Here is a 241,124-nt window from a genome sequence, read left to right as displayed (position 1 = left end):
GTAATGCATATCTTTTTGGTTTAGAATTCTATGGTAAACCCTGAATGCTAATGTTATACTTTGCTGTGTTCCAAAAATAACCGCCATAAAAAGATGGTAGATATTTTTTAAAATAAATATTCAGTCAGTAGCCAGTGCGTATCATTTGTACTTCAGTATCATATTACAGATACTGAACCAAAACGCCAGTCAGAAGATGAAGACATTATAAGAAGTACTGTGTTCAGAGTTTTGCTTTTAAATTATACCCATTAGGAGACATTTTCCTATCCTTGGCGTATTTGTATCTTTTCAGGATCAAGTCCTTATGTTGAAGAACATTTTAAAATAGTGATGTCAAACAAATTGCACTTGTGTGAAAAGGGGAAGGGGAAGGGGAAGGGGAGGGTGAATGGGAAGGGGAGGGGAAATGGGAGAGGAGGAGAGGAAGGGAAGGGAAGGGAAGGGAAGGGAAGGGAAGGGAAGGGAAGGGAAGGGAAGGGAAGGGAAGGGAAGGAGGAAGGGAAGGGAAGGGAAGGGAAGGGAAGGGAAGGGAAGGGAAGGGAAGGGAAGGGAAGGGAAGGGAAGGGAAGGGAAGGGAAGGGAAGGAAGGGAAGGGAAAGGAAGGGAAAGGAAAGGAAAGGAAAGGAAAGGAAAGGAAAGGAAAGGAAAGGAAAGGAAAGGAAAGGAAAGGAAAGGAAAGGAAAGGAAAGGAAAGGAAAGGAAAGGAAAGGAAAGGAAAGGAAAGGAAAGGAAAGGAAAGGAAAGGATTCAAATAAATTCAAATAAAAAAGGGAGGGGAATAACTTAATAAAAATGTTTATTGAAAAACTTCCATCACCAGCTTTTGGCTGCATTAAGTAAGTAAAACACTGAGCATGACTATTGTCAACAGGATGCAAACAGCTAGTACCATTACCAGGATGATTCGACACCATTTAGAATGCTTGCTTTCTTTCTCTTTCTTTTTTAACAAGGTATCATACCCAGGAGTATAAATATCCCCCATCCAGAACTGTAGATCATTAGGATTTTCCTAAAAAAAAAAAGAAAGAAAGAAAGAAAAAGGAAAGAAAAAAGAACTCAGTTCTTCTGCCTTGCATATATAGTCATTAAAACATAGCGAGGAGTATTCTGGCTATCATCAGATAGTGATTAATGAACTTAAAGCATCACAACAGAAATGCAAGAGACTTTCGCTTGAACATAGGTTGTGCTACTTGCCAGATGCTGCAAATTTTCCTCTGGGGAAAACTAAAACCACAGTTTCCAGCCAGGAACCAAATGTAGGACACTAAGAATTGAAATGAGATTTAGAAAAAAAGAAAAAGAAAAAAAAAGGAGAGAAGGAGAGAAGGAGAGAAAGAAAGAAAGAGAGAAAGGAAGGGAGGAAGAAAGGAAGGAAGGAAAGGAAGGAAGGGAAGAAGAGGAAGGAAGGAAGGAAGGAAGGAAGGAAGGAAGGAAGGAAGGAAGGAAGGAAGGAAGGAAGGAAGGAAGGAAGGAAGGAAGGAAGGAAGGAACAACAAAAAAAACAAAACCAAAAACCCAAAACAGTAGCAACCAGACTGTATTCTGAAAAATAGATGCTGATTTATAAATAAAGACCTAATCCTCCCTAAGTCCAGTAAGAGGGAATAGCAAAAACAAACAAATAAAAAAGCAACAACAATAAATAAATAAATAAATAAATAAATAAATAAATAAATAAACAAATAAATATGATTTGTGAAAACCCACATGCAGATAGGATCCTGCATAGCGTGAATAAGACTATCTGTGTTATCTGTGATGTTATGAACAACTACAAAAGTGGACACACAATTCTTAAGTACCTGGTTTACAGATCACCCCTGTATAGATTGGGAAACTGTTGCAGGGTGTTGTGGTTTAAGACTTTCTCATTTCAGAGATCATGTTCTGCTGAACTGAAATTGCTGGCATCTAACCAGATACATAGACTTCTCTTTCTGATCAGACTCATGCAAGTGTCATGTCTGCACAGGAAAACATGTCCATATTTGCTTCTGGAATCCTACCAAAAGAACCAAACATGCTGCACTGTGGCTCATGTTCACAAAGAGCTTATAGCAATCCATTTTGTTTGAATGCAGTGCAGCAGCACGTTACCTTTATGTGGCTGGCCAAGTCAGAGTGCAGTGAATGTCTGTCATAGTCCTGCACTGTCCAGGAAGGGGTTCTTCTCTTCTCCTCCCAGTTGTCTTCCACCTGGAAGTCGCTATACAAGGGATTGCTCTTGATTGTGGATTTCAGTGTGATGGGTGTAATGTGTTTCCCAAGGGTTTTGTCTATCATTTCTTGGCTGACCCCATTCAGTTCCAACCCAGGCAGTTCAGTAATGTTTTTATTTTCTCTCTGTAAAGCACAAATTAGAGAAGAATTTGGTCTTCATTTTCATTTACCTATGACACGGGTTCCCTTTCGAGCTATAATTTGTCAGAAGTCATTATTAAAATTACCTGTGCATCAATTTTTCTTGTTCTGGCAAACATCATCAGTGTACTAAGGGAGTCTGACTGTTCACTCTGTGAAGATTTCTTCCTTCTGTGGAAGCACGTGGTTACAATGTGAACATTAAAGTTTTCTGCAAATATGAACAGGCGCTGTGAGGCCCACTGAAAAGAAAGCTAATGTTATAGCAGAATGGTGTTATGGGGTATGACAGTGGAGTATGCAGATCTGACAGATGCCAAGGTAGTGAGATGCAGAAGCACAGCTGCGAGAACAAAGCAGAGTGAAGCGTATGGTAACAGTATCCAGCGGCTGTCTTTGCTGAAGCTGCACATCTCACCGTGGGGGGATCTCACAACTCTGACATCCTCACAGTGTGACAGACCTGTCAGTACATCAGAGGCCTGGCATGCAACTAAGGGAAAGTTCCTAATACAGGTACCATCAGAACACAGTTAATTAGACACCTGAGCAATCTTCCTGCAAAGCATTTGTTCAATCAGACCTTTAGGACGCTGGATGGCAGAGGAGGAGGAGTATTGACTGTGTTGGGGTGTGTTTTTTGGAGAATTCATAATGTGCTTCTTAAAATCAGCCTAAGCCTCTTCAGGAACTGGTAGGACTGTATAGAATGACCTTCTGTCCCAGAGACTTGGAACTAGCCCATGGCTCCAGCCACACCTCAGCTTCCCAGGAGAGCTATTTCTGTCAGAGTCCTGCCCTCACACCAGTACCTGCCCTGTGCTTCAGGACTGTCTTTATACTTCCATCCCAGCACACACAAAGATCTCCTGACTAGCAGATGACAAAGGTGGTCTTGTCCTGACTTGATGCCCTGACAGGTCTGCTGAGAGGAGCATGGGGCTCCTACATCCTCTTCACACGGGTTTTGGAAGTTCACAGATCCCCTACCAGGCAGCACCAGTCCCAAAGCTGATAGCAAACTGCTTGATTCCTCAGTTGAATGATGTTCTGTTGCTTTGGTGGACCCATTTTCAATTGAAGCCAACAGTATCACATGCTTTGTGCCTCATGTCTGCATTTATGCAAAGACCCTGTGAGCCAGTATGGGGCAGGGAGGCACAGATGAAAGCAAAGGCCTGGTTTTGTTTGGAAAAGAAAGAAAAAAGATAAAGAAAACATCAACCTTTGTCTAAGTAACCCTGGTAGAAATCATCATGCTGGCATTGTTATCACCAAATCATCAAAAGTAACTAAGTGTATTTCCCATCAATAATTATCATTAGTAGGTGGGTGGATCCTCAGTGCCTCCCAGTTCCTCCATTAGTTCATAATTTCCATATGTCATTCCTCAGCCTTGACATGTCCCCTGACAGTATTACTCTATGCACTGCAGTTACAGCTGGCACTGAAGGCCTCTGGATTGTACTGGCCAGATTTCAGCTGAGCTGGTGTTTTTAACTGTCATTTCTTTCTGATTCCATTTTACTTTATTTAATTTATTTCTTATTTAAAATTTGTCAATGACCTTAATGATGCTTCCCTCAGGCCAACTAGATGATTGGACTTGGAGAACATTTTGCTGAAGAACACGAGCCGTCTCACCACGGGATGTTCAGTGTCCCTAGGCTAAAATATTGTGAAAATAATGTAACTTGACAGTGACTTTTAAAGCTGTTTTATATAAAACCCTCCCAAACTTGGAAAAGATGGCACGATGGAGAATTTTTTCAGAAATCAGTGTCAGAATTTCATGCCCCTTCCTTCCAGAATACCTTCCTTTTTATAGGCAGCAATTTATAAAGACAGGAGAATGTGATATCCTGAAGTAAAGCTAGGGAAAAAATATGATGGGAGGAGCAAAAGTGTTTTACCAAGAGAACTGGACTGGAATTTGAGTAGGAGATGGTTTGCAAAAGCTTTCGAGAACAGACACTGAAGTGCTACATTAATTGGGAAAATATTTTTGAGTGCAACTGAAGGTTTGACTGTGAAATTTCTGCTGCGGATATGTCTTAGAGACTACTTATGGAGGGAGAGAAGCCCAAAGCACGGACAAAAAGTACTTTAGGTCCAAAAAACAGCATATGTAAATATGAAGCAGATTGGATGAAACATACGCATTTACAGAAGCAGATAAATGATTTCATAATGCAAATTACGCATATCAGTACATGACAACATATGTCACTATAAATTCTAAAGAAATCTATATTGTTAGAAAATATTTCAATTTCATTATTATCTTAACTTCATCTTTCTGTTGCCACTGCTGTTTTAGCACAGAAATAGTCTAACTTTTCTGTCCGTCTGTGATAGAGGAATATCAAGCACCAAGCTATGACCAGCCAAAACTAAAAAGTGCTAAGGCTAGGCCTTGGTCCCAAGTCAACCTGTCTGCAAGAAGAAATGAAAGAGACACCTAAAAAATTAAGGAAGTTCACATTATGCAAGTCAAAATTTTTCCTTACTCCCTGCAAAGTTATTCATATCCCATGGTAAGCTGCTGGCAACACTTAGGGCAATATTCAAAGAAAGTAACAAACAATGCCTACGGGCAGCTGTGCCTAGTAGCTTTACTAAAGCAGCTGTTTAGAAATTTTTGGCCACCGTTTTCTGCTGGAAGATATTTTGTAAGAACATCCTCAATGCTAATGAAAGTGGGTGGCAGGGTAATTTTTATGTAGGTGATTTGTTTGCTATTACAGCCCTCTGTTTTTCAAAAGGCATGCACTGCTTTCTCTGGAGAGCTCTCCAAGTAACAGGCGGGGCATTACTCTGATATAGAGACATAAGGTAATACTGACAGGAAGCTGCCAGGTAGCTGCCAGGGACCTAAGGATCCCTGTAATACTTGTAACAACTGTAGAGATGCTGTATGGTATTTAGTTAGTCAACTGAAAAAGCTCATTTATCAGAATAAGTAATAATCACCTCTGTACATCTTCTTAGACAAATCTAATGTCTTGGGAGATGCTGTGGAAAAGAAACCAGGAAGGCAATTATTAACCATGTCTAAGTGAGTGGATATGAAAGACAACAGAGCACATTAAAGGCTACTGAGAATTCACCTTTCCTTTTCAAGAGACCTCAAGGGGATCAGATGTGCTTAAAGGAAGAACAAGTCAGTGCTAGGTGATGCAAAGCAAGATGGGAGTCCACTTGATGTAGGTTGCAGATCAGTAGGTGGCTGTAAAACCTTAAGCCAAAGTGACAGGACCCAAGAACATTCAGAGAAAAGCAGGCATTCATACTGACTATCTTCACTGTGAGGCACTGAAAGTACTTCTGCACAGTAATTAATTGTTTACTTAAAGAAAGTTGTTTTGCCTGTCATTGCTAATGGAGGTCTGCAGGGCTGTGAGTACAATATGTAAGAACTGCTGTATGGCGTCAGATCAGAAGTCCTGTCAGCCTTGCAGCTGGTCTCTGACTGCAGACAGTTGCAAATGTCTGGGGAAGCATAAGACAACACATGTGTAATGCAGGCCTGAGCCAAGGGACAGGAAGCAACTGGCCCAGCACCTAACAGAGGTAAAATCCTCCTCCTCAGTGCCCTGAGAGGTGTGCAAGGGCCAGACACAGGTGTTGCACTCAAATGAGGCACCAGGAGGTGTTAAAAGTTAAAAATAGTTAGCATGGTAACAGCAATTCTGGAAGGCCTAAGTTGTCCGGTTGTGAAATCCTAATAACCACAGCAAAGTGAAGGCGCACAGTGTGCAAAGACAAAATTCTCTCTGATGTCTTCCAAGGAAAAGAACAAAATGCAAGCAGGAAGGAGAAGTCCAAGAACTGCTGAAAACAAGGGAAAGGGCTGAGGGAGAGGGGTGAGCCTGGTATCTGGGAGCTGTGCACTCGGAGGTGCTGGGGCAGAGCAGTCTGCAGTGCTGAGAACAAAGAAAGTGAGCAACAGCTGCTACCATTGGTAAAGAAACAGTCTGTGCTCCTTGTGCTGCTTTGAATCAGGAAGTGCCAGGATTACTGAACCGCTTCATGGCCTTTATTTGAAGTAGACAATGAAAATGTATGCTGAGCAGGGCAGCTGTGTTTGCCTGACACAGGGAAGTAAGGGAAAAAACAGAATTTTTTTGTCAGAAATATTAATTGCCATTATAATCAGGCTGCTTTTTATAATGGAAATTCATTTTAGAAGCTATAGGTGGAGAAAACACTAAGTACTGAAGTGTGCAGAAAATGAGTGTTATCATGACAGAGGTTGGAAGGGGCTGCAAACTGCCACACAGTCACTGCACAGGGAGACCTCCACAACCGCAGCTCCTTACAGAAAGAAAACGAATTTCTGGGTGGGGAATTTCAGCTGCTCTCAAGGATGCTGGGAGTCTGCAGGTCACTCACATATGTTCTGAAACCAATTTTCCTCCCTCGCCCCCCTCATTTCCGCTTCAGAATTAACTAACCCTTAACCCCATTAGCTTTCTCATCTTAAAGCAAAACATGTTATTCCTGCACCATTAGTTCTCCGCTGTGCCATCGTGTTTATTCTAACGTCTGGAATTCATCATCTCTTTTCCCTTTATTTGTCAGCAAGAGGGAAAGAGAGGAGGCCTCTCTTTCATAAGGGAGGGAGAATGAGGCACAGTGATGTCTGGACAGCTCACAGTCACTAAGAACTGCACTTGCAAACATAGGTTATGCCCCACATTAGGGGTTTATAAACCATGCTGTATTATAGGAGCAGTTCTGGTAAGGCAGCAGGAACAGCCATCTCCCCAGCTGTGCCTGCATGGAGCAGGGTGGAGGGAGGCCTAGCTTACAGCTCTCACTCAGCCCAGTCCTCCTGCAAGCCTGGCCCAGCCTTGAAGCCTCTTGCCCAGCAACAATGGGGAGAAGAGTCCCGCTGCGGCGCAGCTCAGTGTGTGGTTGCCTCATCCTGCACAAAGAGGAGCTGTAGAGGGGCGGGGAGCGAGGCCAGCATTGCTCCATGCCCTATTGTTTTGGATCCCACAGGCTCTTTCTTTTAGTGAGAGCTCTGTGCATAAGAGACAGCAGTGAGTGTGGGACCCCCCTGCCTGCCTCCTCCCTTCCAGCTCCCCATGGGGAGTCCTGGGCGAGGAACGTACAATAGGAGTGGACTCCGGGAGGGAGGGAAGGGGTCTGGACTGCTGATGAGGGAAGAAGTAAAACTGGAAGCAGCTATGGGAGATTTCAAGGCTCTTCCTCTTCCCCTCCTGCCCCATGTTGATGGTTTTTCAGTTCCCACTCTCATTGTCATGGGGATCTGGACTCATGCCCCAGGGATGCTCAGGATACAGAACCATCTCCAGCCCCCAGCCACCTCCGCGTGTCTCCATCCCCTGACAAGAACCAGACCTTGAAGCTTTTCTCAGGCTAGGGGTGGGGAAAGGCAAGGGGCTCCCCAGGCAGCCGGAAAGGAGTGCTGTGGTGTGAGCTGCAAGTGGGGCCCAGAGGGGTGTGAGCTGATGCAGCTGTACTGCTGCTGATCCAGATACAAATGTCTCCTCTGTGGGCTCCAGGCATCTGTTAGACAGTGCGCTTTTGCATTTTTCCATGAAAACACTGCTACCTCCACATAATAACCTGCATCAATGCTGTCATTGCCTTTCACGCCTTCAACAGACATCTGTCAGGGTGACAGCAAGGTCAAAGAGGAAAGACAAAAAACAAGACTAAGTAAAGAAGGTACAGCAAAATACACAGACATGCACAAGCTAGCAAGACACTAGTCTGGTGTTCTCTCTAATGTGCCTTTTATTGAGTGTTGTCACCTGGATTTCACATTTAAGTCCAGTGTTGGCTTTTTTTCCCCTCCTTTGTTATTCTTTTCCCTTCTTTTTTTCACTTGTAATTTCTTTAGAGAGGGTGTTCTATTAGCCTCCTTAGTACAATTAATCCATGTTTGACATAAGTCGGCTTTCTGGGAAGTGCAATGAAAATGTCACCACAAGCAATAGAAAACATAATGTACTGAAGCAAATGAGGTGGACTGTGCTGCTGCTGAGGACAGTGACTGCCCTTCTGGAGCCCAGTCCTCACTGAAATCAAAGGGAAAACTCCTGGGAGTTATATTAGTGGTGCAGATTCAGAGATGTAGGAAACTGAATTCACAGCTGAAATACTGAGCTCATATCATTTGCCTCCAGATCCCCAAAAGATAGAAAAGTCAGGAAAAGAGACTGCCTCTGTTAGACCTTACCTGTAAATAGATCCTATTGTGCCACTGTTGCACTCCAGGTAAAGCTGCTTCTGGGAGCTTTGCCAGTCTGGCCTGTAGAAGGGTTGAGTTTTTCACTAAAGACTTCACCTCCAGCTGTAGGAATTTGTCAGGATGGTTGTTGTTTGGCAAAGCAGAGAGGTCCATGTTTCTGTTCTCCAGTGTAATAAAGAAAGCAGTCCAAGCTTCTGCTTCCTGGTCATGCACACTGCTTAAATCATTAATGATGTAAAGAAGGATACGACAGTCCCCTGAAACTGTATCTGACCTCCTCTTGGTGTCAGGCTCTCTTGTATAATCTACCAATGCTAAAAACATTGTTCGGAAGTGGCAGAAAAGATGAGACCTGTTTCTCTATGTCCCTAGCTTAGGTTTTCAAATTCAAGGTCTGTTTTAATAAGTACAAATGTTCTCATTAAAGCTAACCAATTATCAGTCAGTAGATGAATGAGACACTTAAATACGCACCAACTCTTCTTCAAGTGACCTGCTAAAAATTTCAAGCTTACAGCACTTCAAAGTAAACCCTTTCTCAGAAAATGAGAAGCAACTCCCAGTAAAAAGCCAGTTTTCCTCCTCTGTGGCAGCACTGGGAGGCTTTGTGGTGCTGTGCAGGTCAGTACCATTCACCACAGCAGCTATGACACACACTTCTTGCAGGGATTTCTTTGACAGTAAGTTCTTCCTGACTTGGGGAAATGCCCATTTGTTTCAAGTAATTGATAACAGAAGTTCTGAAGTGGTTGACTACTTGACTACTCCTGGTCAAGTGAATGGAAAAATTCTTGCAGACTTTAATGACAGAGTCAGCCCCTTAACTTCCACTGTTTTATTTTAGGATTTTGTATTTTCATCAGCAGTTTAGAAGTAGGAAGCTCTTTTGACTTTTGGCTAGTGAAATTCTCCTTCTAGTCATCGCCATTACTTAAAAACTGCAAAAATAGCCTCTTCATGTTTATTTTAAGCTTTTTAAAAATCTTTTCAAACTTTTGCATTTTTGTAATACATACTTCTTTTTTTTTTTTTTTTTTTTTGATAATGCCACATAGGATAGATTTGCAAAAGCACACTGTTTGAAAAACCTATTTTGGATCAAATTAAGTGCTGGTAATTAGGGCATAATGAAAATGTCATCCTTGTAGTTAGAGCAGAGAATTAATCCATTTTTCTTTATGTAAAATTTCTGGTATTTTACAAGAAAATTAAACTAGTAGACTACATTTTTATGGTACTCATGTGAGGTCCTAACGTAATAAATGACTAATTTGATGTGCATATGTTTTAAAACCCTTTTATCCACAGGTAAAGTTTATGATTTTTCCTTGTGCGTGTGTATTAGCAATTATTTGGCAGCACAACTGTTAAAAAAAAAAATATTAATTTGTTGATTTTAAAGTAGGAATGGAGTATTTGTGAGCAGACATAAAAGAGGCATTAATAGCCACGTTTCCAAGAAGATGCACCTGGGGAAAATGCTGCTCAATTTAGGGTTTCTGCCCCATAATGTAATGAAGCACTGCAATTCTGTATCACACATTCATAGTATACCTGCAGTGACTACCATGAAGTTACTGTTCTAGATGTACAGTGACATGTAGTACCCTCTTTCCCTGTGTACAACTAAGAGAAATAATAAGTGTTCTGCAATATTTGCATCTTTTTGCATGAATGTATGTACCCTTTCCAGTTTATTGCTGCTGACAGGATTTTTATGTGATACTGTATCATGTAGGATGTGGAAATGAGTCCTGGATCTGTCGGAATTTACATATAACTACTTCTTCATAAATGTGATTTGAAAACATAAAAGGGGATTGATTGGGCAGGAGGTACCCCAAGTCCAAGATCTCTCACTGTGTAAATAAGGAGAGACACTACTTAGGAGCAGTGTTTATTCCTGGCTGCCTCCTGCAGTTCATTCTCCTTATAGCCTCCCAGAAAACACAATTATTTTTTGTACTAGAGAGTCTCCTCCTAGCCTTCTATTTATAGGCTATCCACCATTAATATGTCTAATTTCTCATCAAATCTTCTGACACTATCTCTTCTGAAAATAAGATTGTGACTATCTCTGTGAAGTGCTGAGGATGTTAAACAAGACTGGACCCAGTACTAACTCCTGAGGAGCAGAACTAGACACAGGCCTCCAGCTACACTCTCCATCATTTCCTTCAGCCTCCTCCAGCTTCAGTAGTATTTGTGCTGTAAGCAGTGCACAATATGTATATCATCCTTCTGTGTCCCTGCTTGTGTCTCTAGCTGGCTTCCTGCTTTTGATGTATTCCTAGTCTTCTTTACTATAAATTTGAGCATCTTGCCTTTAGTGTTTATGTTGTTTTCCTCATGCTTACAACTGTTTTAATATATTTTTAGAATTGAACAAATTATTGGCTATTTGTCACCAATATGTTAATAAAAATAAAATAAAAAGCAGGATGAAAACTCCCCAACAAAATTAAGCCAAAACTCCAGAAATCAAACCAAGTAAACAAAAACAGTGTATGCCTTCCAGAATAACCAATAATGTAATTAAAATTCTGGTATTCTTTTTATTTAGGAAGGGTGTAAGAAGCGGTAACTACTGTACCACAGCAAATGAGCATGTAACTGAGACAAAGCATCCCCACTGTGTACCAGTCCTGTGCACCACTTAACCCAACCAATTGGGTGTCGGTGGGATTTCACTAGCCCCTGGCAAACAGAGTATATTTTCAGCTCTACTTGCGAGATAACCATGACTGATTGAAATTCACTCATAGGGTCAGAAGAAAAACGTATGAGTGGAGAAAGATTGTTGCTGGAGGGAAAAAATAAAAAAAAGCTCCAAAAAGTAAGGGGCCTTCCTCTAGTGCAGTAAGCTGTTGGAAGGCTGCCCAGTGGCACTGTGGATGCCCCATCACTGGAGGTGTTCAAGGCCGGATTGGATGGGGTCCTTGGCAGCCTGATCAAGGTGGCAGCCTTGCCCATGGCATGAGATTTGAACTGGGTGGGCTTTACAGTCTCCTCCAACCTAAGCCATTCAGTGATTCTATGACTTTATGATAGGGACCTAGCTATTCTCATCTGGTCTTGTGGTATCACCTGGGCTGTGGCAAGGCTCTGCAACGTAGGCAAACACACTGAGCCTTCACACAGCATGGACTTGTGAGTCTATGCTGCTTCTCAGAATGATAACTGCGGAGCAAGAAGAAAATTAACTTGTTTTCAAATTCCAAGAGAGTAGGAAGCAACAAGTATTTTTTGCTTTGTAAACACAGAATTTCTTCAACATGATTCACACACATCTAATTAACAGTCTTGTATTACAAATGCTGAAGAAGAGCCAGAGCCATCAGTATTGTAACACTGACTTCACTCGTTACATTTAAAAGGAATGTCATTCAGCTGAGCAACTTTCCATCCCTGGTTCCAATCTAGAGGTCTTTTTCTTCTATGGTGCTGTGAAAGAGCAACAGGAGGATGATTTAAGCATCATTCAGTTGTCCTTTTTCAACAGACATAGGCAGAGTACTTTCGTATTTTGAGATAGGTTGTCATTCTTGTTAGTGAAATATTCAAAAAAAGCAGAGTGTAAACATGTGGGATTGTGTGGATGATACAATTGACTGAAAAAAGTATGCCCTCTGGCCTCTAGTCTGGAGGCATCTTTCTCTTTGGTTTTTAGTTGTGATTGCGATCTAAGCTTGTAACCCAGGACTGGGTGTTCAGTACAGTGGAAGAAAACAATGTTTGGAGGTTTTTTTGCCTACAAACTTCAAAAATTCTGTTAATTGAATTTTAAATTTTTGTCAGGGACACTAAGTAGTTAACATCCAACAGCAACTGAATTGTCTGTACATTGTAACACACTGCGTCTGTTTAATTACACAACACATAATTTCACTTTCCATGACATCAAAGTAATTTTTCCTCCTCTTTCATTTCTCAAAAACCAAAAACGTATAATTAAAAAATCATACAATTATTTTAATATAACACACAATAGTTTCCAAACAGAGGTCTGATGCTCAGTGAAGTCTACTACAAAGCTACAGTTAATTCAGTGCAGGGCCATAGTTCCCCTTCCTGCAGTCTCTAAGGAGACTTAAATTGTTATGGGAATTATTAACTACATCTTGTGACTCCTTTCAGACTCATTTCTCCAGCTGTCTTGCCTTCAGAATTTGCTCTCCTGGGTGTTTTCTGAGCAAGGCTAATGGTTTGCACTGCAAAACAGAGGCAGAGAACCTACCCTACAGTGGTTACAGAACTCACCTGAGATACCCAAGGTCTTCACTGAATATCCCTCTGCTAAATTCAGCTCTTCATGCATCAGGATCATGGAGCAGCACATCTGCCTGTAGCTGTAGAACAGTGCCTAAGTCATGAGGATGGAGGCATGTGCTGCAGAGATTACTGCAGCTGTACCTGTTGCTAAGCAGGGCTCAACGGATTCTGCAAGCAGATACAGATGCCAAAACCCACAAAAATGCAAATAACAAAAGAAGCTTCACTTTTTATTGAAAATGTAAAAGTCATGTGAATCATGTACAATATTTTCTCATAAGGAAAATTTTAGCTGTTTCATAACGTTTCACAAAACTGTAAAACATTTTATTTTTATAAAGACTTTTTCATAAAACAAAGATAAACTAAAGTAAAATTACAAAGCTATTTCCTAAATTATTGACAAAGAATTGAAAATGTTTAACAGACTAATTCATAAAAATGGCAGGAGAAAGGACTTCCATTTGTAAATCTGCAAGAGGACGCACAAAGGTATAGGGGGGCATGGGTTTTTTGTTTCTAAACGTTTAAAATCAAGTGACATGCTAAACAGTACAGACGTGGATTCATAGGATGTTACAATTTCTAGGACTGCATTTCTCTACACTACCTCAAACAGTGCAACAGTGATTCAGTGTAAATCTCTACAGTGTTTCATTGATTCAATACTTGTGTTCAAGTACGTGTCCATGAGAATGATCAAAATTCCTACTTCTCTATTTTAATTTTCTTGTTTACAATAGGTATAAGTTACAGTAGATTATCCCCAACAGCATGATTCTAAATCAAATCAAATGAACTGATTTCACAATACATTCTGTAATAACCTGCTCAATAATGTTAGCTTACTCACCTCAACATCTGTTGCAAAATACACAAGATCATTCTGCCAAAAATATAATAAAATTAAAAAAGGCTTTATTTCCATATACAACAAAACTATTCAGCTAAATTAAAATAAATTCAAGATAACATGGTGGCTTCTTTTGGCAACAGAGAGATGACCCTACTGAAAATAAACATTTAAAATACTAGTTACTATTCTTTAAAAAATTCTGATAAATGTATCCCAAATTGTTCATATAAAAATTAATTATGAAAACCTCGAAGGATAAAACAAGTTGGCTGTCTAACCAAAACAATTAAGGATGTCTGGCAGGCAAAAATAAATTAAATTTGATTAAATTATATGTAATCATAGTATTTGGTCTGAAAAAGCGTGCATGTGTGTGTATGTGTACGCGCGTGTGTGTGTGTGTACATCAATGAGTGCTTATAAATAATAAGACTGCAAAGAGCTGAGAGCCAACCAGCCTGACAGAGGTCAACTCCTTTGTTGCATCTTCTGCGCATAGAAGTCCCTGCATGTCTCACAGCAGCGCTGGTACCACCTCATGTCTTGACACAGGTTCTTCTCTCGTATCACTCTGCAGTATACCGGCCATTGGTCACCCAGGCACTTGAATGTTAAAGCAGCTGTGAAACAACAACAAAAAATACACGTAACTCTTACATTTGTTGTGAAGAATTGGGTAACAAAGATGTCCAGGACACCAGAGTGTATCCATGGGTGGGAAAGGAGGACAGATTTAGTTTTTCAGAAAAGAATGACCGCAAATCCTCTTGTTTCCAATATTTTCTACAGTAAAATTTTAGGGCCAGCTCAATTTACAAATTGAATTAAGTCAAGTCACACTGAAAGTGACTGGTTTCATGTAATGCAGCTGCCTCCTCATAAGAGAGTTAAGGCACATTTCTGCCCCACACAGAGGCAAGCCCAGTTCTACTAGAGATGAATCCAAGGGTGTCAGGGGGTTGCAGAGCCAGTTCTGGCTGAAGCTGTGCTCAGGTGAACATTACCATTAGAAGCCTCAGCTCTAATAGTAACAGAATGTGGTTCCCAATGAAATCTAGAAGGGGAAGTGCTTTCATCAGAGGCAGATGGGGAAAAGCAGGAAATAAGTATGGAAGTTGTTACTTGTTTCCATTTTCAGCTTTTCCTCAAGAAATCAACACTTTGTTGTCAGTGAATAGAAATTAAACAGAACTGCGTAATATCTCACCTAATCTTTCTTTGTAAGTAAAACACCTGATAAACCTTCTCTGCCTACTTCATTGAAACGGACAGAACAAAAATGTCTTGCTAGCTTTAACACTATACATACCACACAGCAAGGTACTCCTGAAAGTGTACGGAGTTGAAGGCAGTTAGCAAGTTCTATTTAATAAGACAAAAATGGAATTTGCTGCATGGAATCAATGAGACTTGATTTACTGGTAAATATTTTGTCCAGGCCCAGTTATCTCCCTTTGTGTTTCTCTTAAATTTCTGAACCTTATCTCTCCTCTTCACGTAAATTCAAAATTTTGTGTCTGTTTTTGTTTTTTGATTTGTTTTGAATTATCTTCCAGTACAGCAGTTTGACAACATCAGTGTATTTCTAATTACTCTAAAGTGTCTTTCTTTTTCCTTTTTTTAATCCTTACTTCCATATCTTTCACATTTTATCCTCATTCATTTATTCAAGTTGCTCCACTAGTATTCTACCACTGCTCAAGTGGGCTTTTCCAAAAGTAATGTCTCCTGTTTTATTATTGGCCCACAAAATCAGAGGTAGATGTTGGTGGTATGGCAGTAGAGACTCAACCTTCCTGCCAATATTCCATTATATTTTATTGCTGTATGACAGATGGCAGAAAAGGAACACTTTGACAGGATGGCCTCTGACATGAAAGTGCATCTGAAGCAAAGTTGTACCACTAATTCCTCCATGCAGAAAAATGGCACCCATTGGCATTTATCAAGATTTGCTGAATGTTTGTGGAGATCAAATAGTAAATATGAGCACAGTAAGGTGGTGGTGGGTGGTGCGTTTCAGCCATGGCGACAACCATGTGAAAGATAAGCCATGTTATGGACAGCCATGCAGACTTCTACAAGCACTGCATGAAGGCTCTTCTTTGTTGCTGGTGAAAATACAAAGCTAATGGTCTTACTGTTTTGTAGCTGAGTATTTGCTGTATGAAATTGTGCTCTGGTGCTCTTTATATCTGTTGTAGTTTCCATGGAAATAAATAGGAGGCACTACTTTTGAAGTGACCTGCATATTACTGCTTTTTAACTGTGAATCCCTAGCCACCAAATTCTTCCTCTGAAACATTCTAAACTGACAAGGACATCATACTAGCCTGAAAAGCCATTGTCTGATTTATTCTACCTATTCTCATTTGTGTTACAATTATATGGTTCTCTTTAGGTATCGTTAATTCTCAGATGCAGATACCTGGTATTTCTAGTTGTTAAAAATTAGCCATATTTTCACATATATTGTCTTTTTCCTTTTGAAGTCATCTTTTACTTCACACATTTGTTTCACTTACCAAGGCCTTTTATTATGTCCATCATCTAACAAATGTGGAAACTTATACAGTGAGATAATCCAACTATAGTGCATCTATGCAATTAGTATAGGAAACCAAGAAAATACAGGGCGCAAGAAGCACATGTCATACAATAATCAATATAAATACTGAACTGAAAAAAAGAAAGTCAGTCATTTTAATAGAAGTCAAAGAGAAAGTGGAAGTATATTTAAAACTGAATAGAGATAGATGGTGTAACCCACATCAGATTCCACCAGCCCTACCTTCAGATCCAGAGGATCCATGCAGCATGGTAGGAAATGAAGTGGATGAGAAAATGATCAATATATTTAAGTGAAGCTTTGGCTTATGAATTTGGAGCTTTTAGCGTTTCCAGTGGACTGGATTCTGACTCACGCTGCATGAAGTGGACTTATAGATTACTAATAATTTCTATAACCCATTCTACAAGGATAACATAGCCCTTTTGTTTTGTGAATTTCACATAAAGTGTAATTCTAATCTAAAGATGCATTTTCTGTGAAACTCTATGGTTCATTTAACTTCGTGAAACAAAGCCTCTTATATTTTACTGGATGGAGAGTGTCAGTGATGGAGAGCTGGCCTCTTGCTTCTCTGAGATCAGCTGAACAAAGTATGAAGGGCAGCAGTGAAATAGTTGAGGAAAGTTCTGTAAGCAACAGCTGTCATCTCATTGAGCAAACTGAAACAATGACTACTACGCAGAAGTATTTAAGAGTTAAAAACTTCAGAGATAAATACCATTTCCTCACTCAAAGGAAGGATTACATGGCCTGAAATGTTAGACTTGCTTTCCATGCAGGCGTAGTCTTTTTGACAGGAGAATTTATCTTTACAGGAGCTCTGGAAAATAACCTGGAAAAGATATGCTGTCCTACAGGAAGCTTTTGAATAATGCCCCAGTCATGCTCAAAAAGAAGATGAACATTGCAGGGAGCTGATTGTAAGACCACCATTAACACCCCATCAGGAAATGACAATTAGAAGAATCAACAGATCATTTATACAGTAAAATAATTTCTTTAAGACCAACAGAGACATCAGTTTCTCCTGGAACAGTAAATCTCTTCCTGTAGCAATTTTCTTTCATATATTTTAGTGCATCAGTCATAGATTATAGAAATGTGTATTAAAGAGAAGTAGAAAAAAAAATAGTATTGATGAACAATGCCTCTTATCTTATAAATATAATGAGAACATGTGTAGAGCTTTTAAAGAGAAAATGAAGGATTCTCCTACTTTAGAAATGTTTGACAAAATTTAGTGGATAAAGAAACAAATTCTTAGCTCTAAAATAAACTTGTATTCATGCAGGATATTTTGATTCCATAATATCACACAGTCTCGTAACATAATCCTTCTCTGGATAACAAAATCCTCTACCATGCTGAGGTACAGTCTCATACACGCAGTGGAAAAGTGAGGTAGAGAAAGAGGTCTCTGCAAAGAATTTGCATCTTCTGAATCTCAGTCCTATGTTTGAAATTGCTCTATGGAGAAAAAAACCAAAACAAACTAAAACCAAATTTCCAATAAGAAGGTGTCATTTTGGCTGCTTACCTAACCTGGGTGATGTTATTGTGTTAACATTAATTTTCTCATTGCAGGGGTGGAGATGACAGGGTCTGTAGGCTGCAGGTTTTTCTGAAGAAAAACATTCATTACCATGCCTTCCTGTAATCTTGTGCATGCACTGAATGACTCGGGACTGCATTCCTTTGCCACAGGTAACGGAGCACTGGAACACACAGAAGACAGAAATTTGTTGTAAAGGTATATTTGCCTGCAAAAAATGAAGTGAAATGCCAGTTGAAGCCAATGGCTCTTACTGCAATCTGAGATTTCTGCCTTCCATTCAATTACCTTAACAAAAATACATTAAAAAACATAAACAAAATGGCAGTACCACTGAAAGATTGATTCTAGATTGATTTTTGCGTGCTATGTTTGCCAAAATCCATTTTTGCAGTCAGTGATGAAAGTGCAATGTAGCAACCTGCATGAAGGAAGAAAGGGTTTTTTTTTTTTAAATTAGTTTCCTAGTTTACTGTTAGAATGGAGGTGAGAATGATGGAACAATAGAAAATGCTGACAGAAGCATTTTGAAATAACCCATTATTCCCTCTGCCAGTGCAGAAGTGCTCTTTCCACCGAGTAGAGTGTTTACCTCCTTCTGCTTTTACTTTCCACCTTTTTGTTTTCACATGCTGCACATAAAACACATGCAATCAGTGAGACACTACCCAGCTTTTAATTACCCTTCCTTGCTTGTTTCCATAGTGAATAAAAAAAGAAAAGAGCTAAGTACTATAACAATAATAATGTCCTACTTTTATCACAGTAACTTAGCAAAATAGAGTAAGTTGAGTAATGCTTTATGAACACATACAAAACCTGTCCCAAACTAACAAATTACACCTTTTCCCCAACTTCCTAAGAATAAAACTTCACAACACACAAAGTATTGTTTGTCCACTTCTGTATGTTCAGTTGCATTTCATTGTAGGTGCGTTGAAAAAAAAGAAAAAGAGCTTTGATTTGCTCCTATGTGCTACTGATTTTGACTCATGTATCTATAAATTTCATTCAGATTTGGAGACGTTTGTAATAGAGATCACCTTCAAGTATTAATTTCTTGCAATGAATCTGATGAGCACTGGCTAGCAACTTATGTATCGATACCCATATAAACTGAAAACACTTTTATTCTTTAAAAAATAATAGTTAAATATTCATAAAACGTTTTCTTTGGAGACTTTATGAAGCAACTGAAAAAATATTGAAATAAGAGAGAAAGACAAGGAGCATATCCTATAACAACAGCACTTTCCCAATCACCCTCTCTCCCAAGATGGAGATAGAGAAATAAGGTTTACTAAGCCTCTGGTAAAATAATAGATTTTGAATGTAGGAAGCACTATAGAGGTTTTTATCCATCCTTTTTGCCATCTGTGTGCATTTGTGTGACAAGCAATGTTGGTAGAAGGAAAGATTTATTCATTCCAAATAGGAACTATGTGGCTTAAGAGGAGCTAGACTCATGTTCCACTCCTAAAACAGCAAAAGAGACTAGGATATATATCTAGAGGGTATTTTCAAAAAGTATTAACAAGATCCAGAGCAACACTTCATCTTGTAAAACACATTAAATTAAACATTGACATTCTACAGATGTATTAAGTGGACTTGATTTTGCTTCTCAAAGTAAACTCCACAAAGTCAATAAAGTTATTACAATTATTTACAAAGTTAAACAGATACTGCCTGCATAGTTCAAAGCTTGCAAAGACATTAAATTAGAAATACACAGCTGTCTATTCAATAGCAATAACGACTTAATAAGTCGTACACTGTACTGATTGCAGGAGGAAATCCAGCAGGTACTGAAGTTGTCCCAAAAGAGAAGATTCTCATCAATTTCTAATTTAGTAGTGTGCTTTTTAATTGTGTGAGAAAAAGACAGAATTTACTTTCTTGAATTCTCTGCCATTTTCCTGTGCAGCTAAAAACACAATGACTTTCTATAGTGGCAAATATTGCACATAAGATAAACATATAGTATTATACATAAAGATATCCAAATTAAATAACCATAGTGGCCAGAACATTTATCTCAATCTTAATAAAATTCCAGCCACTGGTTAGATTCCTCTCTCCACAAGTTCAGAGAGGTTTTTCGTCAGAGTGTTTTAGTGGATTGGCATGCGAGACAATAGAATAGTAAACTTAAAAAAAAAAAAAAAAAAAAAGACAAACCTGGGAATGAAGACAAAGTGAAGGTACTCTTTTAAGACTATCACAAAATTTAGGGTAATTTTGCATAGAGTATTGTATTCTTTCCCTTCAGTAAAACATTTTCGTGTTTAGTAACCAGAGCTAAAGTATTTGTGAAATCACAGTACGTTTGCACCTTTTATCACCTACAGAGATGGAGGACGAGAGGATGGACCTGGTACATATGATCTCTTAAAAACAATTTATCTGCCTTCATTTTTGTTTGTCCTAAAATGAGCAAGTGCAACCTCGCTATCCGGAGTACTGACGGGAAGTGAGGATTTGAAGATTCTTGGACTTCCGGTGATGAACCGTGCTCCACTGGTTTATCTGCTAACTGACATGCATAACAACGCCCCTCTGTGAAGGTGACAATGCAGAGAGCACTCTGCCCACAGCCACATCTTATCTCTATTACACAAGCACTGCCCCGAAAGCTTTTACCGCCACTGAGTCAATCACAACAAGCAGACATCCCTCTCAGGTAATCAGGTAATCCCTCTCAGGCCCTTCATTTCTGTACAGACTGGCAAAATTTGTATTGTATTAAAATCTTAAGGGGCAAATTAACATCCCCTTAATGACTGACCCACTGTAAGATATTTCAAAGAGCTCTAGGAAGCATTACCATGTAGTTTTCATGCAAAGTTGTATGCAACTTCCAAACAATTCATTTCTGTCTTGCATGACCTATCATACAAATTTTAGAACAGAAAAATTACTCTGAAGGGTAGTAAAATAACAAGTTTCAATAAATACAGAAAGTATGTGGCAAAATAAGAAACATACTATTTTTCTACCCCTTCTCCTTCCATTTTATCTACTTTTCACAGAAATGTACTGAATTCTAGCTTAGTATTTATGATTACCTTATAAAACTGAGAAATTTATTTAAGTCTTGAAAGATTCTCAAAGAAAACTCTGAAGAGGCAGGGCTACCATACTGATCTGCCATCTGAAATGTTCAAAGCTAGCCTGATAAGTTTATGAGTAAGGAGACTTTTTCCCAAAATCACTAATGTTTTAAACTCCATTGTATAATCAGGTTGTGCTTTACTGTCTTCACACATCATCATCTGCAATGGTGTCTGACTTTCTGACTTCAGAATTAGAATTCTACTCAATGGATGCCACAACAACAACAACAACAACAACAACAAAAAGGTCAGAAAACAAATCAGTTTACCATTGCTATACTGTCATGCTCAAAATAGTATACCTTCAAAATATAATACCTTCTAACAAAATTTACAAATAGACTACATACAAACAGAGCAAATGAACTCTTTTAGTCATTTTAAAAGCACCTGAAAATTAAAGTGAAAATTTTCAGGTATCCCATACTATCTGTATGAAAATCTCACTTCTACATTTTTCTCACTAAAAATGCTCAGCTTGAGGAAAACACTGCTCACTGGATACGTAATTTTTTTTTTATGTAGAACTTATAGTATGTAGTCAAGGCTGCAAAGGTTCTGTGCAGTTTCCATGTTTACAACTGTAACAAGATTTTAAATTTACAGCAATACTTCCATTTTCACATTCGAAGCTGTAAATTAAATTATAATATTGTCCATCTGTCAAAACTGATTTTTCCATACGTGTATGTGTTACATATAAATGAGTACAAAAATATGAAAGCTTATTTAAATAAAATTTTCAGAAAATGCACACTCCAAGTCGATCTGTATGAACTTTCATAGATTCAGTAGATCTCAGGTTTATTTCAACCCACATCTTTTAGGATGAGCAAATAAGAATGTTTTTCTATAGCTCTTCTCCCACACCTCCCTAATACATGCTTGCACATGCTATACTTTATTCTGTGGTGGTAAATTACATTTTGACTGTTTTGATGACCTACACTTTAAGGCCATGTAGATCATTAGCAAAAATTCCTGTAGGACAACTGTGTTTGTAGGTTTAGACTAAATGTTCTAATACACAGCCAGAGGTTTTTTTTTATGTGGCTGTTAATCTGTGCATTTTGGACATATTCCTAAAAGTACTGTAAAACCGTTCAAGCAGCAAGACATGTAAAACATTCCTGTTAAAGATTACGAAAAAAATCTTGGATAAATATAGTTAAAAGCCTTTTTCTTTCTTTTTTTCTTATTTTTTCTTTTTTCTTTTTTTAAGAAAAGGAAGGGTTTTTTTCTTTCATGTGAGATCCACCCACCCTATTTGAATTTTGTCCTACTTTTGAACTTCTTTTAGATATAATTTCAGGGAAAGAAATCGAGGTGTTAAATATAACAATCCTTACACTTGGCATGCACATCAGTTACCCAAGATTCCTTATTTCTTTTTCCTGCCAAAGATATATATTCTGGAGAGAATGCATATTCCCATGGCCAACAGCTGAGGAAGGTGCTGTAATGCCTTGGCTGCTTCCAGCTGGCCTTTCAAAGAAGTAGGAATTCCTAAATTAAGGGAAAAATTGTCACTGGCAGACTGTAATGGTGAAAATGCATCCTTTTGCCAAGACAATAGGCAATCACTGCAAAAGCTCATACAGTCCTCAATGAAAAATCCAATCAATATTAACAGAATTGACTTGGACAATTTATATTCAAGAAAAAGTGGATTGTTCAATAAAAGGTTTTACAAGTCTAAGTATCATTAAAAGTGGAGAAGTGCTCTAAGAAAACCTGATGAGTTCTACTGGAAATTATTAGCGGAGCATTCCTATTCATATATGTACAGGTTCATCAGTTCCAGCATTCAAGCAGTTTCAACCTTTTAATAAAGTGAGTGTGAAACAAGGATAGCAAGCAATCAGATGCTAGCAACAGGATTTGTATTTTCTATCATGCTTGCAACCATTTTGTATATCTGAAGTTCACTTTTTAAGGCAGGTTCTGCATTTGTTTGCAATAAACTGAGTTTAACTATCTATATTCTTAGTTTTAAAGGTTACTATACAAAGTAAATAATCTGTAATTTACTTCAACATTTTTTTTTCCTGAAACTATTTGTGAACAGTGCAACTAACACACACACACACATACACACACACACACACACACACACACACACCAAAAAAAAAAAAAAAAAGGGACTAATAGTTTCAAATATAAGATGAAGTTTGAGTTCTTCTATTCATCATTTCCAGGAAGGTCTTTCTGCCTCTCATTTCTGACACACCCAATACCTCAGTCTGTGAATGCCAAAAATATTCAGAACTTGTGCTGAAAAAAAGTCTGCAGTTGGTCTCCTAGGTTCAGGAAGTTTTAGTTGTCCTTCTTTCTTTCTTTTTTTTTTTTTTTCATTCTTTCTCTTGCTCTCTTTCTCTCTTGCTCTGCCTCTCTCTCTCTCTCTCTTTTTTTTTTCCTTTCTCTTTTTCCAAGTGCTTTCTTTTTTCACTGATCAGTATTTGGTAACTGTTCAAAAGACATAAGATTTGAAAAGAAGATAGATGGCCCCAGCCCACCTTTGGTAAGCTGTACCAGAAGCAGGCCTTATGAAGAGGAAGTCCTCATCATCTGGTCTCAGGAACCTGGAGTATTCTCTTCTCTACTTTTTTAGTCATTGTTAGCTTCACATGGAGATTACCTATGCTGTTCAGTGGAAGATGAGAAACTGCTCTTGGTAACAACAGAAAAAGCAACTGATAGTTTACAAGTAAGATATGACTGTGGAAAATCACATGGCATTTAGCTTAACACTATTACTACAGAAATTACAAAAAAAAAAAAAAATCATTTTGAATAGGATGGCATACAGAAGTTTCTCCATCGATAATCTATGCTGTAGACCAACACTGGTCATTTACTCTTAATCAATAGTGGGACTTTACTGGCGTCGATCTTAACAGCCATACTGGACTTAACTCAGAAATACTATATTCTTTTTCCATGTGTTATACCCTGGTTCAGTTCTGGATTTATTTACTTATTTATTTATTATTTTGGATAAACCAGTTACAGTTTCCCACTACTTGACTGAGTAAGCTTGAGTGTTCCTCTGAGAGTAGCATTTTGTCGAGACACGGAGCCTGTTGACTTTCCTCCATAATATTTGCTTTTTTGGGTTAATTCACAAAAACCTACACAGTGTTTTGAGTGGTGAATTTAGAGTCTAGCAGTAGAGCATACCACCTCCTGTGAGATGAAGAGTAGTGGTGGGACATATGATCTCATGCTCCAGGCAAGATTTATACTGCAATGTTCTTACTGGTTATACAAGGATAAGCAGAAGACCCTTGGATGTGGAAGGAGAAATCCCTTGCAAGACTGAAGTGTACACATGGTGTATAAGATAGTTGTGGATCTCTTTGAAACCACGAAAAGAGCAAAAGGAAAAGGTATTTTTTTTTTATGATGGATTCTTCACTGACTTAAAACTCTTTATTATGTAGACTTTCCTTTTCTGCACAAACAGAATTCTGATGACTAATTCATTATTCTCCTAAAAATATTAACTTAAAAAGTTCCTGAAATCTTCATACTGAACACTAAGCTTCTGCAGAAGTTCTGTGTATTATAACCTGAAATCCTGATCCACAAAAACAACAGACTGCTTTTTTTCATTTGTTTGTTTGTAATTTCAGGTAAAGTTGCCCAGCTTAAATGTCCTTAGTCATGACATATACTCTCAAAATCAACAGAAGACCATAACAATTTATACACCTGTAGGTTTATAAAAAAATTATTTGAGTTATATGAAGACTCAATTTTTATTTTCCCAGTTTTGTAGACTATATTTCTTCTTCACGCTTTTTTTAAAGGCAATATACATGCAAAGCTGAAACTAAATATTCAACTTTTTTTTTTTTTTTGGTAGTAAAATAGATCTGTGATGTTTGTGATATTGGGAAAGTGAGATGAGGGAAGTGAAAGCTAACCATTTTTAGGATCTTTATTATCCAGTTAACAGAGCAAATAACTTCAACTGCACTTCTGCAACGCTTGTATACTAATAATTTGTGGATATTTTTACAATTTAGAGATACCATATGCTTACTTAAAGCCTTACGTTATTTTTAAAATATCAGAAAAGAAACTGGAAGTAGGCAATTATTTGTTAGAGCCATGTGATAAAAACGCAATTCATAACTGCTTAAGAGGGCTGATACTTAGATTTAATATTATACTGCCCACACTCTTTTAAAATTCCTTTCTGTGGCATTCTGCCATTAGTGCTTTGTGGTAAGTAAGACATAATCATACCTAACATTTTCACATGTGAAAATTCACTAAATTATTTTTTCAAAAAAGATGACTTTCTATTGATTATAACTATCAAATAACAAAACAAGAATACGATAAGCTGGAAGCAGTTAGTTTCAAAGACATAATTTTTCTTTTCTATAAAATTAATACATCTATGCTGTTCTGGATCAGTGAAAACAAATTCTTGAAAACATTTTGAGAAATTAACCTTTGAATATATAATTTGATGTTAGCATGTATCACAAAACTGTTGTGTAAAAATCCCTCCAGGGAAAATCATAGCTCATCAAGATAAATATTTATTTGATTACAGCATTTCTAATGAAATGACAATTCAAAGAACCCACTAAGAACATAAATAAAATGTCATAGGAGAAGAAAAATTCCCCTCGTATTTCCAAAGTTTCCATGATTTAATATATTTAATATTCAGAAATTAAAGAAATGTAAGTTAAAGGCTGTTCTGTATCACCTAGAATTAAGTATTTGACTGTAAATGGAATCATGACATGCAGCAATCTCATTTTGATTCCAGTAATACTAAAAGTAAATGAAAGAGCTCTTCCCTAACAATTCCTTTATTTTCACTCAGTAGATTTACCAAATTTCACATCATTCACATCAAGATCTTAAGTGATAGCAAGTAATTATGTCAAATGGATATGAAAGATATTCAAAGAAAACAAAGAAACAAATCCTGTCTGTTTAAGAGGAAATTGAACCTTAAGGTTAATTTGGCCAAAATACTATGATCTCACATATAGGTCATTACTTCTGAAAAAAAAACCGACAAAAATACCACAACAATTATTATTATTAATAATAATAATAACACAATATAGAAGAGAAATGATGAAAATGAATTAGAATATTACTTAAAATTGTGAGCAAAACCTCACCAATTTTCTCTTCATTGTATCTAGATACAGCCAATGCAAGAAAATGGGTCTCCAGAAAATTCCATATTAATTGGATAATTGTACTAAAATGAAATGCAAATTTTATTACATATGATGAAGTCATCCAAAGGTAAGAATGTCAGTAGAGAACTATTAAAAGGCCAAGACATAGACAACGTTAACCAATCTGAGCTGCTGTGATCCTGTGATAAATTCAGCTAAGAACAATCACTACTTTTGTTTGAATGCTGTTCTACATCAATTTTAGTGGAGATACTTGTAGCAAGATTATATGAGGGAACTTTGGAGATTAAAAGTAGTTCTGTCTGAAAGACAATGCAGAAAAGTAAATCTTTCTTCCAGTATTTAAAAATTAGAAACAGTAAAAATAATTTCAAATTGAAATCTAACTAGAAGTTATTACAAAGCAGAAAAAGTAAGAATCATATGGCATAAGACAAAGTAACAAACAAGAAAAAACAATAAATACTTGTGTGGTAAAACAAGAACTGCATAATGGCTCAAGTTTATCTCAAGCATAAACACCTGACAGTATTATCGGCATTAGCTTATGAAAGATAGGAGAAAAAATGTATGAAATAAAAGTTTTCCAACACACAGAAATCATCTAGATCCCACAAGAGCAGAAGGATTACATAAATGCTAGCAGAATCCAAGTCAAAAAGCTAAATGAGTTACACTTTGGCAGAAGATACAGTCAGAGATGCTGATGAAAACATTTGGAAGAATAGAGAGATTATCTTAGAGATTGAGATACACAAGGCAAAAGAATGCCTACTGGGCTAAGTCTCAGTACTGGACTGAGTAACTGAATTTTTCTGCACGCATTGACAGCTTTGGAATGATTTGTCAGCTATCAGAAAAAAAATAAATATCTAGACATCATCACGAACAGACCAATGATATGATTTGTCCAACATGTATCAACAAGCAAAAGCAAGAAAGAAGACTATGACAGAAAATGGGGTAATGAACATGCAGCAAAAGCTTATACTGAAAATATGAAAAAAAACTGCAGTTGAAAATGCCAGGGAGTGCCGTTCCCCAAATCAGGGATGAGCCATGAAATGCTAGATAATGCAGCATTTTCCAGTTGTATACTGAGATATCTACTTCTTTCCAATATAACATAATAGGCATATCATCAGTGACTGTAAAAAGACTGGAGACTCTTAAGTGGAATAGTGTGTACATATGCAATACATTTGTTTCAGTTAAGTGAAAGTCTAAGGAAAAGATAAAGAAGTTGCATTTTTGTTTTTCTCATACCCATCCTTGACCCTCAAGGCCCACACTACTTTTGATTCCTTAGTTCCTTTCCTCATAACGTATTTGCACATAAATTCATCATAGTTCCTGGGATAACTGTGAAATTCTCATGGACTCTGTAGTTTTTATTTATATATAAAATTTATAAAATTTTGTAGAGAATAGTCTTCTCAGACCAGGCATGACTGAAGGAAAATTAGTGCCAGCACAAGGACACAGGAAAGATGCTTGCTGTTAACCTTTGTCATTCAGTAGAGATCTCTGGAATATACTGCTAGTGTGAGAACTATTATTTATTTTCTGGGTCAAAGCTTGCTTCCTGAGGTATTTCTTGTGATAAGATTCTAAATGATTGATCAAGGAGGCGAGTGATGGGTGCTACCATGTGACAATCAACGTGTGACAATCAACATCATTCTGTGGACATTTGAAAGTACCTTCCTTCATAGCTGTTTGCCTTTAATACAGTGTGCTCAGGACTGTTTACTGGCAGAAGATCTGGACTATGACCAAGTAACTCCAGCTTGCTATGGGAGACTGGGAGATAATACCATTGTATTCTGTGAAGGCAAGATACAAGTTGGCGCCTCCATGCTCTCTCTTATCTGCTAGCAAACCTCAGCAGATGGAAACAAAAGGAGTTCCTGCTGAGATCCAAAAGCCAGAAGGTGTCACTCCAAAAGGAGCTCACTCAACCACTTTGGATTTATATAAATATGTTTATACTGCCATCGGAAAGTATTACCATAGTCACCATTGTCAACCAAACAGTCCCCGACAACTCATCACTACTGAAAACAAACCTCACTGGACCCACAGTGGTGACTATCTCCCTCTTGCTCTTTACAAAGACTCCTTGCTTTTGTTTTTTATCTTTTCTATCGCCCGTTTCACCTTCCCCATCTCCCTGATTGATTAAGATTTGTAATGAATTGGTCGGACCAATGTTTGAACCATTGTTTCTTAATCTCACATTGGGTATACATCTATCAAAGTAACTCCTCTCCCTCCTATAAATTGGAGCGAGACAGCTAGTTGGACTGTGATGAACTGCACTGTAACAGGTGTGTAGCAAAGAGTTAGAGTAAAAATTTCCCTGGTCAAGCATAATTTATATATTTGATGAATTCTGGATCAGCCTTCCAGATGACTCATCGTGTAAAAATCCCAGGAGCTCTTAGCAAAACTCAGTTGGCATTTCTGGGAGACCACACAATTAAGTCCTGGATAGAGGATATTGCTTCTGTTCAACAATTCTTGGGTACATTATTCTTTATCTAAGTATATGCTTATATGCATATGTATATATAAATTCCTTGCAGCAGTAACACTTGCTTTTAAGTCTCATAACAAAAAAGTTTGAGAACTGATATTTAGCCTGATCTAGTCTGCAGTAGAATGGCTTGGAAGACTGCACATAGTGGCAAGTGGTGATGGAAAGCTGTGCTCTTTGATTTCTATATTGTAGATGCATGATACATCTCTTGTCAGCGATAAACATGTTTATTTTGCCTGCTCATCTTTCCTCTGAGAGATCCAAATGTTGAGAGAGGTCACTGAGCTAGTTTCAGCACAAGAAAGAGGGTTCCTGATATCCTCACTGTAGTAGAAACAACCGTTACTCAAAGGCATCCTATTTGCACTTCTAACTCTTATAATTATAGCTAATGTATTTTTTAAAAACAGACTTCACTTTGATTCTATATATCCCTTGAGGATAATCCTCAACTCCAGTATCAAAGCTTAATCATGAAGTGTAAATGCGCATATATCATTTTATCCGGTTGAAGATCTTAGATGAATGTCATGGTTTTTCAACTAAGCTTTCTTCTTCAAGTTACACCTCTGTATGACACTGTACAATTTCAAGGAGCCTTTTTGTTGGCCAAAAAAAGACATTCCAAGAACTTACTCAGTGGACAGTATCTCATACGATTTCTTCTCATGCAAACATTTCAGCTAAATTTTTGGGATCTGAAATATTTTTTTTATTATTTATTTTAAAGACTATTTGAAAAATATTATTAACATTTTAGATATTTACATTTTTATCTTACTGTGCACAGTTAAAGAACCTCTAAGAAATGTCACAAATATTCTTATAGATAAGAAGCATTTTGAAAATCTGCAATTTATCCCATTTCTGGACTCTGCACTTCTGACTTTCTGTTCACCACAGGTAAAAAGAGGAATTATTGCCAGCATGCGACAGCAGCCATTTTCAGAAAGCCAAACACCTACATTAGCACTGTCCACTGAAGCTGTGGGAAGAATTATTTCTTCAAAAAGCCATTTATATTTAAAGAAATGGGTCAAATCACAAAGACTGGTGGATACTCTGAGTCTAGTACATCACTAAAATATTACATCAATCATTCATATTTGGCACGGTCAGATTGCCAAATCTACTAATTTCTACTAATGGAATAGCTGCCATCAATATAGAAGGTAATTAATGAACAATTATTTGTCAACAGTAGAAAAAAGCAAAGTGGAGATGATCTGTTTGAGTACAGCACGGATATCTACAGTCTATTAAACTTAAGACAAACTGGATTACACAATGTTAAGTATAATAAAATTCATGCCAGCTGACAGAAAAAAAAAAAACATTTTAGTTTCAATAGAAATAAGAGTTTGCTTTGATGATACCAAATACGCCTTTCACCAATAAGCTAGAGTCTAGTAATCATTTCTGTCAGTTTTGTGGAAGTGACAAACACTCGGTAAGGCAAATGGTAGCCAGACTTCTTCACTTTATGTAGTGATTCCAAGCTGTTGATAGAACCATAGAATTTGTGGCTGGAAGGATAGCCCCAAAAATTTGTTAAGCTGCCCAAAGATTTGAAGTTTATTACTGCATACTATCAATGTTTAGTTTTGAAATATTGATGGGTATAAAAGGAAGAAAACAGCATTTATATATAAAGTTCTTAATTATCTCTTTTCATCACTTCTGCTAGCAGTGTTACCATTTTCTTTCTCTGAAATCTAACAGGTAATAATAGTATTCTCTTTCCCTTTCATATGGCACTGTAGCATGCTGTACATTATGCAGTGAGACTATGACTGCTCTAAACCCTTGATCATGGGGCTCTATTTGCATCTACTGCTAGTTACTAGGTGGGCTTTTTTTCCCCCATCTGTTCCCCTTAGTTTTACTTTATACCATCTCCTGTAGTCCCAGGAGAGTCACTATGGGCACTCACTTGTTAATTGTTCAAGAACGGTAATGTCTACTTTTAAAATGTTTTCCAGTTTTATTTGCTTTTTGGCTATTACAAAGGGTGGTCTTAATTTGTTTTTTCTAGAAACTAACATGACATCTCATTTATTCTAGACAAAATACTACAGTTTGCTTGACTGATCTACAAAATACCTATCTATCTAAAACAAGTTAATATCACAGAATTGGTAGGAAATGAACAAAAATCTCCCCACTCTGATTTTATTATACTGACATCTTCTATAAGATCTGCTCACACTTCACTACTGAAACAAAGACATACATCACCTGCTGGAAACTTACTGTATAATTAGGTCAATATGAACATTATTAACATGATGCTAATATTATTTTGACTTCAATTATTTCACAGTCACATATTCTCTCTGTACGTAAATCTATTAAGTGTGATATTTGACTTGCAGCCAATACAGTTCCATCCCTAGATTGAGAAAAAGCTAATAATTTCAGACTGGGGTCTAAAGAGTAAAACCAAGGCTAACAACCTTGTTAGTGAAACCACAACATTAATAATACTCAAATTCTGTATTTTTAATTAAAGGAGAACAAATCAGTTACTTGCTATGGAAATTTAGGGATTGTTTAAATGCTTCAGCACACAGTTTAAAGGTTGAACATCTCATGTGGATGTTCACATGAATTTGTTTTTTTCCTTTTTCACGTTATTACATGTTATTTGATCCAGACAAAAGAAAAGCAATAATCGTCACTAACAACTGCTTTTTTGTACCACTCAACTGAGAGATCTCTCTATTAACTGTTGGTTTTATTCTGTCTCCCCTCAACAGCCGGATACATTATCTTTCTTTCACCTGCTATCTGGAGGACATTGTATAGACTATCTTAAATAAACAATTTGAAACAGGACATGAGTTCTGAGACTTACTGATGTAAAAACCGAGCAGTGGCTTCAGATGTCCTTTAGTTTTACAAGAAAAAATTATCAGATCCAACTTTGATCCCCCTTTTAACTTCTTCAGCCAACAGATAAAGCAAAATACACCCCAACCATGTGAATCATTATGACAGATTCTGTATTTGACTCCTGTTTCTCTCCAGTCTAATACACAGGTACTGTTTAGAAATTCAGCTGTCCCTTCCTCTTTAGCCCCTACTGAGTGCATCTTTTCTTTCCAGATTCCTCTACAAAATCTTATCTTAGCACTTACAGCATATTATATGCTTTGACTCCTATATACATACACTTATATTCCTTCCTTTACCACACAAATGGCTATTCTAAATTCTACTCTCTTGCCCATTGTTTCAATCCTATTATCACTTGCTGAATGCCTCCAGAAGTTTCTGGCATAATATCACATCAAACTTAAGATTTTTATTATTGTTTTCAAAACGTACTCTACTCCCAAATTATCCTCCCTTCCAAAATTCATCCTGACACTTATACTTCATTTATTCTACCAGTGTTCTGAGTATTCTAGATAATAGCAAAATATATGCGTATGTATAGCTTCCAACATAAAGTTCCCTAAATACAACATTTGAGTATTCTGTACTGTCATCATTTAAGTAACTACTCATACAGTGATGTGAACTTCTCTAGTAAGTTGTGTTAACAGTGCACATGCATTTCTCTACGCTCCTGCTTATCCTTAAATGACAACTTATTAGCAAAAGTTACTGCTCATAATACTAGCAAGCTACACTATGCTCTGTTTAAGTCTATGATAAATGTGGTAAGCTTTCTTCATCTGAGGAAAACATTTGTGTTGCTCAGCATTGTATTCCATGGACAGCATTCACAGAGAGAAGACAATGAAACTGATAATGTTTCAAGACAGTGGCTCCAGAACTTCAATTTGAGCCTTTAGTTTCTCAGCACACCCATGAGGGCAGGCACGGAGCACAACTGATGTTGAGAACAGAAATTTTTAGCACACTGAGCCACCTTACTGACTTAAGAGCTATTAAGGAGTTTAATGCTGCATACATACATTTCAGGTTATACAGCATATTTGTAAGTTAAATCAGAATTTTAGAAGGATTTATGTGTTTTTTGACTTATCAGAGCCTGTAGTCAAGTTTTCTTTGATCTTTCTATTATTGTTAAAGTATTGAAGAAAAGAATTATTTGATCTCAATGTGACTGTACCTCTAAAACAATATTAATTCCATTATAGCACTACCATGGTTATTAATAATTTTATCTTTCCAGTAATAGTGCAGTTTAAGCTTCATTTAAAATTATGTCTTAGGAGTTCAAAAGGAGCAGCAAAGCCAATAAGGATCACATTAAGCCTCTTGTTTAAATGTGTGAGAAGCGTCATTTAAATTTTTCAAGCCAATTCTTGGCATTAGCTAGGGGGAACTTGGCTTTGCTCAAAGGAACAGCTTTCTGTCAATGTCAAGAATGATCCTGAAGAGTAAAAACAGTGAACACAGAGGGCTACACTGAACATCTAAGTTAGAAACAAACAGTGAGCAAAGATCAACATTTATTTGAGCTTTCCATTTGTTTCCCCTATTGCAGACATATTAATATGTATGACATGACTTCATGTTGCTATGTACTCTAGCAATGGAACAGAATAGTAACGGGGGAAAAAAAAAAAAAAAAAGGAAATCCAAGTATATTTTAAATTGAACTCATGTCTCTACAGAGAAATTAAAGTATCTATTCTTTCTGTATAAATCCTAGAAAATCTCAGCTGTATAAGTCACACTCGGGCTCTATTATTAACCATTCAAAAGATTTTGTTAATTCCACATGAAATATTCCCTCACATTCTGTTTCTGAAGTTTAAAGAACAATTTAGGTGACACTGTTAAAGCCTTAACAGGAGGAAGGCATAACATTTGAAATGCCAGTAAATTTTAAACAGGAAGAAATACATTATCGTACATGAATCTATGACATAGGCTTTTGTGAAAAGTACTGAATCGGAGAATAAAGCCTTTCTTTTTCTTCAGAGGGCACTGGGAATACTGTATAACTGTCTGAGCATCCTCACATAGCCTCAGCAATGCTGATCTGAATGACTGCTTCAGCTAAGAAAGCAGATGGTCATTTCCACATGGTCTTCTTGTTCATGCTATGCACATGATGCAAGTTTTTTCTCCAATTTTGTGGTATGGAAAAGCAACTACTAGGCTTATTTCCAAACATATCTTCTTATAAAAGTAACCCTGCTTCTAAAGATAAGTTTCTTCTGGCTGTTGCTTAAATATTAATGGCCATACTGCCTTGTATTTCTGAAGTACCTAAGGTAGGGGGTTATATCCAAGTTTCTATGATGGTGTTCCAAAAAATCAAGTATTTGAAAATAACTCATAAAGAAGACCAGAAAATTGAGTAAGCAGTAATATGATAGTGACAATTTGTACCCCACAGTCATTATAGTCATAAAATGAGAGTTCACAAGTAGAATTCTGTGAAACACTCATTACCCATACAGTTCTTGCAGCTAATTCTAGGAAGGCTGTCTAGTCATACATTACTGGCTTTAGTCCTTGTTTCCAGCTATTACATCATATTAAAAACAACTAAAAATACATTAAATACTTCTCCATGCAAGCAAGTTTAAAAGCTTTTGCAGTAATGTTATGCATTGAAAGCAGAAGAGATGTTTGCAAGGTTATGAACAGAAACAAAATAAATAAATAAATAAATAAATTAGAATATTTCTGCTAAAGCACGGTCTGTGATAGGGAAGTAACCAACTTTAGCAATTTTTTTTTTTCTTCAGAATTTCATTGTGTTTTGAATATTTTAAACCGTACCAAATGTTCAGGTTCCCAGTCCAATAACACATTCATTCAATCGCACATCTAACCAGTGTCTTCTGATACTGTTTGGCCTGTATGTATGTATTTCATTGAAATCAAAATCCCTATACCAAGGAAATAACTGGTAGTTACATCAGGTGTTCAGAAAAATCCAGTTATACATGCTTTCTAGTTATTAAATGGTGTACTTGGAAGTTGACTAAGCTAAACATGCTTCCTTATGAGGCTGAAAGATACAACTTCTTGGAATTGTGGACAAATAAAATCTGCAAATACAATAAAATGTCTTTGAAATGACCTTAATTGGAGTATAATTATTATAATTAATTACAGTTGGGTTACATCTAAATGGCAAACAATACCTTGCCCTGGTTAGGAAAAAAAGACGGTGAGGTAGTTTTTAGACGGGACTCAATAGGATGACCTAAGCAAATTACTCTAAATGCTCAGTAATGGAAATTCAGTTATTTTCCCAGAACCATTTTGTTAAGCAACCTTGAAACAAATTCCACATTACAATGAGAAATGCATGACAGAACTAGGACATACAACAACAAACATTAGGCCTCTACCAGCCTATGATGGAAGTGGAAAAGAAACACAAGAGTACTTCACCAAAGCATGTAATGCACACTGCCAACTGATAGCCTGTATGTTGCTATCCAGACATTCAGGAACTTCTTGCTGGGAGCCAAACACAGTATTCAATGTGTTTGATACGTTGTCTTAGTAAGACATCAAGTGGGAGGCAAGGAAGAAAATAAGTCTAACAGAAAATAAAGAATACAGGCAAAAGAACTGCTACTTTGCGTAACCAAGTGTTATCAGAATTTTCAAACAGTTCTGGAAATATGCAAATAGCATATTTGCAAATACGAACACTTAATATATTCCATACTCTTCATGTTTCTGACAGTTTTGCCTGCCTACTGGAAACAGTAAATATATATCACATTTGCACAATAATGAACATTCAACTCATTCACATTTCTGATTTTTCTTTTGCACTTTTATCACACTGTGACTTCATGTTTTGAATATATATATATATATTTATTATCATTTTTTAATTATTATTTTTTCGCAACTGGGAGGGTCCTGGATCTCTAATGAAAGCCATACAGAGAATTCAGCTAGCAGAATATATTATGCTATGGGACAGCAGAATCAAGGATGTCTCACCTTAGACCAGTCTCCCATTCTCCAGACATAGCATTTGGAATAGTCCTCACAGTCCTCTGCTTCTTTAGGTCTTGTGGACAAAACGCATTTCTTGCGGGGATTGGTGCACCTCACAGTCCGATGCCGTACTCCCTTACCACACTTTACAGAGCACTGTTGGAAAAAGATGTTTTTCAGGTTTCTACAAAAGGCCTCTGCCAATGACTTCTGCCAAGCTATTATAAATACTTCAGGACTTCAGTGATTTCCTGACTTTCAATCCTCGCACAGATACTTGACTTGCTAAAAAATAACACACGCACAAAAATTCTGTATCATCATTTTTAGACTTATATGTGAAAATACGTAATTTGATGAAAAAAATATTTGCTTAATGAAAAACCAAGCTTTAAAAGCTGTGTTTGGATAAGGAAACATTTAGAAAAGATATGATGAAATGAAAGTTGCAGTAAAAATATAATCTTTGTTTTATATATATATATAAAATTCAATCTTTTCTTGAATAATTCAAAAAAATATTACAAAAAAAAACACTAAATGAAGACTGTAAGTACAAGACATGAATCAATTTCAAATAAACTCCACCTTTATAAGAAGAAAAAGGTTAAAATGTAAAAGCAAATACTCTAAACAAATGCAAGAATCCAGACTGAATTTGAAAATTCAAATTCACAGCATATACAGCATGTGAAAACTCTTCTCAAGTTCACTATAAGGTCTTAATCTATGCTTTTTTCAGCTATTACCACTTACACTGCCAAAAATTATGCCATTTCCTTCTTAAAACATTATCACTGCTTTTGATCATCCCACTGCTTGTAGATCAAAGCTCTCCTTTGCCAAACCAATTGCAACTGTAGGAAGCAGTAATGGCTAGCTTCCAATTCAATGGTGGTAGTAGGAATGTCTACGGGAAACACCTCTCTCTTCAAAATACATTTCTTCCAGCAGAAACATGCTTATTTATTTATTATCTCTCAAGTGAAACAAATCAACTAAACCACATGGGTTTCTTTCTCACACCACTGTTAGCATGCATGACTCTTCCCACAATTAACGTTTGCATTATAAATGTCTGTATCAAACCAACAACTGCTGATGATTACTCCTCTTATCTCTATCTTAGCACATGCTTTTTCTTTTTGAAAATATTCCCTGTGCTGCTGACCAGAGAAACCCAAACAAAGCTGTATACCCACATTCAGAAGCTGCTATTCTTATTTTGAGCCTGAAGGGACTCATAGCACAGCTCAGAATTGCTGTATTCTTCCAGTGGAGGGAGCAGCTTTAAATAACCCCTTCAGCTTTTCCAGACAGCAGTGATAACTCCCTTCTTCCTCCACAGTCTTTAAGATTTAGTATAGCTTCTTAGAAGAAGAAAATCGAATGAACATACAGCCCACACTAATGCTTCAGGATAAATGGATCCAAAATTATCTTATTTACAAGCCCTTTGGCTCAGTGCTTGTACTGCTCTTGGAAAAAGGAAGGGAATGTCCTTTTTTTGCATGCAGCTTCACTCCCAGCCTCTCTGAAGTAAAATGGAAGCTACAGTCTGATCAACCTCCCTCTCAGACACTCACAGTCTGAACCCACATTTCGGTAGCTGGCAACTGTCTCAATTCTGCTTACCCCTAGTTAGCCATTACTACAGTCAGGATATACTTGATTACATCCACTTGAAAATAGGCCAAAAGAAACTGTTCCAGGACATTAACAAGGTAAAATGTAGTAGTTCTATACTTGTTTTCCTAGCTTATTTTCCTAGTCCTAGTTCTAAATCATTGCAAAAGGATCCTGAAACACATTTTGCTAGCAAAAAAATCCCTACACTCTCAGAAAATACTAATGCATAAATAATCATTGTGTCTGCTTATATGCTGTAAACGCGGCACCTCAGACCAGACTCCTGCCTCCCACACAGTCATGCAGTCTTGGCCTTCACAGCGCTGTGCAGAAGCAGGCTTTGGCCCAAGGCAATCTCTCTCCCTTGCTCTGATCATGGTCCCATTTCTGAGCTGCTGTGTGCAGGCTATTTGTCTATTTTGCGTCCCTTTTCCACATGTCCTTGAACATGGAGTCCATTCAGTCATCATCCACCTACAAAGAAATGCAGGCAATCCAGTAAGAAGAAATCAGGATGGAAGAAGTCCCACTGTATCGCTTAATCTTTTGCCTACCAATAATTTCTTAGTCAGGATACCCTTATAAATGTTCTCCTTCCTTTCAATTTAACATTTAGCACTAAACAGACTAACTGCTAATCTAACATATTTTAAACTTAAATACTATTCTGTGATTCTATGAATAAGTTAATGTTCAGATCATCAGTTTCCATGTTTTCACAGTACTCTCTTGCCATTACAAGTCCAATTAGAAAAGCTCCAAAATAGTGTTACACGTTTCAAATATGACAGTCCACTAATCAGCCTTGTATTTTCTGTCTATCTCTACCAAATGTATGTCCATCATTTTTTTAAAAGACTCAGTTTCACAACAGGATCACTCCTGTGTGTTGTTCTGGAGGAAAGTCAAACTCTTTCATGTTCTTTAGGATCAGGCCTAAATAAAGTCACTTGGCTTAAATCACAGCAAGTAAGGCTGATGATGGCAGCTTGGCAGAATGCATATACCTGGAAAGCAACCTAATTCTAGGAGATAATTTTCCCCAAATGTTCTGTAGCTTCATACTGGCCATACATTCTTAAAAATCAGAAGTTCTGCCATTAATGTAGTATACAAGTTTATCCCAGGAGGTTAGACTTGCAAGGGAGATCTTTAGGAAACTGAAGTTTAACAAATCTGTTCCAACAGTCTGACATTTATTGTAAGAAACCTAAACATTTAACTGAGTTTTCTTTATTAGTAGTCTAAAGACTCAATTTAGAATTCACAGATTGTCTAAATAATGCAATAGACAGTGCCTCAGAAGAATAACATACTATTTCATTTCCATCAACTCACTGTATAGTGTCATTAATAAAATAAAATGCTAACCTGGTCAAATATGCATATAACTAAAAGAAATCTATCTACTGTTTAATTGTCTGTGGAAACACAAATGTTAATAGTTCAGTCTTACTTAAAATGTATTACAAGTTGTATTTTATTGATCTTAATATTTCATGACTTACAACAAAGCTATGTCTATTGGTCCATATTACACACTTTCTTCAACACATTTGCTTTGAATTGAATTACATTTCAATTTCATGGTACACATCACAGTGAGAACTTCTACCAAAGAAAGTAATAAGCTGTTTTCTTGAATGATAATTGATTGAGACCTGTGCTTAAGGGCTCTCTTTAATTCAGACTTAAGATAAACAACATTAAATGTTTCAGCGTCCTCCATATTTCGCAGTATAACTTTTGGGAAGTATGGCTTTACTGCACATTGATTGCCAGAAGCAATAAATGCTCCTGGGATTTTTACATTTAGATATAAGTCTGATACAATCAAATCACTATTACCTGGTCTGGCATGGCTGCTCGTTGCACTTTCGGATCTGTGGTTCAGGTTTTGTTAAATATTTGCACTTCTTGTTGTCCACATGACTGATATTTTTGTTCATAATCTTTGTGCAAGAGACTGTTGTTTTTCTTTCACCTAGTAGAAGATAACGAAGGTATACAAGAAATTTTTTTGTTAAAAAGAAATGCAAAATCTATCTGTACATCAGATGTAGTTATTCTATGTTCAGTTCAGCAAAAAGAAGTGAAAAAGACAGCAACGAGCCTAAGGGACAAACTAAACTTTTTAGGGAAGAATGCGTTTTCTTAATCCAGTATATTTCTACCAGTGTCATTAGAATATTGCTGCTTTAGTCCCGCAACAAGTCATATTCTGAGCCCCACATCTCACCCTGTAACTGCTTCCTTCTCAACCAAGACCGCAATGTTGAGAACAGCTTGTGGAAAAATCATATAGAAAGAAGACGTGTTTGCTTGTTAAGTTAAAGGAAAGGAATCACAAATCCTGTCTCCCTGTGTTGCTTGAGTTTAGCAGTTCTGCTTTGTTAAGTAGCATATTGGCAGGTGTGGCCAGCACTCAGGTAAAGGGAATCACTGCTGCAGCCTTCAGAAAGGAGACTACACTAAAGAGAAAAGGCCATACAGTCTCATCTGTAGTGTAACCATTTAGGAAGCTGTTTATTGCTGGTGGAGACCTAATGCATGTCCTGTTATGTAAACACTGCCTTTACAGACGGACTGACACTTGATTCTCTTGAACAGGTAGGAAATCTGAATTGAATGCAATAATTACCACAAGCAGGAGCTTGTAATCAGAGTGCAGTATAGTTTTTAGAAAACTAGCAAGACCTTAATTAAAGTCTTGAGTCTGTAGAAAATATCTTCATAACCACTTCTTCCTGTTTCTATCTGGAAGTTTACTGACAAACGGTGTGTGCAGAATGCAGTATTTAATAGCGGTTAGAAATGTGCCTGCAGATCAAGCAGCAGTTAGAAATAATAATTTTCAACATGACCACAACATTTTACAGTGTTTGTATAAGCAGGTGCACATGCAACTTATCTTTTACATACAGTGTTCAAAACGTTTAACCTTTCTTTTTCTCATTTATATATACATCTTTGCATCCTTATTCTCGCCTACACTGAGAATGCTTTTCTGCAACACAGGAAGTGGTAGACCAGTGACATCCATAAATATGCACAAAGTCACATGGCTTCATCAGTACTTTCATCCTGACAGACGTTTTAAACACTTAAGGAAAACTACTGATACTTATATTCTTTAATCAGGTGCACCAAAATATTGATGATAAAAGTTCAAGCACAAAAATTTACACAGGATACAAGCTGCATAATTTTTATTTCATTATTACTTCATGTTAAATGAAATAAATAAAAAGAAGAATTAAGGTGAAAAATTTTTAACATGCATTTCAGAATATTTGCAGTAAAAAGAAAAACTTTCATGTAACTGCATTAACTCAACTATTTCAAACAATAATAAAAAGTGATGGCCAATTACAACGGAGAAAAGTATGATAAAAATAAACATTACAGTAAAACACTTAAATATTTATTTAAGCAGTAATGTAGAAAGAAATCACCAGCATAGTGCATTTTAGGACTTTTCCAATTGATAGGTAACTCCAGAAATATCTGAAGGAATAACGAGAGACTGTGGTAACATTCCAATTATTCTAAAAATACTTCAGGAAACTGTAAAAAGCATGAATATTCCAAGTGAATATGAGCGCACTATGAAGAAACAGAGGATGACACTAGTACCACGTACAAAATACCTTCAGGGAAGAAGCTTTCTTACCAAACCACAAAAGGCATGTTTATGGAAACTACAGTAATCTGTCGTGACACTGGGACTGTTTGCAGAATCAAAGTAGCTAGAACACTGTGTTCTTTGTGTTGCTGTTATGAGAAGGTAAAGTGTTTCCAGGCTTTCTTATTGCATTACAAGTTGCATAGCAGTTTTCCCAACTGCTGATCAGAGCAGCCGTGATTATCAAAGCATGAAAGACAGGTATTAATAATTAATATATTATTCACAGTTTAAGTCTGAAAAATTAATTAGGAACATATTAAAAGATCTTGGTGGGTTGCCTTCATTAAAAAATCCCTCACATTTTCTAATAACCAGCTTCTGAACAGTTACTGATTGAAAAGGATTTGCTACAGTAATATCATTCACATTCCAATATTTGTACTCATATTGGCATTTAGATCTTCCAAATTCACATTTTTTACAGTTTACAAACATAAACATAGGAAAAATATTACATAAGCATACTAATATCTGCTGTTGCTGTATTTGTTCCGTATGTTTCTGGATCATTCTCAACTCATGTAACTAATGTATTTGATCTGAGATTGGGGTTCAGCTCTTCTGAAGTTTGAAATTTCTTTTACAGATCATTTATCTTAAGTAGTTCCAAAAACAGAGTGGAATGCACAAGAACCTTCTATCCCTGTTCTAGTTCTTACACTTGTATTTCTTCTTGGAAATTGCATCTTGAATTTATTTTTTTTAATTGAGATTTGGTTCCTTCACTATCATTTTTTTCTACCAACTTTATTTAGTTTGAATCTTAACTAAATTATCATTATCATTATAGTTATCATTATTCTTTTAATATATTCAGGAAGAACAGAAAGAAATATGTCAATCATTCTATGTAATCATACCAGCTACAATGAGGACATTACTATTAAACACACCAGACCACCAGAGCCTGAAATATTAATACACCATTTGTTCTAGTTCATATATATATAGAGAGAGATAAGATATACACATATATAAACAGGGTAAATATATATATATATATGCATGCTGTATATACATATGCATTGAATGTTTGTGTTGGGTTTTTTTTTTTACCTCCTCCACACACAGCATCACAATCCTCCCAGCCAGAATGAGTCCACATGAAAAGAGGTTCTGGAACTTTAGAGCTCTGATTCTCAGGAGGAGGATCCAGTGGGATTGTGTACTCATAGTGTAGACCATAGCTCTGGTCATGGAAAAGCAGCACCTGTAAATTAGAGAGGCGGAAAACATTCCTATGAGGACAAGCACTGAGGAGAACACAACAGAGTCTTTGAAGAAATGATCTTGAAGAGCTTGACAGAATGACTTATTCATTCAAGGCCAGGCTGGATGTGGCTCTGGGCAGTCTGGTCTAGTGGTGACTTTGCCCATGGCGGTGGAGTTGAAACTAAATGATCTTTGAAGTCCTTTTCAACCCAAGCCATTCTATGATTCTAAGATTTAGTAGCCTTTAGAGTTTTCTCACAGATTTGATAGGAGAAATTACCTAGCTCAGAATAATGGGAAAAATGTTTTTATTTAACATAAAGGTCTAAAAGCTCCCCATGTAAAATAATTCATTAAACTAAAAAAAGAAAAAAAAACAAACACAAAAACACCCAAAAATGAAAACAAAAGCAAAATAAAATTCATAACAAATCCAGGGGATTATGTTTTCTGTGCTCTTAAAAAGATGATGTCTTTCCTACGTATGAGATATTTCGAACTATTTAGACATTCAAGACAGTTTCTTACAATTAAAGAATTTTGAATTGTGAAGTATTTCTGCATCATTTCTTCATCTTTTCTTTTGGATTTGTCACTTGGCTACCAACTTTTCCTCCCTACACTGAAGTGTATCAAAACTCTACTTCTTAATGGAGAATACGGTAATTTCCACCTTAAAATGGCAGTACTGTGCTAAATTTAGCCAATGGGCCAGGAGGATAGAAAACATCTCAGAGAAAAAATGGTTAAATAAAACACAAAATTCATACTGTCATACCAGTAAATGTAAGGGAGAAGTTGTGGGACCTTTGGCAGAAATCTTCTCCCAGAGACCTCTTCGAACATAATGGACAGTGGTCCCAGCAATATTGAACGTTCCTGAATGTTCTATCTTCCAGTCACTATTGATAGACTGTTTACCAGCATCTCGAAGAGCTGCAAAAATACATTAAAAAATATTTGGTCATTAGTGATTCTGGCTTCTCTTCACATGCTGATTGGATAATATAACTGGTAGATGAAATCACGTAAATCTGCAACGATGCATAGTTAATTCCAAAAGTAATGTCTCTTATTTATTTCCACTACACTACAACACTTTGCACTACAACAGGTGCAAAAAAGCACAGTAACATTATTTGATAAAACAAGTTATCAGTTACAAAACACTATCTTTCAACATAGTCACCACCATTAGCTATGCATTTTTACCAGCAATGAACAAGAGCCTGCGCACTGTACTTGTAAAAATCTGCACCAGCGAAGGTGACTCACTGTTTCACAGTGCTATGACAATGTTGTTGCTAGGAAAATATTGCCCACACAGTTGATCTTTCATCAGCCTGAACAGGGGTAAGTCAGAAGGCACAAATCTGGGCTGTACAGTGGGTGTGGTAGGACAGTCCAGCCAAGATTGGCAGTGCTCCAAAGTCTTCAAACTTCCACGGGGCCAGGCGTTACTTTGATGCAAGAGAAAGTCTGACTTTCTCTCTAGCCTTTCTCTGGATGTTTGAGACTTCAGCTTTTTCATCATAGTGATATATTGATAAGAACTGATGGTTTGATGGGGTTCCAGGAAATCCAGAAGGATCATCCCTTTCATATCCCAAAAGATAGTGCACATCACTTTACCTGCTGAAAGCCATCGCTTTTTCTTCAATGAGTGTTGACATGTCAACACTCCATGGACTGCTGTTTTGACTCCAACTAGTAGCAGTGATACAACATCTTGTAACTGCTAATGATGCAATCCAGGAAAAAGTCATCCTCAGCCTCGTATTGGTTGAACAGGTTCTGACAAACTTGCATATAGTGTTTTTTCTGGTTCCATGTGAGTATTTGCAAGGCCCACGTGGCACAAGTTTTGCAATATTTCAACACTGCCATCATCACTGCCAATGCACTGAAACCAGTATTTGGCTCCATACACAATTCCCTGGTCATAATCCACTCATTCATGTAGATGACCTAATTGATATGCCTTTCATTTCATGGTGTGACAGCTGTGCATGGGCATCTGCAGTGTGGCTTGTCTTTCATATTGCTGTCACCATTACTGAAATACAACACCCACTGCCTCATTGTGCTCACATCCACTGTTTAGTCTCTACAAATGTTCAGGAAGCATTGATGAATGTCAGTGGATGCCAACTTTTCCTCATGAAAGAGCTCAATTACACACATTTGCTTCAGACACACTTCCATGTCAGATGCCATTCTGTAAGACTGTCCCTCTGCTGCTATCTGTCACACGGCAACAAAACATAACAGGGGATTGGCAGGAAGATTCACTCTTTTCTGCCATGCTACCAACATCCGTCTCTGACATGCTGGTCCAATATGGTAAAATGGGAGACATCACTTTCACAACAGCTCTTGTATTTATGAATACTATTGTACAGGAACTTAAATTGAACAATTTTTGGAAGAAATGCTTGTCCAAGCCACATATGCATAGCATTAATTGAATTTAAAATAAGTGTTTTATTGCCTAGTAAGACTGAAGGTTCCAGAATTCATTAAATTAATTTAAGACAAAAGCAATTATTCTTCATTCCTAGGGTTTACAACCTTTACAAGACAAGGAAATATAATTTTCACAAGTTATTTTTCAATATTTGTGGAACTACATTAGAACTTCAAAAAAATTCTGGTTCAAAATTATTTCTCTCTAACCACTAAATCTACATTTTTCCGCACCTCAAAATGTCAAAATGTGACAATACTATTGTTATCCTGCTTAAGCACTTATTTTACTCAGACTTTCACCATCTAATTCGATTGCTCTAACAAACAGAAATAGATTGTTCTTTTTTGTCAAATTACGATTTAAAAGCATCACCAAGTCAGGAAAGATGCTCAGACATTGAAAACACAGTATATTACTATCTTTTTTTCTATATTAAACTCTGCAGAAACTCTTCTGTGAGGAACCTTTATTTTAACCTTTTATTCTATTTTATATAATTTTCTTATTCAAAATAATATCTGAAGTAGGCATGTGAAGGAAGGTTGTACTTGAAGTCACCTTTTGGACAAAAAGTTGTACACATTCCTCTTCACTGAAATTGCATGTTTGGCATCAAACTGTTTTAAGAGAACCTCGACATCTTAACCCTTGTCCAAATTTTCTTATTTAAACTTGTAAGTTAATGTGAGTCATTCCTGTAATTGTCTTTTCCCCTATTCATATTTATACAGTTATGTTTTGTTTCTATGGGAAACAATGGCAATAGCTCTATGGACTGGCAGCAATACAATTGCATAAGACATCACTGGTGTATACTAATACAGTGCTGTGTAATAAATGTTAAGATTATAAAATCCATTAATGCCTTGTGCTAAAAATAACAAGTCATTTTACCAGATCTAAAAATTGGTATTTCAGGTTAAACATTCTATTACTAGTGGTGATTGAGTTCTATTTAATTTTAAAACTGTAGATGCCACTCCTGTTTCTAGTATAGAAAAAACACAAATGTAACTGACAGTGCTGGAGTCTAGTTGAGTAATGTTGCTCAGATGGAGCAGAGTTTCTCCCTTGAGAGCAGTGGACCTTGCACAGGCTTTCTTCCGTGTCCTTATAAGCAACGTTATGTGCGACAGCACACAGTTCAGAAGACTTGGAACACAGAAATATGTCAGTTCCTGCATTTTCTTCTCTCAGCTTCCTCAAATGAGCCTCTGGGGCTAAACGAAGGAAGAATGAGTGTTACCGTGTCTAAAATTTAGGTTTGGATTCATGCGGTCCAGCTTCTACATCTGACTCTGCCACAACTCTTATTGCAAGCTAGTTTACTGAGTTTTAATCCATGTCACACGTGTAATCCCTACTCTGCTTAAATTTTGATGAAGGAGGATCTCTTGGACATAGGAGGAAAATTCAGCACACAAGTGTATTGCCTCTCAGGCTATAAAACATACTGAGTAATATACCCATAATGAAAAAGACAAACAATAAAAAAAAATTATGATGAGGAAAACCTACCAGAAGTGTTTGTGCCAAAAAAAGAGGGAAGTGAACGTCTTTGGAAATTGTGAATTTTTTGTTTGGTTTGGTTTGGTTTTTTTTTTGCAAAATTTAGACATACTCTTCATAAAATAACCAAAACAACGTCACTTTGGCTGAACTTGATATTGTCAAGAGAACTGGCAAATATAAAAAATATACAAATCTAATTTCTAAACCAGAATGCTTTCACCGATATCTTTCATCAGGGAAGTCACTGTTTCACTTGCATTAAGGTTATCCTGTGATACCTTCAATAAATTTTAAGAGTAATAATACTCAAAATTTGAATAACATAGAAAATTTCAATTTATCAACTCAGAGATAGAGCAAGATAAAATTCCATCTTGATCTTATATATGCTGCCACTAAAATTAGGAGTTACATGTAATTTGGCATAATGCCTTCTTGTTTTTGTTTTTACTAACTAAATTATTTAATTTTATATTGAAGCATTTATTTCCAATGTAAATGGAAAGTTATTTGAACAATTAAATGTTTAAAGATGCTGAAAACAACTATACCTATACCTTGCAGTGCCATATGGGATATATTCAATAAATGATATGTCTTATTATAAGAAGAAACTTCAATTGGATGTTGCTTTTTTTTCTGAGATCACATTTTACTGCTGATAATTCCTTGCTGCTTTCTCAAAATTAACTAATGAAGGGACATGATATTACCTTCTGCAGCAAACTTCCCATTAGTTGCTGCTGCTTCAGTCTTTTCCAAATCATTGCTTTGATATTAAGGAAACTAAGTAAGAGAAAAGAAATCAAACAGAAATGCTATCAGATGAGTATGCAGCACGTGTCAGCAAAGGAGTATTTTTTGCTTAAACTAAAAAGCTTAAAAATGCTCAACTGCCATGTAACTGGCCCCCAGCCTGACACAAGCCCACTTTCTATAACCTTTTGAGCACAAACCATCAGCCAATTGCTCACCGATCACATTATGTTTTTGTCATGGGTCATAACACTAATGAAAAAGCAGAACAAGCTCACAAGTTCTTTTTCGTTTTATAAGCAATAACAATCAATTTATAGGCTACATCCAGAAGTATGCATATTTCTAAAAGTAATTTATAACATGTCAGCACTACTGTGACTAATTAGCCCTACCTGGTCATTAGTATCCAGGAAATCTTTTTTTAAAGTCAGTGTTATTATTATAATAAGAAGCTGAGAACAGGAAAAGGATTGTATATGTTTTGTTATGTATATATCAACAGCAAATGTATTTTGTATAGAAAAAAAAAGACTGACCTTAATTTCTCAGAAACCTCTTGAAAATAAAATGAAACAATCAGATTGGCCTGCTTAATCACTGTAATTGGTACTAACTATTCCATGGTTAACAGTAATAAAGTTACAATTATCTTATCTATATGCAAATATATAATCTAATGAAAATTAAAGACTCTTTAAGACTACACATAAAATAAGTGCTAGTCTATGCTTAAAATTATTAAGTGCTACTTTTGTTTCCTGTCTGGCAGCGTTCACATATACAGTGAACTTATTTCCAAAACTCATGTAACTCAAAAACTGGTTCTTGATAAACCCATTTTCTTTGTTACATATTTTCATTCACAGCTTTGCTAACCTACTTGCACTTTTCTTTATCACTTTTATTTCACAGAACTACAACACATATTCTCTTGGTATTAGATATAAAAGCAGGGGAATACTTAATTGAGGTGGTACAATTTGCATCTGCTGCATAATTCTGCATAGAAGAAGGGCATTTTTTTCTCTACAGAGAAATTTGAGCCATATTAAAATATGTACATGCAAAAATATACTATTAGTATTTATTTTTATAAATAACTTATCTGCATGTGCTGAGCAGACAACATGGACAGCATGATTCCATGTCAGTATCAATCTTCACTCTTATTTGGAAAATGACCTTAAGACAGTCCATACCACTGTGGTGCAGTTTTATTAACTGTGAAGGAAGAGCTGATTCACATCGGTTTTCATGTTGTCTTTTGCTTTGGCAATGTAAGAGCTCAATAAAAATTTTAATCGGGTATAAGCACAATTTGAACAAAATAAACTTATATTTGCTAATTCTGGTTGTTTTATTGAATGGGTTGCTCAGCTGTTGAAAGTTCTAGAACTTTTTATACACACAGCAAATGATTCTTGGGTGCTTAAATTCAAGCTGACTTTTTTCCCCCACTATTTCAGTCTATGAGAAAAATGGGGGGGCAGTAAAAAGGCTGTTAAAACAGTAACAGAGATCAGCAACAACTAAAAATGTGCATATTCTTATCTGGAAAGTAATTCAAACTCACTTTCATGAACTTGTCTACTTAGTTTATATTGCTAAACACTTTGCTAAATTGTTTGCTGATAGCTTTCAAAATTACAGACTTAATAACAAATGTTCAAGAATAAGTATTTTTTCATCTTGATGTAGAACAGTTTCAACTTTTTTTGTTATTAATCACTGTCCACAGCCTTCTACTTATAAAAGAAAAATATGGTTAATGTCGGGGGACTCGCCTCTGCTATGTGACCAGGTGCTCAACCAGCTTCCAAGGTGTTTTAAAATAACTAGCATTTTCAGAAGTGGGTGATTCAAAATTGTGTGTAATTTGTCAGATCCTGCCTGCTTTTCCACATTCTTCACCTCATAAGCCCCAGCAGTACAACTTTTTTTTTTTTTTTTTTTTTTTTTTTTTTAAAAACGAGGAAACATACTTCATAAAGAAAACTGGACAAGAACACCACATATTTGTCAACTTGACATCCCAACAGGATGAGGAATTACAGTGCTATGCACTGTTCAGTTGCAGGTGTTCAAAGGGTCTGCATCCCTGATTGTGTATGCCAAAACAATTACTCAGGTCGCATAATGGCTGAAGTAGGAAGGGAAATCTGGATGTCATCTGGTTCTGCTCCCCTGCTCAAGCAGGGACACCTGGAGTTAATCCTCTTCTGTATCTCAGTTAAAAACAAATAATTTATCTCGTTTCCAATTACCACTAAAATTTAAGGTTACAGGTTAAAAACTATCTGCATAGCTAAATCCAATTAAGTATTCTTAATAATTCATTATGGGTCTGGACCTGACATGCCATTTTGCAATTGTCATGTGAGTGTTATAATCTCAAAATTTGTTTTATCTCCTATAAAAAAGAAAATAAACTTCCTTCCTGTACTCTACTTTAACAACTTTTAAAAAAGTAAACATTTGTCAAATGGGAAGGAAAATGTAACAGCAGACAAGACATAATCTTAGACCATAGGAAACTAGATCATGCTTGAAACAGTGTCTAAAGCTGTAATTGTGATAAGACTTTTCAAGTAAATGACAATGAAACAAGATTACCACTGCTAGTTTATTCCTTAAAAATATATCTCAACATTCTTTTCTAGAGATCCTAATTCTAAAGAAGAAGAAAGAAGCAGAAATTTATATGTATTTTCTCACATAACCTAAGGAAAGGAGGAATAACTAATATTTGGCTATATCACAATTAAAAAAAAAAAACAAACAAAAACATAATTTTTTAAAATCTGTGAATAAATCCTGCAGAAGGCGTACCTAGAGGCATTCATCAATTCAGTAAATGCAGTTGCATTATACTTTACCTAATCCCCTAGGATGACAGAGTTCCTGTTATTGTGGTATATGTTGATATACCTCAGATAAAGAGGATATTTAAGGAGTTCAGAAAGAACTTCTCTGAAGATTAGCTTCCACAGTACATTTACACAATGATGCTACTGATGTGGACTGCAGTTTTACTAATGAATTTACTATCATCACCGCAACTTCCAAGATAACAGGGAACGGCATTTATTTTGATTGCTTCCCTGTTTTACCTATGAAAAACAGGGACCACATTTCCAACAGCTTAAATTGGATTCTACTTTGTAACCCACATTTTTTTTTATGTATGGTGCATTACAGTATGTTTACAGCTAAATCATTATGCAATTATTAGGTAAATAATTAGCTATATTACAAGAACTTAATCGTAAGGTGCATATATGAAAATAAGCAGGCCAGAAATATGGTTGAAGTATATTGATTCTTTTCAGGTTCAAAACCCAGAAAGCAAACTACCATGTAACATAAAATGAAAACTCTGAACTATAAGACATAAGCGATTCAGAAAGACAGAATTTAATCTGTATTGTATTTCAAAATTTTAAAGACAGTTCTCTGAAAAAGACTGTTTCTAAGCTGAAACTTTTACACTTTTTTTCCCAGAACTTGCAATTCACCACTCTTGGTAAAAAATTTTACTATTCAACTTGTTACTTCTATTCAATTTTGATTTTTGTGCTCTCACAATAAATATATTTTAAAATTGAAGAATGTTTAAGTACTTTTAGCTAGTATAAATAACAATAATAATAAAAAAGCAACAATTTAGGTTTTAGTTAGAAAGATCTGTTACTGCTTTTCCCCCCACAAAAAAAAAAATGTGTGAAACTGGCTGATAATCACTCAACATGAGCTGCATTAAGAAAAGTAAAATTCAAGTGAAAATAAATTAAAAAGCTCAGGTACTAAAGAGCACCTCCAAAAATAATCAGAACAACTGATATGATTTCATGGGTATAAAAAGAATTAAGTTCTCTTAGTCTGCCTCAGTATAAGGGAGGAAAATTTGCCACTTATGGGAAGTGAATTAATTTCCCTAAATACAAGTCTAGTGTTTACTTATTTTTGTATTATTTAGAATATAAGAACTAAACAGTACTTTAGTTGTCTGTTAAAGGTAATAGGCAAAGAGGAATAAAATAACTTGAAAATTAAGAAAATGTATCAATGAAACCAATTATTGATCCGACAGTCCTATACCTATATCTTTATACTCCATTAATGCACAGTGAAATTGTTCAAAACTTTAAATCTCCTGTAATAATTTAACAGGATAAGCAGATCTCTCACAATAAACCAATAGTAACTCACTGGTAACTTAAGGACTAATAATTCAGATTTGCCATTTTTGACATTCTTTCAGGTGAGATATTGAGAACGTTCAAGTAAAAAGTTTTGTAAAACGTTGGTATTTCTTATGACCAGAACTAATAACAGTGGTCAAACCAGGGAAATTTTCATTTCATTGTCCCATTTCTCATACTGAGTTTCTCACAAGTTAAAATGCAAGCAGTTCACCAAACAGGACCAATTATGATAACTTAAACCCTGTAACAATAATTACAAATTATACTCCCCTAGGCAAGAGCTCTACAAATCACTAAGAGAGAAAAAATTTTTCTTCTTATGAAAAACAACTTCATAAAAATTAAAAAAAAAAACAACTAAAAAAGTCATTATGATTGTTTCCATGAAAATATTCCAATTATTTGAAATCAAAAGAAATATGTATGAAGCATTTATTTTCATTAGTACAACATGAAGAGCTTTCACTAGTGTTTTCACATGAAGCACAGAAAGTTTTGAAATGTAAAACACGGTGATTTTTTCTGAAATAATCTAAATTAATAATTTAAAAATTTCTATAAATGAGATGAGATGAAAGTTCCGAAAACAGAAAATGCAGGAGCCATTCCTATGGCATTTCTACAAATTTTCTGTAATTGCTCTCTCAGTGATTTCATTTTCTACTCAGTTTAATCACACAGGGATGCCTAGTTAGACCTCTTCAGTGCTGATCCAAACAGAAAACAAGCACTAAACCATAATACTTACCTAAGTAACTGTGAGCTGGTTTTTCTTCCACAACTTTGATTCTCCTTGCTCCTGCAGGTATCACCAAAGCTTCCACATAACCTAGACACGAGACCAAATGTCCAAATGTACTGAGTTAAATAGAGCTCTATAGAAGTGTACGTCTTGCATGTTTTTTTCATTTCTTCTCTCCAATTCTGTTTTTGAAATTTAGAAAGTTATAATTTGTGTAACGATGGCCTTCACAAAAAACATTATAGTCATTAACAAATGATGATACTGTGCCTTGTACATAATATATACAGTGTGATATAAATTTAAAAAGTGTGGCAGAATAAAATATAGTGAGAATTAGCAAGGAATAGACTGGGTCTAGGGGAGATGAAACCAAGTAACATAATGCTATTATCACATCAGGCAACGGCAAAAGAATTCTTATTTCATTCCGCATGTAGAGATAAATATGATATCATTTAAAAATATATATATAAAATCATCCAACTGGTTTTTTTTTTGTATTTTGTATTTTGTGATCCTACTTTCTTGCTGTAGTGTTCAACTGCTGCTATGAATGACTTTGAAGTATGTTATTACAGTTAATATAATAGAGTTATTGTAGTGCATTAAAATTGGTTCCATACAGTGTGGGAAAAGACATACTGTTTAGTAATTTGCTTTAAGTAAAAAGGTGAAAAGGCAAGGCAGGTGGAAAACACGGTGTTATAAATGAATCATATTTTAGACTATCTAGGTGAACTTCAAATAGCGGGCTGTAAAACATATTTTTATTCTTCCCAGCTATGTAATTCTATCTAGGATAATACCGAGCACTTACGGAATCTTCTCAACAAAGTGGAAGCATGAATATTAGGTAACTGCAAAGGAACATTATATTTCATTTCTTCAAGAACAAATAACACCTTCCATTTATTGCTATTATTGATACTCTAGCTTCTTGAGAAATAAAACAACACAGCTGCAATTAGATGGCAGTACTATAATATTATGGATTGACAAAGAACTCTGAATGATTCTGAGAAGGTTTTGGAAATTCGCATTAGCTGTAAAAGATTGCTGACACACTGCTATTTCTACTATCTGTCACTCCTCTGTAGTATAATCTTTCAGGCTCATCCATGGTTTGGGATCCTTGTTCTGCATTACTTTCAGCTTAAGGTCCCGGAAGAAACATCTGAAGATTATGTTTTTTGTTTTTTAACTGATGATTGCATGAAATACATTAAGGTCCATAACTGTCCAAGAATATACTGTCTGACTTTAATTACAGCATTTTATTATATGATTTACTTACTGTATTGAAATTTGGTGCATTTTCTGCAATTCTGCATACATCAGAAACAGAAAGTTTAACAGCAAACAAATGCTGAAAACAATTGCCCAAATATTCTTTCAAAGGAAAGACTTAAAGAGAAGGTATACATGGTGCATTAATTTCACTAGGATTTCAGTCTTTCACTCTGTCACTCGTCTCGTTCAAAGAAAAAATCACAAGACTGTCTGAAAATCTAATACACCAGAAAATCTTTTTACTTTTTACATTATGTTGCTATTAACATAAAATAATGAAAAGATATGACTTCTCCACACATTTGACTTTATAATCTCTCAATGCTTCGTTTAATGATATTATCCTAGGTAACAAAAGATAATTTGGATATTTATTTTGAAGAATAGTACATTAATCTAAATACTGTAAGAATTCACAATTTAATTACATACTAAACACACAGAAACAATACTTTGCAGATTTTTAGCAATCAGGAACTTCTGTGAAATAATATATGTCTATATGGTAGATAAATCAGATAATTCACTTGTGTAATTTGCAGCATTATAAAAATAATCATTTACTTTTATGTTAAACATTGAACATATGATTGGGGTGAGATTAATTTCAAAAATATCTTTTGTAGATATCTCAGAAACATGGTTTAGTGGAGGGTTGTTAAGAGTTTGGATAGTACGCTTATGTTGCAGTTGGTCTTGGTGATCTTGAAGATCTTTTGCAATCTGAACAACTCTCTGGTTCTGTGATTCTATTATTCTAGATCTGAAACTGCGATAAACTGCATCACTTTAAAAAAGCAGATCTTAGTTCTAGTGCTCAAATTAATCAAAATCTGAGTCTTCTAAATAAACAGACTTACCCGCTCCTCTGGTATGGTTAAAGTCACCCTTAATGACCTTGCAAGACTTTCCATTACCATTGCATACACCACAATGATCTTCACGGGCCAGAGAGCCTATTATACCGTCGCAGCCAAATTTCTGCGGGAGAAGAAAATAAAGTTTAAGTAATGGCCTACATTTGTTTCAAGGCTGCAGGTACATCTCACCATTTTTCAGGATGACCTAACTTTTACAATTCAGGTTTGGTGTCAGGCCTCTTCAGAATGGGGGCTGCACTATTTGATATCCTGATATCTGTTCTATACTAACTTCTCCTGTGATTTTACTTAAATTGGTCCACTCACTCTTCCTATATGGTTGGCCAACACTACCAACTGCTCTCCAAGATGAATCTGGCACAGTTGAACCACTATACAAAACATTCTGTAGGCCTTCCTCCCCAGTGACTTCAGTTTGTGTTGCTTTAGTATTTGTCATTCAAAATATTCAAAATATTTTTCATTCAAAATTTTCCCTCTCCCATAATAATAAACTACTGTCTTCAGTTACTCTGAATAGCATGTGAACATATCTGGATGTAAATATAAAATTTATTTGTACTCTATGGAGAAGTATTTAGTTTGAGATGGCATTTAGTAAAGAAGCACTCTTACATTACTAAATTAGAGGTATTTCTGTGAAGTAATATCACTGCTCCTTTGTCAACAGAAATAGAGTTAATATGAAGTTCATTTAAAATGAAATAAAAATCTTTAGAAGACCAGAAAGGCCAACACATGGTAATCTTGTGCGCTGTATAACCGCACTTCATTAAACCCATAAAACTTCAGCACTGTTTGATAAGTGATGAAGATAAAAGCTAGGCTAAAAAGGAAATGAAAAATTCTTGTAACGACAGAAAACGTGGTCTACTACAGATCAGCTTGTTTTCAAGCATGTGAAGATTGTTACTTCATGTTATGCAAACAATTTTTAATAGAGTTGTTCTATTGAAAAGAAAAAAGAAAACAACATTAACGGTTTATGGTACTAGGGTTCCAAGAGTTGCGTATCTAAAATGATATATTTGGAAGATTTAAATATCTAACTCTACAGCTGTAGACCAGAAGTTCTTTTATATCTGTTGTTTGAAAAGACAATCTAAAATGTGGAAGATACAAAAAATTTACATGTTCAAATTAGATTAGCAGATATCTCTCTGATTCTTGATATATCAAGAATACAATTCAGTCTTTGATGATTTTGGCTTCAGGCTTTTTTTGTCTTTAGTAGTCAGGCAGATATGAAAAGTGGATAATAAAATGAAACAACAGGTTTTTCAAGAGAAATGGACTATATGTCCTCTTTGTGTCAACTCTCCGATAACTAACTGGTGAGCAAAAAAACAGTTCAATAAAGTATTTAAGTGTGTACTTGTTGCACGCAGTCACTTGAGAAAGACTTATTATACATACATATCTGCATTTGCATGGAGACATAGATGCTTGTATGCATCTGTAAGCTAATTTATTATAGCATCTAGTGATGAATCTGTGTTAAAGGTTACTTTTTCTGCTGAATTCAGTGTATGCAATGAGAAGTGGATCGAGTTAAAAACAGCCCTGAGGGATTTTTATATGAAAGCGTTTCTATACGAAGCATTATAAAAGTGTCAAAAGAACTTCTATAAACCAAATGAATTCTCAGGACCATAAACAGAAGAAGCCCTCTGTTTAAGTTATCTGTAAATTATCATCTTTGGCTTATTTGGATGTAAAATCTGTACTGTTGACAGAATTAATCTCACATATGCAGATCCCATAGCAACATTTTCCATCCTGTTGAAAGCTGTGTCTTCACTCAACTTTAGAAGATGAACTCAATTATCCAGTGTGCTGCAGTTTCTTATAATCGACCATACCTGGGATACATATTCCTGCAGCTAAATCTTCAGCAACTTCAGATAGTGTGCTCTAATGAGTGAAAAGAGTTTAAAATATTCTACTATAATACATAAAGAAACATTCAGTTTTGGCTATGCATTTTGCAAAATTCCATCAGAGAAATAACACATATTCATAACAAATACTTGCACTCACACACATGTACATACATATCCATTTTCTGAAGAAGTAATTTATACCTGGCATCTACCATCTGCACAGATATCTAACCCATGCTGGCCACAGGAAGTCCCATCCATCACTTTTTCTGTTAGAAGAATGGGTTGATCCTTTCCAGACGGTGTACAGAATAAGGCACATGGCTTTTCTTTAGTAGCAATTGACAGGAAAAAAAAAAGAGGCCGTGAAAGGTCAGTTAACAAATAAAAAAAATAATCAGTAAACAGTATTTTAAAAGTTGATTTATACTTATCTTTTCAAATATGAATCTACATTAGTATAAGAAGTCATCTCAGTTAATGTGGAAAAAAAACTCCACACATTTCCTATCCTTTTCTCATGTTTGCAGAACTCAAGTTCTTTTTCCTCCTAGAACACACTTCTGCTTTAGACTTGGCTTACATCATACTCCTGTCATGTTCATTGCTACAATTAAGAATACACACATTTCAACTGATGGAATATTTTGGTTGTAATCTATACTTTCATTCTACTAAACTTCTGACAGATCATAAATATTGGTTAAAAAAGAAAGTTAACACTTTCCAGATTTTCTAACTATGCAGGTCATAGAGGAAAAAAAAAAAACTGAGTAACTCAAACACCCTGGGAAGAAAAATATAAGGATTTACAAAGTCCACATTTAAAAAAAAAGACAAAATACTGAACACATTCTTTCTAACATCTCTACCAAGGTCATGTAACTTTCTACTACATTTCTACAGCATTCTGCAAATCATTTTTCATTTTGAAAAGAATTAAAAAGAAATTTTATCCTACATAGCCATGTATTCCACAGGGTCAACATTAACAAATAATGAAGTTTGTTCTATCACTGCCAAAGTAATAACAAATAAAATAAGTCTCCTCTCAGTGATCAACTGAGTACAGAATCACATAACTTTTTATATCTTTAATCACAAGTGCATTAACTCAGAACTCTTTCCCAAATCTTTTGCAGGTTCTTGAAAGGATAATGTCAATCTTGAAATTTAAACTGATTTCATTTGGATGCATTCGTCACCACTCTGACTTCATGCTGACTTTTAGATTCCTGGAGTGCATTTTTATTAGTAAATTAAACAGTTCCAGGAAACATTCAAGGGCACTAGAGCTCTACTGTCTGTACAGTTAAACTGTAAAACAGTCTGTGGCACATTTTTTGCCGGTGCCATCTAGCACTAGCTGGGTCTAAACTAGAAATTGCCGCCTGAAAAGGACCGTTTCCAGAAAGCAGCTTGGATGTCACCATCTTTTTCAGAGTGTTAGATAGCTGAGAAGTATGGACACAGGCCTCCTCTGCCAGCTCATTTGCAAACCAGAGAGCAGTCTGAGCACATTTAACATACTAAAATTGACATAGCTCTGGGTATCTCCAGGGGAAAAATACAAACAGATGTGATCTTTTTTGCCAATCCATGAAGCCAGTTAGACAGAAGCCACCTCCTGTTCAGAAGCCCGAGACTCTGCCTGAGCTTGCGCATTCTGCATTTCTGCTATATTGCTTAAACAGTAAAGTGAAAGTCACCTGGTATCTACAAGAACCGCACGCCTCAGAATTCTTCAAAAGAGTACCTTAATAGAAAATTTACAAACTAGATTTTTTAAGGACACTGAACTCAAAAAGGAAAAAAAAAAAAAAAAAAAGCAGAATCAAAGAATGATTTACATTGGAAGGGACCTGCAAGATGATCCAGTTCCAATCTCCCTCCAGTGGACAGGGACATTTTCTACTAGATCACATTGCCCAAAGCCCCATCCATCCTGGTCTTGAACATCTTTAGGATAAAGTATCCACAACTTCTCTGGGCAAAGTAAAAAATTACTTCATGATGTCTAAATTAAACCTTCTTTATTTTTAAAGCCATAACCTCCTGTCCTATCAGTACAGTCCCTGACAAAGAGGAGCTTTTCATCTTTCTTGCAGATCCATTTTAGATACTGGTGGGCCATTGTGAGGTCTCCCCAGTGCCTTTTCTCCTCCAGGTTGAACAATCCCGGCTCTCTCAGCCCATCTTAATAGAAGAGATGCTGATCATCCTCATGGCCCTCCTCTGGACTTGCTCCAATAGGTTCCCATTTTTCAGAGCTGAATGAAGTATTCAAGGAGGGATGGCAAGAGAGTGAGGGGGAAAATCGTCTCCCTTGCCCTTCTAGCCATGCTTCTTTTGTTGCATGCCACGATATAATTGGCTTCCTGGCCTGCAAGCACACACTGCCAGCTAATATTGAACTTCTCATCAACCAAAACTCCTATTTTCTTCTCCTGGGGGTTGTTCTCAAGCAACTCTCTTCTCAGTCTTTATTAGTGCTTTGGATTGCTTCAAAGGCTTAGGACATTGCATTTGGCCTTGTTGAACTTCTTGATGTTCACAAGGCCCCACGTCTCAAGCATGTCAAGAGATATCGTCTAGATGGCATACCTTCTTTCATGTACTCACTGTAACACACAATTTGGTGTGTTACAAACTTGCACAAACTTGCTGAGGGTGAACTTAATCCCACTGTCCAGATTGCCAACAAAGACACTAAATAGACTTCTCAAATATGATAAGTAGTGGCTTAGCAACTGTACCCACCTGGTTGCTCAGGACTGTGGAATGCATCTCATCAATCAACAACACTAGACCACTTCAACAAACTACAGGTGACCTCACTCAAGCAACAGCAATTACTTTGGACATGGTGCACAGTTCAGTCCTCATAAAGTGCAGGAGGGAAAATATCTAAGGGTTTGGGAACAATGGACTTTTGTAACACTGGAATTATTCAGCTTGTGTCCAGTTTTGTGCCTCCTGAGGGCAGCTTAAGACATGAACATGCTTGATGAAAACAGTCATCCATCCATTCTCAATGGAAAATGGGAGAGTGTCGACATTTTTCATCAGATGACTGAATGATTCAAAGTCAGATTGAAAACTTATGATCCTTAGGATATGCATCAAATGTTTCTGTTCTAAAATGAAATTTGGTAAAATAAAGCCAGATTGATTTGCTAGATAAAGGCCTTTCAAATACATGAAGAGAATTTTCTTTACTCTGAAAGAAGAATGACAAGTTTTCATTGTGCCAACTTCAGTCTTCTATATAAAATCTCATAATTTAGCATTAAATAATCTTCTTTTAGATGGACATACGTTCAGCTAGGTTTGTTTTGTAGGATAACTTCACATTTTTCAGGATTCAGCAAAATCTGTCCTTTGTAATGGCATGTGATAATTTGTCTTGAGGGAAATATTAATGGCAATTGAATACTTACAGTATTCTCCTGTCATTCTAGGCACAACTTTACTACTAGTTGTAAAGATTCTTAATTTCTCAACTTAACTGTATTCAGTCCTTAACTCTTTCTGCTTGCTTTTTTGTTGCTGTTGTTGTTGTGTTTGGTTAGTTCATTGGTTTGTTTTCATTTTGCTTTTGCTTTTAAATTATTGTTATTTATTAAAAAAAGTATGTAATAACAATTTGTGAAATGTGAGAGATGTCTTAGACTTACCATCATCAATGACAGCCTGCCATTGGTGCACATGCTTCTGATAAGAAGATCTGACACTTAAAGCCTGGCACTGCCAGTCTCTGAAGGCAGGCACACCAGCAGGACAGGAAGGATTTTCACATATTCTATACTGCATCACGGGGCCATGACACTCACCTTCAACGCCCAGACTAGAAATGATGGCATAAATACAGTGATTTATTGTTAGCAATATCTATGAACATACAGCATAGCTTGTTTAAGATAAACACAAACAATTTAAATACCAGTTTTATTGATGACATAATATTAAAAAATCACTCACAATAAACTCACAGAACATGTCTGACTTCTGTTTGAACTGGTTGCATTACAGGTAATGGTGCTAAACCATAACTTACACTTGATCCCAAAGAAGCACTAGTATTAGTAGGGATGTTTAGCACAGAGAACCTTCATTAAACTTTTGGTAAAGTTCAGGTGGTTTTTCTATTGTTGCTTTTTGATGTTGAACTGAGCCAGGCATGGAAGTGAAAGGACATATAATGCCTGCATCAGTAGAGATTTGTTACCTCTCCATTTTTTTTAACAAATGTGGCGTTACAAAATTTAGGCAAAACTCTTTTTCCTGATGCATAAGTTGTGACTCTAGGCATTAATGAAAAAATGCAGAATAGTGAACTGCAAAAATTGGAGTTACTTACAGGAAATGTTGCCTGGAAAAATGAATTTAAGTGAAATTGAAACATCATTCATTCTACAAAGTTTTTAGGCATGCTGCTGAAAGTAGCATTTAGATGGGAGGATATAAAATAGCCTCTTTTCAATCTAAGGACTCTGTTAGCTATTGTTTATCAGCATAGCCATATCCAAGTTTTCCTTATGGCTCTCTATGCATACATCCCTCTTAATTCCTCTGTCTTCTGCACTCCCTTCTCCCCTCCCCTCCCCTCCCATCCCTTTTTCTCAAATCCATTATATTTCTTCCATTGTTCATCATTTCCTGGTTTTGCTCTGTTTTTTTCCTAAATCACCTACTTACTCTACATTTCACCACCTACTGTGTTATATTACCAATTCTATTTTTCCCTTTTTTGGTGTATAACTGACTCACAAAAGAGAGATGGGGCACTGAGTAACCAAAAGAAAAGCATATTTTATCTGGCTACTATGATATAGCTACATGTTGATTTTATTCATGGCAGTGATAAAACTTCATTTATCCCCAGTGGCAGAGGATTTTCATTTTCACAAGAACACAAAAGTGTTCTAAATGTTGTTTCTAGATATTCTATCTGGCTGAACAGTAGATCTCTTTGTCAGAAGTAGAACTCTTTGGCTCTCAAAATGAAATAGAAGACAATTTTTCTTTACCAAAATGAAAAGACAAGAATTATGTACTGGCACTCTGCAAAGTCAAAAATTATGCATTTAGTTTTCTCTTTAATCTCCAGGTGAAGCTATAAACAAAAGTTTTATCATGCAACTAAAAAAATCAAATACTTAGTTCATCTAAGACTTTTCAGTATTCATTACTTATAGCAATATCTTCATGAGGTTCTGTACTGGAAAGATTTAAATTCAGTTCAGGAAAACTGAATTTAAGGAATTGGAATCCTGAACTTATTTTTACCCAGGGCATTTGCGCTGTCGACTGCTGATTCCAGTGTTGCAAGTACGGCTGCAAGTGCTCCACATGCTCCACTCCCCCTCCATATGTTCCACCAACGTTGTCCGATTGGTACATTCTCCAGCCTTACACCACTAGATAAAAATTCATCGCTTAGATAAATAAATCAAGGTATATGCAAAACAACTCACTACTCCACAAGGCAGAATCCAAACATTTTGTTCAAAAGATTTCATATGAGTCAGGAATATCTCCTGCTACTGTTTTCACAGCTTTCTTTCCTGTATTAGTGACCTTCCTCTAGCTCTTTGTCCAAGTAGCATGTGCAAGTCTCGTCCAAAGCTCATGCTGAAGTTCATTTTTAACACAGGGTGCCTCTGGAAAAGAAATGGTTTCCAGATCACACTGTCCACTTTGTTTGAGGCTGAGCCCTGCTTAGCAAAATGCTTCTGGGTCCAGCTAAAACACATTGCAGGGATTGCCCATTTGCTGAATCGGACGATCACAGTACTGTGTTTAGGGCTGTGCCCTCAGCTTGTTGATTCAATAGTACAGGTATAGCTAGTATTTATCACTGATAATCCAGTGACAGTTGTAACATGAAATTCTACTGTGAGTTGGAGAAAAAACGAGATTTTTTCACAACTTGCATTCAAAGAGAGAGGAATGGAATCCTCCATAGACTAGTGCTCAAAAAGTCAACTGAACTTCTGATATTTATTTAAGGAAGTCCAAAATACCATCTCAATAATCTCATTTTTATCTATCATTTTCCAAGATAACAGCAATTTCTCACTATCCAATCATAATTCTTATGCTTTGTAGCTTATATCCATATCTTGTACCAAACAGTATACATTTGCAAAACACTAGTACTTATCAATTTACACCAGCTGAAAATCTTTTTCATTGTGTCCTGGTTTCAACTGGGACAGACTTGATTTTCCTCATAGTGTCTGATATGCTATGTTTTGGTATTAGGATAAAAACAGTACTGAAAACACACTGATGTTTTAGTTGCTAAGTAGTGCTGTACAGAGTCAAGGACATTTCCACTTCATTTCAATTTCATTTTCTCAGCTTCTTTTACAGCCCTTCCAGACAAGTGGATGGGACGCACAAAAAATGAGGAGGGGATAGATCCAGGACAGCTGACCTAAACTGGCCAAAGAGATATTCCATACTGTATGGAACCATGTGGAGGAAAAAAAACAAAAAAACAAAAAAACCCCACCACCTTTTAAACCAAGGCGAGTTGGCCACAGCAGTTACTGGTGCTCAGGGACTGTCCTGTTATCAGTCATCAGGTGGTGAGCAAGTGATATGTGTATCATTTGTTTTGTGTATACATATACATATATATATATAGTTATTATCAGTATTGTTATTTATCTTCTTTTCTGTCCTACTTAATAGTTAACAGTTTAAATGTCACCCTGTGAGTTCTACCTTTTTTTTTTCTATTCTGTCTCCCATCCTGCTGGGATCAGTTGGTTGAGCAAAGGGCTGTTTTGTGTTTGGCTGCTTGTCACATTAAACCACAACACATGAAATACGAGATTTCCACAGTTATAAAGCAGTAAGGCTATAGCAGACAACAAAGAACTAATGTCACTGACCATGAACTTAACACATTTTTCTTTGCACTCTAAATTACTGGTGTTACTATTTAATAGATAAAGTACATCACAAACTCACATCTTGAAAGAAACAAAACATGTCAATAATAAAAACAATAAAGACCTTTGTAATTTTTATAAAATAATTCTGCTATCTGCACTGTGTACAATAAAACCTAATTTTCTGCCCTAAATTATAGCATTGCAATGATGACATAATTTACCAAATTCGAGAAGTCTCCATAGAGCTGTCTAAATTTTTGCATTGAATACACAATCAGAAACTACAAATTTTGTAATGCTTTTGATACTTCAGACTGAACATGCTCATATTTACTTAATCATATTCCTTCAGATACATAGGCAAAAATGAGTTTTCTCTAGAGATTGCATCTTCCTGATCTGGAGTTTGAGGGGTGCTTAGAAATCCAGGACAGATGAGCTGGAATGAGCTTAAAACTAGAGAGGCTAAGTAAATGATACTCAAAACACTTCCCGATATCCTAAGCAAATAATACAAGACAAGAATATATCATCTCTACAACCTACGACATAAAGTAAACAAGAAGAAGGATCTCTTCTAACTCTCTGAGATGTTTCAGTGATGTCTGCTTAGCTTTCTACTGCTAGTCATAAATAAGGTGTCCCTGCAGCTTGACACAAAACTCATGGAGTCATTCGAATTTGAATCAGTAATTTTTCTTATACTTACTACTTATTTCCTTCCAACTAGCTAAGTTCCTCATAGGATCTCCCAGGACTCATGTCACTACCATATAATAATGTTTCCACAACTACCAACATAGCCTGTAAGAACAAGCTGTCTGCAATTACTTGCTATTATCACCTTTTGTGATGTTCAGTTCAAACGGCTGTGACTGTATAACAGAAAATTCCGGGTCTCAACGAGTTCCACTAATTTCTTATTCCACACCAGGGGCACACTAGTGTCAACACAAAGAATATAACCTTCAACAAAAGATACGTCTGTGTCTTTCCAAATGTTGATTCCATACAAAGCATCATACATTTGTCAGAATAAAAAAATCACAGCAAATGTAAGACTTTTACAAATATGACAATTAATGCACTCTGTTTTTTCTTCAGTATACAAAATGTTACTACTTGAAAAATTTAACTGATTGATTGATTGATTTGCTTTGCTTAGAATCATAGAATGGCTTGTGTTGGAAGGGACCACAAGAATCATCAAGTTCCAAACCCCTGCCACAGGCAGGGCCACAAACCTCCACAAACCCCCAGAAGATTAGGGATATGATGACAGTCCTTGGTGACTGCAATATGACTCAAAGAGCAAATCACTCCAGAAGGAGATTGCTGTCAGCACAGTATCATGAAAATCCCAAAACACATACATATTTCTGGTATGTTATCTATTTACTTATCTTCCTTTACAGTTCTATTCACATACACAGCAATTATTAAAACATGAAAGCTCCTGAAGACCAACAATTAATGTAAGGCAGACTTCAGGTGACCATTAATTTCTCCTTGACATCATATTTGCAGTGACATTAATTGTTCCTTTAGATGTACGGACTCTGTAAGTATCTCTTTACAAAGCTTGTCCTAAATAGTTAGATTGCAAGTCTGATTTTACATGGAAATTGGAGCTGAAATTTTTCTGCCTTTCAAAGCTTATGTTTCTGCTCACAACAAGCAGGGCAACAATGGCATTCCATTTATAAACATGACACAAAAACAAAGCAAGACTGAAATAGAACATTGTAAGCATCAAAGCAGGTGGCTTTGGTTAACTTTTTAAAAGCATTTCACTGCTTGTATGGAAATGTATTTTTGTACTATGTCTAGATTATACAGTAGAAAATACATAGTTCATTTTATTATGTATGTATAGTTTTCATGAAAATTTAGGTAAGCAGTAACTTTAAACAAATGCAAAGACATATTCAGCTTTTTCCTTAAATGTCAGGTGTTCAGTGTAACTTATGTTGCTTTATCACTTCTGCTGTAGGAAAACATACCTTTCCAGTCTCACAGTCTGTTCCATCCATAGGTGGATCCAGTTTAGTTTTGCATTCCTTCTCGCTTTCCACCTTACACCACAACCCAGTGCATATGACATGCTGAAAACCAAGTACATAGGTATACTGTAAAGTATGAAATCTGTCTTAAGAAATGTTACTTTCTGCACATCATTCAATAATTTTATAATAAAGTTATTAGCTTCAAGATATTGAAGTATGTTTAAGAATAGGCTAAAAGTGGACAAAAATCAGTAAGGGCAAATTGTGCTTCACTTTCTATTAATCACTGACACATGGTACAAGCCAAGCTAGTGTGTTGAACAAAGGGGAAAGAAATCCCTGAGTTAAACTCTAAAGGTCATGGTCTGTGCATACTCCAGCACTGACAAAGCACATAGGAATAACTCTGCACCATGTTAAGAACATGGCTGTGTGCAGATGCGCTCCAACTAGGACTGAAAGATGTATGATAGTGCTGAGGCTGAAAGGAGGATTCTACTTTTGTTTACTAGCACACAAATCAGGAAAACCACTGGGCACCTGGATAAAAACAAACTTAGCATCATTTTAGAAACAGGTGAATACAAGGGATGTGCTTCTTAACAACATTTGGAGCTTTCGGAGCTCCATATTAATCCACATTTTCACTCATTTTATTTAAAATCATGGAATCACAGAATCACAGAATCAATATTAAGGAAATATTAAGATTGGAAAAGACCTATAAGATCATCATGTCTAACCATCAATCCATTATCACCATACCCACTAACCAGATCCCTCAGTGTCACATCTATACATTTCTTAGTTCTCATTAATTTTATATGAAAGAGAGAAAGCACTGTCAACAAAAGCACTACCAACAAAAAGCAAGGTTTGAAAATGAATCCATTTATATATATAAGATCTAATCAATCTTGGTACACCTACGCAGACTATGATCACTGGAGGTTTGTAAGAACATATTCATAAAAAAAATTGGAGGTTTCTCTAGGACTTCCTAATGCCCTGTGTTCATACAACTACAATGAATACTGATACGTTATGCAATTCCAGTGATTCATAATCTTCATTACACTGGAAATACCTCAAAAATAAATAAAGTCTGACATCTACAAAGAAGATACAAAATAAGATGAAAATCAGGTTGCAATATTTTTGCTAGGAAGGAAAAGGCAGATGAGAGGAATTCCAGAAAATTGTCATTCATGGAGATTTTTGGAGACAGAAAGAAAAATGCTTATTCTGCCTGCTGTGAGCATCAGAACAAGATAACTTTATCTTCTTCAAATGTTACTACACTTTTGCAATATTTCTCCAAATTTCCTTGGCAGCTAAAGGGAGGAAAAAAAGGATCCAGGAGATGTTGGAGGGAGGTGGCTCATAGTGCACATAAAACATAAAGATCAGGAGATTTTTGAACCCTGGGCTGGCAGAAGACGTGTTTTTTTGTGACTAAAATGATTTGTTACATTAGTAAAACTAATGAGAGTCTCTATTTCTTTTATATTATGCATAAAAATTGTATGACAAATCTTATGCTGTCTTGAAAAGTCTTAGCGCACAGGAAATATGTGCAATAATGAACAATGAAAGACTGTATCTGAACCAAGAAAGCAGGATGATTACAGCGGGAGACATGCATGTAAAAATGTATGTAATATCATTTTTTTAAAAAAGGCAAAGATTGCAGAGGGCTCAGGATGGAAGCAGACACATTCACCTCTGGTTCATTCTGTCACAGTTTTGTGTCAAAGCAGAACTGACGTGACAACAGTCAGGCTATGGTAATCCTAAAATTTAGCTACAGAAGACTTACTCTGTGTTCAGATTATTTTTTAACAAATATTTTTCAATATCAAATTGTAATTATTGTCCTTGCTCCAAAGATAATCTGTGTTTCTAGAATTATTTTTATAAATACACTTCAAGATATAACTTGACAGCAACAGGACTTCTTCAAATAGTGAGAAAAAGACAGAGTATCCCATGCTCAGGACTAACTGCTTCCATGTATACTGTGAAACGATTGACTGCACTGTTGCCACAACTCAGCTTCACTGAAACAAAAATATATGTTAATCTGTTGGTCCTAATTAATGTTTTCATTCATCAGAGACTGCATTTGAAGAAAAGTTATCCAGATTTTCAAAAACTAAGGTCAAATTTTCACATACTGATGTATGTTTTCCATTTTTTTTTTTCATTTCCAAATACTTTCAACATTTTTCTTAACTTCTCTTGAAAAAAAAAAGAAACAATTCTTCTATTAAGAAGATGTGAATTTAAGAGTGATGCACACCATAAGACCTTCTCTAGAAATCTGCAGTGCTTGATGTTGAGACTGATTTCAAAACCAACAGAAATCTGGAGACCAGTATCAGTACAGTCACCCAAAAATCAGAGCACAAACTTCTGAAATGTAAATTTACTGCTCTAGGTAGAAAGCTTTATCCATTCATAATCTGTATAGTTATGTTAACAAAGGTTTAGCGGCTATCATAACCACAATAAAATAGCAGTTACAATTAGACTAAGATGGAAAATGAGAGTTACTTGAAGTGATAAACATATACTAATTATATTAAACTATTCCCAATCTGTAAAACACTTTTTTGTGTGTACAACACAGAATATTGCCAGGCATAGATGAATGATTTTTTTCTTAAAGAATAGGCTAATATTTAATCTGAGTTTTTAACATCTGAAATTGAATAAAATATAACATAAAAGTCACAATGTTACAGAACTCTTTTATTTTCAGGGGCTTTTAAAACGAGCAAGGGAGATCTGTGTGCGTGATAGGGATACTTTTCCAATCATCTGGAAAGAGGATCCAGCTGAAAGGAAGGAATGGATACAAAACCAGCATTTCAGAACTGTATATGTGCAAAGTCAAGATTGTTTACAGTGTGGTGGTGGATATGAGGATGGATATTTCTCCAGGGCTATAATGTTTCCATGACTTTCATTCTTTTCATTGTGATCTTTCCCTGAAATGTCTTAAAAATCACCATGAAATATAACCAGCCTCCTACTTCTTTAAAAAGATCGCAGCTGTGTTATGACAGGAATTGTTTTAGTGAAGCTGACTAGATAGCACTCACATCCTGGACTTTAATCTTGAAAGCCAGCATTCAATAGTTCAGTGATTATATTCAATTGTCAAGTTCTACATTTAATCACTGAGAACTACTTCTGGGCCATGATCTCGCTATCTGTTATGCAAAACAATGTTAGGTCTAATTGATTCTTGTGTGAGACATCATGGGCATAAAAGCGAACTTGGCTCCTTTACAAGATAAGCACAGTGACATGACATAAATTTTGTACCCAGAGATCCACTCACACTTTTCTCAGGCTCTATAAATTTTGCTTAGGGTATGACAAAGAAGTCTTTTAAATGAAGCTGAAAAGAAAAAAAAATATCTGTCTAGATACTACTCATGGTAGAGTGAGGCTCACTTCAGAAAATACAGGAGTAGGAATTCAGTGGTGCTTTCAGTCCCTTCCTTTAGACATTAAATCACAAAAAGGAATTCCAGATAGCAAGTGAAAATCGTTGGTATATGCAGTATTTCTCAGAGGCTGTCATGTAAGATGACTGTAAATTATGATGAAGTGCTGTTCAATAATAGAATTTGTAGGAAATTCTGAATGTACCACTGATATTATCATTTTGATATCATTAAGAAAACTAATTTTTATTATTATTCAATTGTTTTCATAGTTGAATAGCTGTTAAAAAAAGAAATAAACTTGTTTTAAAAAAAGACTGCATGAAGTCTGTGGTCAAACCATCTCCCAGTGACAAAAAAATGTAAGACTGACTTAGCTCATGATTTATCTTCTACATAGTTATACTGAAGTGCATGAATCCTTCAGCAAATAGAACAGTTTCAAGAAATCCTTGGCTAAAAACTGTTGGATTTACTGAAATTTAAATGAACCTTTAAGGAGAATGTTTCTCACTCATTTCTTGGCTTCTGGACAACTGTAACCACAGTAAACTGCCAGTTACTGGCAAAAATGTATGCAGTGATAAATGAACGTAGTTTGGACTTCATGGAAAATTCAGTGGTTGCCAATGCACAATAAAATAATTACTGTAATAAATTAATATTGCAACTTCAGAAGTACTGTTTTAGTTGTAAAAGAGTCTTCCATGCACTGATTTCCCTAATGGCAGTCAGAGTAATCTGCATAGTTAAAATAGTGAACTTTGCATTAACTTCATAATATGGAAAATGAAAGAATTTGGTAAATTCAACACATTTATTATTTCCATGTAAGATCCTCAGATTTCAAGAGAAAGATGATAAAAAATTGACTACAAACATCATAATAAAATAAATAACTAATGTCAGTGCTACACAGTCCATGTCCACAAAGAATTTTTGGAAACTTAGTATAGCTTAGTTCTAGCTCAACTTAAATGGCAATATCTATTTTTGCATGTGTTCTGTCTATTGCTCTGAGATTCCTTTTCGCCACAGAAATCTTATTTAATTGCAGTGGAAATCCTACTGCCATGGCAGTACATGGCTCAGCCTGAGCTCTCAGAGTATAATGCTGCAAGTCAGGGTCTATTCAGAGAATCCAGATAACACCATTGCTTTCACTCTGAGATTCAATACTCAAAGCATAATGAAACAGAACCCACGCACAAAATCTGGTCCCCGTGGAGTAAATAGTAAATATCCCATTTGTTGCAATGGGGTGACTTCGCACTGTGTAATTCTCTATTTCTAAAGCACAAGGAACATCACTGATGAAGAAGAACTTGACTCAGTATGTTTTGAGATTCAAAGCAAGCCTTGAAGATAAACAAATGAGAATGTTTACTTTAACATCAGAAAAGCACAGTGCAAACTGAGCTTCAAAGGTGCTAAGTCTTCATAAACAGAAATAAATGAATTATAAGTTGGCAGATGTGTTCTCTGAAGTATATCCCCATCCTTACCTGCATTTCTTGGCAAAAAGAAGCAGTTGGTCCAAAAATAATCTGGCATTGCTCATCTGCAGTGTATGTCATCCCTGGGAGCTTGGAGGGAATAATCACAGAATTGAGGCTTTGAGGATTCGTTTGTAGCAGACAGTTACTGGCCTTTGACCTGGCAATATACAGAGATTCATATGCTGAGCAATCTGAAAGAGCTTGATTGTCATACTGACTTATACATGTATTAGATGTTCTACACTAGAGGAATACTGACTCATGATTTCTTTTTTTTTTTCATAAGAATTGAACTATCATTCAGAGAAATGACTCCACATAAATTTAATGTCTGCTTTCTTGAAAGATGTTAATGGTATTCTGATTTGTACATTTCCAGAAAAATTATCAGAAGTACTAGGAATTTCAGGAATATTCTGGATAGCATTTTACTATTAACTTTACTTAACTGTTTATGGCTTGGATAGAAATTGAAACAGTATTTAACAAGTGGAATACTGATAATGCACAGGCAGTTACGCAGCTTGTTTTTCACATCCACTAATACTTTAAACTAATAATTTCAGTTTATGTACATAAACTGTCTACTGAGCCAGTAGACAGAACTTTAACATTTCTCAACAACTGAAGAAAAAAAGATTTGAAAATGCCTAAACCTATTGAATGTATCAGATCATGGACATATGATTTCTGCTTAGATTCAGTATAAATTCAGACTTCAAATATAATTTCAATTAACTATATATATTAATTATATATATATTTAACTATATATACACATTCAAAAATTGAGTATATAAGAGTATAAATAATTGCCAAAAATAGCTAAATTTTAATCTGCCAAATAATATCTCGCGCATGTTTTAAGTTATTTTTGATGTACTGTGCAAGTGGAAGTTCCTTTTCAGTCTCCCACTGAAAGGTTGAAATTTTTTTCAGGTTACTCACTGCAACTATTTGTAAAATATACACGATATGAGTTATTTTTATTGAAAGATTTACCTGAGAAATCTTTCCAGATCTTCCCTGCTGCAGCGGGACCATGAAACATCACCAAGATTCTGTCCTTTAATCCATTCTCCAGACATGATATGGAGACCATCTGCACAGGATGGGTGGTCATTGTCATGGTTTATTCCCATGCTGAATTTTCGAGTTTTTAAAAGCAAAACAAAACACAACAAAATAACAAGTTGTTTTCAGAAATGTTTGCCAATTAAAATCCTTATAAGAGGCTAAGAGAAACTCATTTTCTCCATTACATTTGTCACAGAAGTACACAGAATCATATCTGAAGAGTTAGACTACCATTGAAAAGTCAGAAACAAAGCTTCATTATTTGTTTAGGAATACTATGTTCTGATCAGCCACTGAATATATACTTTGGACAGCTTTTTAAAATTCAGAACTGAACTAGTATGTTCCAGTTGCACTTTTCTTGATAATAACCAAAGCACTGGAAACTACTTTTTAAGATCAGTGAATTCTACTTATATTTACATCTGACTTGATCTTAATTTTGTGGTTATTCCATAGGGAATTGGTTGTTGAAATTTTAGAGAACAATAAAATACTTACCAGTTTATTACTATTGTATCTAAAGAAAAATCACCTAATTGTGTTTTGGTTTTTAATAATATTTTAGAGACTTGGCAGCCATATACCACCTTCGTAAGTTCTCAGATAAGGCACTGCAAAGCCATGAAAAATTCAACTAAAAAAATCTACTAAAAATCTACTTCAAAATGTTCCTGTTGCTAAAGACTCATTATCACTCTCACTGAAAACAGTTAACCACCGAGGAAAAAGACACTTTAAAAAATAATAATAATAATTAAATTTTAAGAAGGAACTAAGAGCAAACATTCTTCTCTAACATTAGGAGAAATAAATAAAATACTTCCAGTTGTTTGCAAAAATAAGCATGAGGCGGCTCTGCAAACCACTGAATTCAGATTCAAGCTGGAGCTGGAATTTTGCATCTCTGGTCTGCCATGCAGAAAAACAAAACTTTCTAGTGCACAAAGCCTTATACCTTGTATTCATTCCATCAGCTGAGAGCAGACAGATGGCTTAGAAAACACGAGGCTGAGAGGTTTGTCACTTCATAGAAAGCTAGAATGCATTGTGCTTAATCATATTTCACCATAAGGCAATGGCCAAAGGGCAAAAAAAAAAAACATGTCACCACCTCACTTTCCATCTTTACTCTGTTCCCAAACTTTCTACTGAGTAGACAAAATTTTACATGAATTCTGGAAGCTGCATTATCACGTTTTCCTTAACAAAATGAATTTAGCATCATAGAATCACAGAATCACAGAATCATGAAAGTTGGACAAGACCTCTAAGATCATCTAGCCCAACCATATACTTAATACCAATATTGCCCACTAACCATGTCCCTGAATACAACATCTCCATATTTCTTGAACACTTCAAGGGATGCAGATGCCATCACTTCCCTGGGCAGCCTGTTCCACTGTCCAACCACACTCCCAGAGAAGAAATCCCCTGTAGAGGATATAAAACCCACGTAGGGCTTTTTTATGTTTATTAGTCTCTCTATAATTAGTTATATAAAAGTTGTATATCTATAATTAGTACTTATCAAAGTACACTATAATTTGGAGCACTGGATTAGCTGTTTCTGCATTGATGGAATAATTTTGTGTGTTCTAAACAGTGTAACTGAGGTAAACAAAACTGCTTTACTCTCAAGAGACACTAAAGAAATGCTCTGGTATTTTCTTTACATTCTTCTTACATATGATTATTACTTTTTATATATGAGAGCTGCATTGAAAGCACAGTCTCCTATTTTATTATGTAGACCCATGACATCAGAGGCAGATGCTGATGGTATGGCAGTAGAGGGTGAATCTTTCCACCAATATTCTGTTATGTTTTGTTGCTGTTTGACAGATGGCAGCTGAGGGGCAGTCTGACAAAATGGCGTCTGACATGGAAGTGCGGACGAATCACAGGTGAGTCTCTGAATTCCTTCATGTGGAAAAAATGGCACCCAATGACACTAATCATTTGTTGAACATTCATGGAGATGTGAGCACAGTGAGGCTGTGGGTGGGGCTCTTCAGGAGTGCTGACAGTGACAATAAGTCACCTCTGCTGCTACAGAATTTATCACTGCAGGATGCAGGCTCTTCTTCATGGTCAGCAAAAATGCATACCTAACAGTGATGATGGTGTTGACAAAACAATATTTTGTAGCTGAGAATCTGCTCTACCAAATGGTGTTATTGTGTTTGTATCTGTTGTAGTTCCCATGGAAATATAGCACTATTTTCAGGGCAACACATCTATCACGTCTTATATATGGCGTTTGTGATGCCTGCAAATGACCTGTTCATCTAATCTCACTCCCTGGAAAAATTATTGAGAAGATTGCCCTGGGGAATTTTGAGAATCAGATAAAGAACAAAGCTATTACCAGGTATATCAATACTGGATAATCAAGGGAAAGGCCTGTCTTGGTCATTTATCACCTAGGATAAGATCACCTATCTGGTGGATGAAAGAAAGGCATAATATGTTATTTTCCTAGACTTCAGTAATGCCTTTAACACTGACTGTCAAATCATCCTTCTGGACACACTGTCCAACTGTGAGATCAACAGGCTATGCTACGCTAGGTAGTGAAATGGTCAAAGGCAGAGCTTAAAGTAAGTGGGTGTATATCCAGTTGGTCGCTGGTCAAGAGCAGTGTTCCTCAGGATGCAGTTCCAGGGCCAGTTCAACATTCTTCTCAAACAGAAGAGAAGACTGTAATGACCTCCAGTAGGTTTGCATATCACAAAAAGCAGGGAGATGCTGTTGGCTCTCTGGAGGGATAAGATGCCTTCTAAGAAGTATCTAGAAACAGTGACACACTAGGCAATCAGCAATGGCATGAAGTTCAAGAAAAATTCTAGTGCTGCACACAGGTACAGACTGGGAGATGTATGACTGTGGAAGAGCTCAGCAGAAAGAGACCTGGGGGTGCTGGTGGAAGCAGGCACGGCATGAGCCAGAATTGTGCCTCAGCAGCCAACAGGGCAAACTGCATGAAGGCATTAATTGAAGGCATTAATCACTGCATAACCAAGCTGAATAAAAAGAGATGATTCTCCCACTACATTCAGCATTCATGTAGTCTCAAAAACTGTATGCAGTTCTGAGCTCCATAATATAAAAAGAACGTTAAGTGCTTGAATGTGTCTGGAGGGGGACAGTAAAGCTGGTAACAGGGCTGGAAGTCATGTCCTGTGAGGAGAGGCTGAGGACACTCAGTTTGTGTAGTCTGGAGAAGAGAAGGCCAAGAGGTGACCTCCTTGCTCTCTACAACTTTCTGAGGAGAGGAAGCAGGGAGGGAGGTTCTGGTCTCTTCTCCCTCAGAATCAATGAGTGGATGTGCAGCAAAAGAACCCAGCTGCACCAGGTGAGGTTCAGACTGATTATCAGGAAAAGTGTCTTTACTGTTAGGCTGGTTAACAACTGGAACAGGTTTCCTAGCAAGGTTGTTTATTACCCCATGCTAGTCTGTGCTCCTGAGGCATTTGGATAACCCTCTTAATAACATGCTTTAACTTTCAGTTCTCTCTGAAATGCTCAAGGAATCAGACTTAATGATCGTTGAAGACTGCTTCCAGTTCCATTCCCCACCCCAAGCCACAAGGCAATTGAATTCAGTGACTTTGTATAGGTTTCTTCCAACAGAATCACCCGACTCTACTTCATCCAGCTCTGCCCACTTCTCCTGCCTTACCTTGCCCTATTGTATCTCCAGTGTTATATCTGTAGGAACTATGACAGAATATGTAGAAACTGAAAATTTGCTTTGCTGAGATAGATGTTGCTTACACTTCTTACAGTTACATATGTCCTTATTTGAAAAAAAGTCATTCATCATGATACATATGCTGTGATTTGGTGTAAAGCATTCACAACATATAAATGCTCAAAATCTTTTTGATGTGATTAAACTTGGAACTGACGATTTGTGGGACAAAGAAAGTCATTATGAACCTTGCAGATGAGTAAACGAGCTCAGCATCTACTTGCGCCAGACACAAACACATACGAGGCGCCTGGCTCTTACATGTGATCAAGCAGTTGTTGCATGGGTACAAAAGATTGTAAGCACATACAATAAAGGTCTTCGTTCTGCACCACCAAGGGATTCCATGACTCTCTTGCTGCACCAGCAATGGAGCCCATAGCTCTGTTGCTGCGATTGACACCCGAAAAGGGTCACAAAAGGCAGACTAGTCTGTAGAGTGCTGAAAGAAGACCTATTGAGAATGCTGAAAGAAGACCTATCGAGAGAGGGCTGAGGAAAGCCTTACCAAGAGGGCGTTGAGAGAAATGCGAGGTTCGACATAGAAGCCCGTATGTGGGAGTGTTGAGAGAAATGTGGCGAGGTTTCATCACACAGCCAGAATCACTTCTGCAGGACCGAGGTGAGCAACAGGGAACAACCGGAACAAGTACAACAAAGGAGCAGGAGACGGTTTGTAAAATAATGAAAACAATTCTGCAGAAGCATTACACTGAAGTGGAAAGCTTCAATTTAAGCTCTCATAATGTAGAAGTAGTAGATGGAGCTTTGATTTATGACACTAAAACGTGGGACAAAGCAGTAGGCTGTGGGACACTCTCTGACCCTGTGGCTAAAGACTTCTTGGGTTCCTGGAGATTGGGTATTGAATCGCTAAAAGAACATGCAAAATCCACGGTCCCAATAGAGTCCACTGCTCTTCCTGTGGTGGAAGCCACTGCAAACGACAGAGATGATAAGGACAATGGCCTTTTAGACCCCAGACTAGTGAGCCCGAGGAAGGAACCAGACTTGCAACCCCCCGATCCGCATGAAGTTTGGCAAGCGATCAGCAAAGAAGCAGAGGCGGAAGGGGGACTGACATCGTTCAGAGATTGCATTCAGCTCTCACCTGCTCTGCGATTTCGGTTTTTGGACTAAGGCTCAGCTCCCCCTGTACCAGTAATCTGTTGAGCTCTGCTGTGAGAAGATACACTCTTAGTCCTTGTGATTGCAAGACCTTGGCGCAATTGACAGGTTCTCAACACATGATGTAGGTGGGCTTTTGGAGAGAATCTGCACAACAAAAGGTACTGGAACAGAAGCTATTGGAGCTCAGCCACTCACAGCAGAGCGTGCAGACCCTGAGCCTAGGGCTCATCCACCACCACAAGTACTTGGGGCTCATTGTCAGTGTGTGGGAGCAGGAGCTGCAGAAAGCTCCTGCTGAGACTTATGCTCGTGTTTGGATCCTCACTCGTTCCAGCTGTTGGCTTTGATGCAGTGTATCTTTCTGAACCTTTTAGCTGTTGTAGCAGTTGCTCAATTCTAAGGTAAAAGATCATGGTATGCAGATTGAGAAGACCTAACAACATTGAAAGTATGTTTGAAATTTGTGCGTGTCTGAGTTCCTCTGATATCAGTCAAATGCTTTAGAGCAGGAGCACAGCTAAAAGTGGTGAAAATACATTGCTTTGCAGATGTGAAGTAAACTTTAATAAACAGGTTCCTGATTTTAAAGCTGTTACTCTCTGTAGTAGGTAGTGTAGCTTTTCTTACAAGAGAGGGAATCTTTCTCTTATGAACAGGTTCCTTTCTTCTTTCCATTAAAAGAAAACATTATGGGATACTTGTGTGAATCCAAAGATTTCTTGGATTTGGATTCTTTACAAAAAGGATCTGAGATTGACTAGAAGCAGATATTCAAGGTGAATGCATGTAGCTAAATTAGAAAACAGTATTTGCTCTAAAATGATGTGTGTTCATGTGCCCTAGATTGGCAGTGTAGGAAGCTTTCGCATATTTGGTAATATAATCCAACTTGACTGGCTGAGTATCTTCTGGCATTTGAGAATGTGTATATTAACAGCTGTATATCGTACCTGCACCTTCCTGGCTTTCATAATTCTGGTTCTTAATACATAATTTCAGTGATTTAAAAGAATGATAATAACAGATTTCCCTATTTAAAAAGAAAGGGGGTGGGGAGGAGAGTGGGAGAGTGTGGGTATGACCCCTCAAGAAAGAATAGCTAAAGCATGCTATGTTCTTAGTTTTCTAAATCATTGGACAACAAAGGACCCCCAGTTTACAGGTACTTTGGTCATAATGCTTTAACTCATGTCAAGGAAAGAGCTCAGGTTAGGGTAAAATATCTAAGTTCTAACCAATGGAAGGGCCCTATTTTTTGATTATGTGAGGCCGAGGCTATGTTTGTATTTCAACAGGAACAGGGCCAAGATAGGTACCAGCACGATGGTCCAGCCAGCAGTCTTGTCATCTACTGTAACGTGATCGCCACACTTTCATCAGCGGTTTGGACTGTCGCCAACAAGACGGGACAAGACACACTTTGCTTGTCAGCTGCGTCACCAGGGAACCATGAGAATTGGAACTGTTGGGATCAGTTAGAATGGACTATTGATTGTACTTTAATTACAGTGGAAAGAACCAATCATTAGTTCAGTGTGTTAATTTTAGCTTAGCTGCTTATAGGAATGTTTCTAAATTGCACCTTTTTTTTATTATTATTAGTAATAGAGAAGGGGGAGATGTGGGACAAAGAAAGTCATTATGAACAAAAGACTTTGCAGATGAGTAAACAAGCTCAGCAGCTACTCACACCAGACATAAACACACATGAGGCTCCTGGCTCCTACATGTGACCAAAGGGCTGTTGCATGGGTATAAGTGGTTGTAAGCACGTACAATAAAGGTCTTTGTTCTGGACCAAAAAGGGAGTCTGTGCCTCTCTTGCTGCACCGGCAATGGAGCCCATAGCTCTCTTGCTACAATGATTCAGTTTTTGGATTGTGAATTAACATGTTAATACATTATTTAAAAATAATAATTTCTGGCTTTTTGTCCAATCTGAAGAGCAATTCTTGTACTGAAACTTTAGTAGACTTTAAAACCATTCAGAGAATTAATGTTTTGAATAAAGATCATTGTGTTTCAGAAGAACAGTTCTAGCAGCTACCATTATCTAAACTTACCAGTACAACTTTCAAATCTATTGTAATAGAAGAATTCTGTGTGTTCTATCAATATATGATTTCCTTAGACAACACTGTATTTTTAAGTGGCAAAAAAATGGCAAAAAAATGGTATGTTTATAACAATTGTGTATATCTGCAACATAAATGTTAAGCATTAAAAAAAACAAACAAACCAAGACCAACTCTAAGTCTCTTCCAGTATTTCAGCTCTTATACCCTTTTAGAAATTATGTTCAGCTTTGAATTTCAAGTATACCCCACAGATATCTGGGCGAAACCATCAGGATTAATTTGTCAATACACTTCCACTTACAAATGAAATACACTTAAAAGAATTCTCAATAAGTTCTGCAAAGCCTCAAAATCAATGAAATGAACACCCACTTAAGAAGGTAAGTGCAAGTCACAATGTTGTTATCAACTAATTAGATTCGTAGTCAGTATGCAAAGGGTGTGTTAAAACAGCAATGGATTCTGCTCTGAAAAAATTTCATAAATCTTTTTCTGCATACACACTGTTGATTTCTTCCACAGTAGGTAATAACTGCATATCTTTATCTGACCTAGTATCAACTACACTACTTCACAACGGTAGATACACATATCTTGTCTTCTGGTTTCTTTTTCCACATATTTATGCATGTATTTATGTACAAAATAGGCATAATTAAGCATAACATTATGTACAATAATATGTGAACAGATACCATCATCCCTTTATCCAGCAAGAAAGTAAATTATGTGTATCTATTTCTTCAGTAGTAATCAAGGACATAAAAAAAAATTCTAATGCATACACTTGTAGTCACAGTGATGTACTGTCAATATGAAAGTCATAACTATATCTTTCCAGTAAAAGACACCACGGAAATTATGTCAGTGTAAGGTGCTGCTCTGTTCTTTTCTAGCAGAATTCATTAAGCTAGCATTGGGCACCTTTATCCTTCTATGAATTCCTCTCTCCCACAGCTGTAAACATTCAGCCTTGTGCCTGAGTGAAGGATAAAGATGTGTATGTGGGAAAAAGACAAGAGGGTTTGGGGTAAGAGGATGACTTTATAACTTTATAATTGTCGGAAAAACTATGATTTACACGTAAGACAGTGCTGTATTTTAACAAGTAGCGCATCACATATACAGTGAACCAAATCAAATTCCGTTTTAAGAGCTGAAACATTTTTTTCACTGATAAATAAAAGCACTGTCCATTCTGCATAGGGAATATATAGAATGAAAGTCAAAAGCATTCTACAGAAGGCATTTTCTTACTGCAATATTTCAATTCACACTGTGCAATGCAACTACTATAAAAAACAAAACAAAACAAAACAATCAGTTTAGAAGTATTTTGATAAAGAGATTTGGTCAAATAAAATCTAGCAACATGATATAAGGCTGTCAAGGGAACTAAAAAGATATCTTTTTCTTATAAAACCTCCCACATTTGTTTTAAAAAGTACTGCCAGGTTTTTTTAATTTATTTATTTACATTTATTTATTTATTTATTTATTTATATTTAATTGTGACATCATGCAGAAAGCTGGAACTATCTATGCTAACTTTTGAAAATGATCTCTGTTGATGTTCAATGTACACAGTGAACAGTCAAAAAACCCCCCCAAAAAACAAAAAAACAATCTTAATTTCTCTGGGCTTATGTCAAAATTAAAACGAGGGCCAAAGTAGAAGACAATATTGGTTTTCTGTGAAAAATAAATTATTGTATAATTTGCTACCTGTACAATTATATGTGCATGGACAGACGTAAGATAGACACATCACTCTTACCATCAAGGGAAGTTTATATTCTTGCAAGCACAAAGTGCATTTCAGTTCACATATTGTAAAAGTACCAACTGTTACACTTTGATTTTAATTGATTATATCTGAGAATTAAGAAATAAAAGCTCTGTTATGTCAGAAGAAATAGTCTTCAATCATTATTCTGTATTTAAGTAAGTCAAATGAGGCTATTGTACACATCTTCTGGAACTAATTTTGTCTGCATGAAGTGCTGTTTTATATTTCTTAATATAACACTCAAAAATTCTCCTACACATTCTCCCACATTCAAGGCATCAAATTTGCTCCATGAACTCAAACATTTCCATGTGCATTTCTATTTTTTAATTCATTATTTCCATTGCATTTTACAAATGGCAGATGATCCTGTTATCACAACCAAATTACATTTAAGAACATCGTATTGCACCTGAAAATAATGCTGCTATTGAACTAGAAACACGTGATTCAGGCACAAAGACTAAGTGGTATTAAAAAGTAATTCAGGAACAAATATATGGGAAAATTCAGATAGCTGAGGAAGATTAATTTAGGCCTATCAATTAGTAAATTTCATTTAAAAGATTATAGAGAATATCAGCTATGGTTCAGTTTTATGGAGTCACTAACCAGAAAACAGAGCAGGGATGTGATAGATTACAAAAAAAAGAAAGAACCCAAAGGAAATTCCAACTACCAAAGGAACCAGGAGTAGTCTGCTGAAGACTCAGTGTAATAAATAAAGTACTAAATCATAAAATATAATAGTTCAACACAAGAGATAAGCAGCAGAGGCATGCTGAATAAAAAAATCGGTAAAGAATTAGTTTATACCCATAGTCAAATGACGACTGAAAAAAATAAACCTTTCAGAATGATAAATCTCTCAATGCTGATACCAGTCAGTACTTGCAATGTATGGTGGAATCAGGGTTATACTTGATTTCTTTTGAAATTAATGTCTTAATAAATGCTACATGTACTTACAAAGGACTACAGAGAATTTTTAAATTTACTGGAAAAAAATATTTCAAAAATACTTAAACTTAGATTTTTTGCAAATAAATCAAAGTCATATTATGGTTACTATTACTTTAAAAATAACTTTAAATTAAAAATGATATTAATTACAAAGTATTATCCTATGTATTATTTCCAGTGTTCTCTTTTTTGTTGTGTACCTGATTATACTAGAATCTTATTTAAGCTTATTTAACTATGGACTTGAAAACTATACCATTTATAAACTTACATGACATTGAATAGTTCAATTAATCCATATAATTTGTTTAACCTTATATTTTCACTGTATCACAGGAATGGCTTTGATAAATGAAGAAAACACCAGATAAGCTAGACAGAGGGTACATGGAAGCTGCTCTATTTTGTTAGTGCATTTTTTTTTTTTTTGCTTGCACCTTTACAATGAAAATTTAAAATGTTATGACATTATAAAATTCATAGTGAAAATGATGATATAAACAGAACTAGTAGCAGTTTACTAAATGCTATTTTCCATAGAGCTACATTATGTACAGTTGATTTCTACAGTTAATGTAAAAAGACCAGTATACATTTTTTGTTTGCTTTGCTTTTAAATTCCAGTCAATAATTATTATATTTTTATAAGTGTATTTTAAAATATGTGGGCTTCACAAATGGTTGCATAAATAACATAAGGTATATTACTGACAGTGAAATGAACTGAATGGCAAGCAAGCCAGTCACAGAAAATGGGAAGAGGTAGAAAACAGTTTCAAAAAAATCTTTGTCTTTAATGAAAAAGTCCTGGACAAAGAAATCACAGTCCTCTTATTAACAAGCTGATATTAAAAAAAAAAAAAGAAAGAAAAAAAAAGAAATATGCTTACCAAATTATTATTTCCCTTCTGCAAAACATTGCTGTGACAAGGTCTGTAAATCAGATTGCATTTTTGGTCTTAAAAGCACAGGCCAAAAAATGCTCCTTGAGCATTTCAGAGAGAACTGAAAGTTAAAGCATGTTATTAAGAGGGTTATCCAAATGCCTCAGGAGCACAGACTAGCATGGGGTAATAAACAACCTTGCTAGGAAGCCTGTTCCAGTTGTTAACCAGCCTAACAGTAAAGACACTTTTCCTGATAATCAGTCTGAACCTCACCTGGTGCAGCTGGGTTCTTTTGCTGCACATCCACTCATTGATTCTGAGGGAGAAGAGACCAGAACCTCCCTCCCTGCTTCCTCTCCTCAGAAAGTTGTAGAGAGCAAGGAGGTCACCTCTTGGCCTTCTCTTCTCCAGACTACACAAACTGAGTGTCCTCAGCCTCTCCTCACAGGACATGACTTCCAGCCCTGTTACCAGCTTTACTGTCCCCCTCCAGACACATTCAAGCACTTAACGTTCTTTTTATATTATGGAGCTCAGAACTGCATACAGTTTTTGAGACTACATGAATGCTGAATGTAGTGGGAGAATCATCTCTTTTTATTCAGCTTGGTTATGCAGTGATTAATGCCTTCAATTAATGCCTTCATGCAGTTTGCCCTGTTGGCTGCTGAGGCACAATTCTGGCTCATGCCGTGCCTGCTTCCACCAGCACCCCCAGGTCTCTTTCTGCTGAGCTCTTCCACAGTCATACATCTCCCAGTCTGTACCTGTGTCAGGCATTTCTGTGTCCTTCTAGGGACTCAGCAGCACTTTCCAGTTCAATATCAGCCCTAGAATAAAGTCCCTTGGAGATGTAGCCACATGAAGTTCTGTTTACCTTTTGAGCTCTGATGTTCAGCCAGTCATCATTCAGAACTGCACAAACCCGTTTATCTCAAAATTGGACAGTATATTTCAGAAGTGTCGAAGAGAATCAGTGTCAGAGAATCGGTGTCAAAAGACTTAGTAAAATCCAGAAAGATTATAACCACCACCTTCCCTTCAGCCCCCAAGTAAGTGACCTTGTTGCAGAAAGAGATGAAATTACTAAGGACTTACCCTTGATTATCACACATTGACTATGCTTGACAACAGGTTTTTTTTTTGTCAAATGTTTTTCAGTATCCACCAGAAAAATCTTCTCCATTTCTTTTCCAGGGACTGCACAAGACAAACAGGTCTGCAGTTTCTTAGACAATTTCTCATGCACATTTTGTAGCTGGCTATAATGTCGGCTAGCTTCAGTATCCAGGGACCTCCCTCAAATCCCACAGCTTGTAGTAAATTGTCGAGAGGAGTACAACTAAAATGCCTGCTAATTCCTTCAGCATCCTGGGATATATCTCATTAAGTCCAATGCATATACAAATATTGAGCTCTTGCAACTGTTCCTTTACAGTTTTGGTTACCACAAACTGAAATTCATTGTCCCCCAAGTCATGCTCCTGCACTTCAGGACACCTAAAGATCTATCATTAATATTAAAAACTGAGGTTAAAAAAAAAACATTAAAAGCCTCACTATTTTTCTCTCCCTTACTGTTAGGTGAGTATCTGCATCAAGTATCAGTGCAATGTTTTCCTTTGACCTCCTCTTTCTGTTGACATATTTGAAAAAGCCTTTTTTATTGTCTGACACAACAGTGGCCATTGTCGCCTCAAGCTGGGGTTTGGCTTTTCTTGTTTCCTTCCTTCAGATGGGAATGGTGGCTCTGTACTCTCCCTTTGAATCCTGACCTTGCCTCCAGATGTCATAAATTTTCTTTCTCTGCTTTAGTTCCAAGCGGAGCTTCCTGTTCATCCAGTCTGGTCTTCTGTCCTCCTTGATTTGCAACACAATGGAACTGCCTGCTTTTGGGCTTTAAAAAGGTAGTTTTGAAGAAGTGAGCAGCTCTCACGGACCCCTAAACCTTCTAGAGCAGATTCCAAAGGGATGTTGCAAACTGACCTCCTTAGAAACTCCCATTACCCTTGCTACCCTAGATGGTATTATACAATCCTGTGGCGTAACCTCTGTTCATAATGATTTCTCCTTCCCCGGTGATCCTACTCTCTCAAACAGTTTCACTAGGTTACAGGCCCAGAAATATTTCCCCTATCAAGATAGGTAAGTCCCATCAGGCCACATCAAACCCCTCATTTTAAAGGCTCTATCATGGCTACAAAACCGAAAATTCTGGTGGAGTCACCAGCCACCAGAGCTAGACATAGCATAGGACAACTGAGGAAAACACAATCTGTGCTACTGAGTCCTTTAGCTGTCTCCACAGAGCTGCAAAATCTCTTCTAAGTGACCTCAGGCTTCCTCTTGCTACATTATTGGTAAACACTTGAAAGAGGAGTAGGCAGTTCTCCAAAGACTGCATTACATCCAAAAGTTTATTAGAAACATATCTGATTTGAGTCTCATGGAGTAAGCAACCTTCTCTGTGAAGAAGGTGTGGTCTACAGATAGGAACCTTCATTCCCTTCAAGAGGGACAAGAGTCAACTTTCTTCACGATAGCTGGTATGGTGATGTGTTTTGCACTTCGGATGGAAATGAAGTTGATTACACACCAATGTTTTAGTTGATGCTGAGCAGCGCTTACACTGATTCTTTTGTGCTTGTCATGTTGTTCTGCTAGTGTGAAGGCTGGGGATGCACAGGAAGCTGAGAAGGGACACAGTCAGATCAACTGACCAAACCTGCCCAAATAAATATTGCATACCATATGATGTTACGCTCAGCAATAGGTATGGGGCACCTAGCTGCAGATGTTGCTCAGATTAAGCACTGGTGACCTAGGAGTGAGCAACTCTGTGTGTTTATTTATTTATTTTTTTGCTTGCTTGTTTTAATTTCTTTAATTATTATTATTTATTATTATTAATCTATCCTTTACTCAGCTTTCAAGTACTTGCACTTTTACCTTTTCAAATCCTCTCCCCATCACACTTGAGTGAGTGAAGGGCTGTGTGTTGCTTAGCTGCCTGCCAAGTTCAATCACAACATCCATGCTAATCGTGAGTTAGCAGGACCTACAAATTCTGCTTGTCTGTCTTGTTAGCAAAAGTGGAAATGCACAGAGGACAGTCAGGACATAAAAGTTAACTGTGTCTGACCAAATACACCTGGATTTTTATACTTGCGTGTTTTTGCACAAGAATCTGCCAAATCCTTCTCTAGTAAAGCTATACTTTGAGAGTTACTGGACAAACAAGTAAGAGACTAAAAAATTGCAGGCAAACACCAGATATTTCAAACATTTTAAATAAGAACAGTGCCACTACCCTAAGAAATTATTCTATACTTATTTCTCAAGATAAAAGCAGGGTATAGACTACATGCATTATTGACCTAGTCACCGAACTGGACTTCGTCCTTTCTGTATAGGTGTGAAAGACCCCCTACTCCACATTAGTATTAGTATTAGTCTTTCCCTAAGTTTAGTGGACAACTTGAACTGTAAAATTAGCTTTTATTATTCTACTGTATTTTAATGAGTTTTGTTATCATTTTTGGGACTGTGTTGACAAACACAGAGTAACTCCATCAGCCTCATATAACTTCATGTTTAAAACACATTTTATTTTCATTGGATTTCATACGATTATTTAATATTATCACACAAAAATGTATGTATTTGAATGATGAAATATTAAGTAGATGACTGAAAAATTACTCAGGTTTTTTTTTTTGTTTGTTTGGATCTACACAATTCTCAGTGTCATTAGAAGAAAATCTGCTTTCAGATATACATGGCTATAACAAAGATATTTTAATAAGGTGTAATTTTCCAGCGGATTTCATTGAGAATATATTTATTTTCTAATTTTTTGTCAAAGTCAACTTTAGCTGCAGCTCAACAATTAATGTACGTATTCACTTTCTAAGTATTCTTATCATTCCTTTTGGAGTTGACTTATTGCTGATCAGTTGCATATGTCAATTGTTCTTTTTATAAAAACCAAACATCTGCTTTCAATTTTATTTTTGTATCTAAAGTTTTATGTAAGCATTAACCAATTCATTGGAAATTGAGTTCACATATAAATGTGGACTAACAAAGCTGCTACAGACTTACATTTTCATTAATCTTTCTGTTACGGGCTTACTGGGAAAGCTGAGAAAACCACAACACAACTCGTAAAAAAATATTTTTTCATCAGAAGTATTCAATGTAATTAATTGTAAATCCTCACCTCTGTTCCTGTGCAAGCAATCCAGATTTTGGCACTGGGACATATACCACATATACCACATACACCCCATACACTTTACAATCCCCAAACCCATAACTCTGCAAATTATGTCAATGACAGTGTAGCTCTGAAAATTTTTCTGTCTGCAAATGATCATGAGATTTTACCAGGGACAAGTGAATGTGAAACATGTAGATATCGGAATGGAGACTGGCGCACTAAAATAAGCAACTTTGAATGCAAATTGCCAGCTTCCTTACAGGTACTTTGTTGCTTATGAGTGGTAAACATTTGTGAATATATTTGTTTTCCTATGTTCTAAGATCAGTGAAAATCTACAGCAGTTATATTAAATATACTTCATATCTATTGAAATGATAATCTATGGGCAAGAATATTTAATTGCTGTTTAGAGAATGAAACAGGTAGGACTTGCTTTGTACCTTGCAAAATAGTTTTTGTTTCTGCTCTATTGCTGCATTTTTCACAGGATCAAGTAGAACAGCGATACTAGATAAAAATAAGGAAATGATTAAGTTCTTTCAGAAGAGTTCATAAAATTTTTTTAAAAGACTTAACATGTGGAAAGAATGGAAGATTTATGACTGGTCTAGATGTTGACTATTTAATCCCCACTTCTGAGAAAGTTAAGAATGGGTAAGGCATATGCCTCTGAGAACATTCTAGCTACATTCAAATCTTTTGAGGGCCTTTTAAGTGAGACATTTATTCAAATGTTTGTCTTCAAATATTTGTACAGTTCTGCTATCCCTACCCAAGAAGTCAACTATCTTTAGTGTGCTTCCTTGCAATCAGCAGGGCTAGGCTGTCAAAGAAAGTCAAGAAGAGAAAATGAATCTTTATTAAGTATTATTTAATTTCTTTGGTAAATGACCATAAATGACCATTCTAGTTTAGATTAGACACATTAAGGAATCTGGCTTCATGATGAAACAGGGATCAACCCAAATGCCCCTGCATGTTTTGTAATGGCTCAGTGGATCCCAAGAACAGCTGGCTATCTTTTCTTGAAGTTGTGTGGTAAGGTTCCTAATTTCTATGTAGATTGTTTCTATCCTATATAACATTGACTTACATAAATCAGTGGTGTGGTTCAAATGTGTGGCCCCTCGCTATTGAATCTGATTTGGTTTAGTCTGCATTTCTATTGCTTTTAAATATCTACTACTGTACATGTAGAAAAATTTGATGTTTTCTCTATGGACATCCAAATGCCATTATTACTCTGATAACAAGATGACTGAAGTCTTATCATGATTTGTTTTTCCGAATTTATTTGAATGAATGAGTGACCTTAATCTAATGAAATTTCATAGTGTAGCCTTTAGCATTTTTCATCGGATTCACATACCAGCAATTTAGTTTTTATGTCCCTGTAGGATGATCATTCTACATCCTTTCTCTTCCTCAGCTCCACAGAAATTCAAAGCCAGAAATATATTTTTCACACTGAGAACCAAATGCAGCAAGAGTCAAAACCTGGCTTACACAGCTAATTTTGGAAAAAAAATCCTAGCGCTACTAGTAAGAGCAAGAGTGAGCCTCCATCTCTTCTGCTTGAGAAGTCTGAGTTGTCGGCTGCAAGGCAACTTTGTAAGATCAATAACAAACATTCTCAAATTTTGATAGTGCAGAAAAAACATTTCTCCTGAAACTTCACAGAAGTGTTACACATTCTTCCTGCTCATCATATCTAGGAATCTGTACATCACTGCTTCACAGGAAGCTCAAGTTGTTATGTTTTTTTGTTGATGAGACATCTTTTCCCTAGTCTGGGTCCTATCTGGACGATGCTAAATTCAGTAAGGGCTCTTGTAGCTCATTATCTCATTAAAATGCTCATTGACAAAAATACGTAGAGCTGGATCTGATATATTAGAGATAAAAGCATCTTGAGGCATCTGCTTTCCTCTTTCCTTCCAATCTCCTTCCAATTTCCTGTCCTAATTATTGTGACACTATAAAGACTCCTGCATAACAGAAAATTATAAACATTTTCTTAATTTAGAAACAGTTCTTATTTAATTCTAAGTTATGCATATCAATACATGTCACTATTACTATAACTATTCTTTTCTAAGGTTTCTGTCAAAATTAAAAGCTTTCCTAATAGGAAAAAAAGAAGGAAAAACTTAAGCACACCATCAGTTTAAAAGTAAATTACAATGACACAGTAAACAAATATTAGGTTTGCTGTCCATATACTTACTTGTGACCCATCTCGTGGGCAATGGTAAAAGCAAGATTCAGACCATTGTCCTCTGCAATAATACATTTTCGTTTTTCACTGCACATTCCACTCAGATATGCTATACCTAGGAAACATAATCACCATATTCAATTATTTTAATTATTAATAAACATCTATATTAAGGCATTACCACCTGAAACAGGTCTGAAATCTCACTGTGGTCAGAGCAATCAAATTATATATATAGGTAATTGAAAAACATATAGCTTTTTTTTGAGTTACAACAGCTGATGATAGCACAAAAATAAATAAAATGTATAAAAGAAATCACAAACAGCAGGATTAGCTGACAGTAATATAACCTGATCGTATAGACTGCAATGTGCAGAAAATGTTTTGTTCACAAGCATTACTTTAATAAGATGTGATAGAAAACAAGTATGGATATTGATGTGTAAAACAGTAAGACAAAAACATGAACTGGTATTTTCTCTAACAGATTATGAAGTAAAGATGCAAAACACAGAACACCACACCTAAATTATCACTGTTAAGTACCAACATAATGTAGTATGTTCATTTAAAACTTTAGAACAATCAGATGCCAAAGAACTAGTAAATTCCATACAACCTTAAAGTTTATATATTTATTTATTGTACTATCTAACATTTAAGTTTTCAAGAAGTAGAAGTCTAAAACATAGTATTTTGAATATATGTTCTATTTCTAAAAACTACAGACTATAATTCTAAAAGCTTGAGCAATATGAATCTTAATTTGTGTAATATGTAATGGTCATTTTTCTCAGGCCATAAATACATTTAGTGGGAATTCACTGTCATCTTTCATTGCTTGAAGTTTCAGGGAAAAGAATCAAAATCGTGTTTCAAGTGTTTGGCCTGTTTCCTGGGAACATCCTTGCGATGGAATGGTGCCTTTAGGATTAACGTGTTGCTGGATGTTTGTACATACAAGTCAAGCTTGACATGTTTGACAGTGTTTGAAATTTAGTCATAATTAGTATTCTAAGTTAATAAAAGTCATTCTTCTTACAATCCAAATAATTAAATTAATCAGTATTTAAACAAAGCCCTTCATCCACAACATGAAACTCGAGTAGTGACTCCAACACAAATCTTGCAGTGCTGTTCTCAGTAGAGCTAACTAGAAGTTTTTGGACAAAGTGCTCCTGTGACAAAAGTGCTGTTGAGGTTTGGCCAAAACAATCACAAATTAGCTTTGAATGCAGCAGAATATTTTAGCTTTTATCATATCTATCCAAAGAAAGTAGAAAAAATGAAGTAGGGGTAAAAGAAATTTCGGCTGCAAAAAATGGCAAAACATGATAAAAAAAAATAATAATAATAAATTCTTCCAGAGATGTCTCATGCTAAGTATAGATATCATTTATATTATATCTACTGAAAGTAAAAGAAGTAGTAACACTCTAATTTGTAATGCAATATTTTGAGTGCTGTGCTCCAGCAGCTGAAACAAAAACAAGAAATAATTCCAAGACCATCTTGGGCCTCATAGCCACACAATTTTGTTTTCTTTCAAGTTTTAATTAGCAAACAGAAAAAGAACTGTTTTTAATGTTACAGCTCTAAGTAGTAGAGATGATAACAACATCTGAAGAAGCATATAGCAGGGCTCTAACTTTAGCCAACACCAATTAACTTAAAATTTTCTAAAATAAAATTGTAAAATTACTATCCATAAAGAAAATCCAGTGCTTGATATTAAAGAGTTGTAACCATTCTTGTTACTACAATGCATTCTGTTGAGAAACACATTTCTCACTGTTTCTCAGTTATACTCAGCTGGATAAAACTTATTTGTTGGAATATGAGGTTATTCAAAAGTAATGCCTCCTATTTTATAATGTTGGCCCACAACATCAGAGTTGGATGATAGTGGTGTGGCAGTAGAGGCTGAACTTTCTCACCAATATCCCATTACATTTTGATGCTGTGTGACAGACGGCAGCAGAGGGACACTGACAATTTGGCATCTGACATGAAAGTCTGGATAAAGCAAACGTGTCACTGAATTCCTCCATGTGGAAAAAATGGCACCCACTGACATTCATTGACATTTGCTGAACATTTATGGAGAACAAACACTGGATGTGCGTGCAGTGAGGTGCTAGGTGGTGCATTTCAGCAGTGGCGACAGCAATAGTGGTTCACTTCCTTCTGTGCAGAATTTACTAGCACAGAATGCAGGCTTTTGTTCATCACTGGTGAAAACTCGGATATAATAGTGGTGACTACTTTGAATATTTTTTTTGTGCTAAGAATTTGCTCTATTAATCAGTGTTATTGTGCTCTTTGTATCTGTTGTATTTTCCATGGCAATAATAACAAAGCATTGCTTTCAGAGCACCTTATATATATGTGAAGAGGATTCCCAAATAAAAATCTGTTTGATGCTCACTAGTTTCTTACAGGGAAAAGAAGTCCCCTACTGTTTTTTCGGCCTCCTAAAAGGGACAGTCCAAGAATATTATCTGTATCTTCCCATACAGCAACATGTACTCTCGCTTGCTATCCACTGCCTTGCCTGTCCTAGAAGCAGAATTTATTCTCAAATAAAAATGTACATTGCAATAGTGTGTTCTAATAAGCATTTTCAACAACACCAAATATATATAACCAAGACAGTTTGCATATGTGACGATCTTTGAAGGAAATTGATTACACTCGATCCTTTTAGATGCAACGTATGAAACAGAAGACCTGCATTTCATTTAGATTGAATTAGATTTTAGATCCTAGAAATTTCCAAAAACATCAAGTGCAATGCGTGTTTTACGACTTTGCCATTCTAAGAGACATCAATTTTATACACAAAAGCCAGATCAAACAGTAGCTACTAGATATAAATCAGTGAAATTGTAACTGTGATTTGGTTTCATGTCTTGTTGCTGGTTAACAATTGCAAGTGCAGAAGAGAAAGAAACTGACTTCAGTAAGTAGCTGATCTTGTTTATTTGTCTCTAGGTAAAAGAAAGAATTTCTTTAAATATATGAATGGTCACTGTAGCTTCCTGTGGCTTATTAACACAGCTGGAAATGCTCCAAGGTTAAATACACAAGGAAAAAAAAAAAAAAGAAGAAGAAAGAAAGAACAATTGCTCCTTTGTCAAGATTAAGGTACTCTCAGTGAACTCCAAAGGCTCAGCACAGTTTCAAATTAAAACATTTAATATTCAGAAGGCATTGGCTAAAAAGCCAACATCATCTCACTCACAATTTAAGGAAAGAAACTGTTGTCTACCCATTAAGAAAGCTGTGCTCTGCAGTAGAAAAAAGTACTGCATGGAGACAAACCACATATAAAATATCAGTTACCTCAGTGTAAGTAATTCTGTATTTATTTATCATGATAATTCAGAATATATAGAATATCTATTAAGAAAATAAGCTTTGCAGTTGTGCCCTAGAAGAACTACATGACTGACTGTTTTCTTTTCAAATGTGTGAAGATGCGAATAAAACAAATGTTGCTTCAAAGAACTACCACACAAATCACATTACTAAGTACCTAAACAAATTCATCGACTTCATGTACTTGTTCATGGATTGGTGTCTGTAGCAGAAATTCATTACCTATAGAAAAGCTTACTGTTAGTGTTACCCAAAGGAATTAAAGTTCCGCAGTAAAAAAAAACTTAATCAGTTTAAGAAATATGCAGACAAATACAAACATTGCTCTTTCTTAGAGCAGTCATACAGCATGCAAACATGACTTAAATATGTCCACATTTGTAGTGATTCATTTTTAAAGGCAAGAGAATTATTATTATTTCCATCTGTAAATTGATTCAGTGAATTCAGTATACTAAATGTCTAAAAATTTCATATTTCTTATCGATATATCCTTCATTCTAAACTTCCTTGGTTTCACAGCACATTCAAGTCGCTTGTTTCTTGCTGTTGGATACATGCTCCTTTCAAGTCCCTTTCCGCATAATTGCTCAAAATAACACTGATCTTAAATTCTGTTGAATGAGAAAGATAGCCTTCTATGTACTACCAGTTAACCCACTGATATCATCTCATGCTACTTTACAGCTCTTCTGTTTTGGAAACTGTACTTTTCTGCCCATCAAATTTCTTTGTTTTCTCCAAATTTTAAGTCATTAACAATTCATTAAAAATATAGAACAAAGCTCACATAAAAATTTCTCTGAATTCAGGGAAGAACGATAGGGAATCATCCCTTCATCCTTTCTTTTACTGATCGAGTTCAGATTCTACCTGAATTTCCAGTCTATATAGATTCAAAGTTTTGTAAAATACAAATACATACACTGTTTCCAACTTTTGAAAATACAAGCTGAAAGCACTGAAAAAGAATGTATTTGTATAGCACAATATATTTTTAAAAAGTTGTATTTCAATTTGAAAGCCTTTTATACAGAATGTGTATGTAGTATTCTGAGGAATTTAGAGATAGTATGTCCCTTGCCATGATAGCTATCCACCAGTGAAAGCTGTCATATTTGACCAAGATGAAATCGAATAGATTCCTTCATCTTCTTCATTGTCACCTTGGTAAAATAATGTAGATAATACAGAGGGACCTGTCCAGGTCCCTCTGTAGTGCCTTTCTCCTCTCTGGCAGATCAACACTCCCTCCCAGCTTGGTGTCGTCTGCAAACTTACTGAGGGTGCACTCAATCCCCTCACCAAGATCATTAGTAAAGATGTTAAACGGAAGTGGCCCAAGTACCAAGCCTTGGGGGACATCACTCATTATTGGCTGCCAACTAGATTTAACTCCATTGACCACAACTCTTTGGGCCGGCCATCCATCCAGCATTTCACTCAGCAGAGTGTATGCATCCAAACTGTGGGCAGCCAGTTTCTCCACAAGCATGTTGTGGGGGACAGTGTCAAAGGCCTTACTGAAGTCCAGGTAGACCACATCAATAGCCTTACCTTCATCCACTAAGCAGGTCACCTTGTCATAGAACAAGATCAGGTTTGTCAAACAGTATCTACCATTCATAAATATAAGCGAATAATACCAGTGCTATAATACCAGTGGACAAAACGAGGACAAGTGGTGTCATTTACCTGGACTTTTGCAAGGTTTTCAACATGGTCTTGCACTACAATCTTTAAATTGGATAAATATGGATTCAAAGGGTCAACTATTCAGTGGATAAGGAATTTGTTGGGAAGTCTGCAGCCAGAAGGTTATAGTAAACAGCTTTATGTCAAGGTGGAGGCCATTGAGGAGTGGTGCTCTGAGCAGTCTGTCCTGAGACCAGTACTTTTTAATGTCAGTTACACAGATAATGGGATTGAGTACACTCTTAGCAAGTTTGCTGATGATTCTAAGCTGCGTTTTGCAAACGGGATCCCATTCAGAGGGACCTTGACAAACCTAATGAGGTTCAAAAAGGCTGAGTGAAAGGTGTTGCATTTGTATCAGGACAATCCCAGGTATGAGTAAAGTCTGGGAGAAGAACTGTGTGAAAACAGCCCAGCAGAGAAGTATTCAGGAGTCCTGATAGAGGAAAAATTTGATGAGCCAGCAGTGTGTGCTTGCAGCCCAGAAGGCCAATAGTATCCTGGGCTGCACCAAAAAAGGAGTGAACAGCAAGATGACAGAGATGATTGTCCCTCTCTCTTCTGCCCTTGTGAGACCACATCTGAGTCCAGGTCTGGGGTCCCCAACATAGGAAAGATGTGGCTTATCAAGAGGGTTCAGAGGAGAACCGCCAGGGTGATCATAGGGCTGGAGCAGTTCACCTATGAGTACAGAATGAGAAAGCTTGGCTTGCTCAGTCTGGAGAAGGTCCTGAGGAGATCTCATTATGGCCTTCCTGTATTTAAAGGAAGCTTACAAACAGGAGGGAAACTAACTTTTTATATGAGTAGATACAGATAAAACAAGGGAGAATGGTTTTAAAGTAACAGAGATTTAGATTAGATGTTGGGGGAACTTTTTCACTGAAAGAGTGGTGAGGTGCTGGAAGAGGATGACCAGTGAAGTTGTAGATGCCTCATCCCTGAAGACATTCAAGGCCAGGCTTAACAGAGCCCTGGGCAGCCTGATCTAGTGCTTGATGAAGCTATTGGCAATTGTGCCCATGGCACGGGGTTTGGAAATAGACTGTCTTTGAAATCACTTCCAATTGAAGCCATTCTATGATTCTTTCCTTGTAAGAGAGGTTCTCCAACCTTCATCATCTTCATGGCCTTTCTCTGGACCTTCTTCTGGCTTTCCTCATCCCATCTCTGCACATCCAGATGGCATACTTGTATTCTTCCCTGGCTACACATCCCTGCTACCTCTGACTACACTCTTCTTTCTTTTTCCTTAGGCTAACCAGTAAGTCTTTGCTCAGCCATGGCAGTTTTCTGCCTCCTTTATTTGATTTTTTATCCTAGGGAATTGAGAGCTCTCATGCTACCAGAAAGATGTCCTTAGAGTGCTGCCAGGACTGTTTCATTTCTCTCTTTCTTGGGACTGTTTCCCAGGAGAACTCAACCAGTAATTCCTTAGACAAGCCAAAGTTTGTCTTCTGAAGTTCAGGGTACTAACTCTGCTCTTTGCCAGGCCCATACTCATGATCATGAACTCAACCAGGGCTTGGACACTACAGCCCAGACTGCCTCCAATCTTAAATTCCTTAATGATCTCCTCTTCAGACTGGTGAGCACCAGTAACACTTCACCTCTTTGATTTGTTGTTGTGACCTGGGTGTTGATTTGTCCAACACCCAGACCAGGAATTTATCCTAAGCAGACTCCAAGATTCTCCTAGATTGTTTGCAGCCCACCATGTTGCTTTTCCAGCTGATATATGGGTGGTTGAAATTTCCATCATGATGAGAACCTGTGAACATGCTGCCTCTTGAAGCAAGAAGACTTCATTAACAGTCCTCCTCTCCTTGATAAAGTGGCCAGTGGTAGACCTTGACCACCATGTCCATTAATGATCTGGTCCCTAATTTTAAACCTCAAGCTCTCAAACTGGTCATAGCTGTTTCTCAGAAGGAACTCTTCACAACCTACCCACTTCTTAACATACAAGAAAACTCCTTCACCCCTTCTGCCCTGACTTCTACAAAACTTGTCACCTTCAGTCATAGTATTCCCATTGTGTGATTCATCCCACCATGTTCCCATGATAGCAATTCTGTTTCTAACTGCATCATCTCCTCCTACTTATTTCCCATGCTGCATGCATTGGTGTAGAGACACCTGGGCTATCAACCACAGTTTCTTTACAGAGGAGTCCTCCCAGATTCTTCTGGAATGAAGCTGATGTTTTTTCCCGCTGCTTCCTAAAGTGACAATGTGCTCTTCACTGAGCAGTACATCCCGTTCCCTCATGAAATCTAGTTTAATGCTTTGGCTACCAGCCCAGACAGCCTGCTGCCCAGAACACTCTTACTACTCCTGTCTCTTAAAGGTGTGTTCAAGATCACAGTACCCAAAACCCTGAGCATGAAATTGTCTATACATGCATTCATTTAAGTGATTTGTTCTCTTGCCTAAGTACCAGTCTCCAACCTGGAGGCTGGAGGAAAATGCGGCCTGCGCTCCTGCTTCGTTCAACATCTTCTCTAGTGACTTGAAGTCTTTTTTAATATTTTGTAATTTCTTTGTTGCAGCCTCCTGTGATCCAGCTTGAAAGATCAGAAGTGGAATGTAGATTTTTAGCTTTATCACATCTGGTAGCCTCTTCCTGATGTCCTGAGTTTGGGCTTCAGAAGGCAGCAATCCACTCTAGATAGATTATCCAGTTGGCAAATGGGTGCCACAGTGCCCCTCAACACAAAGTCCTCAATTACAAAGACCCTTTGTCTTTTTTTGGCAACCCTGGATCTGACGCAAGTCCTTCATTGGATCATCTGAACATGGTTGTCTCTACCTTGTTTTGTACCCTTATCCACACCCTCTTCTCTTTCCATCTGAAGAGCTTTGTACCTCTTTGTTGGTTAGAGACACTTTAGGAGCAAGGAGGAAGCTCCTCCTTCTGCTCTTAGCAGAGATGAGGGCCCGTTCGCCCACATCCCGAATGTTTTTGCCATTTGTCTTCTCAAGGTTGGAAGCTTGCTTAACTTTTTCCTCTTGAAATCTGAGGAATCTGAATATATAGGAGTCCACAGGAATTGATGCCGTGCATCCCAGGGTGTTGATGGAGGTGTGAAGGTGGTGGAACTACAAAGCCACTTTCCACTACATTTGAGAAGTCATGGCAGTAATGTCAAGTCTCTAGTGACTGGAGAAAAAAAAAAAAAAAAGGGGTATCATAGGTATTTTTTACCCTTTTAAGAAGAGTAAAAATTAAGACCCTGGAAACCATAGCTCTACTTCAGCCCCCAGCAAGATCATGAAGCAAATCCTGCTAGAAGCCATGTTCAAACATATGGAGGCCAACTGAGTGATTACAGACAGCCAACACAGCTTTGCCAAGGGCAAATCATGCCAAACACATCTAATGGCCTGCAATGATAGTGATTACATTAGGGGATAAGGGAAGGAAACAACAATTCTCTACAAACCTTTTTACGCAGTGCCCCTTAATATTCTTATGTCTGAACTGAAAAGATATGGATTCAGCAGATCTGTACAAGTTGGATAAGAAATCAGATGGACAGCCACATCCAAAGGTTATAGTGAATGGCCCAGTTGGTTTCAAAAGAAAACCAACCATAAGAGGCATCTATTAAGGTTCTGCATGAGAGCCAGTATTATTCAGGACCTTCATTAATTGTACAGATGATGGACAGGAATGCAAGTTTTAGACACCAAGCTGAGTGCCTAGTGTAGAGAGACCTGGACAGGCTGAAAATACAGGCCCAAGTGAGCCTCATGAAGTACAACAAGCACAAGTGGAAGGTACTCCACGTGGGTCAGAGCAATTCCCAGTATTAGTACAGACTGGACATCAGTTTGATTTAGAGCAGCACTGCAGAGAAGGATTTGAGGACACTGGTAAAAGTGAGCCAACAGTGCACTCTTGCAGCCCAGAAAGCAATTTGTAGCCTGTGCTGCACAAAATATTTACCAGTAGGTTAAAGGTAGTGACTGTCTCACTCTCTTACATCTTCATGAGATCCCACCTGCAGTACTGTGTCTGTCTCTGAGGATAAGAAAGATATTGACTTATTAGAGTAAGTCCAGAGGAGAGTCATGAAAGCAATCCAAGGACCAGAGCTCCTCTCCTATGAAGAGGGGCCGAAAGAACTGGGTTTGTTTAGCCAAGAGAAGAGATGCTTACTGGGAGATCGTACCATAGCTTTTCAGTATTTGAAAGGTTCTTATAGGATACACAGTGAAAAACTGTTTACCAAAGGCTGTAGTGAGAGGACTAGGGATAATGGTTTCAAACTGAAAGAGGCTAGATTTAGGTTAGGTACTACACATTTTTTATAACAATGGTGGCTAGGCACCAGTGCAGGTCGCCCAAAAAGGCTGTGGATGTCCCATCCTTAGAAGCGTTCGTGTAAATGGATGAGGATTTGGGCAGTCTGACCTAGGCTAGGGTGCAAGCTGGCTGGATTGATTACCAGAGCTTTGAACTAGATTCGATGGGGTAAGAGAGTGGAGTTCCTTATGACAGGGTGTGGCATGGCAATGCTGCTTTTTTAGTAAAACTGTGGAGAAAAGCCTCTCAGTTGCCCAGCTGAATCCTCTGAGGATTCCTCAAGGAAGATAATACTGCCAGTAGCCCAGCTTAAACCTTCTTTCATTCCTCTAGAGATACCTGCACCCCCTGCTTCTCTGAAGTGACTGTATACCAACGCACACAGCATGGGAAATAAACAGGAAGAACTAGAGATTTATGTGTGGTCACAGGGCCATGATCTCACTGTGATCACAGAGACATTGTGGAACAACTCATATGGCTGGAACGCTGTCAGATGGCTATGTCCTCTTTAGGAAAGACAGGTTGGGAAGGCAAGGCGGTAGAGCTGCTCTTTATGTGAGAGAGCAACTAGAATGTTCCACCTGGAGGGGAATGATGAACAAGTGGAGAGCTTTTGGCTAAGAATTAAGGGGCAAAATAACATCAGTGAAACTTTTGTGGGTGTGTACTACAGGCCATCTGATCAGGAAAAGGAAGTGGATGAGGCCTTCTACAAACAGCTGGAAGTAGCCTCATGATCCCTGGCATTCATTCTCATGGGGAACTTCGACCATCCTAATGTTTGTTGAATAAGCAACAGAGCCAGGTGCACAAGGTCCACTCAATTCCTGCAATGTGTTGATAACTTTCTGACACTGGTGGTTAAGGAGCTGACAAGGAAAGGTGTGCTACCTGGCCTTGTTTTTACTAACAAGGAAGGACTGGTCACAGATGTGATGACTGGGGGAAGCTTGGGATATAGATCACAAGATGGTGGAGTTCAAGATCCTGTGTGGAAGAAGTAAAGCAGTAACTAGAATTACTGCCCTGGACTTCAGGAGAGTCAACTCTTTCGAAGACTTCACTGGATGCATCCCATGAGCTGAAGTGTTAGAAAGTAAGGTGGCCCATGAGAGCTGATTGGTGCTCAAACATCACTTTTTCTAATCTCAAGATAGGCGCATCTGTACGAGTCAGAAATTGGGGAACGGTGGGAAGAGGCCTGCATGGATGAGTAAGGAACTGATGGATAAACTAAAAAGAAAGAAGAATGTCCATGAAACATGGAGAAAGGGCCTGTCCACCCAGGAAGAATGTAAGAACACTGTCAGAACATACAGGGATGCAATAAGGAAGGCTAAGGCCCACCTGGAATTAAACCTTGCAAAGGAGGTAAAGGATAACAAGATAGGTTTTTTTAAAGTATGTCAACAGCAAAAGGAAGACTAAGGAAAATGTGTGTCCCCTATTAAATGAGGTGGGAGCCTTGGTAACATGGGACTCCGACAAGGCAAAGATTCTGTATACTTTTTTCTTCAGTATTTAATACTAAGACTAGCCCTCAGGAATCCCAGACCCTGGAATTAACGGAATCTGAGTAAAGGAAGACAGGAAGACTTTCCATTGGTCAAGGAGGAGCTGGTTAGAGAGCACATAGCCAAAATTAACACACACAAATCCACAGGCCCCAATGGTATGCACCCACATGTGCTGAGAGAACTGGCAGAGGTGATTACTGAACCATAGTTCAGTAATCTTTGAAAGGTCCTGGCAAATGGGAGAGATGCCTGAAAACAGGAGGATAACCAATGCCACTCCAGTTATCAAAAGGGCAAGAGGGAGGATCTGTGAAAATGCAAGACAGTCAGCCTCATATCCATCCCTGGAAAGGTGATGGAACAACTTCTGGTTGCCACCTCCAAACAACTGGAAGAGAAGAAGGTTATAAGGAACAGATAACACGGATTCACCAAGGGGAAATTATGCTTGACCAACCTGATAGCCTTCTGTGATGTCATCACAGGCTGGGTAGATGTAGGGAAAGCAGTGGATATTCTGTAGCTTGACTTCAGCAAGGCATTTGACACTGTCTCCCACTTCGTTCTTGTTATTAAATGTGGGATAGATGAGCAGACAGTGAAGTACATTGAGAACTGGCTGACTGGCAGAGCTCAGAGGGTTGTCATCAGCAGCACAGAGTCCAGTCGGAGTAATTATACCTCCAGACCCAGGAGACAGCACTGGGTCTGGTCTTGTTCAACAACTTTGTCGATGACCTGGATGAAGGGATAGAGTTAACCCAGGTTTGCTGATGATACAAAACTGGGCTGCCATTCAATGAGACCTAGGCAAACTAGAGAGTTGGGCAAGCAGGAACGTGATGAGGTTTAAGAAGAGCAAGTGTAGAGTGTTGCACCTGGGGAGGAACAACTGTATGCATCAGTACAGGTTAGGGGATGACCTGTTGGAGAGCAGCTTTGCAGAGAAGGACCTGGGGGTCCTGCTGGACAGAGGCTGGCCATGAGCCAGAGGTGTGCCCTTGTGGCCAAGAAGGCCAGTTGTATCCTGGGGTGCATTAAAAAATGAGTGGCTGGCAGATTGAGGGAAGTTATCCTCCCACTCTACTCTGTCCTGGTGAGGCCACATTTAGATTACTGTGTCCAGGTATGGGATCCCCAGGTTAAAAAGACAAGTGTCTCCTAGAAGGAGTCCAGCAGAGGGCCACAAAGATGATAAAGGGTCTGGAACATATCTCATGTGAGGACAGGCTGAGTAACCTAGGTCTGTTCAGTCTGGAGAAAAGAAGACTGAGGGGGGAATTGATAAAGGTTTATAAATATCTAAAGAGAGGTGGCAGGCAAATGGGTGACTCCAGGATCTTTTTGGTGATGTGTAGCGATAGGAAAAGAAGTAACAGCCTAAAACTTGAACATAGGAATTTCTGTAATAACATCTGGAAGAACTTCTTTATGGTAAGGTTGACAGAGCGCTAGAATAGGTTTCACAGAGTGGTTGTGGAGTTTTTTCCATGGAGATATTCAAGAACTGTCTACATGTCTACCTGTGTGACCTATAGTGGGATACCTTGTTTCATAGGGGTTTTGGACATAGTCTCTTGAAGTCCCTTTCAACTCCTGCAATTCTGTGATTCTGTAAGGTGCCCCTGCTCCTGGCAGGGGTGTATACTAATTGATCTTTAAAGATCCATTCCAACCCAAACCATTCTATGATTCTAAGATTTTCACGTGTATATGTAAAGTCTTTAATTTTTTCTTACTAAGCATTATTTTTTATGTGGCAATATTTTACTTCGTTTGCTCTTCCTCTGCTATTTCAGTGTCATAACAAACTTCTACAGTTCTTTTAGTCAGCTTTATATTGGAGTATCTAGATAGAACAAATTATCCAAAAAGATTTTCAGTCCATATTTATTCAAAAAAATCTTACAACACCGGGCAGCCACGAACTCCAGGATGTCTCCTTCTAATATCAAAGCTAACAAATAATTCCCATTTTACCTTTTAAACAAGATACAAACAAAAAAATCTAAAATATTGAAAGGAAAATTTTAAAACATCAGGGCTTTTTACCATAGTCACTGAGTAACCCGGCATACATTTTAAAAACTGTTTTTCTTTTTTTCTCAAAGGCAACACTGTGAAATAGAGGATTTCCACATATACACAAGTGTAAACAGAGAAGAAAAATAATCAAAATAAAACTGCAATAAGGAAAAAGGAATGAAAAGGAAAAAACGTAGAATAAAAAAGAGACACTCAACCTTCCTTCCTTCTAAAACATCTTTTAAGAAATAAAACGTATGGTATATGGGTACACATATCTTATGTGGTTAAAATCTGATGACTAATATGTAGCATTGGTCTATTAAAAAGTTTTTAATTAATAAACTGTATAGATATAATCATGGCTTTTCACTGTGTCAAGTATTTAAAAACAGTTATCTTAACTGAATGAGAGGCACAAATTAATTTACTGGAGAAAGAGTAATAGTAAGAGCTTTTATCAAAGCTTTTTAAAGGTTCAGAAACTGAAGCTACTGCTGCAATATTACTTAAAAAGGAGAAGTAGGAGTTGCAGACTCAATATCATATTCAAAGGGAGATATCTTAGCCAAAAAGCGAAGCAAAATTTCAGGTTACCAAGAAAACCAGAGTAAGATTTGTAGTATAATAAATTAACGTCTAACTTCCTAACATTAAGAAGCACAAACTGACCTCATTTTCTGAAGATGATTTTTTCTAATAATTTGTCACAGATTTGCTACTGTATGCTTTATTGTTACTACCAACTGTTTAAATTATATTTTTTTTAGCATAAGCACAATTTTAAAAATATCTTTATATAAATAACATAAAGAATGGCTTAGTTGATTTGAATATCTGGAACACATAAAAAACCATTTCATTTTAAAGTAAATATTAAAAAAGCTCCACCAGGGAACCTAGTTCTAGGAAATAGGAAATATATTTCACAAAACAGTATGGTTAAAAAGTGATTATATGAATATTTCAGATTTCCCTGGTTGCTATGTACTGTATCAGTATTTTAAGAGGCTCCCTGCTTCCCAAGATCAGTTTTGAGATAGTCCGTATTTTCTAAACGGAAATTTTCCATAATTTCTTAAACCTTAAAAAAAAAGCTCACCTTGAAACTTGAGCTTCTGTGTCATTTCAAGATTAAATGTTTTCTGCAATTTGCTAAAGAATGAATAAATACTTATTGCCCTCCTACTTTAATACCAGTATGGTGTGTATTTTTTTAAATTGTGTCTCTTAACTCTGCTTCTAAGAAAATCAGACTTTCTACCCATAAGAAATGAAAAAGAAATGATATTATGCTGCAAAGTAAGATGATCCAATTAATTGCCAATACTGCTTCTATTGCTATGGAGCGCAACTTCACAGATTTTAAAATACTATAAGCCAATACCTCTGTACACTTGAGTCAAAATGTATTAGCATCATAGAGCAAAATATATAGTAGAGGTAATTAAAAATTATGTTACTCCATCCGAGTAGTAGAAATATTCATGCAGGTGCTTATCTCTTTTCTTGCCTTCCTGACATCTAGGTTTCAATTCCCACATTCATAAAATGTGCAGCTGCTCAATTTGCCCCCATGTTCTGTACCTCTATGAACACTGCAACACCTTTGACTTCATCTCTTGTCTCATTCCATTCCATCAAACTACTGGTTTTTTTTTCAGAACATGCTTCTAGGACTTGTGTAACATCAATGTCTCTTCCCTATTTGATCTAGTGATAGTACACTACCAGTGCTTTTCCTTCTCTTACATGGATTCCAGCCTGACATCCTACCCTATTAATCTGATTTTCATATAGTTTGATTTCTGGTATTTTCTTCCACTTATCTTGTTATCATTCTCCTTTCAACAAGTAGATGCAAAATCTTTTACGACAGTTTTAATTCTAATACATCTTCAGTCCTGCTTTTATTTCTACTAAAAATGAGTAGAACAATTTTCTTGCTTTCTTTTGCAATTTATTATATTCATTCTATGGAAATGACACTGTGTGGTAGTAGCATATAACTGTTCCTTGATGATTAGTACATCAATATATTAATTTCCACACTTTCTGTAACCTGTGTGATTACCAGAAAACATCTCTCATGTTATCATTAAATAACCAAGAAATATGAAAGTTTTTAATGTTGGTGAGACCTCACTTATAGAACACTTTTAGAATTTTTATTTATTTTTTTTTCTTCGAATTTTAGTGTAGCCTACTTTCTCTTTTGTGTGATATAAGAAGAGGGAAGGGGATTGAAAGATATGTTAGTCATCTGGAATTTGGTTGGTTTTTTGTTTTGTTTTGCATGTTTGTGTTCTTTTTTTTCTAAAAAATCTATTACTCTAAGATAAAGATATTATTATTTGTGACCTATAGGGATTTCATGTGAAAAAAATGTACGTTGTTTCACTCTGAGAGATGAACCATTAGAATGAAATATCTTGGGATTGGTTACAGAAGACACCAGTAGCACAACTTATAATAAAGATGAATTCACTGAACTAACTCCTTTATCATTTAGAGGAGCAATGGATGAGCTATCTCAAGAAGAACCTCCCATTATGCTTTTTTTTCAGCTAGAATTATTTTATTTAAAAATGCAACCTTTATTTTTGAATATCTATCTTAATCAGTGCAGCTAAGAGGATATTCTTCTCAGAATACACATAGAATTTTACAATCATAGGATTCCTTAGAATGGGAAGAGATCTCTGCAGGCCATCCAGTCCAGCTCCCCTGCAATGAACAGGAACACCACAGCTTGATCAGGTTACATATAGTCTTATCCAGCCTCACCTTGAAAGTATCCAGGGACAAGGCATCAACCACGTCCCTGGGCAACCTGTTCCAGTGCCTCATCACCCTCACTGTAAAAGACTTTATATCTAACCTAAATCTACCTTCCCTGAGCTTCAAGACATTTTCCCCTTGTTCTATTACCACAGACCCTGCTAAAAAGCCTGGTGGTTATGCTGCCCTAAATAAGAGCCCCTGATGAGTTCTTTCAAGAGCAAGTTTAAACATGTTTTGCAAGCTGTTTCCAATTCAAAAATTCATTGATTTCACTGGGATGGTCTTCAAAAAGTTTGAACTCTGAATGCAAACTAAAAAGGCTAAATATCAGGTCCTTCCTCTTCCACTGCATTCACTACCTAAACTGCCTTTACAAAATCTGCAAGATGCATGGTACTCGAGAATTAGAGGTGGTTCCCATGTCTCTATATATACAGTAATAGATCCTGGCGAGTTCATGATTAAGAGAGCTGAGTAAAAGATGACTTACTTGCTGAAAAACTCATGTTCCAATAATGGTAAGGTACCATCATCCTGAGAACATAAAGCCTTCAGTAGAGACTGAAAACAGAAACCGGTCTTTTTGCGGCTTAAGTCTTATAAAAGGGAGCTGTGATATGGATTCCAACAAGAAAATTGCACAAAGGCATGTGGAAGAAGGGTGAGCCTTGGCTTCAGCCCTTGTATCAGTGTGGCAGACTTTTCATTGTCTAATGTGTGTTAGTGAGAAAACAGTCTAATTTCACAGCTAGGTATTTTTTCTGTTTTAAATACGTACTGCTTGATACTGAACATTTTCTCATTTTGAAAACTTAAGTGCATTCACCAAATATGCAATGAAAAGCATTCCATATACAAAATAACACAGTATCTATCAGTATTACTGCATACAAAACGGGTTACTGATTATCAATGTTCCGTTTCTTACAGTTGCCAACTCATTCAAATTTAGTATGAATGTGGGTCATATTTCATCTAGCTATCTTCCAAATAAAAACAAGTACCAAAAGAAAACTACTTTAGTGTTACTGTCCTGGAGAAAATGAAATCATGAAAAATATTTTTAAAAGCTTACAGCTCCTTGGGTTGCTTCAGTTTTTCAACATTCTGGATTTGTAAACTGCCAAATAACATACCTTCCTGTTAAATTCAGAAGGGGTCATGAGATCACTCATTATTTTATTCTTCAAGTCCGATTAGCTAGAACTGGACATGTAGATTTTCTGCTGGTAAAAGAATTTTTCAGCCAGAGGAGACTTGAACTTAAAAATATCATGCTTGCATTTGTCTCCTGGCTGCGTCTCACAGCCCTTCTATTGTCCTGACATAAGCATGTTTTGCACACTATGGTATACTGCTCTGATGTTTCATTTATATTTCATGACCTTTAAATCTGGGACTTATACAATTTATACAACTGAAGGATTCCTATGCAAAATGATGCACACTACTTATACGACAAATTCAAATTACTAATTCAATTACTAATTACAAATTCAAATTAATAACTAGTTTGCTATTTCCTTTTGTTTTAACACAGAACAAATAGGCCCTGTATAACATCAAAAGTTCTTTCAGACTTATTTGAGAAAGTCTTTTTCTGATGGACATAGTTTTTTCTGTGTTTCTAAGCACACATACTATACAACATTAAAATTCTTTATGTATATTAATTAAGAAGTCCGTTTAAGACTGAATTTATAATACCTCAGGGAAGTTGAGATTAAGTATAGAAAATAATACTAAATAAGTACAAAAAAATAAACTAGAGATGAAGTAGTTTAATCCATAGAAAATGACGTTTTCACAGAATGGATATGCTTACATGAGAAATACCAAAAAACTATGGGTGGTATTGTGGCGTGTTACAGGACCGCTTACTGAGGTCAGAGGTAAATTCAGCAGCTAAGCACCAACTTGACACTGCTGAGATTTCAACTTATGTCAAGAACAAACACAGCAGGTATCTTACACAAGAAAGAGCACAACTGAGTGTATCTCAAAAGTAATGGCAACAAGAATTAGACACGTCTATGAATAATTGCAATAATTAATATTAAAATTTTACTAAAACTCTCAGTGCTATTTTATGACAACTGCTTCTGAAAAAGTTGATTTATTTATTAACTGCTCTATGATTACAGCATCCATTTCTAATTTACCCTGTATGCTTTGACTTTTCACTGTTAAAGACAACTGCAAATGCTAATACTATCAAAAGACACACAGAATTATCCTGCATATCAAATGAGTAACATGCTAGAGTGTTTCACTTTCAAAAATGAATATTCTTTGAAACAGAATGCTCAGAAGCTAATTTAATTCAATACAGGTTTCACAGATTTTCTCAACTCCATCTAAAATTTACTCATAAATTTCTCTTTAAACTTTCTAGCATACAAAAACAAAAAACCTACTATTTCCTAATACAGATTATTAAAATATAGTTACTAAGAAAGCCCTGAATGATTTTTATAGTGTTATCCGAAAAATAAAAAGCTCGTCTTCCAACACCACCATGGCAGTGAGGTTGAAACTAGATGATTGTTAAAGCCCCCTCTAGCCTAACTAACCCATTCTATGATTCTGTGAAGCAAATAAGAAAAGATTTTCTTTCTTCACTTTCACTCTCTAAATGCATTGGCTTAATTACTTAAAATTAAAATAAAATGCAAGGAAAAATGAAGGAATTGCAAGAAGCAGTTAATCCTTATTTAAGAAAGAAAAACCTTGTTTTTTTCAAGAATTGTAAGTGGTTAGTAATTAAAAGTATGCTCTACGATTATGAAATTGCCATTGAGAGTCCATTCAGAGAGATTTATTCTGTGTTACTCTATTAATGTTCAAATTGATTAAGCTCTAAACACTTAGAGCAGAATACTGGCAAATGGAGCAGTCTAATGTGCTGCAACTAGTTACTCTGTGTATGAGTTTCAACAGAGCTTTTTTGTCTGAAAAGCTAGGTCTCATCTCATAGGAGCAATGCCATTTAGTCAAATGCAGTAAAACAAAGGTAAGGTAAGCAAGATTGCATCTTAAAGTTTTGCTGTGTGCAAAAAACTTAATCAATTTTTAAGACTTTTAATATATATTTAGAAGAGAGGGAAATTGAAGCTTGTAATAGCAGAAGTCTGGATTTGATGATGTAGCACGTGTATTGTAGTCTATTTTCTTCTGCTTTCCCAATAAAATGCACTGAGCATGCACTAATTCATTTGATGTTTTATGACATGCTGGGCAGAAAAATCTGGGAGTGTGTAGGGAGGAACTGTTCTTTCTGGTTCAGATTTTTTTTCTCCAAATTTACTTGGAACTCATGTCTAATTAGGTTCTGCTTTGTTGTACCTTTGGACATGCAACTCTCACCAGTAAAAGAGGTTTATTCTGAAGACTATAGAATTCAAACTTTCTCTGATCATTTAAAAAATACTCCATATCAAAGATATGTGTATACTGCACATAGTGTGTTACCATATGGAATCATATGGTAGGAAGGGAGCTTTTACACTTCCATATTTCAACCTAGTCCAAACTACTGTAACTAGAATGTCATAGCAGTGTCATAGGAAAATGCATTTTTCAAAAGCCATATATGAGCACTGTAGTTATTTAGTCATTGGCATCTACAAGATATAAATGTGAGTGACAGTATTCTTAACAGAAATAGAAGGTCATGATGTGAGATTGGGTGAGATCTCTATAGAAAAAAAAAACAAGAGAGGAAACAAACTTCCCCCTGCTTCTTAATATCAGTTAAAGTACAGTCCATGAAAACATGGTGGCATCATCTCTTCCCTCCTTTCCCTTTCTCCAGAGAAGTACTATGAGGAGTCTGGTAATGCCAAACTTCAGTCACAGAACAGAACCCAACTACACAAGGTGTTAGAGAAACAGAAGGATTATCTCTCCCTAAATGGCTCATGTGCAGCATAGAGATACTTCAACTAGCTTTAAATTTGCAATATCAAGCAACATCAAGTAGCCACAATAATTCATCAATACTGGCATACAGCTACATGAGATAATTCATCCTGCTTCTCAGCAAACTATTATCACTTCTCTGAATAATTAGATTAAAGGTAGCTACACAGGACTACACAGAGTGATTTTCTGGATATGACAAGAGGAAAAAAAGATAGATAAAAGTGAGGAAGCATAGGAAAGTGGACTTCTAAAACTTATTTTTGCACTGCTGCTGCTCATGTTCTGCAGATCTTTCCTGGATGTTTGTAGAGTGGTAGTGGGCCCTAAGCAGCCGACTTTGATCTATTCAGCAATGACATCCTAGCTAATTCCCTATTTCTTTTGTATCTCTTAATGCATTGGGCTACACTAAATATTCATCATGACAAATGTTGGAGGAAAAGTTTAAGTATTAAAGATCTACAGCTTTCACACACAAAAAGTAAATAAATATATCTTTGGCATTTTGCTAAGTTGGATGAGAGGCATATTCTTTCACCTTATCTTATTTTGTGGTCTTTATTACACACAGCACGTTTGTCTGATTCCTTACCAGTTATGATTTATATCCAAGCTATTTAGAACCTTTGCAACAGAATGGAGACCTGATGCCAGCTAAATTCTCTGCTTTGTTTTTATCTTTACAACGCTATGTGTTAACCAAGTTATACTTTTATAAAATAATATAGTTGTACCACCTCCTAAAAGTAATCTGACAACTGTTTAATAGACTTCTGTTTAGAGATTGCAATACCAGCATTTTATGAGAAAATGGTTTCTAGTAAATTGCTTATATTGAAGTACAGTTTTGGGGAAAAATGTTCTTACAGCTGGTGTTAACTGAAAATGGTGCCTGAAAATACAGAATCAAATGGTACATGATCAATTGTTAAAAATAATATAATTTTTAAAAATAGTATACTCTCCTATACTGTAAAATACAGAATAATGCTTCAAAGTAGTAGTATTTAACTGTCCTCTCCTTAGAAGACCAAAACCTATCAAAACATTGCAGTGCCTCTCCTCTGAGACCAAAGAAATGCTGGAAGACCCATTTTCTATAAAGCAAAAGAAAAGATCCATTTACTATTCCTGAGATCCCTTGGGGATTTCAACCAGGAGAACTTGGGAATTTCAACCAGAAATAAGACTATGAGCAAATGGTATCAGTGTTAAAGGAAGTTTGCTTGTGCAAAACTATACAGATGTATCAACAAGATATGTATTTTTAAAAAAAACAAAGCCTCATTCTGCTGTATTAATAGCATTGAAACAATCAACTGAGGTCACTGTGTTTAAGGGAAAAGCAGTTCCCAAAAATGATTCATATTTCTGACATACTAGGTACAACAGAACATGAATTTATACATGCTGAGGAAATTGCTGGCCCTCCCTTGACAAGAGCATATTTTTCTAAAGTGAATGCTGCAAAAGATTTATGCTAACTAAATCTAGAAATACAAATTTTCTGTTTTCCATTTTGTTGCTCTCAGTGTTACTAGGACATTCCACTAGATAACATAAATCTTTCAAAAGATTAGTATGATTACAACATTTTAAAAACTATATACACTGTACACCTATAGACTTTTGGCAAGGAATGAGAGAAGATATCTGAAGACTCAGATAACATAAAGATTCAGGTCCTACTGATTAAGGACATTCCAAATTAACACCCACAGAGGACATGCATCATTTTACAATCTTCTCTTCCTCTAACATCTGACTGTTATACATAGCTCACTGCTACTGTGTTTCTACACAGATGGTTAGCTAATAGCAAACAACAAATCTAATGCAAAATAAGTATGTCTCAGAGACTCAAGGTCTTAACTGTGAGGCTATGACAGGATGCATGCACAAGAACAGCACAGTGCGTATCAGCCCCACTTCACATTTTGTGAAGTGCTGATTCTTTTAGAACAATCGTAGTTTCATGAAAACTGACAGTGTAATGATAAATTTAGTCCCTATACACTGGATGGTGAACCAGGATCTGAAACCTCCCCTTAAACTAAGAAGAGCTGCGAGAATCAGTGGTGGAATAACTGCATCTCCCTTCTGTGTAGGAACAGGAGACAAGGACTACACGCACGAGCGGCAGGGAACGAAAAACAACAAAACGGCCAAATAAGCATGGGAAGCTCCAGAGCACTTTGGTCTAGTTCATTTTGTTGACAAAACAATTGCCTTGTGATTCTCCACCCAGAAGGAAACTTATGGAGTCTGTGACAATTAACAGTGCTTAAATCAGAATTCGGCAGTTGTCAACAGTGGTCCTGCACTGACAAATAGATACTGCATGAGAATCTAGCTTATTGTTTCATAGAAATACGAGAATAGCCAACGAAGGAGGAAATTCAAGGCATTCTGGATCGACGGCCTAAAATAAGCAAGCCCCCAAACTCCCCTGGCCAAGCAGAGATTTCCAAACAGTACAAAAAACACCATGATATTCGGTTAGCAAAGCTAAAACCCAGACGGAAATAATTCAAACCAAGGGAAACAAGAAGAAATGCTACAAGTTTAACTGTGATAAAAAAGAAGGAAGAGGTAGGCCCTCTCTGTAAGGAAACTGGAGACATGGTCATGAGGGGTACTGAGAAAGCTGAGGCACTCAAAGACCTCCTTGCCTCAGTCTTCACTGGTAGAGGCTCTAGCCTCACCACCCAAGTTGCAGAAAACCATGGGAAGAACTTGGAGAAGGTACATCTGCCTGGTGTAAGTGAAGATTAGGTTTGAGACCGCCTAAAGTACCAGAAGGTGCACCAGCCCATGGGACCCGATGAGGTCCATCCACAGGTTCTGAGGGAACGGGCAGATGAAGTTGCCAAGCTGCTGTCATATTTGAGAAGTCATGGCAGTCTGGTGAAGTTCCCACTGACTGAAAAAGGGGAAACATATCCCCATTTTCAAGAAGGGAGAAAAAGAAGATCCAGGAAACTACAGGCCACTCAGACTCACCTCTGTGTCTGGCAAGATCATGGAGCAGATCCTCCTGAGGGCCCTACTAAGGCATGTGGAAAATAAAGATGAGATGATAGGTGGTAACCAACATGGCTTCACTAAAGGCAAGCCATGCCTGACAAGCTTGGTGGCCCTTTATGACAGAGTTACAGCATCAATGGATAAAGGAAGAGCAACTGATGTCATCTGTCAGGACTTGAGCAAAGCATTCTGGTTGCCACGTTGGAGAAAAATGGATTTGATGGATGGCCCGCTTGCTGAGTGAGGAATTGGACAGATGATTGCACTCTGAGAGTTGTGATCAACAACTCAGTTTTCAACTGAAGACCTGCAATGACTGGTGCTCCTCAGAGACCGGTGTTGGGACTGGTGCTACTTAAGATCTTCATAGATGACATGGACACTGGGATTGAGAGCACCCTCAGCAAATTTGCAGATGACGCCACGCTGAGTGAGGCAGCTGACATGCTAAAGGGAAGGGAGGCTATCCTGAGGAATCTGGACAGGTTTGAGAGGTGGGCCCATTCCAACCTCATGAAGCCCACCTAGACTGGGGCAATCAATCCCAAGTACACATACAGGTTGGGCAGAGAATGGCTTGAGAGCAGCCCTGAAGAGAAGAAGGATTTGGGAGTTACGGTTATGAATGATTCAGCACAAGCAGGCAATGTGCACTTGTAGCCCAGAAGGCCAACGGTACTGCGGGTTGCATCAAGACAAGTGTGAATGGCAGGTTGAGGGAGCTGATTCTGCCCCTCTACTCTGCTGAGACCTCACCTGGAGAACTGCATCCAGTTCTGGGGCCTCCAAAGCAAGGATGTCGATCTGTTGGAGCGAGTCCAGAAGAGGGACACGAAGATGAGCAGAGATCTGGAGTACCTTCCCTATGAAGATAGGCTGAGAGAGCTGTGGATCCTCAGTCTAGAGAAGGTTCCAGGGGGAACTTAGAGCCTTTCAGTACCCAAAGGGGGCCTAGGAAAAGCCAAGGAGGGACTTTTGTAAGGGCATGCAGTGACAGGACAAGGGGATATGGTTTTAAACTGGAAGAGGGTAGATATAAAAAAGAAATTCTGTGAGGGTGGTGAGATACTGAAATAGTTTGCCCAGTGGGGTTGTGAATGCCCCATCCCTGAAGGTATTCAAGGCCAGGTTGGATGGGACTTTGAGTGTCCTGGTCTATTGATAGTTGTCCCTGTCTATACTGAGGGGTTTCAACTAGATGATTTTAAATGTCTCTTCCAACCAAACCACTGTATAATTCTATATTATTAATAAACAACACCTTTTGTAAAATTTAATAGAATTTCAAACTAATTCTTGGTTTTCTGTCTTCTTTTCAAAATTATCAAATACAAAGTGTTAATACATTTTGTGTTTGATCAATCAAGATAGTCACAACTTTTTTCCACATAAGACTGTAAAATCTCACATACACTGCAAAACAAACTTTCTACCAATAAGGAAAAAAACCTTGATTTTCTGATATGCCTTTTCGAAAAGAAAAAAAAAAAAAAAGGAAGATTAGCTTCTCTTTTTTTCCCCAAAGAATAATATATGATACATTGAAGGTTTAGGCACCTTTTTATTTTTTGTTCTGATTTACAGAGTTCTTGCTGAATGTTAACTTTAAGACATTATATCATCATATAAATAACTCTTCTATTCCGTGGTCTGTTCTATGAGACAATGAAAAAGTACTAACTGAAGAGCGCATACGCTCTCTACTTTGAGCAGAGCAAGACAGAAAACAGAGAAATGTATTTGCTATGTAAATATGCAAAAACTTTGCCTACACAGTAGAATACTGGCATTTAAGTGGATACTCGCAGTTTGAAAACTATGAGTCTTGGTGTTTAATGAATAAATACAAAAGAAAATATTTGCAGTCTGGGTTGGTTTGTTTGTTATTGTTATTGTTGTTCTGGGGGATTTTTTCCAAGCTCTGGACAGCTGGGAATTGTAGAGCAACACATAATTTAATCCATTCACCTTAGCTGAAAACTTTACAACTCCAGAGACAACTTTGGTGATAAATGGCGATTCTACTCACTCCAAGGTTCAAATAAAGAAGTATTTGTCATAGAAAATCCTTTGAATACATTCCTTAATCTGATTTAGATAAACTGCAAGTAATCCGGATTTGATCTTCAAGGTAAATAAGCATAAGTTGCTGAAGACTTTCCTACTCAGATCATTTCTTTCAGATGGAAAGAGGCTTTTTCCCCCCACTTACAGGAGAAAAAGAACTGATCTGTGTGCATCAAGTACTCACAAAAATTCACCTAAAAGCAAGATGCCAGTTTGTGAAATAACACTATGCATTTTAATCAACAGCTGACACAAGAAACATTCAACTCATTATTTAGAAAGATTTTTAATTGATATCCATCTTACAGACATACTTGCATAGACTTGGGATGATTAAAAAAATGAGGGATGATAAGCAAGAAAATAGTTAATAGTCCGTTACTGTCATCCATAAAATTCTAATCTTACCAAAACAATTTAGGTTCTGAATACTTGTATTTACACACAAAACTGATATAGGTTCCTATCAGCCAAATGAAATTCTAGGATAAAAACGCACAAAGGCATGCTTCATCTAGTGTTTTCAACCAGTACTAAGCCTGAATTGCCTTTTCCACCATACATTTATACTGAAAATATGTCTTCCCAAAAGGTGCTAATTACGTTGTGAGAAGACCTCAGTGCATCTAGTACTCATTTTAATTGTAGATACCAGAAGATGCCTTGCAAAATAGTACATTTCCTGTGTGTTTCTGAACAGTTACATAGTTCGTAAACACTGCATTATTCAAGTACATTACTATAGAAGAAGATTAAAATCTACATACTCTCAGCCAAGATAAATCCACTGCATTAAAAAGCATCATATACTTGCTCCTTTCAATTGTGACCATCAATTAAGAATACTAAAATTTCTTCTTAAATTGAGTTTGAAAAGAAAAAATATACAAGGAGTATGTTAAAAAACAAGATAGAAATACTGATAGAATTTGACACTATTTAGAGGGATATACAACAAATAATTGTGTATCTAGCTATTTGCATAGATCTAACAAACTATTCTTAGCATTTTAGACATCTTCATTTTACGTAGTTACAGCTACCCACCAAAGACGCTGTTGACATAGTGTAGCTTCACATGCATATTTATTTAACACTTATGTTATGACATGGTCTATACACACAGCCTCTTACATTTATTTACTTACCAACAGTATCACATGGTTCGTCTTTATGTACACAGAAATCCTTCCTAGAATTGAGGGTGGAAAAAAGAAAAATGTTAAGTAAGCCAAGTTGTCAGTCCTATAATGATTGTGTGACCTATTTACAAATACTTCATATGGCTCAATGAATAAACACAGAACGCTGTTATCCCAACAAAGAACGTGGTGAAGCAAAGGCCAGGATTACCCATAACACTTTTATTCAGTATACTCTCAGAAAAGATTTAAGAGTAGTCAGATGACAAGTTATGTACCACATATTTAATTTGCATTATACATAGTTCCTGCTTTTTTTTTTTAACCCATTTCTATTTCTTGAAATATAGCAAGTCTAAAATTAGTCTTCATAAATTTGCACATGAAATGAAAATATCTGTGATGCTTAATATCAGATCCAAAACCAGCATTTTAATCCAGGATTAAAATCAGAGTAAGAAAGCTTTTGTGGCTTACCAAGTTATCAAGACTAAAAGAGAATTTGGTACAAGTGCATGCTGGCAAGGCATTTCTGCTAGGGCAGCTATTCTAATAGTGGAAGATTTAAAATAAACTCATGAGGAAAAGACTTTCACCAATACCATTTTCAGTCCATCTGCAGATCTACAAATAATTGCATCAAGCGGAATAAATATCTTAGCCCTGCTTTAAACAATATTTGCTAGGAATTCATTTTAAATTCACACATTTTACCATTCTCTGAGAGAAGTAACAAAGTTATATAAAAAAAGATATGCAGGAACATAGAGAAAAAAAACAATGCACTACATACAACATCTAATAAAAATACTATCTACTTATCTGAAATTTATTCTGATTCTGACATGTACTCATATAAAGAATATTCTCCCCCCTTACTCTCAATTTCTGCACAGGCCATTATGGGTTGGAAGTATTCCTTTTTTATATTCTGTCTATGAAGCTAGATATATAAATATAAATAGATACAGGTAAAGATACGCATAAGCACACATCAGCACACAGACAAACATACTTGTATCTACTGCCAGCAGCAGTATTTATAAGTGGAAACTAATAGATACCTGAAATGCACTCTGGAAAGACTCACCTAGTACAGAAATTTCCTGCTTCAATATTACTTAAGTTATTAAATATCTTTGCATGAATAATCATATTCATTTTTTATACCTAGGAAGTATTTCATGTGTGCATACTGGTCATTGTTAAATATCTGTAATACATTTCTTAATAGCTATTTCTGTTAAAGGCTTAAGAATAAAAGTTTAAGTTGGAAACCAGGAAGCTAGCCATCAATATGAATCAGACTGCACCTAACTTCTCAACCTCACATTCTACTTTTTTGTTGAACAGGACCAGTAATTAAGGATCTTTCTCTTTCAAAAATATCTTATATGTGTGTTTATTTTCCAGTAACTAAGTGTTTGCTCCCAGGCATTGTTTGGGGCTTGAGACACAAGAGTATACTGGTGATAATTACCACTTTTACAAATGCAACTACTCAAAGAGATTTTTCTTTGTTTCCCACAGACTACTGTCACACAGTGACACTTGTTAAAGGCCACACACTTAGAGATGAGATTATAGCTTTTTATTCTCTGGTCACCATTGACAAAAAATTACTGGCTAGAAAAACAAAGCAGCAGTGCTAGAAAGAAGTTATGATAGAATCAAATCTTTATACTAAGTGATAAAGAAGATGTAGAAATCCACTTAGATGATCATTGGAAACAGAGACTGAAGTGATGTTGAAGAAACTATAATCAGACACAGAGAGATGTTCTTTTACATTATCAAACCTGCAACAAATTGCTTTAATGCAGTGGGCTTTAACAGTTTCCTTTGTTCTGTGCTATGTGACACAAGGGACTTACTGTGCTGTTAAACATGACAGAATGATTAGAAATATGGCACTTCTGATGAAGCAAGAGAACACATGCAGAAACGATCTAAGGCCATAAATTATCTTTCATGCATAGTCATTCAACTACCATAAATAGTAACTGATGTAAAGAAGTAGAAAAAAAGAAAAAAAAAATGAAGAGCATAGCTGAAATTTAAAAGATCATTTGGCATTTTTAAACTACCAATGTCCACGAGGTTTCTGCTTATGTAATAGCTCTGTTCTCAGATTCTTAATGAGGTGCTTTTGTTTTGTTTTTCCTTCTTGCCTGAATCCATCTATGATGAAGCTATGCATCCAGAGCTCCATTAAGGGACTTTGGGGAAACGGTTCTGCTGCAATTTGGTAAGAGGAAGGCAAAATAAACCATTCTTAGTTCCTTACTTATAAGGAAAGAATCTAATGCCTACTTTAATTTCCAAGAATATTTATCCAGGAAATCTTAGTAAAAATTTAAAGCTCTGGCTAGATCTATAACTGACTCATAAAGAAATTATTCTTCAATTTCTACAAGATAACTTATACATTCCATCAAATTATAACTACATTTCCATGCATGTATGTATATAGCTTACACAAAATCACACATTCACCTCTCTCTGTATATATATGTAATTGACATATGGAAACTACACAAAAGAGGACACTGACTCTCAGCTATAGATGAAGTGGTATAAGTAGATAAAGCGGTATAAATAGAGCAATAAAGCATAATAGCCTTCAGGAAAGCCACTGACATCATTTGCCTCTCTTCCTTCTTAGCAAAGTAAGGTTGATAGTAGCTGTACAATTAATGAATATACAGATGTTAAGGTATAACAGAGAGCTTGGCTATGATGCTATTACACCAAAGCAGGAAACAGAAATGATAGGTATACACACCCATAACCTGAGCTCGCATGGGAAACTCCAGTGGAGTGGATCTCCAGAAGAGATCCTTTCCCACTGGTGGTCAGCTCTTACATGGGTCTAGGAAAGGTGGAGCCAGGCTCCACCCATTCCTGCAGCATAGGTAAATTGCCTTCACCTGTGCTCCCGTGGCTGACTCTCATTGCTCACCTCAGGTGATCAATCAGAGGTTCAGGCCATGATTCAGCAGTTCCCATACATATCATTAATGCATATATAAAAGTTTGAGAGGCAAAAGTTAGTAGCCAGTATATATAGAAAGCAAAAAATTGGTTAAAATACACAGAAATTCCCTTCTAAGCAGTATCCAGCGCAAAACTTCCATTACTCTAATGCACACTTGGCATGCACATATAAAGGAAAAACAAGTCCTTATTCAAGTGAGGAAAAACAGGAGGTTTCATGAGAATTATAACTGATTTCCAAGTTTGATTAAATTGACCAACACTTGAAAAGAATTCTAAGAATGGGTAAATACTAATATATTATTTCAAGAAATTACATTTAGTAAGTGAATTCTCAATCAATTACATATAGATTATAAAGCGACAAGGACTAATTATCCACTTTCCAAATATAAAGTATCTCATTATATACTATTTTTCAATATAAATGTTGATGTGTAGATGGGATGTAACGGAAGGTGTAAAGGACAGCAGAGGAAGAATAAAGGAGAAAAGAGACAATTTCCATGAACAGCTTGCAACAGTGCATCATTTTAGATAAACTTAACACATATTTTAGACATGCTAGGAGAAAGACTTACTATCTATCTAAACTTGCTTGCAGTTTCATTTCATATATTAGATGTGAGAAAAGCAGAAACAGAAGAGATCAGACAGTGGATTTTAGCATTCTACCAAATATTCATTCCGGCTTTCACCCTACTTTCAACTTCCTAACTATCGTGATGCTCTAATGTACTAAATGAGTAATGACAGCACTGTAGTTGTTTTTTTCATGTGACGGAACATTCTGAAACTGCACTGATAAATTAGGTCCATACAAAATTATCAGTATACTTTTTTAAAAAACAAATAAAAAACAATAAATTAAAATCAGTTTAGGAGTTAATGAACCACAGGCTAAATTACGAATGTACTGTTCAGTTGGGAATTTAAACAAACAACAATCCTACTGTTACGGATGTTTTTTCTGAAACTCTTCACTGTTGTGATGGTAAGCTTCAAATGCACTGGTAAGTATTGTTTCTAATTTAGAAAATAAAAAAAAAAACTAATTTTACCTCATCTCTGTAAGGTTGAACTGACATTAAAAACGGTAATAAGCTACCTTCTGAAGTTCATATTTCAGCCACATTTAAGAAAACGTCAGGAGAGTGGTAAGTGAAATATGTAAACTGAATGTGTAGCTAACATCTCTAAACTGATGCAGAAAAATGAGAACACCAAGGAGGGTATTTTCGAGTTGAGTCCAATGGAATCTAAGCTCAACATCAGTATTAAACAATGATTTGGAAGAAAATAAGAGAGCACTGCTAGTTAAGTTTAAAAATGAAATGAGAGCTGTTAGAATACAAATAGGAAAGAGGACAAATCATTTTTTTAATATATGACTTATGTGAATAACTCTTAAAGTAGCCAAAACTGGACTCCAAAACTTGATCAGGTATGGTGACAATACAGAAGAAAAAAGAAAGGGAAGAAAAGAAATAAGAATTTGAAAACGGGCAGTGGAAGTTTACTTCAAAGGAGTGAAAAGTATTGTTGGATAAAAACATAGGAAAGTATCAGATGTGGCACCAGGAAAACTGTCTGCACACTGCTGTGTGCAATTTGTGGACTTACAATCTGTTAAAAAAGGAAATAGGTCTGGAGAGAACTAAAAGAATGATTACATGTCTGAGAAACTGTTAATCTAAGAGAAAGATGAGTTATGCCTTGATCACAGTCTACAAGTATTTACACAAGGAAGAGATTTCAAATAACTCCTTAGCTGCAAATGGTATAGAGATCCCTGGTAGAAAGCTGAAGCAACAGAGATGAAAAATAAGACAAATTTTTTCATTCTGACAGTAAATAAAAATAATCTATTTCAGAACACAGTTAATTTCCTTCATTTTGTTTATTTGTTTCAAGACTGTCTAGCTGTCCTGTTCACTACTAAAATCTGAAATTTAGTCCTGGAGACTTACACTACACAAGCATAGTTCTAAAATTCAATTTAGTTTCATGTAGAGGTACATGACAGATCTGTAAGGGTGAAAGACGTTGCAGAATGGAACAAATGTTACCTGAGTACTACAGCTCTAAAGAACATGCTGATGGAACCACGTAAATCATTTTCCTCAAATTTGTTGTGACAAGTTTTATCAACTTCACATACTCTCAACACTTTGAACTTAAGAAAAAAACAAACAAACAAACCCACAGAATCTGATAATTAAAAAACAGGGAAAAGTACTAGACATAAATAAATTTAAAGTAAAATGAGGTTTTGCTTCATTCTTGTATCCTTTTTTTTCCTACACTTCCAAGATTTGACTATCTAGTTTGCTATAGCCGTCATATATGAACTCAGATTTTATAAGAGAGAAACTGTAGATACCATAGACCTTTTCTTGCCTTAATTTCAGCTACAATATACAGAACAGAAAACCTCTAAGGATTTCCTCCTCCACACCAACCGATAATAAAATCTCCGTCATCATAAAACTCAGGACTTAACTCTGTGCAGCTGCACACCTCAATTTCAAAAGCAAGAAGCATGATAATGCTCTCTAGTGTTTACTAACACATCCCTTGCAAGGAACAAACAGGATGTATTGGAAGATTTGGTTCTTTCCCTATGATATCACTGGTATCAGTGGGACTTGATGGAACAAGTTCTACAACTGGAGAACTGGGATGGAGGGCTACCAATTGTTTAGGAGGAACAGACAGGATAGGTGTGGTAGATGTGCTGTGCTGTACATAAGAGAGATTAAACTGTACAGACCTTGCCGTTTAGGATGACATGTTAGATGGACTGCAAAGCACAAGTAATCACAGGGGCTTACTATCCACTGCCCACTCAGCACATTGCCACAGATAAGATATTCTATGGGCAGTCAAGGGAAATTTCAGGATCAGTTGTCCTCTTTCTTATGAGAGACTTCAAATTCTGAGACATAAGTTGGGAATGTTATGCTGCTACAACAAATAAATCTGGGAAGTTCCTACAGCATATTGTCCTGTCACAGGCACTAAGTGAGACAGTTAGAAAAAGGACCTTCTAGATCTGTTGTTTGAGAAGAGGGCCTTTTGGAGAGGTGGTAGTAGGCAGCTCTATTGGCCACAGTGAGTTTGAAAAAGCTGACCTCAAAATTTTTTGTTGCAAGGAGAAAAAGTGTCAGCAGAGTTGCTGCTCTGGACAACTTGGAGCTTCTCAGGGAGGAAGTTAGAAGTGTAACCTGGGAATCTCCTCCAGAAGGTTTAGATGTTTGTTTTTTTAGAAGTACCTTTTTTAAGCCCAGAAGCGGACAATCCTGTTGCACTGCAAGTCAGGCAAGTAAGGCAGAAGACTGGCCTTGGTATAAAAGGAACTGTTCTTGGAATTAAGGCAGAAAAAGAAAGGCAAGGTCAAGATTCACAGGGAGAGGACAGAGTGGCAGTTAGCACCTGCAAAAAGAAAACAAGAAAAGTCAAAGCCCAGCTTGTATTGACAGTGGCCACTATAGAGTCAGACAACAAAGAAGGCTTTTTCAGTCTTGTCAGCACATTGTAGTTTAATCCAGCAGGCAGCAAAGCACCACACATTTGTTCATCCACTTCCTCACCTCTCAATAGGATGGGGATGAGAACCAATAAAAATAAAAGCAAAGTAGAACTTGTGAGTTGACATAAAAGATAATTACTAAGAAGTGGAAGAGAAAAAATAACAGTAATGATAATTACATGTAGATCACTCTGAAAGTAATGCCTCCTACTTATTTTCATGGAAACCTGTCACGGAGTTATCTACATCAATCTGTGCCTGTGACAGGGGGCAGCAGACCCATAGGCCATCTGGCCTCAAAATGGGAAGGAAAAAGGGGAGGGATGGGAAGATGGGAGCTGGGTCCAAAAACAGAACAGTGGCAACAATCTAAGGAGGAAACTTAATTTTACTAAATATGATATCAGAATGCAAGATAACACTATATAATACAATATAATTGGAATTGGGACTAATAAATCAAATAAAATAAGAGAGAGGGTGACCGAAACTGAAAGGTCTACTCTGAACTGAAGCCACACAGCTGGGGAGCACCCACACACTGCCAGGCAGTGAGCGAGAGAGCCAGTGAATGAGATCCCATGACTTCATCCCGTGGCTTCTCTTCCTCTCTGAATGTGAAGTCCCCTGGGGTACATAGTTCTTGTTTTCTGAGAATCAGATATCCAGAAAGTTGTCAGTCCACAGAACTGGAGTATTAACTCTTTAATTCCCTGTGCTTTACATGATGTTACGATGTGGAATACCGACAACAAAATTATAAAACCATGACAAAACTATGACAGATTAAAAGAGAGCAATGACATTATTTGATACAGCAAATTCTAAGCTGCCAAATACTATCTTTCAACACAGTCACCACAATTAGTTATGCACTTCCACAAGTGATGAACAAGAGCCTGCATGTTGTGCTGGCAAAAATCTGCACCAATAGAGGTGACTCACTATTTCACATTTGCTATGAAAGTGTCATTGCTAGGAAAATGTTATCCACATGGTCCATTTTTCTTGGGCCTTTCAGGTGGAAATCGGAAGGCATCAAATCTAGACTATGCAGTAGCTTTGGACAGTCCAGCCAAAATTGGCAGTGTGCTCCAAGGTTTTCAAACTGGTATGAGGCCTGGCACTTGTGTGTTGCAAGAATGGTTGTCTTCTCTGCCCTGGCTCTGGAAGTTCAAGCCTTCAGCTTAATCAGTGTCATGATGTAAGAGTCAGACTTGATGGTTTGTCCAGGCTCCAGGATATCCAGAAAGATTACTCCTTGCCTATCCCAGAAGGCCATGCACATCACTTTATCTGATGATGGCTATGTCTTGATCTTCTTCTTAGATTAGGAATTTGCATGTCCATGGACTCTCGTTTTCACTCAGGTTTGTAGTGATGATACCACATCTCATCACCAGTAATGATACAAATCAGGAAACTGTTATCTTCAGCCTCTGATTGGTTCAATAGGTTCTAATAAATTTGAATATGACGTCATGGTGTTATTCCTGTTCCTGTGTATTTGCTGGACCCATCTGAGGCAAACTATCCAATATTTCAACATTACCACCATCATCTCATCGTCTTATCTTTCACAGGGCTGTTGCCACAGCTGAAACACACCACTCACTGCCTCACTGAGCTCACATCCACTGTCAGGGTTCCATAAACATTCAGCAAGAGCCTATCAATGTCACTGGTTGCTATTTCTTCCTCATGGAGGAATAATACCATTAACTCATACAAACTTCCATGTAAGACACTATTTTGTCAGGCCACTTCCCTGCTGCCTCCTGTCACATGCCAACAAAATGTAATAGAAAAACATTCAATCTCTACTGCCATACCACCAACATCTACTTCTGATATCATGGACACACATAATAAAATAGGAGGCATTACTTTTGGAATAGTGCTTGTACATACGTACATATATATTCATCAAGCAGCGATGACAACTCAATTGCTCGCCATCCACTCATAGATGCCTGGCCAGTCCCCAGACAGTGGCTGAGCCCCCTAGCCAACTCCCCACAGTCATTGTTTCTCACATGATGTTACGTAGTGTAGAATATCCCTTGTCTAGTTTAGGTCAGCTGTCCTGGTTCTGCCTTCTCCCAGCTCTTCATGCCCCTCCAGCCTCTTCACTAGCAATGTCCTTGGTTCTGTGTAGAACAACTCAGCAACAACTAAAATATTGGTGTGTTAACATTTTTGTTTTTCTCCTAAAGCTGAAACACCATCACCCACACACTATGAAGAAATTAACTACATCCCAGATGAAACCAGGACACAATAGCAAGATGTCAAAGAAAAACTCTGAACTGATATTTGATGCAGATGATCACTTAACAAGTAGGGAGGGTAAGAATAAGATTGAGGCATTTAATGTTTCCTGTTACCTCAGTCTTTAATATCAGTGGTAGATCCTCAGTTGCACAGTTGTCCAATGAGGAGGACCATGTCTAATGGAGAAGTGAATTTCCATTTGTGTCACCAAAATTGGAAGGGAACAGTGTAAGTTGCATTAGCTCAATATTCTTAAGTCCATGGATCCTAAAGGGATATACTGCAGGATGCTGGAAGAATTAGAGAACATTATAGCTGAACTCCTCTCAACAAATTACTGGAACTGTGGGAGTCCGCGGAAGTCTCTTCTGACTGGCAGTTAGCCAACTTCATACATGATAACAAAAATGGCATGAAAAAAGGCCCAGGAAACAACAGATCTGTTTGTCTAGCTCAGTCGCTGGAAAAGTTGTGGAAAAGATTGTCCTGGGGGATATTTAAAGGCACTTGAAGAACAAAGTTGTTATCAGACATAGTCAACGTGGGTTCATCAGGGAAAGTTCTGCCTTAGTAATTTGATCTCCTTCTACGATAATGTTACCTACAGTATGGATGAAGGAAGGGTTCAATTTTAGGGCCAGTTCATTCTAAATGTTTTCCTAACTGGCTTGGATACAGGACTTGAATGTAAACCAAGTAAGTTTGCAGATTTCACTAAACTGGGAAAAGCTTCTGATTCCCTTAAGAATGGAAAGGCCTTGCAGAGAGATCTTGATAAGTTAGAAGGCTGGGAAAGCATCAACCACACAAAATTTAAAAAGAGCATATGCATCAAGAACAGAGCTAACTTGGCTATATTTACAGACTCAGGGATGACGGCGGGAGAGCAACTCTGCAGAAAATGATGGGTTCTGGCTGTTAACAAGTTGAATCTGAGTCAGCAGCGTGCCCTGGCAGCCCTAAGGGCCAACCACACACTGGGGTTCATCAGGCCCAGTGCTGCCACAGGGAAAAGAAAGAGGTTGTCCCACTGCTCCTCTGCACTGGTGCAGCCTTACCTTAAGCGCTGTATGTAGATTTGGGTGGCACAAGAAAAGAAGGAACTAATAGAGATTTCCAAAGCAGGGCTCCAAAGATGGTGAAGGGTCTATAGGGCAAGACATAAGAGGAGCAGATGAAGTCACTTAGTATATATACATTGTATAGGAGAATAAGAGGAAACCTCATGATTGCCTACATCTTCCTAACAAGGAAGAGCAGAAGAAGAGGTGCTAATCTCTTCTCTCTGGTAATCAGTAATAGGATTCAAGAGAACAAAGAAAGGAGAACTGGCAACAACAAACACTAGAGAAGGCTGAGGTACTCAAAAACTCTTCATTGGCATGTCTCTCAAGTCCCTGGACCTCCAGGTAACAGTTGGAGAAGTGAAATCCCTCACACTGTAAAAGAAGAGCAGGCTCAAGACCGCTTGATGAAACTGAATGTGTGCAAGTCTGTGTGACTCAAGGGACATGCATTCCAGGGATCTGAGGCAGCTGGCTGATGCAGTTGCTGAGCCACTCTTCATGATATTTGGAAAGTCATGGCTGTCAGGTGAAGTCCTCAGTGACCGAAGAAATCACTGAAGAAACATCACTTCCAGTTTTAAGAAGGCCTAACAAATTGACTGGATGGCCTCAGCCAGAGAGTTGGGCAGACAATTGGCTCTATGTCTAGCTGGAAGTGAGTAGTGTCGGTGTCCCCCGTGGTTCCATATTGTGTGCACCTTCAGTAAGTTTGCAGGCAACATCAATCCAAAGAATGCAGTTGATAAAACAGAAGGAAGGGATGCCAAACAAAGGGACATGAATAAGCTTTACAAGTATGCCCAAGTGAACCTAATGAGGTTCAGCAAGGCCAAGTGCAAGTTCCTTGCACTTGGGTCGGGGAATCCCAGACGTGAGTACAGACTGAGAGAAGAATTCCTTGAAAGCAGCCCTGCACAGAAAGATTTGGGGCTTCTGATGAAAAAATATTCAGTGTAAGCCAGCAGTATGCATGCGCTTGCAGGCCAGAAAGCCAAGTATATCCTGTGCTGCATCAAAAGAAGAGTGGGACAGTAGAGTGAAGGAGTTTATTGTCACTCTCTACCCTTGTGAGGCCCCATCTGGAGCATTCCATTCAGGTTTGAGGACCGTAGGGCAAGTAAAAGCTGTCAGAAAGGGTCCAGAGGAGGGCAAAGAAGATGATCAGCAGACTAGAGCACCTCTCCTGCAAAGAAAGGCTGAGGGAGACTCTGGAAAGACTTCACTGTGGCCATTTTTTACTTAAAATGAGATTTATTTTTTCTTTATTCTGAGGGCAGTGAGTCTCTGAAACAGGCTTCCTAGCAAGGTAGTTCATGTCCTGTGCCTGTCAATGTCCGCAATGCGTTTGGAAAATACTTTTTTGGAAATACATCTGGAAAATGCTTTTAATAATAGGTTTTACCTTTTGGTTAACCTTTAAGTGAGGTCAGGCTATTGGACAAACTATATTTGTAAGTTCCTTCCAACTGAACTACTCTAATTTCTTTATTTTTTTTTTCCAGAGAAAAATGCTTTATGATATGTTTATCTCTAAAGTAATAGTGTTAATTTACAGCTGTCCAATTGTTTTACCAAGAGAGTCCCTAAAACCATTTCTATCTTAATTTCCACATACTCCTTCTATCAAGCCTCCCTGATCCTATCCAAATACAATATGCAAACTTTATCTTTCTGTCTTCTTTTTATTTTATGACACCATATTCTAAATACAACATTGTTTCACCAGAATAAGTCAATTTAAAGGGAAACTAAACAAAATCTCAGAGGGTCAAACAGAACTATGGTGAAGAAAAATGATCAAATTACTAGTGTACTCACAGGTACCACTCCAGCCTGTCTGGGCAGCAGAGAATGTGAACACTGTGGGCACAAATGGGCTTTGCTTTCAGTTTTACAGAACAAGTGTTAAAGTAAGTCTGGAAGATAACCTTTTTCATTAAATGGCTATGATGTCTCTTTGTGGAATAAAAATCTTTATTACATACATGTTATGCTCTTTACATTTTGCATTAAATATTAGTTCTGAAAAATAGTGATAATCAAGACCATATTTCTAACTCTTTTGGCTACCAGAAACAACTGGCTTGTGTGAGCACAATGAAGCCTTTTCAAAACACTCTTGCTTGTTCTATTGCCATGCTAGACAAAAAGGAGGTGTCGGTAAGTTTTAGCAGCTCTACCACAGAATACGTTTGGAAATAAAAAAGCGTACATTTTTACTTGAAAAAATACCAAGAAAGCGATATTTATCTCCCTAAACAAAATTACTTCTCTCAGTAAGGTAAGTCTGTTGTCCAAGGATGTTTTTAAGTTATGACAAAGAAGCTTTTCTGTGATTGTAAAACAGAATAATGCTCTCTAAATTAACAAAACACACAATTGTAGCCTTATGTGGGGTTAGCTATACCATAAAACTGATGATGTGCAGAGGGAGCCTGGATTAGCAAAACATTCCCACAGTCAGCAAACCACACTGATATGATTTATTAACAGCTAAAGCAGCTCTGAGATGGTAGGTAGTATAGTTTGGAGAATAAAACTACTGAAAAAAATGTCAGAACAGATCTCCAATTCCTGGCTGTAGTACTGACTTACTCTCTGATCTCAAACCAATCACTTCCCCATTCTCTGCTTTAATTTCCTTAACACTAATCAGCAAATACTTCAAAAAAAAGCTTTTTAAAACTAATAGATAAAAACATAGGAAATGCAAATCAGAATACCGTATTACCAAGAACATCAGAAAAGTGTGTCTTAAAAGCATAATTAGACTTTCCAAAAGAACTTTTTTACCATTTAGTAAGGTTACATTAAATTTAAAAAGCTCTCTGGTCAAATGCACTGTCTGCTAAAGACATCTCTAAGCTACTGTCTCTTGACTGTCTTAACTAAGACCTCATTTGCCTGAATTCCGAACTCTCCTGATTCTTCTCATGAAGCCTCATAAGGAAAGAATGGCAAATGAGAAGAAAGAGGTGTTAAATTATTTGATTTGTAGTATCTTGCTGTAGAAACACATCTCCCAAGTTAAGAAGTGCAGCCTTGGACAACAAACTAAAACATCAGTCTGATTTTCTGTATTTTCCCATTAAGCAAAGACAGATTTGAAGATCAGATGTTGGACAACAGCCAATTTTGTCAAACAATGGCATAGAAATTCTCACTTTCCTGGCAGTGCCAGTGGTTGAGGCTTTGAAGAATTCAGTGTTTCTTCAAGCTGCTGTAGGAGATGCAAACACTGAAAACTGATTCAAGAGTCAAGGGACAGATGAGAAATCACTCAGCAACACATGCTTCCAGTAGTACACAATTGCTCAATTATTTTTGGAATGTCAAAGAGTACACTGAGGTGCAAGAAGCTGTTCTTCCCTTAAGTCCTGTTCATCAGCCCAATGCCCAATTTATGATACTTGGCCATTCTTCATGCCTTGGCATAATTCACTCTTTCCTGCTACTTAGACTTTTTCTCTGCCATCTAGACTCTTTCCCCATCAACACATTCATTGCTAATATTAGTTGGGGTCTGAAAAATCCCCCTCTAGTCTGCCATCCCAGAGATGTTTTCTAATTAATGTAAATTTTATTACAGATGGTATTATCTGGTTTTATTACCGCTTGTATCTTTCAGGGCAGTTCAAAGGAAACTGAATGAAGGACTACCACTTAGTTAATACAGAAATGTGTAAAAACTGATCCTCAAACAACAATCTATGGTGCAGACAGAACAATGATAAATAGTAGAATGGGGAACAGGTTACAAGTGAAGGATGTGGTTTTTCTTAAGGAAAGGTAGGAGATTAAGCTGCAAAAGTACAAAAAAAAAAAATAATAATCTATGTTTGTAGACGATCTGGATTTCAGCATCCATTGCTTCTAGCATGTTCTCCAAAGCAAGAAAATTTACAGAAGCTTTTTTCTGCTTTGAACAACTGAAATTTAGATACTGGAGTACTTAGAATGTAACCTAATTTAACAAAATGTATATAACTTTCAGTGACACTGTCCTGAATTAGAAGTATTTCAATACATACGAACAAATAAAGCTGATTTGGAAGGAACATTGAAAGTTCATCCAGTTTAAACTCCATTGCAAAAATGGGGCTCAGCCCAATCCTAGACCAGCTAAATCACCATTCTCCTTCCCACTGGAAAATGGCTGTACTCTGTTCAATCAAGATGCATCTCCCTGTGCCACCATGGAGAGCCTAAAGAATACCTACCTGCCTGGGAGGAAAGAGGTAAGTTGGAGGCAGGTGTCCTTCTGAATATGTGAACTGTCTGATAGTATTATAATTAATCACAGATCTGAGATCACACTTCTGTGTTGGCAAAGTGAGTACTGTACACTGGGCACACAGTAAGACATATTTGTTCTAGATCCATTACAAAGAAGTATAACATAGTGACGTGATTAACGTCATGCTGATGCAGTTCTGAATCTTCTAGACATCCTTTTGTCTTTTGAACAAATGTACCTGCAGGACTGTATGCTGCCTCCTGAATGAATACATGTAGAAAGAAGCATCTAATCTACAGCCCACCGAAGAAGAAACAGGAGAAATTTCAGATGTTTACCAAATGCAACTACTATCTTCCACCTCTTTAGCACCATCTTGTTCTCAACATTTCAGCCTCTAAAAAGACTTTCAATTAACTTCCATTTTCTAATTCTGGAAAGATGCCTCAAGTTTTACTTTTTCTCATTCAAAACTAAAGTCTGTGTTATCATCTATCAACTCTTTTGATTAATTCTTGATCCATAATGTTCATACTATGCCATTCCTTATTTTTTAGTGCTCATCCATCTATAATACCTTGTGATAAGTATAGCTGCATCAACTGACGACATGTCTTCTCCCCAGCTTGTTGACATTTCTAAGTGTATATCATTCTTCTTGCCAAACTCTTCATGCTGCCATTTACAAAAGCTTTCCAGCATTTTTTCCCCATGATGTCCAATATACATATCTGCCTAGAAATGAAAATATTGATTCTGTTAAAATTGTGATTTTGTACAATATAATTAAGGACTTTTTTTTTAATGAATTTGCAAAAGTATACTCCCTTTCATGGCACAGTGTATGCAGGAAAGTTTCTGTTTCTGAATTTAATACTACCCTTCTACGTTAAACACAGATGAAGACACTGTACTGAGATGAGTACAGATAAACTGTTCACCTAAACTCCTGCCCCCTTTACACAATTACTTTTCACTATTGACTGAGAAGATTAGTGAAGATGAAGAATTTGAACATAAAATGAGATTTCACTTGCTGTGAGAATACAAAATACTTTCTTTTAATATTTTAAAATTTGAAACATAGATAGGAAGATCTCTTTTTCTTATGAACTAATTAAAATATGAAAGGATTTCTATAATACTTCATAGAAATGACAAGAAATCACAGCACCTTTTGGTTGTTGACTAGTTGTCTGACAAATAACATTAACTCTTCTACCATCCACCAAGTTTTAAAAAGTTTGTCATTGAGTTTATGTGAATATACAAAAAAGCAGTTAAGCAGCTTGATTTCCAAAGGAAATTAAATTTTTTTTAGTGACTTTCATCTGCAAGCATAGGAATTTCAATATATACAATATACATCTTAGCAAAAACTTGATCTTTACTGGGACTGTCAAGCATTGTAAATAATACATAAAGAAAACTGAGAAAAGCTGTTGGCCATTAAAGTAAATGAATATTACAAGCCTTCACAGAGCAACAAGCTGAAGTAGCATTGTCCTCTGCACACTTAAGATGTGCAGATGATGCATACTTACTGGAGTCTCATGAAGGAGGACAAGCTTAGTAACCCGAAGATTAACTTGTAGTCCAAGGCTTTTGTGCTGGAAAAGGTTAAAAACCTAAGGAGGGGAAAATAAATAAATAAATAATAATAAATAAATAAATAAATAAATAAATAAATAAATAAATAAAAGGCATTGTTTTGAACACATTATATTGTAGACTAAAAAATATCAAAACTCAGAGTAACTAAAAAATTCTGATATTGTAGTGAGGTTGCTTTTACTTCCAGTGACTTCAACAAAGCCTAAAGCTAATGTATTTTGTTATTAGGCAATATTGCTTCCAGGAGAACAGAAAGAACCTTTCACACTGACAACAGTCATAACTTTATGAAGTTTAGACAATTTCTCCACATACTTGCACATGCATATAAAGTTATTCACATGAAAATTGTTACTCATTCAAATGCGAGATCATGGCAATAACCTTCCTCTCATGCAAAATAGTTTTTTTATTTATTCCTCAGTTTATGCTCCTTCTTCAGAACGTTCTTTCCTTGACAGATCCTAGTTCTTGCTGCACTGCATAAAGTGTAGCAACAGCTGGGAGGAGTGGTAGTCAACTCAGTACCTTAACTTTTTTTCTTATCCATTGTGATGATCATGTAATCCTTCTAAATGACAAAGTTGCATTTACATAGCAAGCACAGATCATAAGAAACCATGCTATATCCCAGGTTTCCAATAATATCATAGTCTTCTAATCAGAAAATCACCTTGGTCAGATCCCATTTTCTAGTTTCATCGTTGAAGATATAAGACCAGATGGTGCAAACTGATGTGCAGCATCATGGTTTTATGTTGCAAAATATATGTGTTAAATCTTGACAGCCTGCTAATGGTCATGTGCTGGCTATCTCTTTACAGGTACTCTGACAAGATAATAAAAAGAAGCAGTGAAATCAGTTCATTATGCATGCACTGGTGGCAAAAGCCAAAATGAATTTTAAATTTCCTACCATGTTTAAGATGGTTAGAATAAATCTTCTGGCAGCATCTTTTCCATGATATAGAACCATAGCTGGATCTGCTACCACAACTGTTTCTATATTGTACTCCTGAGGTAATTTGTAAGAGTATCGTTTTCCTCTTCCACTTTCTGATACTTTCTGATTCTTGGATTTTCTTTTATCTGTAACATAAAAACATTGCTTGAAGAATACATCTTTCAAAGTACACCTTGCGTACCTTAAAGATTTGCTACCTGTAATTAGAGCACCACACTGACTGTGTGCAATATAATTCTCATGAACATTAATACATTCTTATTTAGCACTGTCAGTGTGATAAGGCTCAGAGTGATGGCCTGAATATAAGTTCACATGAGGGAAACAAGATTGTCATTCAGCTGCTCAGATAAAGACAGTGAGATTCTTTGCATCCTGCTACATGACATATTTATAAAATAGTAGGTGCATCCTTGTCTGCTTTATAAGATAGAGTTAAATTAATATTCTGTTTAACATACAAGTAGTCTCACTGAGGTTGAAGAATCACTGTTTATCTGCATAAAGCACAGAGAAAACATCCAGTAAACGTATCTCAGCATAATAGATGATGAATACAGATTTGTCACAAACTGAGTACCAAGAAAATATACAGAAAAATTCACTGATTTGTAAAGATGAAAGACAATTTCAGATGAATGATGTCAAGAATATGCAGGATAAAATATGACTGTTTTTGTGTTTTGTTTTGTTTTTAAAGCTGTACTAGCAGAATTTCAAAGTCATTGCTACTGTCACTATAAGTTGCTGAAATATTTTTTTTTAAGCGTATGATCTCCGGAAATAAAGCAAGCCTTGGGTTTTGATTTCCTAAGAAGAAATACTAGATAAATCCAAAATGATCTAAATTTTAACCTCCCACCCCTTGATCCTTCGATCAGCTTGCTTAGCCTTATATGGATAGCTAGCTCCCCGCTATACTTGTGTTTGCTGGTTGGATCCAGAGCCTAGTGCACAAAACAAAGCATCATATTTGTTTTTTTCATTTTTTGAGAATAGTTTTTAATGAAACTGTACTATCAAGTATCCATATTTGTGCCAAGAAAACACACCCTACAAGCTATACAACTGTGACTTACTATACGAGCATTTAAGGCTGCATGAGTAGGCTAAGGCTCTGAGTTTACACAGTAAATTCATTTGGGTTAGAAAAGACTTGTCATGAGCCATCTGATCAATACCATTTTCCTTTTAGGAGCAGTGACTGATTCCAGTATAGCTTCCAACATCATCATTTGTTCATAATTCACTTCTTCCTCACTAACAGCATCTATCGGTTTTAATTTAGCATCAGCATGGAAGTTCTGAGAAGTTTGCTAATATACTTCTCTAATATTTTACCTAGAGATCTAATTTTTATTCAGAACTGAAGTAAGCAGCCCACTATTTAAGTCAGTGTTTTGCTAAATGCACCACAGTCCCAAAAACTGCTGTATCCTCTATTTTTTGGGTTGTTGTGGATGAGAAGACTGCTCAGCTTCACAGACAAGCTGGCTGCAAGGGGCAGAGTCTCTCATTTCCTCAGATATCTGCTGGATTAACAAACCAAAGGAAGATCTGTTCTTGGTCAGTCAGCCTTATCCAAATTGCTGGAAAAATTCCCCATCATGTGAGACCTCATTTATCTGAAAATTTTAGCTCTTCCTCCAGACTCTTAAATAAATAGAATTGCTAATTTTAGTAGTGTCATCCAAACAACTACTGTGATTACTTCCCCCTAACAGACCAAACAGGTTTTAGGCAAAAATACTTGACTACTCATATATACAAAAACAGAATTGCTCATTAATGAATGTATACTACATAACAGATAACAGCTCTGTAAAAAAAAGTACCTATATTGACACTGCATGTAGTAAAATGATAAAAGCCAGATTAACTAAAAAAAAACAAAAAACAAACAACAAACAAAAACAAAACAAAAGAAAAAAAAAAACAAAGCAAAACCAAAACACTGCTTCTTGGATGTAAAGATGCAGAAATTCAGTTTATAAACTAAATTACAATAGAAAAATAAAAAATAAATGTTACCAGAACACTGTGATCAGTAAGACTTTGACTTTCAGTGCAGTTATAAAGAACATTAAGATTTCATATCAATTTACTACTTCAACTCACAATCTGGGACTGAAATGAAATCTATAAATACTCTAGTACCCCAGCCAAGAAGTCTAGAAACATTTGACATTCAATAGCCTCTCAAAATAATAATTAATAATAATAATAATAACCCTGAAAATTCAGACATTGAAGCAACAGATAGCTCAGAAGTATCTGAGCTGACATTATGAAGAAGTTATGACTGCAAGACTCTGACACATTTGCCAGCCCTCAGGCACGAGAGTATTTCCTGAATCCACTCGAGTCTGGCACAAATAAGAGAACCCATCACCATCAACACCCAGGATTTCTTTTCCTGGGGAAAAGAAAAGGGATGCATTAACCTTACAGAAGAGTAAGGAAAGAATGTAATGGAAAGCAACCACTCAAGCAGCACCAGTAACCTCTAGCACAATCTCAAAAATCTACATCTACATCTAAGATTATTTATGCATTTCATTTCTTGATTATTGGATGGAAACTGCATTTAGAGCAAGGACTAACACAGCTATTGCAGCTGCCAGTCCATTCTTCATTCCACTAAGTCAAACTTCTGCTTTTGGTCCAGCAAAACTAATTTTTTCCTACAAAAATAGCATCAATTTAAGACCACAGTCTGATTGTAACCCAGAAGAACTGAATATTGGTTATTATCAGAACAGAGAAGTAAAAGAAGAACCTTCCAGTCTCAAACAAAGAAAGGATTCAAAATTCACATCTACTGTATCTTGTGTAAGCACTCTCACTCATCATTTGTGTGAAACAGAACAACCATTTGAGATTATTTTTTCTTCCTAGAGTACTTTTGCCATGACCCAGCTACAATGCACAAACAACTTCTGGCTTGAACAAGAGCTTCATACTAGGCAGAAGGAATAGTCCACAGTTTCTCAAGGCAGATCTAGGCAGATCTTTGCTTTAATAGCAATTCCTTTTCTCACAAATCTTGTGCAACAGATCTGTGAACTGGTTTGGTTTGAAAGGTATCATAGATGGACCATCTGCTACAGAAAGGTGCAGAGTTTGAGATCTGTGTATGTGCAACTGACTCACATAAGTAAGTAAATCATACACGTTCAGTGAAAAGATGCACACACATTCCCACAAATTCAGAAAGTAAACATTTTCATCAGTCCTATTCTCTCAGCAAGAAAGAAAACAGCCCATTTGCAAAACCAATTTCTTTGCTCTCCTCGGATGACTTAGGCTATGTAGTATCTTTCAGCACAGACCACAACAGTTATAGACAACAAACCTTCATTGATTGCCTCCCCTAATTCTGCATGAAAAGCCATATACGTATTATGAAGTGATCCTTCAGCACCTCCAACAAAGACATTCATTCCTTCTAACAATCACAGTTCATCACTGGCAATATATATTTGCTTGATATGTAGTCAGCCTTTGAGATCAATTTGGCTTAAAACCAGCAGCAAAAATACCTGTCCCATAGCATCTACTCTGACACACCAGTACTACAGAAGCAAGAGATCCTGTTGTAAGATATTGCTGAGAAGTAAGCATATGTAAGGCAACAGTTACATTGTGTTGGACAGGTACAGTTCTCTCCAAGGCAGCTGTGTAAAATCTGAGTATCAGAGCATCAGAGTGCTCCATGAATCTTCATTAACTTACCTACTTGACAAATTGGTTTAAAATTCTCAAATATTGCTTTAAAAGACTATTTTGTTGTTTTGTTTTGTTTTTGTCTGTTTTTTTATTCTCTCCTTTCTGCAATACACTTTAAGGCTGTACCCATAAAACTAATGTTCTGGTGATGTTAGTGATGCTAAGTATTGTCACAACAGCAACTGCTCATAGCATAGATACCATTTTTATCAATGCAGCTTACTGCAGCTCCACTATGTAACACAAGTTGTAACATCAAAGGGAGGGACTAGTCTTGCTATATATATATATAACAGTATAACAGAATTAGTCAGAAACTGCAGACATTTAAAGCCTCCCGGAAATAAGGTTATGCCAGAAGATGCTAATCAGTTATTCACAGTTTGAGCTATTTTTAAATTCCAGACTGGTAGTAGAGATAATAAAACCTACTTCAAACAAATATTTGAATCTCTGTTGACAGACTATTTGCACTGTCAGAGCCTTGGGCATAAGATTACTGGAACAGAATAAGCTGACTTTTCCATTTTAGAGGACACGAGAAAGTGAAAGGCTGACTGCTGATGAAAATGACAGAAATTTCCTTACAGATAAGTCTGCATCTTTATTCATTTTCATGCATACCATGGATTGTTATATAGCATATGCCTCTCTCGTGTTTGTTTCTATGATAATTTCCTACAATATCATTACAAATATCCTCATCTCATGTCTTCTTTCCTCTGAAGAAAAGAAGCCATCAATTAATCAGGAACAGCAGAGTCTTATTTTCCACAAAAGCCCTTTTCTCCTCTGTACTGGACATTACTAAGTGATCATTACATGCCAGACTTTTTTTGAAGCCCCTTTTCTTGAAAAAACTGTTTCTACCACCCAGTTAAGAAGATGAATTTCACATTTTTTTTAAGTGACAATCATAAAAGATGAACACTGTTACAAAGGTCATTTAACATCAGTGTCTGACTTGCATGAACGTTCAAAACATTAACAACTGTGATGATATGTGCTTATGTTCTAAAACTGAATAATAAATACAAGCACTGCACATAGTATGTAAACCAGCACCTACTAAGACAACAGTATGAAGATAATAGACTGGGTCAACAAGTAGGTTGTAGTTGTTAGACTGAAATAAAATGGCCCCAAATTTTCTACTTTCAAAATATAATGAATCACTGTACTTGTTTATTCCACAACAGAAGATTCCACCTTTTGACAAATGAAACTGCAGTCTCAGTATGCCACCTTGAAGTTGACAATAAGTTAATACTATAAATATAATCAAATATGCTTTTGTTGGTTTTTAACTGCTGCCTATAGATCTTAAATACATGTTCACTACATTAAGTCTGTAGATCTTAAATACATGTTCACTACATTAAGTCTGTTCAGTAAGATTTGTGTATTACCTGTAACAACACCACAGTACTGATTCTGAGAAGTTGGTTTTTCAGTAATTTTCTCCTCTACGGACCTTTTTCGTCTGTACACCCTGTGTGCATGACCTGTCACAGCCAAAGTGTGATTGAGTGGCTCAATAAATATGAAGTCCTCATTAATCTGTATAAACCCCATCTGCAAAGGAAAAGGAACATAAGATAAGAATTTACGAAGCTATGTAATTGTGCACACAGTTCACAGAACCAAAAATAAACAAAAAAAAACAAAACATACACACAAAAAAGCCCTACTCCATTTAAGAAAAATCTTTGTTTTAGTAACCTTATTAGCTAGGTGACTACCTCTATATTTTACAAGTCTTCTTCTTGAGTGAATTGGAATAAATCTAATTTATTTCAAAAAAACTTGTGGATGGGTGGCTCGATGCCAGTAGTAGATGCACAGCAAAAAATGTGGAATGTTAAATGCTTGCTTTGGGAGACCCATGGGGTCATTTAAATATGTACAGTATGTACACAAAAGTCTATACACTACTTCAATAACTCAGTTATTGTCACATTTTTATAACTGTATTAAATGAAATTAAATGAATAATTTGGGGAGTATGAATATATTTTGAACAACTATGAAACTATTTAGGGAGTATGAATACATTGTGAACAATGAAACTCTAGAAGTCTTATTACAGCATTCTTTTTGCACATTTTGAATTTAAACAAGTAAATAAAGTAAATAATTAAATACATAGATACAGAGACAACAAGCCCAGCTGAATGCCAGCAGCTGAAACAAAAAAAAACAAAAACATTCTACTAAGCTTTTTTTTCCTTTCCCAACACAATTATGTACACAAACATACAGAAACATCTAGTGTTCCAGGTACATATCTACTGTTACGAGAGTTTGGCTAAAGCTAAAATAAATAAGCAAATAAATGTAATTTATTTATATAATTAACATAGAACCCTAACTCAGGTCAAATTGTTAAAATGCCCAGTATAAATTCCTATCAGAGTCACTAACACTGAGGATCAAAGTGTTTTCCTGTGTTGTTTTTTTCCATCTGAAAATATCATCAGCAGGACTGATGATGAACTTTCTCATTCTCTGCACTGAAAAAATGTATTAAACAGTTTTACTACAATAAGAAGATGTGGTACATCTGGCTAAAAGAAGCAAAGAGTTCTTCTGTATGTTTCCATGCAAAATAAAAGACAGAAATAGTGAAGAATTTTGTCACTTCCAGAAGTATGTAGGTGGCACTGTCATATTGAAAACAAAAATAGTTTTTAATGGGAATTATAAAGTATGTCTTCTTTCAAACTTATTTGGGAACTATTTTTAAAACAAACAAGCAAACAAACAAACAAATAAAACACAATGACCTTTCCTTTCTCCGCTATCACATCAAATAAAAGGGAATACATGTAGCCACACTAGCTGCAGAAACCTGAATGCATATTGAAAATTCATCACTAAGACTGTACAGAAACTTTTAAGTAGTTAAGTTTGTTGACCTGCTTTTTAGGTCAGCTCACCTTCACCATGGTCTATGAATATTACACAAAAGATTAACTACACACATATCACAAGGCACTTCCTGTACACATACCAGCTGGCAATTCTACATATCCTGAATAAAGTTACAATGATCAATAACAATTAACCGTGCTTATATTTAACTATAAAAAACAGCGTTTTTAAAACTATTATTTAAAAACACAATTTTTAAATACATGTAAAATGTATAACTATACTTGCTCCAACAGATCGACATCCTTGCTTTGGAGGCCCCAGAACTGGATGCAGTTCTCCAGGTGAGGTCTCAGCAGAGTAGAGGGGCAGAATCAGCTCCCTCAACCTGCCATTCACACTTGTCTTGATGCAACCCACAGTACCGTTGGCCTTCTGGGCTACAAGTGCATATTCCCGCTTGTGCTGAATCATTCATAACCGTAACTCCCAAATCCTTCTTCTCTTCAGGGCTGCTCTCAAGCCATTCTCTGCCCAACTTGTATGTGTACTTGGGATTGCTCCAGTCTAGGTGGGCTTCGTGAGGTTGGAATGGGCCCACCTCTCAAGCCTGTCCAGATTCCTCAGGATAGCCTCCCTTCCCTTTAGCATGTCAGCTGCCTCACTCAGCGTGGCGTCATCTGCAAATTCGCTGAGGGTGCTCTCAATCCCAATGTCCATGTCATCTATGAAGATCTTAAGTAGCACCAGTCCCAACACCGGTCTCTGAGGAGCACCAGTCATTGCAGGTCTCCAGTTGAAAACTGAGTTGTTGATCACAACTCTCAGAGTGCAATCATCTGTCCAATTCCTCACTCAGCAAGCAGACCATCCATCAAATCCATTTTTCTCCAACATGGCAACCAGAATGCTTTGCTCAAGTCCTGACAGATGACATCAGTTGCTCTTCCTTTATCCATTGATGCTGTAACTCTGTCATAAAGGACCACCAAGCTTGTCAGGCATGGCTTGCCTTTAGTGAAGCCATGTTGGTTACCACCTATCATCTCATCTTTATTTTCCACATGCCTTTGTAGGGCCCTCAGGAGGATCTGCTCCATGATCTTGCCAGACACAGAGGTGAGTCTGAGTGGCCTGTAGTTTCCTGGATCTTCTTTTTCTCCCTTCTTGAAAATGGGGATATGTTTCCCCTTTTTCAGTCAGTGGGAACTTCACCAGACTGCCATGACTTCTCAAATATGACAGCAGCTTGGCAACTTCATCTGCCCGTTCCCTCAGAACCTGTGGATGGACCTCATCGGGTCCCATGGGCTGGTGCACCTTCTGGTACTTTAGGCGGTCTCAAACCTAATCTTCACTTACACCAGGCAGATGTACCTTCTCCAAGTTCTTCCCATGGTTTTCTGCAACTTGGGTGGTGAGGCTAGAGCCTCTACCAGTGAAGACTGAGGCAAGGAGGTCTTTGAGTGCCTCAGCTTTCTCAGTACCCCTCATGACCATGTCTCCAGTTTCCTTACAGAGAGGGCCTACCTCTTCCTCCTTTTTTATCACAGTTAAACTTGTAGCATTTCTTCTTGTTTCCCTTGGTTTGAATTATTTCCGTCTGGGTTTTAGCTTTGCTAACCGAATATCATGGTGTTTTTTGTACTGTTTGGAAATCTCTGCTTGGCCAGGGGAGTTTGGGGGCTTGCTTATTTTAGGCCGTCGATCCAGAATGCCTTGAATTTCCTCCTTCGTTGGCTATTCTCGTATTTCTATGAAACAATAAGCTAGATTCTCATGCAGTATCTATTTGTCAGTGCAGGGCCACTGTTGACAACTGCCGAATTCTGATTTAAGCACTGTTAATTGTCACAGACTCCATAAGTTTCCTTCTGGGTGGAGAATCACAAGGCAATTGTTTTGTCAACAAAATGAACTAGACCAAAGTGCTCTGGAGCTTCCCATGCTTATTTGGCCGTTTTGTTGTTTTTCGTTCCCTGCCGCTCGTGCGTGTAGTCCTTGTCTCCTGTTCCTACACAGAAGGGAGATGCAGTTATTCCACCACTGATTCTCGCAGCTCTTCTTAGTTTAAGGGGAGGTTTCAGATCCTGGTTCACCATCCAGTGTATAGGGACTAAATTTATCACTACACTGTCAGTTTTCATGAAACTAAGATTGTTCTAAAAGAATCAGCACTTCACAAAATGTGAAGTGGGGCTAATATGCACTGTGCTGTTCTTGTGATGCATCCTGTCATAGTATCACATTTAAGTAACTGAAATGAGCAATAACTCATGTGGCAGTTTGTCAGTGGATAATGCATAAACCTTAGTACTAGCAGATAGATATCAACAGATATTTTCTCATTCCCTTCAAGATTAGAGTAAAAAAACTAATTTCCAAGGACTGCTTGTTGAAGCAACTGCTCACACATTTGAATTTCTCTTTTCTATCTTTCTACTGTGTAGTTAAGATCTTGAGTCTCTGAGACATACTTATTTTGCATGTTGATCTTGGGCTGGGGCAATCCCACGTATTTATATAGACTGAAGAACTGCTAGAGAGCAGCCCTGTGGAGAAGGTCTTGGTGGTCCTGGTAGACAAGAAGCTGGTTGTGAGCCAGCAGTGTGTACTTGCAGTTCAGAAGGACAACTGTATCCTGGGCTGCATTAAAAAGAGGTGGCCAGTGGGAAGAACGAGGTGATTGTTCCACTCTATTCAGCTCTTGTGAGGTCCCATCTGGAGTACTGTGTCCAGGCCTTGGGCCCCCAGCTAAACATACAGAGCTCTTGGAATGGGTCTAGAGGAGAGTCACTAAAATGATCAGAGAGCTGGAGAATCTCTCCTATAAAGAAATGTTGAGGGAATTGGGCTTGTTCAGCTTGGAAAAGAGAAGGTTCCACGGAGACCTCATTGTGGCCTTCCAGTACTTGAAGGGAGCATATAAACAGGAGTGGAAATGGCTGTTTATGAGGGATAGTGATAGGACAAGGGAGAATGGTTTTAAACTGAGACAGAGGACTTCTAGGTTAGATATTAGGAGGATGTTTTTCACTCTGAGGGTGGTGACACACTGGAATAGATTGTCCCTGAAGACATTCAAGGCCAGGCTGGATGTATCTCTGTGCAGTCTGGTCTAGTGGTTGGTGATCCTGCCCACAGCAGGGGGGTTCAAACTAGATGATCTTTAAGGTCCTTTTCAACCCAGGCTATTCTATGATTCTATGATTCTATAAAATAATCTTCATGATTATTTTGACTGTTTCCAAAAATTGCATCACTGTTTTTCCACCTCTTGAACAATTTCACAGATAGAAAAGCAATGTTGAATCCCTATCCTTACAACTATAATCGTAACTCTTCTTCAATCATTACAAGTGGAAATAAGAATATCTTCTGTAAACCTGAACGCAACAAAAGAGAAATTGAAAGCTGGGCATCTAAGCATCACATTTTTGAAGTTTCTTTGGATATCGGATGGATGTAAATGCAGACTTTGGTCAGATTAAATGGCAAAACTTCTACATCATGAAAGCACGTAATCAAAGATTAAAAACTGTAAGAAATAACATGCAACTGGAGTACAACTGAGTAGCTTTCTGAAGTGAATTCTGAGGAACTGATCCATCTCACCAACTCCAGTGGAACAAGATACCAGTGCTGCAAGTGAAAAGCCTGCCAAGATGGTGCATTTATCTTATGCAAAAACAATGTAACTTGACTTTTTTTTCCTCTGTTTATGTATTCCTGCATTTTATAGTTTCTTAGCTCGAGTCATACAGAAGTCAAATGTAACCTGTATCTCAGGTTAAGCTCAGGGCAATCGTATATGCTAAGAATTATTTACAGTTCTTCAGAAAGAACAAAATGAGTACTTGCTCTGCAACTTAATCTATGTCACATAACAAGAGCTTAGAAGTACGGGCCTGTCTTCATTAAATGGGCATATAGATAGATGCCTTGTACAAAAAAATGGACAGTTTGAAATGGACACAAATCCATCACTTGTAGTTTAGAGTGGACACTTGTCTTCATAAATAAAAGCTTTCTACAACATATGTTCACATAAAGATTTTTCACTTTCCTAAAATAAAACAGAGCAAAAAATATATGTGGGAACACTAGTCCTGAAAGAAGACTTTTTGCTTTATGTAAAATAAAAATAGCTGAGATCTAAAATACATCCTTAATCACAGAAACAGAAGGCAGATTTCTTCAGAAGTAAGAAAACTGTTATTTTCTTTCATCCAAGAGGAAATATCACAGATCAGAGATGAAAATATCTGCATATTCTCAGCAATCCCAACTAATTCAAGACACTATAAAGAAACTATTTCGTCACTTTATTTCAAATATCATGTCATGAAACGTAGAGTAATTCTACTGTTTCTGCTAAAATTATATTACCATGAAAAGGTAACATGAATTTTAAATTAATTTGTGAAGACTACCTTTACACAAAGTCACCAGATCCCAGGTATAAGTCAGGAAATTTCTTCATCAGTAAATAACTTTTTAAATTCCTATATATACTTCCTTGCACACCAATTCAGAGTAACAGCTTGTTATCATCCAAAGTTGATAATTTGAACGTTATATTTTTGCCTGTAGAATTTAAAGAACTAAAGCAGCAAAGAAAATTAATTAAAATGAATATGCTTTCCTAAGAATAGGAATTTCTTTAGAATAGAAGAAGACTCACGGTACAGTTAGCACTATCAAAGAGGAGATACCAAAAGATAATTATGAAATAGCAACTTGCCAATATGTTCTATTGTTTCCAACGTAGAGTTTCAAGAAAATAATCAAGGCAGACATCCTACCAAAGACCTCAGAGTACCATCACAAATGTCAGAAGGCTGTTTTACCCTTTTAAGAAACAGTATACAACAGTTCTGAAGGATGAGTTCTCAGTGGTCCACTAACAAGGTAGTAATTTCTAAACCTGATGCTTGACGTATCAGAGCAAAATTTTTCATTCTTTCTATGAAATTCACCTCTATGGTGAATTGATCTTGGCTGCTTGTCAGACATCTATCTAGTTACTCTCTTTCCTTCCCCCTTCCCAGAAGAATGGAGAGATGAAAGGATGAAAAAAGTTCATGAGTCAAGATAAGGACAGGGAGAACACTTAACAATTAACATCACAAGTAAGTAGGTCCTGAAGAAAATTGATTTATTGCCAGTCAAAGTAGATTTGGAGAGTGAGTAACAAAGACAAATTAAAGCAACATCTTCCCACCACTTTCTGAGTGATACAGAGGAGGATGAGAGGTACTGTCTGCTACATCCTCCTCCTCAGATTTCACCCCTGGTTTAGTGAGGGTAAACCCCATGAACTGTGGTCCTTCAGTACACACTTGTTCCTGGTTACAGTTTCCTTCAGAGCACATCCAGGTCATGGGCAGACTGCCACATGCTGAATACCACCCCACCATGAACTGTAGGGGGATCCCTGCTCCAGCATCTAAAGCATCTCTTCATCCTCTGGTCTTGCTCTTCATCAGGCTGGTTCTTCCAATTTTTCCTTCCCTTCTCACACTGCCAAGAAGATTCCTACCCCTTTCTAAAGATGCTGTCACAGAAGCACTCATCTGTGGCTGCTGGGCCCAGCTGGGCCTCTGTGGTGGTGCCATTGGATCCAGGTGGAGCCAGCTGCATCGTCCAGCTTTGCCTCATAGAGGAGACCAGCAGGCCCTGGCCAGCACCTAGGTGCCTGCACCCAGTACAGACATTTAAAAGAATAATGACTTTAAAAATCTACTGAACAAGAGCAGGACTTGAAATAAACCACACTGCTCTTGCTGACAACACTGAAGTAATACAGAATTAAATTCCCATCTCCTTCCTGTGGGTTATTACTGTCAGCCGCAAGCTTCCATCTACACAGAAGTATCTAATAAGGATGTGTTCCCCAAAACACACAGATTAAAAATTTCCTAATTCTCATGTGAAATAAGACTCCCATGGTGTTACACCTTTCCTGCTTTCTGTCTGGCTTTTTCTGTGTGCTTTTATGGATTCCACAAACTAGATTTCAGTAGTAAATAGGCATAATATTGCCTTGTCATGATCTCAATAAGTTAATCAATAACTCCTCACAGTTCTCTCTCCACTATCTTGTGAAGCGGATGCAAGCAATCAGTGTGCGAGGCCCAGATGTACAAAGCTCTGCTTTTTCACACCCTCACCATGTTGCCTAAGGCAAACAACAATGTTATCGCAAGGAAATTTAACTTGTATCAGATGCAGAATATTGCATCTATCATAGCCAAAATATTAATGTGAGAGATGAACTAGATCCTCAGAACTCACAGGAATATTAATGTCATCTGTGGTATGAACATGAAGGATTTCCCCAATATACACTTACAAAGACAATTCTTATTTTACTAGGTCAGTGCTTGCCACTTTTAAAACACATTGTGAGAATCTACGGATTTGTACTCTTCATAAAATTCCTCAGAAATTAAAGATTTCAGTTATGAAGTAAAACTTTTAACATGCATATTGGTGTCCTGCCTGAAGCAGCTTTTAAAACTACAGATCAAAGTCAGTATCATGATTCTAACAATGCTATCAAGTCTTAATTTTAGCTGAAAAACAAAAGAAATTAAACTCTTTAGTTCTTAATAAAGCTTAAGCAACTTTTCAAACTGCTTTCAAGTTCAGAATTTTAGTTATTCAGATCTCAGTATTGAAAGACTTGGATTTTTCCAAGATATTTTGCCAAAATACAGCTAGGAGAAAGCAACTAATTTTCAGCTGGGAAGCCAGTGACAACATGTACTTTATGCAAAAATCACACATCTATGCAAAAATCTACTCCCTCAAATGGTCCCAAATAGTGTTAATTTGTAGAACGAGAAGTTCCTATTCCTCTTCCACAAAGACACTGGGATCTCTGAAGTCATAAAATGAGCTTCTAAGATTAGAATATAAATCTCTAAACTGCAAACTGAATTTTTAAGATAAAACAGACATACAAAAATTCTACATAAGTTTCTTTACTCACTGGCCATTCACAGAATAAAAATATCTGAAATTATATGGCCAGCTTTTACATTTGTGATGTGTAGCATCTGCAGAAACGTCTCAATTGTGTCTAACTATTTAAGGACTTAGATTTTATTGGAAGTTAGATAAAAATGGTCAGAATACCTTATATTATCAGGCTATGATCAGCACTTCACCTTGAGAAAAAAACATGTTGGGATTTTTGTCATGTTGAGAAATTTCCATCTCATATCTAAGAAAACTAACCTTCAAGTTACAACTAGCCTGCACAGATGCAATACACTGTCTTCAGAGATAAAGGATACATCTTGTACACCTTTGATAAGGTGTATTTTTCTCCAGTTACTACCAAAACATCATAAGTAGATACTGTAAAATTAACATTAAGAAAGACCTTAAAGATCATCGAGTCCAACCACGACTTAACCATACTACCCTAACAGCCCTCCACTAAATCATGTCCCTGAGCACCACATCCAAACGGTTTTTAAACACATCCAGGGATGGTGACTCAACCACCTCCCTGGAGAGCCTATTCCAGTGCTTAATAACTCTTCCTGTAAAGAAGGCTTTCCTGATATCCAACCTAAACTTACCCTGGTGCAACTTGAGGCTATTTCTCCTCACCCTGTCACCTGTCACCATTGAGAAGAGACCAACCCTGCTCTTACCATAAGCACCTTTCAGATATTGGAAGAGAGCAATAAGCTCTCCCCTCAGCCTTCTTTACTCCAGACTGAACAGCCCCAGTTCCTTCAGTCTCTCCTCATAGGGCATATTCTCCAAGCCCTTCACAAGCCTTGTTGCCCTGCTTTGGACCTGCTCCAGCACCTCAATGTCCCTTCTGACATGCCCAAACCTGAACACAGTATTCAAGGTGAGGCCTCATCAATGCTGAGCACAGGGGCAGGATGACTTCCCTAGTCCTGCTCACCACACCATTCCTGATACAAGCTAGGATGCCATTGGCCTTCTTGGCCACCTGGGCACACTGCTGGCTCATGTTCAGCTGACTGTCCATCAGAACACCAAGGTCCCTTTCTGTCAGGCAGCTTTCCAGCCACTCCTCCCCAAGCCTGCAGGGTTGCCTGGGGTTGTTGTGATCAAAGTGCAGGACCCAACACTTGGCCCTATTGAAACTCTTACAGTTAACTTACTGAAGTCCAAGTAGACCACATCAACGGCCTTACCTTCATCCACTAAGCAAGTCACCTTGTCATAGAATGAAATCAGGTTTGTCAGACAGGATCTACCATTTGTAAACCCATGCTGACTAGGCCTGATCCCCTGGTTGACCTATAATTGATCTATGATGGCTCCTGAGATTATCCATTCTATAACCTTCCTGGGCATCGAGGTTAGACAGATAGGTCTGTAGCTACCAGGATCATCTTTCCAGCCCTTTTTGAAGATGGACATCACATTTGCCAGCCTCCAGTCCTCTGGGACATCCCCGATTATTCAGGACTGCTGACGAATGATGGAGAGTGGCTTGGCAACCACATCCACCAACTCCCTCAGCACTCTAGGGTGCAATCCATCCGGCCCCATAGATTTGTGAGCATCCAGCTTTCAGAGCAGGTCCAAAACAATCTCATCATGGATCATGCAGGGCTTGTTCTGTTCCCCATCCCTTTCTACCAGTGCAAATCCTGTTTTACTGAAGACTAACATGAATTTCAGAAAAAGTAAAAACTAGCTTCCAGAAGAATATATCTATCTTTAATGATGAACACCTTGAGAGAATGCTGTTTAAAACTGTGATTGTTTAACAATCTTAAAATTCTGAACAAGTTATTATTACCCTTTTTTCTTTTCCCATCCTATAAGGTTTTGCAATACAGACACAGAAACACACACTGAAATATCTTTTTAAATCCACAAAAATGATGCTATCTCAGCAGAACCTACTATATTACTCTCTAGTAAATAGATATTCACTGCACCCAAAATGAAATCGCTGATTAAAAAAATATATAAATTCTGATCTCTGAAGTGCATTTTTGCACAAAAGCACATGTTCCTCCTAAACTCCTTGCATTGTTTTAAAATCAAATGTCACTGGGATCAGCTGTGAAACTCAGAAATCTGACAGAAGTCCCTTCAATAGCCACAGTTTTCTGTGCAGATGTGCAGACTTAAGTGACTATCTCTTCACTAGCCAAATTAAATCAAACCTCTCTGCTCTTTCACCTTACTGAAAATATAAACTGTCTGTAGGCACATACTGTTACGTCACTCATACAGTCCACCTGTTTTGCTCTTGTCAGTTTCCAGAAAAGTCAGTGTATGCTTCCCATTTGATTTCCAGAAGAATTCAGTAAAACAAATAAACTAATTATCAAACTCTGAAATTATGTGTGCAAATCCCTTTCCCCTCCCCTAGAAACTCTTGCTGGGATTCTAATTGGGCACCATCTGTATTAATGGAAAATGAGCACCTATACACTAAAAAGCATTCTGAAAAAGAGAGGAAACCCCAGCAGAAAAAGACCACTAGCTATCTACTTTATCATCTGAATTTCTCCAGTGCTGATAGGATCACACAATGTTAGAACAGGCTGTGCATACTTTCCTGAGAAAATTGTAATGTGTTGAAGGAAGTCGCAGCAGAGAGAATGGTTGGCTGATGCCACTACTGACTTACTTAAAAGAGCAAATTAGAGATCTTCTGTTACCATCAAGAAGTTATAAAAAGCCACTTCATATTTTCATTCTAGACACGGAAGCAAAGAGAATGATCTATCATTCATGAAGTTACAGATTTTCTTACAAATTTATCTTCAGTATTAAAGTTGGAATTCAACATTAAACTCAACCTGATAAATAAAATCTGATTTTCTACGTTCTCATTATACCACCTCAATTATCACTGCCTAAGTTCTCTATTATTGAAAAAAATTAATGAAATATGAGAAAGTCTAGTAGAACTAATGTAATTTCCTTTTGTATTATAGATTATAGTTCTACAGTTGGAAGGGACCTCTGAGGGCCATCTAGTCCAACTCTCCTGCAGTGAATAGGGACACCCCAGCTAGATCAGGTAGCCCCAGGGCCTTATCCAGCCTCGTCTTGAAAGTATCCAGGGACTGGGTATCAACCCCCAGCACTACGTAACCTGTTCCACTGCCTCAGCACCTTCATTTTAAAAGATTTTTTCCTTATCTGTAACCCAAATCTACCCTTCCTGGGCTTGAAGCCATTTCCCCTTGTTCTGTCACCACAGACTCTGCTAAAGAGTCTGTCCTTTCTTACAGTTACTTTGGTAATACAAATTCACCATTATCTTAAACTTCTTTGTAATATATTTATCTGTTCTTCTCATTAATTAATGTAGTTTCAATGTAACTGTTGATTGGCTTACATGGTTACCATTTAAAAATTGTTTCAGATTCTCTTTTCAGAGTTGGAAATCTTTTCTGAATTTATTTATTCATGGTCATTACTTTAGACACATCTGATTCTGGCATTTTTTTACATCTTGGCCAACTTTCCAAGCTCCTTGATACTCAGTCTTTTGTTTTTATAAAAGGCAATCATACCATACCACAGTTTCTGCTGTATGAAGATAAACACACTTGCCTTTAATTATTGCTTGATTAAACAGGTTTACTGCTATAATTATCCTTGTAGCCACCACTGAATTCTTTACTCTGAGCATCAGTAAACAGAACTGGAAGTCACTCTGCAGCTCTCATTTCAATATAGCTGTGTGAAAGGAGAATACATTTTCTCTGTCACCACTAAAAATAGATGATCAACTACAGGTTCCTTTCATACCCACATCATGCCTGATAGCTCATAATAGTTCTGTGATCAGCAAACATACACAATCATTTCCTTCTCCCATTCACTGCCAGCTAAGTCATCAGTCTTAAGATCTGCAAATGCAGTAAATCACACTTGAAGCTGTTTACACCAACCAGCTTTTGGTCTATGTAATTCTCCTGTGCCTCCCAGCTCTGAACTTACCACTAAGTCAGGTCCACACATGCTGCCTACAATCTTTTCTCCTGTTCAAACCATGTTCCTCTTGACTAGGACTGGCCAAAAGGTTCCAGCATCTTTTTTTTTCCCCTTGGAAAATACTGCATCAAGGAAAAAAAAAGTTGTTTGTGATTAAATACTTTTTTTATGATCAAAGTGAAAAGCAGGCAAAATTTACTGGAATTCTCTCCCTCACACTGCTGGTTACGTTTGTGAGAGTGGGACTTCAGAACAGTCATACCATGAAAATGAAGTCTCCAATTAAAGTGGGAAAGCGCAGAACAGTGAGTAAACATGTAACAGGAATACTAGAAATAACATAATTCCTAATATTTGTTATTTTCAATTTGTTGCTTAAAAGTTACTGTTACATCTGACGTACTATTTTTTTTAAAAGTACTCTTTTTATACCCTCTCAGTTTCCTTGATCTTGTCAGGTAGTCTTTGACAGTACTTTCTTTTTCCGTGCTGTAAGGCATTCAACATGTTACTATCTAGATATGGTCGTGAAAATTAAGTCTGCCCTAGGTAATGTGCCAGCAGGTTCTATACAACATCATAAGCTTTCATAGATTCTTTGAAGAAAAAAAAAAAAGAAAAAAAAAAAGAGGAAAAAAAAACACACACAAACTTTATGAAGAGTTTTACTGAAATTAAACAGATGTTATTCTTTTCACAGATTTACTGCTTCAATAGCACATTGTAAATGGACTCCACTGTACATTCTATTTTGGCAGCAATTTCCAATAAGTCTAGTTGGACTGCAGTTTGCTTTAGTCAAATTAGTTGTGTCAAAACACTGGAATAGGCTCAGTGCTTTAAAACTCAGAATGCATCCCAAACTCTTTTAAGCCTTGCATTAAGGCATAGCATAGTTTCAACATAGAAAAAAAAATTGCAAAAGCACTACTGCACTTGAATTTCAAAATAATAAACGATAGAAGGTAAATAGGACTCTCTTGTTGAGTGAAACCTTATAGCTCTCAATATGACTTCTTCTGGAATAACTACAGAAACCTTTATAAACAATTGCTACCCTACACAGACAGTCCTTATACAAGTTGAATGTATACTGACTGTTCTTTCTCTCCATAAAGACAAGTCTAAATCTATTTCAGTTTGAGGTAACTGAAATATCTTTAATAACAACTCACTGAAAACTACTACCATGAGGCAATTCAAAGTGCAATTTTCAAATTTTTCAAATAACATTAAATGAGTAATAATAATATGGATTATAAGCTTCTAAGGCTAGATGTGCCACTCTTGCTACACAGTCTGTTTTTCTAAAAACTAGATAGCAACCAAAAAACCTGTGTCTAAATACAGGTAACACAATTCTGTTGTGCCCCATGATGATTTGTACTACAAAGGAAGAGGGTCTACAGGAGCCCAGGCAGCATCTTTACTGAAGCTGGAGGAGGATCTAACTCTTGGCTGGGACAGAGTTAGTTTTCTTCATAGCAGCTGGCATGGTGTTATGCTCTGGAATTTTTATGAAAATAATGGTGAAAGAACCCTGATATTTTAGTAGTAAAACAGCAGTATTTACACAGCGACAAGGATTTTTCTATTTCTCCAACTGCCCTTTCAGTGTGGAAGCTGCAGTTATACAAAAAGTTGGAATGGACACAGTTGGAACTGCTGACCCAAACCGATGAGAGGCATATCTATACAAACTCCTTCTCAGCAATAAAAGCTGACTGGAATGAGGGAGGGAAGAATATTATTCTGAGTTATCTCACTTGTCTTCCCAAGCAACTGTTAGGCATGATGGACTCTGATTTCATGGGCGTGGTTGAACATCCACATGCTGATGAGAAGGAGTGAATGAATTTCTCCTTTCACTTTGCTTGACAGCACTCATTTCACCTGGTAAACTGCCCTTAAAGGAAAAGTTGACAGGGATTCGCAATGGGAAATTACACTTGAACGATCTGGTAGCCTTCTAACATGTCATGACTGGCTGGGTAGATAAGGGGAGAGCAGTGAACTTTGTCTGCCTTTTAGCAAGGCTTTTGACACTGTCTCCCTTAACATAGTTGTAGCTAAGCTTAGACAATGCAGGATAGATTAATGGACAGAGAAGTGGACTGAAAACTGACTGGCGGAATTAAGAGGGTTATGATCTACAGTTCAGCTTAGTTGGAGACTGTAACTAGCAGTGTTCCCCAGAGATTGGTGCTGGATCTGACCTTGTTTAACATCTTCATCAGTGACTTGGATGAAAGGATAGAGTGCACCCTCAGCAAGTTTGCTGATGATACAAAGCTGTGAGGAGCTGGCCCTTGTTGAATGATGTGAGAATCCTCTCCACACAACTCTCCAGTCAATCTTACACCTGGGGAGGAATAACAGCTCACACTGCTGCAAGTTAGGGGCTGATCTGCTGGAAAGGAGTTCTTCAGAGAAGGATCTGAGTGTCCTAGTGGACAACAGGGTGGTGCTCTTGTTGCTTAGAAGGCCAATGATACTCTGGGGCGCATTAAAATGAGTATGGCCAACAGAGTGAGGGAAGTGATCCTCTCCCTCTACTCTGCCTTGAGAAGGCCACATAAGTACTGTTCTGGGCTCTGTGGTTCAAGAAAGACAGAGAACATCTAGAGAGAGTCCAGCAGAGCACTACAAAGATTATGCAGGGTCTACAGCATCTCTCTTCTGAGGAAAGGCTGATAGACCTGAGACCCGGAGAGGAGAAGAGTGAGGGGGAATCTTATAAACATTTATAAATATCTGAAGGGTGGATCTCAAGTGGATGGGGCCTGGCTCTTTTTGGTTGTTCCCAAAGGCAGGACAAGGGGCAATAGGCACAAAATGAAACATGAGAAGTTCCATCTTACCACGAGAAAGAACTTAAAAATTTGTGCGTGACAGAGAACTGGTAAAAACTTCCCAATGAGGTTGTGGAGCCTTCTTTGGAAATATTTAAAACCTACCTGGATACATTCCCCTGCAACCTACTCTACAGAACTTGATTTATCACGGCATTTGGACTAGATGTTCTCCAGAGGTCTCTTTCAAACCCTACAATTATCAGATTCTGTGATTCTGTAACTCTGCGTGATTCTGTAAGTTTTCTCACTTCTTCCTTTCCATTTCTCTGTCCATCTCACTGGAAGCAAGTGACTGTGGTGCTTAGCTGCCTGCTGGGGTTAAACTACAAGAAGGTATCATGGAGATCATTCACATCAACTCATTTTAGTGCTACCTAACATACACATATGAAATACATGTACAAATAATTATCAGCAGGAACTTCATGAAATCCAGCAAGAGGGCATGCCAATTTCAGCCTTTGGGATAGATTTGCCCTTGTTCTGGTAATAAGAGCTGATCTGCTCCTGCCTATTATCACTACCTCATCACTTGTCATGGAAGGAGCATGTAATTGGCTGTGGCGTCGTACTCAATTGATACTATCCTGATCTCTAAATTCTAGTCCAATTCTATTTATTTTGTCCTCTGCCTTTCTTTGAGGTTTTCAATTCTAATCTTGTTCTGTGACTGACTTGAAATAAATTTGGCCAAGAAATTTGTGCTTATGTATTCTTAATTCAGTTTACAGAGTGCATATGTACATGCTGAATAACAGTAACCACAAACTTTCAAAACTAGTGTGTATATTTTACAATTTTGACATAAGTCATATTTAAAATCTTGCTTTCCATTGGAACATCTACAAAACAACCAACTGTAGTTACATGTAGATGTACATATACAAAGAATGTTTGGCAGAAGCATAAATACTGTCTTTTCTTCCTGTTATCATGTTACACATTAGGTTGTAACACGTTTTACCTTTTAGGTTGGATATCAGGAAAGCTTTCTTTACAGGAAGAGTTATTAAGCACTGGAATAGGCTCCCCAAGGAGGTGGTTGAGTCACCATCCCTGGATGTGTTTAAAAACAGTTTGGATGTGGTGTTCAGGGACATGATTTAGCTGAGGGTTGTATGGTTAGGGTAGTATGGTTAAGTCATGGTTGGACTTGATGATCTTTAAGGTCTTTTTGAATCTGAGTGATCCTATGATTCTACGATTCTACAGTTCTGTGGCACAGCTAACTAATTATTGTTTGTTTTTTTTTTTCCTTTTTCTTTCTTTTTTACTAGACTGCAGCTACCCAGATTCAGGATACACCAGGCGTACTTCCCCACAGCTATGTATTTATTTGTCTGCCAAATGTTTACGTTCTATCTCCCTCATACAGAGGGAAAAGTGTGAAAATAAAAAAGAGGAAAGACAGTGAGGAACTATACAATATAAGGAGAACGTGCATTTTGAGTTCACAGTACATGAGACTCCATTTACTTTCAAATACACTGTTACATTTTCACTGATAAAAAGTATCCCATAGATACCATTAAAACTATAAATTTAAAATTATTAACATCTAAGGATTTATACGTAGAAATAAATAAAATAAAATAAACCCTAAGAAATGCAGACTTACCCTGGGCATATGCTCTTGTTTATTTTCCTTATCCACAACTCAAAGTTCATGAGGCATAGAAAGGCTACTGCATTTTTTAAGAGTGATTTAATTCTATAATCCAGCTAGCATTTCTAATCCATTTGCTACAAGCCATTGTTAAAACATGAAGTTTTTACATTGTATTTGTGATAAGATTATCATATTTAAAACCTGTTTTCAAAAGGGAATGGGTTAATAGAATCATAGAATGCTTTGGGTAGACCTGAAAGAGTACTTATTTTCAACCCCCTGGCATGGGCAGAGACACTTTCTGCTACAGCAGATTACTCAAAGCCCACCACACCTGCCTTAAGCATTTCCAAGGATGGGAAATCCACAGTTTCTCTTGGCAGCCCTTTCCAGTGCCTCACCATCTTCTCAGTAAAGGAATTCCTCCTAAAATGTAATGTATCTACTTATCCTAGAAGAGAATCTGTTCTCATCTTTCTTATAGGTCAATTTTAGGTACTGGAAGGCCACTATAAACTCTCCCTGGAGCCTCCTCCAAGCTGAACAAGCCCTGCTTCCTAGACCTGTCTTCATAGGAGAATTACTCCAGCCCTCTCATCACTTTTGTCATCTTTCTCTGGAACTGCTCTAACAGGTTCCTGTCTCTCTTATCATGTGGACCCCAGAACTGAATGCAGTGCTTCTGGGGCCTCGTGAAGATAGAACACAGGGAGACAATCTTCTTCCATACCCTTCTGGTCACTCCACTTTTGATGCAGACCAATTGGCCTTCTAGACTGCAAGTGCACACTGGTAGCTCATGGAGAGCTTGTCATCCACTGAAATCCACCAGAACCCCCAGGTCCTTCTGCAGATCTGTTTTCAATTCACTCTGTGGTCATGTCTGGGATTGATCCAATCCAGGTGCACTGGACCTTGCTGGACTTCACGATGTTTGCATTTCTGAAGTGTAGCTGCACCATTCAGCTTGGTGTTGGCTGTGAAATCACACTTGAGGGCACACTTGAGAACCCACTGTCATGTCATCAATTAAGACATCAAACAGAACTTGTTCCTGTAAGAACCCATGAAGAACATCACTTGTCACTGATCTCCACCTAGACATTGAGCCATTGATCACAACCATTCAGATATGGCCATCTAATCAATTCATTATCAACTGAGTCATCCACCCTTCAAATTCATATCTCCAGTTTAGAGACAAGGATGTTATATAGGACTATATCATAAGCTTTACGTAAGTCAAGGCAAATGACATCCTTGTCCATCAGTACTATCATTATGACATAGAAGAGACACTGTAAAAATTTACTTAAACTAGCTTAAATTCCAAAACTATTTTATTTCCTCAGGATAAGTATGTAAGTGTTGACTAATATAACCAAGAATAAATTAAGAGCCCTCTTGTCAAACCAGACTTCATCACTGGTGCAGCTATCAAAATATGCACAACATCCAGAATTGGATCCAGAACTTTAAATCACTTAATAATAATAATAGAATAAATTGAGCTGGAATTAGTAAAAAGAAGGCAACCTAGAAGGCAATGTCTGTGCAAAACTCATTAACTGGCACTTACTTTACCCCTTTATAAATAATAGTATATTATTATTATTATTAATAGTAATAGTATATATAAATACTTTGCTTCCATGAAAAACTTACTTTTAAGTAGAAATCCATTTATTTAAAGAGGAATTTGTAATTCTATTAAAAGAACATAAAAATTGTATATATTGGCAGCTCTAACCAAAAAAACTTCTGATTAAAACAAAAAAAAGTTTTTTCACAGTTCTTCTGAGTTTCAATTTTCAGGTTTCATATTTTTAAGTTTTTATCATCCTTTAAATGGGCTATCTTTTTATCATTTTTATCATTATCCCAATTCCATGTAATATTCAAGGTATGGTAATAATATGGCAACTCAAAGGGGACTTCAGTTTAACAGTAACACAACAATCAGATTTGATTGCGGTTCAAGAACAGTTTCCAAAATAACTAAAGGAAGCAGCTACCACTGCAGAAGGAAGCATTAGCCAGCTTTCAAGGAAGCTAACCCAAAGGAAAAATATGAAAGATATCAACACTGCTGACAAAGAGTCTCATTTTGTGTCCCAAATAATAATACATTAAACAGATGTTTTATCTGTTTGTGTGACTCTCAACTATATCCACGCAAATTGCAAATCACAAAGTCCCCTCACAGAAATCCTAAATAGATACAGTAAGTTGAGGGTTTAGTAAATAATTTCTTGTTTTCTTGCCTTTTCTATTTTTTCCACATACAGAAAACTCACACAATTTATACATCATAGCATGAAGTACAATACCACTAAACTGCAATATGCAGCGTTGAACTCCAACCAGCACATCAGGATACATTTCAAAAGTCTAATGGATTAATGAATGAGGTAGATGCCTTTTGACTACAGTCTGAAATGCTCTGAAAAACCTTATTTTATTTTTCTTTAAAAACTGTACTGGAACACATGCAACCAACCACATATGACTAATACAGGCCAATAAAATAAACTACAAGCAAACTGAAAACCAAAATATACCTCAACAAGCAGGATGCAGCCTTTATGTGTACAGTTCAAGGCAGGACTGAATAAATAAACAGCAAATTATGTCCACCATGTTATCATAAACAAATGATAAAAGATTTTAACAATTACTTCACCTTGTTCATTAAGTAAACACTATATTAAATAGAACATTGACACTGATTTGCTTTCTTGATTTTTGTTGTTTTTTTTTCACAATCCCAACTTCCTTTTCCAGAATAAATCCAAAAGGTTCACCAAAGTAAGCCAAGATGTTTAAAGCAGCATTGCATATGTGCTAACTTAAAAATTATTTACAGTGAAACGGCTTAGTCATACTCCAGAACATTTATCATCTAATGACTCTACTGTAAATATATTCCAGATCATATACTATATAACGACATTTTTGAAATAATTAATTTTGTGTGATAAGGACCCTTTGCAGAGTTAAATATGACTAGTGCTAGAGAAAAAAATAAAAATAAAAATAAACATGGAAAGCTATCGCATTTGGAAAAATCCTTGCAATTAAAGACTCAATACTGGTAAAGATATATTTCTTTGGATCACTTAGGTACAATGAGTTATTTTGGTAAGGCTAAAGATCACTCTTCTGGAGTATGAATCAAAATGTTTTATCTTTAGCTCATGAAACAGCATCAGCTCCAATTCCTCAGTGCAAGCCTGGATATAACTCCATCAGATACAGAAATGATATTTTAAGCAGATAAAAATATAATTGTGTACAAAAGATAAGCACAAAATTTTACGCACCTAGCACCACACAGGAGATGTAAATCCAAAATACCAGCAACTGAGCATCTAATCTATAGTAGATACAACACCTAGCCTAGTAGCAAAAAGACAACACGTGAGATCCGTATTTAAATTGGCTAATGGACATAAAACATATACATAACGGATATTGATGAGCAACCATTGCTCATGTGCTTTCACTGTAGCCACAGAGGGACATGACATATCATGTCAAAATCCACCATAGACCATAGACTGCCTATAGAAAAATTCAATTTCTCCTATTCCTTAACGAAATATCTATCTACCACTCTGTTATTTTGGTTTTCCCAAGGGAGTGAGACTGAAACGCATTCAAAGACTAATTAGTTTAAGGCAACACTTCACAAAATTTACTTTCATTTAAGTCAACAAGGAGTTTCAAGTCAAAATAAATTATGTTTATGAGTATAGAACTGCAATTCAACACATCAATTTATTCCACCTATAAATTTGTGCTTAGGCTTTTTATATATCTGTCTAGAATTACATGGATCCAGATCTGGTGGCTTTAAGAGAAATGCATAAGAATATCAGAATTTATTATCATTAATTAAAACTGTTTAACAAAGTTAAAAATATATGAAGTCATTTAACTCTATTATTTCAAATCTGTTATTTCTCTATTATAATCTCTATTATTTCAAAATCTGTTGCTAAACTTCTTTCTAACTTTGAGTAGTTTGTTGTTTCATACTTCTAAGCTTCAATTCTCCTTCTCCTTTGGGGTCAAAATAATAATAAAAATAATAATAATTTTTAAATCAATTATAAACTGAAGTTCCAGCACCCCCATGAAAGAAAGAACATTTTTCAATGATTCTGCAAGAATAATTAATCAAACGGAAAATGTGTTTTAGAAAAAGGCTTTTTTCTCTTTTATAAACCTAGAGAACTTGCGTAAGAATATGAACAGTTAGCAGAGTTTTGCACCCTCACTCCCCTCACAGATCACTTCACAAATATTTGAGGCAAGGTCCATCTGTCACAGAGGGACAAAAGAAATCCTCTACCAATTTCATTACGCCAAACTGACCACAAGCTTGGAAGATTTAAGAAACTTTTTCAGTAATGTTAGAAGAGTTTCTTGCAGATCTTACAACAGAAGTGTAAGATCCAGACAGATTTGTGCATTAAGAGTAAATTACAGAGTAAATTCAGCAAGACCACAATTAAACATTGACCTAACAGTATTTGCACAAACCTGGTTTTAAGTTCCCTGCAAACACTAAGAGCGAGAACTCACCCTTCATCCACTGCTGTATCTCCGAATAACAGACGTTCTGCTTTTTCTTTATCCCTTACACAGTCCCTTTTTTCCCATTCCAGTCTTCAGAAGAAAAGCAAAGCATTTCATATAAGAAGCAGAGCTACACCTGAGTTTCCAAGTTTATAACTTGGAAATCAGATTAACCCATGCTCACACTTGACAAAAAGAGCACCAAAGAGGTTAAACAGAGCTGAAGCACAGCTTAATATTTTATATAAAAGAGGGCACTTGCCATAGCCATTTACTTGGACACTGTTTCCAGCCAGCACCCCATACGCCCAGAGAACATTAGAGGATATTTACATGATACTGAATCATAGAAGACTGAATTCAGACCCAGCTGAATTAACAACATCAAATGCAAAAAACACTTTTATTTTCCTTAATGCACTATCTAAATAAGCTTGACCTGACTTGACGCAGTTAAACTTCTGACATCTAATGAGAATTTAAGGTAGCACAGCTGAGATCATAAAACAAGCGTATCCAGTTGTTGGAGAATAATCCGCAGAGACTAAATCACTTTACAAGCCAGTTTTAGGCACATTTCTATATTTTTGGATGCAAAACTTATTTGGAAAATAATTCTGACCAAAGTACTTGCAGACCGATGAAAACCATTCATATCATAGGCTTCCAACAAATTCTACTTCTTTGCAAACACACGTATTACTGGAAACTAATGTTACAATATTGATTTATCACAGTAAAAATAGTATTTCTTTGCTCTTTTATGCCATTACTAGAAGCGATAGAAATAATCAAGAAGATCAGACTGTCCAGTCCAGGAGAAGTTAATAGCAAAAGGGTAACTGAACTGCTAAAGCAGCACCTGATTTTCAATCTAATATATATATCATGTGCTATTAACTTACAAAAGTTTGACCAACTACACTCTGGATATGCAATATAACACACAAATGCATACTTCACACTGTTTCCACTACATTGCTGGTTCTGCTAAACAAGAAGCAATCGACCAATCCTCAAAACTATGTCACTGAAGTCATCGGTGAGATGGTGATGATCACATGAGTAATGTGTTATCCCACAACAAAGAGAAGTGTGCATCATTCCCTCACTGTTCCCTTCTCCTGTCTCTACATTTTTTACAGAATGGTACTCACATATCCTCAGATAACAGCAACCCCACAATGACTCTCTCACAGCAGATACCTTCTGTTGTAACTTCCTGTATTTTCCAACTCTCATACTTCTTATGGTGCTACACCTTGGAAATAGTGGATATTCCAGTTTTTTTCCATCACAATCTATCAGAAACTACAAAAGCAAATGTCTATTCTTGTAGGTTCAAGGATTTTTTTTTAAAAGAAAGAATACCACTTCAAAAACATAAAATCACAACTGTTGCAACATAGATAACATATGTTCACTTTAAAAATCCTATATATTTGCTACAGAATGTATAACTGGTACGGGTAATGAGATACAGATAAAAGATAATGAGAGACTAGGAGATAATGCCAATTTCTCTAACCTTAAAAGTTGAAGTTGAGAGAGGCTCAGTGCAGTGTCATTCTCCCTTTTCCCTTTAAAGCAATTATATCCAAAATATAGTGTCAAAACTTTACTCATTTCATTAATGGACCTATCAAGTTTTTCTGATGTAACATCTCACTATTATGCCTTGCCAAATCTCCTTGATAATTTTATATTTCTTAATTAAGAGTAGAGATCTCAGAAGACTCATAATTTTACATAATTTTAACATAAAGCTGCACTGGAGATAGCATGCTTTTCTTTTCTGTCTTGGAAATATACTACAAAGGATGTATTTAGTACTGAAACTAAGAACCTATAGAGAAAAACTGGCTATTATAAGCAGGATTGAAATCACAAATCCAATATGCCTCAGAATTGAATGATTACACGACTATAGAAGAGCTTTTAGAAGGATAAAGAAATCACTATCACATGGTACCTTGGTCCAACATCTCATATACCATACTTAATATTAAAGAAAACAGAGATTATTATAACTCAAATGCAGTCATGGCCTAAATCAAAACTGATTTGCTAAACCTTGTTGCTGTATACTAACACTGGTCTTCCCATGTTTAAAAGATTTATCCTTATTATCAGTTAAGAAGAGTCTCAGATATAGGAAAAAAAAAAAAAAAAAACAACAGCAAAATGCTATTTCATCCAAAAGGTAAACATGAGGAGCAGCAGGCTGCAATATCAGAGCACAAGAATGAAAATAAAAAGGTTTTAGTCCTTTCTCTGTACACAGATCTCTGTTGTTTTGTATTTCTTCACGACAGTAAGTAAACATTTTCTTCATGAAAAAAATAAAATTGAACTTTTGTTTTCAATTAACTTGCCTCTCAGATAAGATAAAGCAACGTTTATAAATAGTGCTTTGATTGAACTTATATTCCAGTTGCTCCAGATGACTGCAGTCATAGCCTTGATTTTAATTATTTATGGCTTCTCTACTCTGTTTTCAGTTAGGTTTTATTAGGCATTCAAGGTGAAATTAGAACAAAGAGATTTTATTTTAACAGAGAGGGGAACAAACACAAACAGATAAAGCTGTTCTGTAGGAATATGGACGTGTGTCTAACTATTCCAAAATGGCCTCACATAAAGAACCTGTTCGCACTGCCATGTTGAAGACCAGAATTTCAAGTCCGGCTGCTCTTCTCTTCCTTTTCTAATAGTCAAACTCCTACTTACCTCCAGGAGGAGCAAACCTGACTTAGATTCAACCTCTACATTGAAAGTAAGGGCATTCTTCTAGGAGCATCATCACACTTCATCAGTTCTTCTATCAAATGCAAAAATTGCAAAGCCCAAATTTTGATTTTCCCATAGTTTCTTCTTTTTTTTGGTCAAGAAAGCTACTCATGTCCTACTTAGTCCATCTATTAATATTAATGATAAACTTCATATTGCCTGTTTAAAAGCATTTAAAATACAGTAAGACATCAGTGAAAGTCAACCAAGCAAAGCTCTAGGAACCTTCTCCATTAAGGATAATTACTGAGTACCCTCACTCATAAATTTATTTCTGACCTCTCAGTAAAGTTTATTTTCCTTAACAAACTCACAATGCAACACCAGACAGACAGTAACCTAAGTAATACTACCTAAGTAGGTATCTGAAAAAAAAAAAAAAAAAATCAGAAAAAAAAATCAGTAATTTCTCACATTCTTTTATCTTGAGCTAGTTCTGCTTTTGTTTTTTTGTTTTTTTTTAAAGAGGGGCTCTAAACACATAATTTATTGCATGAATGTCTTTCTTTCAGTAAGGATCCCAAAACTCTGGTTGTCTACGAGCCAGAATGGACTTTATTTTACCCTGGAAGACTCTAGGATAATTTCATTTAATATATAATCCTTATTTTGCAATGTTTAAATATAGCTCTTGTATATCAAATGGACTGTGAATATTGCTAATATTTTCCCTTTTCTAAAAAACTGTTGGGAATACCTGTAGTTAAAGATATGTGCAGAATTTTAGGACAACAAACTTTATTTCATTTCTGTTGTTCTAGTACAATTTCATTCTGCTTGTACTGAGACAATCTCCAAAGTCAGACTATTCTCAGTGGATCAGTATAAAAAAATAAAATCTCCAGCTTTGTAGAAACTCAATTAAGTGCCTTGAATTTAAAGGTCTTGTCAGAGTATCTTGAATATCTACAGTGTTTCACACCCATCATGTGTCACTCCACTAGCATAAATTAATACCACAAATTTTGAATCATAGAATCATAGAATCAGTGAGTTGGAAGGGCCAAAGGCCATCTACTCCAACTCCCCTGTAATGAACAGGGCCACTCAAAGCTAGATCAGGTTGCTAAGAGACCCGTTCAGAATAACCTCGAATGCCTCGATGGGCCATTCAACACCTCTCTGGGCAACCCATTTCAATGTTTCACTACTTTTATCATAAAAAAATTTCAAAATCTCTTCTCTTTAGAAATCATTTCCCTGCTAAAGAGTCTGTCCTCTTCTTTCTTATAGGCCCTCTTTAAATACTGAAGGGCTGCTATAAGATCTCCCTGGAGCCTTCTTTCCAGTAGACTGAACAGCCCCAGCTCTCAGCCTGTCCTCATACAGGAGGTTTTCCATCCCTCGGATCATTTTTGTGGCTCCTTCCTACAGGTCCATGCCTCTCCTGTACTGAGAATTCCACATCTGGATGCAGCATTCCAGGCAAGGTCTCACCAACAAAGAGCAGAGGGGCAGGATTACCTCCACTTACCTCCAACCAGACATTGAGCCATTTATCACCACCCTATGGGTGAAATCTTGCAATCCCTTCCTCATACATCAACTGATCCACCCATGAAATCTGTATCGTTCCAATTTACAGAGAAGGATGTTTTATGGGATCATTTCAAAGGCCTTACTAAAGTCCAGACAGATGACATCAATGGCTCTTCTTTTGTCCGCTGATGAACTCATGACACCACTGAGATTTGCTTGGCTACTACATCAACCAATATCCCCAGCACTCTTGGACACTAAATTTTAGGAAATTTTCAACTTTCAGCTCTTCATGGAGCTAGTCAGCAAACCCCTTGGGCAAATGCCCTCAAGGACAAAGAAGTAGAACGGAGCTGGCAGATCTTTAAAGAAACTTTCCTTAGGGTACATGAGCTCTTCATCCCCAGGTGGAGGAAGACAGAAAAGGAAGGCAAGAGAACAGCATGTCTGACCAGGCCTGCTGTTCAAACTTGAGAGGAAAATGAACAGACTTTGGAAGCAGGGACAGGTACCCTGGGAGGAGTACATAGGTGCTGCTAGGCAGGGTAGGGATGGGGTCAGGAAGTCAAATGCCTAACTGGAACTGGTCTTGGAAAGGGGTGCAAAGAACATGAAAGGCTTCTACAGGTACATAAATCAGAAAAGGAAAGTACAAGAAGGCATACCCTACTGCCACCCCCCCCACACCTCAACTCGCCACTCCATGAGCAATACACGCAATTAACAGTGGACAAGGACAAGGCTGAGATACTCAACAAATTTCTTGCCTCAGTCTTTATTGACAACTGCTATGCATACAGTCCTCTAGAGGATGGTTCAGAGGTGGAGCTGGGGAAACAATGTCCTTCCCACTGTAAGTGAAGATTAGTTTCACAACCACCCGAGGAACATGAACATCCATAAATCTATGGGTCCCATTGAAGATGCAGTGAATGCACCTTCAAAACACAATGTTTGCCAGAAGTGAGAATTTATTTCCTGTAATGGTGCTTAAGCATTTTTTCTGAACCTTAGTGAAGTAGTACATAAGCATTTCATAAGTAAAAGAAGGAACATAGGTTTGTTTTTTACACATCCTAATTTATTTCAATTTTATTGTAAAGTAAGGCATTACTGATCAAACTACTTGTTAAAATGTGATTATCCAATGATACTTGGCACATCCCATCACGATAAATAACTACAGGTAACCATTCTTTTCAGATAGGCAGAATTGATACTGACAGTGTATCTACAGTAAATCAGCAATTATTTGTCTATAATCAGCTGACCAGACTTTGAAATACCTGCTTTTGAGAGGCAATGAGGACTAAAAAACTTGAAAAGAATCATATACTTTCCTAAACAAGGCCCTTCATTGAACTGGATTGGAGATGCAGTATGACTTAATCCCACTCAAGTCTCTGGGCAAACGCACACTGAATTCCACTGTAAGTACCATCTGATACTAACTCTTCAAAAGACTTTTACAGAACCAGTAGATATACTATAATCCACTTTGCATTCTTATCATCTAGTGAAATTATTGAAACACACAGACTATTTTCAAAGCTTCTGCCCTGCAAATTAACCCTGTCAGCAATGCTGTCTGTTTAGACAGATCTCCATACAAGTTTTATAACCAGTAAAGCATAGCAGTGAATAGCATATTTGCAGAGCTGCATTCTCTTGTCCCTCCTCTGTGTAACGTTTTCTGCTGTTTGCATTTCCACATATATCTCACTGATTCAGGAATGAAAAAAACATTTTTAAATCCTTGCTCTTAGCTTTTGTCTATTTATTACAGACTGCTTCAGTTAAAGGAACAGGAAAAAGGGAGAAGAATCGAAAGGAAGAAGAAGGGGTAAGGGAAAAATGATATCTTGGGGAAATCCCTACTCATCCCTGAGTACTAATGTAAGCACTTCATTGCTAGGAAAAGAGAAAAACTGACATTGAATATCTCTCTGAAATGAAATAGGGGATAAAGAACTCATCTGCAGTGTTAACTGCTTTCTTCTGGGAAATGTAGTGAGACTACTTCAACTTCCATGCTAGCAGCAGAGTAGAACCAGTAGCCAAATTTCTTAATTTTAAGTTTAGAGTAAGTTTTCCGCTATGATATGCTCTGAAAGAATCACCAGTTTCAATTCGATTTATATTACTAGTTACAACTGTTCAGAAGCACTTTTTTCTTATTTCAGATATTATAGCAAAACACAAACACACCATAGAACCAACTCTTTAAATAATTAATGGTCTGGCTCTGCAGTTCATCACTTCCAAAACAGCAGTCTTACTGGCATCAGCAGAACTGCTCGCATCCTAATATTTGGCTGATGACGAACAACAACCAGGCTGTTGGCATACAGATGGAGAATTTTTGGAAACCTCTCTATATTAATCTTCACACAGTACCAGGAGAATCCCCAAATGAACTCAGCAAATCTCATTCAGCTACAAAGGGATGCAAGAAGCTCTGAGTGTTTTACCAAGGATTTGTAAAAGGCTGCACTATGGATCATGTGATCTCTGAGAGTACAGTGAGGTCACAGGGATAGAGTTTATATACAGTCCATACATATCTCCAGTCTCTAATTTGATCAGAAAATATCAGTGGAGTTATGTTTCCTTTATTCCTCAAGACAGGTTGCCAAATGAAGCCACTGCTGACAGTGAATCTTTTTAGCAATTACCTGAAAAATACCTCTCATTTTTCTCTTGTATACTCACATTATTAATATAACATGTTATCATCCCTATTATTATCACTGGCTTTTGACGAACAGTGCAAGAAAAAAGAATGCCACTGAAGCTCCCAAGAACAGTGAAGCAGGAAATAAGGGGAGCTTCAGCACTATGCAGACCTTCATCCAACTGCAGTGAACTACTCAGAATGCATCCACATTCAATTTCAAGGGAGAAGTTGCCTAAAATATCCATAAGAACATTCCTCTATCTTTCTGCCAGTTTGATGTCTACACAGACTTTTTTTTAAATGTCCTGCATGTCTCTGGCATGCCAGGTCTCTCCATGTGAAGTCTCTCCAATCTGTGAAGTTGGAACCCTCACCAGCATCCTGATTTGGATGGTGTGAAATTTTACGCAAGGACTTACATTAATTTTAGTGAAGATCCTGTACACTCTTTCAAAACCAGCCCTACAGCCAAATTTCCCAGTGACAGATCCACACAGAATCATAGAATAGTTTGAGTTGGCAAGGAACTTCAAGATCGTCTAGTTCCAGCCCCCCGCTACAGGCAGGGACACCTCCCTCTAGACCAGGTTGCTCGAAGCCCCATCCAGGCTGGCCTTGAATACTTCCAGGGATGTGACATATCCCAGTAGTCCCACGGTGCCAAACCTCTTTTACTGGCTTCTACTGTTCTTCAGCCATCCTCCTGTGCGACAAAATTACTTCTGTCTATCAGCCGAATAAATACATTAACTAAAACGCTAACTAAAAAGCACAAAAAGTAAGGTGGAAGTTTTGTTTATCTACAGAGACACTGTATTTTACACTGAAAAGAAAAACCAAAGAGTGGAAGCTAAGAGACATACTAAGTGGCTCACTGTTTTAATTTTGCAAGGTGCATGCCATCTGGCAAACTCAAAGTTCATGAGGCTCTGAAATAAGAGTGTATCTAGGACATCCATGCTATATTTTCTCTGAAACTTCATTATATATAAAATGGAAATTAAACTGTAATGGAAGTAACCACAATAAAATTTCGTAGGGTTAAGTTTCAATGGATCATTACATCTTAAAACAGAAAACATAATCTGAAATACTGCCTGGCTCTTCTTTCAGGGAACGGCCTAAAGGAAGCAGGATGTACTTACGATGGTTTTTTTAGACTTTTGGAAACAGAGAAATTTATGGAGTCCAAGCAGTGGCCAAATAAAGAATGACAAATAACTGAAGATTTGTTATGACAACTTTAACGTAGCATCACTATGTACCTGACGCAATAACACTCTCAGGAACAAGAGCTGCTCACTCATTTCACTGCAAACAAGACTGCATGGGTGAGGATGATGACAAGGCCATCAATATCAACAACACCTTCTAATCTTGTTGAGATGCATAGAACATTATCGGTATTACAATTGCAGCCTTCTGAAAGGGACACATGATCTCAGCACATGCATGTTGAGACTGTCAATAAGCGGAAAGCAAAACTGTACTCCCAGGAAAAGTCTGCCTTATTCAGTAATTAGTAAGAGGGCTCCTAAGGCATTGGAGCCTATTTAAAGAATAAATGTCAGTTTTTAAACTAGAAAGATTTAGAGATACACAATGACATAAATAACTTCTGAGCAGATACTCGCAATAATTATCTCTAATTACCAATTTCTTTGCAAATATTTTCTCCAACATAGTCCTACCCACATGCAATGTAGAAAAAAAAAATTATAACAAGAGCAAGGAGCATAAAAGTAAAATGTTTATGCAGAACACAAAAAAAACCTTTATGTGATTGTTTTCAAACAACTGACTTTCAATATTTATCTCCACAAATAATTTTGCTACCTTGCTTTGGAAAATCTGACAAAATGTCAACAATTAGTCAATCACTTAAGAGTTGTGTGAATCTTAGCAGTTTCACCTTGCAGAAATGCAGGCAATACTTTATTTGGTGTCAATCTACATATGTTCCCTCTCCACTACGTTCAGTTTGGGGCTTGAGTTTCAGATAAAGCCAAGCAGTCAAATGAATACGCAGTAACAGTTTCCATATTTTACTCTGTCTCATTCCAGGACTATGCAAATAAAGCATAGAGAGGCATATCTTCATGAATTAATAATGGAATAAGTTAGATGTTCAAGTTCAGAAAGAAATACCAGAAAGCATCTACCATGTGACTGTAAAGATCTACATTCAGCCACCATAAAAACAAACAAGCAAACAAACCAGGGTCACCATGATGTTAACTCCCTAGCACTATTTCTGTTTGTATTCTACATTCTGTGAAATGCTTCAGGCATATGTATTCATGATCCTATATAACATCCCACAATGAGAAAAATAATAATAATTAGTTTTGTTCAAAATCTTGCCATCATTTTACATCATCCCATCTGCTTCCTAATCTTTTCATCTACCTCAAAGCATCTTGGGATTGAAGCTGCCTGGATCACCACTGCTGTTGTCAGTGTGTCCAGTTCTGGTCTTTAGATGGTAAAAATCAGGATTGATCTAACAGAAATTATAACAGGTGAAATTTTTTATGAAATAGGTGACGTAAAGTCAAATGGCCCTGAAGAAAAAACTATTCAAGAAAAGATCTGACTCTTAATATTTCTGTTGAGAACTTACCCATGGTGTACTTCTATGAAGGAAATGAAAGTAAAGAAAGATACGGAGTAACAAATCAAGTGACTACAGGTATCATGCTTAGGGAAAAGCTGTGGATTAGACCAAAAAGGACTACGGAATGAGAGGAATGAAAGAAAAAAGGAAGAATGAAGGTAAGAAGGGAGACATAATATACTGGTAGATGTACAAAAGATAAAAAAGCCTGAAATCTGAGATAAGCAAAAGATAAGTAGTAGGCCAAAAATTAGAATATGAAAATGACGAACAAAAGGTTTATATATGGTTTGGAGATGAGATGGGAATATTGAGAAAAAGGAATGTTACTAAGCATGGCAGGAAACTACAAGAACACACAAAGGAACAACATAAGATTAAGGATAAATGAGAAAAGATGAAGTAAGCATTGCACAGGAATGTATGAAAAGAGAGAAAAAAAAAGTAAGGAACTGAGAGAATAAGTGAATCTGGAGGTAAGATTTGATAAAAATGAGTGGGTCTAGAAATTGGTGATGAATAGCAAAGTGGTTGAAAACTGGGATAATAGGCAGGACCCAGAAGGACCTCAGGTAAGGAATGAAGTGAAAAGTGGCAGATGAAAATGGTCCTGCGATGGAGACGTTGGTGCTGCCCCTACATGCAAGATCATCTTACCAATCCACCACAGGTGCTGAAGGAGGCGAAGGAGCCTGGGTAGCGAAGCACAGCACCACTGTAGTAACAAGCTCTCTCAGGCTGCCCTTGCGCAGTACCCTGTGGGCTTTTGCTGTCGCCTCCGTGTCGTTCCTCCACAGCAAAGCCAGGAGCCAGGAAGCGGCTGTCCCTCTTGAGCAGCAGATAGAGCTCCCGAGCAAAAGCCGGGATCCTCAGCAACACTTCGTCACCATCCTCGGCCAAAGGCGGTGGGGGGGGGGACAGTGTTGCTGGCAGCTGCGGGGTGGCACCAGAGCCCTGAGGCAGGGGGGGCCAGTGGTAAAACTCCTGAGACTCGTACTCATCTTCGGCGTCCTCCTCCTCGGCCGCCTCTCCTGCGGCCTGCGCCGGACCCTCCACCGAGGAGGAGACGGAGCGCACTTCCCGAGAGCTGCCCGTCGCCGGGCCGGGTGCCGCGGGTGCGCTGGGCGCGCTGCTCCGGTTACCGCAGCCGGGCTCGGCGCTGCCACCGCCCCCGCCGCCGCTGCCGCCCGCCGGCTCCTGCTGGCCCCGGCTCCAGAGCGCGGGGAAGACGATCTCCCACTCCTCAGAGTCAACTGAAGCATGGAGACCTGCGGTAAGGAAGCAGAGGCTGTGCGTGAGCGAGCACCCCACGGTGCCGGACAGAAGCCCGCGGCGCACTCCCTAGGTTCCCCAGCCCCGGGACACGGCGGGCGCCACTGGGCCCCTCCGTCTGTCCTCAGGTGGGGCGGGCTGGCACCGCCAGAGGTCTCCGTGCCGCTCGGCTCTGGGTGGACTGCGCTCCCGGTCTGCCCGCAGCGCCGGGGGCGTTCCTTTTTCCGACCGTCGCCTCCATGTAGGGAGTTGTACAAAACTTTCATTTAGACAAAAAATTGGCAACTTTTTCATGCAGCTTAAGCGTATATGCATTTTAACAGAAAAACCTTGAATATATGAAAACAAAGCAAACAAAACAAAACGAAACAAACAAAAAGACCAACTTTGAAAATTTCAGCCCTGTCCTTAGCACATTTCACAAAACCCAGTGACTCGAAAAGTGCAGCCAAATGCACGCGCCCTCCCAGCGGCATTCTGCTAAGCGCACGCACCGCTGGCAGCCGCGCACACTGCATCCCCATCACTACCACCACCACATCGCGTTATCATCACTGGCGACTCCAACGCACTGCACGCACACCGTATCAGAATGTAATTAACGTAAGATTCACAGCACAACGCCACTCTGTGTTTATATATACGCGCATACACACAGCCTCCACAACCAGATACACGGGGTAGCTGTATGCGCGCACCCATCCCACATACACTCGGAAAACAGCACCGAGTTGGCAGCACTGCGCCTGAGCACCGCCGTCTCCCGCACGCAGCGGGCAGTAGCTACCGGGGATGGCACTTACCTGCTGCCAGTCCGCTGGACAGAACGCACAGCTGGTAGAAGACGCAGCACACGCGGCTCAGGCGCATCCTCCCACTATTCCCCATTGGCCCTGCGGGGGATCCGCGGGCAGCGCAGGGCAGAGCGTGGAACCCCGTGGAGCACAGCCACCCCCGGCGAGGCGGGCAGCTCGGCAGTGCGGGCCGTGTCCCCGCGTGTGCCTGCGTGTCCGTGCTCCCTGCGCCGGCGGCAGGAGGGCTGCAGGCAGCGCAGACTGTGTGCGCACACAGCGCCCGGCGGCGGGCGGGCAGCTGCGCCCCGGCGGCGGCGACCGCGCTGCCCCCGCCCGCCGCTCACCCCCACGGGGCGGGACGCGCCGGGCCCCGGCCCGGTCGGCCCTGGCCCGGCCCCGCCCCGCCCCGCCCGGGCGGGCACCCGGCACTACTCCCGCGCCGCGCCGCCGCGACGCCGGCCGGGCTGCCCCGGGTGCAGGCGAGCGTCCCTGGGCCCCGAGAGCACGGGCCCTTCCCCAGCCCACAGAGCGCAGCTCGCCCCGGCCATGTGTCTCGCGGAGGGAAGCCGCTGCTTGCTCCCGGCGCTCCTGACCTGGTACTTGGTTCGGAGTGCAGCGTGGTGGGCCCTTTGTGCGCGGTTTATTGCCGTAATCGGGTAGTGAGCTCCTTGTGACCCCGCTCTTCAGGGAAACCCAACGCTTGCCACTGCAACCGTTGTCAGCAGAACAAGGATTAGATTGGGAGGCGAGCAAAATCCTTAAATACACATTTAGCATCAGTATAAGTTGCGGAGCGATACATAAAGGCCTCCCTATGAGTCTGATTTCTTAACACAGCTTCTGCCTCTTTACATAATATCAGCAATATCAGAGGACCGATGTCCCTTATAGGAAAACAGAGTGCTGTGCAGTGTGAGAACAGCTCTGTGCTGGTCAGGGTGTCCTATGGGACTGCTGCAAGAATTCCTTCTAAATTCTAGATGCTTGAAATGAGAAGAAAAACACAAATCACATGCTAGAGCTGAAATAAAATAAAATGAAATAAAATAAAATAAAAACAAGAAACAAACAAAAAAAAAAGTTTTGACTCCACAGAAGCCAAAAGCATCTCCCATGTGAACTCTACTCTCTCCAGTAACAGCCTGAAAGATGTGTGTTTCCAGCCGTCTCCCAGCAGTGCCACTGATCCATTGCTGGATCTCTTGGGAAACAAGTTATTGCAGAATGGTCCTTTTTTGGCAACAGGGATAACTGACTCTGAGCAAAATCAGAGAGACTTTGTGAAAAGTTTCATTGTCTACAGATTTGTGTTTGCCTGATAATTGGGTCAACTTAAAAACACATTGCAAGTGAAGCTTTATTTCCCATGAAAATAACATTGATATCAATTTACATGAGAATTAGCCAACAGAACTAAGGCCGCAACTTCTCCAAAATGCAGCCTTGAAATGTTGTTCAGATACCACTTCTGTATGTCCTTGTTTAAAACAAATCAGAAGCATAGACAAGATAGAAAAAGCCCACTGAGAAAAAGTGGATACGGTTGTACCATGGCTTTAGAGAACAACTGGCAAGAGTAAGGAGTAGAGACAGGGTCTGTGTGTATGCTAGTTTCAAACACCTGAATTGAGGGAACTGTTTTCAGCCTGCTGATGTTGGTCTCTTTGGACTACTCCTCTCACGCCCATTTATAACTCTACTAAGGAGGCACAGGAATGGCTTACGTCATGAGGAGGGTGGAATCCAGCCCCTTCACCACCAGCAAAGGGGGCAAAGAGACTGTGAAGAGCCAGTTGAGAATGACTTTGGTATATTAGACTTTATCTTCAACTGAAGGAAGAGGAATTTTTCAACAAGCCTCCAAATAGGATCAGAAGGAGGGCTGAAGTCAGCATTCAGTGCTGCAACAAATTTCTCCAACTCGTTTTATGTTTACTTTTATCTTTTCAATAGTTAAAGTAAAAATAAAGGGGGAAGTTTTCAGTGCTTGACTGTGGGGAAAGCTCATTGTAAAACAGGGCCCCTACTGGTGTTTGTCAGTTGTAACAAAGGTCTTGGTCATAGGTTAGCACTAGTGGGCGGTGGCATCCCACAACATGCTCACTGCTGTCACAACAAAACCAGTGCAGGGTAGTTTGTCTCTGAAGGAATGAGAATTAAAAGGATAAAACAATACTTTCATGCTGCATTTGTTTTTCATAGAGGATAATATTTTATCCACCTGTACTGTACAAAAGATTTTTTATTTTGTTCATCACGAAGCTACCTCTTTGCAAAATAGTTTTTACTTTATAGAATATATTGTGTGCTGGCATTTGTGAAATTAAATTAAATTAGATTAAATACTATCTCTAAACTTGGAACAGAACACAATGAAAAAATACATTCAGTTTGCCTCTCTAGATCTGTGAAGCCATGCTCAATATTGGAAGAGTCTGAGCCTATTGGCTCTCTGAGGCACATGCGGGGATCACAGGTGCATCCAATGCAGAATGTGTTGATTTGTAGAATATAACAATGATCCAAACCATCTCACCAAAAGAAAAAAATGCAGAAAATGAGGCAAAGCATGCGTATCCTTCAGTTCTTCTTCATTGAAGTAAATCAGCCTGAATTTGCTGAAATCAATGGAGATACGGCAATTTCCTCTCTCTGAGTTCTGCCTGGTGTTGAATTTGCAGCACTGCACCATCGGTCCTTTTGGGCCTGGCCAGACAATAGCCCTAGGTCTCCCAGAGGCTGAAGGATCCCCTCATCAAGGTGCCAAAGTCCTTCATGACACCACACTATGCTATCGATGGCACACGGACACCTCAAGTCGTCTTTTCAAAATATGTTCATCTTCTTCTTTCTCTCTGTATTCAAATCTGACAGCAACTGCCTTACCTCTCCCTGAGTCGTAACATTAACTCGGCCAGAATTCTCCCCCCTCCAGCACACAGTGAACCTGTTTCAGTGATTTAATTCTAGGGATTAAGAAAAGTATGCACAAATCACACTATTCAAATGGCAGATTCTAGAAGCATGGATAGTGCTGTCAATCAGAGCCTTTCCTCGATTTATTTTTTTTTTACTTAATAATCTAACTGTAAAACTATCAAGCTTATACATACAAAAGCAATTTAAAATTATCTCTGCTTTGCAATAAGTACAAAAAAAAAACAAAAACAACAACAACAACAACAAAAAACACCTTTAATCCTTTTCATAGGGAAATAGCTGTTAATTATTTGTGCATATGTTTTATGTGGCTGATGATATCATTGATACTTTTTTTTTTAAATCTTGGAGTACATTTATTTCAAATTTTTGCAGCTTAACTCATAGATTATATGAGATCAGTGAGGAAAAAAAACTGTTCAGTTTTGAATGATGCTTACAACTTCATAGTCTCATACTGGATTACCATTGAGATTAGAAACAGAAACGTATTTTTCTGTTTCTAGGGTGCTTTGTAAATGTTATCTCAGGATAAGCAAGCTTCTGGAAAATGCAGGTTGAACTAACTTTTTTTTCTCATATTGAGATATTTTGAACCAATGTAATTTTTCCCCAGTTATATATAAATTAAATGAGTTTTGGGTTTTCTTTTTCATCTTAGAAAATATTTTACTCTGCATTCCTTGAACAGAACAGTGTATTTCCACTGCCTCTTAATTAGCTCATGAACTCTGAATGTTTAGTCTGCAATTCTATGTTATTATTTACAAGCTCAAAATGAAGGATTTGTTTAAATTGTATGAATTTAAAAACACTTCAAACAACCTCTTTTTAGCAGATCTTCCTTCAGAGCAAATCTGTTGGCTATATATCAGCTCAGTGCTATGATAAGATGACCTGTGCAGTAAGATATGTATTGAACTGCTGTGGGCTTAATACTTCTGTTAGTTTAGAGTGCAAAAACTTCAGAAGTGCAAAGCTAAACTTACAGCAGTCCGTTGCTTTTGTGTTGCTCCATGAAGTGTTATGTTCCTACTGAGCGTATGTAATTTGGTGAAACTTTCTCAAAGTCACAGTCATTATCTTGTAAGCTATTCCATGAACTCATGTTGTGAAATTAATCAAGATCTTTGTGGGTGGTGCATATAGGTAAAAATACACTTAAAACTCACTGTTAGTAGGGAATACTTGGCAGAGTCATCATTTAACTAGAACAGATTTTCACAACTCCGTGTATTGCTTTCTTTTCCATTGTTGACTTTTTATTCTCAGAAAAATTGATTCTGTTATGAGCAGCCTGCAGAAAGCTGTCTGCAGAGAGAAGTGTGCCACAGTACTAGAATTAAAGATGCTAAAAAACAAACTAACAACAAGTACAAAAATACTTAAAGAAAAGATAGCATGACATTCCCTATGAACCTGTGTACCACACAGCTTCTTCAGCTACAATGTGAGTGTACACAAATTCCTAGAATGGGGGATCATTTGTCATGCAAACATACCACTTGCTCTTTTATTTCTACAATGATCAACAAATATTTCCTAGTATTGGAATAACTTAAAAGAACAGCATTTCAAATTATAAGCATAAAGGTCACTAGCAGAACACAACTAATACTAATTTGGGAAGAAGTTTTGCTGCACAAGATAGAAATCAGCTCTCCCTCCTGAACATTAAAAAACAAAGAACAACAACAACAAAACCCCAACTAAATAAAACCAAAACAAGAATAACAAAATATGTATTAAAATAAACCATGGTAACAGATCATCTCACTAAACTTTAAAAATCTACTTGTAGGCATCAACAGTTTATTACATTTTCTTATGTACATTATATTCTTGAAAACTCTGCTTGGTTTCCTGTAATACAAAAAGGAAAAGCAAAATTATCTGCTTCTCTGCAGTTTCAAACAACTTAAGAAGAAAATGTTTGTTGTTGATTTTTCAAGATCATGAAAAGAATGTCCTTACTAGTTTCTTCCTGATTTAGATTGCAAGGAATGGCTTAATTTGCATTTCAGTGGATAGCTGAACTATGTGAACAAATAAACAGTCAAACTTCTGTCTTTTATCTTAGGAAAGGTAAAAACAGCCATTCTGAACCCTGTGTAGCATTGTGAGTCTTGTAAAAAATATTTCCATTACCAGTAAAAACACAGTCTCATTCTGAAATGGATTTATTATGTTAAAGAATTATACAGAAGAATGCAACATGGACATAATAAAAATATTTGGAAACAGTAGCAATTTTAATCATCTATCCTTTAGACTGCTGTCCTTTGTAATACCTAAAATCAAAATCATTGAAAAGATATCATTGTTTCTAAGAACTCCTCAAACTGCATTTTGAGTCAGATCCACTGAAGAGCGTAGGTACCAGCTGTCATGATTTGCATGTGTTCCCAAATTTACACAAAAAATTCTGTTAAGGCCAATGTCTGTAAGGCAAAGTTGTTGTATTATTGGTGCTATTACATTCTTGTTCCAGTCTTTGTAAAACACTTTTGATATTCAACACCATGTGCAATCTACCATCAAAAGCAGTATACTGCTATTGTTCTCATAGGTCATAAGAGTGATGCTAGTCTGCATGGTTCTTTATGATAGTTAGAAAATAATAAAATAAGGGTACCTTAAATCAAGTGTTAAATACAATTTAAAATTCTAGTGTTATTTGTAAATGCATACAAGTACATGGAAAACATGTACTGGTGGGAAAGAGGAGATGATTGATTCCATTACCATTTATGTATAAAGAGATATGTTCTCAGCACCATTTTGCTTCTTTCTGTGCAATAATGGAGGATGTCCTCATAAGAGCTTGACTGTCATTCATTCTCATGGGGGAGGGAAATAAAGATATTAAAACTAGCTACCTAACTAAGAGCAAGTTAGAAGATCTAAGAAATTTTAAGTGATTAAAAATGGTGGAAATCTGTTTCTTGTGGGAAAATTATCCCATTTGTGACCATAATGTTCATATTTAAAGAATTTATAACTCCTTTTAATTTATATGTTAAACAAAGTAAGAAACTTGATTAGGCTACTTCCTCCTCTCCCCACCCATGTGACTCCCACATAGACAGAAGGTGGAGACAGATGAATGTAAACTGTACAGCAAAATAAAATATTCGTTGTGAGCTGCGAACATCTGCAATTGGGTTTGAACCTCTGTGGGATTCATGGTGAAACCAGAACAATAGTGCATTAGATTACTAGTGAATGCAAATAAATGTCTGCTGTGTTTGAAGAAATAATTTTGAAAGATTGTATCATCCATTGTTATCCCAGACCCGCAAGGCAACCAATCTATTTCTGAATTCAATCCTTCCTTAGGCAGATAAATATAGCCATGTATATTTTAGGCCATAATGTAAAGAACAGACAGTTAAAATTTCCTTTGTGTTACTTACATACACAACTTAAAAGGTTGAGTGGTACAATTGTAATATATTTACAACGCTGTAAACTTCTGAGGAAGAAAAACAACTGGTTTTGTTTGTTTCTTTGTTTTCTTTGTTTGTTTGTTTTTTGCCAAGAAATCAGTGTTACTCAAAAGCATACAAGCCTGAAAGAAAAAAAAAAAAAGAAAAAAAAAAAGCCCTCAATAAGAAAGTTAATACATAAGACAGGAATAGGGAAAGCAGTGTAGGCAAACCTTGTACAATACAAAATGTGGTTCCAAGTAAAGCTTAAAAATCTGAATGGGTTTTGGATAATCTGGCATTTACATTGCTCCCTGGTCTACAGTGTATCAGTATAAATGCTCATATTAGTATAAATACTTACAATGTAACAAAACATACTTTATGCTGTTAAATGGCACAGAGAAAGAAAACGAGCCAGTGGGATGGATCCAGATGATGCAAAAGCAGTACTGGATGTGATAGAAAGTTGACCAAGATAGCAAAGTCAAAGAAAACAGGACAGAGATAGAGGAGAGAGAGTGAAATACCACTTCAGAAGCTGCAAGTAAATAAAAAGATGTCTTCCATGCAACAAGTTTCATTTCCCCATTGTTTTGAAAGGTGATATATACAAATAACCTTGTTTTCTGAAACTTTTTTCTCTCTGTATAGATTTAAATCAAGCATGCAATATGATAGTTGATTTCCAGACGTCCTCTTCCAACAAGTCACCTAGCTGCAAACACTGGATCATGGAACTTATAGAAATAAAGTTAACTAGTCTCCAGGACATTATTCATTTAAGTAACATTGCGGATATCCTATTTGCACTTTCTCCTGCCACAGGAGAGAAAGACTTCATTATACCTACCAAATAAAAAGCAAACTGTATAAATGATTTATTTTTTCCTATCTAAAAGATTTATTCATAAGAACTATGATGTGTAGCAGGGGTAGCTGGCTGAACAGACTGCCTTGCTCTTTTAGCCTCTGTAACTGGGAAACTCATTAAGACCACATGAGTTGTCAAAGCATACGGTATGTTTTGTACTGTATGAATACTGTCCACAGGCACTGGCTTTGAAGGCAGGCCAATGGCAAACAGTGGCACCAGGAGACCAGGGAAAATATAGTGTAATCAAGGTGACAGAGTATAAAACACAGGTTGTGCAAGACTCCTGTTAAACAGGCAAAAAGCCAAGGGTACATAGCTAAAGAGTTTTGAAATTACTCTCTAGTAGTCATTTGCTTGAATTCAAGTAGAAAGAAACTGTTGGCACAATACACGATGTTCTTAGTTTTGCTCCTCAGCTCCTATCTGCTCCTCCCATTGTGCTAGAGCAGATAAGAATAAAAGAACAGAAGCTATGGTATGGTTCAGTGAGGTCCAACAATAGAAAAAAACAAGTTGTCAAGTTGCACATCACCTATCATGAGCCACAACCAGGAAGTGTCAGTCAACAGAGAGATGAAAGATCTCTACTGTAGAAGGGTCATTAGTTCTTGTTTGCAGAGCACCCTGAAGATTGAAAGTGCACTATGTGAGTATTACCTAGAAAGCTGTTTTGCCCAGTAAAGTGCAAACTCCATTGTACTGTCAAAAATCTTGGAATTATTGGCAAATATATTTTTTTAAACCAGCTGATGTAAATCTGTTGTCCATGATTAGTCTTGCTCCTTCTGCCAGTGTGAGAGCTTGTACACCAAGGATTTTACCTCCATATTTAGATAGCAGTAGAAAATGATTTCATGGACAACAGGAAAGAAACAATCTACTTAAAATAAATACATTGGACAAGTGCGTAAATATATCTCTATACGCTGGAGGGATAGATATACTGACAAGAAAGTGCTAACAGTTGCTCTGGTGAAAATAAGTACATGGAAGAATTTTCTCTGACTAGAGTTATTTCTCATTGATCATCAAAGAATACATTTATACAAATAATTTTAATTTACTAACAGTGCAGTTATGTGGTACATAACCCATAAATTTTACAGGACATATTATCCTAAATTTACTTACAAACATGAACATCCTAAATAACCCTTTCAAATTTTCAGTACATTTAATCTACTTGTTCCTGGATGGTAGGAAAACATATTTTTATCTTCATTTTGGTTAAACGAAGTATATAGACACTGTCAAATGATTTCTTGACAGCTACATGAGGAGGAAGTAAAAGCTACTCAAGCATCCCAAATTTTCATCTAGGTACCAGACCCAGTTGTTCTTATATTTTTAATAAGTTACGAAGATAATGTTAGACCAAGTTATTGTATGCAGAATTACTTTCTAAATATGTGAGATTATATGCGATTTCCCCCTCCAACCTTTTTCAGTGAATTTGACATAAATTTGCATACCAATAAGCATTTTAATGGGGATGGCTGATCTAACAAGGCTGGCATCTGCTATTGTTTTGGAGATAACATCTTAGCCACAGAATGTACTTCCCTATATTTCTGGTATTCATTTCACTGTTGTTCATTCTTGACCTCTGTTGGTTTAATTTTAGATTTGGATTTTCATTTGTATATCACTGACAATTTTTTCAAATGATCCAGCTGCACGTTTCTTCAATGTGATAGTGTCATTCCTATGTACAGATAGAGTCTCTCTTCATGAACAATGTTCCTCCATGAAGATGTACAGATCTTCCTCTGTGGAAGAATCTGTATGAGCAATGAATTTATGAAGTGGAAATGAGCTCATTCCTATAGCAATAGTAATTCTCAGAGATTTAATTTTTATACATTTTCTTGCTTTGTTCCTTTTCATAAGCCTTCCTACCCAAGAAGCAGTCACAACACCAGTGTTTCATCTGACAATGATGTTTATCTAATCAATTAGGAGACAGAAAAGCCCTGTGATGGAAAATCCCTGTTCTCTCAGCAATGTTAATTCCAACATTAAACTATCATAACTGTGACTAGGCCTAATTTTCCTTAGGTCTATATTTTTTTTAACCTACTACTTTATTAGCTATAGACAGAAAGAAAAATTGTTTCCCTTTCTCTTTTCAGCAGCAATCTGCCATAAATTTATCTTCAAACTAACACTTTTTTTTTTTCCCCCCTTCCAGTCATGTTTACAGACTCATGTTTCTGCACTTTTGATTGCCCCTGTTGCTCTTGCTTGCACTCCCTCAAGCTGGCTCACATCTTTCTGGAAATACAGTTACCCGACAGAGTTTCTAACTGGAAACACACTACTTCTCAATAACTGAGAAGAAGTATTACTCACTGGATTTTGAAAGCCTTTGTCCAGTCTTCAGTGCCTCTAGGGATGTTTTGGACTCCCCTTCAGGTCTGAAGTCAGAACATGAGTTTTCTGTTTGTAGAGTAGTAGAATGATGGGGGACTTTTTAAGCATGCCAATTAGGCTTTTCAAGCTTCATGATCCAAAGTACAGGAGAAACAGGATGCAAACTCACTTAGATGTCTTATCCTTAGAAGCAGAGGCATGTAGTAATAAAAATTAGACAGAATTATAGCTGCTGAGGAAAGAAACATAGGATTTTTGCAAGTGCAGGTGTCAACTAAACATGACTTAAAACTGATTTAGCCTATTGCACAAACTAAGTTGTTCATAAACAGAGTTGTTCATAAAATTCAAATGTATAATAGCATTTTTAAAATGTAATTCTGTGCCTGTCTGTCCTGTACTCTTTTTTAAACATGGATTATAATTTCTCATTTTACAATTCCCTAGTGAAGGAAACTACTTGTAAAATACAGATCAGATGGTGGTGTTTTCTTTTGCATTGGGAAAACTGTGTTAGATATATGCACACTGGTGACAAATCAACATCTCCAGTTCTCTTTGTGATATAGTAAGATTTCTTTGCACATTACATATGCTTTTATGTTCTCATTCATCAGTCTGTTATTGGTAGAAATATTCTAAAGATCAGTTCCTTTGATCTTTAGAATAAAGATCTGGGAAAAGTATTTTTCTGGGAAAGTACTTTTAAATGTTACAAGGGGGCAAATAAATCATTTTCTGCAGAGCAGTGAAGAAACAGGGCGAGGGTGGAGGCTTCGTGATATGAGCTATGAGTCAACTAATTCAACTTATTACAGAGTAGGGTGCTTTGCTGAGGATGCTAGTTTTGATAGCTTCCTTCTTTGTAGTCAAATCTTTTTACACAAATGGCTCCTTACAACTTCAGCTACAGCTGTGGAAGTTGCGAAGGCAACAACTTACCAAATGGTAAGATTTTTGCCATTTAATCAAAATCTTAAATTATTTTTTAAGCCAACAGCTTCTCATATAAAAACAACAACAACAGCCAAACGGATGCAAATCACCAGTACCTACAAGAATAACAACTGAGTTCAGGCTCAGTTTAGAGCTATCAAAATTGAAGAAAAATATGGTAGTTCATACCATTATTGATACCTGCTTTCCACCTGATATTTATATAATTGTAGATCAATTTTTATTCCTTTTTTTTCCTCAGACTATGAAGTTTAAGCTTCAGCGCCCAAGAAAAATGCATGTCCTTATATGCTAGGATAAGATAATCACATAGTTTATATACTCCTTCAGTATGACTTCTGTGTATGAGAAAAAAGCAGATGAAGGCACAGCAAAAGCAAACAGGGACATGGTTTGATTGCAGGAAATTATGTGGAAACTGGCCAAATAAGCAAGCTCTTCCTCTAACTGTCCCTCCTGACCTATGAAATGGCCATCTCAGTAGTGGAAGTGCGCCAAACAAGCAAGTTATTCTTCCAGTTCTCCGTTTTGGCCTACGAAAATTCTAGTGAGAAGGACCACTGCCTCAGTCAAGAAAAAACATAGTTAGAGGGCAAAGTCTTTCTCCTCATTCCTGCCCTGAAGATAATATTTAAGCAAACTATTCAATTCCAAGCGCACAGGAGATTGGCTCCATTTTTTGAACAAACTGAAATGTACAGTTCAGATCTGGCAGTAGACTGTCATTTTGCTCATATTAACACATCGTAATTTTCTCTTCTTACTTTTGTTCCTCTCCTGAATTCTTTCCAGTACACAAAATCAAGTGTCTCTTCTGTTGAAGAACTGTGATTCATAAATACGAGCAAAGCTGATGAATGAATGAGGAGAGAAATTAAAATAGTATGAAGAAAAAAATATATTAGAAAGAGAGAACATCATTTTTCCTTTAATGGTTATGAGAAATGCAAGGTTTCTATGGTGAGTCTCTGTCATACCTGCTCCCAGCTTGAAGCCTACCAAATTTTTAACCCTGCTTTAGGAACCAATGGAGCTTTGCCAAAGGTATGATGTTTTAAGGCATTTAAGGCATTATGTTGAACTTCTGAAAATTTTAAATGTTTCAATTTAAAGGAGAAATAGCCATTAAATGGTCAGTCCAAGTCATATGAATGCCTCTTCCATCTTTTAAATGATTAATTTAAAATCCGTAACATCTATCAATAGCTGGCAGAGTTTGATTTCCTAACATCTATCAGTAGTTTATATTTTTGAAGAAAGACAAATGTAGCCATTGTTTTTAGACAAATGAATAAGCCAGTCATAATAGGCCAGCAAGAGATAGTAAAGCTCGAGGGATCTAGGAGCTTTATCTTAAAAAAAATAATAATAATCAGTTTTACGGAGAATTCAAACACGAGCTGCTAGCTTTTCAGTAGAGGCAGTTATTTTTTAATTACTGCTCTGTTTCTGATCCTCAGAACCTTAGAGTGACAGTGATAAAAATTAATCATGATACGTTTATTACCCTTTAATTTTTTGTTTGCTTTTTCTACTCATTCACAGAAATTTTTTTAATCAAAAGAATTGATGTATTTATAAAGAAGCAAGAAAGTGATGATTGTCAGAAAAAAGCTCCATCATATTATTTTATTCAGTGTAAATCATAGGAAAGAAAAATGTAATGAAGATAAGTAAAAAAAAAAAAAAGTATTACAGATGCAAACTGTTGCCACTTGAAAAAAGTGTGCTAAAGTCAAGTTTCATTGTAAGATTGATGTACTTTCATCTTAGTGAAAAATGGAAGTTTTATTAGATGTTTTATTTTATACAAGTCAACTGTCATAGAAAAACTTGAACTCACTTTTCTTTGGTTAATGTACATTCCCAATTTACCAATTACAAGTTTCTGAAGAATGACTTCTGATTTTATACACAATGGAAAAGAATCATCTATTGTTGGGGTTTTTTTTTTGTATATGTGATTTAATGTAGTTCTGATATTTTTCCAGATTTGATTTGTTCAGAAGAGGATACAGATCTTCTTATATCTTTTCAAGATAAAAGTATACTTTTCTCCTTTCTCAGATCTTTGAGGAAAAGAATACTGCATAGATGGCTTTCAGAAGTTCAGTTCCCAGAGTATATAGCCTTAATAACTGAAAAAGCATCTATATGAAGCACTGTGTCTTAATAAAAAAAGAAAAAAGCCATTGCACAATTCAGAGGACACAGTGATAAAATAACTAGGGATTGATAAATTCTGCTAGAGGGAGCTCTACAGCTACATATTTAATCAAGTGAACATTACAAGAATTTCACAATCTACTTACAAAAATTAAATTATATTAATACAAACTAGAAGTCACATATGTATGCCTTCACAAGCACAACATCTAGGTTGCTGATCATCTGTAAAACATTTCATTTTTGCTTTGAGCGTTACTTTTGTAATCAAACTAGAGCCTACTTTTAAATATAATATCTTAAAATGGTAGTCCTGTTATGGATGCAAGAGCATAAATAATATTACACAAGAAAGTAACTTTCTATCCTATTCTGAAACATAGATGTAGTCAAAGACCATGCTCTTACCAGAATGGCAGTGAAAAGCCTTGAGCCAACATTGGTGGCACAGGACACAATCAGACAAAGCATAAAAGCTTTAAAAGATTTGCAATTTCTGCTCTTGTGTTTCAAGCTGATCAGCAGTTCAACTCCTCTTTCAGTTAGGCCTATAAGCTACAGTCAAATTACACCTGTTCACTTGATCTGCTTATTTCTTATTTCTCAGTAGCTACTATTTTCCTTCCCACTGTTGCATTTACTGTCTTCATATGCTGCCACTAATGCAGCTCATGTCAACCATTCAAGAGTCAGCTTTATATGGGCTTGTTCTGTCATTCCTAATAGTCAAGAAAGCACAAAATTCCTTTTGTGAAATGGCACATGTGCAAAACGTGTGTGAAGCAAGAAAATATTCTGGCATTTCACCTGTGTTAACTTTTCTAGCTGCTACAGCAATGTTGCTAGCACAGCTGAAAACAAATAGCTGTGGAATGTCTCAAAGAACACCATGCTATGACACAGTGCTGTGTACAGAGATGGCCTCTACGTGAAGGAAAGAATGAAGGGAATAATGGTATGTTGAAAGAAAAGTTGTTTTTTTAAATGCTGGTTTACTTTAATAACAATGTTTTATTTATTGATCATTACAGAGACAGAGTTTATCTCCTGACAGACTTTTGGTAGCATCTCCCTCTCAAACATATCTTACTGAGCATTGTGTTTATTGTCAGAAAACGGGGTAAAAAGAGGGCTACTGCGAGGTATTAGTGACATACTTCAATTTACCATGCCGTGCTTACAGAAAAGCTTGAACGTTAAGGCTTTGTAAAACACAGTGAACAGCTCTGGGAGGAATTGATTGCCATGGGTAAAAAGCGAAGCAGTTCTAGAGTAAATAAAGGTAGATGTGATTAAATTTTTTCCCCCTTAAAATGCGGAAACACAGACATTCAATTTAGAGTTCATTTAAATAGAGTATTTTTGCAAAGAATTAGTTGCTTAAAAATTACTGAAAAAGATCAAAATAACCAAGTAAAACAATGGCCTCTTGAGTCTAAGCATCTTAACAGATGGTTTCTATTAAACTTCTATTGTTTCTTCAAGAATTGCTTTAATGTCTACAACAGTTTTATTATTATTATTATTTTGAGAACATACCTACAGTATTTTAGATGTATCATGTAAGGACAAAACTATGCCAAAAATTTGACAGAAGCATTTCTAATGGGCTTAACTTCTCTTTTTTTCAGCTGCTGATTCAGGTCATGTTTTCATTTACTTTCTGCTGCTGTTGGAATTGATGAATGATTCTGTTCAACAGGAGACTCTTTCACCACAGTTCAGTTTCTACTCAGTATTTCCTCATGCCTTTCTTCACCAGCAGCACATTTGAAGAAAAAGTACTTAAAAATATTTTGTTTCCTTGGCTTTAAAAAAGTACAACTATTTAGGACACATATGAAGACATCCAGCAATCCCTATGGAAATTTGTTGGACAGATTTTGGTCCTAATCCCAAAGAAAACTCTCATGACTTTAAAACAGTTGTAAGCATAAGAGCTATACGATATAGTTTTGTTATTTCATAGTGAATGCATTCCACAATGACTAAGTGATATAGGTCAGCATTGGTACATTGTATTCCAGGAAAATACTCCATTTAAGAGTAAACATTATGCAGACAAAGAGAAGCAGAGATGTATGATAGATTATGATTTCCCCTCTTTTTTTCTAAGTGTGAAATTAAAAACCATAAAAATGGTTCCTAGTATCTTGTGAATGAGGCGTATTCTATGTATTAATTGGAATAAACTGCACAGATCACCTGGTTCCGTAATCTCATTGAATCTAATCCAATTGAAAGTAAATAAAATAAAATCACAACCATCTGCCTCCAAAAATGCTGTCATTAATCCTATGCTATGTTACACTCCTTGGAAATACTACATGATATTCATGTAATCTGAACCCCAATTAAATTTCCTTGGAAACCACTATTCTGTTATACTTCAGGATTATGCAATCTAGAACAGAAAAATTTAATACAATACAAGCTTCTTTTCATGATACACCCTCTGAATAGAAGGGAGGCTTTTGCTGTAGAAGTCAGGTTTTGAAGCTCCATAATGGTAGTTATAAATCATCTCCTCATCATCTTTTTATTTCCAACTGTATTTATGGTTTCCTCCATGTCTTTCTAAACTTCTGCTTCTATTCCCCTGCTGCTGTGATGGGCGCCTCAGCCACTGCTTTCTAACACAGCTGAGTTGTTTCATCATTTCTCCCTTACACTCCCTAGAATGTATTCAGAACCACCTTCTGTACTCCATTGCAGATTGCACCATATTGATGAAAGTAAGCATTTAAAACAGAATTTGACAGTGGAAAGTGTTTACTGCTGTTTATAATGGGTGGAGAGATACAGTCTCTGGCTATAGCACAGATGGATAAAACGTGAGGTGTATTCGATAGGAAACAGCATTTGTATTAATATCTGTAGAAAAACCTAGTGACAGATGCAAGTTTACAACTGTATGCAAAACTGAAATGTTGGCATCTGGAGAGAGTTTACTGTCTCACTGGAGGGACATGTCTGAATTATTTAGAAAATGCAAGGCACTTTTTTTTTTTACAGTAGTGGGTGGTTAGGGTGGGATCACAGAAACGAACATGGTAGATCATAGAATCATAGAATATCCCAAGTTGGAATGGAACCACAAGAATCATAAGTCCAACTTCTGTCCCCATACAGGACCACCCAAAAAATCAGACTCTGTGTCTGAGAGTGTTGTCCAGATGGTTCTTGAACTCTGTTAGGCATGGTGCTGTGAGTTCTGTCATAGAAAGTCTCTTCTAGATCACACTGTATCTCTGAGTCCAGAAAAAAAGAAGTAATATCAAAAGATAATAATTATTTGTGTGCTATGAATGGGATACTTAAAAAACAGGGCTACTGCAGTATGGGATTAAATTTAGTAGTTAGAGCCACTCAGTTCAACTGTGTGCTGCTTGAAATTATCAGTAATTTCCATAATCCAAATAAAAAATATATAACCTTAAGCATAAAAACAAAACAAAAAGTTAAAGGGTGTCTCCTATATCTATCTATCTATCTATCTATCTATCTATCTATCTATCTATCTATCTATCTATCTACAGATATAATTTAAAACTACAACAGCAAAACAAATATATGTATCAGGAAGCCAAAAAACTACAATAGATAAATGAGGATTAGACATAAAATAGCATGTGGAATGAATGCCTTGAAAAACTATTATATACCTTCTAGAAATAAAGATTGTTTTACTTCTATATGACCACAGAGAATTGTTCATTAACTTCAAAGCTATTGGATCAAGCACTGATTTTCCAAAAGTCAAAGCAACTTGTGACAAAAAATAAACAGAACAAAACAAGATAAAATTATTTAACTGAAGAAAATGAAGAAAAATATGCTCGAAATAAAGACTATGAGTAAGACTATTTGTATGCCTACATCATGATTCCATAGTTCTAAATACCTAGACATCTAATAAGAGTATGAGCTAATCTGATGGCCCCTGAGCAATTCCTTTATTTATGCATTTATTTTACAGTGGACAAATTACAGCCAAATAGACTGTATCTCAGTGTCCAATTAACTACATTTCAGTTCTGGAAGATCTATCTCCACCCTTCCCATGAGAGTATCATAGGTTTCCATTATCCAGCTATCTATCATGATGCTATAATCCTTTTTGTTCAAATAGCATCACTGGCTGGAGTTTTCCCATAATTCTCGTTTGGAATTAACAAATATTAAACATCAATGCAGTAGCATGCTTTTTAGTATAAAACATCAAAGTAACAACGATTTCAAATTTTTTTGCCCCAACTGCATGTGCTTTCAAAGAAGGAAGGTGTGATACCAAGTTAATACAGAATTTGTCAGTGCAGAAAGAAGCATAACGTAAGCAAGTTTTCATCATATTTAAGGATGACTAAAGTGATATCTTGCTCTCTCCTGGTAATTTTCACTGATCAAAAGTAACTTATGTATTTGATATCTATATCAGTTGGAAATATCCCTACTGCTTCTAGAGTCTTACCAAAAGATAATATTATCCCAAACTAAAGCCAAGAAAACATTTGTCCTTTCCGAGCCAGCCTTTTTTTTTGCAAGCCAAAAGTCAAGTCTGAGTTTTAATGAGTTTATCCAAGTATAACAAAAATTCTTCATCATGAAACACTCAACCAAACCCTAGAGTAGACAATTACTTGGAACTAGTTACTGACTGAGATGTTACAGATGTGATGGAAAACAAAGCTCATGTATTTTTTCTTGAACAATCATGGCATAAGAAAGTCTTTACCATCATCTTTGTCACTAACACTCCAGCTATCTCCTGTGATATTTACTTAAATACACTGCTATGCTAAGTCTTGAAAAAGATTATTAGGTGGCATTGCATCTATAGCTGGGAGCTCATCAGTTTAACAGTGACTAGATAGGCAGCAAAATGTCCTCCCTTAAGGCCCTTTATAGCCAATCTGTATCAGAAAGTGGTCCAAACAAGGAAGTCCTAATCATAATGCATTAGGGTGACTTCTAATTGGATCTCATACAGAATATAGATTCTGTATCCTTTTTTCTTGGAGTTCTGAATTTAATGCAAGATCCAGGGAATGACATACTGAATGACACAAAATCATGAAATTGTTTGAGTTGGAAGTGATCCTTAAAGTTTATATAGTCCAACTTCCTTACAATGAACAGGGAAATCTACAGCTCAATCAGGTTTCTCAGAGCCCTGTCCAGTCTGACTTTGAATGTCTCCAGGGGTGAGACTTCCACCATATCTCTGGGCAACGTCTTCCAGTGCCTCACTAAAAACTTTTTCCTTATACCCATCCTAAATACACCCTCTTTTAGTCTGAAAGCGTTTCCCTTTGTCCTGTCACAAGAGACCCTGATAAAGAGTCTGCTCTCTTCTTTCTCACAGCCCCCCTTTAGATACTTCAAGGCCTCTATCAGTTTCCTCTAGAGCCTTCTCTTCTTCAGGCTGAACAGGCCCAGCTCTCTCAGCCTGTTCTCACAGAGGGGAGGGAGGTGTTCAACCCCTTAGATCATTTTTGTATCCCTCCTCTGGATGTACTCCAACAGTCTCTGTTGTACTGAGAACTTCACTTCTGGACACAGTACTCCAGATGAAGTCTCACCAGCACAAAGTAGAGGGGCAGGGTCTCCTCATCCAGCCTGCTGGCTATGCTTCTTTTGATGCAGCCCAGGATACAGTTGGCTTTCTGGGCTGGGAGGGCATATTGCTGGCTCATGTCCAGCTTTCCATCCAGCAGTAACCGCAAGTTTTTTCAGCAGGGTTATGCTCAATTCTTTAATTCCCCAGCTTGTACTGATAGTGGGGGTTGCCACTACCCAGGTGCAAGACCTTGCACTTGGATTTTTTGAACCTCACGAGATTCATGGGGGCCCACTGCTTGAACCTCACCAGGCCTGACTGGATGGCATCATTCCTCAGGCTTGTCAACAGCACCATACACCTTGATGTCATCTCCAAACTTCAAGATATCAGTGTCATTGATTAAGATAATGAAGTGCATAGGTGCCAATACAGACTCCTGGGGGACATCACTTGTTGCTGATCTCCATTTGGTCACTGATCCATTAAATATGCAGCATCCATGATGATCTTACTTCATTTATTGATGCTTAATGAAATGATGTTTTGAGCTTGTTTTAAGTTGTCAATAATCATGTGTTAGTACTAAAGTTGCCAGGGAGTAAGTTTCTTCACAGTAAATCAATATTTCTCCTCAAGTAGAACAATTTTATTCATCTAAATTTCTGGTCTTTTGTAATATTCATCTTAAATAAAATTATTTTATCTACTGAAATTACAAATTAAAACTCCTTAAAATAAATACCTTCAGTAATCTACGGGAGCAAGAGAAGTTCATTGGCCATTTCAAAAATGGCCAGGATTTCAACTGTATAAACTACACAGGGCAATTCTGAACCCACACGGTTCCACAACTCACACCATAAATTATTAATCAAATGCTATGAATTTATGGTGGAAGTTTAGAAAAATTGAGGAGATCTGGTTAATAATGTAGATTAAGTATGTAACTGGAGCAATGCAGTTAGTGTACTTAAAACATACCACCAGTTTACAAGTGATGTCTATGCTGGTCTTTAATGTGAATGTAAAAACTAAAAATCTGTAGCTGAAACTGAAACGTTGTATTAAACTATTAGACTACTCCCTGGAGAACTCTTTGTAGTAGTCTAACTCATTCTTGAAGTTGACCTGATGGAAAAGAAGCAGAAGGAGCTCAAAAAGGGAAGAGATTCCACTGCAACCTGTTTATTACAAATCTTTGTGCAGTTAGCGTAATGGAAATATTCAGTTGATATTAACATGTTCACATTTTTATTTCATTTTTGTAAGAGGGTAACTAAGGTGTTTTACTTCTACTACGTGCAAAAAAGATGTCACATACAATAACCACAAACCAAACTAGTGTTGAATCATGTTGTCAAGCTTATATAAATTCACTAAAAAATGCATGACTCAAGAAACAAACTCGTCATTCCACAAAGATGAGTGTTTCTAATCGTACTACAAAAATTTATTAGGTTTATATACACACAATACACCAATGGATTATAACAGAACTTCAGAGTTCAGTAGGAATTATCAGTGGGGTCTATCTGCAGGACTGCAGGCTTAGAACATGGCAAGTGAATGTAAAGGCTTCTGCAGTAGCTTTTTCTTCATTTGGTAAAGAAAGGAAACCATTTGAAACCCTTGTGTTTTTAAACTTTCGCTGCCATGTCTTAAGGGGAAAACGTTTTTAATAAATATTTCAAGTATGAAAGAAATTATGTCCAGGCTCCGGAAACATGCAAGAACCTTTAAGTATTCCTTAATTTACTGATTCTGGAGTTAGGTTAGCTTCAACCCCAACTAAGTTCGCCATCACTTCAAAGCCGATATCTTTCCCATCTGTCACTTCAGTGTGTTTGTGGATAATTCCACAAAGTCCATTTGTTGGGAGTACATCCTTTTTTTCCCTTTTTTTTTTTTTTTTGGTCTTTAACTCACTCCAAAGCATCTGTGAATTATAAATGTCTTCCCACATCACTGGAATGATCCAGTGACGTTAAATATCAGATGCTATAATACCATGGACTGAGTGAGATCCTGGAGGAAATTCCTCACCCAAGCTTACTGGTTTTGCACTTCTAGATTCCATATCATTACACAAAGACCTCCAAATTAGAAATTCTTTCTCATTTTAAAGTACCTCATGGTATGAAGAAAGAAGCTTACTAGAGTATTTACGAGGAGCAAATACAAATTCATAGAATCATAGAATGGCCTGGGTTGAAAAGGACCACAATGATCATTTAGTTTCAATGCCTCTGATATCCTCAGGTTCGCCAACCACCAGACCACGTTGCCCAGAGCCACATCCAGCCTGGCCTTGAATGTCTCCGGGGATGGGGCATCCACAGCCTCCTTGGACAACCTGTTCCAGTGTGTCACCACCCTCCTAATATCTATCCTAAGGTTAACTAGAGGTTTCTTCTGTCTCAGGTTAAAACCATTCCCCCTTGCCCTATCAAATTCCACCCTCATAAACAGTCGTACTTCCTCCTTTTTATGCGCTCCCTTCAGGTACTGGAAGGCCACAATGAGATCACTCTGGGGACTTCTATTCTCCAGAATAGTCCCTATACCCTGTAAAGTATAGTACCAAGAAGATCCTAATGAATCTTGCCATCTGCTAACATTGCCAAATAATTTCATTCACAAGTTGTTGTCAGTAGTCTTATTTTCCTATCACTATTTCTGTTGGAAAGTTTTCCATAGGGAATTCTATACCTTCTCTGGTGAGAAGTATTTTGCTGAAGGATACTGAAGATTTATATCTATTTTCTTTTGTGGTGATAGTGTTACAGATTTTAATAAGTTACGTATTTATAAGGCCTACTCATTTAGAAGAATTACGATGGAACAACCAAGTCCATCCTCCTGTAAACTATTTTACATTTTGTTTGTCCAAAAAATTCCTTTTCATCAATTATTTCATTCTAAATCCATCTTTCTTATCACTGTACTTTAAAATAGCAGCAATATTTCTTGATCCCTGCTGGAAACAGCTTTTCTCAGTAAAGCTTGGGATAGCATCTGCTGCTCTCCCAGCACTCTTAGCACACTTTTATGATCAATAATCCAATGAGTTTTATTCAATTTTTTTTCTGCTTTTATCAGGTAAGCCCTCGTTTTAGAAAAGCAAACTTGCTTTGTAATTTACCAATTTGTAGCAATATTAAAAAAATCACATGAGAAAAAATTAATTCAAATTATATTTTCACTTTCTATCATAAGTCCTTCCTGTCAGATCTGTTATATCTTTGTGAGGGTTTTCCATGATTCTGTAATGAAGGTTACGAAGTTCTTCTGACTCAGGGGCAGTAAAGTAGTGAAATTCTGTCTCCACCTTTGACATCCTAATTTCTAGATCCATATTTTTATGCTGCCTATTCATGCAGCCTTGGCCTTTGAATTCAATTTTAGCATTGATCTGGAAAGGTCAAATATTGATTCAAATTTGAGTTATGCTTCTATTGTCCTCCCTTTTTAATTCCTATTCTCACTGCGTACTGATACTGTCTTTACATTATGCTCTTTTTATTTATGCAACTAAATAAATTTTATTGTCGGAATGAAATTTTTGTACAAGACATTCCAATGCTGTTTTTGATTCCAAATAAACACTATGGGACTATAGTACACGTGAAGTCACTGAATTTGTTCAAGAAGCACGTAACCTTGATAAGGGATTGTAAGTAAATATTCATTTGTTTCTCTTCTATTTTTTATGATTTTTAGTATTCTAGTGACCTTTTTTTTTTTTTTTGTATACACAAAAAAATGCTGCAGGATGATGAATATTTTTCTGAAGAGTAAACAACTTTTTCACACAAGTGGAAGAGTTGCTCAGTCTACAAACTACATACTATATACTCTAACTATATTCTTGACTTGAGCATTCATGTAAAATGTTCTGCCTCATGATGACCCAGAGCTGTTACTGAGCTGATCACTAAATCTGAAAATAGTCATGATTCTGTTTTGAAGAGAACAGGGAAAATTAAAACAGAACTACTGAAGAAAATGTATGGTAGGCAAAACTTCCTCATCTTCTTTTTCCCTACCATTAACAATGATCTTGTTCCTTTAGGAATCACTACTGCAGTTTTCTCAATAACAAACAATGGCAGAACATCCAAAAAGAAAGCTGCTGAGATATCCTCATGATAAGGATGAGGCCACAAACATAAAAAATTATCACATGTTTGTGTGAGGAGAAAGGCTGTGCGCCAGAATCAAGGATGAGTCCAGTAAAGAGCATCTCATGGTTGGGGTCTGCTACAGGCCACCTGATCAGGGGAAGCCTGTTGACAAGGCCTTCTTGCTTCAGCTGCGGGAGGTATTGTGCTCACAGGCTCTTGTCCTGATGGGGAATTTCAGCCACCTGGATATCTGCTGGAATAGTGGCATGGTGGGTGGCAGACAATCCAGGAGATTTCTGGAGTCTGAGAACAACTTCCTGGTCCAGGTATTAGATGGACCAACCTGAGGTGAAACCTTACTAGACCTGGTGTTCACCAATGCAGGGGAGAGTATTAGGGAGGTTAAGACAGGAAGCAGCCTGGGCTGTAGTGACCTTGGTGGAGTTTGTGATCTTGAAAAATGCGGGCCAGGCAAAAAGCAGAGCTAGGACCCTGTGCTTTAGGAGAGCAAACTTCTGGCTGCTCAAGGAACTGCTGAGTGGGATCTCCTGGGAATCTGTTCCTAAGGGCATGGGCACAGAAAAGAGCTGGCAGCTCTTTAAGGACACCCTTCTGCGAGCGCAATGGCTCTCCATTCCCCAGCAGAAGTCAAGCAAGGAAGGCAGGCAACTGCTGTGGCGGTGCAAGGACCTGCAGCTTAAACTGAGGGAAAAGAAGGAAATGTATGGGAAATGGAAGCAGGGTTGTGTAGCCTGGGAGGAATACAGGGCTGTTGTCCGTGTGTGTAGAGATAGGATTAGGAAAACCAAGGCGCAGATGGAGCTGAACTTGGTGAGGGATATGAAAGATAACAAGAAGGGATTCTGCGGGTACATGTGCAGGAAGAGATAGGCCAAGGAGAGTGTTCCCCAGGTGTTCCCCATCTGATGAAAGGTAAAGGGGAGCTGGCTTCCTCAGACATAGAAAAAGCTGAGGTACTCAGTGAGTGCTTTGCCTCAGTCTTCATGGGTGGTCAGGCTTCCCATGTCTGCCAGGACCACAAGCCTCTTGATGAGAGCGTGGGGAGTGGTTTCTGTCCCAACAGTGAAAGAAGTCTGAGTCCTCCTCACGAAATTGTATAGGTCCATGGGGCTGGATGGTATCCATCCTAGGGTTGTGAAAGAGATGGCTGATGTGGTTGCTGAGCCACTTTCCATCATATTTGAAAAATCATGGCTGTCTGGTGAAGTCCCCGGTGACTAGAAAAAGGGAAACATTACTCTCATTTTTAAGAAAGGAAGAAAGGAAGATCCGGGTAACTACAGTCTGGTGAGCCTCACTTCTGTGCCTGGAAGATCTTAGAATCATAGAATCATAAAATGACAAGGTTGGAAATGACCTGGAAGATCATCTAGTCCAACTGCCCTCCCATTACCACTGCTACCACAAGCACTAAACCATATCTTGTAGCTCCTCATCCAGATGCCTCTTGAACACTGCCAGGGATGGCAACTCCACTACCTCCCTGGGCAGGCCATTCCAGTGCCTACCACTCTCTCTCGAGAAAAAGTTTTTCCTTATGTCCAATCTAAACCTCCTCTGGTACAACTTGCGGCCATTTCTTTGGGTTCTGTTTGTTGCCTGGGTGATGAGGCCAAACCCCTCCTCATCACAATCTCCCTTCAGGAAGTTGTAGGTTGCAAAAGGTCTCCCCTGAGCCTCCTCTTCTCCAGACTGAACAATCCCAGCTCCCTCGGCCACTCCTCATAAGACTTGTGCTCCAGGTCCTTCACCAGTTTCATTGCCCTTTTCTGGACACGTTCCAGGGCCTCAATGTCTTTCTTGTAGTGAGGGGCCCAAAACTGAACACAATACTCCAGGTGCAGCCTCACTAGTGTTGAGTACAGGGGGGCGATTACCTCCCTGCTCCTGCTGGCCACACTATTTCTAATGCAGGCCAGGATGCCATTGGCCCTCTTGGCCACCTGGGCACACTGTCAGCTCATGTTCGTCCGAGCATCAACCAACACTGCCAGGTCCCTTTCCTCTTCACAGTCATCCAGCCACTCATTCCCAAGCCTATAGTGCTGCATGGGGTTATTGTGGACAAAGCAAAGGACCCAGCACTTGGCCTTGTTGGACCTTCAGAGAAGGACTTGGGGATCTTGGTGGACGAGAAGCTGGACATGAGCCAGCAGTGTGCGCTTGCAGCCCAGAAAGTCAACTGTGTTCTGGATTGCATTGAAAAAGTGGTGGCCAGCAGGGAGAGGGAAGTGATTTTCCTCTACTCAGCTCTTATGAGGCCACATCTGGAGTACTGCATCCAGCCTGAGGCCCCCAGTACAGGAAGGATGTGGAGCTCTTGAAGTGAGTCCAGAGGGCCACTAAGATGATCAGAGGGCTGGAGCACCTCATCCCCAAGGAAAGGTTGATGGAACTGGGCTTGTTTAGCTTGGAGAAGAGAAGGGTCCAGGGAGACCTCATTGTGGCCTTCCAGTATTTGAAGGGAGCATATAAACAGGAGAGGGTACAGATGTTTACAAGGGTAGATAGTGATAGGACAAGGGAGAATGGTTTTAAACTGAGACAGAGGAGGTTTAGGTTAGATATTAGGAGGAAGTTTTTCACACAGAGGGTGGTGACACACTGGAACAGGTTGCCCAAAGAGGTTGTGGATGCCCCATCCCTGGAGGCATTCAAGGCCAGGCTGGATGTAGCTCTGGGCAGCCTGATCTGATGGGATCTGATGGCAATACTGCATATAGCAAGGGAGTTGAAACTAGATGATCATTGTGGTCTTTTTCAACACAGGCCATTCTATGATTCTATGATTCTATGATTTTATAAACTGAACAAATAGTAGTTGGCAAGAAAGATAGACAGGATTTGTGATATTCTGTATTGTACCATAGAAATTTTAATTTAAAATGTTATTTAAAGCTCAGACTGATTGTCTAAGGTAGAAGACGTAAATATGACTGGCAGAAATCTGAATCTTGCTGTTGCTGTATCTTTGTTCTTGGAGCAACAATAGTTACGATATGCATAGTCGTTTTACACCTCAATAAGAACCTGAAGTTATATACACTGATCAGTTCCACTGATGCATAAAAAAAACTTACACTCTGTTAGACTTTGCATCTCATTAATATTTCAGTACTAACCCCTTAGGTAAAAAAAAAGTAATTTTTATATAGGTATAACTGTGAGCAACTCAGGTGTTATAATTACTATGCAGCACACATTATAGAAGTTGAATTTAGATTCAAATATGTTGTCAGTCACCCTTTATGTCTTTTTAAATCTGTTTGCAAGTGTGATTTATTTGACTTAATAGTATATTCAATTTTTATATATGTATACAGAATGTATGCAAAGGTTTGCATTTACAAGTCTGAAAATTCTAATTAATTTACCAGCCTTTTGAAGTTCACATGCATAAATATGGGATGAAAATAAATCCATATGAGCTTAGCTCTGATTTATTCTACATGGTACTCTTCATCACAACGCCAATATTACTAGTGGTTTGAAATCAGTAAAATTAGAATCTCCAATTAATAAATAGCTTTTCCCACTTTTTTCCAATATGTGCTGTTTACCAGGAAGTTCTCTCTCCAGTTTGTAAACCTGCTTCCGTTCTGAGGTATGTATGATTAAAAGTGGCTCTTTACACTTCTCCCTAGTGATCAATCAGCAGAGAAGGCTACTAGCAGGATATGATTGCCTTCTAGGAAAAGACACACACTAGACTTCCCAGTGTTTTCTTGAACAATTCCTCTTGATTTCAATAGCAATTTGTATCAAGCAGGAATCATGAATCATGATGTTTGGCCCAAGAGGTCTTTCTAGTTGTCTTTTTCTCTTTTTTTTTTTTTAATGGAAACTGAGAAAGTGAGATTTGCTGTGAGACTGAAGATTTGCATCTTCTGTATACACTGCATTTCTCTATGGGGATAGGATTGTCACAGATATTGATGGTTGCCTTGTTCTTAGACAATCTTGAGGGAAAGGTAAGTATTCAAATAGTAGAGCAAAACTAGCAACAGGGATGAACTAGTAGACCTCATCAGGGAAGATGAGGCAGTTGTTTTCACAACCAACACTGTCTCAATTTGGATACAAGCACTAATGTATATGTTCTAAATTAACGACAAGCATCTAAAGCTGTGTGGGCTAAAGTACAGCTCATCAGGTTTATGAAAGCCAAGGTCAGCAGAGGTTCAGAAAAATACCAAATGAAATTTTGTTTTCAGGTCCCAGTAAGTATGTAAGGTTAGGAAGATTTTTTGTTTTGCTTTTTTCTTAGAAGCTAATGAGCTCTTCAAAGGCAAAAATCTGTTTATTCCCATTGGCAACTAATATCCCCAGTGAAACAGATATGTGTTTTCCATTGGGGTTTATATCATTTGCTCTAGCGTTTATATTATTGGCTTGTGCAAAGGAAAGAAATAGTAGCTTGAGCACATAATATATTGGGCAAAATATCAAGAAGATTAAGCCACATGGTAGAGCAAAGTCTGATGGAAAACATACATTTACTGCAAGGAAATAGTTATGCCAGAAATCTAAGAAATTTCCCCGCAAAACAGTGTCTGCCTTGTATCGAGCTCTCTTACTCCCTTCTCCTTCTACGATTCTCAGCAGCAAACTGGGCCTTAACAAAAAAACTGGGCCTGAATAGCAGATTGCTTCAAAGAGATTTAGAGTGGCAGAGTAGGAACAGAGAAGAGAAAAGCTGGGAGTGGAGGAAATCTAGACACATTTTTATTAGCAAAATATTTATCCTTTTCCATTCCAAAAAATTATGGCTGTCACAAATAGTAAGTGAACTGCAGATGTTAAAGGAGACCATCAAATATATTTTACAATGTTTGTGTTATTTATTATTAAGACCTCATTTGAGATGGAGTCTAATAGTAATTACTCTCTGCAGCCGCCATCCATACTGACAGCCTCCCTCGCTTCCATAGGGAATAAAGAAAATGCTCCCACTCCAAAAAAAAAAAAAAACAACAAGATACATGATAGACAGACTGCTCCCTTGCCAACTTCCTCTGCCCTGCTTGGTGGTCAGCACTCCAGACAAAGCAGTCCTGCTTACCCAGCCCCATCAGCAGCACCCCTATTTCACTGTCACTGTCCCAGGGAGCACAGTGGACTGTTCTGATCACACAGTGCACGTAGTGGTACAGGATGCACCCTCCCCTCCTGCATCTGCTGAGACAGCTCCAGCACTGTAAAGCTTGCCCTCGCCAGCACTGTGAGGCTCTCAGCGCCATCTTTCTCTTAAATTCCTATTGGTGCACAGAGTGACATCCCATTTCCTAATAACACAGACACTGTGGAAACTTAAGCACATCCCGAAATCTTAATCTAAAGTAGTGAAAAGTCAATGTTTTACGAGTGGATAGTAATAGCACAATGTATGTCTTTGAAAGATTCTTACAGGTGCAGACATTTGTATGAAGGAGTTCAAGAGCTGTGTCTTTCATATTTGCCAAAAGAACAGAGCTTCATCATTCCTAGCAGCTAAGTAGATCATAGAAGTGTAAAAAGATTCTCAAAAAGAGAAGCTCTTCTGCAAAAATCTTCTTCGTTATTATTCATTTGGAAATGAAAAAGCCTGTAAAAACTGCTATTTCAAAACCAAAGTAATGCATGCATGTTTAATTTTAAACATATGTAAACTTTTTACAAAATGTGTGTATAATGTGGAAGTGATTAATCAGTGATTAATCACAGTCATTGTATTGCTTTATTGTTAAGTAACATTTACCAGACTAGATAATCAAATTTTTCTGATGTGAATAAAATAAGCACTAGCATAGCACAGTACATCTATCTGAACATTCACTATACGCAAAATATTTTATTTCTGCTTTATTCAAAATGAAATAGAATTGCCATGATGCCATACCACAAAACTGTTTAATTTCTAAATAAATCTGCACTTTCATATCCCTCTCTTTGAAAATTCATGGGATAGATAACATTGTATCTGCTGACTTATTTGTGCTGAAAGATGTAAGATTAGGAATTGAAGTATGTTTGAAGGAATTGTAAACTTCAATTATTTACAGCTACAGAACTTCACAGAGCAGAATGGGGAATGCAAAAAGTGCAGAGCCCTGCAATAAGACTCAAGGCTTTCAAGACTATATAAGCAAGAAGAGATCTGTCAGCCTGACATTCAAAAAGGACCAGATTGCAACAGCGGCAAATGGATTTATTTTGGGGACAATTCCCAAGCCCAGTGAAGGTAACATGAATCACTTAGCTAATTTCAGTTCTGTCTGCATGATGGTTTTGTCTTTTTTTACATTGTCAACTGTACAAATATTGGTTGATTAAGCTTTACACTATCTGCATGATACGCATTCCTTCACAGACACCTCTCTTTCAGTAGTATCAGTTTCAAACTGTTTACATCTACATTTGTGTTCTTTGGTCCCAAAGCATCCTCAGCAGTCCTAAGTGAATCCAACTCAAGTTCAGGCTACCAACAATCCTTGTGAAGGCTGACTTCCTAAGAGCAGCAATGAGCTACCACTACAAAGCAAAATGGAGGCCACTGAGCCCCATCCCTGGGGTGTGGGGTGGGTGACAAACTTGGTTCAACCTCACTCACGTGTCATTCTGTATCTCCATAACTCTCCCACCATCTTCTGTTTCCTCTCTGTGCATCAGCCTGCTTTGCTGTGCTTTACCATGCTCTCATTATCTGCTCGTTTGAAAACTTCTTGTACGTTTTTAAAAATCCTCATATTTTATCCAATTTTATCTTTTAAGAAGAGCTTTTATCCTCTACATGCTTTATCTGCAAATCTAAGCTAAGACTTTCTCCAAGATGCATAGATATAAGTGCTACCCATGCTCACTGTTCCATATTTCAACTCAGTCTGTAGAATTGCCTGGTGCTTACAAGCAAGAGCATGTATGAGGAGACTATTAAAAACAGACTTCTGCAGACACTCACGGAACACAGATTTTAAAGAGACTGCAGCATGAACCTACTTTGGAGGAGACAGCACGCGTAACTCTTTAGTATCAATAGCGGTGGGTTGGACAGACATTTACAGATCAGTAAATTCAACACATTTGATATATTTTAAATGCCATGGGACACTCATTCAGGAAAGGGAAAGACTTCCCACAGTCCCTGTCAGAAAAGCTATTAAATAAACCAGACAAAGAAGTGACCATATTGTTCTTGAGCTGGACAAAATATACATGTTTTCCTTTTATGCAGTGTAGCTAGAGAAATTATCTTTAAATTGTATTAAATGTGACAGTAGCTGGATTTTATTTTTAGGTATGATGTTGCAGGCAAAGCCTGTATGATCCTGAACAAAGCCATTTTTGTTTTTAAAAATCGTGAATTTTACCTTCCTAGGAAATTCAAACCCATTGATGGGTGTCAGGTGGTTTTTCTAAACTGTAGGACTGATGGTCACACGGCTGTAAAGCAACAACAATGTCAAGTGACATTAGAAACGGAAGAACAGTCAAAGTTCACATCTCATGATCTCAAATATTCAGTTACTCCTGAGGAAAATAAATATATCTGTTTCACAAATTTAAATGCAATCTAAATGGTGATATTGTGATCTGTATATTCCAAAAATCTCTGTGAGTGTAGATATAATAAACACCATACATAAAAACTATTCATTTGCAACATGATCTGAAAAAAAAGTTTACTTGGTCCTTGGTAATGATCTACTCATCTTATAAGGATTTTGTCAAGAGGTTGTTTTTTTTCAGTAAGATTTCCACAAGACTGTGAAGAAGAATATACAACACAGATCTTTATCACTAGTGCAACAAATGAAAACATCATTACAATAACATTTATAAGCTAGTTCCATCTCATAAAACAGCCATGTTGAGTGGAGAAAATTGAGTACTGGTAATTGGGAAGCAACGGAAGTTTTCTTAAACCACTTTCACAATGGGAATAGCCCCATCTCATGGGGAAGAAACACGAGGACATGTGGTTCCTCAGCTATCAGACTAGAGAACTGCAGAAGTAAAACAAACCAATTCAGTCCACAAATTCCAAGACAGAGCAGTACAAGATACAGATAGTAGCACAACTGAATTTTGTAAGTCAGATATATACTGAAGCCAAACACTGCTGATAGCTGCCTGAAAGCTTCTCTGAGATGCAATGTTTACCAGCATCTTATGAAGGCTATTATGGACACAGCTCTGAGAGTGGTACTGTATTAACACCATTGACTTTCAGACTGTAATAAACACAGATAACACAATATGTTAGGTATAGCTAAGGCAAGGTGTTTGAATTTGGAGCACTGCATAAAGCATATCAAATACTTCTGATGTATCTGTGATGTTTTTCAGTGACTTGGATTCCTCCACAGGCAAACACACTGCTTCTGCTGCAGATCTTCAAAAGACATCTGTGCTCTGGTAGGGGTGCAACACCCACCTATCTCCAGTCTATGCACCAGATTTTGGTACATTTATCTTTGGAAATGAGATTTAAAGCCTTTTGTTTGGAGCCTGTAACTGATTTCAGTGTGAAGAATCAGATTCTTCATAATTTCACTTGCTTAGCATTAGTTTATATGTTTTATAGTTTTATATGAACATCTTCTGTATATCACTGCAGAAGTATTATACACAATCACTGTTTTAGAAAAAGACTGTTTAATAAATAAAGCCACTTCCTGAAAGTCCTTATTTGTATTGGTACCCATTTATTTATAAGTACAGTGTAAGGTTCTCCTTGGCAAACTGATCTTGCAATATCCAGAATCTCAGCTCCGGTGACCTTGCACTGCTGTGTGTGGTATCTTCCACAGAGGATGATACTAGCCTCTATTATTTATTAAAAAATAATAATAATAATAAATTAAAAAAAAAAAAAACATTGCTATGCCATTGACTATGGAGTCTATTTTCTACGAATGTGCATATAGGTAGCCAGTATTTGCAAATCAGTCTTAATTTAGAACTTATAAGTTTAGCAAAGTAGGATTGACAGTTCTTTTGGGGGAGCCTCAATTATTTCAGAAGCGGGAAAAATTTTGCAGACTCTTTGCAGTCTCAATTCCCCCAAATTTCCAACATCATGTAATTATATTTAGAAAACAGTTTAATTTTAAAGGATACTGTTAAGCAATTTGGATTTAAGTTAATTCTAATTTGCAGATACTGATCCTTCTGTACTGACACAAGGAATTGTCGTCATATTCTTAGATGATGATCTGGTGATATGTTTAGAAAGCATACATTCATAACTCAGCTGCCTGAGCAATCTCAGCTCTATGTTGCAATTATGATTGTGTTTATATGAGTTTTAGCTAGCAAATAATCTTGTTCTTTTGCACTCTCATGTTGTATATACCATGCCACATTAGTATGGCATCATTCCTAAAATAATATACACTGCTTCACAGCAGGGCTAATTAGTCCTGGTTTTGTGATATACTAATAGCTGCTAAATGGCTCTTAGTTGGCTCAGGCTCTGAGAAGAGCTTACTCATGTCTGTTGCAGCATACCATTTAGTAATACCTCATGTGGTAAACATATTAATTAATGTTACTGACAGCATGGGTGGTCCATTTATTTTTTCTTTTGACATGTGAAAGCAGAACAACAGGTAGCAGACTGTTCTGCCTGTTCTTTAACCTACACTGTGAGTTAGTCAAAAAAAGAAAATAATTCTTTTTTTTATTGCAGGTCCTGAGTTTTGTTCATGCCGAAACTATTACTTAGGTTTTTCATTTGTATCTCAGCAAAATAATTCTTTTTTTCCAAAATCTCTCTGTACCATTATGCTTATCTCCACAATTGCAGTTGTTATCACTGAAACTCCACCCAGGCAGTGCAAGGAAGTCTATGTCTTTCACTCTGCACTCAAAGATCACTCATAAAATCATTTACTTGTCTGTAGGCTTCCACCTACACTTACAGCTCAGCAACTTCTTAAGACGCAATGGTTCTTGAGACTTCACTTGTGCTGCCACCATGCTCACAAGTTTCTTTCATTCAGATTTTCAGGTAAATTGAAAATCTTTTATCTTCTCTCATTTAATTTTCCAATTTATCATTTTCTCCGTCTTACTTTCTAGAAAAATGCTGCTGCCATATTTAGGTATGTTCCTTCAGACTACATACCTTTATCCAGAAATCATGGTAGTTTTCTTTACCAAGAGGGAAAAAAGTCACCAAATCACTGGCATGTTTCCGCATTGGTTGTGTTGAACCTACTAAGTCACAATTACAGATAAAATTTCCTTCCATGCACAGAATCTTTTTTTTTTTTTTTTAAATCTGACAGTAGATATACCTAGGTTGTGGAAAGGGTGATCACCCAAGGCTATGCATTGACATTTGATTTAAATGCATACGGTTCTACCTCTAGAAAAATCACACAATTCTAATTTCTAGTACTTTTTTTTTTTCCTTTTCTTACAATTCATTGTGTTCAGCTTTCTTCCTTTTAATCAGAAGAGTCAGCCAACTATTCTCATAGTGCTATGTGATGATTTGAATATGAAAAGTCATGATGACCTTGCCATTATAAAAAAAGAACACACAATGATTTTTAAGCTGTCAGCCTATCTGTAGTTGAAGAGTGTCCACCAAATACTCAGGACTCATATTCTAAAGATAAATAAACTTCCAGAAATCTATTCCTTCATACTTCTATTACACTCATCTGTCATTTGCTAAGTCTCTGAAATATTCCAGACTTCACCTTGCCCCTGTTTTCTGTTTCTGCTTCTCTCTATTACTTTCATACTGGCAGCTTTCATGCATCACGTGACATTTTGTACCTCATTGAAAAGTCAGGGTGTTTCATAAGTATAGCTTCCTGGAATATAGCATCCTTATTACTTTAAATTAGACATTACAGAGCAGCTCTTCAAGTTAAATCACACAGTAATTCATAAACTCAGTTATTTAAAAAAATTCAGTGATACAGCCACTTGCTACTTCATTTTGCATGTAAATACTTTACAAAATGAAAAACAAAACAAACCAGAACAAAAAAACAGAACTCACATTATAAATTATCCTTCTTGTGAAAATTATCCTTATTATGTCACAGAAGTGAGTTCATCAAACAGAATATACATACTTGAGATTTTATAGTTTTTTATATGGCATTCAAGATGTGGCTAGTAGATAAAATGGAAAGAAAACTTTCAAAGGATAAATCAAAGCAGGAATATCCCTTTTGGTTTGTCAGAAAGTGAGATTCCCCAAGTTTGCTTTAAAGTGAGCACTGGGATTAATTTAAGGCTTGGCATTGGTAGGAGGTGGTTTTAACACTCTCAACCCTGTTCTTTCACACTGTTCTAAAATACCATATTCTCATTAATTTAGAACGTTCTGTTGCTTTTATGAACAGAAAAATGGTCAATTTCTCAGTTTGGAGAGGCACTAGTCACAAAAATTTCTGCATTAGAAAAACCCTATAATGATATTAATAATGGATTCAAAATTTTTTTCTTTTCTCTTCTCTCTTCTCTTCTCTTCTCTTCTCTTCTCTTCTCTTCTCTTCTCTTCTCTTCTCTTCTCTTCTCTTCTTTTCTCTTCTTTTTTTCTTTTTCCTTTCCTTTCCTTTCCTTTCCTTTCCTTTCCTTTCCTTTCCTTTCCTTTCCTTTCCTTTCCTTTCCTTTCCTTTCCTTTCCTTTCCTTTCCTTTCCTTTCCTTTCCTTTCCTTTCCTTTCCTTTCCTTTTCTTTCCTTTCCTTTCCTTTCTTTTGTTTTCTCTTCCTTTCTCTTCCTTTCCTTTTCTTTTCTCTTCCTTTCTTTTGTTTTCTCTTCCTTTCTCTTCCTTTCTCTTCCTTTCTCTTCCTTTCTTTTGTTTTCTTTTTTCCTTCTTCTGTGAAACATTTCTCATTATTTGTTTCATGCTTCCTACCGAAGAATTTTCATTTTTAAAAAAACATATCTTGGCCTAAAAATTCTGAAATTACCCTTCCACAGTTACAAAACTTATATACAAAATACTTGTTTGGATCTTCTCTCTTAAGAAGATACTCACTTCTTTATGGTGTCTACTACTCATAAAGTAAGTACAGTAAAAGCATTTAAAATGCATTGGCTCATACATTCACAAATCTTCAAATTCCTCATGTAGATACAACTTATATACTTCCATATATAAAATTATAATGTACCCTCTCTGTTCATTTTGCGGAATTAAAAACAACTAATATTATAGTCCACTTCGGAGACACACAAAAAATAGCTACACTAAATCACAGGTGTCAGCTTAAGCCATCCATTAGGAAATAAAAGAACCAATTGAATTGTAGAGGATCATCTTCTCATTTTATACTGCAGTCTCACACTGACAAATTCTGAAATTCAAATTTGTATAAAGCAATATCACAGATAGATTTGAGCAAAATCAAGCAACCTATGCTGAAAAAAAATGAGATTACTTTCAGATAGATAGCCAAGATAGAGAAACTACTTTGGCTCATATGATACCATAGTAGTCAGCTTAAATTATGGAAAAGAGACAAAGAAGACATACAGGTTAAAGAGACATGTTAGGTGTAGTTGGACTGTAATTTAACATAGTGGCATTGATAAAACATCTTGAGAAACAACACTTTGAGTTTGATTAGTAGGTCAGTCAAGCAGAAAGCCGAGGAATTGTCTGGAAGATGAAGTTGATTCAGTGATATTTTCTGAATAGAGACAACTGCCTGGCTACAATACCTCAGTCTCTTTGAAATTGAGATAGAGCAGATTTATGAAGACTATAAAGAAGGAATAGCAACAGTCCAGATAAGAAGTGATTAATGTATGACTGAGGATTTCAGGAACAGAAAGGTCAGTATAATGTCAAATGCAGACAATGTTCTATAGGTGGTACATTTACAGGAAAAAAGAAAAGAAAAGAAAAGAAAAGAAAAGAAAAGAAAAGAAAAGAAAAGAAAAGAAAAGAAAAGAAAAGAAAAGAAAAGAAAAGAAAAGAAAAGAAAAGAAAAGAAAAGAAAAGAAAAGAAAAGAAAAGAAAAGAAAAGAAAAGAAAAGAAAAGAAAAGAAAAGAGAAGAAGAACATAAAAATATTTCTTTCAGGACCAGGATTATTCACAGGAACTTCTTTTATCTTAACATAAAAACTGAGAAGACTGAAGACAGTCAAATGTTGTTTACAGAAGGCCAGCTTTAAGCAAAACCCTTGTGAAATGCACAAGCTTTCCTAAATGATAAAGCTACTTTTCTCTGCTTCTACACTTCTATTTCATATGAAATGCTTATTACATTTTCTTGAAGAATATCACCGTTCACGTTGTCCAGGAAGACTAAAAAGTGAGAAAAAAAATCCTTCTACACAACTATTATTCTCTTACTGATCTTTTCTTGGGATAATAGAATACACAGCACTAACTGTCAAATAGCAATAGGCAAGTTTATAGGTTTGCAGAAACTAAATCTTCAAGTTTCCAATTGTGAAAAATAAGATATGAGTGCTATCTCAGCTGAATAACATTAAGTTTTACATTTTCTTTAGAAATTGTAACTTTTTTTTCTGCCAAGCTGACATATACCCTTGTAATGAAGAAAGAAATAACATTATTTGGGTAAAATTCCATTACAGAATAATGCACTGCACTTTTCTAAAATTGTACAAAAATGACACAAATTATTTTAAAAGGCTGAAGTGCTACACAATATCAATTTTTATGAATACACACATTATAATGAGCATAGTGAGTTCATACAGGACAACAGAACAGGCAACAGAGCAAAGAAAAACAGAAATAAACAATCAAGAACACTAAGATAATGAATACTGTGAAAGATTTGCCATTACAATAACAATGAAGATGAATAGCCAATCATTGCTAACATGCGATATTCGTCCCTATATTTTTAGTACAGAAATAGAACTATCTCTAGAGGAAAAAGTATGGAAGGAGGTATAACAGTGGAAAAATATGGAAACAATATAATAAAATTGAAATTTAGGAAGTTAAGAAAACAGTAAAAATTACTAATTTAGAAAAGAAAAAACAGTGTCTAACTACCTGAAATAAATAGCATCAATACTACTTAGAAATCCTTGTTTTATTAGCAGACATACAAACTAATGTACACCACACAAACTAATGTACACATGTGCTTGGCAGTCAGATCATAATGGATTTTTGAAATACATAATAGTACTAGCTCATACTCAGAATTGCATACCTCACTTGATGTAATAGAATTACTTCTGATATAGGTGGAAGATTTTCTTGTATAAAATGCAATTTTAAACACTTTAGTTAACAGGAATGTAGAAAACATATGCTAGCAAATGTGTAGTTGTGTGCTATAATTTCTATAATTTTCATAAATAACAGTATGTGGCATCAAGTCCTTGGACTGCCTGCAATTCAGGACAGAGGACATTCTTTCCTGACCATGTTGGCAGCATCTAACAGATAACACCATTAACAACAAATGAAAAGGAGAGGATAGAGTACAGCTTCCCTATTCCATTTGCAGTATTTTAATCTGCAGTCTTATCATATGATGATGCTTTATAATCATGATCATGATCACTTTCAGAAACTACTGAGATTTCTGGGCTGTTGCACCTGTCTAAAAAATGGTCAGTCAGATTTGCCACTCCTGCTGAGAGGAGCCCACATGAAGCAAGCTGCCTTGGCCATGAGTGAGTTTTCAACATGGGAAAACTGGTCAGAGCTGTATGAGGATGTTTCACTGAGCACTCAAAGGTATAGTAGAAGTGTACTGTCTGAGTGTGACACATCCTCAGTCTTCCATTTTACTTTAAACTCTACTCCATTTTTTTTTTTCGTAAAACACTGATTTTATAAAAGAAACAAAATCTAAAAACTAAGTTGCTGGTAATGTAAACTCCTGCATCCAGCCATTTTTTGCATCATTTTTGAAATAGCAATATTAAAACAACATCTCTGTTCTTATATAAACCACATTGAGAATTCTGAGAATACAGTGTTTTACCTTGACTGTTCCAAATGGCAGCATTATTCAACCACTGTATACAGTACTACATATTTCATATTTTAAAACAAGAGGAAAAGTCCTACAGGTATCATGTTACATTATACATTTTGTGTTAATGAATGTCCCATTATCATCTTGCCCTTCCTTCAGCCGAACTGACTGACACTGCTCAAGGATAGATGTATCAGAAAATTTCACTCTGAAACAATAGCATCTTTTCATAGTGTCATAGAGTGGCTGTGGATTTGAGTAGCCTTTACGTAATTACTGCACCACTGGTATTGGATGAAAACATCCTTATGGCTAAATGGAAGCCAGGCAGACCTAACAACAAATTTTCCCCTGCTTACTGCCCCAGTAGCTGGTCTGAGAAAAACACTCACTCTGTCACAAGTGCAGGCTGCAGCAAGAGCTGTTCTCATTATCCTAGGCCATCTCCAGACAGTTTTGGAGCCAGATTCTTTGGTTCTCACTGCGTATTGAAGAAGGTCATGCACGCTGCATGACCGATACCATCTCAACTTAATCTTCTTGTAAGTTTAGTGAAGTTAGGGAGCACGTATCTCCTTGCAGAACAGGGCTTTGCATCTGTTTGAAACAGTATGGTTTCAGTCAAAACACATGATGACAGCTGTCTGAAGAATTTTTACATCAATCCACTCACTGACTACTTAAAGCAGGAGCTGTCAGTACAAAATGTACTACACTTTTGTTCATGAATAAATAACAGAGGGACTGCCAATTAAGATGACAAAAAAAAACTAAAACCGAGTCCTGGTGAAGCTCTCTTTCTCTTTGTTTCTCGTTCCCATCAGTATCTCAGTATCTCTGTAATCACTCTGCTATTTGCCCTGCTATTTTTTTTCTGCCATATGATAACCTTGATAACAAATTTCAGCTCAACTCTGTCCTTCTTGGCTCATGATCATAGAAAACCTGCTTGGAGCAGGAAAAAAACATGGCTTCCAAAGATTAGCATTGCCACTTTACAGACATTCTGAGCAATACCACAAGCCAGAGCCCACAGGCCACTGAAAGGAATCTCAAAGGAAAAATCTGTGTTCTTGTCATCTGCCTAATTTTAACAGAAACAGCCATTTCCTCTGACATGGTAGCTGAGCTGCAGCTTTGTTTACATAGGATTCTTTGAAGTTCTCCCTGCTACTATATTTTTTTAATCTTAGTTCAGTTTCAGCTTTGTTCATTAAAAAACCATCAGTGTACTATTGTGTTTGAATTCTGACTTAAACAGGCCGCTTGGGGGTACTGTGTTGTAAAGCCAACAGAGCAAGCAACATTAAAAAGGCAGACATAATCTCATTCTCAGCCTACATTTGCAGAAGGACACCTGGAATATAAATGTGTCTGGACAGGACCAGGATTGTTGTGATTAATTGCCAGCTGTTGTCTGTAGGAGATAGAGCTGTACTATGAAACCAGGAGAAAGTGTTCCTTGGGGCCTGCTGTGCTGCTCGTGATCGGACAGACTGGGGCAGGAGTGCAAAGAAACTCATAAACAGAAATATATCTTTTCATAGGAGAGGTGAGCCAAATATTGATACACTGTTTATTTGCTCCCTTGTCATGGCTACTCGCAATTAAGAGATTATGCAACCTGATTTAATTGCCAGTGTTTTTCCATTGCTTCCATGTAGAAAGCATTCCTAAACATAAATTCAATTAAAACTCAGAAGTGCTAATTAAACATAGAAATGCCTCAATTTATGAAGTCTTTTCTGCAAAAGCAATGATTCAGTTTTCTCTACTATAAGAATATAGAACAGGAAAGACACTCTTGGATTATCTGATTATTATTTTCTGCAAAGATCCTTCTGAGCTTGTCCCTTTTTATGACTCCAGGTAATCTGCAAAATCTTGTTTTTTTGAATATTTTTCTTATCTATTGAATTCCCAATCAATCCTGACTCGTGACAAGTTTGCACTCATTTGGTTTTCCTATGTCTATTCCTGTCATCTGTCTTGATTGGTAGATATCAGTTACTGTGGTTTTTTTTACATCACATAGGATGTGTGAAAGGTTTTTCAGAGACAGCTTTACAAAGATATTAAACTTCAGAAAGCTGTTTAACAGCTAGATAGTGTGAGCTTCCCTGTAATTCTGACAATTACATACAAACGAAGCTTTTATTTGAATTCTTTCATCTGTATATTCAAACTTCCATCTGAATACTCTACAATCTTACTTTTCCCTTGTTGTAAAACCAGATTTTTATGCTATACTAGTTTACATTTTTTTCAGTCAGTGACAGGATGATGATTTAAAGATTTGATATATATTATATTATATATAATAGATATATTATATATATATAAACTTGCCCTATCTCTACTGTATGTCCAGATGAAGCTAAAGGTAAGGGGCATACAGAGTCCAAGTCAGCCTGCCTTCTCACCCAGCTCATGTCTCCACAGCTGTGGTCACGGTACTTCGCTCAGGCTGGAACTGCATTTCTTTTGGAAGGGAACTTCAGCAAGCATTGAAAAAAAGAAAAGAAAAGAAAAGAAAAGAAAAGAAAGAAAAGAAAAGAAAAAAAAGAAAAGAAAAGAAGAGAAGAAAAGAAAAGAAAAGAAAAGAAAAGAAAAAGAAAAGAAAAGAAAAGAAAAGAAAAGAAAAGAAAAGAAAAGAGAAGAGAAAAGAAAAGAAAAGAAAAGAAAAAAAGAAAAGAAAGAAAAGAAAAGAAAAGAAAAGAAAAGAAAAGAAAAGAAAAGAAAAGAAAAGAAAAGAAAAGAAAAGAAAAGAAAAGAAAAGAGAAAAGAAAAGAAAAGAAAAGAAAAGAAAAGAAAAAAAGAAAAGATCTCAACTTTGCAGCTCACCTCCCTTTTCTGAGACAAACACGATATAATGCAGAGTTTATTAATTATCTTTAACTCATCCTTTAAGAGGAGTCAGTGAAAGCAATTGAGTAGACTGTGCTTCATGATTTTGACATTCAGCAGTTTGTGTTTTGTAGCTTTCTGTGTAAGACAGAATATTTCCAAACAGTTTCTAGTATTCTATATAGAATATAATGTTAATTTCAGTGCCCTGGCTATGTGCTTGTCAAAATTAATGTGAGTTCTGAGTAGTAAAGGCACTTTCTCAACAGCTTTCCATTAATAAATATATATGCTTGTACATTCGTGTCCCCTTGCACAAAGACAATTCCCTGGAAACAGCATCTCTAAATTTTTCATGGTACTTTTCCTGCTGTGTTGCGTAGTGACCAGAAATACAAATCATACTGAAAAAGGCTGAACAGCAGCAGCTACTTCTGCTTCTTTGCTACATACTATAGATAGTTTTCTGTAACCAGCACCACATGTCCTGGATTGAACCTCAGTACAATTCCAGCATTCTTAGCTCTAATGGAGAGAATGTGTTAATTCATCTTTTGTTTCACGGTTTGGGATGCTCTTTTCCCTTTTAGATTTTCAGTCAGTTTTCAGGGACTTTGAAGATTTTGGTTTCTTTTCTTGTACTGCAGTTAAACTCCATATATAGTGCTTGATTCAAAGCAAAAACAACAACAACAAAACAAAAAAAACTTCCATCTTTCACAACAAAGAACCACCAGAAATACATTAACCAGAGTATTTGCAGACATACACAGGCTTCTGAGTATTGAAGTCAGCCATAGATTAGCTTGCCATTGCCATTTAAGATAACTTCATTCATTTAGATTCTGTGTAAACTTTCATAAGATATTTATTTATATATTATTTAAGCACAATTATCCACATGAAGTTGCCCCCTCTGACTCAGCAAGATCAGATGATCTCTGATATCAGATATGTGCACTGCTTAATCACTGGCTAGTGTAAACTGGATCTGGAAAAAACTTATTTTGAATGAATGAGAGCACATAACTCACTGTTGATATATGATTTGACAGAAGATTGTCACTTTCTATCCTGAGGGCCGGCATGTGTTCTCTGGTAGTAGTGTTCTGATGTTGACCCATATATATTTATGATGCTAAATCTATCAATACCAGTTTAGTTGTAATTGTGAGCTGACAACTGGACTTAGGCTCTGAAAGCTCTGCTGTATTTTTTGCTTTAATGCCAGACACTGCTGTCACGAAAAGCTCAGATAAGATGACGTATCTCTAAGATTTGGCAGATTGTATGGCAGATTATATCTTAAATCTCAGAGGTTGGGGAAGACATCAGAATGAAAAAGCTGATTTTCATACAGATCAGTGTCTATAGCATACCACAGTGAGGAATTCAGATTTCTGGAAGGCTTACAAATGCCAACATTATTTGGAATCTGATAGCCGAATAAATATATTATCCTGTTTCTTTTTATTTAATTCAGCATTTCAGTACAACTCAGGAGGCAATATGTGCCATTCAGAAGACATTTTCCTCATGCTAACTGCAGATTCTGGAACCACAGAATCTTTATTGACACATTTCCTTATCCATGTCACAATAATCAATACGATGTATACAAAATATTTGTTCTTTTCTTTTGCCACTCCTTTTCCTGTAAATACAAGAAAAATCATTTCTCCATTGCATTTTAGAATTAGTCACTGTATGAATGCTTTACCATTCACTGTGTGAATGCTTTACCACTGTCTCTGTACATTGCACAGTCAGTAGGTACTGCACCAAGGTAGAGTGCTTTTCCTTCGTGACCCTCACCACTATGGTAGCTATATTTGCTGAAGGATGACATTTTTGTAGTTATGCATTATACCTTAAACACTGGTTTATTGACTTTGTTTTCAATACTATCCCACAATGAATTGCAGAGGAATGACCCAGGACTTTGTATACCAGAGCACAGAAAGAGAAACATGATTTGGAGGGGAGAGAAGAAGGGTACATTTTCACTCTTCATTTTCATCCTGCTTTGTGTCTTGAAGAAAGAAGGTGTGGATTTGCACATCAAAAGCTTCTAAAACATAGTGAAAACTGATTTCTGACCGAAAAAATTGTCTTTCCATTTAAATAGTGAAATTTGAGCCTAAGAAATATAATGAACTAGGCTTTAGAGGACAACATTAAATTTAAATGATTAATCTCAAAGTTACCTACAATCAAGCCTGAACTGTAGTGAAAACTATCAATAAAGTTAAATCTATAGTGAAATATTAGGGAAACACTAGGTTTAATGAAGAGTGTGTGTTTTAAGGAAAGAAACTGCATGAATTCTTCACTAGAGGTAATCTGCCCAGCTCTTTTTAAAATTCCACATTACAAAGAGAAAAACTTGTGGATGCGATCTTGAAGTTGATTATGTAATACTAATGGCAATCACTAATTTCCCTTTTTTTAATCTGTTCTGTTTATGGTTAAGGTAGTTGAAGTATAGTGTATAGCATCTGTTTTCTTTTCTTTACAGTTGGAATTACATAATTGAGTCTCCATGGACATGATGTTTACATAGCCTTATACAATTTTAAAATTTATGGTACAAGTACCGTGTAAAATATGTGATATTTGTTTTTAGGCACAGTGTTATAGCAAAGATCATACAAAGACTATGGTGCATGGGAACGAAGATCCTAGGAAAGTGGTAAAGCTATTAGAGATAATTCTAAATGTCAAACAGTAGGATTTAACTAGGTGACAAATAAGATACTAAACAGGCCCCAGTCTTTGCAGAGATCTTGACATTACTTTGTAATGGAAGGAGGACTGCAGACATGAATTGAGTTCAAAGGTTTCTAATGGAGGCAGGGTGGGGGGGATTCCATAGTCATTTAAAGTCTGTGTGGTTTCTGATTTAACCCTTCAAAGGCAAAACATCTGTATGAACTAAAAATAGAAGAAATATAGACTATATTTAAAAAAAAAAGAACATACATATATGAAATAGACCATTTGCTTTCCCTTTTTATGATAGCTTATTCATTCCTCTTTACTACAATGTTTTTGTCACATTGTGCGTCTTTCCATGGTGTATTACACTTGATAAGCTAAAATAAAAGACATAAACCTGCAACTTTAAAGAACAACAATTAGAAGAAGAATTTGCATGTCATTTGAGTGAGAACAAAGAAAAGAATGATGTCTGAAACAAAAATAAACCAACTACCTTCAGCAATTGAGTGTGAACTTCTATTTTGTTTAAGCTCATTTCCATAATCAACTTGTAAATCTCAGTATTTTAATTGCTATGAAACAACATCCAGTTGGCCCCAGATTAGATTATTATTAAAAAGACAATAAAATTCACCGTTTTTCATCCAGAAAAGCCAGAAAATATAAAATCTGATATCCAGTACTAATAGTGTTGAGCACTTAGTACAGAGAGTTCAAGGATGAAAAAGAATTGTCATTTTCCATCCTCTGTTTCTAGATCAATAAGAATATAGGAACAATTCTCAGTAGCTAAGGGCCAAATATCTCATACAATGACTCACAAATCAGCTAGTTCTGCAACTGAATTCTGCATATGGAAGCACAGCAGTCTCTTTCCTAACTTACTGGGAAGCCATGCAGATTATATTTAGCAAAATTAGCCTCTTGTTGAGATAGTAAGTAAATTACACACAAATACAGAAAGAAAAAACAGAAGGCATTTTAACTTTTCTAAGGAAACAATGATCTTCAAGTAGTTTTCATTTGAAGTTAGAATTTAAAGTCAGAAAAAAGCTGAATCTTAAATGAGGCTTTTTTTATCTTCATTCACAAGCATCCCAAATGAGTTTCATTAGCTGTACTGTAGATGAGAAAAGAAAGGTATATATGTAAACTAGTTGACCACTGGATTTTAAAGATTATCATACAGAAGTTATTACAGAGATTCATCAAATAGTTGAGGCTGGAAGGCCCTACTGGAGATCAACTAGTTCAACCTCCCACTGAAAGCAGGGCCAGTCAGACCAGAGTTCTTACAGCCATGTCCACTCAGACTTTGAATATCTCAAATGATAGAGATATTACAGAATATTTAGTAAGATGCACATTTATGCAACAGTCCCTTGAGGCACATAAGCACTAGGTACATTCTCTTTCTTGTTACTGAATGGCTGGTTTCTACCTGAACAGAAAACTCACTCTTTGCTGTTCATAATAGCTACATTTATCTTCATTGAACAAATGTCAAGTCTCTATGAATATAAGACAAAACATTTCTAATTTTGTCTGAAAGGTACTTTTGAACTCCAGACGGTATCCTGAATGCATCACTTAGGAATGGCAAGAATTGTGTATACTTCTCAGGGAAGGAAAGTGTTTGCCAATGACAAAAACAAGGTTCCAAAATAAAGTTATTCCAAAGAAATTCTCCTACAAGCACAATGGGAGTTTATGAGGTCTTGTTTTGCCATGGAGTACAGTAAACAAAGCATTATAAACTTTCCATAGGTATTAGCCAAAGCTACACTTGGTCACTACAAGGATGAATTACTTGAATGAATCAGTAAGGCAAGGGAGCTCCCAGGGTCTCTTGAGAGGCCTTTGCAAAAGCACCACAGGTGATCCATACCAGCAGTAGCATATTCACCAAAACCTGACTAATATTTCAGAGAACAATTCTCTCATTTGGAATAATACAGATTGCAGCTTGTAGGTGTGAAATGTTTTCTAATAGCATCCACAGTGAGTACACAACCAGAATCCCAAGAGCTTAGATTGTTCTCTTCATCCTGTATACCTCCTCCTCTGATTTGTGACACATTATTGCCTTGTCTCCTGGGCAGCAAGGGGAAAATGGAAATGTCACATCCTTTGAAATGAAATACATATCACCCACACAAGAAATTGCTCTTCTGACTCACACGGAGCATTATGATCTTTACTCTCATCTCTTTCTCCTGCATCATGCTCTTCTGTGTAGGCTTGTACATTGTTGTCAGTAATTTTCCATTCAAGAACTGGAAAGATGATGATTTCTTCTGTCTTCTCCCCTGAGAACTTTCAGGCTGAAATCTGAAATCATACTATTACAATATGGGCAGAATACAAAAAGAAATAAAGACATACACAACAGAAAATTATTTCTCCAACAAAAATAAAAAGTGATAGGAGGTGTTCAATTTGCAATTTCGTCTTCTTTCTGAAATTTAGACCTGAATACCTAGTAGCAGTAATTTATTTTTTTTTCTTGATATTTTAAGAGTAGTTATTCAGTGATCATTATTAGCTATTTCTTTTCTTTACATGCTTTTTCTTTGTTACTGACTCTTGTTTGTATGATATGCACACTTCTAGTACAAGACAAAAGGAAAAGTGGAAAAAAAATAAATGATTTCAAATTAATCAAGATATACTTTAGTATAAATTTGTTTTAGACTCTTAGTATCACACACGTTATTACAGAGCTAGTGGAATTCTCTTTTAAGATGTAGATTTTAAAAATGTGCATTCATTTTTGTGCAAGTATATATTTGCAGCACCTCAGCTGCTAATTGTACCCAATTATATATGGGTGTGAAACATTTTTAAATTGTCTGCTAATCCATGGGGGATGTAGGTGATTCTGAATATATCACTTGAAGTCCATTACAATTCTTGGTCTTAATTATCTGGGTGGTAAAAGTCGCACCAGATATTCATAGAAGACAATTTTATAGCAACTGTTCTGTACTGAGGGCAATCTGACCTCCCTGAAAATACCTGCATGTTACATATGTTGCATATAAAGTTTAGAATAAATTGAGGCTAGTAATCTTTCCTATCTCTCATTCGGAAAGACACTCAACAATGCATTTGTTTTGGAAATAAATCATATATTTGCCATTACAGAATTCTTATCCTCTTTTTTCCACAAGTATGAATGTCTTAAGAAGCCATCTGCTCATCCAGATGGGATCTAGCTCTTAGCTGGAAGAAAATCTTATTTCTACTGTGAGCTAAAGATACCAAAACAGGAACAAAGTTTCTGCACTCTACAGAAAGATGTGTATCACAGATCTTCAAATCTGATTATTTTACATGAGATTTCACAGACCCATTTTCTTTCAAACAAAGAAATTATTATGAGACTAGTGAAAGGAAGACATATTGCATGGGTGACAGGTGGCATCCTGGCCTGTATCAGAAATTGTGTTGCCAGGTGGAACAGTGAGGTGATCATCGCCCTGTACTCAGCTCTGGCAAGTCAGCACTCAAGTACTGTGTACACTTTTGGGCTTCTCACTACAAAAAAACATCAAGGCCCTGGAGCGTGTCAGAAGAAGGTCAACAAAGCTGATGAGTGTTCTGGAGCACAAGTCTTACGGAGAGCAGCCAAGGGAACTGGGATGGTTTAGTCTGCAGAAGAGGAGGCTCAGAGAAGACCTTTTTGTTCCCTACAGCTGTTTGAAAAAGGTTGTGGTGAGGTGAGGGGCAGCCTCTTCTCAAGCGTAACTAGCAAAAGGACTAGAGGGAATGGCCTCAAGTTGTGGTTCTGGAGGTTCCAGGAGAGGTTCAGTTTGGGTATTAGGAAAAAAACTTATTCTGGAACAGGGACAGGCTGCCTGGAGAGGTGGTGAGGTGCTCAAGGATATTTAGATAATATACTGAGGGATGTGATTTGGTTGGGAAATATTGGTGGTAGGTGGATAGTTCAACTAGATCATCTTGAAAGTGTTTTCCAACCTTGTTGAATCTGTTCTGTGATTCTATGATGACAGAGGTGAAGTCATCACAGTTACATAGTCATTCTGAGTTCTTCTAATTTACAAAAATCTAAGGTCAGATTTAAAATTTCTGGAGGATAGCCAATGTCACTCTGGTCTTCAAAAAGGGCAAGAAGGAAGATCCGGGTAATTATAGGCCTGTCAGCCTCACCTCCGTCCCTGGAAAGGTGATGGAACAGCTTGTGCTGGATACCATCTCCAGACAACTGGGAGAAAAGGAGGTTATCAGGAGTAGTCAGCATGGGTTCACCAAGGGGAGGTAGTGTTTTACCAACCTGGTAGCCTCCTACAATGTTGTCACATGCTGGGTGGATGGGGGGAGAGCAGTAGATGTAGTCTACCTTGATTTCAGCAAGGCATTTGATACTGTCTCCCACAACATCCTTATAACAAAGCTGAGGAAGTGTGGGATAGATGAGTGGACAGTGAGGTGGGTTGAGAACTGGCTGACTGGCAGAGCGCAGAGGGTCGTCGTTGGTGGTGCAGAGTATGGCTGGAGACCTGTGACCAGTGGTGTCCCCCAGGGGTCTGTGCTGGGTCCGGTCTTGTTCAACATCTTCATCAATGACCTTGATGAGGGGATAGTGGGCACCCTCAGCAAGTTTGCTGATGATACGAAGTTGGGAGGATTGGCTGACACGCCTGAAGGCTGTGCTGCCATTCAGCGAGACCTGGACAGGCTGGAGAGCTGGGCAGTAAGAAACCAGATGAGGTTCAACACAAGCAAGTGTAGGGTCTTACACCTAGGGAGGAAGAATTGCATGCACCAATACAGGCTGGGGGATGAGCTCCTGGAGAGGAGCTCTGCAGAGAGGGACCTGGGCGTCCTGGTGGACGACAGGTTGGCCATGAGCCAGCAATGTGCCCTCGTGGCCAAAAAGGCCAATGGCATTCTGGGGTGCATTAAGAAGAGCGTGTCCAGCAGTCGAGGGAGGTGATCCTCCCCCTCTACTCTGCCCTGGTAAGGCCTCATCTGGAGTACTGTGTCCAGTTCTGGGCTCCCCAGTACAAAAAAGACAGGGATCTCTTGGAAAGAGTCCAGCGGAGGGCCACAAAGATGGTGAAGGGCCTGGAGCATCTCCCCTATGAAGAAAGACTAAGTAAACTGGGTCTGTTTAGCCTTGAGAAAAGAAGACTGAGAGGGGACCTGATCCAGGTTTATAAATATCTGAGGTGTGGCGGCCATAGTGGTGAGGCCAGTCTCTTTTCAGTGGTACGTGGAGACAGGACGAGGGGAAACGGACATAAGCTGCAGCATAGGAAGTTTCGCACGAATGTGCGTAAGAACTTCTTCACGGTGAGGGTGACGGAGCACTGGAACAGGCTGCCCAGGGAGGTTGTGGAGTCTCCTTCTCTGGAGATATTCAAGTCTCGCCTGGACGCCTACCTGTGCGACCTGGTGTAGGGAACCTGCTTTGGCAGGGGGGTTGGTCTCGATGATCTCTAGAGGTCCCTTCCAACCCCTACAATTCTGTGATTCTGTGATTCTGTGATTCTGTAAAATCTTAATATTTAAAAGCCTTTAATATTGGCTTAATGAAAACTGTGCATGTTTTAGTATTGATCTTAGTGTAAGAAGTTTATAAAACTTCTTAAAGGATGGGAAGTTTGAAAGGAAAGTCAAGATACACCAAATGGTGTTTAGATTAGCTGTCCTAAACAATTTTTTATTGTGATTTGGTTGATATCATGAATTTCAACAGTTACTATCATAATTGGTGGATAATTCTTCATTTCTGTACAACAATAATGCTTCTGAAGTTTTGAGGTGCCTGAAGGCTATAAGAAGCAGACTCTGTAAGAATAAAACAGCATATCTCAGAAAGCAGAAAGTATCTACCTGTCACATTTTCTGAGACAGAAGTTCATCTTAGCAAAAATTTCTGTAGACTTTTTTAATATCAAATTAACATAATTGTTCTGTCACACAAGGGAGGAAAAGAATCAAAAATACAATGCAGAGAAAAAAATCTGGATTAATTAGTCCAGAACATTTAAAATATTCAAAGGACAGACGTGATATAATGAAGATGTTTCATGGGGGAAGGTGTAGATGATGATTCCCTTCTACAATTAATCTTTTTCAATATCCCTCCCAACTTCAACTTCATCTGTCTTAGGCAGTCCATACTTACTCCAGGGTAGGTGTCCATGTACTAACTTTGGCTTAGATAAAAACGTCTGTCCCTAAAACTCGGCAGAAGTAACTCCGCCACTTCCATCTCAATAGTGTTGATAAGAAGTACGAATTTGTCAAATCTGAAGTTCTGGTGATCCCGGCCACATGCCAATCTGAAACAAATGCAGCCTGGGGTCAAACTGTCCAACTATGGTAAATCTTAGGGAAAAAGGCTTTGCTCTGATCAGGAAGGTTTCATTAAAATCTGTTGACTAATAGTGTTTACGCTTTTACTTATACCTAAGGTTTTCTTTATAACTTTTATGAAACATTCAAGAAATCAAGCATAAAGTTATGAGAAATACACAGGAAGCTAAAAACCTGCTGATTTTGACTAAAGGATCAGGCCAGTGGTTTTACAACTGTAGCTAACAAATCCTGAAGCAAACATATCTGTGGTATAAAGTAGAAAGAACTGGGATGAGAGAAAGAGGAAAGAATTAATAAAAATACAAAAGCAAGATAATGACATACATTCATAGAGACAGATGTGTTCCCTCTTATGTTCACAAATGCTAAATATGGCTCGAATATTCATTTGAAAATCAAATTTATCTTGTCTATAGAAAAGTCCCAAACTACTTTTGATGGGGAAACATTTATTATATTAATTAAAATTTGTGCCATTGGGCTGGTATTTTGTGTACCGGTATTAATAAAAAATCTATTTTCCATACCTAGAAGCCCTGAAAACATTGTTTTACCATGGAAATATTAACACAATGCAAAATACAATAGGACTAGTTCTGCTTTTAGACATAAATGATTCATGCTGCAATGAGTCACAGTTCTACATAAGGGAATTGCTTTCCTGGCTCCATCACTGCTCAGTTTATATCCTAAAACATTATACTTGACTGTTCACTGTTATATTAACTTGCATAACTACAGTTATTTTTGAAGACTACCAAATAACCTACAGAGCCATTTCATTTGTTGTTTCGTGCTGCAAATACAGGTAGCAAAGTCATACTTCATCTGAATTGTCTCATTGTTGTACTTAAGAAGATTAGGTCAGTGTGCCATGTGGTTAACCTCAAATTCCCTCAAGGAAAACACTTCTTTATAGTAAATGTATCTATAAGGCTGTAATTACTTGGCCTTAAATTTTTAAAGCCTTAAATACTTTAGAGTATTTCAGCTGTACTTCCTTATGCTTATTTGTTATTTCTTATAGTTTATTGAGAGTTGATTGCCTGATGCTGTGCAGACATAAAGATATTGACTGAAGAATTAACTTTTTTTGTGAACTTCCTCTTTTGTGCAACAGAATATTGATTGTGATTTTGAGTTTTCAGATAATCTGTAACTTAAACTGAACTGGGAATCTGTATACAATTTTCCAGATGACCACATGCAAGCAGCTAAACAAAAGGCATTTATTTCAAGCTGATAAATAACTTGTACTGTCATGAGCTGAAAAACAAGGAATTCAAATGCCATAATCCCATGTTGTCCCACAGCTACAAAGAAAGATAGCTTGTTTCAGACTCGCTTCCAAGCAAAAATTTAGATTAGTTTCAAGGCTACAGATGATTTCTAGTTGTTATTCTCCCTCATCTCAAGACAAAAGTCAACAGAGTTAGATGAAGGAAGGAGCTTGCCAAACCATTTGCAATTTAAGTAATTTTCAGTATCACAACGACATGTTGGAATAACTTGCTGCTAACCAGGTTCTTCTTTGTATGGTCAGAATGAACAGTTACTTGTTTGCTGATGTACCATCTTTGCTTCAGAGCTTTCTATGTGCAACACCAGGAGTTCAGTACTGCTTCAACCTAGTAACTGGGCATTTTGCCAGATAAGGAAAACCACAGTGATTTGTATGATATGTAATAGTTTACGGAAATACAGTCATGCCTTTATAAATAATATGCAGTATGACAGTCATGGTTGTTCATTGATTCCTGTTCATCATTAGAATTAGTAGGAAAAAGCTGCCGAGGAGAAAAGTTGCCACGTGGTGGATTATCTGTTCCTTGAAATCCTGAAATAAATGAATTTACTTTTCTTAGCATTTAGACCTTTCTTTAAGGGGAAAAAAAAAAAAAAAGTTTCAGGCAGCCAAATGCGTCAGGCAGATGTGGCTGGAGAAAGTACCTGTGGTGCCAGCTGGATTTGTACTAGCATTCTTGGAGAGACAGAGGACACAAATGGCTGCTTTGAATTTAATATATCTTATTTCCTGCCTGCTGGTGTTACTTATGAGACATTGCTGTCCACTCTGCTATGCCCTCCAAATGCCTTTTTTTCTCCTTTCAGTTTTTTTTCTTCTTCTTTAATATGGACTTTTCATGAAATTAAATAATAAATTGTTGCCTTAAACACTTGGCTCCAGTTATTTGGTTCTTAACCAAAGACAGAAAGCGGTTCATGGTAAAGGCAAGTGGCTAACACATTTTAAAATATATTTTTGGCAATGAAAAAATTGTGAAATAGTTTTTTTACTGTTTTTTCTGAAATAAAGCTTCTTATTGGAGTATTATGTTTCTGTCACCACTATCCTTGTGCAGCTTGTTTGCAGCTCACTGCATAATTATGTAATATAAGACCTCTAGTGACAAACATCACAGATTATCCAAACAATTATTTACACAAGCAAGCCTGAAGCAAGCTTCAAGATAAAATTGGTGGACTTTAGTCTTATTTAGTTGTCAAAAGCTCTGCCCAACCATGCTGAGATGATTTAACACTGCTGCCAAAATGCACTGGAGATAACCAGAGCATAGCATTCAAAGGGTTCTTTATATCAACTACATATATTAGAATATGAGGGTTCCCAGATCAGTGTATTCATATGCAAGTATGTGTACATATTTAGGCTCACACACATGTTCATATGTGTTTTGGATATATGTGTCTCTTTCAGTATATTTTAGATACTATTTACTTTCTAACAGATAAATTGTGCATATACTTTAAGTTCATAGTTTTATAGTTTGAAAACTGTAACTTGAGTGCTAGAAAGTGACTGATGAACCCAATATTTAATTTCATCATTAAGTTGTTTTACAGCAAGAAACAAATACAGCTGGTGAAGTTTATATATACATATATGCTTTATAAAAGGGTTGAACCCCAGTGCCCTGCCCTAGACAGCCACATCCTCATTACTGCATGACCCTCCAGTCAAGGTTCCTATCTATATTTTCCTGGCCTGACAGCCAAGGAAGAAACAGCATGCACTGTGACTTGGAGAAAACTGCAGCTATGCCAACTGACTAGCAGCTCTCTGTAAGTTGACTGCCTGGCTGATTGTTTTTTCTTGGCTGCTGGATGAGCCTAAGCAGAGCAACTCAACTTTGATGGATCAAACAGGTCTTGACCCTGAATTATGCCCCTGAGCAACATTTTGTGTAGGCCAGTTGAAAGAGCTTAACATCTTTGAAACCTCAATATCTTCGTCAAATTTTGCTAAAACTGTCTACATTTGGGCACTTAATGGCATGCAATGGACAAGCTGGTGCAGAAAAAAAAAAGTCTTTCTTCAAAGAGAGACAGTTCCAAATACAAAGGCAGTAAGGAAGGACGTGCAGAAATATAGTCTCATGGCTTGAATAATTTGGAGGAGCGACAAGAGAGAATATTCCCTGGGCCTCAGTCAATATTCTTCCTGGTGCGCAGACTCCGTGGACTGATTGCAAAAGTAAGTCAGAATTGAATGGGTAGATTCAGCCTTCAAGTTAAAATATGGTCACCTTATTTTGCAGTTAATAGCTGCACATTTGGTTATTATTTCTCAACTCTGCTTGTGCAAAGCTGACAGAAGTTCACTCAAATTTACAGTGAAAAGTAGTAAAACCCTTTGGAAAGTGTGTCCCATCCCAAATATTTCATACTGAAGTTTATGGATTTTTTGCCCTCTTTTCTTATGTAACACTACTGGCATTTGACAAGGGGATTTACTTTCACAAACTTTTTTATTTTACATTGAAATGTATTTACTTTGGTATACATTCTCTGATACATACTCTCACACAAATATGCAGATGAATGCACAAAAGGTGAAAATATCTTAATTATTTAGATATCCAAATTGAGAACCTGCTGTAACTTCGTCGGTACAAATTAGATATATTAAAGATTTCTCCTGTGTGTTTTTTACCTGTCAGTTTATACAGGTCTCCAAAATCTAATTTTTGTGATTTTTAACATACACATTGCCTTTAGGTTACTGGGAGAACAGAACCATAAAGCACTATCTCAGCAGTCCTTTCATGTTCAGCCTATACGCCAAATGAACATATTTTTTTATTTTGTTTTTCCATCAGTGTATGAATTTTCACACAGCTGAAATCCCAATCATCTAAAAATTTTATGTACAGAAATATGCTATTAAAAGGAATTCAGAAAGCATTTGCAAGAAATGTTTCCCTATCACGAGCAACTGATACACAATTCTAACAGCAGACTTTGAAAAACAGGAGTACAATCAAAGATTAATAAATAATAAATTATCTTCAGAGAGCAATATCCAAACCTGCCACTGTGATAGCAGCGCTGAAAGCCTGTACTGGTTTTGACATCAGAAATAGACAGCAGTCAATTTTTGTATTAATAGCTTCTTATTAGGATGTTTAAACTGTATGCTAATATTTTATATCCAAGTCTCAAACAACAGGCTTTTTTGTGGTTGCTTTTTGTTTGTTTGTTTGTTTTGTAATTACACTTCAAAAAAAAAAAAAAAAAACAGAAACTGAGAAGAAATATGTAAATTGCATAACATAGTAATTAATCCTTCAGAGAATATCCTGATCTTTGTAGGTGTCTCTAAAAGTAATACCTCCTATTTATTTCCATGAAAAGTACAAGAGATACAAAGAGCACAGAAACAATTTGACAGAGCAAATTCCCAGCTACAAAACACTATTTTTCAACATAGTCACCATCGTTAGCTATGCATTTTCACCAGTGATGAACAAGAGCCTGCATGCCATGCTCATAATTGTATAGATGTATTGAAAACTTGTCTTTCACATCGCTGTCACCAAAGTTGAAAGGCACCACCCACTGCCTCACTGTGCTCACATTCACTGATTGGCCTCTATAAACATTGCCTCTGTAAACATTCAGCAAATATCAATGAGTGTTAGTGGGTGCCTTTTTTTCCTCATGGAGGTATTCAGTGACACAGCTTTTCTTCATATGCACTTCTATGTTAGATGCCATGTGTATGGGAACTGCTGAATCATGGCCTGAACTCTGATGGCTCACCTGAGGCAAGCAGTGAGTCAGCCATGAGCACAGGTGAAGGCAATTCAGCAGTGCTGCAGGAAGGCGTGGAGCCTGGCTGCACCTCTCCTAGACCCATTTAAGAGCTGACTGCCAGTGGGAAAAGATCTCTTCTGGAGATCCACTCACTGGAGCTTTGCAGTGAGCCCAGGATGCAGGAAGCTTTCTATCTATTCTCTTTTTTGTTGTTATAATCTGCTTTGCCAAACTCTCTTGTTTATTTCATAATTATAACGTCTTTCTATTCATTGACTATACACCATTGTATCAGACTGGCAGCATCTGTCAGATGGCAACAAAATGTAATGCGATACTGGGGGGAAGATTCAATCTCTGCTGTCCAGCAGTACTGTCTACATGGGCCAAGATAATAAAACAAGAGGCATAGCTTTCAGAGCAGCCCTTATATAATCAGATCAGTTCAGTTCCTAAGTGATAGTATTTAGACCTCTTTAATATGCAAAAGAAGGATAAAGGCAAAGAAATAGTCTTATAGTACTGGTTTCTGACCTTTTCATAGCCTGAGAAATAGAAATGGTAATTGTGTGACCATCTGTTATGAAAGAAAGGCACCACTCTACACTAAGGTTTTGGCAGGTAAAGCATTATTTATGATGTTTTGTGTCTTTCTTGAATTACACTGAAGACATAGTTATTAGAAACACTTTATTTCTTTCTGATTGTTCTGACTACCCAGTAATTTAAAAGTAATTTTTCCTTGATAGCATTTCTGAAAACAGTGAATTTCACAGAATTTGTATTAGGAATAGTAAGTAAAAGTAAAGCTTCCTTCATAATAATAGTATCAAAGTAACAAGCAAGTACATTCACACTTAAAACTTTCAATTTATATTATTTATTGCCACATACCAATTGCTTAAAACTATAACATCAAAAATGTTAAATGTAAAGCTACCTCTTAATCACATTTGCTAAAATGTGCTGAATAATTACTGAATTCTGTTCGCTATATTTCAGTGATTCTGTCAATTATTCCAGTTACAATTAACCTGATTAAAAGATCTACAAACACTTAGGCATAAATCTGCAATGCTTGTACAATATACTTCACCAAATAAGAGATCTAAGCATCTGTATTCCTGTGAAACACCCTATGATTCTCTTTGAAACAACCAGTAGTGACATTCATGGCTTTTATGGGTTCAGAAAGTGTATTTCATAAAAGTCCATAATGTTGTAAGCATCATCCTACTGGATGTGGAAAACCATATACAACTGTTGAGGGTTCTTTTTTTGTTTGTTTGTTTTGTTTTGTTTTGTAGATCTCCTGAATGGTTTATGGGGAAATTACTTGTTATTTTGATGTGTATTTTGATACTAGTTATATGTATCAGGAAAGAAAGAGTGAGAAGAACTCCTCACCTTCTCCAGCTTTTCAGTATATCTGAGCTAATCAAGTAAGCAGAATAGAGTAGAATCCCTTTTTCAGCATTTTACTGTTTGTAGCTCTGACTGAAATTTTGAAAACAGGCAAGATAATAAAAGTATAAATATGCACATAAAACAAAGTTAAATTCCTAACATTGTTATGGATGCACAATCAAGCTCTTACAGGACTTGGATTTTCCAGAGCATATAGACATCTGACAGACTAAATCCAGATTATACATTAACACATGTACATAATGTGTATTATGTCCACATAATACATATGTGGAATAACTGATTTCATAATACAGTGGTGTTTCATAAACAGCAGAATAAAAGTTGTTAGACACAATTTCCCTCAAAAAAAAAAAAACATCTTCGTAATTCGTCAGAGTTTCAAGAAGTAAACCTGAGTAGAAATTTCTTAAAAAAAAAAAAAAAAAAGAGAGAGACAGAAAATGAGATATTTCTTCTGTTTCATTGCTAGTCTTTTTTACTCACAAATGCAAACAGCTTGAATGAAAAGTTTAACAGAATAAAGACAGGGACATAAAAGATCTTGAGTAGTAAGGAATGCTATTAGCACAAGATTGATAAACATGACTGATCCTCTGTAGTTACACTAAGTCTCTTATGTAAACTGGATTAATCATTGTCATGAATGTTAGTATGTACATATTTTTAAAATAGTAAATGATTTTCCTTTGGCCAGAAAAATGCAGTATTTGTAAAGGCTTTGAAGAACCCCTTAAATATACTCCCTTCAAGTATTTCTAGAGCCATCTGTTAAAGCAGGCTAAAACAATGTTCAAAAACATCTAGCATTTCCAGATGAAGTAGTGTTCAGCAAAGAAACCGATTGTTCTCTTCACAGATTTACTGAAGAAACACTGAATAATGCATGCAAAAATCTAAAAAAAAATGTGGAGAATGGAAATATATTTTACATGTATTGTTAAAAAGGATCTTTAATTGTAAATCCAAGTAATGTATTCCTATGCGCTTTACATGACTGTAATCACATACTTGGAATAAAAGTAATTCTGGAACAAAAATTATGTTTGTCCTAATAAAAACTTTGTGTCTCGAGCAGAAAAATAGATGATGTTTTTAAAAAGAATAACAGTCACAGCAAGAGATAAGCTTGTTTTCTCACATTCTTAATACGGGAATAGAAATTGAGGTTAAATTATTTAACAGTGCTTTTAAAGGTATGCATTAGAACTAACAAATCAAGTTTTTATTATATACTCCTGGAGGCTGAAGGACATTAATATTTTAGGTCTATTTTCCTTCTGATACATAAAATAAAATGCCTGTTCTTTAATTCCCTGGAGATTCAGTAACTATTACAAATACAAAGCGTAGCTTGGAAAACTAGCTGTTTTAGATATTTTAATCTTTATTTCAAGAAGTCTTAAATATTGACTTTAAAGACAATTATGCTGTTCCATGGCATAGAATCTCAGTGTTTACTGAAGAATGAAGTCACTACTATGTTAATTCACTCATTAACGGTCAAACAAATGACCAACTTCAAAAATTCATGGGTGGCACAAATAAAAATTGTATGCACTTGAGTGTTTCAAATAATACAGACTGAAATTTATGTGTGTAATTCCTTAGAAAGATATTCCTTATAGCAGTTTTTATACCAAGGTTACCTTTAAAACTATTTCCAGCACCTGCAATTGAACTCAAGAAAAACAGAACAAAACAGAAAAGATGGAAAGTGTCTTAAGTTATTGTAACATGTAAGAGTTTGGTTCTTGGTAGACAGAAAGAACAAAGGTCAAGAAGAAAGAGAGAAAGCTAAGTGGTAGATGATCAAATATTACCTTCTGGTTGCTTTATTTCTAGGAAATACTAACCAGTCTATACAAGAATTCTTCTCAAAATAATTCATCTGGTCTGACACATAATCAGTGTGAGTTTTCAAAGACATGTAACCTTTATTTTCATCCAAACAACCCACCAGCTTCAGAGTTCCTATAATGGAAAAACCTCACTTAATATCTAAATGAGAAATTCACTCTTTTCTCAACTGAAATAATAGGTTGCACTCAAATTAGCACTTCCAGATTACACATTTTCTTCTGTACGGAAAAATCAAAATTGTGAAACATCTCACTCCAGTTCTTCTGGGCTCAAAGCAAAATAAGAAACAAAAAAGATAACATAGCTTGGCATTCCTAAAAGTGAGGAGGAAAAATATGTAATTAGAGTATTGCTTCATAAAAATAAAAAAAAAAACATTAAAGTTTCTCTCATTGCAGGTAACTTCTGATAATATTTTGCACATACACACAAGCACATTAACTAATTCTTATCAGAGACATCGAGAGAATAAGACCATGACCACAGAATCACAGACTTGCGGGGATTGGATTTGATCTCAAGAGATAGAGTTCAACCTCCCTGCTAAAGCAGGTACCCTACAATACACTGCATAGGTAGGTGTCTTGATGATGGGTCTTGAGTATTTCCACAGCAGGAAACTCCATAACACCTCTGGGCAACCAGTCCCAATATTTTGTCACCCTCATTGTAAAGATGTTCTTCCACCTGTTATTACAGAAATTCCTATGTTCAAGTTTTAGGCCGTTACTTCTTTTCCTATTGCTACACATCACCAAAAAGAGCCTGGCATCACCCATTTGCCTCCCCCCTCTCTTTAGATATTTATGAACCTTTATCAAATCCTCCCCAGTCTTCTTTTCTCCAGATTGAACCTACGTTACTCAGCCTATCCTCACATGATATATGTTCCAGGCCCTTTATCATCTTTGTGGCCCTCTGCTGGACTCTTTCCATGAGATCCCTGTCTTTTTAACCTGGGGATCTCAGATCTGGACACAGTAGTCTAAATGTGGCCTCACTAGAACAGAGTAGAGAGGGAGGATAACTTCCCTCAATCTGCCAGCCACTCTCTTTTTAATGCACCCCAGGATACAACTGGTCTTCTTGGCCACAAGGGCACACCTCTGGCTCATGGCCAGCCTCTTGTCCAGCAGGACTCCCAGGTCCTTCTCTGCAAAGCTGCTTTCCAGCAGGTCATCCCCTAACCTTACTGATGCATGCAGTTGTTCCTCCCCAGGTGCAACACTTTACACTTGCTTTTCTTAAACCTCATCACGTTTCTGCTTGCCCTACTCTCTAGTTTGCCTAGATCTCATTGAATGACAGCCCAGTTTTGTATCATCAGCCAACCTGGGTTGACTCTATCCCTTCATCCAGGTCATCGACAAAGTTATTGAACAAGACCAGAGCCAGTTCTGCCCCCTGGGAAACACGGCTGATTACTCCAACCAGACTCTGTGCTGCCAGTGACAACTCTCTGAGCTCTGCCAGTCAGCCAGTTCCAAATCCACCTCACCATCTGCTTATCTATCCCACGTTTTCTAATGCTTGTGCATTGTCTTCTTGCACTGGAATTTGATCAGCAGATCCCAGTTCAGCCATGCTGGTCTCTTGACTTTCTTCCTGACTTGTTACACTTGAGGATGAAGACCTGAGGAAAGCCTCTTTAAAGATCTGTCAGTTCTGCTGTGCACCACTGACCACAAGGGAGTTTCCCAGGACGTTTTGTTGACTAACTCCCTGAAGAGCTGGAAGGTAGCTTTCCTAAAATTTTTAAAAATCCTAATTTTACTCTTTGCCTGTCTCACATCCCTCTTATATAATCGATAAGTATACAGATGTATAATTGACAAGTATACAGAGAAGTTAGGCTGGTCTTTAGAGAGCATACAGATGGAAAGAGTAGCACATCGGAAAGGGGCAATCAGAAATGAATGGAAAAACTTACCTGTGCCCTAGGTTTGCAGGAAAAACTCCAAGAGGAATAATTACCATAGAGGGATCCTTCCTCAGTGGCAGTCAGCCGTTACATGGGGTCTAGGAGAGGTGGAGGCAGGCTCCACCCCTTCCGGTCACACAGCTGAATTGCCTTCACTTGTGCTCCTGTGTCTGACTCATTGCTTGTCTCTGGTGATCAGGGATTCAGGCTGTGATTCAATAGTTCACATACAAATTTGGAGCATGAACTCAGCCATAGCATGGTCGTTACAGCCCAGCAGCCTCCAATCCTGATATCACTAGTCAATTTATTTGCATTGGTGAGCAAAAAATCCAGTATTGCTTCCCCTCTCATGTGGCCATCTTTTACTTGACTCAGGAACTTACTATCTATGCATTACTGGAGCCTCCTGGATTGCTCAAAGCTCACTGTGCTACTTTTCCAGAAGATTTCTGGGTGGTTGAAGTATCCCAGCAGGAAGAGTACTTGCTATCACAATGCCTCCTGTAGCTGGAGATAGAAGGTTTCATCAATAGGCTTTGCTTGATTAGGTGGCCTGTAGTTTTCACCAATCACAAGACCCCCTCTCCTGCCTCAGTCTCTAATTGTCACCCATAGGCTTTCAACTTACTCATGACTATTCTTTACGGATAGCTCTTCACATTCTATTTCTTTCCTGATGTAGATAGCAACAACAACTCCCCTCCTTCCTTGCCTGTCTCTTATGAACAGCTTGTAGCTGTCATGGGAATCATCCTGCCAGGTTTTAATGACAGCAGCTATACTGTTTTCTAGTAGAACAGTAGCTTCCATCTCCTCCTGTTTCTTTCCCAGGCTGTGTGCCTTGGTATAGAGTCACTTCAGTTGGGCAGCTAGCCTTGTCACTTAAAGATTAACTTCTCAATTCCTTGATTTTCCCCATTGCCTGCTCCTGTTGCCCCAGCAGTCACTGCCTCATCATCAGAGGATTTCAAATGTGCTGCAGTATTGCCAGCACCTTTCAAGGCAACAGGTCCTTCAAGGCCCCTGCTAGCACCTTGTGTCTTTAATATAGCTGTGCCATCCCACACCTTATCATGGGAAGGCTCACTATCCCCTCAGCCCCCCTTCAGTCTTTGTTAAATGAGCTCCACTAGCTATTCCCCAAGGACCCTTCTCTCCCATTGAGAAAGACAAAACCCCATCCGGTGCCCACAAACTCAGTGCCATGTAGGCCATTTGGCTATCAGAAAAAAAAACAAAGTTCTGGCAACAGCACAAACCACAGAGATAGGTATTTAAACATAAGATCCTTTGATTTCTTTCTGTGTTCTTACAGAGCAGGAAGCAGAGAGAAAGATTATTTGTGCATTCAGATCGTTCAGCCATCATCTCCAGGCCCTATCAGAATAGTCTGACATTAGCAAGTGTCCTGAAAGACTTCTTCTTACAGGGAGAAACAGAACCTTTGAAATCACAAGAAAGACTTTTGTTGGCCTCTGCGGAGTCCATGGAGAGTAAGCCTCCAGCTGCCATGTAAATGAAGAAAACCAAATCGCAATGATAAACTGACATTAGCAGCTGCACAGTGTTTGCAAGTGTTATTTGCTCTTTTAAGCCAAATTTTTGTAATTTTTATATAAAATTCTAACATGTGCGAATAAACAACTCTTTTATGATAAATCCTTTTATTGTTATAAATGACAGAACGCATATTTCATGCTGATATATGGCCTGGTGAAACAAGAATTTTATCATCATTTGTTTCAGCCACATGTTCTCATTCACAATATTGCTTACAGAACTAAAAAATATTTATCTTACGGGTTATAATGTTGTTTTATAGCAGATTCCACAGCATTACATGATGCTAATGCAGCAAAATCATAACAAAAATATCATACCCTCTTTGTTAAATCTTCTCGCAACTCTGGAACTAAAATCTTTCTGAAGTTCTGCTTACTTGAGTTTCTCAATCACTCAACTTCTCAAACACAAAACTTACTTGTTTCTCTACTTTAGAAAGAGAAGAACAGACAGACAGAGAGAAAGAAGGACATGCAAAGACAAAAAGGAAGACAGGAGGAAAAAGAAAAGGAGCCGAGCTATTTATTTCCATTCCAGGTGGGTTTTTTTAGTATTTGTTGGGGACTTCAGATTCCCATCGTAGGAGGCATTTTTTAGATGTTCCAAAGTGTATAAGATCTACACATTTAAGAAGTAGTAGGCAAGTTCTATCCTTTTTTAGATAGCAAGTTTTCTGTTTGCATGTACTTTCAAGTTGCCACCAGCTCTCCAGACTCCAGCTAAGAACTGATGGTAACAGTGGACCTCTTCAAATCAAAACATAAGAGATTCTCTCTGAACATCAGGAGCACTTTTGTGCTGTGTGAGTGACTGAGCACTGTTAGACGTCACTGTGAGCAGCTGTGGCATCTCCTATTTGGAGATTTGCACAAGCAGTCTGGATGCGTTCCTCACCTATCCTTCCAACCCCAGCTGTTCTGTGGGTCAAGGAAAGAATGAAAGAAAGATGTTACAGTGATATTCTCCTGATACTTTGTTTTCCTTAACTCTCCTGGATAGCTGTGCAGCTTTGCACGCAGAAGTCAGGGACAGTAGAAGCTCTTCTCTAAGCTTAGTGGGGTCCTACTGACACAGTGCATGCAGTTATTGCACACTGCAGCTTGCTTCTCCCCACCCTCGAGCTTCCAATGGCCCCAACATCTGCTAGAAACTGTAATGAAGTATGGTTTACCTCTGCTCTGACTGCACTGAAAAGTTATGTATCTACCAGGTGCTAGGAAGCTTACAAATGACTAAGATTAAATAAAGCAGACAGAACTGAATGAATACAAAACTGCTCTTATAGTGACAATCACCTGGTCTTGTAGTTCCTTACTTTTCACTGAGAGAAGGTCACTGAAGTCCCCAGGTACCCCAGTGGTGTTCAGGACTAATCTCCATTTTCCTTTTCCCTCTCACCACACCCAGGACCCAAGAGGAAAGTGGAGGTCAGCTAGCCATTTTTGGAGAGACAAAGGGGAGGAAGGAGGATATTTCAGATTCTGAGAAACTCACCTCTTGATCTGTCTGTAAACACCCAGTTATTGGAAGGCTGGCATGCATCTATGGCAGTCTCTGATGTAAAAGGTACTTTTCAGCACAAAAACACAATCACACAGTGTCTTTGATTACTAATGCTTATCTAGCATTTCATTAAACAATGATATTAATACTTATAACAGTGATTCATGGCTTTGCAAATTAAACATTTTGAGGTAAGTCACTGAAGATGGACTATTTTTTTCCTTAGCTCCTTTGCAAGAAGATACTGTCTGAGCAAAGGAGTACAGAGTTAACTTCTGAAATGTTTTTGTTCTTGGACATAAGGAGACAGCAGGATTCAATGAAGCTAATTCTGTCCCCAGGCATAAATGAATAAAGAGGAAGAAAAAAACATCAAAAAATAACCAGCAGACCATTAGACTGAGAATCTCATTCCCATAGTGTACCCAAGACTAACTGCACAATATGGCAATTAAGTCAAGTAATACAATAATTTAAGATCCATTAATCTCAATCAATCAATCATTCTGCCCAGTACTGTGCACCAGTACTGCAGACAGGAAAAAGACTTAAAGCAAATAAATAAATAAATAAATAAATAAATAAATAAATAAATAAATAAAACTAATAATTTTTGCAGTGGATTTTTAAAATCATCATTCACTTCTTCAACGAAAAACATACTATGCCAGTTCAGTGATTGAATACTATTCCTAATGACTATTTTCAATGGCAGGTAATAGAAAAATAGGTAAGATTAAGATTATTGTTAATTCCTGAATGGTTAGATACCAGCTGTAAAACTGAATGTCAATCAGCACTCAGCCTAGTGCCACTAGTGCACATAGGAAATATCAACATAATGAAGAATATATATGTGCAAATTATTAAAAATTAAATGCATATATGCTTTACACATACTTTCTTCTATACTTAACTTAAAGAACAACAAATTCTGAGCAATTATTTCATAGTTTTCTCCAAAAGTGTCTATTATAAAGACAGAGAAGAAGAGGGAGAGGGAGAAAGGAATTTTGATCAAATTCCCCAACTGCTAAGTATTACCCATTACAAGGTTATGACATGTTTTATTCTATGAAAAGACCAACTCCACATCTGTAAATCTGTCTGCATGAATGCTAACAGCTGGGTGGTAAAATAGAAAGGAGGAGAAGAGTGGTGAGCAGCTCGGTTGTTTATGCACACAATGCAGCAGCTGAGAGGCCTGATCCACTATGTAAGTATGTCTGCAGTATTTCAGACTGCTCTCCATACAGCATGCTAGGAAGAACAGTTCTGGAGCTGTTCTGGAGCATAACAAGCTCCGCACCTGCTCCTGAGCACAAAAAAAAAAGAACATGAAAGGATGGTAAAAAAGAAATTGATTCATCTCTGATTCATTTGCCTGGAGGAAACAGCTGTTTTTCAACAAAACAGCTCATGTGGTTTTACATTTCACTGAGGCCACTTCAGTGTTTTTCTTCTTCCCTCTGAGCTGAGTTTCAAGGATAGAAGGAAGATACGACCTCAGCACTTTAGTAAGATAATTAATAAATAAAAGTCTGGTTGTCAAACAACAGAGAGTCTAACCAGCTCTAAAGTTTATAGTGAGAGGAGACAAGAAGCTATTGCCTCATTATTTATGTATTTATTTGGTAAACATTATTTCAGATTATTGTTGGAGGTTGATAATATCTCTGCTATCCCCATACACATAACCTTGAAATCCATGGACACTGCAGAAATAGCAATGTCTAAATTGCTTGTTCTTCCAGCAAGTGTAAATTTGCAAATTTGATAAAACAGATGTTACAGATACGTAGTCAATTTCCTTCATATCACAGAATCACACAGAATCACAGAATTGTAGGGGTTGGAAGGGATCTCTAGAGATCATCGAGACCAACCCCCCTGCCAAAGCAGGTTCCCTACACCAGCTCGCACAGGTAGGCGTCCAGGCGAGACTTGAATATCTCCAGAGAAGGAGACTCCACAACCTCCCTGGGCAGCCTGTTCCAGTGCTCCGTCACCCTCACCGTGAAGAAGTTCTTACGCACATTCGTGCGAAACTTCCTATGCTGCAGCTTATGTCCGTTTCCCCTCGTCCTGTCTCCACGTACCACTGAAAAGAGACTGGCCTCACCGCTATGGCCGCCACTCCTCAGATATTTATAAACTTGGATCAGGTCCCCTCTCAGTCGTCTTTTCTCAAGGCTAAACAGACCCAGTTCACTTAGCCTTTCTTCATAGGGGAGATGCTCCAGGCCCTTCACCATCTTTGTGGCCCTCCGCTGGACTCTTTCCAAGAGATCCCTGTCTTTTTTGTACTGGGGAGCCCAGAACTGGACACAGTACTCCAGATGAGGCCTTTCCAGGGCAGAGTAGAGGGGGAGGATCACCTCCCTCGACCTGCTGGACATGCTCTTTTATATTTCACATGCAATGTTCTGGTAGCTCTTTATGACAGAAGTAAAAACCTCACGGAACTTCTTCAGATCTTTCCAGAAAAAATACAATAAGAATAATGTGAGTGAAACAATTTTTGAGGGATCTTAACAAGGAGAGCACTAAGTAGAATGAAGCTACTTTTCACCTATAAAAAATCGTGTCAAGCAATAAATACATTCAAATAACATTAATAGCAGATTTTTTTCTTTCCTAGGTGCAGAGCTTCACAAATTCACTTATTAACAGAACTTCTTTATAACCTTATACCTCTCCTGCCTGTCATTTGTCAGAGTGTACAACCCACCACCTGCGGAAGCACTCAGTGATTCTCCACTCAGTAGCCACAGTCTGTATGTCTTTGCAAATGTAAAGGTGTACCCAAACAATGCAGACAAAAAACAGGCTGCACTAAAGCAGTCACAGCTAGCAGTTGCAACATAGCAGATGTGCCTGTTTTGAGGCCACTGTGATGAACACTGCAAAAGAAATCTGAGGACAGTGTAACAGCTTCCTGTCACATGGTAAAGGTGAAATAAAGCACCACTTTCAGCAACAATACCAGAATTTTGAAAGACTTCACATCTGTACAACTATTCCAGATGGACACAGGAAAATCGTATCTAGACATGTCAAGTAAAGACTCAACAAAGGAGTCACAGAATTTTAAAACACCTAATTGTATCTCTATAGGCTTACAACACTCACAGACACTGAATGTCCTTTTTGAAATCTAGCTGGAGACTACAGTCCCCTAATGTACACTCCCTCAGAATGGCAGAGATGCTCTTCCAGTATGCCTTCTCTTTGCCTCAGCTAAAATAAATTGATTCAAAACTCAGTAGTATTTAGTCAGTTTACACTAGCAGTTCAGATTTGAACTGAAGCAAGGTAAGTAGCCATTATAAGAGCAAATCACTTGGAAACTCAGTGCAAATACTACTGAACTTACTAGTGAACATGCTTTCCTTTTTCACAATAAATGGCAAGACAAGTGACAGTAGATGTGAACATAATCCTGTAATTTCTTCCTGAAGAACAGCAGTTTAAGATTCTTTACAGTAAAAACATATCAATGGAAGCAGAAATAATCAAAAAGAAAAAAGAAAAAGAAAAAAGGAAGAAATCATCTTCCTCTTCAGATGTCTCCAGAATTTAAGTGGGCAAAGGAATTAAAAACAGGCTCTGTGTGTCTACAGTGACATCAGAAGTTAAAGCTGGAAAGAGAAAAATCTTAATCTAATCACAAGCAGCTACAGAAACTCTGTGTCCCAGCTGCAACCTCAGGAGAGCCATATTAACATAAGGGTGTTGCTAAATGTATGTGTCCCAAATAGTTGAGACCCCTAGAGACTAAGTTTTGATAATGAGCAAAAGAAGGCTAGCAACTGCTGAATACAAGCAAAAGTAACACAGCCATTCATGTATCTATCCCCATACCACCTATAAAACTTGAAGTGCATTGAACATAACATTCAACTTTGGCTGAACTTGATAAACAATTTGAACAGGGTAAGAAATGCTTAAGTAGCTTCTCCTCCTTTTTGTGCTAACCCACTAACAATTCAAACATATTTAGGCAGCCTTAACTGCAATACATCCTCAGCTCATCCTTAACCATTCCAGTGCTCAGTACTACCACTCAGCTCCACAACAGTTGCAGTGTTCCCAGTGGAATCAGTGCCGTAAATCTCCGAGCGTCTAGTGGATATTTGTGTTGAACTTGGACCTAAATTTCATATTAAAAAAGACTTTGATGAAAAGGGGGAACTATGTACAAAACAGTGGGACAATCACAAGTCAACAATACAGTTGTTATAGTATATACTTTATAGTAATACTTTACCACATTAATATTTATATGTATTGTTTAAAAATATTAAAAGGCTGATTCATCTTGGGTTTAAGCTTCTTACTCATCCATATTCAATTTTGTCTAGTCCTCCACAGTTGCAACTTAATATAGGAAGTTCATTATCTTATTCTCAAAGAGAGGGAGGAAATAAATTGGAAGTCTCTGGTCAGTCAGGACAGCATGTTAGATAGCAAATTCTTGTGGAGATCCATTCCTGGCAGTTAACCAAATCCAAGCACTGCTGATATTGCAAGAGATATGTCTGTGAATATTAGTTCAATAGTTGATACTATTTCATAATTTACCCATGTATCCATTTTTGATGTGCTGACATACTGAAACCCATTTTATAAAAGCAGGTTTTGTTTTATGGGTTGAAATAAAAGACTAAAAAGTGTGAAATAGTCATTCTAAAACAATTTTCAAATATGTTTCAAATAATTTTGAAGGAACACTACTGTTTCTTTTCAGCCGAACAAATGAAGTTAAGCAGTTTTAAGATACCTTGCTTGGCTTTCTATTGGTAAGAAGTGGCAGAGGAGATGAGTGCAAACAGGAAGTCATTCTACCTGCTTGCCAGTTGTCCCCTGCTGCAAGCAGGAAACCTTTAGTTGTCCAAGGGCTACGTATGGCTACAGATCATTAAAGTGAGTGACTCGACTCTTGCACCAAAGTACACAAATAGGGACTGCTAATGCAGTCTTGCTTCCTATCACTCAGTGTCATGGCACTTTTCTTCCTCTTAGACCTGAGAGATTTCAGTTTTCATAAGATAAGTGACCATCACTTGTAGACACTTCAGGACAAAATCTAGCAGATCGAACTTAGACAAAGATGTGTTTCAGTAAACTGAAAATTGCCAAATAATTTTTATTACACTATCTTGGTTACATCATTCCTTGAGAATTCAATGAAGATTGGCCTAACAAAGTAAGAGTTGCTTCTTTCCGAATTACTTGTAAGAGTTCCTGGAACAAGGTTCTGTGTAAATTCACAGAACTGGTGGCTTAATTCTTTTTGTTACCAGTAACATTTCCAGTATGGTATGCCTGTGAGGAGAAGAACACTGTTTGGAAGAAAATAACGAATCCATTCTATCCCAATGACCTGAATCTTCATTCTTTTCTCACATGTCAGACATAAGTCTCCTGCAGTTTTGGAAATGTTTGTTTAAGTGTTTTCCTGCCCGTTATTTTTCATTGTTACATATTTCTGCACTTGTGTAAGGGGAAGTTAGTGACAAATGAAGCAGAAATAACTGTGAAATTACAATAAATAAATTATATCTCAAGTGTTTTCCAGGGAGTAGGAACGTGCCAGCAAGCGAGCTAATCTTTAGAGATCAGCAAATTAAATACAGAGACTTTAAGATATGCAAAACATTTTTAAATAAAATAATTATTTTAAGAAAACAACACTAAACAGTTTTGAAATGTATGACAAATCCTTCTGTTCACAGCAGAAGCACTTACCTCCTTTTAAGGCTCAGGCGAGAATTCTTCAGCATAAAAGAAATTTAATGGTTTAATTTATATTGATCTAGACAAAGAAAGAAGTTAATTCACTGAGAAGGGCTAATTAATCTTTAGATAATTTTTGATATAAAGCTGGCCTTTTTTCCTCAGATGAACACAATCTTTCAATACTTCTTAATACGCAAAACTGCTTATCCAGATTTAACACATAAAAATGAGTGAAACGGTCTGCTCAGATTTCAGAATTCAAAAGTGAACTCTTCCTAATATCAACAGTGGTTTTGCTACTGATTTTGTATTTTTCCCTGGATGTGGAATTCTCTTTTTCTGGGTCCAGTTCTTCACAGCTGAGCATATATTGCAGGCATTTTTATTTTGTAGAGAAAGCATGAAAAATACTCACCGCTTACCTTTCTTTCTCAGAGGAAATTCATACTAACAAGGTTCTGCTGTATAATTAGTAATGCACTGTGAATACAAATAGTGTTCACAGTTGAAAAAAGGCTGCTTTTTTGCAGATTCATTTGCAGACTTCAACTTCTCTTTTACAAATCATCCAGCTTTAGTATTTTACTATAATTTTACTGTTTTACTATTTTACTATAATTTTTAAGATGGCTGGGTGGCTTATGAATCAGTATTGCTGGTAACAATGAAACAGAAGGTATCAGTTGTTCAAGAACAGGGCAATGCTCTGGAAATTGCAAATTCCACTCATGTGCACCGAAGTTCCTTAAAAAGTCATTTAAGCATTTTACAAAGTGTTCCCGGTTTTCAAATTTAATCGTGACTTTGGAACCCCTGGGCATGTTTTGGTGATAATGTGACTTGTGAAATTTACGAGCACCTGAATGAATAGAAGTTGCTTGTACACAATCTGAGTAGACATGAAAAAATGACATTGTTTTTGACCCAAATCTTGCCATTAGACCAATATGAATGAGCATGTGAGCTGTAGTGACGTTTCATAGTTCTTCTTTCTTTTTTTTTTTTTACTTCTGACTTCAGAGCAGCTTTCTAGAAGCTTGGGACTTTGCTCGCAGTGTTCTAGACCCAGAATCAGGATTGACAATTCATTTTTTTTTCTTACAAATAGCAACACAGACAGATAAACCACAGACTTAACTGCCCTATCTTCTAACAGTGAAGACTAATTCATAAGGATAGCCAAGAATAGTATTTATGGCAAGACAGGACAAAAAAAAAAAATGCTAGAAATGGAAATATGATAGCAGTGGTTAATAGCTTCACAACAAGGAGAAGAGGGCCAAGTGTAGTTCTAAAAAATGAGCACAGAAATCCCAGTGAATCAGATGGAATAACACACAGAAACAGTTATTTTCTATGCTTTGGCTCAGTGGCTAAACTCAAATTACTTAGTCTCCTTTCCCCCAACACAAATTTTTCCTGAAATGACAGTAAGAGCTAAATCCTATCATTTTCCTCCATGCAAATATATTTTTAAAATGATGTAACAAAAAGTTCACTTTATTGTATAAGGCATGTATATACATATGAACACTGACCTGCATTATATATAGGTGTAATTACTATGTTTGTATCTTGTTCCAACTTATAGGCCATTTGCTGAAATGAAACACCTAGCAGAAAGATTATAGTTCATTTCATTGCTTCATTTTTGTTATATTTTGGAGGGTTGGCAGCCACCTTCATATCTCAGGCCGAAGCCCACAGAATAGAGTGTAGAGATACTTGACCTCTTAAATCACATCTCTTATTTTCTGTTATCTTATAGTCCTAAAATTTATTGGCAAAAGTATCGAGAGGATGACAAGAGAAGTTCTTGTTTGTAAATCGTAATCGTATTCATGGCCAAAATAAGAGCCTTCAAATGCAGGTTTACAAATGGGATTCCTATCTGCAAAAGTGTATTGTTCGATTTTGCCAGTTCCAAGTTTTTTCAACACAGTGAACTGCTAATACACCTCATATTCAAATCTTAGTGTTGTCAGTTAAATGCTGTATCCTAAGAAATTACAGAGTTCTGAAGGATATTATATTTAACATAAAACCAAACTTCCTATTTGGGTTACATTGTCAAGAGTTTATAAATGTGTACAGGAAATTGTACAAGAAGCAGAAATACTTTCCAGTTCAAAACGCGATCACACAAAAGACTTATGAAAATGGTCAATCTGCCTTAAAGAACTTCCCTTCTCTGCACTTCAGGGAAAGCCTGAATTTTTATTTATTTATTTATTTTTTTAAGGAAGAAGCACACACACACACAAACACAAAAGGGCAGAAAATGGAATAATACAACCATAGTACAACCAGATTCCTTTTTAGTACACCCTGACCTGTTGCAATTCTACCAAATATATTTCCCCTAAAAGTTGAAATTGACAAAATTTACAGTTATACTTGCTGTACTTAAACCAGTGTTAAAATAATAGAATTTGAATGAATGTTAATAACCATACTACTTACTTGAAATTGTATACATTATATCTGGAAAGCTAGCAATTTTACAAAAAGACTGTAGATCCAACAGAGAATATACATTTAGGAAAGTTTAATTGATTTTCTTGAACTAGCTCTTAAGATCACTCTCAAAATTCATGTTCAGTTTTGCTGTATTATCCAAATATCTATTTATTCTTTGACAGTGCACATAATAATTGTGAAGTCAAACAGCTGGAAGCCATATATGGTGTATATGTTACACTTCATACATTATTACTACCATTTCTGTTAACAAAGTACATTCTTTAACTAAATCCTTCTTCTCAAAGTGATATTTCTTTAAGTCTTTGACACAGTGTGATCAATGTTCTGCTACCAAAATTTTTAAATGGACAACAAATGCTGAAGGTTTGGGAAATGGTGGCTAGTGACTAATACTTTTTTCAAATGTTGATCCAAGTTAACCACTTTTTAGTGGATATTATGTTATCATTTTATCTACATACTGAAAAAGCTTCACAGTAATTTGTCACTAATAATGTAGAAACACATAATATATCTAACACCGACCCACAGTGAACTCCCCCCCAAAAAATTGTATACAACATTTCTCTTTAATTCTCTTATTATATAATTCTAAAAAGGAAAAATATATACATTTTATCAAGCATTACTATACTGAATAACTACAATTGCACTTAGGTAAAAGAAATAGTGCTAGGTATCAGTAGGAAGGCTCAAGAGTGTTGCAATGAATCTAAATGCCTACATAGGCACCAAAAATTCTGTCTGTTAAACTTGTCTAAAAAGCCAGCAATAGCAGCATACCTACAAAGACTACAGGGCCTTTCTGCTTCAGGTTGGATCACGAGTTCTTGGTCAGTTCTCCTGGGAGCTTTAGATGGACCAAGTAACCCAGGCAACGAAAAGCAGCATCCAAGTTGTCCGCACTGCTCCATTTTTTATTTTCATGGAAACTTACAGTCAGTACTAACAAAAAAAAAATTTAGGACAGAGATATTTTTACTGAGTTAGATCTTCAGCACCTGTGTCAGTAACTCAAAAGAGAGTCAGAACTTTTCAGTGACCTTGGAGAACAGAAAAGGTGAGGATTTTTTTTCTGTTTTTTGTTTATACTATTAAACTCATTTCTTTGAAGGCAAAACTGAGAAGCAGCATTCTTCATCAATGATCTATAAACAGTTTAGGATTAGATGGGAAATACTTCAGTGAATTATATGGCTGTATCTTATGGCTGAAAGGTTCCAGCAGAATTTTAGAGGAATTATGGGAGATTGGGAATGGGATTGTTGCTTTCACATATGTCTGTTTCACCACACGCTTCTCAATTTTGCAGCCTTGATGGTCTATGACAATCTTTTTTCACTAAATGAGTAATTCTTGACTTACTGATCCAGATTCTCAATCATAGTAAGTTTGCTTGAGAACTGCTAGTCTGATATGACCACAGCTCATTAAAAAAGTATCATACTCATGTTCTCTTCCTCACTTCATCAGTAGGAAAGAAACACAGCATAGTTCATTTAGTAGATGCAAACAAAAAGATCAACTCCTTGTAGGAAAATCTAAGGATTACAGTATTTTACATGGTTGACTTCGAGGTAGACTGCAAGCTAAATTT

At 37.1% G+C, this 241,124-nt stretch overlaps 2 protein-coding genes and 1 pseudogene across 3 annotated transcripts; 1 reads left to right on the top strand and 2 right to left on the bottom strand.

Moving 5' to 3' along the window:
* Positions 1 to 782: 782 nt before the first annotated feature.
* On the bottom strand, positions 783 to 8,819 carry MINAR2 (membrane integral NOTCH2 associated receptor 2). Of its 2 annotated transcripts, XR_014880573.1 has the most exons (4): positions 8,585 to 8,819; positions 2,107 to 2,352; positions 1,812 to 2,011; positions 783 to 1,015 (listed from the first exon to the last, which is right to left on the bottom strand). XR_014880573.1 is itself a non-coding variant. In XM_085213801.1 (3 exons), the coding sequence occupies exons 1-3, from the start codon at positions 8,747 to 8,749 to the stop codon at positions 836 to 838; spliced, it is 591 nt and encodes a 196-aa protein (XP_085069927.1). In that variant the 5' UTR covers positions 8,750 to 8,816; the 3' UTR covers positions 783 to 835. The 2 variants fall into 2 exon arrangements, 1 of the variants encoding a protein (XP_085069927.1); XM_085213801.1 differs by lacking the exon at positions 1,812 to 2,011 and having other exon boundaries at positions 8,585 to 8,816.
* Positions 8,820 to 13,085: 4,266 nt separating this feature from the next.
* ADAMTS19 (ADAM metallopeptidase with thrombospondin type 1 motif 19) lies at positions 13,086 to 169,076 on the bottom strand. Its single transcript, XM_085213147.1, has 23 exons — positions 168,676 to 169,076; positions 167,258 to 167,868; positions 135,560 to 135,725; positions 130,374 to 130,546; positions 129,388 to 129,471; positions 128,421 to 128,578; positions 113,743 to 113,786; positions 87,866 to 87,971; positions 70,731 to 70,871; positions 69,735 to 69,885; positions 64,769 to 64,870; positions 61,147 to 61,277; positions 59,535 to 59,704; positions 56,059 to 56,186; positions 53,954 to 54,074; positions 51,807 to 51,887; positions 42,891 to 43,048; positions 41,957 to 42,110; positions 39,061 to 39,196; positions 37,482 to 37,686; positions 35,587 to 35,739; positions 17,834 to 18,011; positions 13,086 to 14,344 (listed from the first exon to the last, which is right to left on the bottom strand). Exons 1-23 carry the CDS (start codon positions 168,758 to 168,760, stop codon positions 14,193 to 14,195), a joined length of 3,588 nt encoding a protein of 1,195 aa, XP_085069273.1. The 5' UTR covers positions 168,761 to 169,076; the 3' UTR covers positions 13,086 to 14,192.
* Positions 98,460 to 100,305, top strand: LOC146542334 (uncharacterized; annotated as a pseudogene).
* Positions 169,077 to 241,124: the final 72,048 nt, after the last annotated feature.

This window comes from Meleagris gallopavo, chromosome Z (assembly GCF_905368555.1).
Source record: "Meleagris gallopavo chromosome Z, MGAL_WU_HG_1.1, whole genome shotgun sequence".
In the NCBI taxonomy this organism is placed as follows: domain Eukaryota; kingdom Metazoa; phylum Chordata; class Aves; order Galliformes; family Phasianidae; genus Meleagris; species Meleagris gallopavo.
This window is presented reverse-complemented; position numbering and strand designations above follow the sequence as displayed.

Bases quoted from the DNA above. Each gene is read 5' to 3' on its own strand.
- ADAMTS19 (XM_085213147.1), bottom strand. From the start codon at position 168,760: ATGGGGAATAGTGGGAGGATGCGCCTGAGCCGCGTGTGCTGCGTCTTC. The intron at 43,049-51,806 runs GTAAGTATTATG...GTATTTTTGCAG, and splicing joins ACCAGCTCACAGTTACTTAG to CTCTTCGAGATGCTGGTAAA. The intron at 14,345-17,833 runs GTAAGCAGCCAA...GTTGTTTCACAG, and splicing joins AATAACATCACCCAGGTTAG to CTGCTTTAACATTCAAGTGC.
- MINAR2 (XM_085213801.1), bottom strand. From the start codon at position 8,749: ATGGACCTCTCTGCTTTGCCAAACAACAACCATCCTGACAAATTCCTA. The intron at 2,353-8,584 runs GTAAGGTCTAAC...TGTGCTTTACAG, and splicing joins ACAATAGGATCTATTTACAG to AGAGAAAATAAAAACATTAC. The intron at 1,016-2,106 runs GTAACGTGCTGC...TTTTTTTTTTAG, and splicing joins ACTTGGCCAGCCACATAAAG to GAAAATCCTAATGATCTACA.